This window comes from Drosophila suzukii, chromosome X (assembly GCF_043229965.1).
Source record: "Drosophila suzukii chromosome X, CBGP_Dsuzu_IsoJpt1.0, whole genome shotgun sequence".
Lineage (NCBI taxonomy): Eukaryota > Metazoa > Arthropoda > Insecta > Diptera > Drosophilidae > Drosophila > Drosophila suzukii.
This window is the reverse complement of record NC_092084.1, coordinates 18,102,851-18,364,430: the sequence shown is the minus strand read 5'-3', so window position 1 is coordinate 18,364,430 and position 261,580 is coordinate 18,102,851. Positions and strand designations below refer to the sequence as shown.

Here is a 261,580-nt window from a genome sequence, read left to right as displayed (position 1 = left end):
AAATATATTTAAAAATATCTAAAAAAACAAAAATTAAATTTATTTTGGCTTTTATCATAAGTGATTTTACAACACTAGTAATTTCCGTAGCACCGCTGTATCTTAAGAATTTTGCTGAAATAAAATGTTATAAAATAAATATTAATTAGTCAATTAATTGGTCATCTTAAAATTAAATTAAATAATATGAAAACAAGAAATAGGTTTTATCATAAGTGATTTTACAACACTAGTAATTTCCGTTGCACCCCTATATCTTAAGAATTTTGCTGAAATAAAATTTTATAAAATAAATATTAATCAGCCAGCCAATTGGTCATCTTAAAATTAAATTAATAGGGGTGCTACAGAAATTACTAGTGTTGTAAAAGCACTTAAAATAAAATCACCTATGCAGCAAAAATGAGGACTTTTGAACTTTTAATATATTGTTGCATACTTTTTGACACCTTTCCATGTGATTTAAGACCCTAGTGATTTTGTTGGTTTTTTTGTGTGTCTTCTAACCGATTTGTTTTTCTCAGTTTGCTTGACATGTCATTGTACACACAACACTCAAATGCGAAAGACGAGCACGCAGTTGAAGATGGAGAATTTCATAAATTTGCAGATGTGAGCAGCAAGGCAAGCAAAAACAAAATGGCAGCTGCAGCTGCTGCCGCCCCGTCCGATTTGGATGCGGATTGAGATCCAACAGATCCGCCGCACCCTGCTCTATATCCTGGCACATCCTAACGATGTGCTGAGTGGTCAATTGTCTGTCCGAACATGGCCACACATCTGCAACTCCACCACCATCACCATCACCATCCCCATTCGAGCCCCATCCAAACAAGCTGGCCAAACAATTTGCGTTAAATTGTTTTTTTATGCATCATCAAGTTAAATTTTGTTTTCACATTGCCTTTTGTTGGCCAGCCCCACATCTGCATTTGCCATTTTCGTGCGGCTAATTGTTTCTGGCCAAATAAATCTGTGCGCCAGACAGCGATAAATCAATATCATGCATATACGGCCGGTCCGCACTGTACCGCAACTAAAGTGCAAATATATGGAAAGCACAATCAACGCTCGAATTAATCCATTGAGGAATCAAATCGCTTCGTCTGTTAATCAATAGAAATTCAATTGGATTGCGTATTGCATTGGGGATTGGGGCACTCTTGGCCTAATTTGAATTTCCATTGAACTGTAATGTATTATGATAGTGCGGCCTCGATTTGCCATTGTTGGCAAAATAACATTTCTAACTTGCTAAGGCTCTGGCAAATTGAACAATACAGAAAATCATTTGTGGGATTGACTTTGTTAAACAATGTAAAATATCTTGTGTCATTTATTAATGTACATTTAAGTAAAAGTATCTTATAATATAATAGATTTATTAAGTGTGAAAAGGTAAAAACACATTTTCTGATAGACTTCTCATATATTTGACTTATTGATTTATCTTTTTACACTCACGTTTATTTATTATACGATTTACCATCTCTTAACCAGTTTTATTTCCACAACGTGAGGTAAATACGCATATCTAGTGCCTCCATGTATCGATGTAATTGAAATACAAACTTCGGTGGCTTAAAGCACTTACGATATGACTTTGTTCCCAACTTTATCACACAACTTGAACCTCAAATGCAACCGAAAATAGTCGTTGCCAAGCCAACAGCATGCAAAGTTCAGATGATAAACAAGTGGAAGTTATTGCAATGATTTTCCAATCTGCTGCCGCCACTCAACGCAGCACGCAGTACGGCGTAGGATTCTACGGCGGAGACCCCGACTGCGAAACTTGGGGAAACTGCAGGCAGTTTGGTATTCTGGGTTCTGTGTTCTGGGTTCTGGGTACTGGATTATGGGTTCAGGAAAAGCGAGGAACCTGTCGCGTTGCATATCACAACTGATGGCGATGGCGATGATCATGTGGTTCATGATGATGATGATGGTGCGGTTGACAAGACAAGTTAGACCGAATCCGAATCAGGAGCAACCACTGCCGCGACAAGTGTACAGTGACTGCCATGGATATAAATCACATGTTAAAAATATTAAGCTATCGTAAAACTTTATCTATTTAACACACATGAGACTGTGGTTAAATGTATTGAAAAACTAAAGTCAAAAATTAATACTTTGATTTCCATGTATTTGTATTTCGTAAAATGTGTGAAGTTATTATACTAAAATAGCTTCTAAATTTTCATCTTGTCAATAAAAAATTTTAAATTAAATCATGCAATATAATATTGCTTGTGTTGAATGTATGTTTTTTTTTATATTTAATTACAATTTATTAAATTAAATCTATCTAAAAATAAAATTTGAATTCAAATTGAAAGTTTCTGTTTTACTATTCCATTATTTTACTGTTAAATATTTCGAATTTTCAGCAATTTTTGGCAAACAGATGAATCATAACATAGTTCATAATATCTTGATTATAATATTGTGTTCCTTAAAATATTTAAAAATAAAATCCAGTTGGTTTAAAAATAAATCCAGTTGATTTTCAGAAGGTATAATATTCCATGATCTGAAATTATTTGTTAAAAGTGTTAAAAGTGGCGCTTTGTGATCCTCGAACCATTTCAATACATTTATAAAATCCTTAATTATTAATTAACTTACTGAATTTATTTTAAAAAGTTACTGCAACCTAGAGGGGAAAAGATCTAAAGCCCAATAAGGCTAGCATGGCTCTTTATAATAAATCCAGTACAAGGGGTTTTCCTTGGAACTTATAAGTGCGTCGCGCAGCGTACCAGAAACCTATTGCCTATGAAAAGGCTTCCCACTTAATGTGTGTGTGCCCGAGGAACTGGAGGCTTTTTGCTACAAGACCGCAACCATAAAAGACATAATAATAATCGTAATAAGCCGAGACCCAAGAAAGGAACCCCAAGGACTGGCGAGTGGGAAAGTCCTGTGGGTGGAGGTGGGAGTGGGAAAAACTGGCAAATATGGCAAACAGCAAATATGGCGACAATGCGGTAAACTTTGCTTAAGCATTTCCCAGGCTCCAGTGCAGCCGGCTTAAGCCAATTTCAGCCAGTGGGTGGTGGGAAAAAGCAGGTGTTGAGGTGCCAAGGTGGTCAAAACTGGCAGGGAAACGTTTCGAGAGATATGAACATCGCATAAATGCATCAACCAAACTCTGAACTGAACGCAATCTGAAATCCGAAATTCGAAATGCCCAATCCAGAGATGGCTGTCCATTTTTGGGCATCTTTTGCGGCACGAACGAGCAGCGAAATATCCGGAGTTCCACAGAGGAGATTTGCAATTCACGTACATAAACAATGACAGCTCGGCCACTGTAACTGCAGAATTGGAATCAACAGCTCCAGGAGGAGGATGACTGCACTGCGAAAAATTGAGCAGCAATCAAAACATTTCCGTCAGAATTGGGACAAGTTCAAGTTATCTTTTTAATGCTGAAGTATAGGTTATTAAAGTATTTTAAATATTTTTTCAAAATCAACTCAATTCAAATTTTTCATAGCTCCACTTTATTTTAAGAAATATATATACTTTTTGCTTAAACTTCACTTTAACATAGTTTCGATAGTTTTCAACTTATCGATTTTTTCGATTGGTATAATTTTAAAACGTCTAAGTTATTAAAATACTTAATTGCTTTATTTTATTGCTTATGCACTAGGATTTTTAAAAATGTTTTTGCTATTATAATTTGTTTTAAAATGTAAATTCTAATTCAAGCTCTACTTTATTTTAAATAAGATGTGTTTTAATAATGGTTAACAAAATTTAATTTAATCCTAAACATTTTTCTTAAGTTTTACCACACCATAAACCATTTCCTGACCGTTTATATAGTTTTATTTTTTGTCAGTGCACTGAGAGAAACGGAGTTAGTAGCGAACTGAATGAGAATGAGCAGCAATGGCGGGCCAGTGGAAAATCGGAAGGCGAAGCCAACATTGCAAGTTGCATTGCAAATGGAGATTATTTATGGAACGTGTATGTATACACACTCGTGCGTCTGCATCAACCTGGGCCTCATTTTGCAGAGGCGGAAAATTCACAAAAGTCTGCCTCGCCCACGCTAAATGCACTGTGAAAAAAATATGGAAAATAGTTATTAAAGCAGGTCCATATTTTTGTCCTTTTTCTGATTAAGTTAAATGTCTACAGCTCCAATTTAGTTTAAATTAATTGGGTAAAAAATTCCCTAAATGTAAAATAAGTTGCTTTGAAACTTAAGAACTTTTCAGCCCGTTAACTCTATCATACTTAGAATTAAAAAAGACAGTATAACAAATTAATACATAGTACATGTGCTATATTTAAAGTTAGATATTTAATTTAACACTTTTTTATTAAAGGCCTTTTCATATTTACATAATAGCCTTATCACACTGGCCGAACTCTCGACTAACTTACTGGGATTATTGAAAAAGTCATTTCAATGTAGACAAAATAGGATCCACATCTCAAAAACAAAAAAATATTAACAGATAGAAAATTTTTTTAAATAAATTCAGATTGTTTTTCAACAATCAAAAGGTCTTTACTCATAAGGTTATAAGGTCTTTAGTGCAAAATCAAGCATGTGCCATAAGGCCATAATCGATTTCAAATTGTTTATGCCTCCAGATGGCGCCAGTTGATAGGTATAAATAACAATATTGGAATAATTTTTATAAATTCCAGAAAGAGATCTTCTTTTTCTTCCAGTGTGGCTGTTGCATCTGCAATGGGGATTGCAAGTGCACGGCCGACAGCGACAGCATCAGTGGCACTGCAACGACAACTCATAGCGGCACTTTGCGGCTTTATGAGCTGCCAGGGTCTATGGGTCTCCGGGTATCCGGGTCTCCGGTTCTCCGGATTTACGGGTCCGGGGTCCTTCATTATTTAACGCTAAAAATGCCGAACGTGAGTGGGCTATGGGCCACACTTTGAGGCCGTGGCAATGCCGCCGAGTAAGCAAATTTGCCAAAGAGACCGCAGACAGTGAAGTATGGAAAGCCGTGGCAAATGTTTACCGAGTTAACATCAAACACCCAACGAGATGGTATGGTAAAAATTATGCAACTGTTGCTGGGAAAATGCAATCACTGAAAGGAAGCTAAAGGCCTATAAAGATAGTTCTAGAGTTTTAAACGTTTCAAATAAAATAAGTTAAATAAGCTCGCATATTATTTTAAAAAAAATATTAAGATACCTAATAAATATTTATTACAAAAGAGAGAGAAAATTCAGCTATAAACCATTTTATTTATTTCCTAGATAAACTGTGGAAATGGTATAAATATACATTTCGATGGCTGCCGGGATACTCATACTCTCCAGGCAATCTGCCGCAAATCGGGGCCGTAACCACGCCCCCTCTACCCCTTATAAAGACTGGGAATTCTTTGCTCCGTTCGCCTGGCATTAGGAGGACAATAAATTGCGGCTTTGCCGGCGACATGAAGATGCTTTCTCGAGTGGCAAAAACAATCAGCGAGGGGTGAAAGTAGAAAGTGGGATGGCGAAAGGCAGTACTCATTCGAGTACAAGGAAACCGGGACAATCTGCCGCTGCTGGCTCACAATTTATTGTTCATTTATTCGCATTTAGAATATATACTTACAATATTGAAAGCCTCAACGAGCGTGCCACGCCCCCCCCCTGGCCATGCCACCGCCCCTTTTCCACTGATTGCTATAAATTTCAAATAGATTTTTGCATGGCGTTGATTGCATTGGTCTGCCCACCTCCTGCTTCTTCTCCCCCTGTTTCAGGACCTCGTCCTTGGTCCCCTGACCAGTCATTCGTAATTTCCCGAAACCGAATAGAAAATGAAATGGCGGCTGGGTCCCTGATTCCCCGTTTCCCACCACTTACCATCCAACAATCATCATCCAAAACAATGTGTACTTAATTTCCTTTCAAAGCTGCTGCCACTGCACTGTGAGAAATTTTGGTTCTAAATTGCTAATTGTGCTAAGAATATTTGTAAACATCTATAGGATCCTTCAGATGTACACATAAAATAAGTTTCTTAATAGTACATCAAAATGTAATATATAAAATATAAAAAAAATATATGAAAAATGTAATATAATGTATCAAGTATAATATAATATATCAGAACATCGACAATATTGTTTTTTTTGGTACTCTACAATATTTTGATAATAATGAATGAAATACATTTTATTTGTCAAAAGTAATTCTGTGATAATCTACTATTAGTTAAATGCAAGAGATAAAATGATATCAAAAATATCGAATATATCGTTATTTTGACCGATATATTATATGTGTATCATCTTTTTTGCAACCCTAGTTTAAAAAAATGATTTTTTTACATTTTTGAAGGAATTTAAAGTTATAAGAAAAATTTTAAAATATTTTTTGTAGTTTTAGAAAATATAATTTAGTAATTAGTGTTATGTATAGGAAAGGACACTCGTTTGCATAATCAATCAATCAGAACAATGAAAAATGTTAGGAACCTAGACCCTTAATGGGTTTAACTTTGGTTAACTCATTTAATTAATAATGCAGCATTTTTTTTAATGTATCCTTTATTATTTTAAACAAGATTGTTTCGTTCCATTTCATTTGGACCTCTTAATGTTCCAGCGGGAACTCGGCGCGTGTTGAATATGAATCATGCTCTTCAGGTGCTTTCCATATTGATTGGAGCCCCAACCCCTTTTTCGTTTTTCAGCTGTCCGTCATGGCGCTCATTTGCCCCCTTTTTGACCATTATTTTCCCAGCTATTCGAATGCAGCCAGGAGCAGCTGCCAGGAGCAAGCTCCGCCAGGAAGGACCTCCACCAGCAGGAGCATCAAATATTTTCCAATTTGAATTTTCGCCCCATAATCCCCCGCCCTCCATTTTCCCTCGAAGCTCTGGAGTACATTAATTTTCCGGCGATGGACGGGGATGGTGGAATTTTTGAGAGGCACGCTCGCTTAATTAACATTTGCATGCAGCGGACCCAATGGGGCATGCAACAAGTGGACCCAATGGGGGCCAACCTTTGACCCCGACCCCCCGAGGCTGTTTAGCCCCATCCCCAGGTCCTCTTTAGCCCACCCCCTTTTAAAACCCTTTTACTTTGCTTTATTCATTTTAAGCATGTCCAATTTGTTTGGGTTACAAAAGAAATGTAAAAGTTCTTGCGATTAAAAATGGTGCTTTATTTATATCATTTTATACGGTTGAATTAACAATCAATTTATGCTGGAATCCAAATGTATAATTTTTTGTAATACCTCTTTAAATATAAACTGGCCTTAACAAATTTTAAAAATTTAATATAATTTAAATAGCTTTTTTATAAAGCTTATGCATACATTTAAACGTGGTTCAGTTATTAAATATCTTTTGATTCAATCTATAATGTCTATTTTACTTTCGTATAAGGGTATCTTACATATCTTTCTTATTGCGATTAAAAATTGTTCTTTATTTTTATCACTTACATTTTATACGGGTTGATTAGTAATTAATTAACACTGTAATCCTGATTTATTCTTTTTTTTTAATATGCAGTTCTATTTATAATATTAACTTTTCTCTTATAAATAGCTCTTTATAAGTAAACTAGTCTTTAAAAATGTGAGGTACTTAATACAAACTAAATAGTTCTTCATAAATGATGTTCAGTTATTAAATATTTATGGGTTCTATTTATAATTTGTGATTTTTTTCATATGAGTGTATCTTACAGTTCTGTATGTTTCGCTTAATTTTTGGTGTGTGCCTAGCATTCTAATTACATTCAACACAAGGGCCAGATTTGCCATTTTTACGCGGCACGCACATTTGAAACCTGCCATAAACCGCCTCTTTTTTTCCAACCTCCCTTTTTTCGTATCTACCATTCATTTAATTTGTGAGTTTCCATATTTCCACTGGGTTCTTTAGCTATGCTAAGCCTGAGTAGATTTCAGCTCGAAAAAAATGGAGTGTAGCCATATCAGAGGTAAAATTCATGGGATGGGCGAGTTCTAGAGAAGTGGGCGCGGCCACTCCCCCCCCCCCCCCCCCCTCTTTTTTTCTGCGCTTCGCTTGTGTTTATGCAAATATTTGTATTCCATTTGCATTTCAATAATTGAAATTTTTATTTCTTCTGCTTCCTCGGTCTTGTTTCGACCCACCCCCCTCTTTTCCGCATTTATTATGCGATTTTCTGGGCAAAACAAGAACAAAAAAATAATATTTTTGCGAACTTGATTAAACATAGCGCCGGGGCACATAATCCACCATTTGTTTGCCAAACTCTTGACACAGATGCGAGGCCATCGAAAGTGCCGGATAACTCCTGTTCCGCACTCGTTTTCCCCCATTTTTCACCCACAATTCAATTGCGTTTTCATAACTCAAAGGCAGAACTTTCCTTTTAACAAATGATTTTAGTGATGGATAGGTCAAGAATTTGGTTAACAGGAAAGTATTATTAGTATTTATTGAAGTAGATAACATATTATGTATAAGGGATTTAAAAGTGAAAGATTCAATTATTTTTCAATCGTAAGCTATATATTTTAATTTTAATTACAAAACAAAATCAAAAACACAGTATTGATGATAGCACTAGCAACATTTAAAAATTATTAAATATAATATTGTGGTTAAAAATAATTACACATTCTAATAAAAAAAGACAGACTTTTTAACATATAATTAACTAAATATTTACATAGTACAACATATTAAAATAGGTAAAAAAAACATTTGGAAACAATTTATATTAAACTGTATATAAAACTTTTGCTTTTAGACAAACTGCTTAAAATTATTTTTTAACGACATATATGTATATGTCAATTAGTCGTATAGAAGGTATGAGCAAAACGAGAAGTTATTAAGCGGTTTCAATTCTTGATTGACCAAGTTCATCAACGTTTCATCAACGAGCCAAAGTTTAAATTTCCAAAGGTTTAAAAGTCAGATAGAAAAACCCGGTAGTTTAATTTACAAAATTCAACAAAAAAAAGGTTTGAGATCAAAAAAAAATCTGGAGCTATAAAGAAAGTCCAAAACGCAGAAAGATAGCTAAACGTCAGAAACCCAGAAACAAGGTCTTAAACTAAAAAAAACAAAGATAGAAACTCAAAAAAGGTTTGGAAAGGAAGGAAGGAAAAAGTTTCAAACCTCAAAAGAAGGCTTGAAACTCTAAAAGAAGGCGCAGAATTCTACTAGAAGATCAGAATCTTAAAAAAAATCAGATTTAATGATATATTTTGAAGTATTTATCAACAAGTTTTTTCAACGTTGTAACAAAATCCAATTAAATATTTCAAAAGTGTCCTTTTCTAAACAAAAACAGATGCGTTTAGGCGCCTAAATTGTATAATGCCCTTAGCGGACCCAAAGTGCATGCCGAAATCAAATTGGAGGCCAATGGTTATGCTAATCGAACCAGGAAATTCCGATGAAGAGTGGCTATGGGATCCCTCCATTCCTCCAGCCAACCATCCAACCATCCAGCCATCCGTCCATTTATCAATCTATCCATCATTATCAGGGCACGCACCTCCAGCGGGAAGCTCCTGTCTGTTCGTCCTTGTCTCCGCGGACCTCGTAATTGACAGCCAACGCAGCTTGATTAGTGTCAGTCGAAGGGCGGAAAATGCGGGCGGAAAATGTGGGTGGTTGGAAAAATCCAAAGGGGGTGGATGGGCGGTGGGGTCGGCTGCTCCAGTGGCTATGTCGCGCTGAAAGTTTTACGCTGTTCGCTGCCATTTTTGGGCAACCACATGCAAAATGCAACGCTTAATTAAGCCACCATTAAAATGCGTACCAAAAATTACGCAGCTGCAAAAATGCAGTTCAAGCAGACTGGGGCACTGGAAAAAATAGGGAAATATTATGTTTTAATGTAATATATTAAATAATAATAATAACAATAATAATAATAAATTAAATACAGGCAAATTAATAACTCATTTCAATGATATTTTAAAAAATGTATCTATCTTTAATCTTTTAGATCTATATATACCTTTCTTATTGTAAAAATAATATATTACATATTGATACATGTTGACTATAAAATACAGTTAAATGAATAACCAATTTCCATGATATTTTAAAAAATGTATCTATCTTGTATCTGTTCAATCTATATATGCCTTTCCTATTGTAAAAAATGTAGTTAAAATATATAGTTAAATATGGAAAACATTCTTAAAAAAATAAAATATAAAGTTCTATTAATATAATTTATATAGTTTAATCTATTACCATAGTTTCTCATCATTTAGTGTTGGTATTCTTAGTTTTCATAGCATGTTCAACATGATATATATATAGTTTTGTTAATATTATTTATATAGTTTAAACTATTACCATAGTATCTCATCATATAGTGTTGATATTTCCAGCTTTAAAAGCATGTTTAAAATGATATATATATCTCTGTGTATCTGTTTGTTGGATAGATAGTGACAATGTTGTTTAACGGCACATGGGAGGGGGGGAGGTAGGTTGGGTTATCCAATGATACTACATATATGGCCTGCAGGACACCCACAAGTGCATTGCAAGCGATGCACGCATATATTGATGAGATTCATGTTGCATAATTCATTTTTAGCCAGCTTATCAAGTGCGTTGCATCGTCATTTTTCGACTATATAACAGACGAAAAAATGATGCCAGACATCTAAGTGAAGGCCCGTCTTCCACACGGGTGTCAACTGTCAAAATATAATGGAAAAAGAAGTGTGGGTACCCGTACACCCACCACCCAATGTCTCATATTTTTTCATATTACAGCCTCAAATCAAAAGTCGGTAAATGCTGGGTGAAATATATTTTGAGAGCATGTTATTTGAGGAGCTTTTAACGAGATTACTTTCTGCTCACAAGAAGAATGATGGGCGAGTGACGTTGCATATTTTTAGAAGTAAATAGAGACTCAAAGGCATTTCATTGCGATGTTTAAGGGAAAAGGTATAGGGTTCTAATGACAAACTGGCAGGGGACTGTTGCTTTATAATTTAAAAACTCCCTCTATTTGTGTGTCAAAAAAAAAGGGGCCCTTTGTATAAAGTACACCAAGGCAGCATTAAAATCCTGTTTATTATGTGCACATTTTATTTGTCAATATATTTTTATTTTATAACCGAAAAACACTTAATACGTTTTTACAACCTCTACTTTGATTTGAAAAAACCTTTGATGGCCAAGTTTATATATGAATTGCGGGGCATCCCACATTTGTACGGCTTAAGTTATTGAATTCTGCAAAAATATAATGATGCCAGTTTTTTGTGTTTGCTTTACAGGTACAAAGAGATATCATATTTGTATCTGCCTTTCATAAAATTCTGTGGAAAAGTATATTTTCCAATAGCCGCACATATATTTTTAAGCTTTCTGATGAAATTCTTTGTGCACTCGGGCATCAACTAAACGAAAAATGTTGCATATTTTTGTATCATTTTTTTTTCTAATTTGCAGCTTTTGGCAAGCGGTCGTCCTTTGTTGCTGTTACCGTCGCTTTTCGCAGTTACCAGTTACCAAAATGGCCAACAACCGCCGCCGGCATTTCATAATGCCGCTGCTTATGTTCCGGCCAAGAAATGACTGAAAGACACACAAAACAAATTCAAACTAACTTTTTAAATTTATAAAAGACATATTTTCTAAAAAAATAAGTTGTAAATAAATGAATAGCATACACAAAAGTATTATATAAATATAAACAGAGACTTTAAAATATCATTTAAAAGTAGTTGTGGGTGTAATTAAGAGTGTTATTTATTTAAACAGTTATAATTGCTCACATATATAATTAAAACTGTCTTTAAAAACATTATAAATACTTATTTAAATAATTGTTTATTAAATATCAATACAAATAATTTTCATGAAGTTAACTTTAAAAATGGTTTAAATATATTGTATTTAATATTCATTAACTTAAGTCTAAAATAAAAGGTACTACAAAAATTCCGTAAATTATTTAGAAAGCCTAGTTCTTCTGTTAAAAAAGGAACTTATTATTATGGTTTTTTTAAATATTTAAACTATAGTTATATAGCTTTTTTTTTCTGTGTAAAAGCGAGGGGAGTGAGAACAGAAGGTGCTATTCTGCGCGGCGGCTTGTGGTCGCCGCTTTTGAAATTAAGGAGCCGGGGCAACAAGAAGGTCCTTCGCCGCCATGGCGAGTTACACAATAAAAAGGCCAATTTCTGTGGCGGCGGTGCAGCTGGGCCGTTTTGTCTAAGCCAACATGAAAATTTGCTCGAGCTTTGCCATTAACAAACAGCCGGCGGGAGAAAGCCAAAGCCGAAGCCAAATGCTTGGGACAACAGCCCTCTCACTCTTAACTTTCTTCTTCATTCTGCAGCCGATAATATAATGTATAATTTTGGCTTTTCTTCAGTTTCCTCTACGTGCTTTGCCATTTCCCCTAATTTAGTAGAGTGAACTCGAATTGCTCTTTTTTCTTTATATTCTTATTATTATACAAAGTATATCATACAAATATGTATCACTTTTTAATTGTTATTAAGTTGCTCTATTTTACTTTAATAATTTTAAGGGCCTTGGCAAAATAAAATTCTGCTTAAAACGAACCATATTTCAAATTTTAACGTGGTTGCTTAGTAAATTAAAAATAAAATTATTAAAAATTTTCAAAAAACCCTCACGCTGAATTTACTTTTGCTGAGACTCCTAAAAAATGCAATCATTGGAGGACATTATAAATATAGACAGAGTTTTAGGAAATTTAAAAGTACATTTTTTCTGTTAGTGTATCTCAAAGTCTACTGCTTGAACGAAGCTGTTTGTAACAAAATGTTTTTTGAAATTTTGACATAGCTTTTGCAAAAATAGAACGATTTTTCGAATTTTTTTTTAAAGATTTTTAATTTTTAAAATTATTTAAAATGAAAAGAATGGTATACAAAATGTAGATGTTGAATGTTTCTGAATGTTTTAAGAATTTCGCATATTCATAACTTTTTATGTAACGCTTTAAGAAAAATTTTAAAAATTGGTTGAATTCCTATCTACTTACCTTAACTACCTATATTTATGATATTGAATTTACTTCTTGGATTTCTTTCAACGATTCTATTAGAATCTCATGAAATGTATTTGTAAGCAAAGGTACTCTATAAGTCGATGGTGGAAACTTGAAAATGCCTGCTTGTTTTTCAGTCTGTTTCCCTGGGTTTTTTTTTCACTTTTCGCCGAGGGCATTCAATTAAGCGGCTCGTTGGGCCCGTGCCCCATTACCCTTAACCCCCGCCACTATGGCCGGGTAAAAGTCGCCCCGAGCGGTCAGCTATTAGTTTGGTACATTGTACGGGCGACTGTAACAAATGCTGATGCCTGATGGCCGATTGCTGCCGTACCTAATTAAATGCAGCGCCAAAAACTTTGTAATTGCCTGCACGCAAGATGGCGCCACCGGGGCTTTCAGGGGTTAAGGTTTTGGATGGGTTGGTTCCGGGTGGCTCTATATAAAGTAGAAATCCGTGTCATCGCCGCTATCACCACGACTTGCCATCCAGTATCCAGTGAAATGGCCAGATAATGGACACTGGATTGTGGTCAGCCATTTCCCGCCTGATTGGCGGTGATGGATGGATTGCATTTGGCGGACAACATATTGATTAAACGCACGGAACACTTTTGCCAGAATGGAAATTGATTGCCAGCCGCATGGTATTTAAATTTTACTTCATTGCTGACCATTATGGATTCAATTAAAAATTAAAGAACCCTTTAAATGCGGCTTTTTTTGAAATAATAAGAAGCCAAAGGACAAAAAGAAAGGCTTCCAAATAAGAACCCTATTTATTTATATAAATTTACAGCAAAATACTTTTATTTCTATTTAAGTTAACTGCTTTTCTCAATCTTTGTTGTATTCTAACAGCCTTTCTGTGGGTTTTCCGGTCTGCCGCTAATGTCCAATGTGACATGTGGATTTTAGTATCGCTATGCTATATCTCCTTTGTGGTTGACTTGGTTTATTATCATCCTTATGTCCCTAACCATTTCTATGTGGTTTTTTTTCCTACTGTTTTTCTCATCCCTGGCATTTGTTAATATCACTGGCTTAACTAAGTCCCAATGACTTTTATATGATTTTCGGTGCACCCCCCTAACATTTTCGCCCATTTAGCCATGTGTGTGGTTGTACAAGCTTTTCGATTGCCATTACGAAACTGAAATGGTCGTAAAAATACCGCAGCAACTTGTCCTTGTTCTTGTTCTTGCCGATGTCCTTCCACGTCTGTGTGGCCACCTCCTTTGATGTTCCTTTGGCAGCCATTCAGCCTCCTTCATCCCGCGCCAAGTAATGAAAAGCGCGTTAAACCGCAATGCGTGCCGTTGTCTATGCCACACGCAAGCATACGTGTACCTATATATGTGTGGGGGTACACGGAGAGAAATGATTGAAAAGGAAAATTTTCCGATTTGAGAAATATTTGAACAACCCTAAGATGTTAAGTATAAGGATTTATCAATAATATTTACGGGTAAAACAAAAATATATTAACAGATTAATAAAACCTACCCTTAAAAAATGTTAAAGTGATAATGAAAAATGTAATTTTAGTTACCTTGATATAATAATATTTACGGGTAAAACAAAAATAAATTAACAGATTAATAAAACCTTTGAAATGTACCCTTAAATAATGTTAAATTGATAGTGAAAGATGTAATCTTTCCTTGATAAATATTTTCTAAAATCGCTTAAAGGCGACTAAAATATAGAGTTATATTCAAATTTAAGATTGGTTTTTGGTGCACAGCATCTCCAAAACCTTATTTTGTTTCCTGTGTATAAACATCCATAAAAATCCACACACACATTGCCTCTTCTGTGTGTTAGCTGCCACGCCCTCTTACATCAGCGAAGTAAATTGCTAGCCGGCATTTAATTTGATCTTTTGTTTGATTGTGTGCGTTTCGCTTTAATTGAATTTTATGATGATGCTGCAACACTCACACACCCTCACAATGGGATGAGCCTTATAAAGGAAATAAATTAGAGAAGTTAAACATTACACAAGTATTTGGAAAATATGCCAGGAAAGCGAGAATTATAGTAAACATTTTATTTAAACGCCTAAATACTAAGATATACAAAAAATAATGAATACGTAGAAATTAGCTGAGAGTGCTTACCCTAATACTTTTCTATATAATCAGCACTCTATAATTAAGAGCTCTGGTCCACCCTAATTAACTTGATAGTATCTGTATTACACTGTACATCAATATCTGAGACAAAAGTTGAGCTAGGGTTTTACTACTCATTGCCACTGATATTTAATACCATATTCATATTGCTTTACGCAGTGGTTTTAATTTCACTGAATAAAATCATAGGTGGTTTGGCTTTGTATTTCGCGGTTCCGCTGGTCCCGGCCAACCAAAACCAACCAAAACCCACCGAAACCAACCGAAACCAAACCAAACCAGCCATCAACATCCACATCAACGTCAACTTTGCCGCAACCACAGCTGCATCAACAACAAAAGTGTCAACATCCAATAATACATCCGCAGATGTGCAACAAAAATTAAAACACAACACCACAAAAAAAAAATAGGATAACCGGAGCGAATCCGGAACAACTGCTGACTGCAACTGCCTCAATGACATGGCCGGACATTATGAAATTTTCAACGCGACTGCATTATTAATACAATAAATAATAAATGCAGGACAAAGCGCGAGGGGAGCCACAATAATAATGACAACCATTTGTGACAGAACAAGAAGAAAAAACCGCAGCTATAAAATAAAACAATATGTCGACTGACTAAAGCTCTGATCCCAATATAAATGCACTTCGTTATTCGAAAAAGAAATGTAAAACAGTTCATTTATTTATGACCACAGTGCGTAGGAATTATGAAAACATAATACAAACATTATATACATTCATATATATATACTTGATAAGTTATTTTAATTGTTAAATAAAAAGTTGTATACTATATACCAAATTTTTATTTAAAAAAAAAAAAAAAACATTTTTTATTTTATACTTTTGAATCTCATGTCTACTGTGTATCCACTTTCTGCTTAATTCTAATGTGTTAGTTTTGCTTTCCTCTGGTCAATGTTGATAATGTGTTGAATTGTCTCTTCCTCAGCCCACCGATCCATGCTTCTTACTACCGGGATTCGAACCCGGACCAGCGGCAATCTGGGGAGTTGGAGCTCAACCCCCTAGACTGCCGCCGGCGGCGAGGTGACAGGTTCCTAGGGATAAACTTACACCTCACCTGCTCAGACTTGTACGAAATAAAAAACCTTGCCTACTTTGATTTGTTAAATAGAGGGTTACGTTACTAATTTACATTTTAAGTAAGCCAATAGATGTCGGGGCCAAACTCGCCTTAGTAGAGCAGTAGCTAGGGCATTGAACTTATAAACTCTGAGTTGTGAGTTCGATTCCGGGTTGGAAATAACTTTTTATTTTTTTTGGTTTACTTATATTTATGTATTTCTGGTAAGCCATTGTGCTTTAATAATACAAGGAATTTTCATATAGAAAAAAATTACTTTAAAGTTAAGTTCTAAGTGGTGCTTGAAAATTCCTTTTGTTTTTTCTTTTTTAATACTTATATTTTTTGTATTCACTGCTATTTATGTATTTCTGGTAGGCTATTGCACTTTTATAGATATGTCATATATTATTATTATCCTTTTAATAAAATGAACTTCCTTTACAGGAAAAGTCATTCAATTTAAAATGTAAAAGTGGGTTCTTCTGAGTATAGGTTAAAAATTCATTTTTTGTTTGCTTTTCTCTTTTAAAACTTCTGTTAATTTTATTATGTTAATATATATTAGTATTTCTGGTAAACCATTGTGCTTTAATAACTATATTTTATTTATACTTTTAATAAAGGGAACTTCCTTGTAGGAAAGATTACTAAAAATTCGAATTAAAATGAAATCTGAGTGGAGTTTGAAAATTCCTTTTGTTTTTTCTTTTTTAATACTTATATTTTTTTATTCACTGGTACTTTTATAAATATATTATATATTATTATTATCCTATTAATAAAATGAACTTCCTCTACAGGAAAAGTCGTTCAATTTAAAGCTTAAAAGTGGGTTCTTCTGAGTATAGGTTAAAAATTCTTTTTTGGTTTGTTTTTCTCTTTTAAAACTTATGTTTTTTTATTATATTAAACCATTGTGCTTTAATAACTATATTTTATTTATCCTCTTCATAAAATGATCTTCCTATACAGGAAAAGTTATCAAACTTAAAACAGAATCCACTTCTAGGTGGACTCTTCTGTGCCCAGGTCATGGGTGCTCCTGACGAGGTCGAAGGTCACTTTGGAGGAAGCCGGGGACTGCCGGATGAGCAGATCTTTTTTGCGAATACCCCGCACGGCCGGATCCACCAGATCGAAGCGCAATCGACTCATTATCTTCTCCGCCTTGGGAATGCACTTCTCCACGGAGGATTTACTGGTGGAGATCACCAGATTCTCGGGCTGCAGACAGGCGATGGACACTCGCTTGCTGGTCCAGTTCTGCAGGCTGATCACCAGATCCCGACGACTCAGCTTGGCCAAGAGGACATACTGGCCGCCCAGCTCATCGACGTAGTGCAGCGAGTATCGGTGGGCATCCCGATTCCAGTGATCAGGTAGGAATTCACTGGAACAGCCTCCAGCCATCTGCCTTTCACCGGATTTGGCGGTGTCCTTGGTGGTGCATCGCAGGCGGTACTCCTTGGTGACCAGAAAGTGGGTTAGGGCTATCAACAGATCGGACTTCTTGCGAATACCCGGCCGGATGGAGCGGAACAGCAGTGGCCAGTCGTAGGACTCGATTTCGGTTTCGCTTTTCCCCAGGACTCCAATCCCCAGGGATTGCAGCGACTTTTGGCTGAGATGGGATAGTGATGAAGTGGTGACTGGCGTTTCCATAGCGATCAAGTTGAGGGCATCTTTATGAAGCTCGGTTTTTGTTCACAGGTAATTTTGAACTTACTGACAACCCAAGAAAACTCCAAAGGGAGACTAGATAAAGGTTCTTAGTTTGTAAAAGTTTATAGTTTTAAAACACTGCACTTAAAATTAGCTCAATAATAAAATAGTTAATATTAAGTAATTAAAGTTTTAATATAAGAGGTGGCTGGCGAGTTCAGTCGATCATCTTTTTGAAGTTCCGTTTTTTTTACCGGTAATTTTGAACTCACTGAAAAAATGTGAATCTCGTATTTTTGACCAAAATCGAAATTTGGCCCTAATAATTTATTTTTTTGGCTGCTATAACATAAATAATCGTCAGATCGAAGAATGCCATACCTCGTTGAACTCGTTGTTAAATTTCCAATCCATTGGCATTTAAACCTGAAAATTTTTAAGTTTTTACATTTTTCGCAAAAAAACACGATGCACCGCCTTAATTTGGCCAAACTACGACTGAAAAACCACTAAAAAATGTGTATTTTTGACCAAAATCTGATTCCCATTTTTCGCTCTAAAAATGTAGTTTTTGGCTGCTTAACAAAAATAAACGTCTGATCAAAGAATGCCTCATTGAACCACAACTTTGTTTAATATGCTAGAATTTAAAAACTCTTTGCTGAACTTTTTCAAAAAATATAAACAATCTTAAATATTTTTAGGGGTATAGGGGTAGGACCCGGAAGAAGAGGCCTCACATTAAAAATGTTAACACAAAGGTATCTTAGATTTGGGATATATGCTAAATATATCCTCCTTATAATGGTTTAAACTTTTATGTTCCTAAACTTGTTTTGCTTGGATATATTTATTGGTATTTCCTTAAATAATTTCACTAATGTACTCCGTGTTAAATTTTACTAACTTATTTGTCTCAGCTTTGTCACTTTTTTCAGGTAAATTAGAATGCAGGTTGCCATCGCTTCACACGATTTTTGTTTGTGCCCCCAATGTCTGTAGTAGATGTTGTTAAAATGTTTTATTTACACAGCCAGGCAAATTGCAATTGGCAGTTGATTTTTGTGGGACAGGAGTCTGTGTTCATGTCCATGTTCATGTCCTTGCCAGTTATGCCCCTTTTTTACCTCACTTTTTTTTGTAATGTTCCAGGTTTGCAGTTTCTTTTTGCCTTGTCACTTTTTTGTTTGTTTTTATTCAAATTTGCATGCTTAACATAATTCATTTCATTTCTGCTTTTCCGCTTTTCCACTTTTCCGCCGCCCCTTTTGTTTGGGATGTCATCGCCGGGCCATCTGAATTGATGCCGGATTCAATTGGATGCCAGCAGCTTGCCAAGGTCCTTTGTTATGGCAACTCCTCCAACTCCCCTATATAAATTTCTATATATAAATATATATATATATATCTATATTGAAATGTATATAGATGTGTATGTGGCATGTGGCAGTTACTGGCAATGTTCTTTGGCGGCAATTTGGGGGATTGCCCTCGGTTTGCTTGCGGCTGGCTCAAAACGGCTTAAACGATTGCGGCCAAGTCAAGTCGGTGGCTGATATCGGGCGAAAGCGAGTAATAAATGCGCATCGCATCCACAAGCGGAAATAGACAGCGCTGCGGTCGGGCCGCAGGAAATCAGGAAATGGGGATCCTGATGGGGTTTCAAACTTAATTCACTGGGTACAACCTGCAAATGCGCAGAGAAAGTTATTTATGGCTGGCGAAGAAGACATCTCGCGGCAGTAAAGCAACATTTTAGGAAATTTTCGTCATCTATGGATATATGATTTTTATTTAAGGGACAATGTGGTAAATACAAATGTTTAATTGCAATAAAAAAATGTTACTTTGGTAAACATAAACAGGTGTTTTACCTAGTTTAAGTAAGAAAATATATGGGATTTATCTTAAGGATACCATTAATATTCTAAACTGGATATATGATTTTTATTCAAAGAACACATTGATAGATACTATTGTTAAATGCAATAAAAATATGTTACTTTGGTAAACAAACTTTACTTTGCTAAAAGAAAAAACCTAAAAATATATAACTCTTATGTTTCGGGTTTATCTTAAAGATACCATTAATAATAATGGTATGGATATATGATTTTTATTTTAAGCACAATTTGGTAGATACAATTGTTAATTTAAAAAAAAAAATATGTTAGTTTGGTAAACAGAAATAGGTAAAGATTAAGTAAAAGTAAGAACAAATTTGGAAATATATATCTTATATATTTCGGGATTTATCTTAAAAAATACTATTAATATTAAAAAGTGGATATATGATTTTTATTCAAGGATATTTTGATATATACAATTGTTAGTTTCAAAAGAAAAATGTTACTTTAGTAAAAAGTTTTAAGTAAAAAGAACAGTTCAAGGAAGAACAAGTGTGGAAAAAATGGGACTTTTATTATTATTTGGGATTTATCTTAAAGATGCCATTAATATTCAAAACTACAACCATTTTTGCATCTCTGTATACCGAAAACAAAACAATTTAAGTGGGATTATAATCTTAAAATGCATGAAAGTACAATAGCCGTTCAGTCCATATAAAAAAGGACTTACAAAAAAATAAAGCAAATTAAATCAGACACATTTATTATTCAAAGTAAATAGGACAGGAAATTGAAAGCCCCACAGGGTTTCCATTTTAATTCCGTTTATCCTGCAAATACGCAGAGTAAGATTTTTGTTCTTGAAAAATAAACAAGTTCAAGTTCCGCAATCTGTGAAAATCAAAACCATTATGTGTCTGCAATGTTATTTCATAAATTAAGAGAGACGTGTTTAATTTGCTTGCTGGCAGAAAAACTAAAAAGTTGCCTGCGACAAAAACTCCACAAGAATAAATTCGACTTTGAGCCTAATTTAATTTATGGCCTGGTATTCTCTGTTACTCGATTATTTGATTAAAATGTTGACGGCTAGCATGCAGGTCGATATTTCCAATTGATATTGGCACAAAGAAAATCATGAAATGCCATAAACTGATTTCATTTTATTAAATTCTTTGGACAATCACAATTTTTTATGTAATTCAAAATAAAAGCTCGCAATTATTATTAATTTGATAGATTTTCATTTTTATTCATTTATTTAAACTGCAAAATTGGTGTGACTAAATTGTGGAGAAATGATGCACGTTTATTATATTAAAAAGCTTTTGCATAATAAAAATCAACTTTGACAATTTAAATTTTCAAAGGAATGAGGGCAATTTAATTTGCTCTTTTTTTTTTTTTTTTGTTTGCATTCATTGAGTGATTGCATTAAAAATTTTCAAAACCAAAGTGCAGAAAAATGGTTCTTTGAGCATAATTGAATTTGCCATATTTTTAATGATCCGTTTGTGCTATTAAAAGTGTGGGAAGTGTGGCAGCAAAAAGTTTACTTTGGAAATCAATAACGGCAACCCAAAATAGCAGTCGCGTGTAGACAACATCACAAACTTTGGAGTCTGGAAATGGGGAATACTGGGAGGGGGGGGCAGACAGGAAGAGGAAGAAGGTCCTGCCACATCCATGATGCCAATGGTCGCCGCAGAGATTCTGCAGTTGCCTGGCTGACGTTTGGTCGCCTGTGCGCGGAAATGGCGTCGTTAAATTGGTTCCGCATCCGGTTGCCATTGCCACTGCCCTCGCCAAAATAACCCACAGAAGGAGGAGGGGGTGGTAAAAGGGTTAAAAAGGGGTGAAAAGGGGTGAAAGGGGTTCAGGGGGTAGCATTCCCGACAAGGACAACCAGGACATTTGAAGTTTACTGCTATTTGACTGCAGCTCGATGACGCGATGCAACCCCCTAGGCTGCCGTCAAGGAATCCACTTTGCACTTACATTTCCTCCATGGCCCTCGCAATGCGAATCGCAATGGTTACTGGGAAATTCGAATGCGAATGGAAATGGGTTTGCCAGCAGGATTGCCAGTAGCAAGGAGGATGGCAACTCGAAGCGCCGGGATTAGGATAATTGTGTCCCCAAAGTGTTGCCTCTAGCTGCCGATTGAGAAGTGATTAACCAAAACGGTAAGCGATTCGTGGCTTATCGATGCAAAAGACGCAGACACACAGCAGCGTTCAAGAAAATGGTATATATATTATTTATTTGAAATTTAATTTTTATGGTCTTCTTATAAAACAGACTTTTAAAGGAGAAAACTGTGTGCATTTAGTTAAAGGAATTCTATTGAGGGGGTAACATTAAAATAAATGGAAAAGGGTGCAGACACACAGCAGCGTTCACAAAAATAGTATACTGGTAAGTAGTTATATTTAATAATATAACAATATATAACTTATATATGTATATATATAACTTTTTTTTGTGATATTCTATTGTTTAGTAGTAAACTCTAATTTATGATGGTCTTTTTATAATAATGACTTTTAAATAGCATTAAATTGCATTTTTAGTGGAACTTTTTTGGGAGTGTTACAATATTCTAAAAAATTAAGGTCTCCTTATAATGCAAACCTTATAAAAAAAGAAAATTAAAATTTCTGAATATTTTTTAATGGAATTCTATTAAGAGGTGAACTTTATTCATAGGGATTTTTATATTAATTTCAAAGGATGCTGCTTTACATCCACGGTGTAGACTTAAAAACCCGTGAAAATTAGACTTATAACATTTTTATTCTATTAAGGGAAGATAAGATTCTAAATTTCTTGTAAAAGAGTCTCAAAGTATGCTGTAAAAGTGAATTCATCAGAATGTCTGATATAATATATCAACACAGTATATTGTTGCATACTTTTAGACACCTTTGCAAAATATAAAAAAATTTAACTGTGTTCCTTGTTTTGTTTTATGTTCATTATTTTAATGGTAAATCCTTGACTGGTTTCAATTTTTTTAAAGAAACAAACAGGGGTTTTTATCTTCAATGAAATACTCGGATTTAATTTACCTTTTTTCCCCACATTTAATTTACATTTACTCAATATCCTTTGATAATTGAGTCATTCCACTAGTTTTTTGATCTTCGCTGCGAATTGATTGAGTTCGATGGCCGGATCAAGTTCGCCTGCAGCTCGTGTGGCACCTGCATAATTAATACCCCGTGTAGTGGCACACCTGCTCAACCACCTCACCTGTGGAAATTCAATTAACTTTGACTCGTTTGCCTAAGAGACGGAGTGACGTCGGCGGTGGAGGAGGAAGTATAGACGTTACAGGCGTCAATGAGCAACCGCAATTGATATAAATTTGAAATTTTGCAGCCTCCTCGCGAATGGCGGCACACAGATCCTTTTATGGTCGTCCTGTGCCTTTTTTTTTCCCACCCATAAAAATTTAATTTCCAGCCTAATGGTTGTCATGCGAGTGTGTGTATCTGTGTGTGGGCCTCGTCCTTTTGGCAGGAGGAACGTCCTGTCTGCGCCGGCTGCACTTAATTCGCTCCTCGAGTCGGCCGTAAAAGGCGTCCATCGACCGAAATGGAATAAAAGTGCGCTTGCAGTGTGTGTAATAAATTTCCCGAGTGCTGTGTGCCCTTAACGCTTATTCAGCCGGTTAACCAGTTAGTCGCTGCACCAAAAGAAAACACATTGCAAGTACTTCGAGCCCTCAACCAATAAAAGTTGTACTTAAATCGGAACTCACTTAAATTAATTAAAAACCTATAGTCAGACAGGGTAGATAATCTGGGGTGGTAAAGGAAAATACCTTTTTCGCACCGTTTTACAATAAAGATTGGTAGGCAAAAATTGAAGTTTAAATTTTGTATTATTTTCTAGAATTGTCATTTTCATATTAGAAAAGTAAACAAAGCAGCTGAAGGATTTTTTGGAATTTTTCATAGTCCATAGTAGCTCAGAGGTAAGAACTTCTAACTTTCGCTTCAAAGGTTATGAGTTCAAAGCCCAGTGGAAACGGTTGTGTTCCATTTTGAATTAAATTTTTGTTTTAACTTAAGTCTATTTTGTTTTTTTTAATTGGGTGCCTAAAAGGAAAAATTTTTAAAAGAAAAATAAATGGCAAGCCGATCAAAATTGTGTTTAAATTTAAATTTATTTGAATTAATTATGAATCAGATAAACTGGGGTGTGTTTGGACCACTCTTTTCCTCACATTTTATTTAGATTTTGGTTCGCAGTAAGTGTTATTTAATGGTAAAAATGTAAGTTTAAATAATTTATACAGTATGCTAATGAGAAATGGTCAAATTCATGATAGAATAACAAACCAAGCAGCTGAAGCCTTTTTTCAAATTTTTTACATTTCTGAGTAGTCTAGAGGTTAGACCATCTACCTCTCGCTCCAAAGTTAAGGAGTTCAAATCCCCTTCAATTTTTTTTATTCCATTTGGAATTTAATTATTTTTTTTGTTCACTTTAAAGTGAGTCCCTTGAAAACAAAAAAATCTTCTAAAAACAAAAATATATCTGAACTTATATTATAGCTGTTAAATTCGTATAAATAGTACCTTGAATTCTTGCATATTAGAAACTTTTGTGGCGTGTGGGCGTTTGGCGTCTCCGGCCACGCCCCCTGCTGTTCAGCTATTTTCAGTTCAGTGGCCACAGTTTTCCAGACTGCCCTTTGCATGCCTCACGCAAATATGGCTACAAGGAAAAAAACAAAAAAAAAAGCAGAAAAAAGCGAGTAGCCAGCAGGAGCTTACACCCAATGCTAAAAGGGACGCTTCGCTGGTCAGAACTCCAGTTGTGGCCAGGACGAAAAGCAGTGACCAGTGACCAGAACCAGAAGAGCCCGAACCAGAGCCCGAACCAGGACCTGGAGCTCCGGAATGGCCAAGTTGCCCAGGAGCATGCACGCACACCATATCCTCCGTCTGAGCGAATTATACGGACATCGTGCCACCATTCTGACCAACAATCCACTTACGCTCAAGCGAAATAGGGCCAGGACCAGGGGCCTTTGATTAGGGAAGTTCGGGGCATTTCCGGCAAGTTGGAAAAAATATGAAGAAAGCTATAGAAAAGGAGCTATAAAGGAAGGCGGAGGAGTGTAAAAGTATCAATTGAAATATTACAAATGATTTTAAAAGAACATTTAAGATAACAATATTGATTTAAATTTTATAATGAAAGACTATTCATTATGGTTAAAATACAAAATAGAATAAAGTCACAATTCATAATATTATTGTTGGCTTGAATTGAATTATTAAATAGATGAGCTTATAGATTTTAGTCTTAAGAAAGCCTTTTCTGCCTAGACTAAAGTTACAATTGAAAATATTATTGTTGACTTGAAATAAATTACTGAAAAAATGAGCTTAAAGATTTTAATCTTAAGTAAGCCTTATATAAATAAATAAAATATTAATGAGAGAGAATTATAATTGTTTCAAGTCTTAATTAACTTAATTTATTTGAGTATATTTTCCAACTAACTATTTTTTTACATTAAAATGACTTAAAAACCAATCAATGATTCTTTCAATTCTAAAGTAGTGTAATTAATTTGAAAAGAATTATTTAAATGTTCCTTGAACCTAAAATAAGTGCTTAATTTACAAATAACAAATTACTGATTGTTTTAATTCTTAATTTATTTAATTTATTTGAATAAAATAATTAAAGTATTTTTTGGTTCAAATAAAATACAACTTAAAAAAGTAAGTAAAAATATAACTAATCTTTATTTTCACTAAGTCTGCTATTAAACAGAATATATTTACTTACTTTTGTGAATTACGTATACGACAGGATGGCCATTGTTTTGGTGTTGTGCATACTCCCCGGGCATTTGTCGCCTAGGGTATTCCGAAGGCAGCAACTGAGTTAGGGACTCTTATGGGACCCTGCCCTCGTGCTTTTCAATTTACAAAATACGCCTCCAGCGGCTTTTCACGCGTCGCGCACTCCAAAACAACCAAAGGAAGAGAAAAATGGAAAATTAACAAAAAAAAAGGAAAAAGGCGGAAAACAGGAAGCAAAAAAAAAAGAAGAAAATAGACAGGAAAGGAAAGTCGATGCAAGAGGTATACTTAGCACTCTGGAATCGGACTTCAGTGGGTTAGAAATAATGGATTGAATTCATCGAACTTTAAGAGGACTCATAACTCGAATAAAGATAGTGAGATCTTGCAATAAATTTATTAACTTCAAGGATTAAACTTAAATATAGTATATTTTTTTTACTTTCTTAAGATCCAGCACTTAAACGAAAATTACATCTTTAAGATATCTCCAATCTTTGCCTTTAAAGACAGCTCTATTTGTCCCCTTTTCCACCCCATTTCCCAGTAAGTCACCTTTTGTATTTGTAATTTCTTGAAAGGTTTTCATTTTATTCATAATTCATTACTTGGTTTACATTTAGACTATTTTACTGCATGGTTTTTTGTTTTTTGTTTTTTTTTTTTCAGAGCGACCCAACGGGACCGTATTAATCTGCCCGCTGCTCTCAAATACTCAAGTACCTACAAATAATTCTCTACATCAAGTGCTTTCTTTTTTTTCGGCCTTTTTTCCGTATCATTTAGGGGCTCGTCTCCGCCTTTTTCGGTTTTATTTTCCTCTTTGGGTTTTCTCTTTCGATTCGTTAAATTTTAGCTTAATCTTAAGTGTGCTCGTTTCTTGCAACGCATTTTTCATTTTATATTCGCTTACGCCTCTCCGCTCCGCCAATTTGCCGCAATCATTCGAAGTAATTTTCTCAAAATTTTCAAATGACGAACGCCCACTCTGTTTGTTTTCCCTTTTTTTCGCTTACACATTATGTATTTGACTATTTTAATACACCAAAAAAAAAAAACAACATCTATTTCATGTGTTCATAATTTATAGGTAAATATGTAATTTGCATGGCGATTGCCATTTTGGATTTTCATTCGCCTTAGCAAGTCAATTTCAAAGCTTAAAGATTTCAACTAAAAAATGAAGTGGCAAGTGAAACCTTTTATGGATTTTAAAGAATTTTTCAAGGCTCTTAGGATTTTAAGGAAGCTCTAATTAAGGGAAATTTATTTAAATTAGTGTTTAGTTTAGTCAAAATTTGTTTCTTTTTATGGAAGCTCTAATTTTGTTAAAGAACAAAGACATTTAGGAAGGCTTTCAGAAATTTAAAGTGGTTACAAATTGGATTTTATTTATTTAAGTTCTAGAAATTCAAATAAAGTAAAGAGCTAATGGCGAAACATTTGCTTTTGAGTGCTTTTGAGTGCTTTTCAGTTTTTGCATTTTCCTTGCACTTTTCACACATCGTTTGTAGTTTTTCCCCTTTCAGACCAGTGTGACCACATGTCGCTTGTAGGCAAAGCAAACGGAAATCCAAAACAGACGCCTTATGTATACGTTTGTAAACACTTTTCTTGTAGTATTTATCGTACTTTAGATTTGGCCTTTGCATCGCACACACTCCCTGCTTTTCCAGCTGCAACTCCTTTATTTTTTTTCAGTTTGCTTTCTCCCCACCTGGCAGATTCGCACTTTCTCTGGCTTTAAGTGTATCTGTATCTGTTTTTGAGTGTGCGTGTTTATTTGTTTGCATTTTCATTCGTTTTCCTTTTTTTTTTTTACTTTTGCCTTTGAAAAATTGACATATTTCGGTACTTGCAACTGGAGTCGAGACGACTTGTGTGTTGAGTAGAGTTTTCTTTTGGGGGTTTCCGGTTGGATTTCCGGAATTTCTGCCGGGGACACAAGACTTTGGCAAAGCATTAGCTTCCACAAACTTTTGGCCGGAATGTGGATGTGGGTTTTCGAGGGGAGGAGATTTCTAAGGAGGAAATGGCCAGCGGCTCAGCTGTTTCAATTTACTCTGATTTTGAAGACCAATTACCTGGTTGCAGGGAGTGTACTTTTTACTTTACTTCTCTCTTATTTTTTGTTTCTTATTTATGGTTTAACAGTTTGGTTACTGTTACGATTACGTTTACGGTTTACGGTGTTGCAAGTGCGGAATGCGGCTGTGGGCGTTATTTAGCCCAAGATCTTCTTGAAATAGCTAACCGTTTCCGGTTTGGTTAGCGAGCGTCGTCGATTTGGCTTGAATGGCGCCTCGGTTTCCTCCAGGAAGTTGTGTCGCTTTGTGGCCGCCTCGGTGTCCAAATGGCCCAACTCGTCCTGGTCGTCCTCCTCCTCGGGGCTGCCCATGCCGTTGTTATCCACCTTGAAGGAGCCAACGTTCTCCGGATATTTGGTGAATCTTACTGGCCTGGGAACTGGTCTTTTTGTAGTTGTTGTTGTTGTTGTTGCTGCTGTTGCTTTTAATGTTGCTGCTGCTTTTGGTGTTGCTGCTGTGGCATTCGATTTGATTTCATTACCTGCGGTTGGTCTTACAGCAATAGTTGTTGCTGCTGGCGCTTCACTGGCAATTACTGCTGCTGCTGCTGCCGTTGTTGCTGATGTTGCTGCGGTGTCTTCAGCTACTTTCACGCTTGTTGTCATCTCCACAGCTGCACCTGTTGTCGCTGTCACGGTTGATGTTGCCACTGCGTTTGCTGCTGCTGCTGTTGTTGCTGGCGTTGCTGGTGTTGCCGTTGCTGCTGTCAGCTCCTTCGATGACGTGACTGCTGATGGCTGCGATTCCGCCTTAGCTGATGTTGTTGTTGCTGCTGCTGCTGCTGTTGTCACTGTGCCGGTTGTTGTTGCTGCCAGTGTTGTTGTGGTTGCATGCTCGCTGGCATGTTTCGCCGGTGGCACATAGTGCGACTTCACCAGCAGCATTGGCGGTATAAAGCGCGTATTGTCGGCGGACTCATTGACGTGGGTTGCATGTTGCTGTTGCAGCGTGGAGCCTTCGTGCAATATCTGTTGCTGGTGGTGTTGCTGCTGCTGTGAGGGATGAATGGGGTGGGCCATGTTGCTGTTGCTGTTGTCGGTAGGCGTGGCATGACTGGTTGTTGTTGTTGTGGGTGTGGCAGCTGATGATGTTGTTGTTGTTGTTGTTGTGGTGCTGGCCATCGATGAAGTTCCTGCTGCTGCTGCTGCTTTTGTTGTTCGTGGTGCAACCATTGTTGTTGGTTCCGGTTTCCTGGTGGTTGTTGTTGTTGTCTCCTCTGGCCGGGGCGTTGTTGTTGTTGTCGTGGTGGTTGTTATGGTGGTGGTTCTAATTGTTGTTGTTGACCCTCTGGTTGTTGTTGCTGTTGGCACCTGCGAACTTGTGGTATCCACTGCTTTTGGTGTGGTTGCCACTTCAGCTGTTGTTGTTGTTGCTGTTGCTTTTGCCATTGTTGTTGTTGTTGTTGCTGCTGTGGTTGTTGCTGTTGCTGTTGCCGGTGACGCCAAGGTTGTTGTCTTCAGTGTTGTTGTTGCTGCTGTCGTTAAAGGCACATCCGCCTCAACAATTGGCGACATTGTGCGCAAATCCTGCGGCAATATCTTCTTCTTGTGCGGCAAATGCTCGAATATCTCATTGGAGGCATCGCTATTGCTGTCATCCTCGTTAAGTGGAATATGCATACCCACATCCATGCCCGGAGGCAGTTGCTCCTCACTGAGTGCCGGCTGGTCGCCCATCATCATCTCCTCCTCATGCTGATGCACCAGCGATTTACGTGACTTCTGTTGCTGCTGTTGCTGCTGGCTGTGTTGCTGTTGCTGCTGCTGGCTGCCCTGCAACTTCTTGGCAAAGTCCGGTGTGATCACCTTCTTGGCCGCCTTCTTAACCGGCTTGGGCACCAAATCCGGAATGCGATAGAGTCCCGATAGCGACACCGCACCCGGTGCATCCGCCTGCATTAGCTCACCCAGCCCGGGAACGGAAACGGAAACGGGCGGCACTGGTGGCGCCACCTCGATATTAATGGCCATTCCGGATCGCCGTCCATAGTTGGGCAGCAGATCGATGTCGTTGTTCTCCTTGTTGTCGGTGCGAATGTTGTTGATGATCTGCAGCGACTTGAAGTGCGAATTGGTGATGTCGTTGATGCGCTGCGCCTCCAGACGCTCCTTGGGGCAGATCAGTTGGCGGATGGCAGGCTCACGGTCCTGGAAGAGGTTGGAGGGTTGGGGAAAAATATTTTAGAAATAATATAGTTATTTATATAATTTGTAACCTATACCCCTTAAAAAAATCTGAAATATTTCAAGTCAGTTGTAAACTAGCCTTAGTATTAAAGGTTTTTTAATAAAACATTTATACTTAATTTACCCTTAGGGTATTCAGCTGACCTGGTAAGTGTGGTAAAAAAAGCTGTAGCAAGAAAAATTAAAAATTTCCAGCAACGAAATACGTTCAACAAAAAATGCTAGATCTTGCACTTTGCTTTGATTTATTGTTTCAAACGTTGCTAGCCTAATGTTTAATATGTTCACTTATAAAAACATGTCAGCTTTAACTTTGTGTTAATATAAAAACTCGTCGTTAATGTAGCTGTCACATATCAGAATCAAAAATTTTTTATTTTGATGTTCATAGCATAAAATAATTTGAAGGAACCCTTCATTGCAAAACATTAAAAGGACATCATTGCGATAACATAATTGATGTTTTATTTCTTTAAAATATTAAACTTAATTAAAAAAAAAAAAAAATTATGAAAGGTTTGGGTCAGGGCTCGAACACACACTATCATTGGTTTTTAAACAAGCCTGCTAATAGCTGGGCTAAGTAGGCAGTTCGATCACATTGAATTTTCCATAAGGTGTTTTGAGTTCAGAATTTGCCACAACTCTAATCATTCTTATCATTTTTCACACCTGCCAAGACTACTGAATACACTAAATATATCTTGAAACTATTTTATCATTAGAAACTCGCGTTCTGTATCATATTGCATTTGCGTTTGTATCACAACTACATTATTTTTAAGATTTTGGCTTAAATAGGCATTTGATTAAAGTGAAATGAGCTAAAATTAGTGTTTATCATAAAAATGCCATTGTATAGACTATATTTAACTTTTGTCATTCGAAGGCTACAAATATGAGGGCTACATATGATACCATTTCAATTTCAGTTTGTGTAAAAAATAAATAAATTGTATTTAAATATCCTTTCATTTTTTAGGATTTATATTAATTAATATATATTTTTCCCCCATCCCACTTACCTCCTTGCCCTTGCAGGTGTGTCGCAGGAGTCCCTCCTCCTGGCAGTTGCGGATGAGCTCGATGCTGGCCGTGTCCGCCATGTACTGCATGGTCAAATTGGGCATGTCCTTCAGAATACAAGCGTCTGCCCAGCTGGGAACTACAGGTAATGTTGGTGGTGGTACAGCAGCAGAGATCGGTTAACCTTGACTGAAATCCCCCTCCCCGGAAATCGCGACTTACCTGGCATTTCGCAGAGGAAGGAGGCCGTTTCGGGTCCTCCACAACGAAGGGCATGCCAACGGTAGTCACGAATGGGATCGATTACGGCGCAAAGTGGAGCATCCATCAGGGGCAGGGATTCGGCCCAGTATCCAGTATCAGCCACCAAGGGTCGGGAGTTCCTAACCAACCCAAAGGAAAAGTTACCTTGGCTCCAACCATATCAAATAATTTTATGGGAATTTACATCAATTATTTTTCTTAGTTACCAGAATGTTTTGTTACATCGTTTTAATTATTTCCAAGAAACGAATATCCCACACTATATCCTTCCCTCATTAGTTGCATTATTAAAAATTGTAATTCAAAGTGATGAAAAGCAATATCCCCTTAATTTCACTCAGTTTATTATATTTGCTTTTCTAAACATTTGTATTTCTTTATAATAACGAGTATGTGTTGCTATTTTGTCTAATTATTTTATGAAAAACGATATCCTGCACTATCTCCCTCGTTATTTTGTAGAATTTTTCCAACTAATTGGCTGAAAGTTGGAAAGTGATGAGAACCTATAGCTGACAGCCTTTGTACCACCATTTTGTTTGCCATTTCTCTTGATTTCTCTCAACATTGTTATATATGCTTTTCCACACATCTGTATTTCTGTATAATAACGAGTTTGCGTTGGGTTTTCTCTAATTATTTCATGAAAACCTATTTTGTCTAATTATTTTATGAAAAACGATATCCTGCACTATCTCACTCGTTATTTTGTTGAATTTTTCGAATTTAATTGGCTGAAAGTTGGTTAGTATGAAAGACAGCTTGCTTTATTATTTTATTTGCCATCCCTGCTTGATTTCACTTAGTGTATCATGCATGCTTTATTCCACTTGGGGATTCCCCCGACTCTTAGCTCCGATCTGTTCCTAAATGGAGGACCACTATACACATGTCGGCCCCAACAGGACAATTGTCAGACAATCCCTTTCGGCCGCATCCCTATATCCTGTTTCGGCATCCGCATATCCCTGTATCCCTGTATCCCTGTATCCCTGTATCCTTGTGTTCTGTACTACGTATCCTATGGATACCCTACCATGGTGTGCCTTTGTTGCTGGTGTTGATGTTGATGTTCCCATTGCTATTGTTGTACTTACGACCACATAAAACGATCCGAGTTCTGCGGTCGCATGAGACCAATCCAAACGATGTCGTTCACATCCAATTCCCTCAGCAGGTCGCGCGTTGCATCGAATTGAAAACTGTTGTCGACTGTAAGGACACAGGACGCAGGACATTTGGCAAAAACAAAACGAGAAAATCAAATGGGTTGAGCGGGTGGAGAATAGTTCAAATGAAAACGAGACGACAAATGGTTTTTATTTGTTCTACACATGGTATTTCTATTAAACTCGCCCCCCGTCTATTGTTGTTTTTTCTGTGTTTTTTGCCATTATTTGTTTTGTTTTTTTTTAGTTTTCCCACTCCTATTGAGTTTTTTTCGGCTGTGAGAAGCCATCAGCTCGATGTTACCCTTCAGTGACAACACAAATTGTTAACAAAACGCTGTTGAAAATTATTTTTGTATCCATTTTTCCGGCTCTCGTGTCTGTTTTCTGTTTTCGTTCCCGTTTGCGATTCTTATTTAGCTATTGTTTGTGCTACCCCTTCTGACACACACGTCCTAAAATTTGCATATGTTGCCAAAAAAAGAGAGGTGAATATGTGTGCCATGTCAACGAATCGACCCTTGACCCCAAAAGCCTTACCTGCTCGCTGAATATCAATCGACAAATCCACAAAGCTATGTCACAAACTATAATTTAATTTTTTGTTAAATGGAAATTGATTTATTAGGAATTTTAAAGGTGATTTTTTATGATTTTAGCAATACAAAATTATTGCTATTTAGTAATTTTTCTTCTGCTAATTTGCTGGATTAATTTTAAAATGTCATGTCCAATGCTCAGGATTTTATTAAATGATTTATTGATATATTTTAGCTGAAAAATAACTCTATTATCACTATTTACCTAACCATAATTTAAGGAAATTATTAAAATATTTCCAAACTCTCTATTTAAAACAGCGTTTGGTCTAATAAAAATAGTCACACACTGAAATACTTAATTATACAATACATTAATATTTTCTATTTTTATAAAGTAACTTAAAAAATATTTAGACCCTGAATATAGTAATCGAAAAATATTAAAAAGGTCAGATTTTTAAGAGTCAATATTGTAATCTTAACTCTCTATTCTGATTAGCCGTCTTTCCAAATAACTCTAGTGTTTCTTAGACGCACACTAAAATACTTTGTAATACAATATATTTTATTTTTATAAAACAACTTTAAGAATGTTATGACCCAATAGTATTTGAAAAATATTACAAGTGCCAAATATTAAAATGTCAAAGTCTTAGCAAAATTGTATTTGAATCTTCTTTTTTCCAGAAAACCAAGTGTTTCTTAGCCACACACTAAAATACTTTATTATACAAATGAATAAATTTCCCCTGACTGACTTTTATTCGGTTTCCCCCAGTAAAGATCACAGGACCTGCATCAGAACTTTTGTTGGAAGCAGATATATTGGCAACTTTCTGGCACACCATTGAGTCGGTTGTTTTGGGTCATTTGAGCGACCGGGTGATTGTGATTTAGATGCACTGAACTGTTTGGCCATCTTTATCTGGCCAGCGTTGACCCCAATCTCGACCTGCCCCCCAAAGCCCCCTTCCCATCCGTTTAGAACCCCTCCAGACCCGCCGCCACTGCAGCGACAGCATTTGTCAGGAGGATTTATTGTATTATGAGGTTGGTTGGCTGGTTGGTTTAGTTTTGCTGGGGGTTGGGATGGAAATGGAAACCCCCCCGCCTCTGAATGAAAACAGAAAGCAAAAGCAATGCGGTAAACGAAAAGGGGGGGGGGGGGGGGGGGTGTTGGGTGTGGAAAATGCAGGGCCAGAGGTTGAGATTGTACGGCAAAAGCTTTTGGGGTCCGGCCACATAAAAGACTCGACTGTGGCTGCGTCACTTTGCTGTCATTTCATTCATTTGCGAACCACAATGGCAACGTCCCTTTGGCATCTGTCTTTTGCACCCTTATCCCTTTTTTTTCACCCCCATTTCGCAGTACTAGATGCATTCGTTGCTAGGTGACACTCTCGTTGGCCGGACATTTGTAATAATGTGCCAATCCCCAGTCTGTTTCTATTTCTTTTTTTTTTTCTCCTTGTAGAACCTTAGTTTCCTACTCTAGGCTTATTTGCATTTCTCACTTGCAATTCTTTCTGCCATTTAGCCAAGCTCTTCTCACCATTTTATTTCACCATTTGCCGTGGTTTTCCTCTGGGATTTTCCTTTCGCTTACCTGTCACAAGATTGGCATGATGAAATTGGCAAACGGCATCGGCCTCGAACCAGGATATGCGATCGCGGAAGAAGCGATAGAAGACATTGAGACCCTCCTGCGGCATTGTCCAGGTGTTGCTCACGTTCACCTGTAAAAGAACCAAAGAGATGAAAAAAAAAGAAAAACGGAAAAGAGTTCATTTCGGTTTATTTGTATGCGAGCGGCGCACAGTGCGTATACGTTATGCATTAAGCATACGCCGCGTGGCCCGTAAAGCGTTTACATTTTTAATGCCCAAAGGCGTAGGGTAGAAGGGGGGTTTTGTTTGTTGGTTGGCGTGGGTGTATGTAGGTAGAACTCTGCGACATTAAAAATACATACAACACACGAGCACATTTGCTTAGTGGGTTGCCTGGCTGGATGTAAAATCTGCTTTGAAGCCTGTCCCCATATATTTCATTAGGGCCAAACTGTGCTATATGAACGCAAAGGGAAGGGGGCACAAACAGCTGCCACAAAGCAGGATGCTACAACCCACTCCGCTCCTCCAGAGATTCCAAAAATGTTCTTTGTAACATGCCGCGTGCTGAGACCGAGGAACCAAACGCCAGGGGAACCAACTTGGGTACTCCATCCGCATCCCCATCTCCATCTCCATTTCCATCTCGCCAAGTGGAGTGAAGTGACAGGCCTCGCTTTTCTACATTAACTAATTAGGAGCAGAGGCCCGGGGACGACGGTGCATAAATACCCGTCGCACTCTCGACTACAAAAATATATATGGCCATATATATATATATATATATATACCTACATATATACATATTTAGTATCCGCATAAAGACGGGCTGCGCAAAAGCTGATGACAAAGTGCGGCCAAAAGAAGGTGGCATTACGGTGGGCTTAACAAAACACTCTTGTCAAACGGAAATTTAAATAGCTGATTTCCAGGCGAGTGTGCCATATAATAAGGTGTGTTCTGGATGACTTTATGCAACGAAAAACTTTTAATAGGCTTAAGGAAAATATAAAGGATATAACGAACGTTGCTTAAGTTTTTTAAAATATTCTTTAAATAATTTGAATAAAACAATAAGGTATATAAAATGAAATGGGTAAAAAGCTAAGGGATTTAGTTATTCTGAAAATATAAGACTAAATACTGAATTCGCGAAGAGTGTTTATTATATAACAAGGTGTGTTTTGAATGAGTTTATAAATCGTATCACTTGTAATAGACTTAAGAAAATATATAAAAGATATAACGAACATTGCTTTAATTTTTATAGATTATCAGCAAATAATTTTAACAAAACAAATTTTTTTTAAAATAAAATGGGTAAAATGTGCCATTAACAAAAATTTGATGAATTTATCAAACAAAACATTTTAGTAAGCTTAAAAATAATAAAAAAATAAAACAAATGTTTTTTTGAATTTATATCATTTTTTGTTGATAACTTGAACAAAACAATAAAGTATTTTAAATACAATGGTAAAAAAATCATAAGGTTTTAAAAGTCTGTGTCCAAAAGGCTGATTTCTAGGATAGTGTTTTATTAATAACTCATTGTAAACAATGTATATTTTAAATGAGTTTATGAAACGAAACATTTGTAAAAGGCTTGAGGAAATCGAAAAGAATTTTAATTTTATATTGATTGGTTGTTTTATAACAGATGTTTCTTACATATCTAAAAATTATCTGCAAATAATTTGAACAAAACAAAATCGAATTTCTTATTAAATGCTTAAAAGAGCTATAGGTTTTTTATTATTTTAAAAGATTAAGTCTAAGACCTCATTGCAGTTCAAATGAAGTGTGACAGGAATTAATCCCATATAAAAATGGAAGTGAATAATAAAGTGTGGTATAAGGATTTTCCCGCCCCAAGTTTGAATTGATTCCTGCCAGGGCAGCAATCGCAGTAGGCTGTTACTTTTTCGAAACCAAAGCCCAATCAAAGTAGGTCTAGTTCAAGTTTACCCCTGGGCAGCTGTCACCTCGCCGCCGGCGGCAGCCTAGGGAGTCACCTTCCGACTCCCAGTTTGAGACCTATGCCGCCGGTCCGGGTTCGAATCCCGGTAAGTTGTAAGAAGCATGGTACACTAGCACACTTTACTGTTGAGCTGAGCTGAGCTGAGCAACTACTACAAGACATGCACTCGACCATAACTGGAGCACAGGAAACCATCAAACTGAGATTCTTACACTTCATAGGTTTAAGCATAAAGTTGAAATCATACAAAAAGACACTTGAATAAAAATGGAACACAAATAAACTTTTTACATTTTTTTTCTTATTTATTATTACTTGTTTTTAATATTTTTTAATTTAATACTTTACAAAGCAAACCCCTTCTTAATTTTCATTTGTTACTTATATATTTATTTATTTTAATTAAATACAAAGCAAACCTCTTTTTATTTTTTATTTAATCATTAAATATTTATTTATTTAAATTAAAAATAAAAGCAAACTTGTATTACTTTTATATTTGTTTATGTTAATTTAAAACAAAGCAAACCCCTTTTAACTTTTTATATATTTATTTATTTTCAATAAGAGTAAAAGCAAAACTCTTTTTAGTTTTTATTTTAATTTAATACCTATATATTTATTTTTCTGTGTAATGTTCGAACTTTGATGCATTAAAAAAGGGATAAATCAACATTTGCATAATTAAAGCGTTTCCCGTGGCCGCTTTTAGCCGTAAAAAATCCAGTTAATTGCGATTCCCTTTCAATTAAAGCTTTTTCCGGCCTCTGAACTTAGCTTCTACCTTTTTTTCTGTTCATCAAATGTTCATCGTAAACGTATCTTCTTTTTTTTTTAACTAATTAAATTTGTTTTGTGAATATTGCCTGGCAACTTTTTGGTGGGAAAATTCTTGTGGCAGAGCTTTTCGGCTAAAAAATCCAGTGAAATTAAGAAGAGTCAAAAGGAATGCTGGTCATAAATTTGAAAATTTTATTTCCACTTTTCTCCGCCCATTGAATTTTCACTGTTTTTCGCCGAACTGGGGCTAAAAAAGAAACACACCGTATATGCGGGGAGCGGGGGGCATTTCATTAACTTAATTAACATTTAATTGAAAAATTCAAAAAAGCCAACTTCTTGGCCATTGTGATGCGGGTGGAATGCGAAGGGAGGTACTTTCATCTCTTCAGCGCAGAAATTCCATCGACAAAGAAATGAGATAAAAAACGCTATAGAAACCGGAGATGGGGCTCTGCGAAATGAAATTGTGGAATGGGGAGTACAATATAACCAGTATATATACTGGATAAGTCACTTATCAGTCGATTAACTTTGTTTTTATATCCACCAAAGTGATTCATCTGCTTTATTTTTCCACTTTTTATCGCCCAACGAATTTGCTCGCTAACAAAATATCAATTTAATTCACCCACAGCAATTGCAGTTATTATGCATACATAAATACTTTTATGGCCATATATATGTATATATACATATTTATGAATGTTAAAACCTTGATGGTCGATTATTACAGCTTTTCGAGTTCGGCAACAAATTGTTCGATTTCAACTCGAAGTGGTAACTAACACTTTGACACACGCGCATATGTTCGTGTGAGCATTTTTGATGGAATTATTAATTATGCAATGAAAATTGCTGGGTCTGTAATTATTCAATTATTACCAGGGAAAATATTTGGAAAATTTAAATATATGCACAGAACTTTTAAGACCCTGATAAACAAATGCGCTTTATTAAAGGTATTTAGCGGAACTGCGATATCAAGGATATAAAGACAGTGCTGCCCATAACCCATAATATCCTTTACCGAGTTAATAAGTTAAAAATGGTTTATCCCCTTTGACAGCTTATTTAAATAGGCTGTTAAAAAAAATACAGTACTTAAAAAAGAAAAAAAAATAATGATTTCCTTTGGGTTTTGAACCTGTGTACTTTGGAGCAAAGGACGAGTGCTCTAGCCTCTGAACCACTCAAGGCTGTAAAAAAATCGAAAAAATGCTTTGACTGCTTCGTCTGTTATTCTATCATCCTTTAGTTTGAAGTTTTATGATTTCTGACGCTCAACTCAAGGGCAACTCAAGGCAAAACAGATGCCCCCCATTAGCAAATGCAACTGGAGTACAAGTATCTGCGACACAAAATGGTGCAGCAATAAGCTGCTGAGTTGCAGCAATGTTTGCAGTAAGAGTCGCAATTTAGCAACAATAGCATTTGTTGCACAAGTAATAGGGGCAATAAGTGCGGCATAATCATCTTAAAGTATTACAGAATCAATGTCGTTAGCATGGGCAAATCAGGAGATACTCGTAGCTATGAGATACTTGTACCTCGGAAAACTATTTATGTAAGTAGCTTTAAAAAATGTAAGTTAATGAGGTTTGGTTCATATTTATAGATGAATAAATTAAATATAAAATGTTACTAAATATTGTATCTTTTTTTTAGGCTCTTTTGCCAATTTTTGCGGATGAAGCAAGTAAAGAAGGACATGTATTATTCTACTAAATAAATTGTATTTTCCCTGAAAACTCTTAAAAAACAAGCCCAATTGTTGTTCAAATTTAGAAATATTACCGAGAACTAAAGCTAAATAATATTTTTAGATGGAGCAAGTAAATAAGTAGCTACCCATACTATTTTACCGAACATTATACAATTTTATTTTGCCTGAAAACTTTTGAAAACAAGCCCAATTCTTGTGCAACACTTAGGAATACCATCATGGAAGAAAGCTGAACAAGTGCAACTGAAACTGCAGCAGATGTTCTGTTGCCGCCGTTTGTTGACTTTTAAATATATTTTTTTGTATATATATTTTTTATATATCTTTTCTACCCCCTTTTCTTGCCATATTTTTGTGCTTTTCTTGTGCTTTTTGGAGACTTCGCTGCAAGTTGCTGTGCAAACAATTGCACGATTGCTACTTCTTTTGCGGCGCCTCCCGTTGATGTTGCTGTTGTCCGTGGCAATGTTGCTGCTGTTGCCGCTGATGTTGCTGCTGTGTTGCTGCTGCTGATGTTGCTGCTGTTGCCGGCGATGTTGCTGCCGTTGTTTGTCTGCTGTTTTCCCCCTAGTTATGCTTTGTTTGTAATTATGATGAAGACATCCTTTGGATGCGCGGGCGGTGCGGACACAAATTAAACAAAAGAATAAGTGAAATCACAAAGCGCTGCAAAAGACTTCTTTGTGCTTGTATAATTTTTGTATTTGCATTTTGCGAACGCCCAGGGAGCGGCGAACTAGTTAGCACAATGCATCCCCTTCGCTTTTTCCCCCTGACAACGCAATTTGCCGTGTGGATTTCCCTCGAAAGTGCTCTGTTTGCACCTTTTAATCATGGGTTTTTATTTTAACTTTCGCGCAGAAAAGGAAATTAAGTACTAAGTACTTGAAAGCGAACATTTAGCCAAACGGTTATAATGATATCACAAAGTTTTGAAGGGCTTTAAAGGAGTGGTGTTTTGTTTAAGGAAAATATTCTGATACAAAAAATATCTTTATTAGAATAATATTCCAATAATAAAATGTAATGTATTGTTATATTTTTTATTGGCTATTCCTTAGCTCTTGCTACTTAAAAAAAGAAAATTCATCTGATAATAATGATATGTTAGAATAATATTCCAATAAATAAATAAGAGGTATTTTAAGCTTAAAAAAAAAACAAAACAAATGTGGTAATTCTAAAGCACTATTAATGATATGTTTGAGTAATAGTCCAATAAATAAATATGAGGTATTTTAAGCTTAAAAAAAAAAACAAAACAAATGTGGTAATTCTAAAGCACCATTAATGATATGTTTGAGTAATAGTCCAATAAATAAATATGAGGTATTTTAAGCTTTGTTAAAAACTTCTTTCTCTTTTAAGAAAATAATTCTTTAACCTCTTGTTACCATAAAATAAAAAAAATCATCTGACAATCATTATATGTTAGAATAATATTCCAGTATAAATATAAGATGTGTTTTAAGCTTGTTAAAAAATGGAAAGATAAATAATTATCTTAAGCACCCTTCAGAACTTGTTTCCTTTTCTTAGATATTTTTTCTTTAATCTCCTGCCACTTAAAAATAATATTAAAATCATCTGACAAGATTGATATGTAAGAACAATATTTAAAGCTGTGCTCAAACAAAATCGTAATAAAAATGTGCGTCTTTAAGCAACTTAAAGACCTTGTTTCTCTTTTTAGATATTTCTTTTGCAACCTTTTGCTGCTTTTATTTGTCAGATTATTACATACATTTTCCTTGGTTACCATGCGCTCTTGGCCATCAGTTAAAACTGTATTATTTGCATACTTCCCCGGCTGGGGATCCAAAACAAATTGTGAATGCATAATGCGAGCTGATTCATCCCCTTTTGATAACGTTAACATGCCCCATTCCCCAATACCGGCTCACCTGCGTTGTCAGTCAGCTCAAAGGGAAATATTTTCATTTTCCTCTCCTTTATTGGCTTTTCACCAAGTACTCGAGCGATTATAATGGAGCTTGGTGGGGAAAATGGGGGCTGTCTGAGAAGCTGAGAGGGCGGCACTTTGGCCCCGCGGTGTCAACACAATCAGCGCCCGCGGCACCTTCAAGTGGCTCCAATCTTGGCCCGAGTCGTGCGTGAATCATAAGTATCTTGTCCCTGTACAAGCGACTATATCCATTTACATATATATATATATACCTATAGCCAACCAGTTTTCTCGCGCCACACATATATGCAGATGGTATGCTAATGGCGATGCCACAAAATGGGGCGCGTTTAAAAATCAAATACGCCCGATGGGCTTGCATTAGCAATCCTTTTGATATATTGGCATATTTTATGCCACCTGACTTTCTTTCTTTCTCTTTCCTTTGTGGCCAAAATATTGTGTCACAAAAGCTGGCAAGTCAAGCGGCTTATTTATGAATTAGCAATGTGATTTTTGAGTTTTATTTTCTCTGCATTTTTACGCTCACCTGCCTGGGAAAGCTTATGTTTCAGATGATTTACACCCCATAAGGTTGGCCATTATGCTAATGAAGCGTCTGGGGCGACGGTGTGGAACTACATGGCATTATGTATTTTTATGGCAATAATTTTTGCCCACGATGCGTATGAGCGATGGGGAAGCCTTTAAATAATGTTCTCAGAAATTCAAGACTGTAGTTAAGGGGATTTCGTTTTGAAGTTTAACATATTTTTTAATATACTAGCTTTAAAGATTTGTTGTTCTTAACTTAATGAGAAAGTTTTTATTGATTTTTTGAGTAAATAATATAATTTTAAATGAATTTAAAACTTCTTATAAAAACAAAAATGATTTTTTGTCAGGTGTTAAATAAAAGTTTTTTTATAAAAGCTTTCTAAAATGTTGTATCAACTTTTAAATCTTTATCAATATGATTTATAATATATTAGCTTGATATATTTGTTCTTCTTAAATTACTAAAAAATTTTGTATTTCTGGCTCAGTAAATAATAATTTATAATATATAAAAACTATCTTCTCAGGCTTTAAATAAATTTATTACCTTAAAATCTTTTTTCCAGGCTTGAAATAATTTCTAAAATGTTTTACTTAGCTTTAAACCTCTATTAACATGATTGTCTGAAACAGGTATATTATGTGCTATTGGAAATGAAAATAGATGACAAGGCCATCCAATAGCTGCAGTTCGAGTTGAAGTAGCTTCTCCGTTAGCTGCTCAATTTGTCGATGCTGCGTTCAAGAGTCCTCGCTGTGCTTCAAGTGGCAATTGTGCAGCCAACCCACCGCCCACCACCCACTACCACCCACTATCACCCACCTACACCCACCACCTGCAACTTTCACCCACCGACAGGTGGTTTAGAAAGTGGGGGGGGGGGGGGGGGGGGGGGGGTCGTGGGATATATAAATAACGATGACGCTGGGTGGAAGAAAAATATGCACAGAACAGAAATAAATGAAACGAGAGCGTGACCCGTCGCCTCGTATAAAATATATCGTGATGTCACATTGCCACTGCAATGTCCTTGGCAGGTCACCACCCCCTTTTTTCCCACCCACTCGGCCACGCCCCCTAAGACTGAAAGGCAGACAGTGGGACATGTAATTGTAACAGACTGTGCCAAAAACAGCGGCAACAAAGCCGTTTTCCTTACCCCACCCCCTTTTAGCCAACAATGGACAAGGACGAAGAATAACACACCACCCACAAACACCCACCACCACCCACACACCACCCACTATTCCAAAGGAAAATGGGAAAACGAAGCTGCAGCTGTCAACTGTCGCGCTTGCTTACATGCACGGGAAATTTATTAAAATTGAAGACAACCTGCACTGCACGTCAGTTTGCCAGTTTGTCAGTTTGTCACCCTGCCAGCCAGTCAATCCATCAGTCAGTCAGTTAGTCATTCAGTCAGTCATTCAGTCAGTCAGTCAGTCTGCAGATGAGTGTCTGACACGGTGGCTCAGGGGGATTAAGTGGGGGCGAGATATCCCGGGAAATTGCAATCTGGCCAGTCAATCAGCGAGGTGAGACAAATGGAGAAAACGGGGGGAAAATGCTACAATGAGGACATCTCGATAAGGGGATGCAAGAATGTGTGGCACAAGTAAGCCCATGGAAAATCAAGACCTTAGGGTCTTGGAATTTAAAGATTGCCAAAGTATTTTAGAGTATCATTACCAAAAAATATCATCACAAATCAGCGTTTAACACTTTTATTTAAAATACAATTTATGAATGTTTTGCATTTTTAAATGTGCTTTTTAAAATCAGAATCTAATTTTGTAAAGGTTTTATAGAAAAGAAATCTACACTTACAATATAGACAATTTTTAACCAGTAGAAAATGTTTAAAATTATTAGAAAGTGCCCGAAAAATTATTTTCAGAAATTTGGTAGTCTTTTTCAAAATTCTCAATATTATCGCATGTTATATTTAACTTTAGGCTTAAATAAGTATAATCACTACGAAAAATATAATCGGAATCTTAAGTTGTTCATAGTTTTTTATATTCAGGAAAGCAAAAAAACAGTCGATCAAGATAAGCAATAAATAAACCATTTTTTTTTTAAATTTCGATGTTCAAAAAAAAGTTTCTTGTAAAATATAATAATTTATTTTAAAATTTCCAGTAAAAATGAGTGATACACGAGTATTTAAGATATTGATACTAATCAGGATAAACAACATAAATAACATATTTTTAAATTTTCGAAGTTGCAGAAAAAGGTTTTTGAAAAATATGGTAATTTTTTTAAAAATCCCCAATAAAAATGAGTGATATATATAATATTTTTTCAGCAAAAAGCTGCTTTTAAAAGCTCAACAAAGATGACAGTGTTGTAAACCTTTTAAGGCATATTTTTGGCAGCGCCAAAAAGCATTAAAGAAAATGTTTTCCCCTGCGAGAGAAGATGATTTTTGGGTTAATGGGGCCGCCAAGCAGATAGCGAGAAGGACATGGACAACAACATGTGTTACGGGTGCAGCCCCAAGGATAACATCGTAATTTGTTGTGCATCGCCTAATCCTTGCGCTACTTTCGAGCCAATGTGAATTATGCGCACTTAAGTCAACTCTTTGCCGCACCCCAGGACACCAACACACCCAAGCACATCCTGGCCCACACGGACTCTGTGTGTGTGTGTGCGAATTTTCCACCGCTTGTATTTTTGCAACCAGCTTAAAAGATTTTATCCTGCAGAAGAAAAAAAATAGATGAAGAAAAGTGACGGGATGTGCGGGGTTACGGTGCTGCAATTCTCATTGCCAAGACGTTCCGAATGGCAGTTGAAAAGAAATTAAATTTCTCTCGGCGAAAAAAGCCAGGGAAATGCTAGAGAATTCCGTGGAATGCGTTGACAGGTGCCCTAACTGTTATTCCTATTAAAAAATGCTTGAGAAAATAATAAGGTATAATCCCAAATCAAATGGAACCAATTTTGGCTTACATTAATCCCCCACACAATAATTCGAACAGCCACTAAATGAAAGAAGTAAATCAAATTGTATCCCAAACAATTATTCAGTTAACCATAGAAACGCATAGGGCGCTCAACTTGGTTAAAAAGCTATTTCTTTTTGAATCACCAAAAATGCATGAGTGAAATAGGGGCAATATCAAATTGCATTTTCATAATTACAAACTTTTTGGTGAGTGCCTAACTTTTATTAAATAAAATAAGGCCACTAGAAAAAAATGTAAAAGACTGCTTTATAATTAGTTTTAATATTATGATAGAAAATACAATTGACCACTAAAAAAATTTAGGGAATTGAAAACTTAAAACAAATAAGCTTGATTTTAAAGTCAGTTTTCTATGAAATAAAACCTTACATTTTATTGAAAAAAAACACATTCCTAGTGTGAACGCCCTGCATCATTTTTGAACATTCGATAATAATAGTATTTTAAATAAACCTTTACTTTCATTATAAAATTTAAACATTTTTTTTCTGTTCTTTTATATCTCCATAGTCAAATTTTCCACCTTTTCGGCCTGGTAATTTCAATTTATATACCTCAAAAATTCCTCAATTTTTTCCAGTGTGCCAACTTGACTGCAGTGAACTAAACTAAGCTGAAGGGAATCCGCTGGGGCAGCCCAGCTGAAGCAGTTAAAGTTTCTAATTGAAATTGAAACAGAGCGACGGACAACGGACAACGCTTAACGGACAAGAAAGCTGCTAGTTTCTGGGATCTGCTGGGTTGAGGAAAGGATGCTGAGTTAAAGATGATTGCCAGGAGGCAGGACTCCTTCCTATCCTCCTGCTCCTCCTGCAGCTATGCAAATTGATTAGCGAAAATGAAATCCCAGGCAGACCGAAGGGGCGGGGATAAATGCAAATGCGAATTGGAGGTAGTGCAGCAGGCAAGGACTTTCTGGGAAGCTTTACGCAGCATTATCCTTTTCCTTTAGTCCCCCCATCCAAGTTTTCCTCGTTTTCCCCTTTTCTAGATTGTCATTGGGTACACAGAACCCGGCTTTATGTTTGTACTCGCTGACTCCTCGATTGGCATCTGTTCAATTTATAAAATGTCCTGGCAGCAAGGAGCTTAAATTTAAGGCAGCATATATAAATATCAAACATCAGCGCTGACTAAAATAAATTGTTGAATTATTAACACACATTTAAAACAGCAAACAGCTTATGAACTGAATTTTAATTAAAACGTTTTCTGTCTTTTTGTTGCCTTGGCTAATCTTTAGTTGTTTTTTGACTCATTGGTTTCTATGGTGATCCCAAAATGCATTTTAGCCAATAAATGAAACCAAACCAGTTGCATTTTATATGTAGAGAAGGAAAAACCTGGCCAAAAGCAGGCGAGAAGTAATCTCTGGCTAAGTTACTGCTGTTGGCGACTACGGACCATCGATATCATAAAGTTTCCGATGGAAAGTTGATTGCGGGAGATTTAAGTTTTGCAAAAAGAGTGCTGATAATCCCACGCGCCCCCTTTACGACCACCACCTTCGAGTTGGCAAATCGTTGCATAAACTTTTGCCTGCTCCAAGGAAACTAAGTCCTTCCGCACCGAATCCCAAAGCCCAAATCCCTGCAGGGACTTCCTGCAGCAGCCCCCCCCCCCCCCCTCTTCTTTTATACGAGGAATCCAATATCATGGCCTAGATAAAACTTGGACAGCTTGCGGATTCGCTTCGATTTCTAATTAAAAGCGCAGAAACTTTTGGTCCGCAACATTTTGGCCAGATGATCGCAATCGAAATTGTCGCACATTATGCAGTGGGCATGGTACAGGGTGGATTGGCTATAAAGCAACCGCAACATGGCCGAAATGAAAATGTGCAGCGGAGGACAAAAGCGAAGGCCGAAAGGCAGAAAGTCGCCCGGGAAAAGTTTTCCAACTTTTGTCACATTTAATTAACATGAATCAATGGCTCATCCTGTAGACGGGGAAGGTATTATTTTGGGGCTGAAACACAGGGACGTACGTAGGATTTTCTGAGGGGGCCTTTTCAGTTCCCATTTTTCTTAGGGAAATGGATATGTGAAAAATTTTAGTTATTATTAGGGAGTTTTGAATAATGGATTATATTTATTTATTAAAAAATAATAATAATTGTATTTAATTTTTATGTAAATTTTAGGTTTGTGTAAGTTTGAAAAAATATTTAAAAAATATTAAGATGAGATATAAAAAAAATGTATCGCTTTTGCTTTATATTTATAAAAGGAATATTTATCTTGCAAACAAAATAGTTATTAAAATAAAGTTAAGTTCGATTTCAGTTTTAGCATTGTTGAAATTGTTCCTTAATTCGTGTACCCCCCTGATGTACGCCCCTGGTAAAATCGGGGGTACCAAGTTCGATGCTCAGGCACGCAAGCCGAAATTTATTGGGCACCCCAGCTCGTCTGCAATAAACTTGAAATTTTCATGCCAACGACTCATTTAACTTGAGCACTGAATTAACAATTTATGTGAGTGTTTGTGTGGGCCTTGTATGCATATATGCATGGCTACATCTGTATGTGTGTGTGGCTGTGCGGATGTGGGGGTGTGTGAGTTTTATGACTTAACCGACACAAATTACTTAATGCCCTTCGTTCTTTATTGTTCAATTATTAAGCAAGGCCTGAAGGCATAAAAAAGTTTAGCACACACATTAGATGGCCATGTGTGCGGGTGTGTTTGCCTCCTTTTTTTTTGGCTTAATCAGGCCGCTTGCCAATGTTAAAATGGGCAAAGTGGCCCGATTAATGGGCAGCATTTGTTATCAATGATGCCCAAGTGAACGATAATGTTTTAACAACAGGGATGCTGCCCAGCTGGGCCGATGAAAGCGGGTGTGGGTGTGGCATCCACACCGCCCAACTGCAGACTCATCATCATTATCGTTCTCATTATCGTCCTTGTCAATTGCGATTATGTTGATGTTGATGCGAACACTGGGGATAATGCTGGGAATGTTCCCATAGATTGGGATCAGGGTTTCGGGAACTTAAAATGGTACAGGCTAACATTTATTGGAATGTTTTTAATTTTTAATGTTCAATAGGTTTTAATATTTAAATAGAGAGAGAGAGATGTTATTTCCATCATATAGGTTTTCATATTAAAAATAATATTATTATAATATTAAATATTGTTATATAATATTATTTAACGATTATACATTATATTATTTTTCAATTTTTTTAATATTATTTGTTTATCTAACTTATGGTTTCTTTAAAATTAAAAAGGTATTTTTAAGAGCAATTATAATAAACTATTTAATGTTTATAAAATCTATTTTATTTTACAACAGAAATAATATCTCTTAGTTCCATTTATGTTTTGCTTTAATATATAAATTTTTTATCATGTTATCTTTGTTGCATTATTATTTATTTAATTTTGTAAATTTATAAAATAATAAATATTATTTGTCAATTAAAGTTTTCACCATATATGTTTTGTTTTTATATTATATGTGTTTTTATAAAAGCAAATCAAATATTTGAAAATATATTTTGGAAAGTTGGTATACCCCACATTTGTGCTTACTACTGTTCTTCCCAATTTTTTCCAGTGTTAATCACTATTCAGGGATAATGTCCGACACATTAATATAAGCTTGGGTCAAACTTTAGTCCGAATTCCCAAAAATTAATCCGCCTCATAACGGCGAAGGCTGCTTCTGATGGGCAAGTACATATACTACGTCCTGCATCCTTCTAAGGACTTACAGCCTGCGTTTTAGTGATTAAAACACACACACACACTCACCCTCATGGGGGAGCACTTTAATTTACTGTTAATTAATTCGTAATGTAACCTTTTTTCTTGCAGTTTTTCTGCTCTTCTTGCTGTTTTATTTGATTCATTTTTTTTTATTTGCATGGCTTTGCAAGTGTGCACGTGTCACAAAAGCCCACCTGTCCCAACTGCTCCTCCGTTTTAGTCCTGTCCTTTTTTTCCCGAGACGTGGCAGGACCTCAAAAGCGCCAGCTTCTAATTTGCTGCTAAATGGAAGCGAAAACGCTTTGTTTGTGCATAACGAGGCGTGCAGTGGCCCAAACAAAGGGGGCACATGGAAGGCGGTCGGCGGCGGCGGCGGAGGGGGATCGCTTTTGTCCCCTCGTCAGCGAGGATGAAGACTGCACTTTGCCCGCATCCAGCGAAGGACAAGTCACCACCCTTCTCCCATCCACCATCCACCCATCCACCCATCCACCATCCCCCCAAGCCACCCACTAAACCGGGTCAAAGGGCGTAGGGGAGGGCGTTTAAAGGGGGGCTTCGAGGCTTTGGGCGTGGTGGCAATCGAGTTGATTACCACGCGAATGCCGAACAAAAGACAATGGGCCGCAACGAAAAAAAGGGGGGGGGGCGGTTGGAAAAAGGGGGGCTTAGCAAAAAGTGCTGGGAGTTGCTGAAGGTCCACGTGCCAATTGCTTCATTACTTGCACATTTTCAACTCAATAACATTCTGCCCCCCCCCTTCCACTCGTCCAAAAGCAAAAAAGTAAATCCCTTTTAACAATGGCGAAAACCCAGGCAAAGGTGCTATAAAAGTGGTGTAACCAAGCTAGAGGAATTTCACAGCTATAAAAAGTAGAGATTGCAAAGGAGCGTTACTAAGTTTTATACAAGATACAAAATAGGAATCACCACAGATTTGAAATCTCTTATAAATGTGCCTAAAATTATGCAATAATTTCTTGTATTTCTAAATAATAATTGATTTCAAAAGCTAGTTCTTTGAAGAAGAACCTTGTAAACTTATATACTTACATAGTGTCAAAAAGTATGCTATGAAAAATGGTAGACCAGGGTAATTAATTTATTGAATTTCCAGATTTAAAATAAATTGTTGCATACTTTTCGACACCTTTATAATGTGATTTGAAAAAACCTAGTGCTATGTAAACATCATACAAATGTTTCATAAAAACAAATCTACTGAAATGCCAATTAATATTCTTTGTGGCATATAGCACATGCCTCCCACTTGCCAGGAACAATCAATGTTATGGGTAATGCCACGTATTCCACGCTTATCTCATTGGATACCAAAGTGCAAATGTGTGTATTGTTTATCCTCGTTAACCTGTGTCCTGGTCAGACACACACAAACACACAGCTGTATCTGATATCTATGGGGGATCCATTGCGGCGGACAAACATTTGCGTAACCCCCGACTTTCGCCGAGTTTCCCCGAGTTGCCCCCCTTTTGACCTGGCCTAACAATTTCTTAATTACGTTTGTCAACATTCGAGGATTGCACAACCGACCACAGAGCAGCGCAAACATTGCCGCACCACCGATATCGATGCATTCCGACTGCCAATGTGCAATTCCCAATGCCATTTGCCATTTGGCATTCCGCAATGGTCTGTATTTCTAATCGGGTTAATCACTCGCCGGCCGAGAGACCCACAAAATGCCACCGAACAAGAAATAATTAATTTATGTCAAGTCGATTGGCATTCGATCGGAAATGGAGTTGACTGGGCTTATTTATTTATTTAGGGGTAATAAATATAAGATCATGATATTTCAAAGATATATAGAGCTGTGCTAAAGGTGTAGTCGTTTTTAAAATATTTTTAGTGATCTGATATGTGATTTTCGAACTGCCGAAAAATAGTTGGTATATAAAATATAACTTTATCTTCATAAATCATAAAATGTTAAGTTCTTTATGTGTCTCAAAGTTTGGTAAGATTTAATTTTTTATTTGGCCACTCCAGCTGGTGTTATTTATTTAAATAGAAGTAATAAATTGAAGATCATGATATCTCAGAGATATATAGAGATGTACAAAAAGTGTAGGCTTTTTAAAAATATTTTAAATGATCTTAAATGTGGTTTTCGAATTGCCGAAAAATAGTTAGGCAGAAAAGTGACCCAAAAACCTAACTTTATCTAAATAATCAGATTTCGTAGGGGTTCCATTAAGTTCTTTATTTGTGTCACCGTTTGGTAAAAAATAAAAATATTTATTACTAATTATAAATAGTTTTCAGCTTCGTTGTGATATAAGGAAGATGGGTTGGTGACCCAAAACGATACTCTTAAGCTTTTTTAATGATCACATAAAAATGATTTTCGAATTTCCGAAAAATGGTCAAAAAGGTGACTCCAAAATATATCCTTATTTTCATAAATCCGATTTTATGGTGGTTTCATTCACTATGCAGCAGTATTCAAATTTTAAATTCATAGTTTAATTTGATATCTATATTTAAGAAATATTTATTACTAATTATCTGTATTTTTTGGCTATTTTGTGATATGAGGAGGATGGGTTGATGACCCAAATCTATCGTTCCTAAGTTTTTCGAAAGCAGTTCTCTTCATAAATTGGCCTTGGCATGTATTTACGCATTTTAGAAAATCAAGTAAGAGAGTCGCAGGAACAAAGCTCGCAGATTGGCCTAAACGATGTGTCAACATATCTCAACTATCTGACGCATTTCCCCATTTTGCATTCCGTCGGGAAGTTTGTCTTCGCTTTGAAGCTCCGAGGCTGCCGGCAATCAGCTGATGAAGCTGAATGCAAACACTTTTCAACTTTTCAATAGTCGGGGGTTGGGGCAAGGCGAAGATAACGCAATTATTCCAAAGTTCCCATGCCAAAGAACCAGAGGAAAAGCCAACACACACACACCCGACCATTGAGTTTCGTGTTGAGAACTCTGTCCCAGAACGTTGCTAATTTCATAAATTAAGCAAAATTAACACGTCATCGTGGGGCATTTTTTTTGTTTTTCATCACACATTCGGTGAATATTAAAATTCAACGAGGCCAGAGTGCTCATTCATATTTTCACTCAGGCCATGAGGGAAAAAACACTGCCATGGCAATCAAGTTTAACCAGAATTTCCCACTTAAGCCTTCAGCTTCAGGAAAAATGTGGGTTTTTTCGGGCTGTTTTTCGTATTCCGTAGTCCGTTACTTTTACCTCTGTGCCTCGGTTGACCTGGTTGTCCATTGTCCTTGCTCGAGGGATATATATATACGTATATGTCAACTATTTGATGGTCCATCTGTTTATCCGACTGTCTATCTGTCATTCTGTTTGTCTATTTGTCTGTTTGTCTTTGTGTCCGTTGGGCGCCAACTTTGTTAATGTCCTGCTGGATTGTCTACAGGGCTTAGTGGATCCATTTCATTTCTCTGGATCTGGACTGTGAACTTAAAGCAGCGTTAGTCAGCAAAAAGGCCAACTACATGGTTTACTTTGATATAAGAAAATGTAAATTCAAAGGAACAGTAAGGTTTTATTTGGATATGTGGTATATTCTAAAAGTTCTTTAATATATTACTGACTTAGGAACCTTCTCTTCCTTTATAGTTCTTTCTAGGAAACCTTCTTGCAACTCATGAAATTGTGGCCCTTCTTGCATTTTGTTTATACATGTTTGAAAACGTAATCTAACATTATTTTCGATTCAATAAATTCTTAAATATATTTCCTGAAAACTTTTTGCAACTCATGAAATGTTGGCTTTCACTGCATTTTTGATTGACTCCAAGGCTGGCCAATTGAAGCTCCAATCAGCGAGGTTCTCGGTGGATTGTTACCAAGGTTTTGGAATGGGTGTGTGCTCAAGGTTCGACATGCAAGGCTGTGCGGTCACTCAGTGGCTCATTTTGACCGCATTCCAATGCCATATCCGCTTCCGGTTACGCTTTCGCCATTTCCTCACTCCATTTTGTTCTTTTTTTTACGTTTTTTTTCCAGCGGGTGCGAAGTAATTGGCTGCGAAAATGCTGCCATAAATCAAACCGATAATTATGTGGGCGACTGCGCAACTTTTTCGCACCAAGTCGAACCATCATCAAAAATAACCGAGGAGTAAAATGAAAAAAAGGGAAGCCAGGCTCATTTTGATTGCCGTCCATAAATTATGATTTGATGTGCGAAATAGTTGGGTGCCAGAAAGGCCGGACCTTCGATGGGTTGTTGGTAGGTAAATGCAGCTCAAGGTCGTGGTGGGGTTTTCTTTTTTTTTTGTATTTTCCCCTCCTTTTTTTTTTGTCCATCTCTCTTTGGCGCTTCTTTTTGTGTCTGCTGGGCGGCCTTCGCTGGTCGTCCTTGAGTGGGTGGTGCTTTGGGTGGCTTCCGATTCGAATGCGGATGCGGAGAAAGTGAAACTGGAACAGCGGGTATGGGGGGGCTGAGGGGTTCACAGGAACTCCATGCCCCATTTTGTGGCCGTGGCATGATTAATTGCTCATTGTTGCGGCGGCCACATCGTAAATTGCTTTCACGTCTCGTGAATCTCGTGTTGGGCGCACGTGAATGCCATGAATAAGAGCGGAATGAAACGCAATGGAATCGGCCTAAAACGCTGTCAAATGGTTAGGGATATACTGGTAAAAAAGTATCTAGACACCATAACTTCTACAACCAAAAAAAGCTGTTCTGATGATCACAAAACTAAGCCAAGATCTCGATTCTAGCGTCTTCTTTGTTCTCGAAAAACAAAATTGAGAATAATTTCCTCTCTATTTTAAGATCGTACCATCTCTAGAAACAAAGTTGAGAGTACTTTCATCTGAATATTTAAGATAGCTTCATCCCGAAAAGATTTCTTTCTTTTTTATTTTAAGATCGCTTAATCTTAATCTAATTCCTTTCTCAATCTGATAAATGTTAAACTTGGACTTCAAAAAGTTAATAGAATGAAACTTCAGATGCTTTTGAGGTAATAAAAGTATTTCTGTTACATATCATATACATTATTTAATATTATATATTTAAAACACTATTATTTTTGAAAAATCTTTTCAAGAGCTGCTTTTAAAGTAAGGGGCGCCCTAATTTTTTCCCAGTGTGCTGAGCCCGAATTTCTCAGCTCATCTCATGTCATCCTGGCTAACGTTTAAGGCGTTCCGCATTGTTTATCTTCCTGCCCCGTACCTTTTTCCTTCGCCCGGCTAATGTTACATTATTAATGCATCTGCATGAAGCTTCCTCAAGCCTTCGTATGTAAATTAGGGCCCAGGCCAGGGCTTTCCCCTTCCGCTTTCCACATTTCTCCCGCATTTTCCGGTGCCAAGACGTGCAACCAAAAAAAAAAAACAGGCCCAACAAGATGGGGAAACCAAAGCAAGAGCAATTCGTGTCTGTTACTCTTGAAGTGATAAATGATTGAGGGGAATATTCGGATATATCGCAAATCCAGACCGTGGCCCAAGTGAGCTGCCAAAATGGATTTTCCTCAGTCCAGTTCCCAGAACCAAGTGGGTGGCATTTAGTATGTGCAAAATGTATTGTTTGGCCGTGCCAAATCATCGTTTTACTACTACTTTGCCTTTTTCACTGGCCCCATTCCTAAAAAGTAACCATTTTTTTATTTTCACATTATATTATATGATTTAATCTCTCGGCAGACTCGTTAAAAATTCCCCATTGCCTTTGAGCAGATTAACGAGGATAATCCCCGAACGTGTTCATTTGCCAACATCATTAGTTCTTCAAAATAAATGTGAAATGCAAAGTAAAGTGTTGCCATAGCCATTTCACTTGTTCTTGCACTTGTAACCTCGTTTTTTTGCCCCCAAAAAGAATTTAAATTGAGTCAAGAATCCTTTGTAGGCAAAAACAACCTAATAGAATGGGATCCAAAGAGTTTGTTAAAGCAACTATGTACTATTTTTAAAATGTGGAAAATAAAATAGAGCTTATAGTTTACCATAATAATCATAATACTGGATCATATGATTGATCCTATATCATGCTGATTTAATGTTGTTAAAAACTTTCGCTTAATATGAGTACTATCAAAGTTAATCCCTTGAAGTTTGTTACAAATCGGATTATATGGAAGCCGTAGGACCGTTCGCTCTGCAAGGGTATTCGAGGCTAAACTTTCTTTCTTATAGAGTTTGGCGCCACTGTAACTGCGGTTGCCTTTGCTGTGGGTATTTCACTCGCCGTTTTTTTTCTTCCAACCTAGCTATAGCAATCACGATAATAAGCATAAATAAAAAGGGCAACAAAAAAATTACACAGCCATAAAAAAGGGCAAATGGCATAAAGGCGAGTGAGAGAGCGGGGGAAAAGCCTCGAACCCCAACCACTCCATTACCATCCGTCTTTGCTGGCCAAGTGGAAAGGGCCAAATAACCCGGACCAGACCCGACCAGTCCAGACCGAACCCAACCCATCACAACCCATCCCGAACCCAAACCCAAGTCCAACAAACAAACAAACAAACAAACGTCGAGAATGAGAACACAAACAAGTTTTGTAGTGGGTTGCAACCGCTGAACAACCTCGTAAAAACTTATTTAATTTGTGATTTATATGAATAAAATTGTGTAGTAAATTCCCTGAAATTATTCATTTCGCAGCGCTTACGGGCGGGTGGACAGTTCGAAACAGGACAACCCAGCCAAAAGAAAAAAGAAGAGTGCACTGAAAAAAATTGGGATTTTTCAAGAGCATTTCTTGTATTTCACTTAAAAATAAAAGTTGTGTGAACGGGGCCTAATTAAGTAGATACTGATGTATCGAAAGTGTGGACAAGCCATTTTCTTTTTGGTAGTGTTACCATATACTTTAGTTAGTCCTAGCCAAAATTAGTATTTAATGTAGGCTTATCAAACTCAGTTATACTAAATAAACCTACATATGTATACCCCTTTACAGGGAGCCACAAAAGTCTTTAGAGATCTATAAAATCAAGGCAAAGTGAGAAGTGACCAATAAGAAAATACTAGAAAATGAAGATATTTTTTATCAGAAATAATGATCACTGTCACTGGTTTCTTACCTCGTTAAGAGGTGCTTTTCTTGATCATGGTAGTGTATTTATGATTTGTTTACTAAATCTTAAACTTGTTTTTAAACCTTTTGTAAAGAGACAAAATTATTCACTGACGATATTTTTAAAAAGTTTTGGGGTAAAAAACATGTTAGAAAATATTAAAGGGAAACATTCTATTGCCCATAAGTTCAACTTTGAACTTAAAACCTTTTTCACAGTACATTCAGAATTTATTTTGCATTTTTTTGTATTATTTAAAAATCTTATATGGAATATGTTCTTGTTTTTATTTCCGTGTGCAATTGGCAAGCTAAGATGGGGTCGAAAGGATAAACTGAGTTGTGCTCAGACCAAAACAAGAACGCTGCCAAAATCAACTGCTGAGGAGATGGCGACAACAGCAACATCAAGTGTAGCAGCAACAGCAACAGCAACAGCAACAGCAGCAACATCAACGACAACGACAACAGCAACATACAAAATTAAAAGAAAAGTTTTTGCTGGCTAACCAAAGAGTTTCACATTTTTGATTTACTCTCGAGCAGCAGAATCGCAACTTTTGCGCATATAAATTTGGGCCAAGCGATGGTCAGACATCCCCCTATAAAGTGCCCCCCTCCCCAAAAAGCAGATCGTAAATTATTTTAGCCCCTACTCCCTCCCCGAAACTTGTGAGTTTCGTTTTGTTCAAATGATTTTCGATTTCCAACTAACCGCAATTTAGTCTGGAAATATCTGAACTGACCCCAATTGGAGCGGTGAATTGCGGGGGTTTCGTCTCATGAATTAAGCAATTCTAGATCTCCGGATGGGAAGTTCCCAAAGCAGACATTGGAAATAGCTTTTGACATTTATAACCATCGATTTGCCCAGCAATATTTTCGCAATTTATTAGCATTTATGAATACATTTCGGCGGGGGTGCCAGGTATCACTTACAGAAGTTTATGGCATAATTTAATGTACATTAAGTTGCTGTATTACCAAGTCTATGGCTGCGGGCATTTTGGTTGGCTGCTTTTGGGTTTTAGATTTAAATGTCCTGGCCTCGAGAAATTTAAGCTTACGGCGGTGGCAGAGGAAAATGTGTAGATTGTATTTTAATTGAAGATGAATTACATGAATTTAAGGGAAACTAAACCCGTCAAGGAGAAGATTAAATGTAATTAACAGAGCTATTTATTCTACTTAGTCTTAGTATGTTTTAATTGGAAATCTAAAACTGATAGGATATTTATTTTGCTAAGGCGAAGTTGAATTCATAAAAGTATTTACTAAGATTAAAAAAATAAACGAGGATTTTGGCAATAATCTGATCTGTTGTCAAATTAAGGTGGTGCACAGAGAGGAATATTCAAGTACATTGTTCTTGAATTGAGAACATTCATTCTTGAAAACCGTGTAGGTACTGAGATTAAAAAAATTAAAAAAGGATTTTGGGAATAATCTGATCTGTTGTCAAATTGAGATGGTGCACAGAGAGAAATATTCAAATATATTGTTCTTGAATTGAGAACATTCGTTCTTAAAAACCGTGTAAGTACATGGTTCCTTTAATTCGGTAGTTTTATAGGGAGTATCTTGTACTTACGGCTCTAGCATCGCAGCGCATTCCTAGGCTGATTACCAGGCAGAGTCCCAAAAAGGACACCAGGCAGCGGGGTCGCAGCATTTTCGATATCTTTGAATTTCCGTTGATTAGGATAACCACCTTTTTTATGTCTTGGTCTTTACTTGGTTTTTTTTTTTGGGTGTTCTCAATTTTTGGCGCTCACTATCAAAAAAAAGGCAACAATAAGGTTGACGGTTGTTCATTAACGCATCGGCACGAAATTGGCGAAAGGATTTTTGAATTTTATTTGGTTGAGGTCCTTTAAACCCCCCCCCCCCCCCCTCGATCTCTCTCATTCCCCCCAACTTTTAATATTTTTGGTCTGTCCACGCAACAATAACAAGGAATAAAAAAAACATTTTGCCGGCGCCGCGGCGACTTGTTTACTTTCACTACCACAAGGACTTTCACACGCACACACAGACGCACACACACACACATGCTCGCAGGATATGACAGAGAGAGAGAGAGAGAGAGGGAGAGAGATAGACTGGGGGTAAAAAGGATCCCCTTTTAGGAGCCCCAAAATCACAACGAACCGAACGCGCGCGCGGCACGAATTGTTCTGGGGCCTCGACGGCGAAACAGGTCCTTTTTAATGTCCTCCCACGGCGAAGGCGGTGGCGAAAGCTCTGCGGCGAATTCGGCTCCCTGCCGAGCGAATCCGAGATGGGGCGAAGCGAATGAAGTTTATAAAATGTACGTGACTGTGGCTCGCTTCGAGCATGAAGTGTGTGCTAAGCTTTGCTTCTAGTACAAGCCAACCCGGCCCCCTTTCTCCTTTCTCCTTTCCCCACTCTCTTTTTTTCCTTTACTTCCGTACTTCCACAACACCCCCCCCCCCCTGCCCCTGCCCCTTTCGCCCGTGCATTTGGCACAAAATGCTCAAGGACACTTGCCTAAAACTCGCACCAGACCCAAAACCAACTTGTACACCTGGAAAAATCTTTGGGCATTCTAATAATATTCACGTTAATTTAAACAACTTTCGGAACTTTACCTTTGTGAATTCAAATGAAACATTTTTTGTTTGGATCCTAAATCAAAATCTAGCTTACTTTCCTCGCCACTTTTAGTCTGATACCCAAAAATAATTTCGTTTGAATTAAAATTGTTGGGAATTTTTTTTTTTTTAATGCCTTAAAAATAGGAAGTATTGAGGCCAAACTACTAGTTTGTGATTGTAACTAGGTTTTAGTTTAATTAAGATAATAATACTGCTATTTGAAAAAAATATTTTTTTAAGCCACATGTTTAACAAAAAATGTTTAATTAAAAAAATTTTCAGGATTAAATTTATATTTCTTGAAAACTAAATTTACCCACATTAGTGATGATGCTACTAAACACATCAAAAATAAATACTCTGATAAATAATTCCTCATTATAATAAGTAATATATATATTAAATATTTTAACATCAAGCAAACTAAATCCATTTCACCCACTAAACAAACACTTTTCTTTTTTCTCTCCGTGTACGACCCCCCTTTAGCCCATGTCACCATCTAAAAATGACGATGGGGGGCAGGACAAGGACTCTCCAGCTTAATGCTTTCATTGTGCAGCATTTCTTTATTTTTAGTTGATTTGCTTGGACATTTTCGGTGAGTTCTCCGCTTGTGTCTGACCTTGCCACCCACGCCAGGCCACCCAACATCCACCGCCCATCACCCACCGCCCACCACCCACATCCTTCCACCGCCCACCGCCCACCGCCCACCTGCACTCCAATTAGAATTGTGTGTGTTTTCCGAGGTGGACAATGGCTGCCACTTGAACTTCGCGCGCTCGATTTCACTTCCATAAGTTTCAGAGGCATAATCCCTGACCAAGCCCATATCCGTCCCACTTCCACTTCCTCGTCCACGTCCACGTCCAGCTCCGTGTGATGTCCCTGTCGATGTCGTTTGTGTAGTTTCCGTAGTTTCCGTAGTTTACGGATTACACTTGTCCGGCCACACCCCGCCAGCTTAGTACCCTTTGTTGGGGAAGGGGATATCCATATCCATATGGCCGAACCCCTCATCGATGGCCATGCAAATAGGGGCAGGGCATCGGGCATTCTCCTACTCCTTCTCCTCCATGGACACTACACATTTATTTGCTTAGCCCGGAGTCCTGTGTCCTTGCTGCTCCTCCTGCTGCGGCTGTTGCGGTGCCACTGCCACCGTAGATGTTGTGTTGTATTCGGATCCAAGGTTCTTAAGCCGCCCTAATACCTTTCCTAATGGCTCCGATGCTCTCCATTAGCGCCACTGGACGCCACTTAATGCCACACGTAGTCCGAATGGAAATGCGACCCGCTCGCCGGGATTAGAGTGGGGTAGTCCTAAGGACGAGGTGGGCGTCCTCCCCGCGGGTGCTCAGCTGTCCTGTTTGTCGGCTTCCCGGGCTGAATGGTTAATCAATGCAAAACATCGCCTTCTACGGACATCATCAACACAATGGACCCGTTAAGCATTACACAATGCTGACCATTATGCGTGGGCACAAGGAAATACTGCGACTCGAAAATATGAAACTAATCGCAGATACGCCTAGAGAAAATATAAGTAAGTTATATAAATATGTTTACCGTTTTCTTAACTTGTTTATACTTTTAACTTTTTATTAAAACAATCTAAATCATTTTAAAATTATTAATATAAATATATCCTTAGAGTTATGAACACTGTTTATCCTTTGTAAGATATATCTAACAAATCCTTATTAACTTTTTCTTTAACTTGAAGCTTTAGTTTTTTTTTAAGTATCTGTTCAAAATGCGCCTATAACATCAAAAATATCTTCAGAATCTTAAGTCTTATATCTAAACTACTACTACTTTTAATTTAAAAATATAAAATATTTCTCGGTAATGTCTTATGTATATGAAAAATTGTAAGATCATATTAGGCTTTGTTTTACTTGATCATTAAAGTAAGTATATTTAGGTTATCGAAATCGATTTTGGATTATTCATTTTACAAATTTGATTGATTTTTAAACACATCAAGGTGTAAATTGGGTTTTCTTTTCTTTTTTTTTAAATGTGACTAATCTTTAAACCTATAATCCCAGTAGTCTTTTAAAAATACGTCTTAAAAAGAATGATTATTTTCAGTTGATATTTTATTTATGTTTTTTAAAATGTAGTGAAAAATATTTAAAAATATAAAATCATATTCAAAAATAATTTTGTTACAGTTTAATTAAATATTGATTAACAAAATATAGAAAGAAATGTATAGAGGGCATTCAGTCTGTGCTTTACCATCCACATAATCCCGACCTATCTCAACGATCGAACGATCCACTCTCCAGAGCTTGGGTTCCACATCCGAAATTCCATCCACAAACAAACCATCTGATTGTAAAAGCACCCGGTCTTGCGCAGCTGACAATCAGTTTGGTTTCGAGTCTCCACGTGTTTGGATTGCTGATCATAGAGATCCGTAAACAATAAGTATCTACAAGTAAGAATGGAACACCCGGAACCGTCTGATATTGAGGTGCGCCAGGTGTCCCCTGAGGATGCGGGCGATATGATGACCTTCCTGCTGACCCACTATTACCCCGAGGAGCCCCTCACGGTGGGCACAAGTCCCCCGGAACCGGAAACAGCGGATAAGGAGTTCCTGCTGTCCAATGTGCCATTTGGCACTTGCTTCATGGCCTTCCTGGATGGCCGGATAGTGGGTGCCGTGGTGGCGGGACCCAAGGATATCCATGAGCCGGAGCACTTGGCCGAGGAGGCCAAGAAGCATGCCGGCAGCAAGTGGGGACGCATACTCCATCTGCTCAGCGCCGTGGAGTCCGCCTCGGATGTCTGCAGGCGGTTCAATGTGCCCAGCAGCCTGCACGTCCACGCCCTGGGTGTGGATAAGGAGCAGCGGGGTCGCAACCTGGGCGCCCGCCTCATGACCGCCGTCGCCCAGCGGGCCAGGGATCTGGGCCATCCCCTCGTCTGCGTCGACTGCACCAGCGTCTTCTCCGCCCGTCTCGTCCAGCGGCTGGGCTATCAACTGGTCAACACCCTGCGGTACGAGGACCACCTGGACGCCAGTGGCCAGCAGGTCATCCGTCCACCGCCGCCCCATGAAAGTGTCCAGACCTTCGTGCTGCAACTCTAAAAAAACAGAACCCTGTTACCAGGGAACCTTATAATCTTATCGTTTTACCATAGAGCCATAACACACCCCAAAACCCCAAAACGGTTATCAATTCCTTATCGCAACTATGTATACTCGTAATAGCCCTTACAATGTCGCAATCTATGGGAAGGTAAAGTGTAGCAACTTTTGTGTTTCGGTATTAGTATGTATTAGACTTCTTAGATCATTAGTCTTAATCTAACTTGTTTCACTGCCCACAGATTCTAATAAAGGTATTTTGAAGTAAACAAAATTGTTCTTTAAATAAAACGTTGTATAATGCATTTAATCGAAGGGCTTTGAATATTTATGTAATGTTTATAAATATACATCTATTTATTTATGACTTTTAAATCTGGTAATTGTAACGCCATTTACAATAGCTTTTTTCCACAGTATTAAATTAGTTTTTTTGAGAACAGACATTTTAAATTTTAAATACTTTAAATGTTGATCACAGGTCTATTAATATTTATGAAATATTTATAAAGTACACATAGTTTTTATTCCTTTTAAATTAGGTATTTGTAATGCTATTTAAGACTTTTTAATTTTTTGAAATTATACAATACAGTTTTTCTTCAATTCAAACGTTGTATAATACTTGGTCTAGATCTATCTTTATGTATCCTACATTAATAAAACATAAACACTTGAATATTCCTTTCAATTAAGGCATTTTTAATGTAATTTAGTCGCCATTATATAGTTAAACCTGCCTTGTTTCCGAATATTTAGTAACTATCATGTACATTTCTTAAACAGCAAATGACTTTTTTCTGAAGTGTAAGTATTAATCCACATATTGCCTGCGCCTTAAGTGTCTTGAGACTAATTAGTGATGTTAACTGAAAATTCAATTGTTGTTATGCGTACTTGTGCGGTCCTTAGGATGGAATTAGGTGGGTGAGCATGTGGATTGTTGCCATGACAACTTTTGGGCTCCGAGGACCACTCCACATGCCAGGTGCCGAGAACCGGGTTCTCAGCTGTGGATTACGGCGAATAAATCCCTAATTAATAATCACTAATGAGCAGCCGCAATCCCAAAGTACCTAGGTAAATTAAGCTGCAAAGTTGCTCGATTGCTTTGTGATTTGATTGCAAAATTAATTTGCCATATACATATATGTGTGTGTTTCAGAGTCTAAGACAGCCAAGAGTTTTAATATGAAAATAATAATTGTATTAGAAAACAATTTTAAAAGTCTTTAACATTTTGAGGGCGCTTTTCTCCTGAAAATAAAATCCCTTACTTTAAAAAAATATAAAAAATTAAAGAAAATCTTCAAGTTCATTTAATCATTTCAAATACTACTAAAAATAAATATAAGAAGTCCGGCAAAGGTTTCGTTTTCATCTGAAGCTTTGGACAATTTGCCAGTCGGTGCTCTTGGATATTATGTAATAAGTGTCGGTCCTTGGCGCGTGACTGGCTGGCCAAAATAGTTGGGTCGCTCGGCTTCGATCCATGTGATTCCGTATGGGGCACGTGCAGGACCAAAATCTCTATCTGCAACTGTATCCAGGTCTTACACACAAAAGAAAACTTTTTGATAAAATGAACTAGTATAATAGTTAAATAGTCCCAGACCAACGAAATAGTAACTCTCTAAGCAACAAAATGCACACAATTTAGCATTTTGCGGTAGTTTTACCATAAAATAGTAACCAAAGTAACAATATTTTTAACAGCTGTTACATTTTCTTACAGTTACGTAACTATCCGTATTTGGACATTTTACCCCTAAAATTGTTTTACCATTTTGTAGAGTTTTCTGGAAAATAGTAACAAAAGCCAAATAAAATACTCGTCACTATTTTAATACTTAACCTTTTTTATAGTATCATAACTACCTGCAATGGTCAATTTTTAGCCGTAACAAAATACGCCCAACTTATCATTTTATGGAAGTTTTACTATTAACTAGTAACAAAAGCATTATTGTTAATAGTTGTTAACCATTTAACAGTTTTGTAATGTAGTAGTTTTACTGGAAAATAGTAACAAAAGTCACAATAAAATACTCGTCACTATTTTAATAGTTAACCTTTTTTATAGTATCAAACTATCTGTAATGGTTAACTTTATTTTTTATGGTAGTTCTACCATTAACTATTAACGAAAGCACTATTGTTAAAAGTTGTTAACCATTTTTACAGTTTAACTATCTTTAATGGTTAATTTTTAGCCATAACATTTTTTTTTTGTGCGCATGTGGTTATAATAACTCACCCCTGAGACCATTTTGCCGACCAGTTGCAACCGCAGTAGGCCCTTTTGGGTGGTTTTATGGGTGGTTCGGTGGGTGGATGGGTGGTTGGTCGGTGGGTTGGCTTAGCGGCTAGGTAACCGACAATTATTCATTGCGCATACGACGCGTTGGACGCGCTAATTAGACACTGCAGCAGCTGCAGCTGTCGATAATGAAGCCGCTTCTGCTCGCTTTTCAGGCTACATACATATATGATTATGCCGCTGCCACGCCCACTGGTCGAGGGGCACGTCCGCCCAAACGCCCACCAGAAAGAAGGGGGCGTGGCCGGGCCGGGCCGGGCTGTTTAAGCTGTGAAGCACGTCCTTTTTGAGCCGGGGCCATCTGACGTGGCATGCATTTTTCCCAACTCCACCCTTTACTTTTACCCCTCTGTAAGCCCCCTCCAGCGATGATGCTAAATGGCCGCGTGCAAACTTTGCTGCCGGCCAAAAGCAAACTGGCCAAGGAACCAGTAACAAGTAACAAAAGTGCGGCAACACAAGTTTCTCCTTTCTACCCCCTCTATAAAAAAAAAATCCCAAAAAAATACAGAAGAGCAGCGAAGGAAAAAGGACATGAAGAAGTTTCGCTGGCAAAGAATCAGCAGCCTGATTGCGGCATCAGATCAAAGGAGCGGGGTCCGTAATGGGATTCTGGATGACATCAGCCAAAACTGGAGCACACTGGCTGCCTGCCATCGCATCACAACTTTTCGGGCCCAAATAATGGTACTTGAATAACAAAAATAAACTTCAGAAATTCGCTTTACAAATTAAAGATATTTTGAACAAAAAAAATTGTTTACTTTTTTTTAAATTCAAAAATCTTGGTTCAATAAAATTAAGTGCATATAAAATATCTAAGGACTAACAGTTTTATTATAAGTAGTGGTAGTTGAATAGTAAATAAACTTCAGCTATTCCTCTTGAAAATTATACATATTTTGATAAATTACATTCATAATTTAAAATTATTAAATAAAAAACATCACCAAAAATATAAAAACACAACATTTTTTTAAAAATTTTAAAATTAGGTTTTATAATACCTAAAATAAATAACTTTATTACAAGAAAAACAACGCTAAATCCATTTTAAAATAAAAGATACTTAGGCTAACAAAATATTTGTATATATTTTAAAAAATCCCAAAAACTTTGATTCTGTTACATTAAATACATTCATAAGTACTGGTATGTTATTAAAAAGAGAACTTCAGAATGTAAAAAATGTAAAAATGAAAGAAATTAATTAATTAAAGAAATATTCACATTTTCATCATGGTTCCCATAATTAATCATCTTAATTAATCTGTTCTTAACAGTAGATTGCATTTTTGTAATTTCACAATATTTTTTAATTGGTATATTGTTCTTCATTTTATTTTAAGTGTTAAATATTTTTATTTGCAAAATGAAAAGTGTAAAAAAAGTAATAAGAGCCTTGTGGTATGAATACCAAAGGCTTAACGTCCGATTCTTGTTATACCCGTTACTCGTAGAGTAAAAGGGTATACTAGATTCGTCGGAAAGTATGTAACAGGCAGAAGGAAGCGTTTCCGACCCCATAAAGTATATATATTCTTGATCAGGATCACTAGCCGAGTCGATCTAGCCATGTCCGTCTGTCCGTCTGTCCGTCTGTCCGTCTGTCCGTCTGTCCGTCTGACCGTCTGTCCGTCTGTCCGTCTGTCCGGATGAACGCTGAGATCTCGGAAACTATGGGAGCTAGGCTATTGAGATTTGGCGTGCAGATTCCTGAGCTTCCTACGCAGCGCAAGTTTGTTTCAGTAGACTGCCACGCCCACTCTAACGCCCACAAACCGCCCAAAACTGTGGCTCCTACAGTTTTGATGCTAGATAGAAAATTTTAACTGAAATGTAATGTTCTCATCAATACCTATCGATTGACCCAAAAAAAAGTTTGCCACGCCCACTTTAACGCCCACAAACCGCAAAACCCTGTGACGCCCACAATTTTCATGCTAGATAAAAATTTTTAACTGAAATGTATTGGTCTCGTCAATACCTATCGATTGATCCAAAAAAAAATTTGCCACGCCCACTCTAACGCCCATAACGCTTAAATCTGTATACCGCCGGTAGGTGGCGCATTTTAATCTCGCTTTGCTGCTTGCATATCTCCATTTAGCTGAGTAACGGGTATCTGATAGTCAAGGTACTCGACTATAGCGTTCTCCCTTGTTTTTATATTGCATATAGGTACATATGTAACAAATATATATACCGTATATACATATTTACATATATGGCCTGCTCATTTGCATGGGTGTTGCATAAATAAGAAATGTTCACGCATCCTTTGGGTTGATTGTTGCTCGTGTTTATGTTGCTGCTGTTGCTGTTGTTGATGTTGCTACTGTTGCTGTTGCTGTTGCTGCTGCTGTTGTCGCCGTTTTCGTTTTTATTGCCCGGCTGTCAATATCCTCGTCCGCATCCGTTGGCACATTTCCCATTTCCCAGCGCAGGACATTCGTCTGCTTTTGGGCCTTCGATTCGCAGGCACTTTCCGCACTGACCTTTGACTCCCACGTGGCCCATCAGCCAGGTCCTGCTCCTTCTGCTCCTTCTGCTCCTTCTGCTCCTCCTGCTGCTCCTGTGCTGCATGATCCCACCTTAAGGATGCGTGTATGTGTGTGGCCATAAACAACAGGATATGAAACGACTGACTCGAATGGCCCGGGGGACAGGGATCGGGATCTGTGGTGACCCCCAACACCGATATCCTTGATGCTCCTGCTCCTGTTCCTGCTCCCGTTGCCCTTGGCTACGCACGATTTAAATTAAATTGCACTTGACGCATTTTCCGGCTGGTGTGGGGGAAAGGAGAAGGCGGCGGAGGAGGAGGCGGAGGCCCAGAGGAGCCACAAAGACACGAACCTCTGACATGGAACTCCTGCTGGAGTACTGCTCGACCATCACCATCACCACCACCACCACACCTCCTATTGTGATTCAATTAGTGCGCCTAGGTCAGCAGCAGCCAGACGGTCCTCCGGAACACTGCTTCCTGGCCATCGGGAAGCCAAGTGCCCGTAAATAAATAATAAATGTAATCCCAAGCTCGGACCCTCATCGCAGGTGCTATGAAGGACTATGAAGGATGGCGGTAGCGAAAAAGGATTGCCGGGGTCATTCAACCAGCAGAGATCACAGGTCAGAATGGATGGATGGATGGATGAATGGATGAATGGGTGGATTGATGGATAGCAGATTGAATGGAAAACCCTTCGGTTGGATAAACTAATGGGTGACTAGATGGAAGGGCAAACCGGGAAATGGATGGTAGGAAATCATAAGAAAAGAGTAAGGTTCTAAGGAACATACATTGTCCATAGTTAAAAAAACATAAAATACAACATGAAATTAGGATAAGAATGTAGCCATTAGAGTTGGGAAAACATTGATAGTGGTTAATTTCTATCAAAAGTGATTTTATCGATACTATTCAAAAAATTATATAACAACAAAATAATAAATGACCTATGAGAAAAACCAAGAAAATTAAAAATAAATGTGTAATCTTAGTACTTATAGAAAAATACATCGTAAATTGTACTGCTTTTAAAATGAAACGGAGCATAATGTTGAAAAAATAATAGCACATATAATAATATAATATATAAAGAAAATATTAATCTTGAAAAATGCTACAAGCTGCAAGCAAAAATATAATATTTTGCTGAATGATACTCGTACCACCTATATTTGCTAAACTTTAAACCCATCAATAGTACCTTTAGGGCTATTGATTTTGTTATCTATTCTTGTAGCCTTAACTGAGTTTTAAATCTAAAATAAAGAACTATTCTCTTACCAAAAACATTTCTAGAGAAATAAATAAGCCCTCAGAAAATAATTGCGTTAAACATGCCGGTCATCGTCTAACTCAATTTGGGTTCAGCCAATTCCATGATAAAATAGTTCCATCAAGTAAACGAGATTATCCTCGAATACTCTGTAAGCGGGACTCTCTTGGAGATTCAGGACCACATGGAATCCGCAATAACCGGGCTTTGCGCCGGGAAAAGAAAGTAAGGTGGCCATGGGAGGTGGGGGGGAATGGCAAGGAAGCTGGGAGTGCACACAGAAATCTAATTTAAAATCTGCACACATGTGGAGCTTGGGGCAGAAAGTGGGTGGCTGGGTTTAGGGGGGGGGGGGGTGGTTATTTCTGGGGGGTCAAAGGTTCAGCGACAGACAACAGATGGGCGTTCTGGAGCACCTGTGCATGGTTGGGGAAAGCCAAAGGTAGCCGAGGCAAACAGTCGACAAAACAAAATCAAAGTCACCTTTGGATGTGTGGAGTGGACTTGCGATTTAATCTTATAATGATGCTGGTCTCCAACAGAGTTCCCAAGTCCCGAGTCCAGGAGTCTCGAATCCCAGCTCCCGTATCCTGTACACCCATCTCGAATTCCTGGCCTTATTTACACGTCCTCGCAGTTCATCGCCTGATGGGATGCTAGTGAAGTTAGATCCCGTTTGCAGGCAGACAAACACCTGGCCTCCGAATCCTTTCACTGCATTCTCCGCCAGAAGGACTCCCCGGATATTTGCCAGGACGAGGGGAGTCCCACGCCCAACCATTAGGAATGGCAAGGGATTCAAACAATTTTCGAGCTGAATGCTGGGCCACGCACCATGGGAGTTCTTGCGGCAGGACCAGCTCCATTTCGAGTCCGGATACACTCAGAAAAACAGTGGTGTTTATTGAGACAAATATAAATTATGGGTGTTTTCTTGTTGGGATATTTATTCGTATATTTATATTAAGAGATAAGCTTTAAATTTAAAACTATTTTGCTTGTATTTGTTCTATTCAGATCCATTTCGAGTCCATTTGCACTCAAAAAAACTCATGTTCATAAAGGTTTGAATAATTTTATTTTGGTTTTAATAGACTTAATAATCTTATGTTTATACTTATTAGAGAAAAACTTTAATTAAAATTTTTCTATACACATTTTTATTGCTTTATTCAGAAATGTGCTCCATTTATTTTAGAATAAATACCTAAGCAAATTGCTCATTTTTTCCCAGTGTGCTAGTAGGCATTTCCTATACAACAGCCCCATCCATTCTTCTATTCGCCGAGGAAAAATGGTTGATGTTCCAGGCATCAGACCCGCAGGACCAACAACATGATGAAAGAATTCCAGAGGAATCTCTGCGTTTTGCAAATGCATTTACATTTATGTGTAGTCAAGTGGCTTGTTAACGGTTAATTTTCTGGAATTTAAATGAAAATGCTAAACTATCTACAGTGATTTTTTCTGGGATCCTTCGGATGGGTCCACCTTCTCCTTGGGATCAGCCCTTTGGACGCCACTGGTGCCCGGCTTTTGATCCTGATCCACGGCTGATTTCGAAGCAAATGGGGAAACTCCGAAGGTTCGCTCATCGGTGACCAGAAGACTCAGCACCGACGTGGAGGTCACCATGGTGGTATTGGGTTTTATGCCGTATTTGCCCAACCTTTCACCCTTCTCGCTGGCAATCGTGTCCGTTCTCAGGTACTCCGCCCCCTTCTTGGTGATCACACAGAGATCTATGTTGGAACCGGAGCCCAGATCGTTGAACACGCCCGCCGAGATGGCCTCGCGGACCAGCTGCTTGCCCTGGTCCCGGTCCAAGTCGGGTCTCCAGCCGTGTTCCAGCACAGACATCGCGGCCAGAGTGCCCGAACCCATGGCCGCATAGGGGATCTTGTCGTTGGACCCGCACGGATAGATGCAGTAGATCTGGGGACCGGTCCTGTCCACCCCGCCCATCACCAGGGCGGCCCCGATGTGACCCTGGTAGCGGAAGAGGGTTCGGCGGAGCAGCATGCTGGCGCAGACCACCGGCACCTGCCTCCCGGTGTTCAGCTGGTGCATATCCAGCTCCGCGGAGGTCGTCAGGGTCATCATCTCCGTGTCGGCAGCGGTGCCAGCTCCACAGCAACTGAAATGGTTGATGTACAATCAAAGCTCCATGCTTAAGGATGTATCAAGCTTATGGTTAACAAAGTGCATCCCTTGGATTTTTATGTGCTAAAGCTATTTGAGTTAAAGCTCCTGATGCGACAAGAGCATGTCATCTATATTGTTACATCGTTCACTTCGCAGGATTATCAGTGAGTGTCTGGGTTAACCCCTTATAAAAAATGCGAGAATGGGTCAATAAATAAATGCTCTATGCTGCTCAAAACAGTCGGTCTTTTTGCTGTAAGCCTTGATTTGGCTAAACTACGACCCAAAAACCACTTAAAAATGAGTATTTTTGACCAAAATCAAAATTTTAAAAAAAAACCTACCCCCTTATAAAAAATGCGAAAATGGGTCAAAAAATAGATGTTCCTTAAAGTGATAGGGATCGACAGCATTTGTAACAATCTGCTCAAAACAGTCGTTCTTTTAGCTGTACGCCTTGATTTGGGTAAACTACGACTGAAGAACCACTAAAAAAATTAGTATTCTTGACCAAAATCTGAATCCCAAAAATAACTGATGTACCCCCTTATAAAAAATGCGAAAATTGGTCAAAAAATAAATGTTACTTAAAGTGATATGGATCGATAGCATTTGTAACAAGCTGCTCAAAACAGTCGGTCTTTTTGCTGTACGCCTTGATTTGGCTAATCTGCGACTGAAAAACCACTAAAAAATCAGTATTTTGACCAAAATCTGAAATCCAAAAAAAGCCGATGTAACCCCTTATAAAAAATGCGAAAATGGGTCAAAAAATAAATGTTCCTTAAAGTGATAGGGATCGATAGCATTTGTAGCAAGCTGCTCAAAACAGTCGGTCTTTTTGCTGTACGCCTTGATTTGGCTAAACTACGACCTAAAAAAACCACTTAAAAATTGGTATTTTTGACCAAAATCTGAATCGCAAAAATAACTAATGAATCCCAAAAGTAACTGATGTACCCCCTTAAAAAAAATGCGAAAATGGGACAAAAAATAAATATTCCTTAAAGTGATAGGGATCGGTAGCATTTGTAGCAAGCTGCTCAAAACAGTCGGTCTTTTAGCTGTACGCCTTGATTTGGCTAAGCTACGACTGAAAAACCACTTAAAATGAGTATTTTTGACCAAAATCTGAATCCCAAAAATAACTGATGTACCCCCTTATAAAAAATGCGAAAATGGGTCAAAAAATAAATGTTCCTTAAAGTGATGGGGATCGATTGCATTTGTAGCAAGCTGCTCAAAACAGTCGGTCGTTTTATTGTGCGCCTTGATTTGGCTAAACTATAATCGAAAAACCGCAGAGAAGTAGATTTGACTAAAATCTGAAACTGGGGTTCATAGGCACTATAAAACATTTTAACTCTCTAGCTTCAAAAATGTGGTTGCCAGAGCAACAGAATTTAAATTTCCAAACTGGCGCCACCTAGCGTTAAATGTATGGTCCAATTTAAAAAATGGATGGGTTGATGTACATATATTAATAATCAAAACAAAATTATTGACACTACAAAATCGATCATGTGGTTGAAAACGCTTTCTTCTATTTGTTACACACTTTTCCCGTACAATCACTACTTATAATATAATCTGCTACTTACTATATGTGATCCTGGAGATGGTGAATTTTGGAGCAGTTCTTGTCGGAGACAATGGGTCCTTCGGTGGCGCGAGTATCGGCGCCCAGGATAACGCCATCCTTATAGATAATGCCCACAATGGAGGTGCCCGTGCGGATAGCCTTCGGCGGCTCATAGCCTTGGGCCAATAGATCAGCATTCCTAGGGCGAAAGGACTTCGTTTAATTCTTTGGTTAATAACTAAAACGATAGCTCACCTCCTGCAATTTACAAAGCTGAAACCGCAGCGCGTTTCAGAAAGATCCACGGACCTCTTTTGAGCCGCTTTTGGAGCGGAAAATGGGAAAAGCATGGTGTGAAAAGTGTTTAATGAAAAATCACTAAGTTTTATGACTGACAAGGTGTTACACCGAATAACGTGTGGAAATTCTATTGTCGTTTAACTAGACAGGAATATCTACGAAAACTTTAAAAACTTTTAAGGTGTTCAACGTTCTAAAAATATGGTTGAAGTTTTATTATATGTAAATAAGTAACATTAAAGCTTAAATTTGAAACCACCTATACCGAAAATTTAATATAATAGTTGTAAATACTTTTATTAATACTAAGTGCCATTAATGAATTGTTGTTTTCTGTTTCTTGTTTGATAAGAAATAAAATAATTCACTGTTTAGGGGTGAAATATTTTGATAACGAGTTATTTTTTAACTAAGAGAAATGCTGACTAGATTTTTATTTATTTTTTAGTTTTATCAAAGTTAATTTTGCAACTATTTTAAAAGCTAAGCAACATTTTTCAGGTTTTTAAAACATTTTTTGTTGGGTAATACAAATTTGCAACTTTAAAATGCAGATAATAATGTAAAAACGCTGTTACTTGTGGCCAATTGTGCCCAAAAGAAATTTCAACTATGCAGTCAGGTGGAAAACTATCATAAAAAAGTGAAAAGCTGGGAAAGGTGTGTGGAATGTCATCAGTGCAGTGGCCACCATTTCCGTTTCCACCCATTTTCCGACTGCATTTCAAATGCCAAACAATTTGACAGAGCTTAATTGGTTGGCCAGCCCACGAATTTGCTTGTGTGTGCGTTTGCTTGAGAGTGTGGTGTGCGTGTGTGGTCGAAAGTTTGTCCTTTTGACATGATGGGCGTGCATGTGTTGGTAACTGCAACTGTTTGTCCTCCAGCACACAGATACTGCGTGCGTATCTGTGTGAGGTCCTGCCTGCGGTATTCGCATTTGTGTGGGTGCTCCATAATCCGCAATCCAAGGACATGGATACTTAAGCCCCGGGAATGGGTTGCAATCCCTGTTGCTTGGCATGTCTCGGATCCCCGACACCGGCACATGTCGCACAAATCAATTAGCATTAATTAGAATCCAATTATATTTTAATCAACATTTGCCCAGCAAACTGCAGCAAGTGCGATGTTCACTTCCAGCTGTGATTTCACTTGATTTCAGTAGCAACTGGCAACTCAATTGCCTGGGCGGACTGAAGGGAGTTCCCCGGCCACGAGGCACACGGCAAACAAAAAATTATATTTTTAAACAATTACAGATTTTTGTGAAGCATTCAAAGTTTATTTATTTCTATTGGAACATTGCGGTCATTTTTTTCGCAACTCAAAAATAATTAACTTTTAATTGGGAGGAATTTATTTTCATCATTTAAATCCTTTATTTTTACGTTACTTAGCGTTACCACAAGTAATTTCAAGTAATTTGAAAAATAATTAGATTGGATTTACGCAATTTAAATTTTGAACCAACTTTGTAATTATGTTTTAATTTAAATGTTATGCTTATACATAAGCACAATTTACACCTTATAGTGATTTAGGCCTTATCATCATTTCAGCGAAGGTTAGCGAGATCGTATAGTTGTAGTTATGCCATGAGCCCCAAATAATTCCGTACTTTGAAACATCACGGCCATCTTTATGGTATTTTCCATTCAGTGCACTGTAATTTGAAGTAATTATTGAAATACAATTTACATTTATTTTAATTCAACATGCTTACCTTTGAGCACACTTAAAATACCACCAACCACCACGATAAACGGCGCAATTTAAGTCATGATCGTCATTATCCCGATCAAATGTAGTAAACTTTTTGTTAAGGTGCTTTATAAGAGAGTCTCCGGCTTCACCAGAATATGCTCCCAGCTTCTTCAGCTCATAGAGTTCTTTTTCGGTTCCAATAAGGAAATGATCGTATTTAGCGTAGCTGGTGGATCCATCAACCTTCCCGAGCTTAATGTAGAGTTCGTGGGGTCGAGCCGCTGTCATCCGATGTATTTTTTCCAGCCCCAGGAAGAACTCACCACTGACACTCCCAAATCCATTTTTATAATCAGTCCAGGTTCGATTGAAGTCCTCTGATCCGTCGAAACGTCTGAGAATTACCGTCCAGCCAGAAGGAGAGGACACACAAGGCACCTTAAATGGATCCATCCCCTGGATTTTTATTTGGTAAATCCCATTGGGACTGCCACTGGGACCTGAGTCGGGAAAATTTGCTTCAGTTTTACGGCACTCCAAAAGCTGATTAGAACGTTCTGATAGAGTGTTCTCGAGTGATTTAATATGATTTCGTAGGTCCGAGATTTGTTCATCTCTATTTTGAAGGTTCTCACGCTGACCCTTGAGAGCTTCTTCTTTCGCATTTATATGCTCTTCATTAATTTTGATTTGACTTTGCAGGTCCTTAACAGTCTCTCTCATAGTATTTAGGTCCGAGATTTGTTTATCTCTATTTTGAAGGTTCTCACGCTGACCCTTGAGAGCTTCTTCTTTCGCATTTATATGCTCTTCATTAATTTTGATTTGACTTTGCAGATCCTTAACAGTCTCTCTCATAGTATTTACCTGCCTTTTCAGTTCATCATTTTCATTGACTGCCGTTTCCAGATGTTCAAAATGATTGAGAAGAGGCTTAAAAATCGAAAACAAATAATCGTCGCAATCGGTTTTAGCATTCTGACCAATTGACTCGTGTGAGATTTCTATATGTGTTGCACCAAAAACAGAATGTCCTTTCTGAAGGAAAAGAAACATTATAGTTACTAAAAACCGCGTTTTCATTGTGGACGTTAGCAGCTCCAACTCGAAACTAAGCTGAAATCAAAGAAATACGTGTATTTATTGATAATGACACATTTAATTGTTTCATATATGTACATTGTACAATCTAAATAAACCAAGATAAGATTGTCTTTTTAATATGGGTATTTTTAATTTTTATATATACTTATAAATTCTGCATCAAGGTCGACGAATTTAATCATTATTTCAGCTTGTGTTAATGTTAAAACAGCTCCAAATTTAAAATCGCAGAACCATATATGTTGATATTCCTTCTAAACATATTAACTATAAAAACAAAAGCAACTATATACCATTAAGTTAATTTTTTGAACTTTTTGACTATTAGATACCCGTTACTCAGCTAAAGGGAGTGCGAGAGAGATGGAGATATGCATGCATCAAATCGAATGTTTCCGAGATTGCACCCTTTGTTTGCTTATAAATTTTTAAATGATGGTCCGATTTAAACAATTTCGACATGTACATATATGGGTATTGATGATCAGAACAATGTCCGATTTACACTTTTCTTAGCGTTATGGGTGTTTGTGGGCGTTAAAGAGGGCGTGACACCCTGCTGAGATAAACTTGTGCTGCGCAAGAACCTCAAGAATCTGCATGCCAAATCCCAGCCTTGTAGCCTTTAAAGTTTCCGAAATCCCAGCATTTATACGGACAGACGAACATGGCCAGATCGATATGGCTTATACTGATCAAGAATATATATATTTTATAGTGTCGGAAACGCTTCCTTCTACCCACACTTTAAAATAAATATTTGTTTAGGAATATCTAACAAACTTTTTTAGCTTAGGGGTAACTATTTTATATACTAGTGAAATAATTCTTTATAATTTCAATTTAAAAATTTTAATTTACAATTCAAAGTAAATATTTTGATCAACAGTACATAATTTTTAAACATTTATAGATATGATTATAAAAATATAGATTATAAAGGTTATTTATTTTGTTTATTAATTTGTATTGTTATAATGATTGCAAAACTAAGACTATATAAACAAATATAGATTAACAAAGGAGCATATTTTACGGGTTAATGTAAGGTATAATCTTTTTTGTTTAATCATACAAAAACAAGGAAGAACGCTATAGTCGAGTACCTCGACTATCAGATACCCGTTACTCAGCTATATGGAGCTATGCAAGCAGCAAAGCGAGATTAAAATGCGCCACCTACCGGCGGTATACAGATTTAAGCGTTATGGGCGTTAGAGTGGGCGTGGCAAATTTTTTTTTGGATCAATCGATAGGTATCGACGAGACCAATACATTTCAGTTAAAATTTTTTATCTAGCATGAAAATTGTGGGCGTCACAGGTTTTCGCGGTTTGTGGGCGTTAAAGTGGGCGTGGCAAACTTTTTTTTGGGTCAATCGATAGGTATTGATGAGAACAATACATTTCAGTTAAAATTTTTATTCTAGCATCAAAACTGTAGGAGCCACAGTTTTGGGCGGTTTGTGGGCGTTAGAGTGGGCGTGGCACTGTGCTGAAACAAACTTGCGCTGCGCAGGAATCTCAGGAATCTGCGTGCCTAATCCCAGTATTGTAACTCTCATAGTTTCCGAGATCTCAGCGTTCATACGGACAGACGGACAGACGGACAGACGGACAGACGGACAGACGGACAGACGGACAGACGGACATGGCTAGATCGACTCGGCTAGTGATCCTGATCAAGAATATATATACTTTGTGGGGTCGGAAACGCTTCCTTCTGCCTGTTACATACTTTCCGACGAATCTAGTATACCCTTTTACTCTACGAGTAACGGGTATAATTACAATGAACGCAAGTGTTTCAAAAATGATTTACTATGCCTGGCATTTCTTTTATAGGTCAAAAATTTCGTGTCCGAAACCACTGAGATTTTCTTTCAATGCATTTTGTAGCCCCGAAAAACTTTTGATCAGCAATTTAGGGCCAGAAAACTTTTGCAACAAATGCAAATGCAGCTGGAACAATTTTCTTTTTGTGGCGCTTAACGTACCGTTGCCGTTGCCGGAATATTTTGGTCCGGGGATTTTCAGTTTCGCCATTCGGACAGCGGACAGCAGTTGGCTTTTCAATTAGGCGGCTCCACAAACACCTGGCGAGGAAAATTCAGCGACAATCGACAACCGAATGCAGGCCTAAAAATGGGAAACTAATCAAAAGTTGGCCATCAATTTTGATTTCTGTTTTGTTAACAGCAATTGGAAAAGTTTGACGGCCTCTTTTACCCCAAAGGAAAAAAAAAAACACAATCGAACAGGTTGTTTTACCCGCCATCGGAATCCCCCTTTCTTTTCTTTTTTTTGGGGTTTCCCTTTTTATTTTTTGCGGCTGTAACTTTTCCCAGCATAATTTCGTGGGCTCGACAAAGGGTGCGTCCTTAGCTGATTGGAAGATTAAAATTTAATAAGATTATAAAGTCATTTCGGGCTTGACGTTGGATGTTTATTCGGGTTTGTCTCTGGCACTTTTGGGTGTGCCTGGTGTTCGTCGTAAGTAACGGCATAAATAATTGAGATTATCTCGGATGTCGTCTGGCTATTGATTGATTATCACCAAAGGCTTTTCCGCAGGACCCCGAAAACCCCATAGGGGAGTACTTATATATACATAGGCAGCTGAGTGTGATATAGAATGGTAGCTATACCCGTTACTCTTGGAGTAAAAGGGTTTACTAGATTCCTCGGAAAGTATGTAATAGGTAGAAGGAAGCATTTCCGACCCCATAAAGTATATATATTCTTGATCAGGATCCCTACTCGAGTCGATCTAGCCATGTCCGTCTGTCCGTCCGTTTCTACGCAAACTAGTCTCTCAGTTCTAAAGCTATCGGGCTGAAATTTTCCCAAAAGTCGTATTTCTTTTGCAACTAGTTTATAAGTCGGAACCATCCGGAAAATAAAAAAGGTTTTCTTAAACGGAAATATTATAATAACCTAACATTTCTAGGTATTTCCAGTAGATTAATCGACCTATATATAAGCATTATTTCCAGTATACCAACTGATTGGTTGAAATATTTCCTTGCATTTGATGAAAACTTCCATTTTGCTCCCCAAAGCCAAGGTGCGGCTTTTTTTTGGGAATTTTTGCCTAACACTCTGCTGACTTTCAGTTGGCAGAGAGCTCACACAGCCACATACAAAACCACATGACCATACCCATTCCAATTTCAAAAACGACACCATGATGAGTCCTTTGATGTTGTGCCTGGCTCGTCCATTTCCCAATTGCCGGCCGTCGAGGAAAAGCTATTCCCAGTCGGATGGCCACTGCATCCTTGTGGAACAGTGCATTCGCCATTAACACACATCCATCCATATCCATCCATATCCATATCCATATCGCATACCCATCCCACAACCGACGAGTCCGCTGCCGAAGGACAAACGGCCTTTTGAGCCATTGTCGCTCGACGGGGCTCTGAATTCCGTTGGCACATTTATGCGGCAGTTGGGCGTCAAAGCGCGACCAGGATAATGGACACATCAAACCGGAGGTGAAATCCCCATGCACCGAAAAAAACCAGAGCAAAAAAAAGGGATTTATTGGCAAAAATAAAAAAAAATCAAATTATTCTTCATGCAAAAAAACTAAAATCAAAGGACAAGAGCATGAAATACTGATCTTAGACCAAAAGAAATGTGTTAGAATCTAAGATGGTATATTTATAAGACTGAAAATACATATACTTTATCTTAAAAAATCTTAAATACACATGCACTTATAATTTAAGCAATTTTTTTTAAAGGAATTCTAAATTGTAATTGCTTGCCACATGAATAAGTTATATAAAATGGAGCTTACTTTATTTCGAAGAAATGTCTGACCTGTATTTCTTTTTTAAAAATACTTTCTTCAAATAATTCTAGATTGTAAATGCTTGGAAATTATCGTAGTAAATGGTCTGGAAGCGCGATTTAAGCCACGAAGCAGGGGCAAAAAATAAAATCAAGGAAACGAAGAGCTGTAGTGAAGCTGCAACCGCATAATTCAATTAGTTATAGTCGTGCTTATTCTGCCCGGCTTTCCTTTGGCCCACAGCCCGTGGAATGTGCAACATGTGTGGCACCAGCCGTCTGTTGCAGCAATTAAACGGGAATTTCATTTCGGCGACGGCAAGTTGCCGCAGCAACAGTGGCAGCAGCAACACCAACAGTAGCAACACCCACGGCAGCAGCAACAGCACAGCAGCAACATAAGCTGCCGAGGCCATGTGGCACACGAAAGTCGAAAGGAAAATGGAAAATACTGGGACTAAACGACTGGAGCTTACCCACCATTTGCCTTCGATTAATTCTTATGAAACTTAACAACCATTTTACTTTAAAATAAAAAATCTTATTTATTTAATGCATGTTTAGGTGTCTTATTTATATTCTTAATCTGAAAATGTATTTATTTAATTTAGTTTTGTATTAAAATAAAAGTTTTTCCTATTTATTCATTTTAATTATAATGAGTCAACCCACTTTTTGGACAGTATAGGAGTCCAAAAATTGGTTAAAAATACCAGACAGTTAGTCAAAAATCAGACATTTTCAAATGATTTTTGTATTAAGAAGTGAGTTTCCTAATTACATTTAAAAATATGTAAATAATCCTAAAAACTTCAAATTAAAATTGTTTTATTTTTTGTTCTTGCTTCTATTTAATAGTACGTTCTTAAGAACATTTTAAGAGACCAAACTAATAAATTTTCCCCTTACTTAACCTTTTATTCGATTCAAGCTGCCTGCTGTTTCGGGCCATTAGAAATGTAGTTAACCCATTAATGTTCACCGTACCCCAATGGACCCCAAATTCTGTGCCCTTGCCGAAGCAACTTGGCAACTAGTTTACCCAGCAGGCAGTCTTTGAGTATGGAACCCCTATATGTACTCGGTAAATGCATAACGGGAAAGAACAATAAGCAAATCGTTAAGATTCGCAAACTTTCCACAGTACAATTGCAGTCAGTTGGCCAACCAAACACTCGCAAATCCAGTGCTGGAAAATACCCTACAATGTGAAGTACTTGCCAAATCAGTTTCTATTCTTGATAATTATTTATATAGTTTTATAAAGACCCTGATATAATTTGGAAATGCCTATTGTTAATATAAACTAATATATTATTATTGCTTTAAAGAAATAGGATTTTTAATCCATTGATCTATAAAATTCATAGGACTTTTAATAGCACCCTCTCGACAAGCTTTTCTCCTGTTTTTTCTTCGCTACTACTCTCTCTGCACTTTCTTTCCGCCGGGGAAAGTTTACCCATCCTTAAGGTGCACATACCTATATATATATATATGAATGTAGGTGCGAACTGCACGTCGTTTGCATCTGTGCGCGTGTGTTGTTAGCACAATTACACCCACTTCCCAAACACCACCCCCACCCCCTCCTCAATATATCCCACATATGGGAGGTTATGACTTAATAAATACTCCCCAGTGTGCGCAGTGTGGCTGGCAATTTAATAACAAAGGCAAACGGCATCGGAATAAAAAGTAAAGCGGAACCCAGTGGGACTATGCCCAATGTACATATTATTCTACTCTTATAGGAAGTGCTTTTGATTTACTCCACGGGTGCAGGAAATGGTGCCCGGGGTCCCGTTTCCGGCCGTTTGGGAGCACCCCCCGAAATTCCAAAGGGATCATGACATTAGATGCGAGACAAGCTTTATCACAGAGCTGATAACAAGAGCGAATTAGAATATGCGTTATAAATGCAATTGGAATTTTCTTCAAATCGTATCATATTAAAAAACTTAAGCTATGGATTTTTTATGTGTCACTCTTCACAAGTGTTTGGGCCTTATCATTATTTTAGCAAAGGTTAGCGAGATCACATATTTGTACCATGAGTCCCAAATAATTTAGTGCTTGTTTCTTCTTTTTTTATGTAATGTCAATAGGTTATAAGCAATAAAATGTAGTCGTTCTAAAAGAAAGAATATTTTGTAGTGCGAAAAAAACATACATATATTTGCGGATGAAACCCTACAACTAAGTCAACAAATTTGGTCTAAACAGGCGTAGTTTAGTGGTAGGAGGTGTAGACGGGGGCCACCGGGGCCACGGTCTTGACCACGGCCTTAACCAGGGGCTCCCGGCTGACCACGGCATTGAACCCATTGACGGGATCGGCGGTGTACTGGACCGTACGCTTGAATCCATCGGAATCGACCAAAGAGTACTCCCCGCGGACCACGTCCCCGTCGCGCTCCTCCACCTGGCTCTTGGAGTCGCCGGACAGCGAGTCCTGCACATCGTAGGCGTACTTGTACTGCGGATGGGGATCGTACTCCTCGTCGGCCTTGGCCAGCACCGGATGGGCCGTCTTCAGGACGGGTGCCGCATAGGTGGCCACCGGAGCGGCATGGTACACCTGGGCGGCGGGCAGGACACCGGCACTGGCGGCGGCGATCAGTGCGAAAAGGGCCACAAACTGTAAGGGTTCGGAAAATATTACATTTATTTTTATATAAAAATTAAGATCATATTTAAAAACGTCTATGATGTTAAAAAATACTAGATCTTAAGTAAAATATCGATAAAATAGCTCACATATTTATATCATATAGATCATATTCAAAACATTATGTTTATAATAACTATTTCTATATCATAGTATTATTTAAAACTAAATTATAAGTTTAAAGATTAAAGGTATCAAATGTAAAATATGTTTTATATTTTGTTAAAATTCCAAAACCTGTGATATTAAGTTAACCATTTTATAACTAACGATTCTTTAAAATTATACGTTTATTATTTTTGTTATATCCTTAAAAATATAAAATCCACTACAACTACTTCTTCTCATTGCTAGGATAGTCCTTTGGCCCTAGAGAACCCACCTTGAATGCCATTTTAGGATCTTAATTTGAGGACTAAAAACCGTAAGATGTTAGTGAGTTGAAAGCTGTAGGCTGTTTGATAAGAAATACTGCAGTGCAAACGCCTTTATACCCAAAATAGTTTACCAAGTAACGCTGTACTTACCACTCATTACTCAAATCCCCACAAAACCCGAAACCGAAAGCCCAGCCCAAACAAAATACCGCCCAGGGCCGACTTTGTGGACCTTTTGTGGAGCAGATCAAGTCATTGGACACACTTGGAAGCCCACAAAAAAATAATAATAATAAAAGATATATGTGCCAGTTGATATGACATTCATTCACAGAAAAAAGAGCTATCGCCGTTGAATGTGCGTGGATATTTTGGCAAACCGGTCTGGCCAACAGATGTCCCAGTTAATAACAACAATTCTCTCACTTGGCTTTTAGCAATGACATAAATCGAAATAGATGTACCAAAATGACCAGCTCGGTGCAACCAGCCAGGCAATTTAATATTTTAATCATTACTCTGTGATTTTGGGCAGACACTCAGCTTGGCTTGTCATCTTCAGCCAGGGGATACAAAAATAACGAGTCATGGCTGAGAATTTGAGTGATTGCTGGAAGTGTAGCCGAAACTTTGAGCTCCAGCCATTAAATAATTAAATTCTAAAATGAGAGCGATGAAAAATAAATAAATACAACTGGATAATATCTCTTAAGATGAAGAAACCTTTTTAATTACCATATAAATATCTATTAACAATTGGTTATTAAACTCTTAACTGGGAATTGACAATAAATACAACTGGAAAATATCTCTTGAGATGTAATATTCATTTTGTATTACCATATAAATGCCTTTTTAATATTGGTTTTAAAATTATTCAACTTTTAAATGGGAGTAGGCTATAAATACAATTGGAAAATATCTCTTAAAATGTAAATTTCCTTTTTTTTACCATATAGAAATCGATCAAAAATTGGTTAAGTATCTCTTATGATCTAATATCTTTTTTTTATTACCATATATATTTATAATAAATATTGCTAATATATTTTTGACTTCTTCGTAAATTATTAAACTACAAAATGTAACATGACCCCCTAAAACCTTTAAAATTTAGGTACACCTGTAACATATATTGATTTTTAGGTATGGGCTATGTGCTATGTAAAAATAAACTGAACTTTGGGAATTTATTGAAATATGCAGACAGGCGAACATGACGGAAAACAAACATACGCCCACTCTGAGTTTAATTACGAATATGAGTTGTGGATTCTGATGGAGATGGAGATTGGAAATGGAGATGGATAGGGAGGTGGAGATGGAGGAGGAGGTGGGGATCCTTGGCCAGCAGGAGGTCCTTGCTAATGGTGTAAATGGTGCGCAACCTTGGCTAAATATCCGTTCTATCAAATTCAATTAAAGTTGACATGGGTTCACAGCTGGTCCGGGGACTGCAGTTGGTTTTGGGTTCTAGGTTCTGGGTTCTGGGTCCTGGGAGCAGGATTCTGTCAGGTTGGGTCAGGACCAAAGGTCCAGCTGTCCAACTCCACCCCACTTGCCCTGCATCCGATTCTTGAATCAATTTCCAACGACAAACACACACGGCCTGCGAATCAAAGGAAAATACTTACGGCGGCAAAGAAAAAGTGGCCAACGCCCAAGAAAAGCGGAGCAAAAATTGGGGAAAAGGTTCGTTCGTCCTGCCACAAGGCTTTTCACTTTTTCCCTCCTTTTTTTTGGGGGCAATTGCGGCACTGTGTTGCTTAAATTAAAACACAGGCAGAGCGAAGCACCACCCAAAAAAAAAAGGGAGGCAAATTTGCAACTGCCTTTGGATGAAAGTCCGGGGCAATTGTGAGATCGGGCCAGGGACATGCACTCGGGTCATGGCCTCAGGAAGCCTCCCGGCCCCTCCGGGAAGCCCCCGTACCGGAAAATCCCCCTCCAGAAAATGCCCTTCTGTTGCTGCTCGCTGAGTGTAAATTTGCTCGTTAAATTTGTTGGCACTCTCGACTAATTTGCACTTGTAACGCAATGGTCTGAGTTTTAGTGGAGGCCTTCAGGGGTGGCGGTTTTTGAAGGGGGTTTTTCGGTTGCAAAGGGAGGGGGGGGGGCAGGATGCTTTGCATCGGGCTAATTGAAAAGACGATGGCCAGAAGCAAAAACCCCTCCATTCCCCCTGCCCACTTGAAGTTCGCAGCTAAATAGCCCCAAGTAGCTGCAGATCGGCCATGTATATACGCAGAAAAATAAATCAAGTATTTAGCACTCACGAACTGCAATTAAACACTTGAAAGTTTCGAGGGAAAGATGGTGGCTGCGATATAATTAAAGGTGCCAGCCTAGAGTTCTTAGCAATGTGTTTCCCCCTCCTTTAATTATTACTTAAAAGGTTATGAAAAAAATTGTAATAGCTTGTAAACCAACGCATATAGATTTTACTGCCGATTACAAATTAAAACATATAGTATAGAGTTTCTTTAAAATTATTGTAACTGAACAAAGTAAGCTTGAAATCGATTAAAGCAACTATTACAGTAAAGCTAACCACAAATGTTGGAACTACAATTTTTCCTCCGACTGGTGTACTTATAGTTCCCAACTGGTACTAAATAATTAGTCGGTTAAAACCATTTAATTTTAATGTCAAGTATTGCCCGTTCTCGGAGTGCTTTCGGGCTATAAATAATTGTCTAGCTATATAAAAACCATGATATACCAATGTTCATCCATAAATTTTGGTGATAACTTGAGATCGGAATGCTGTTTATGTAATATATAATACTCCTACTGTGCTATTTTAACAACCCCCAACCGAATGGCCTTATAGTAGTATGCTATAGACTGATTTCGGAGTATAAATAATTGTCTAGCTAAAAAGATATCATGAGATGCATATCACGTGTGATAATTAGAGATCGGAGTATTGTAATAGACCCCTCTGAAAATGATTATTTTCGACCAAAATCTGAATCACAAAAAAACCTATGTACCGATGTTATAAAAAATGCGAAAATGGGTCAAAAAATAAATGTTCCTTAAAGTGATGGGGATCGATAGCATTTGTAGCAAGCTGCTCAAAACAGTCGGTCTTTTAGCTGTACGCCTTGATTTGGGTAAACTACGACTGAAGAACCACCAAAAAAATTAGTATTCTTGACCAAAATCTGAATCCCAAAAATAACTGATGTACCCTTATAAAAAATGCGAAAATTGGTCAAAAAATAAATCTTTCTCAAAGTGATAGGGATCGATAGCATTTGTAGCAAGCTGCTCAAAGCAGTCGGTCTTTTAGCTGTACGCCTTGATTTGCCTAAGCTACGACTACAAAACCACTAAAATGGGTATTTTTGACCAAAATCTGAATTACAAAAAAAACCGATGCACCCCCTTTAAAAAATACGAAAATGGGTCAAAAAATAAATATTCCTTAAAGTTAAAGGGATCAAGCTGCTCAGAACAATTTTGCCAATACATCTATTACTATAACTATTATTTATTCCAAAGAAAGAAAACATTCTTATAACTCCCAACTGGTACTAGACCACAAGTCAGTAGAAACCTTTTAACCTAAAAAATTAGTGGATTCTTCTTCTACCGAAGATTGGCAGACATTCCCCAGAGGATTTAGAATTTTAATGAGATTAAACTAAGTGAAGCCCGATTTCTCTCAGTGCAGAACGAAAAGGACATTTTGTATGCAGGTCAGAGGCACAAACAGGAATCGCCAGACATGCGTATGGAAATGTTAATCAAAGCAAATCATTTGGCAGTACAACTTCATAAGTTTGCCCGCTCCCTGGCCCTTAACCCACCACCGCCCCCGGTATTTTTTGGAGTAGCCGTAGGTTGGATTTGAACTGGAATCGGTTGGAAATATGAATAATTGGCCCGCATTAACCGGCATTGTTGTTGTCCTCAAGGGGAGAGAAATCAGTTGGCAGATTAATCGTGCGGCATTCATGGCCATAACCTGACGATTGATGGCCGGGCATATTGAGTCGATAAATGCAGTTTCAGATGGGTAACACCCCCTCTGGGCAAGGGTACCGTATACCTCCCCACAGCCAATCCAATGGGGATTACAAGCTCCGAAATAGTGGGGCCTCACAGACTTGGGCTCATTATTATGCAGCTCATGAGCTCATCGTTAGTGGCAAAGTTATATGAGCATACATCAGCCAAGCCGCACAACTTTGCAACACCCGCAGGAAGTCCTAAACTCGAGGAGATGGTGGATACGGTGGGGGTGGCTTAGGTGGGGTTTTGGGGCTTGGAGTGTTGGATATGGGGTGTGGGGTGTGGGGTCTTGAAGGCGGCGTTCAGCGGGGCCAGGAGGGCGTGGCACTGTCAAAGCGGAAAGTGTTAAGCACAATGAAGTAAATGCTGCCAACTTCTGACATCGCCGAGATCTCCCTCAACCTAAATCCAAAAAGTGTGTGGGGGCAAAAATCCAGCCCACTCCAACCCACTCTGTATCCGTTTCAAAGCTTTTCCGAATTCGCCGCAGGACTTGTTGGGGCGAAAAGTGAAGGCACGACTACCTTAACCGCTTTGGTATTTGTTTTTTTTAAATAGTTATCATCATTTTCCAATTTTTATATGTTTTCCCTGTGCAGAAAAAAAAGTTGGAAATTAATTATCGAACTATAGTTTTCCCCCTGCTGAAAAACATTGGAAACTAATAATCAAACTGTTTTTTTTTTTGATATTTATTCATTATAATTTTTGGTTTGTCTAAACTATTCTTAAACTTTACAACATTTAAAGAATACATAAATAATCTATCTTATATTACATAAATACTTTATTATGATCAGATGAATTTTTAAATTACAAAATTTCTATCTTTTTTATGCATCGAAAAATAATTATTTCTTTTTTCTTAAAGATAAACCTAATAATATATTTGGTTTGCCATAAACTATTCTTAAGCTTAACAACATTTAAAGCATACATCTATATCTTATTTTACATAAATACTTTCTTATAATCAGGTGAATTTTTAAATTACAAAATTTCTATCTTTTTTATACATCGAAAATTAATAATTGTTTTTTCTTAAGGATGTAACTATTTTCAAATTTGTATACATAAGTTTTTCCTCCGCTGATAAAAGTTGGACCATTATTATTAAATTTTTCATATTAGTCGGAAATTAACTATTTATAATTCATTCATTAATAATTCATTAATATTTTGTGTGCATTAAAATCACAACATAACATTTGTACTCGACGTATAATTTTATTTAAGGACTTCCTTATGATCAAGTGTATTTGCAAATATAAATATATATTTATTCTTTATGAAACGAAAAAAAAGAGATCCAAAAATAATGCTCAGTGCATGGGCAATTTTTCTGTCATTTTTGGCCACGTGAAAGCCTCATCTTCCTGCGATTAGCTTTAATTCACTGAAAGTGGACAACTGATGAACTCTGGGAGTGGATGTGGGAGTGAAAGTGGGAGTGAAAGTGGGTGTGGCAGTGGGTGAATTTGGACCATTTGATGATGTGGCATTCTGGCACGGTGGCACATCATAATGGCCAAATCAATTATCAATTCCGAGCCGAATTTCATGTGAGTTATGGCGAATCGAAGGGAACTAATGGCGCCGAAATGAACTGGAAATGGAAATGGATTGGATTTTGGGGCAATCGCAATCGCACTGGCAATGGCAATATGGCAAGGACATTGCTTGATTTATGGCCAAGCATATTTCCAAGTCGATGAAAGCGAATGCAACTTTACTCCCGGTTATTCAGTTGAATTTTTAGGCTTCCACTGGCACCCGCATTTCCATCTCCCCCCCCCCCCCCCCAATCGATCCCCCTTTCCCATTTCCCATTACCAGCCCCTGCCCTTTGGGCCAAAAAAAAGGGGGGCGGAACATCAGTTGGCCGGGTCGTTCGGTCAGCAGAATGCATCCCTCGAGTGCAGTTGGCAAATTGCACGGGAAACGTCGCTGGGAATGAGTTGCCAACCGGCGACTGGCGACTGGCGACTGGTAACTGGTAACTGGAAACTGGTAACAGGCAGCTGGCAAACAGGGGTTAAGGCGGTTTCAGCTCCTCTGTGGCCACTCAATTTCGGTGTTGCCCTGCAGGGTACACTGTCAGAAATGATTTCAGCTCCGAAATCAACAAAAAATTCGTATCACAATCAGATGTATGACATTTTTCTTAAGTATTCCACTGTTAAAATTTATAAATGGACTTAAAATTATCTAAAAGGGTTAAAACAACAGCATGGTACACTGTCAGAAATTAATTCAGCTCAGAAATCAACAAAAAAGAAGTATCACAATACCATTTGTAACCTTTTTTCTTAAGTATTCCACACATAGAGTTTTTATATGGACTAAAAATAATCTAAAACCAGTTTAAGTAAAATGTTTGAAAACAAAAAACCAATTTGAACAATTTTCATAATGTGTGAAAAGTAAAGTGATCAATAATATATTTTAGGAAAGGTTAAAAAATTTGAATTTGTTGTAAAAAAAAATTTGTTGTGCTTTTTTTTATGATAATAATATTTTTTTAGACTATACTTTGTTTTTGGTTTTTTTTAACTATTTTAATGATAGTCAACAACTTTTCTTGAAACCTAAGATATGGTTTCTGTTAATAATTCCAAAATTAGACATTATATATTTGGTCAAAAAGGGCTAAATGGTGTGTAAATCAATTTGAATAAACTCTATTATAAAAAGAATTTTAAAAATATTAAAAAAAATTTTAAAATAGTTATTTAAAAAAAGGTATTAAAATAAAAGTTCCCTTTTATTTTGATATTTTGGTTGATAAGAACTATAAATGTTTTTTGTTTACCTACCTACATTTATGTTACTAAGCAATTGTTCTTTTTTTTATTTATTCGCTCAGTGCATAATGCCGTGCAATTAGCAACAAATTGAGGGGGATGTACTGGGATAAAAGTGCAAACTGCAGAGGTTGGGATCTGGATCTGGGTCTAGACTTTGAATTGGGTTGGGTTTAGATTGGGGATTGGCATTGCGATTGGGATTGGGATTGGGATTGGGATTGGGTGGCATGACGTGAGGGAATCAGCTGCATTAGCAAATTCATGCAACGTACCTAATTGAAACGGCGCCAGCTGCAATTATTTTCAATTCTAATTCGAGTTCCCCTGCGGCCAAGCAAACCACATGGGTTCCGATGGGGATTTGGGTTTTGGGATTTCGCATTTGGGATCGGGGGTATGGTAATCGAAATGAGTATGCGAATGGCCATGGGATCCGCATAGGATCCGCAGATCCTAGCATATTTAATTTGCTTTCGTGAGTTTCGGCTTGCATTGAATGTCAATTGAAATCGAAATCGAATGGGTAGCGTTGGATGCTCGGGGTACGACATTTTGGCCTAATAGACGGTTATTGCCACGCCCCCATTGTCACACAGCCTCTTTCGTCTCTATATAGGCCACGTCAGTGATGGAAAGTATCCATATATCAACCTTTTTTGTTATTCTTAGATATGGCATATCATTTGGCTAATTTAATACATAGTATATATATATATACATTATAACCACTAATAACAGTTTATACCACTTCTTATAAAGAATTTTAAGACTACACCTTGTTTTAAAATGTTTATTAATATCTTATTCTGTTATATTATACTACATATATGAAATTTTTGAATATATACGTTAGTAAAATGAATGTTAGTCCTAAAAACCATGATGTAGCATAGTATAAAGTTATAATAAACTATAGTTTACCACTGATACGTGCCTATACCACTTTATATAAAGAATTTTAGAACTTCATCTAGTTTTGAAATGATTATAAATATTTATTTATGAATATGAACGTTAGTAAAATGTATATGTTAACCCAATAAACAAAGAAGTAGTAGTTATTTTATAATAATTTTTGCCCTTCTTTTTATAGAGGGGCATCTCTGCTTGAACTCCAATTTCAGTGGCTGTAAAATTGGCAACAATTTCACTGCCCCCCGCTGCAATTTTCGCGTTTAATTAGCTGCGACTGCAGTTGCAACTGCAACGTGACCACGCCCCCATACCGCCCATCCCGCCCAGCATCCCATCATCCCATTACCTCTATTGGGGTCTGTCCTGTCCTATTTTATTCGATTCTGGCCATATGCCAAACCCGTGTCGATGCAATTTGTGCAGCCATGTCGCAGTCCATCAACACCTTTTTATTGGCCACTGCAACTGGATACCGAATTCCGGTTCCTGAATCCTCGAATCCCCCGAAATTAAACCCTTAACGGTCTTAGCTCCTCTGCATAAATTGCAATTGACAGCTGAACTATATGCGCTTCGGCATTTCTCTATTTTTCGTGTCTGCTGAAACAACCAATCCTAAAGGGAGTCACTAAATAAAGTTCATCAAGCGGATTGTGGTTTCGTTATGGAAAGTCACTGGGGGATTCTCATCAAGGGGATTTCAGGGTTTTAGCAAAAGAGGTAATTAAACTTTATATATTTGTCTTTTTAATGCAAAAGTCTAATGAAAAACCCTTAAATATGTACAAAGTTGTAAATATCCCTGTTCAACTTACCCATTTATCTTAATCTTTATTTGCTATTGTTTAACCCTAAACATATATTTGATAAATAAATTCAAGAGATATATTTTACAATTACACGCACATCTATATATCTCAGGATATATTTACCTTTCTGTCCTTTTCCTAGGCTCATAAAGAGTCAAGGATATCTCTTTCTAGTTAGAGAATTGACATGACTTTTGTTGGCCAAGTTCACCTGGTTTTCGTAACGTGTTTAGACAATTTCATTTGGGGGTCCCTTCTGTAGGATCCATTCCATTTGCCGCCCACTTGTTCCACCCACCGCCCACTTGCAGGTCACGTAGTGGGCGTGGCCAGTTTGTTTGCTGATTGCGCATTTCAAATTGAATTTTCATCACTGTCCCTTCGCCAAAGGTGGAGAGCGGTGGAAAAGCGATGGAAAAGCGTTGCAAGGGCGTGAAATTGGCGAGGGGGCGTGGCCAGGGGGATCCCCGAATGCAGCATGATATGGCAATTATAAAGAATGCAGAATGCAGAATGCACCCAGCATGCAAAAGCATTTTTCGCGCTCTATTTTTCCCACTGATTGCTTCGAGTTGGAAGGACACATGAGTTCCTGGGATTACAGCTGCAAAGTTTTTTTTTTTGCCAAATGTGGCTTTAAGCTGCTCCTTTTTCCAAAAAGTGTCAAAGTCGAAGCCAAGTGGGAAATGACTGCCAGTCGAGAAAGGCTGCTGCAGCTGAAAAAAAAAAAGTACCTTTCATAAATACAAGTTCACAGATACGAGTATTTGGCCAAAGCTTTTAAGGTGTTGTGAAAATCTCCAGAGGTTTGTCACCAATACAAATATTTATTTTATGGCACTCACATGTGAACACATGAAGTAAATATTTTATAGAGTTATTAGAGCATTACAGAAGTAGAACAAAATATAAGGAAAAATGAACAAAAGGAATAAGGTAAGTGTTAATATACCATGTCCTTTTAAGATGATGAAAACAATTTGTACAATTAGTTTATTTTGGTTATATTTGAAGAATAATTATTCTTGGAATAATTAAGTATTACTTTTTATTCCAAAAAATGCAATAAAAAAAGCTTTACTTTTTTTTGTAACTTTCAAGGAGATATTTTAGCACTTTTTAAATACAGATATTAATAAGAACATTTAAGAAACCTTTTAATCCTTCTAGTAATCCCTAATTTATTTATATATTTTATATTTAGTAATACAAATATTTATATTTAAAATATAAAAAAAAGCCATGAATATAAGCAACTACTTTAAAAATAAATAAATATTTAGGGTGGAGGCATTGGATTTCAAATTGATTACTCATACGCACTGTTGCCTTTGAAAAAAATTTTATTCTAATCTAGATGGAGCAGATTTCAATAAAACTTTTGTTATTTTGTTCCCCCTTTTTTCTAAGAATTATAACAATTAAATGTAGCTTTTATAGATTTTGTTGGACTAAATTCTAACTGGCATACGTGTCGTATACGTAATTTTCAAGGAAATTAAACTTATTTCTCAACACTTATATCTTAAAATAAAATTTGTTTAGTTTTTAAATTTATTTGTTGCTCAGCAAAATATTGAAGGTTTAGAATAATATTCCCTTTAATATTTAAACAATTTTTTAAAACATTTACCACCTGGAACTACAATTTAGATTGCTGTGTATTTATGGCAATAAGTTAAACATTCGAAGAGGAGCTCTTCTTTAAGGCAAAAGTGCAACTTGCAGCTTTGTGGGTGGAGAAAAGACAGCATGTGGCCCACTGACAATGACAGCTGTTGGCGGGGGGGGCGGTGGTTTTCCGGGGGAGGGTGTAGAGGCTGGGTGGGTGGTTCGGTAACCCATTGAAGAGAAGACTGCCGAAGGTTAGGCCACCCGCCCCACCCACTTGGCTATGACATTTCACTTGCTGCCTCGCATTTTCACTAAATTGACTTTGCCTGCTATCGTTTAGGGTGCACCGCCGTCCCCTGGAAAAGCCCCCCCCCCAACATTTTGCACCCATTCACATTCATCCACGCCCCAAACATTGCCAGAGTTCTGAGTCTGAGTGCAGCAATTTTTTATGCTCCGTTGGGCAACGACAGCCGAGAGTCCCAGAAACCCAGCTATCCAGCATCCTGGCATCTCAACCCGCCCCCCCCAAAGGATCCATTTCGATGCCACTTTCGAGAGGGGTGCCCAACCCCCTACTCCTGCCCAGCAGAGCGATTGCAATCTATAAATATCTAAAATCCCATAAAACTCAACTCGACCCAGCAAATGTCATCATTGGTATTGTGGCCATCGAACAGGTGAGGTGATTGCCGACTGCGCCTATACCAACCAAAATCCCAAACCAACTCCAAATCCGAAACCGAATTGGGATTGGTATAGGAATCGGAATCGGAATAGGAATAGGAATAGGAATCGGAGGTCTCAATGCGGTCTGGGCTGTCTGAACTGCCTGGGTTCCAAAATCGAGGAGATGGGCTGCAATTGGGATTCGGATTGGGACAATATTTGAGGATGATTGCATGCTTGTGCAAGCGGCTTTCATGTACGTGAACGGCAAATTTATTTGCACAACTGCGATTGATGCTGGCATCGCCCCCAAACGCCTCCAACCTTCAACCAGTTATTCTGCACTGGAAAATACTAAGGAAAATCATTAAGGCCACTAAATTGAATAACAAGTTCTTCAAGAAATCTGAAAATCATTGGTAGAAATATATTAAAAGATGTACATTTGTCTAAAAATAAGCCTTACTTTAAGCTTTCCAAATCAAAGAATTATTATTCAAAAATATATTAAGTTAATATTTGTCCCCAAGTTGTTTAAAGAAAAATAAAACTGTAGTTTTTTTTGGAGAGACATTTTTAAAAAAAATTTTTCAAAGTCAAAATAATTTATTTTATATGCTCTTTTAAAAACTAAGGCATACGGTGTAACTTTTTAAGTCTTTTAGGTAATCTTTTCACATATGACGAACAATTGAACAAATTTTAACCCCTCTTTTATAAATCAATTCTTATTTTTACAATCATAATTTTGTTTGTTTAAATCTATTTCAAAATCAAAACAATTTTCAACCAGCATTTTACAAAATTTTAAAATAAAATTAGGCTTATTAACATTTTTAAAAATTAAATCAGTGTGTACCTATTTTGAAATAAGAATCAAATTAAAATGGCTAATTTGAAGAAAAGGCTTTATTTTATTCATTTACTTACTAGTTTCTTAAACCCCAAGATTAAGGGATAGTAAATATTTTTTAGATCGTTTTGGGTATTTACTTATTTATAAAGGCAGTATTTTGAGGAACCACTTTAAATTGGAAATTCGAAACATGCCAAATCCAACGAGGGATTTCAAAAACGATTTTTCTAAATGCACTGGCCTGTCATTTGGAAAATCCAGGACTCCGTCACTCGGAGTTTGGCATTTGGCAAATGCTCGATGCTCGATGTTCGATGTTCGTCTCCTGATCTGCACCATAAAAGTCTGTTGCATAAACCAATTTCGCATTTGCTCTGCCACCAAATGCAGATGCCCCCGAGGGCGGGAAAAAGTGAAAAACCGGTGGGTGGGTGGAAAATTCTGTCAACGCAACTTCTTCGACTGGCAGCAGAATCGCTGGCTGATAACGTAAACCGCTTTGATTTTTATTTAACTGCACATTTCCCTCCTGCAAAGCCCCCCCTTTCTCTTCCCCCTCACCCACCCCGCCGATTGACATTTAATGGCAACTTGTGGCAGATTTTCGATTGCAATTTCTGCGGTTTTCCAATTTTCCCCAATTTCACAATTTTCCATTTGCCTTCGCTTATTGCATTTATTTATTTTGTGCGCGCGCCCTCCTTTTTTCTTCCAATTTTTTTCTGCCAGCACTTGCTTTGCTTTTTAGCCTTTCTGTCGGGCGAGTGAAATTGATAATTTATAAAATTGTTGGCAAATGGCAAAAAAAAAAAAGAAGAAAAGAAAAATCTTTAAGAAGGGAAAAAAGCGAAGAAGGATGCCGTTTGGCCAGCATTTTAGTGGCGTGTCTTGCAACACATTTGCCGCGTTCGCCTCATGAAATATTTCTCAAGTTTCGGCCGTTACCTTGACTTGATAGAAAGCATCCTGCGGCAGCCTGGTGGCCACTTTATGGCGGGTATCCTGCATCCTTGGTCCTCGTCCACCTCCCGAGTCATACATTAAATTATGCAAAACACACACACACACAACCTCACACCCTCTTCCAAGGACTTTTCCTTTTGTGTCTTCCGTTTCATTTTTGTTCTCCTCACCCGCTTTAAAGGAAATATATTTTGCACTTGGCTGTTGCTTTTACTTAGCCAAGTGAAGCATGAAAACGCACACACATATGTGTCTACAGCTGAGGTCAAAATAATAATAGTATTATTTCCCACACACAAAAAAACTTTTAGATAAAATCTACCAGTATAATAGTTAAATGGTCCCAACCCATCGAATTGTCAATTTGACCAATGAAACTTACCATTTTATGGTAGTTTTACTATTAAATAGTTGTTAACCCTTTTTACAGTTGCGTTACTATCCGTATTGATCAATTTTACCCATACAATCTTTTTTATAAAGAATGACTAGTTAATAATTTTAATTTTTTTTATTATAATTTATAGAATAAGTGGATTGAATTTAAAGTTTGAAATAAATATGTGCTATGTAAGAACTATTTATTTTAAATATCTATATAGAAATGCATTAAGAGTAGTAAAATCGCTTGGCGAAATTCTTTCTTTTATATTTATATATTTATAATATAAAAAAACAAAGTCGGCTCAACTATTTATATAATTTACCTAAGATATCAAAGATGGTTAAATCGCTAGGTGAAATTCTTTTTCTAAAAATAACCTTTTAAAATAAAATAAAAAATTGGGCACAACTATTTCTATAAATTACCCGTAATATCAGTGGTAGTTCAATAGCTAGATATAATTCTTTTTCTACCCATGCCATTTTTAAATTTATAAAATAAACAAGTTGCATTGTAAGCCCAACTATTTATATAATTTACAAAATACCCCTATCAATTAAGGTACTTTTTTAGCTTGCATTTAAAAGCCTTAAAATACACAGACCCCCCCACATGTATTATTTTGGGCACAGCTGTAAATTTGTACCCCATAGCCTCACCCACTTAAGTTAGCACCCCCAAACCCAGAACTTTTCTCCCCACGTATTTATTTGGCGCTTCGCTGCTTTTATTTTATTGAAATTTATGATTTCTGACACAGAATTTATGTTGTTTTGCATTCGGGCGAGTGTGTGTGTGTGGGTTCGGTGGGAAAGGGGCATAAAATAAACCTCAAATTCTCGTAAAATGCCCAGCAAACCCGGCCACCAGAGTCGCCAGCTTTTCAGGGAGTTGTACGAATTTCTTGTTTTTCCGATGCCTTCCGCCTTTTCTAGCCCTCTGGTATATATATGTAAACATATATATATATATATACCACTGGTATTCGGGCATTTTGATAGCTCCTTTTTGGCCAATGTCAGTGAATTATTTAATTCGTATAAATATTGAAAACTCAATTTTTTATGATGTTTTCCCGTTGGTTTATTGCTCTTTTGTGGCGCTTTCATATCGCATAACTTGCCCCTGCCACGGCCACAGGATCCCCCGTCCCAAAAACCATCGTATTTGCCAGAGACATTGCGTATTGATATTTCACACTTCCGTGGCCAAAAAAAATAATATAAGAAGAGTTTGCATTGAATTTAAATCCTTCATGAAAATCCCAATGAATAAACTCAGCGAGAGATGGCAAACCGCTGGGTTTGTGAATAATGGGTATGTTTTGGGTTAGCTTTCGACCGTATATGATTTTTATATATTTGTTTTACCCACAAAAAGACTTCTGTTCAGCGTTTGCCGGCGGACCCAGTGATTAAGTTTTTCAAAGTTCTCTTTATGGGTATTCTCCGAAATATTCAGCCAGTTTCTATACACCAAAAATATATAAAATGTTTATTTTTTGCTGTACCATATTTCACAGCAAATTAAAAAGGAATTCCATTGAATCCATAAAAACCAAAATACCAAACAGCGGTACATATTTCACAACAAATTGAAAGGTATTCCGTTGAATCCATAAAATCCAAAATCCCAAACAGTGGAATATTTAAAATGAAAGGGTCTTTTTGAGGTGGACTTGCACAGGAGATTTAAAATAGCTATAATATATCAGTATATGTTTTTATTTCTGTTATTGAAAGCGATCTTCCGTCACTCTTTTAAAACGTCAACATAATTTTATTTTTTTTTTTAATCTTATGAACATATATATTTATAAGATGTTTTTATAATAGATATAGTTTATAAATAAAAAAATAATATTCCTAATTAAATATTCCGCTGAATTTCAGCTGAAATCTCTTTACTTTCCATTCCTGGTTGAGGATTTTTGGAGAGTACAGCCCTTGAGATATCCAAAACAGGATTCTTTGTTGCATGAAATCCTGCACTTGCTCTGGCCTTTTTGAAATTAACAGCTTAACCGCTAGCGAATATCCTGTTCGGTCGGAATCCAATGTTTCAAGTACCAGATACTTGATTTTATCTCTGTGCGCACTCTTCACATTTTGAATACCCCCCAATAAAATTCGTATCTCTGGGCAGGAGTAAGTAAAGCAACTGGGAACCAGCTCAGACATGGCAAGCCAAGGATATATTTCCACACAAATACGGATACGAGTGAGCACTCCAGCAGACACACACTACACACAACACACAACACACACTGCACACTCCACAGAAATCCACACACTCTATACACACACACCCCGAAAATAATCCCCAAAAGATGAAAATTGTGTAAAATTTGTGTGTTGGTTTCACTGATTAAGGATGGCTTACTGGCTGGCTGTTGGCCCCCCAAAAACTGCTGCTTTTGCTTCTGGTACTGCTTCTGGTACCGCTGCTGTTGGCCCCATCAGGGGAAATCTCTTGAAAGCCAAAAAGATGAATAGACCAGACCAACATCTAATATGTGCGAAATTTATCAGCCTCGATACACAGGCACACACTCAAACACGGAGGCAGAAAGGATATTCAGGAGCAATGCGGCAAGGACGAAGGCAAACGGCATGGAAAATCGCAATAATAATTTTGCCTTTCAGCTTCGGTTTCGGTTTCTGTGGCATTCAAAAGGAGGTGGGTGTCCTGAAAGCCTCGTGTGTGTGTGTGTGCGAATGCCTCAAGGATCCCGGCCATCCCAAGGATGCCCAGCCATGTGAGTGGACAGTTGCGGTCTCTCAGATGCGAATGCTCCAATTATCCTGGGGGGGGGGGGGGGAGAGATGGGTTGACCCACCTCAACCGCTGCCCGGGAATCGAAACTCACGGATTGCAATGCAGTTTGCAGATGCTCGGCTACTCGAGCATCCCATCATATATTTTCGTTATGCTCTTGCTGGCTATAACAGTGGGTGGTTAGGGGTTCGGGTTTTTTGGTTACAGTAACAGTTGGATTAAATTGTACAATGCTCCGACAGAGCATCCCATCCCATCCTTCTGTTTGTCGCTCGCTCGTTCGGGTCCTTTTGCATTTTCCGGGGGTAGTGAGGCCGTTTTGCCTTGATCCATATCCATTTGCTTTTCCAAGGGGCTTTCAATTTCGGGAAGGGGGGCTCCATTTCTCCATTTCATTTGTACAGCCTAGCAGCCAATGGCCTGCAGGTAGCCTTGAATCTGTTCACTCAAAGCATGGCTAGAGAAAGAGTTGATTAGTGGAGATTTTTCGCCAGTCAATACCAGGTAATGCTTACCCAAGTCCCTTGCCACTGGACGTGGATTTCTTGTAGAGAGCGGCCAGGAGGAGGATCTGTCCGGTCATCAGTAGTTCTCGTTTTCCATAGCTCAACCAGCCCTTGGTCTTCACCTGGGTGGCAAGAAGTACACGCTCCTCCAAGGGCTCACGAATATCTCGTCTGGAAAGCTCGCGATCGATTCGCTGAAAATCTTCGAGTCCCTCACGCCGGTCAACTTCTCGATCTTCTCTTCGCAGATTAACACGCGTTTCTCGGCGAAGATTTTCGCTTTGATTTTCGTTTCTTTCCCTACGAAGATCCTCCCTTTGTTGAGATACTACTTCATGTCTTCGGAAAGCTACAAGTTCCACTCGGCGATCCTCTTCTCGCTCTTCTCTTCGAAGATTAGTGTGCTCCTCTCGACGAGTGGCTTCTTCTTCCCGCTGCTCTCGATCTTCTCGTCGTTGAGCTTCATCCACTCTTCGGGAATTCTCGCGATCTTCTCTCCTCAGGTTTTCCCGCTCTGCCCGTTGTTCCATTCTTCCATCGCGAGCTTCACGATGTTCTCGTCTGGCTGAGATGCGTTCGTCCCCTGGGAGCATTTTCCTTTCTTCTCGCCGTTCTTCGCTGCGCCTTTCCGTTCGCCTGGCTCCTTCAAGTTCAACCCTTCGTTCTACATGACGAACATTTTGTCGCTCATTGCGTTCCAATCGACGGGAGGATTCACGCTCTTCTCTGCGAAGGTCTTCTTGTTGCTCTCGTCGCTGGTTTTGGTTGTCGAGGCGCTGCTCCCTGCGGTTTTCCTCTCGATCCTCACGCCTAGCAGAGTCTCGTTCATCCCGACGGAGATCTTCGCTTCGCCGAGAAGTGTCTCGCTGTTCCCTGACTTCATCCACTCGTTGAACTTCAAATCGCACGCGATTCACTCGCTCTTCGCGTCTGGAGGAGTCTGGCACAGCTCGGCGTTCTTCTGATTGTTCCACTCGCTCACGAATTTCGCTGTCTGCTTGTCGCAGATTCTCTCGCTCATTGCGCTGCTCAGATTCTCGTTCCATGCGTCTGGAGAGTTCCCTATCTACGTTAGCTCTGTCGTCACGACGATTCTCGCGCTCCTCACGCCTGGACATATCGCGCTCTTCACGGCGTTCTTCGCGCCTATCGTTGGCTGCTTCCCGTCGAGATTCCTCCTGTCGTCTGCTCAATTCTCGCCCTTCACGTTGCTCTACCAGTTCCTCACGAGCCTCACGAGGTTGATCGCGTGACTCAAGAGATTCTCGGCGGTCTACTCGTTCTTCACGTCGCTCTACTCGAGCATCACGTCGTTCTACTCGTTCCTCACGGGCATCACGCCGTTCTACACGATCATTACGAGCATCACGCCGCTCTACTCGTTCATTACGAGTATCACGTCGCTCTACTTGATTCTCACGAGCATCACGTCGCTCTACTTGTCTCTCACGGGTATCAAGTCGCTCTGCGCGTTCTTCTCGCGTTTCACCTAGCTCTACTCGCTCATCTCGAGCATCACGTTGCTCTACTCGATTGTCACGGGTATCCAGTCGCTCTACTCGTCCCTCACGAGCATCACGTCGATCTACTCGTTCCTCACGAACTTCACGTCGCTCCAATCGATTCTGACGACCGTCACTTCGTTCTTCTCGTTCCTCACGGGTGTCGAGTAGCACTTCTCGTTCTTTACGAGCATCTCGTCGATCTACTCGTTCTTCACGAGCATCTCGTCGATCTACTCGTTCCTCACGAGCTTCACGTCGCTCTACTCGATTCTCACGACCATCTCGTCGCTCTTCTCGTACTTCACGGGTATCAAGTCGCTCTTCTCGTTCATCACGAGCATCTCGTCGATCTACTCGTTCCTCAAGAGCTTCACGTCGCTCTACTCGATTCTCACGAGCATCACGTCGATCTTCTCGTACTTCACGGGTATCAAGTCGCTCTACTCGTTGCTCCCGAGTTTCACGAGGCTCTGTTCGCTCCTCCCGAACTTCCCGTCGCTCCACTCGCTCCTCACGAGCTTCACGGGGTTCAAAGCGCACCGATGAGTCCAACCTGACCCTCGTTTCCTCGCGCCTTTCGTTCCCACGATCATCGCGGGCTATTGACTCGACAGGTACTCCTCTCTGTGTCTCATCCGAGGCTTGTCTGTAGACCATGTGCTCATCGTAGTTATCTAGCCGGCGATGGGTATCCTTGCAGATGGAACTGCCCGAGATGTCGCCGCAGGAGAGCCTGTTGCTGGCCAATGCCAAGGTCAGACAGCCAAGTTGGAGGAGCAGGAGCAGAACGCTGAGCCGGAACCTCATCATCTTGGGTGGTGCTTGGTCGTCAGGTACACAAGAAGAAGATCGAAGATTCAGTCCGCTACTGTTTCACCAGCAGTCTGCGCAACTGGAATGACTTTCCTAGAGAATTGTGACCGCTTTTATAGCTGAATCCGGCCTAGAACTTTATATCTAAACCGCCCACGCTGGCACTTCCTGCTCCCCAATTTGCCGGGCTGATTGATTGAATTCCGCTTATCGCACATGTGCACCATTGCACCATCAAGTGGCGCAGACGCCACCGCTGTCCATTCGAGTGTTCCAATTTCCCATGAATGAAAATTGGACTAAGACCGTGACGTCACACAAGGGGTTTGTATTTCTATATAAACAATAAATAAAATAGGGAATCGATTTGCGAGGCTCGTTAAACACTTGTGACGTCAATACATGTACATATAAGAGGATATTAAACTCCATTTCTTTCTTCTCAAAGCGAGTGCACAACTGCGATAAGCGCAATTCAATCAAAATCAAATTAGAGTGCAACGGGCAAAGGAGCCAACCCAATAATTGGGGATACTCCTGTGGCGCCTTAGATGGCCAACAGGGCGTAAAATTGCGCATCGACTTGGCAACTGTGTCCCGGTTGTCCCGAACATGGCCGTGAATCCACTTTGGGTATAAAAGCAGGAGTTACCAGCTCGCAGAGCTGTCAGTTGCCCAGATAATCTAGAAAGGAGCGGTCCCCGAAATCCCGGTTGGCCTCGGAACCGGCTGCTCAAAAGGACTGGACCCAAGAAATCCCGCACCCATCTTTGGAACACCATGGGAAATCCCAGCAAATGGAGTTCGCCCACCAAGCCGCCCTAAGAATATCGCTTAACTAAGTATCAACTGTGTATTAATCAAAAAAACAGTCTCCTTTATCGTTATATCGTTATATCTGCACCGTATTCGCATTAACCAATATGATATATATTGTATCCGTAGTCCAATAATCTAAACGTAATCACTGTTAAACTTAGCCAGTTAAATGTTGCTGTTGTTTGGGATCGTATTGTCATGGAGCTGAAAGATTTGAGCAGCTTCTTCTCTTACTCGTCTAACCACAAACTACTCGTATATATGTATGCAACTTCTGCACTATTCCCACATGAAAAACTAGAATCTATACTATTCCATTTGCTGAAATGCACGATACAAGAAGCACATATGATTATAAAGTTCGTTTAAGGGGATTGCCCGAACCATCGGTAGTTATCCATCCATGCTTATGCGTAACCAAATACAAAATAAAATGTACTCGTACTCTAACCAAACGTTGAACCAAATGCAGTTTGATTTATTATTAAAGGGGGCTTAAAAGGGAACCCTTATGGGGTTCATGATAAGAAAAACATTTAAACTAAACACTTTAAGACAAAATATCGGGTAACCTACTGATTTCCTTCGGCTTCTTTGGGTTTTTAAAGGCCATAATAATTCAAGGAGCCTCTGGAGCACTTCTGGTTTCACCCCGCAGAGTATCATCCAATATCAGATGAAGTTCATTGCCGGGTGAGACCAGAAGTACCCCAAAATCTCCAAGTTTTCCTACAGCACTTCGCAGTGTGTGATGAGCAATGGCCGGCTGATCTTGCCATTTTTGGTTCCATGAGCCTCCATGGCCTCGATGACCTTGTCGCCACGTATCACCCGTCCGAAACCCACTCGCTGACCCTTGGCCACCGGCAGGGGCTTGAAGCTGATGCTAAAATTGATGGCCCCTCCGGGGAATCCACGCACGCAGTACTCCTTGGCGCAGGAGAGAACGCAACCGAAGCGCCCTTGATTCACCACGCGCGTATCGAACTCCATGGGATCTTTCAGTGAGGGCATATCGCGTGCCGGGTTCTTACAGCTGCTCAGGAGATAGCCCTCCAGCCAGAGATGCGGGAAGATCCGGCGAACGGCGAACTCGTGGGATCTCTGAGATAGACAGGTGCGGACGAACTGCAGCACCACCAGTGGAGCAGCCTCCGTGTACAGCTGCACTACCACCTGACCCAATGGACGTCCATCCATCAGGCCAAAGTGCAGTACAATCCTGGGCCGGAGCAGTCTCATCAGCTCGGAGTTCTCGCTAGGCAGTTGTAGATCCCAGCCGTTGTACTTGGTGAACACCTCACTCTCGGCCAGAACCGATCGGTTGGTCATCACACTGGGACAGCCGGCGGTACTCGTTAGCGATGGCCGTTTGGGCCACTTCCGCTGGGTCGTAGCACGTTTGCGTCCCTGGATCCTCATCAGCCGTCGACCCAATAATAGATTCTGATGCTCCACCAAGTCCAGCCTTTGCAGCATCAGAGGAAGAGCCGTTTGGGGGACGAGCGGAGGAGCGTCCATGGAGTCAATGACGCCGCCAGTTCGCTTAATCTTCGCCAGATTCAACAGCAGGCGCACATTCTCATTGGTCCGGTCCAGAAAGCTGCGTGCATCCTGCTGCAGTATATTGAATCCGCCCTGGGTCTTGGTGTTCAGTAGCGGTGGGCTCTGGTCCACCAAACTGGTGGCTCGTTGCAGGCGTTGAAGGTACAACTTGTAGCGACATGGAGCGACTCGTCGTTGGTGCAGCTGCGAGAAACTAGATACTCGGGAAGTAAAGGAACCAGCGTAGGGAAACCGATGCGCGTCAAACATATCCAACAAAAAAAGAGATCAGGATTGGAAGTCTTTCTTTTTTGGCTATCTATATATATCATATGGAACACGGGGTCTGTATTGGAATACTGTGAATTTTTATTTGGTTTTTGTCTTAGTTGTCCGCCTGCTTGAGTTATAATATTTATGGGAGATCTATTACATTCTGTTCGGTTCTTAGCAGGGACCGTAATTGTTTAGAAAACTCACCCGGTAATCATTATGTTTAAGTTTTCTTTTGAGTATCCAATAAGAATATCAACATTAACAAAAGTTATCTATAATAATTACTGGATGAGCTTTGTTTTGCTTAAAAATAGAATTCACTGGGAGGTACCGTGCACTCTATAAGAAATCAAAAGGTGACTTGTTCTTCTATGAATAATTTCTTGTAGAGCCGCCAGTATATCCCCGTATGTTGAAATAGATTTATGTTTCTGTATAGGTGGTCGAAAAAGTAGCATACTGATTTAGTTGTTTTTTATATAAGTAGGTTATACACTATTTGGAGGATTTTGTTTATGGAAACAACATAAATATCCTTTATTTACGGTCCCTGGTTCTTAGCTTTTTTTAACTTTTTCAAAGTTCTCTATCTTAAACGCACAATAATTGGGTTAGGTAAAAAAAATCGACTGTTACGTGGGTAAAATTAATTGTGCCCCTACAGCACTCTTTGTCTAAATCAAATATATAATATTCAAGTTGAGATCGCTTCGAATTTCTGTACTTCGATATTCTATATACATAAAATACTTATTCCTAGTACAACTTTCATTTCCCAAGCCATCTCTCTTTCATTTCCAAGACCTCACTGTCTCGCTCTCTTTCACACCCCTATCGCTATCTCTCTCTAAGTTGTGTGAACGCTTTTTTTTTCTTTAAACCATTCAATTTCTACATCGAAACACTGATATTTAAAATACTTTCTGCGCTAAGAACTACAATAACTTTAACCTTTTAAATATCCTTTGGTGAACAAAGGGCCTTGAGTGCCAGATTAGATTGCGGCTTTTGTTTTGGGAAAGATCTTAAACCTATATTAAAGTTGTTGGCTAACTGATCACTGGTCGATATACTTATTGTTTCCATTTTGAACACATCTGAATTTGGTTTGAGAAAATCGCAGGAGCGTCAGTTAGAGTTTCATTTTTGGAGCCACAATCCAACCTGGCCGCAAGTCCTGGGACACTTAGTTACCAACCCCTGTTTGTTGTTCTGGCTAAAATTGTTTTTTATCATTTATCATTGGATGTTATTCTGCTTAGACGGACTCTAGTCGAATTGGCTGGCATTGAACATGGCAATGTGTCTTATATAGTATCCTAAACCCTTTGAACTCCACTACTTGTTGTTGTTCTCCTGCATCAGATCCTCGAGGGCACCGTTGAGCCGTCCCTTGCTGAGGGCCTCTACCAGCATATGAAGTCGTTCCTCCCGCTCCGAATGTCTCCTCTCCAAGAGGGATACCTTAAAAAGGGGTGCAAGTAAAAAAAATTAGTTAGCAAGGCCATACAAAATGATGACACCTTGAACAATCAAACCTCTATACTTGTATTGTTCTTGATTTTCTTGAACTTGAAATGAGATCTTGATTGGTTCAGAAAGATTTAGTAAAATGGCTTCTGTACCTTGGCTTTCAGCGCATAGTAGTCCACGGGTACTTTGCGCCTTTTTTGGGTGGTCAAAGCCTCCTCCCGCTCATTGAGGCGCTGCTGGAGGATCCGCACTGTCTCGTTGCAGGAGGCCAGTTCCCTTTCATGGGCACTCTGCAGAGTCTTAAGCTGTAAATACCACATAAAAAGTTAAACTCCAGTTTGGTTACTTTCATTCAAAGTTGGTGTGGAAACACTCACATCCTGCAGCCGCTTGTCATGAAGCGTTTTATAGTCGGCCTCCAGCAGACGGTACTTGTTTTGGGCCTCCTTCAGAGCCTGACTTTCGGTGGCCGCCGGAATGTGGTCACTGTGATGATGATGATCGTAGCCACTGGAACGCCTCTGCAGGGATCCTCCGCTTGCCTGGGACCTAAGATCTAGTTTACTGCCTGCAAGTCACACAAAAACATCATCAATTTAATACAATTATTAGGTATATCTAATTATGTAAGCCAATTCGGGGTTCATTGAGCCTCGCCTGGCCAAATTTTATAAGAAATTTTCACAGAAAGCATATTGCATAATCCCAAAGTTATGAAGAGTGATTTACATTTCTTACACGCGCGTACGAAATTAAAACATTCGCTGATGATGCTATTTATACGGTTACCGTCGTCCGCTTTTGGCATTTACAATTATTAACAAAACAAATTTGACGGAGCGACGGCTCATTAATTAGCCACACAAAAACCGCACAGCCCATCAAAATACACAGAAATACGACGAAAAAAAAATCACAAATCACAATCGCGCAGAAAAAGAAGTAATAAAAACCTCTTTAAGCTTTTTTTTGGCCAACGGCAGAGGCGGCTAACAAGTCATGGCATTATAAAACGTCTATTTAGAGGGGAGGAGCTGGGCGAAGAGAAAGAAGTGGTGGGGCCGCACAGAAGACCTGATCCAATCCAAGTCGATCACCAGCAGCGTCCATCCAGTCCAGCGACCCGCCGCCAAAACAAACCCGCGTCTTTGACTTTGACTTTCGCTTTCGAATTTTCTTTTTCGATGGCCCAGCCACACAGCACACAGCACTAGCAATAGCAACAAGAAATTCAAATCCGAATCGACAAAAGGTAAATAAACAGGTGACATAACCAAGTGCCCGAGATGGGGTCTCCCACCCCGCCCCGCCCTCCTGCTCATGTGGCTCCGTGTCTCCACATGTATCTATGCTCCGTCGGTGTCCCCAACTGCGACTCTGTGGATTCAGTTTCATTTTGGCCGCTTGCTTTAACCCTAGCATGGCACTTTTTGTTTAAAAAAAATGGTAAGATATTATGGAACTACTGATTTTAAAATGAACACCCCAATTTGTAGAATTAATCTTATAATTTCTGACTTATTTTTGTTTCAACAGATTTGGTCAAACTGTAATCCACATTTTTAAATAAGTTTAAACCCAGGTTTTCCTTATTTCAAAAAATTATAAAAGGAGCCGTCATAAACTATTAATAAAACAAATAAATTCACATTTTGGAAAAAGTATACCTTTTCGAAAAATAAAATTTTATTATAAAACCAATTTACTATTGGTAAATTAGTAGACCTTTTTGAAACTTGAGTAAAAAGTATCAACAAAAAATCTTTAAAACAGAAGTGATGTTCTCGAATAAAAATATGTTCATAATTTGGAATGGGTATAACTTTTTGAAACTTAGATGTAAGTTACCATAATGTAATATTTTTTAATTAAATAGTTAATTTCATACACTAAGATCTGGTATGTATAACCTAAACATAAATGCATATAGGCCAATATTTAATTCCCTACACTAAGCTCACATGATTGCTTTTAGCTCAAAATAAACAACATAAAATTGTTTGACAAAACACATTTGCATAGCTCTTTTCAGAGAACCCCATATAACCGAAGATCCTCAGCGGGTTAAGACGTCTTGGCCCGGCTGAAACGTGTTTGTCTTGGCCATTGGCCGATGGCCGCTTAGCCGCTTAGTTGCGCTGCAATTGCCGTTTGAAACGAGTGCAAAAAGTGGTAAAAAGGCCGACAGCGTCGACAGCCGTACAATGATTTATTCCAGCAATTTATTTGCCGTCTCTAGAAGCGGAGTGGGCAGCGGGGTCTCCAGCGGGCGGAGGGGGTGCGGCAGGGGCGGGGGAAGGTGGAGGTGGAGGCGGGCATGGGAGGAGTGGGGAACTACCAAGTGTACGTGCTGACCGGGCAGAGAAAGTCCATAAATTACCAGCCATCCATCGGCGACCGAGTGACACAAACACAACCAAAATTAGAGAGGGGCTACGAGATGGGTTTTTGGATTTGCTTGTGGATTTGGATTTGGATGTGGATGTGGATTTCGGATTTGGGGGGTCTAGATGCTCACCTGCCTGGCTGGAGGAGCCACTACCCTCCCTGTCCCGCTGCAGCTTCCGTATGGTCTTCTTGCACTCATCCAGCTCCCGTGTGAGTCGCTGCATTGCCTTGTTCTTAATGGCCAAATCCACGCGCATACTCCTCACGGAGCTGAGCAGCTGGGCCTCCTCCTTGGATCCTCCGCCGCCATGGCTGAGCAGCGAGAGTGTTGAGTCCGACTGCGAGATGGGCAGCTTGGAGGGACCGGCGGTGACCAGGGGCGAACGCCGCTGACCACCACTTTGCTTTGAGTTCGGACGCGACGTGTTTGGCGTGGAATTGGCCGTGCTGCTGGTGCTGCTGCTGGCGGATGGGGCATGTGGATGGCCATGGAGGTGAACATGCGGCTGGTGGAGGTGCTGTTGCTGGCAAATGAGTGCCGGTGAGGGGCAGCCAATGGTGTTGGTACTGTGATCCCGCGTTCCATTCGCCGCCTGGGTTTGGGTGCCCATCGTGGTCGAGCTGACAGTAGATGCTCCTCCGGGATTCACTCCACTACCCACAGGCTCATCGTTCTCCAATGGCTCCGTTTGGGTGCAATTGTTGTAGTATCTATCCGCACGCTTTTGCATATAGCGATCTAGGGTGCGCACTTGAGATTCGATCTGCTCGTTCAGCTTGGTATTGATCTCCTGTAGGCTGAGGAGTTGAAATTTAAGAAAAACAAATTAGTTTACGCCTTGGGAAACTCGAGGATCTATAGAACCCACCTCAGAACCTGCGTCTCCAGGTCTGCAATGTGCGTCTCGTATTTGGCCTGCACCGAGTTGAAGCGCGCCTGGACATTGGCCAGAATCTGTTGCGCCTTGCGATCCTGCTCCTTGGCATCCGATTCCAGCTGGGCGATGCGCTGCTCCAGCAGCTTGCGGCTGTTCACGTTCTCCTGGTCGTTTAGCGGACACATCCCCGGACTCTTGGAAGCCACTAAAAGATATTATGAACAAGAAAAATGTCACAATACATTAATCTGATATTTTTAAATTAAATTGTACATAATATATCTTATTCTATATATCATTAATATCATTTAAAAGCATTTAAAATTATTTTGAGGTCTAAAATACATAGCCCATGTTAATTTTTCTTTAAAATATATCTTAGACGATCGGAAATCAGAATATCTTAATAATAGTAAGCCCATATGCCTTCTTTTAGCTCAGATCATATTTGATGAATATATTACTAAATGGTACCCGATATATAATAGTCAATATACCACATATAAAGTTATTTTGAGGTTTAAAATTTCTACTAAAATGAAGTCAATAATAGAGATAAAAAAAAAAATTTTTATTAATGGTGCCAATATAACTTGTTCTATGTATTATTTACCACATTTAAAATTATTAAGAGGTTTATTAAGAGGTTTAAATTATAAAAAATTAAACTGGGTTCATTTCTAATTAAAATATATATCAGACAATTAGAATTTAAAGGATCTCATTAATAGTAGACATTAGATCCAGTAGCTTTCTTGTAACTTTGTAATGTGCTTTATATTTTCTAATTCTTTCTAAGTATATAGGGCTAACCCAAACGCACCTATCAGAGCAGACACCGAGTCAGGATGCTTGCGCATGAGTATCCGCTCCATCTCGCGGCACTGGCGCTGCAGGTCCTGGATGACGCGAGCGTCCTTCTCCTTGCCCTCGCCAGTGCGCCGCCGCTCCTGGTGCGCCTCCTCGAGTTCCTCGCGCAGGGAGCGCTGCAACTGGAGCGCCTCACTGCGATCCCTGCGCGCCGCCTGCAGTTCCGCCCGCAGGACATTGGCACACTCGTTGAGATGCTGCACGTCCAGCTTGAGCATCTCGGACTCCTCCTGCAGCCGGCCATTGTGCTCCCGGAGGGCACGTTGAGTCTGCGACAGCGAGTCGCTCTGCAGGCGCACGGAGGCCAGACGCTCCTCGGTGTCCTTGAGCCGCTCCTGCAGCTGCTCGATCTCCAGCTTGAGTGCATGCTCCCGGGACACACTGCAGGCGATCTGCTCGATGGGTGAGCTCAAAGTGCTGACCAGATGCTTGGGTGAGCTGCCCACTGCCTTTTCGCAATAGCTGGCCATCGGCCTGATGGGCTGGCTGTAGGAGTGAATCCTTGACTGTCTGCCAGGTGGACTCCTAACCAAATGACCAGATGGATGAGCTGGTACGTCTACCTCCGCCTCAGTGATCTCCTCCATCTGCAGACAAAAAATAAAACAAGATTTGAGAATTAGCTATGATTTTTCCTTTATTATAATTATGGTAAATGTAGTGATAGATTGCTATAGATATAGAATCTCAAATATGAATAGATAAATATGTTACTGGAGAAAGGAGAAAATACTTGTAGTGTTTTTAGGCTCCCAAACTATTATTTAGAAAAGCCCTACCCACAAAAAGAAGTCACGTTTTTCCCTTTGCAAATTTAAAGGCCCAAACTTAACATCTCATTTACAGACGCCGTGAAAGATGAAGAGGTTCGATGGGTCGGGACATGTGAAAGTGCGGGGGTTTGCTACTCCTCCGGGGTGTGGCAGCTTAACGGTAATGAGCCACAAAAACGGCGTGAAGGTGCGCGTTGCGGGAATAATAATAATACTTAATATTTGTCGTCGCTTGGCGGTTTCTTTCTCTGCCGCCATCATCCTCTGCAGAGGGATAGGTGACCAGAGTAGGCCAGTGGAAAAACAAAGCCAGTTAGAAACACACACCGCAATGACAACTTCATGTCCCGCTGCACAGTGGGATTATTAATAATTGTTTGGACAAACAAGAAATAATTTTAGTTTGAAAATCCTGAAGAGCTATAGCTCATTCCCATTGTTAGCATTTAGTTTAGAAATAATTGTTAGCATTATATAAATAAGTAAATAGTTTGAATATCAATCCAACATATATTGCTGTTCCTAACTATAATAAATTTATAGCATATTTATTAGCATTTTGAAAAAAACTACTTATTACTGATTGATACTTATTAAGATCATACGAATAATATAGAAACATATATACAAAACAAAAGACTTAGGCAACGAACTTAGAATTAAAATGTTTAAGGCAAAATCTTTTACAACACAGTTTTTAATAGCTTTTTTTATGTAACATCATAGTTTTTAATAATATTTATTGTGTACACCACACTATTCAAAATTTATTGCAATAAATGCTTCATATTAAATCTTATAGAATGGTAAAAAATATTTTTATTAAAATTTATAAAAGTAAAGCTATAAAATATTTTAAACAAAATTAATTATAGAAAAATTTATGAACAGTTAACATTTTTGCCAATTAAATACACACAAATAAAACTTATTGCTTGTTTATCGAGAAAAAAAACACTAATTAATTACATTTAAATTAAATTCAAGGTGTTAAAACGAAAGACTTAGGCAACGAACTGGGCTCGGTCTGTTTTAGCCCACTGTGCGCAGTCGCAACCCTCGTCAAACGTTATCGACTGTCAAGTGGCACTATGGGCATTATGGTTAGCCGTAACCGTAAGAAGATAATTGGGATGATGTGGGCGTGCAGCAGCAGCAGCAGCAGCAGCAACAACAACAACAATGCACTCGACATTCAAAAAAAGCAGCGAAATATTGGAGAAGAAAGAAAGTTCGTGGCACTGCCGCCGCCACCCCCTGCCCCACCCACTCCGCCCACCATCGCCCATTGTCCCACTGTACTCGTGTTGTGTGTGCATCGATTTTAAGTTGTTTTTTTTCGGCATTTAACCGCCAGCAACTGACATTGCGGCCCACTCTCGCTTTCATCGAGTGCGCCGCCAACTTGGTAGTAGAATCTACCTGAAAAGCATCGTACACCTTCCACCGTTTGCACCATTCACTTCATTCATACTTTTGTGAATTTTATGGGGCGACCACTTTCCACTTTGAAATCGGCTTGAAATGTGTGAGCTTATTTGGGCTGGTAATTGGAATTGGTTCTACTTCGTTAACAGATTTGAATGGTATAATAAATATTGGTTTACTTGAATAACAAAAATGTCAACAATTTATTAATTTAATTTTAAATACATTGTTTGTTGTTGATTTATTTTACTATTATTATTTATTAATCTAAATAATAAGAAATAAAACGAAAGACTTAGACAACGAACTTAAAATAAGTATTTTTTAAATTTTAATTAATATAAGCGCATTTTTTAAGTTAAGCTTATTAGGCTAAGCTTTTAAAAGTTAATAAACATCTTATATCTTCAATAACAAAATATATCAATTGTTTTTGTAATAATTAAAATAATAAGAAATAATAATATAAGACAGCTTTTTTGTTTAAGTAATTGGTCTAAGCCTTTAATAGTTAATCAAGAAGTTTTTATATATTTAATAATAATAATAAAAACAATTGAATTGTTTTTGTTTTTATTTGTTTATAAGAAATAAACCGAAAGACTTAGACTAGTGATTCGCCTAAGACTTTAATAGTTAATAAAGATCTTATTGCCAATTAATTAGCACTAGTTCGCGAAATGAACGTTCAAATATTTTCGCATCCATTAGATACATTTGCAGTTAGGTGCTAAAAAGTGAGGTAAATATCGAGTGGCACTTGCCAATCATCGCCAGATGTCGGTCGATTCGATCGAGAAACTATAAGTACATATAGGAGATAACTATTAAGGACAATTTCACTACTTGACCCAGGCAATGGCGATTTCGAGATACACATATGTATATATTGCGCTGCCCGCTTTGCAATTACTTGAACTCTCGCTCTTCCTCAATTGTCATTTGATAAACTCCACTTATAAAGTGAAAGGAGCGGTAACAGCGGCAATGGGACCGCCACCAATAAACCACCGGCAATTGTTTGCCCGCCGACGAGGTGCGGTTGATTAGAGAGCAGAGCGTGGGTACTGGCCATACAAACCATATACAAGCCACACACAAAATACAAAAACAGAGCGACAGAGCAACTTATTCAGAAATCATGTCAATGAGCAAATTGGAAACTTTTAAAGCGCGCCAACACACAACACACACACAAAATAAAAATAAGATACAAAAAAATATACAAAATAAGAGGCGATCTGCGTGTGATTTCGTGTGCCAAATCTGAGGAATCACGGGTGCGTCCTGCTGCACTCGTTCAATAAATACATATAAATGCAGGCATATATAGCCATTAACCTGTCCAACATCGATTGCAATGACAATAAGCAGTGCAGTTAACACGAAATTGCCAATTGAGGCCCCAGCTGATTCAGCGATTCAGATCGAGATCGATATGGAAATGGTTCATCAGAATGATTTGCTGTGCATATAGAAAGTCGAGCAGTCGATAATTGTGACAGTTGATGGCACTTACGGAGAGCCACATTTAGTATTTATCAATATTTAAATGAGGAAAAGTTATTTATGGATTTAATTGTTGAGAGGAAATGTAAGGCAAGCTGTCTTTTAACCCATTGATAACCATAGATAACTTTGACATATTAATGGATTTATTTCTTATCTGGGAATTTGTTTATGGATCTTTTAAGTTCCATCTGTAATACTCATAAATTTTCTTAGTTGACATGTTTTTAAAACATAAATTCTTTTAGTTATGAATATATTTTCAACTTTGTAATATACAGGACCAGCTTAAGTTATAAATAGATCACTTGGTTAGTTTCTCGGGCATTTGGGGGTATATCTTAAGTTTTGATCTGTTATAGCATTGAATACATTTTGTTTATCACAATTTCTGGTTATGCTTTGCATCGATCCCGAAAGAAAGCGAGAGCGGGTGACCCGTCGATATGGAAATGTGGGATCAGAGGCGAAGATGGTAAGATAGCCATGGTTATGCCGATGACACTTGCTCAGAGGGGAGGGGGGATTAACATAAGCGACAACGACGACGATGGTCTCTCACAAGGAAGAGAGCCGAGCCACTGGCTTTTGGTTTGGACACTTTTGAAGACATTAACATACATAACAAGTTCCACACTGTGATGGCCAGTGTAAGCGGGCAGCGACGCCGACTGCAGCGTAGTCGCTCTGCCGGCAGCGTGGAGAGAAATATCGAAAATGAAATGGCAATACTTTCCCAGCGTTGGTATAAAAGCGCCACTCCACCAATGGGACATGTCTCATTACGGTTCACAGTCAGATCCCGCTAAGATGTACAACGCGAGATCGCGTGGCAACGCTGCCAACGAGGGGATTTCCCCCAAAAGAATACTCACCAACGGCTCCCTGCTCATCCTCATCCTTGGCGTTGGCCAGGTGGCGTCCATGTCGCTGGATCGCCTGGCCCTCGAGAGGAACGAGTTGCCGGCAGAGCAATCGCATCAACAACAGCAGGATGTCCTCGTGGATGACATGAAACTCACCTCCATTCCCTCCGCCGACTCCTCGGACATGTACATGCTGGTGCCCGAAACTGTGGCCAGCCAAATGGAAGACACCGAGCATGTGAATCGCAACTCCATTGAAGCCGATCCCGAATCGGATCCCTCCAGTTCTTCCTCCTCCTCCTCCGACATGCTGATGCTGGAGAGCGACTCCAGTCCAGCAATGCAATTGGTGGAGCTGCCCAGTGACATTACGGTAGCCGAATCCCAGCCAGAATCGGAGCACGATGTGGATCATCAGCAGCCCGAGTCCATTGAGGAGCATGTGGTGTTGATGAAGCCCCTTAGCCAGGAGGCTCAGCTGGAGCAAACAATGGACTTGGCCACAGAGGCGGCACCAGTTCCCCCCCAGGATGATCAAGCAGAGGATGAGGAGTCTCCAGCTGCCCCTGCCACCGAAAGTGTGCTTGAGGAATCGGAGAAGGAAGCCGAGCCACACATGGACGATCAGTTGCCCGAGGAATCGGAAACTCAGCCGGAACAGGTGCTCCCCGAGGAATCCCAGCCAGAAAGGTTAGAGAATGGGGCTCAATCTGAGATTGAAGCTCAGCCAGAGCTTCATGACCAACCAGAAATGGAGGTTGAATCTCAGCCAGAAGCTGAAACTCAGCCAGAAGTTGAATCCCAGCCAGAAGTGGAATCCCAGCCAGAGGTTGAATCCCAACCAGAAGTGGAATCCCAGCCAGAAGTTGAATCCCAGCCAGAGGTTGAATCCCAACCAGAAGCTGAGTCCCAACCAGAAGTGGAAGCCCAGCCAGAAGCTGAATCCCAGCCAGAAGCTGAATCCCAGCCAGAAGCGGAAGCCCAGCCCGAGGCAGAATCCCAGCCAGAAAAGGAACCCGAACCCGAGGCAGAAGTGGAAAAAACCAGCGACAACGAGCTGGACACCACGGAGGCATCTCTGATGGAAACCCTGGTGGAGGGCATCGAAGATGGTCTGACCGCCGCCATGGACAACCTGGTGCCCGAAGAATTGGCTGAGGCCAGTGAGAACAAGGAGCCGGAACAGGAAACCGAGGAAGAGCAGCAGCTGCCAGTCACAGAAGCCATCAATGAGCAGGCAATTCCGGAAGTTGAGCAGCAAAAGGAGAAGGAACCCGAGCAACTCACCCTGGCCGATGAGGCAGAGGAAGAGTCTGTCCCAGCCTCGAATGCCGAACCAGTTGAGATTGCTCCAGAGCAGCAAGTTCAAGAGGAGGTTGCTCCGGCTGAAAGTCTCGCGGAAGCCAAGCCTGAGGAGGAAACTCAGATGGAGGATGAGGCTAAGCCACTAGAGGAATCCAAACAAGAGGAAGAGGTCAAGGCGCAAGAGGAAGCCAAGCCAGAAGAGGAGCCCCAGAATGATGCAGAGATTCAGCCGGTGATCAGCGAAATGAAACCAGAGGAAATTCCAGCTGAAGTCCCTGCCGAGATCCCTGCTGAAATCCCTACTGAAACCCTCGCTGAAGTTCCAGCTGAAACTCCTGCTGAAATCCCAGCTGATGAAATCCTAGCAGAAGTCCCAGCTGAAATCCCAGAAGAAACTCCGGCCGAAACTCTTGCCGAAACTCCTGCCGAAACACCTGCTGAAATCACAGGTGAAGTCCCTGCTGAAATCCCAGCTGAAACCCCAGCTGAAACCCCTGCTGAGATCCCAGCTGAAACCCCTGCCGAAATCCCAGCTGAAACCCCAGCTGAAACCCCAGCTGAAACCCCAGCTGAAACCCAAGACGAAATCCTATCCGACTCCATCCAAGCCGAACCCGAAGTGGAGAAGGAAGTCCAGCAGCCGGAGAAGGAAACCAAGCCCGCCGAATCCTCCCTGCTGACCACCATCATACCCATGGTGGTGGCCCAACCCCAGGTGCCATCGCAGCCCATCCAGGTCCAGGATAGTGTGCTCAACTACGTCAACGCCTCGTTCCTGCAGCAGCAGCCTACGGAATCGGATCTGCCCAAGACGGAGGAGGAAACTCCTGTCAATGCCCATTTGAGACGATATGATGGCGCCCAAGTGTGGCGCATTGTGGTCCAGACCGACAAGGATAAGCGAATGGCCGATGAACTGCAGTCCAAATATGGTGGGTGCACTTTTTATATGCTATTAAATCAGTAAATAATAATATTTTTGCTTTTTTTAGATGGTCAGCTGTGGAAGGAGGTCAAGCAGGAGGTGGACTATCTGCTAAAACCCCAGGTTTTGGCCGCCGCCGAGCGCCACATTCGCGCTGCCAATCTTTCTCGCATTGTTCTCATCGACAACCTGCAGCACGTCATCGAAAAGGAGAATCCCCCAGCGGAGAAGATCGCCGAACTGCAGAACAGAAAGGGTAAGTGAATCCGAATGGAGATCAGAATGAGTTAGGAATGATTTGGGAATGCGTTCGGAATGAGTTCGAAATGAGTTCGGAATGAGTTATTATGGATCCTTTTCATAAAGAAGGAAAGAAAAATAAGAGCTACAGAATTGAAAGGGAAAGTGAATGCGAGAGGGAGAATGAATGATAAATGATTTGGGAATGATTTGAGAATGAGTATGGAATGAATTTGTAAGGAGTAAGAAGTCATGAAAAATGCTATTATCGAACCTTTTCATGAAGAACCCTGACAAGAGGAAAGATAAATAAGATCACAGATATTTAAAATAATACAAAATGATGACAGAAATAATATATTTTTATAGGAATCACAGAATTCAACGCCCTTATGATCTGAAAAATATGGATTCAGCGGATCCAAGAACAAAACTTCCGTGCTTTATACACCCATTACTCGCAGGGCAAAGGCATACTTCCCCATTTTTTTTATTTATTATTTATTTATTGAGTGCTAGGAGTATGAGACTTTGAGTGACAGGTGGTGCAATCAGGCGGTGGGCCGATGCCACCCCTTTTTCGCCAGCGAGGTGTCGCCGCAAACGAGCATTTAATGCACTCGGCGAGGGGCGTGTGAAAAGTCATCAAGCGCAAAGTGGCTTTGCCATAGGAACGTGCCACGTGCCACGATGGCCCCCAACTACAAACTCCAAACTGCGGGGGCGAAAAAATACTCAAAAAACGCACCCGGAGAAAACAGGACAGGTCCTTGCAAGACGCTATTGTTTAATCGATAGCCGGCGAAACGGGGAGCGCCAGACGACGCCAAGACCAAGATGTCCACCTTCGTGGGTTTAGGGTTCAAGTTGAGGGTCAGGTTCCCTTCCTTCCCCACCAATTGACAGCAAGTTGAATGAACTTCGGTGGGTTATACTACATCATACTAACATATCTTCACTATTTTACACCTATCACAGGACACCGCCTCACCTGGCAGGCCTACCATCGTCTGGAGGACATCCATGGCTTCATTGACTACATGGCCAAGACCTATCCGGATATTTGCTCCACGGAAATCATTGGCTACTCGGTGGAGAAGCGACCCCTGAAGATTCTCAAGTGAGTGCGGGCCTCCATGGAGGAGAACCATTCTTGCAATCCTTAATAATGCAATAATTCTAACCCCATTCAGGATTTCCAATGGCAATGCCCGTAATCCTGGCGTCTGGATCGATGGTGGCATGCATGCCCGCGAATGGATCAGTCCGGCAACGGTCACCTATATTGCCAACCAGCTGGTCGAGGGCTGGGAGGATCTGCCCGAGCACATGCGCAGCATCAACTGGTACATCCATCCGGTGGCCAATCCCGATGGCTACGAGTACTCGCACACCACCGATCGCCTGTGGCGCAAGAACATGCGTGCCCATGGACGCCAGTGTCCTGGAGTGGATCTCAACCGTAACTTTGGCTACAAATGGGGCGGCAAGGGCACCTCCGCCAGTCCCTGCTCCCAGACATATCGCGGCAGCAAAGCCTTCTCCGAGCCGGAGACCTTCTACATCTCCAAGTTTATCAGCGGCTTCCCCAGGGAGACCTTCCAGGCGTACCTCTCGTTCCACAGCTACGGCCAGTACATCCTGTACCCATGGGGCTACGACTACCAGCTAACCCAGGATCGTGCAGATCTTGATCGCGTGGCGCGACAGGCGGGAACGGTGAGTTTTTTTTCGTAGATTTTTCAATTTTCATCAACAAGATGACACCTGTTAAGGCTTAAAGGGTCTTTCAAATGGGGTCTATATCATTTTTGATTATAATTTTAAACGTTGATTGAAGTTCTTAAAGGATTCAGCTTATATAACCATAATTCACACATTTTCGGAATCCGAAACTTAAAGCAAACCAACAGTTAAGGCCTTATGATACTGACATAAATTTTGACTTACTCAATGGATTTATTATAAAAAGTCAAGGCAGTGTACAGCAAAAAAGGCTAAACAACTAAATAACATTTTTTGAAGATATATTTTCAAAAATGTTTAGGTTATAAACTCTTTTTAATATAAATCCAGTCAGTTATTCAAAATAAGTAAGTGTCATAAGGCTATAAGTAGCCTTTTTAACTTAAAATTTCATAGTTGTGCCATCAGATTGTAGGTTTTCCATTCCATAATGTATGGTTTAACATTACCAACAATTTAAATGGTTTTTTTATTTTTTTCAGAGCATCACCAAGTCGACGGGAGTAAAGTATACGGTGGGATCCTCCGCCACAACCTTGTACCCCGCCGCCGGAGGCTCCGACGATTGGGCCAAGGGCATTGCGGGCATCAAGTACGCCTACACCATCGAAATGGGCGATACTGGACGGTACGGCTTCGTCCTGCCCGCCAAGTTCATCCAGTACAATGGCAAGGATGGCGTTACCTTCGCCGACACGGTGGCCAGGGCCATTGCCCAGGGACGAGGAAAATCGGTGGCCAGGAACGGCAGTGGCAGCCGGAGGCGTCGCCACTAGTCCAGTCCACTTAGCTCAATGCGATTTTTTTGTAAATCATCCTAATGATTTTTTTTTTGCTATTTATATGAATACTATTTATTTATTTATTTATTCTACTTGTAACTAGACAAATTGAACACACACAAAAGAACACACAAAAACAAAACAAAAAACTCATCTAAATAGACTGAAAAATGTTTATTAAAAAAGTAAAAAATTAAAAATTAAAAAAAAAATGTTTTTCACTGGGGGATATGATCAATGGAATTTAAAAAAATTAATCTTTATTAAATTTAAAAAAAAACATTTTTCCCTTAAAATCGAATTATTTGTTTTTACAATCATATTTATAAAGATCAAAAATTCTAAGACAAAAAAAAACAAAGTAAACCTTTATATTAAGTGGTAAAAAAAAAGAAATCACCAAAATAAAATATTTATACCTATATTCTTTATAAACACTTCCCAGAGATTCAGTAGCTGCCCTCTTCTAGCCTATATAACAGTATGACAGTCTTGATGGTAGCACACCTCACCCAAAGTAAAAGTCCGAAATGAAAAGCATCAAAATCGCCGGCATTCCGTCAATATGCAAATCCATTGGCCTTAATTGGGGAATCGGGTGTATAATGGGGAAATGTAGAGGGGCGGCTGAAGCGGAGAACGAGAACGCGGCTTAAAGAATGGAGACTGGAGAACGGAGAACGAAGAATAGAGAATTGAGAACGCAAGAATCCGTTAGCCGGAGGCTGCGGCTCACCGATCGATTTGCGAACGCATTATATCCGCACCAACTGTCCAGTGGAACGCACCACAATCTAGAAACTAAAAAAGATATACAATCTTAACATAAATTCCGATAAAATGAGCCTCCTTCTCTGGCAGTGGGCGTGGCTGGCGGTGGTGCTGCTAATTGCTGGAAAAATGGAACAGGTGGGCGGTAGGAATCATCTGGATTTAGCACGCACCGATAATCGGCTGACGAGGTTACCATTCTTTGGCGGCGGTGTGGGTCACCTGCTGAGGTATCTCAACCCTTTGTCGCCTCATCCCTCAACGGAACGGGGAAGAATCTCGGAGCTGCGCAGCGATTTGGATGCCAACTATGTGAGCTATCGAGGTGCGCAGCTGTGGAAGCTCAACTTTAATGCCACCCGGGGTTCATCCATGGAGGAGCGGGAGCCCGGGGAGGAGGAGGAGCAGGTGGAGCCCGAGGAGCGACAGGTGCTGGCCTCGCCGGATGCCCAATTCAACGAGGTGGTCGCTTTGTTCGGTGAGTCAAAATCAATGCCCTGGAGGGCTTTCAAGAAGTCCGTCAAGCCGCACAAAAGAAGAGAAATTGTCAAGCTTAGATGAACACTTGCGGTCAAGCAAATAGTGTCTAAGAATCTCTGATCTTAAATCTCATAAAAATCAAGAATAACAGTCAACACTCGAAAACACTTACTTAAAACAAACGAATAATATAAAAAAAGGAATTCACTGCTGATCCTTGGATCATTACTTTTTATATGATAAACCTCATGACCATATCTTCTCTTACAGAACGGAAAATTACCAAAATTAATATCGATGTATAGAGTGTTTTATATCATATGAAAGTATTGATTTGAAGATCAAAAGTAAAGTTATACAGAATTTGAGTTATTTGGATAGGTCAACTTTTTTGTAGATCTCTTTTTCGCATGTGAATTTTTTCAACCTGTTACTTAAGCCATTCTATTTTTCAGAATATTTTAAATTGTAATATCTTAATATTCTTGATATTTCAAAGTTTTTGAAGTTTTACAATTATTTGTTATTCTAAAAAGACATTATTACGTCTACTTATATTTGAAATCCATAATATTTCCACAAAAACTGCTATTGTTTTGACCCGGTCTGTGGTAACACCCGGCGGTTTTTGGGCGGGTTCCGGTCAGCTCAGGGCAGGTCAGGTCAATTCGGCCAACTGAGCACGCATTCGCACGCATAAATTTGTGGTTTTGGCATAAATCAGAGAACCGCTAGTCCAGAACACAAAGCTGAGAGCCCAATAAGCCAACTAACGATTTAGTACGAAGATGCTGCCACGAGAAGCGCTCACGTTTGTGGCCCTTATCGGTTCGGTTCTTGGCCAGAAGCTGGTGCTCTGGCGGAGTGTCTCCGTGCCGGAGATCTCTGGAATCTCGGGTCTGCCCCTGGCCCTGTTGACCCTCAACAGCAGCGAACTGTACGAATCCACTTTCGAGGGTCTCCAGTGGCTATCGCCACTGGATCTGCGCCGTTTCGACTTCCTCTCACCGGGATCCTCGTACCAGATCAACAGACGCTACCGGAATGGCAGCCATGTGCAGCGATACTACGGCTTTCAGCTGTGGAAAATCCATGAAACCCGACTGGAACTGCCCGAACTAAGGGCCTTTTGGCGGCACTTTGGTATAAGCACACAGAAAGAAGTTGAAATATCAACAGCATTAGTCATATCTTAAATATTTATGAGACATGTTTACACAGCATATTGTTAATATTATTAGATTAGTGAATGGAACTTAAAAACTGTATAACTTTTTGCATTTGCAAAACCTACTTTCACAGTCGCACATTTTTGTTAATATTCATATAACCTAGTTTAGATTTTTAGTCACTTTCTGCGAAAAATGCGACCTTACCTAGTTTAAAAAGAATATCGTGTATTAATTCAAATTTCAAGAAACAGTAAATGAAATAGAACATTCAGAAATTATAATGGCATACAGTTCTGCTCTTTTTCAAGACCCTTTAGTAACTCTTTAGGTTAATATACGAGAAAATTCTATAAAAACTAATTTACTACACTTTATAACTCATTTTAGGCAGCGAGGTGTGGAATATCAACCAGGATGGCATCGACATCCTCATCGAGCAACGCAATGTGGCCGATGCTAAGAAATTCATGGATAAGGTAGGCTTCAGCTACAACATCATGATCGACGACATCGAATCGGCCATTGATGAGACCTACGTGGAAGTTCCTGCTGTAGAGCATCCCTTGGATTCTGTGCGTAACAATTCATTGCCGTGGATGGAAAGACCGGGATCTTTGATGACCTGGCGGCGTTATCATGATCACGCGGATATCCAGCAGTTCTTGCAGACTCTCTTAGAAACCTATTCGGAAAATGTGGAATTAATCCAAATTGGGGTAACGCGCAACAAGCGCCCCCTAGAGGTCATCAGGTGAGAAAAAAGCAGTAGGAAACCGTGAATTCTTTAGAATTTTTTCAATTAACTAAACTTTTCTCCTTTTTTAAGGGTCTCCAATGGCAACCCGGACAACTGGGCGGTATTCGTGGATGCAGGACTGCAGGCAAGGGATTGGCTGAGTCCCGCCGCCCTGACCTACGCCATATCCAAGCTGACCCATCTCTGGGCCAGGCCAAAGGGCCAGGGTCAGGGACAAAGGCAAAGCAGGGCGGATAAAGCAATGCGTCGCATCGACTGGTACTTCTTGCCACTGGCCAATCCCGATGGTTACCAATACTCGCGCCACACAGATCGCCTGTGGACCAAAAACCGGGGCTACGACAGTGACAGCGGTTGCTACGGTGTAAATCTGGACCGAAACTTCCAGTACGGCTGGGGCGGCACCGGATCGACGAGTAATCCCTGTATGAATCTCTATCGTGGAGCCGAGAGCTTCTCCGAGCCGGAAAGCCGAGCTATTCGAAGTTTCCTCTCCGGAATGCGGGAGTATTTGGGCGCCTATGTATCCCTGAGTGGCTATGGCCAGACCATCACCTATCCCTGGGGCGATGCGGACTATGTGACGGAGAATCAGAGGGATCTCAAGCAGACGGCAAGGAGGGCGGTTCTTGCCCTCAGGCGATTAAACCAGGCGGAATACTCCTCGGGCACCAGTTACAAGCAGAAATTGGCACGACCGGGCAACTCCGCCGATTGGGTCCAGGATCGCATCGAACCCCAGTTGGTGTTCAACATGTTCCTCAAGGATCAGGGACGCTACGGCTATCTGCTGCCTCCGCATTATATCGTGGAGTCTGGCGAAGAGGTCTTCGAATTTCTTCGCACCATCGCTCAGCAATTGGAGTAGCTTCTCTATTAACCTCAATAATATGTAGCATCTGATAAATCAGCAACGGAAAATGATAATTGGGACTGGCTATCTCCAAGAAAAACCTTGTATTTATTAGCCTTTTAGTTTATTTATTTAATTTAAATTTGATCTATAAATAAAAATATTTATTTGGGAAAAGTTATATATCCAACAAGTTTTTTTGTCGCACAGCTAACAATTTTGGGTAGATTTTTCAGGATTTTTCAGTAGACTTTTCAGGAGTTACTAATTACTAAACGTTGGATGGATGTCAATAAAAATGTATAATATATTTTACATTTTTAATACGGATTGATTGGTTTGCATTTTTAGCATTCTTTTTATGTTGCATTTTTTATTGAATTTAAAAAAAAAATCATTTATAGCTCCATAAATGGGATAACAACATAAACACTGCTTCATCAGAAGGGTTGAATTTCTGAATTTGTCAATAGTAATGTTAGTCCCTTTTTTATAAATTAAACAAAGGAAAGAGAAAGATTATGAAAGTAATAAACTACAATAGCCCATTTCATAAATATCAGAAATAAATTTTTTGCAAATTTAAACTGCATACTTTTAGGCTAAGGTGGACCGGCAAAGCTCCCGCGTAGAACAGTTTCGTAAAGTTGGCCTAAAACCGAATTCTTCGGAGAGTGTGGGCCACTCTTCTTCTTCTGCACTCTCTTCGGGCCCTTCTTCGGAGGGGTGTTGGGAAGTTAGGGGAGAGAACCGTTAACCGTTATTTGTGGGCCACGTGTTTGATTCGCCGCCAATTTCGAATCAAGATTTCGCAATAGCGCATATCGTAAATGGCATTACCCATTAACGATCTTATGTAAACCTGGCCAAAAGACGAATATAGCCAAGTAGAATGCTCAGCTGGCCAAATAGAAAGCTGAGAGAAAGAGGGGCGGCCATAGAGAGCTAAAGAGAGCAGGAGAGCGAGCGCCAACTTTCACTTTCAATCGCGTTTCAAAAACCAGTAAGCTCGAACCACAACGCTTACGATTTTTTGTTTTTCAGCTCTTGCCGCTTTATTTATTTATTTTTTTTGTATTATATCTTGTTGTTGCATATTTGATTGGATTTATTTTGTGCATGCATATAGAAATTAAGCGAAAGGCCCGCGGCCATCGCCGCCTGCCGCCAAAGTCAAAGTCAAAGCTTCCAGCTACCGAAGAAAGTGATTTAAGCGATAATGAAAATAAACCAAAAACAAAAAAGTTATTTTAAAATGAGGTGTATGGATAAATAAACAAAAACCCCTTAACCACAGAAAACATTAAGAAAGAGAACGACGAATACAAAAGTTTTACACAGAAAGAATATTATACTTTTAGAACTACTATTATAAAAAATAAACAAGTTTTATTTTTTCCATGGATAAAGATGGAAATTATCAAAGATTTATTAAAACTTAAATATATTTTAAAGACATAAATATATTTTTTTTTCATAAAAAATATTATTAAAAGCTATTGTTTTACAACACTTTAAAAACAATATTAAATTATTACAAAATAAAGCATTCCATTCAAACTTATTTTTTTTAACTTTTTAAAAATTCTTTAATTTTGACACTAAAATGCAACAATTCTTTTTTTTTGTGTATCCAGCATTAACTGATCAATGAACCAGCAGCAGACAAAAAAAAGGTGCCCTGAAAAAATCTTCCATTGTGGGGCCAAACTCTCGAAAAAGGGTTAAAAGTGAAAATCTGGGTACCACAAAAAATACAAAACACCGGAAAAAAGTCAGAAACAAATAAAAAATAAATAATGCCTGGCGGCAAAACAAAGTGTGGGCGGAGGGGGGCGGGACAGGTGATCAAAGGCGAAAGAAAGTAAAACTCGCCAAGTGGGTCAAAATCGCCCCGTCACACAATCACACTCAATCCATTAAACAAACACACACATGCGGTGATTTTGAGTTTGTGATACAATTGAAAATACAATTTACTATCGCACTTGTGTTCGGAAATCAGCTGCTGTTAAAAACAGATGAAAATGTATCTATATACATGCGGATATCTTACACTTGCCAAAGCGTTGCAAATTTTGTATTTTTTACTGGCATTTCCGTTACATTTGATTCATGTTTCATCATAAGCAATTATAATTGATGATTGGTGATGATTAAAGATGAGATAAGTTCGAATGTCGGGATTGACAGCTTTGCACCTTTGTTACATTTTTATGCGCTGGGAATTTCCACCGATAACCATTTGCAATAAGTCAATACAATCAAGCACTTTAAAAAATGTATGAAGTGTATTTAATAACATTTATTACTAAATTACAAACTTTTTTAATCTTGGCAATTTAAAAATTAGTCTTTAAAGAATTGTGACCAAAGAACCATTTCATTACTTGTTTTGTCAGATTGTAATTTACAAAGCTAATGGAGTAATTGATTATTTGAAAAATAAAGGCAATCTATTAAACAGAAATCAATAAATCAATAGGAAATATGAATTTCTCATCACTGGAAATCCCTCATTGCAAGAAAGAATTGTGTTTTAACCCGTGACTCATGGTCATGGCTAAGACCACTTGGGCATAAATAAGAAACAAACTAGCAAGTGGGCAGCCACCCCTGGGTCTTCAAACCAGTTCATAATAACGATTGTGGGACGACAAATATTTATTTTTTTTGAAAATTGCTGATAACAGAAATGAAATTCCTAGAATATCATTTTCCTAATAAGGAACTTAACTCTGGTCTGGAAATTCCGCATAAGAAAAACGAATTCCGAGGTTAAGCCCATGACTGATGATGTTTTTATTATCTGATTTGTTTTGCTGATATATTAACAACGCAGTATTAATATATTGACAAAAGCGCCCTCGTTAGAATTAAAAACCAGTTTCTGATAAAATAAAATTTTTTTCCAAAGTGCCAAATGATCTGTTTACAGCATTTACATTCCTTATCTCTGAAAATTCCTGATAAGAAAAAAAATTTCCAGAATGTATTCCTGACTTATGAGGCTTTGATTACTTTTTGTTTTTAGCCTATATTAGCAAGTGGTCAGCCCTTGTGGGTTAGTTAAGGCCAACAGGGGCTGACCACTTGCTTAAATATCTTTCATGACATACATAATATGTTTACAAAGACGGAAAGGGTACTGTTTGGGGTATTCACATTTCTTATTGTCGGAAATACCTGGTAAGAAAAAAAGAATTCCGTGACTGAACCCGTGACTCATCATGCTTTAATCACTTTGTTTGTTTTGGATGGTTTATAGCAAGTGGACAGCTCCCCCTATGGAAAACCGTTAAATGCATTTGAGTGCAACTCGATGTGTGTGAGTGAGTCAAAGTGTCAATGTCGCGGGTGCAAGGGAGACAGCTGCTTGCGTGGGCGTGGGCCTTGCATTCTACCTCTCTCTCTCTCTCTCTCTCTTTCCCTTGCCCTCTCGCCCCCTCTCACCTGAGTGGGATGCAGGCAGCCAGAAAGAGACAGTGCGAGTGCGTGGAGCATTCGGGGGGGAGCAGCTCCTCTCCCTCTCTCTCTCTATAGCCACTCTTCCTCTTCTCTCGCCGCCGACACCTCTGCGGCTGCGCTGCTGCCTCGCTGCCGGCGTCGCTGCCGTTTCCATTTCCAATTTCCATTTACGCGACGATCGCTTTAAAGATCGGTCGTCGGTCAGCGCGAAAATTTACAACACTCTTGGGTTCCCCCTTTTGTTGTTGTTGTTTTTGTTTTGTAATTCTCGGTTTCGTTTATTGTGTTTTTTTTTCGTTTTTTTTTTTTAATTTTTTATATATATTTTTTTTTGGATAACGGCTCCCTTGCGCCGACAGAGCGGCAATATAAAATTGAAGCGCATACAAGCAGCATTTAGTCGAAGTTTGAAGCTCAGGCCGCGATACACTCTCTCCCACACACAAACACACACCCACAAATAAGCAAATTGCACTCTCTCTCGAAGAGCCGGCAACTGGAAGAAGAAGAACTGGAAGAGCGCTGCAGCATCCCGAACAAAAAAAAACGGTAAGTGAAAAAGACACCAAAATACAAAAAAAAGTGAAAAGCGCAAAAAATAATAAACTTAAAAACTTAATTCGACAAAAAACGAAAAAAGAATGGCAAGAACTCAAGAGAAGACTGAAGAAGAGCGGGGAGAAGAATTCGAAAGAAAGTGGGGAGTTTATCAAAGAAAGCGCGAAGGTTACTGAAGAAGGGAGTTAAGAAGAAAAAGGAGGAGAAAGACTGCAGGCAAAAGAAAGAGGGGTGGTTCTTCTTAAAATAAAGAAGAATTAAAAAAAATCAAGGGTGGAGACCTTAAATAAAAGTGAAAGAAGACAGCAGAAGACAAAAGGGATGACTGTGCATAAATAAGGGAGAATGCCTTATAAATGAGGGTGAAGATTGAAAGAGAATAAGAGTCGAGATTCTACAAAAAGATTTATGAAAGAAGAAGAGGGATAATTGATGAATAATGCGTTTTAATAAGACATAAATTATAGAGCTACCAGAAGAATTTGCCGTGTAAGAAAAACGAAAACCATTTGGAGTAAATGCTGATAAGATTTCAAGATTTCGGAAAAGTCTGTTGTACAGAAAATGGAAACACATTTTCGAAGAATTAAGAAAGATTTGTAGATGAACTTAACTGAAAAGAGATCAGATCCATACAAAAAAAGAGGAAAGGATTTACATGTATCAGAAGAATGAGGGTTGCACTAAAAATACTGTAAGGAAAGACACCATATATCAAAAGGAGGCCAGATTACACACGAATAAAAGTATTTAAAGCTGTTACAGCGAATGAGGAAGTGCAAAATGCAGCGACTTCATTTTTCAACAGGTTTTGACTTTAATTTTTTGGCCCCTAAACGGAACAAGTTTAAATTTTTAACGTCTTTTGTCCATATTTTTGATTGTGCGAAAAGTGATAAAATAAGATCTTTTTAAGTGGAACACACTACGGTTAATTTCAAAAAAAAATTACAACATCTTTAACCCTCCAAGAATATTTTTATCGCTTAGGATTCAGTTTTATCGATGAAAATAGCTTTTAACTAGAATGCATGGAATATATTTTGAACGTTAATAATATATAAAACACGATTTACAGAAGTGTGTAATACACTAGTTAGTTTGTGTTAACTTAAGATCTTTAGTCTCTTAATTTTGATTTCATCCGAAGACGCGAAGGTTCAAAGTGTAAGTTAATTCAACATCAAGATGTTAGTCTCGCAACTTCATAGTTAGATCTACAATGTGTTCTTAAATTGTTTACGTTTCGGAATGAAATGCAGGTATAAACGACTCAGATAATGGAAGGAGAACGGGGGGCACGAAGGTCGAGGTGAACAGCAGCGAATTGAAACCCAATCCGAAACTGTGTTTGTACTCCACATTCGACTCCCGAGATCTGAGAACCAGTTCTCGGAGTTCGGAGACTACGAGACTCGGAGAAACGGAGACGACCCTCTCCATCGTTCAAGTGCCACTTTCTGCCTGGCAATAAAAAGAAAATAAACACGAAAATACAAATACGCATCCATAAAAAAAACAAAAATGAAAACAAAACCTAAAAAAAAAAACGGGCCAGGGAAATTAGCACAGAAGCGTTAAAAACGGCGTTTCGAAATCGGTAAGAAGACCAGGAAAAGTTTCTTTGCCCAAAAACTAGATCTTAGGGTCCAGTAACTAAGACGTAGTAGTCTACCCCATCTATCATTGTGCATACAAAGCAGAGGAAACATACAGAAACACGAAACTTTGACTGAGTCAATAAAATCCACAATGAGACACACGCCCCCGGAACTTGGAGAATTCAGGGAACTCACGGATCGAACGATCAAAACGATCGATCGATCGCCACTGGAATCCGTAAAACAATGCAAATTCGTTTGTATACTGAAAATCAAAATTGATCGTCTGTCGGGAATGCAAGTTTTAATAAACCCAAAAAAAATATCATTTGAGATATGAGATATTTTATAACCTTGTTCTCAGGCGATACCTGAAAAATATTTGTTTCAATTTTAAAAATGTTGTAAAGTGTGTATTGATCATCATAAGAAACTATTTTTAACCTCAAACTAGGTTATTTTCCATTTCTAAGTTTTATAACTAGAATAAATGTTAGGATTCTACAACTCATGCGTGCTATCATTAAAAAGTTCGCAAAACTATTAGCGTTATCTGGTATGTTTAATTACTTATTGGCAATGACAGACACAAAAAAACAGGGTTACGAGTAACTCACACATCTAGATAACCCTAACCATTAACAATGAAACGGAAACATTTGTTGTATTTTTTTGTTTGCTTTTTTTTTGTGACGGATAATTAGACGAACTTTTTCTGTAACAATTATTTTCCCTGATACCAGTTGGAGTTTGCTTTTAGTTTCATTTTGCATTCAGTTCTCGCAACCTGAACGGCTGGGTTGGATGTTCGATTGGTTCCATTGTAATTGCTGTTAAACAAGGTTATATTTCAAAACCATAGTGCAACTAAAGTCTGATATTGTACTTTGGCAGGGTTTTCCAATTGCAAATTAGCTCGCGAAATGTTTAGATGATAAACAAAAAAAACGATGTATTCAAGGCTTGTTTATATTCCAACTACAGATGACTCTAAAAAAGCAAGCACTTCGGTCATAAATAGCGTGATTTTATTGCAAACTAAACAAGCGTGTACTATTTTAACCTTTAGAGTTTAACAATGGTCATAACCACTGGTTGGTAGCAACTAGTAGCTTAATAGAGTCCATAAATAACAATATGAAAATCGTGACAATTGTTTAAAGCTTTCGATTTGTATATTTGGCCAAAGTCTGGGGCTTTCCAAGGCCAGTTTTTCCTTGAGCACTGATCGCAACCCAGTTATTGAAACTGCTTTGAGTGATAACATCTCACTGATTACTGATTACTGATAAGGGAATTGCTTTTCCAGGTCAACCTGCTGATAGAGACAACGACACAAAGATGACGCAACAAACTCATCTGCTGATGCTGCTCCTTATGGCGGCTTTGGCAGCCAGTTCAGCCAGCGAGCTGATGCCCTCCAATCTCACCCAGCTGGATGTCAACGAGATTCCCCAGCGATACGATGAGGCGCAACTGTGGCGCATCTACAACATCTCGGAGGCGATGCAACGCCGGGTGCCCGTGGGTCAGATGCTGGAGCAAAAGTTTGGCGGCAATATCTGGAAGGAGAACTCCAAGTTTCTGGACATCTCCATTGCCAGGGATCAACTGAAGGCGGCGCGCAGCTTTCTGTCCGCCCACCGCCTGGATCCCCAGATTCTGTCCGAGAATATTCAATCGATGATCGATGAGGAGCTGCTCGACGGCATCCAGGGCAGTTCATTCGCTCACGGCAAAAGAACAAGTAAGTGGAGTTAAACTCTAAGGGATACTTAAGTTTATACTTATTGAATATGTTTGTCAAACCCCACAGAAAAGGCAGCCAGAAGCAGCATGCACTGGAAGGACTACCATGATCTGGAGACCATCTATAGCTTTATGCGGGAGATCCGCACCAAGTTCCCCAACATTGTGCGATTGTACACCATTGGACAAACGGCCGAGGGACGAGATCTGAAAGTGCTCAGGTAGGTGCAAATGTTTTTTTAGCCAAAAAACATTTTCTGGCATTTCAAATTATTATTCTCCGGTTTGGATCTTAAAACAACCGGTAGTTTATTGCATTCTTAAAAGTATTTAAGTTGACTTATTTGTTTCAAGGGGTTACCTAAGTTATATTTTTCGTGCCAATACCTAGAAATATAGCTCATAATATATGGCAATGCATTTGTTATAATTAGGGGCTGTCCAAATATTACGTAATCTCACCACTGTGAAACAAATGATTTTGCTTTTGTTCACACCTACAGTTTGGAATTAATTGAATGGAATGAAACCTTGAGACTATATAACAATAACTGAAAAAATATATGTTTTAACAACCAATATTTTTAACGATCAATAAGTTGAGAGGGCATAATATTCATTGATATATTAACTTCTAATCCTATAGAACCAAGGGCCCAGACGTATGCAATCATATTATACAATTTACAGGGAATGTAAAAATGTAACGCCTACTTTTAGGCACTAAGGAATTCTAAAAATGAACGCATCGTTGAGAGAAAGCTGCAAAACTAGGGGTTTTTAAATTTATATCCCTTATCCATCCAGAAAACCTATTCAATTTCCCGCTAAACAATAAAACTAAAATATAATTTGTATCCCCACAGAATCTCGGAGAATCCCCGCGAGAACAAGAAGGTCTGGATCGACGGCGGCATCCATGCCCGCGAATGGATTAGTCCCGCCACGGTGACCTTCATCCTGTACCAACTGATGTCCAACTGGGAGAACCAGCCGGCGCACATTCGCGGCTTGACCTGGTACATAATGCCGGTGATGAATCCCGATGGCTACGAGTACAGTCGCACGACGAATCGCCTGTGGCGCAAGAATCGCTCTGCATCGCGACGTGCCCAGTGCAACGGTGTCGATCTCAACCGGAACTTCGACATCGGCTGGAATGGCTATGGTTCCTCGACGAATCCCTGCAGTGACACCTACCGCGGATCCTCGCCAGCTTCGGAGCGGGAAACGCGTGCGGTGACCGAGTTCCTGGCCAAGAGGAAGTACAATCTGGAGTCGTACCTGACGTTCCACAGTTACGGACAGATGATTGTCTATCCGTGGGCGTACAAGGCGGTCAAGGTCAAGGATTCGAGTGTGCTGCAGCGTGTGGCCAGCTTGGCTGCCGAGCGGATTGTCCAGAAAACGGGCACGGCATACAGGGCGGCGGTTACCCACGAGGTGCTGGGCATCGCAGGCGGTGGCTCCGACGACTGGAGCCGTGCCGCTCTGGGCGTCAAGTATGTGTATACCATTGAGCTGCGAGATCGTGGAACCTACGGATTCGTCCTGCCGCCGCGCTTCATCAAGGATACTGCGCTCGAGGGCTGGACAGTGGCGGAGACGGTGGCCCAGGCAATTGGTCCCAGTTCGTCCGGTTGAGTGCCGCCTAATCTTCCCCACATCTCGGTGTAATTTGTAATCTCTGTCGGTTTCTCTTTCACCCCCCACCTTGTGTGTTTGTGAACTGTGCGTGCCTGTGTGTCTGAAGGATTATTTATGTTTGTTTGTGTGCTTGTTTTGGTGACTGAGAATGAGCGTGTGTGTTTTGGGTGGGCTGCTGTATCCTTTGAATCCTGTACGGCTTGAAATAAACAAATCTGCGCTATTTATTACTACAGATCGCTTGAGGAACTTATTTTGGTGGTACTATAATGAACATAAGTGGGCATAATGGGATAAAGATAGAGCTAACATGTTCCCCAAATCCTAACAAAGCATCTTCATCAAAATCTTTGTTCAGAGAACTCATTTGAATAGCAGATCTCCCTGATAAAAATTTTCATTCAGAATGTTTAAATCACAGTGGATTAGATTGATCACTTGGAGAACTTATTTTGGTGGTACTATAATGGACATTCAATGGTAAGTTCTAGAAGGAAGTCCCCGGATAAGGGTGTAGATAACATGTTCCCCAAATCTTAATAGAAAAACCGATTGGTTCTTCATCAAAATCTTTGTTCAGAGAACTCTTCCCAATAAATAATTCCAATCAGTAGATTTAAATCAGAATAGAATAGATGTATTCTAACAAGAAGAATCCATTTCTGGTCAAAGCCTTTTATTGTGACACTAGAGAACTTAATCTCTAAGAGAATGTTTTATAAATTAACCAATAGATTAATACTAACTTATAAAAATATCACGTATGTATACCATAGACAACGGATTTTCCCAAGAATGTTTATAAAAAACACTTAATGAAATGCAAGCCAATAGGAATATATGGGAAATAGACCTAAAAAAGCTAGAACTCACCGTGTCCTCGTCGTCATCGGTGTTATCCTGGAGCTGGAGCTGCAGCTGCGCCATGGCCGCCGTATGCATCTCCATATCCATGTCCTTGGGCGTGGACTCCTCAGAAATGACCGACTCTGAGGGCAGGTTGTCCACAAAGGCGGCGAAGCCACAACCATTATTGCTATCCAATGGCGTCTGCACGGATGTGGGCGAGGCCGATGATTTGGAACCGGATCTGGGTCGGACTTTGCCATTGATTCCAGTGGTTTTTGGCGGCAAGGGAGCTAGGGACAAATGCTCGATGCGATGGGTGTAGCGTGTGTTCAGACGGATGCTGCTGTGCGGCGAGGATTGCGGGGACGAGGAGGAGCCATCACCCCCGGGGGCAGCTGCCTCTTCGGCGAGGGGTTTGGGCGGTCCAGCAGACTCGGTACATTCCATTTCCGGGGCAATCCCGCCCAGACGCAGCTGCTGTTGGATGAGGCGCTCGGCTTCCTGCAGCAGTTCGTCCACGGATCGCATGTCCGTGCTGTCGGACAGGCGGCTCACCTCCTGGAAAATGGACTCTGGATCCGGATCGGTCAGTATTCCGCCGCCGCAGTCCTGCTCCTTGGCCAGGAACTCAATGATCGAGCCGCCGTTCGCGTAGTCCAGCCCCTCCGCCTCCGCCACGCCCTGTTTGCGGGGGCTGAGCACCTGCGACATGGCGCGCCGATCCGTATCCAAATCGGGCCAGAGGATATATACTTTGGCACCTTGTGCTTATCCGATTTTCCTGTTGGTATCTTTCGATGCGCCTGTCTGTTTGTTTGTTTGTTTGCTCTGCTCTGCTCTGCCAATACAAACCAATTGAAACGAACCGAAAACAGTCGGATGTTGGGGTCTATATGGGTTTTCCGCGTTCTCCGGTGGTGACCAGAGCACGGATCTGGGGGTCACGGATCTCACGGGTGCGGACACGAGGCTCAGCGGACGCGGCGCATCGTCAGTTTGGCCGTGGCAACAACATTTAAACCAACTTTTTGCACCACTTTTTTTTTAGAGATGGCCAAACAGCGATGGTCAGGTGGTTCGATAAGTCGCTGTTTCTTGAGAAGGTATTCGATTGTTTCTAGAAGGGGAAACCCAATATTCTAATATTTTCCAGTAGTTTTTAATTGGAACCTCACTAAACAGCCGAAAAATTAATTCAGAGTCACAACGTTTTAATGAGTTAAATTCTAGTCTGGCCGTATTAAATCCAATTTCAATCGCAACCGATAAAACAGTGTGGATTATTAACTTTTTTAAAACACTTGTTCCTAAAAATACTTGGGTACTGTTAGCCAGATTTCGGTGGCACTTTTTGAATATACTACCAAAAGTATGTTATTTTACGGAGGAGAAAAAATATAGTCATACAAAGATGCAAAAATTAAATATAAATTGCATTAATATATTTCAGAATTTTAAGACATTTTGTCGGTTTTTGTGTCGTATTTTTGGTTTTAATTTTCAAATTTGTTTTTTTTTTAAATATATTTCAATGGCCAATAAGGAAACGTTGAGCTTTTCTTCGTGTTTGTATATTGACTATTCGATAGTTTATTAAACTTAAGGTGCATACCTTTGCATTTTAATCTTCTCCTGCAAAACCAAATTGCTAAGAATTTTTAGAAAGATTAAATTCAAAGGAAACCGTCTTTTGTTACAAGTATAAAGATATATAATATTACAAAATATTAAATGTGAAGAAATTATATTATCCGTGAACAGCTATCGATTAAATTTGAAACTAACACATCGATAGCCTTTTGCCAGACACCCAGAGATCTAGATAATATTCGATATATCAAGCAATCGTCAGTGAGTTATCGCGAGTCGACCCAGCTCTAATTTACAAATAAAGCTATATAGCTATAACTATAAATTCCTGGTTGTGTTGTTGTTCTTTTTTTTCGTTCCGTTGCATAGCACGCTAATATAAATATCCGAAAGGTAAATACGATCAGCTGAACAGCAGGTGATAATGCGGGAGATATATCTTGAGTTATATCCGAAAGGAAAAGCGGATAAATCGTTGCGCGTGGCCAGGAAAAATCTGGGCCACCTGAAGGCGACAGAAAAGCGATAACAAGATAAAAAACGTACGGCCGTGTACAGTGAAAACCAGAAAACTAGGAAATGCTAGTTAAACAGTGGGAAAACATGACGCATTGTTTGCATTCGTGTGAGTGTGTGTGTTTGTGTGTGCGGGCTTCGCGGTTTTCGTGAGCGTGTCTGTGTGGGCAGTAAAATACGCGTTAATTAACCAATTTTACGTGAGGCGAAAAAAATAGTTCTTTTATTTCGGCAATGCGTAATGTGCCCCGAAATAAACAAAAACAAAATGAAGCATTTATTTCATCAGCAGCGCCCGCACACAGACGCAGTCTGTATACACCCGCCTATCGATATTAGCGATTACCGATATCGCGTTCAACATATGCAATTACCACCGTTTTCCTGTTTTCCCCGTAAAACCGAAAGAAAAAACATTGTGTAACGTTTTTTCCCCGGAAAAACGAAAAAAACATGAAAATATGCAGCGAGTGTGGGATTTATAAGCCCACACCACCGCTGATTTTTTTGATATTTCTTGTTTTTGCTGTTCTGTAAGTCCATTTGCATGCAATTTGAATCGTCGAGATCGGAGCTCTTCGAGGTTTTTCGGATCTGCATATTCTAAGTATATATATTCTACATAAAACCTGGAGAACAAAAAGTGCAACTTCTTATTCTCGTTGCCTACACTTTAAAAAATAGTATACCCATCTTATTAGGAAATAGTAATACATATCAACGGTTGATATAAGTTTGATCTTTAAACAACGTTAGAAAGTATCCTTATCATGAATTTAGAATTTTCCTTATCATATCTACCTCACGAATCCATGGGAAATAATCTATAAAAATCTTTGAATATGGAAAGTTGGAATTTGTCACAGATATATTTCCAAAGTTTTAAAATAAATCGCAGATAAATATTTTTAACTTAATTTAAAATTTTTTAAGCATCTCCTAAGTACCAAACCATTTTTGTATGGCGAATTGGTTATTTTATTTAAAATGAGGTCTCAAAACACTGATGTAATGGGTTAAAAAAAACTAAAGTAAAAGGGAATAGAACGGAAATCCCTTAACAATTCGATCGGCAAACTAAATTGCCAGTAATTAAAAAGCTCTATTGCCTTATACCTGCTTAACTGAACTTTACATTTATAGCCAGCATTATATTAGACTTTTTAGAAAGATAATAATAAAAAATGTACTGCTTCGTAGCAGCTACTTTTTGAGAGCTTCAATGAACAAAAAATCGTTAAACAAATAAGTTGGCTATAAATGTTAACCAAAAATGTTTTCTATTGCACATTAATATGTGGAAAGGGGATTGCAACTATGATATATGCAAATATAAGTTGCTGTTTGACTATGACGGTTTGCTAGAGTTTAATATTTGAATCAGAAATAGATTATTTAGTACTTAATCAGGCCTATAATTACTGTCAAACTAAATTCAGAGTTTATCAAGCTTTTATTAAATGAAAACAAATTGGAAACGATTAGCTTACTAGTTAAATAACAATTAAATACAAAATAAAAATATTTTTAAGGCATCGTAATTATTGTGCAAATTGTGATTATACAAGTAAAATCAGTTTAGAATAGTTCTGAATCGTTAGTGTTTTTTAATTGATATTCAATTATCAACAAATTCAAAAATGTAAATACAAACTAAAAACAAATTGGAAACTATTAGCTTACTGGTTAAATACCAATTTTAAATAAATTTCAAATATATATTAAAGAATTCATTACATTTATCAACTGAAGTATGTTTTCAAGTAGACCAACAATTAAGACCCCATTAATCGTATTTTACTGATCATCTCTCTTTTGCAGTTAGATAAAGACCAGCCGATTCCAGAATGCTTTCGCTGCAGAACCAACGGCAACCGAAGACCACCCCCCTGGTGGACGACTACGAGATCTCGGACACGGTACTGGGTCTCGGGATCAACGGAAAGGTGGTGCAGTGCACCCACCGCCGCACCAAACAGAACTATGCCCTCAAGGTGCTGCTGGATAATGAGAAGGCGCGCCGCGAGGTGGATCTCCATTGGCGGGTCAGCGGATGCAGGCACATTGTGAACATCATCGATGTGTACGAGAACACCTATAGCGGCAGGAAGTGCCTCCTGGTGGTCATGGAGTGCATGGAGGGCGGTGAGCTCTTCCAGAGGATTCAGGACAAGGCCGATGGTGCTTTCACGGAGCGCGAAGCGGCCCAAATAATGCACGAGATCTGCGCGGCGATAGACTATCTGCACAGTCGCGATATCGCACACCGCGACCTTAAGCCGGAGAACTTGCTGTACACCACCTCACAGCCGAATGCGATCCTCAAGCTGACGGACTTTGGCTTCGCCAAGGAGACATTCTCCAATGACACGCTGCAGACGCCCTGCTACACCCCCTATTACGTGGGTGAGTGCTTCTGGCAGGGATTTCATATCAGTTACTAGCTTTACAGCATGTCAATTACGGCATTAGTCACGAAAAATTGCTTTTAAATGGTTAAAATCCACTGTTCACCTATTTAGAACTGTGCTGTGTCATTTTTGAGGCCGGAAATTGCAGGGCCTTAATTTGATTTATATTTGTATAGCTCAGTGCTGATAGTAAAAGCTAAAATAGGTATACTCTATGATTCTAAGTTAACTACTAGTTGTTTTTAATTCTTCATAGAGTCGTTCTATTGCACCCTCGTTTTATAATTTATTGTGCGAACTTTCTTTATAGTCTCTTTAATTTTATTCAGCCTTGTTCCCAATCTCATTGCGAAAGAATTGTTTGTAAGTTGCAAAGTGCGACCGACTTATTTCGATAGAAATAAAAAAAATATCTGATGGAGGATACGTTTGCTTATACGTTTGTTTAGTATTCAATCGATAAAATATGAGAAGATTATAAAAAATAATATTAAGTCCTTAGAAATACTCTTTTGTTACTTCCTGAATATTCCTATTTTAACAATAAATTTTTTTTTCCAGCTCCTGAAGTTTTGGGTCCTGAGAAGTACGACAAGAGCTGTGACATCTGGTCGCTGGGCGTGGTGATGTACATCATTATGTGCGGATTCCCGCCGTTCTACAGCAACAACGGTATGGCCATTTCGCCCGGCATGAAGAAACGCATCCGCACCGGCCAGTACGATTTTCCCGATCCGGAATGGACGAATGTGAGCCCAGCGGCCAAGGATCTGATCAAGGGCATGTTGAACGTGGATCCCAGCAAGCGTTTGCGTATCCAGGACGTCATCCGCAACAAGTGGATCGCCCAGTTCAATGCCGTTCCACAGACGCCACTTTGCACGGGTCGGATGCTCAAGGAGGGCGAAGAAACCTGGCCGGAGGTGCAGGAGGAGATGACACGCTCGCTGGCAACCATGCGCGTGGACTACGATCAGGTGGGTGGTCTCGCTCCTGGGTGGCATCTTCCTGTTCTCTTAACCAGCTGATTCATTATATAAAACATATTAAGCGTGTACGCCTTGCTGTTCATTTGTTTATACAATGGGAAAATAGATTTCAATTTGTATATACTTAGGCAATTAGCAAGTATACTGTTCTTTGCTCTCTTTTGTTTTAATCGTGATTTGGAAAGTCACTAATTATAAGAACTAACAAGGAACTAGGAGGTGAATGTGCCTAGAATACCTTGATTTGTACCTAATACTAAAGCTTTATTCCAACCAATTCAAAAGAACAATTGTATGAATTAACATAGTTAATTATGTCTGATTTCAGTTTCTCCCAGTATTGTTATACTAATCCGTATCATTACCTATTTTTCAGATGCAAATCAAGGCGCTGGACAAGTCGAACAATCCGCTGCTCACGAAGCGCAGGAAAAAGATCGAGGAGATCTTCAATGCGACACGCAACTAATCGGGAAAGCCAGAGCAACTAACACGGCCAATCGCGGAGTGAGATGGGCGTAGGACGTAGGATGGGTGAACCATCGGATTAACACTTAAGCGGAAAAGTTGTACAATGCTTTACAGAAACGATAACTACTACTACTACTATACTACGACGACAGCATCAACTGCTATTAACTACTACGATAACAGCAACCTTTACAAAACAACTACTCCATGTTATGTTACGTTACGTTTTCTTATTCTTTTTGTCCATTATCTATGTATAATCCATTTCCAGTAAAGGGTTCTTAGGGTATTTTGTAGTCTGAAAAGTGCTCTTTTTTTTAAAAGAAACTAAAAGCGTAAAAATATCGAACTTAAGAAAAGCCAAGAGCAAGCCTAGCTAGCCAGCCGAATTTTCAATATGCCTCGGTATCGCGTGAAACTGTTTCGTTTTCGACTCTTTTTTTGAAACGTGTAATTTGTAACCGATTTTTTTTTAACGTGTACGTGACTTTGATTATAATTATATATGTATATGTATAACCGTGTGTATATGTATGTATGGTATATGTGAGGAGAAAAACAACAAACAATTATACAGCCAGTTGACGTTAGCATTAAACTGCGAAAAATTCAGTGTTGGTTATAACTTTTATTTGCTGACTCTGCAAGCGATATACCATTTTACCGTATAGCGTATTTGTAGTCTATAAACAACAAAATCCCCCAAATAAATAAAAAACAAATCAAGCTTATTTTACTATGATTAAAAAAGAAAGTGTTTTAACTTAATTCATCATCAAAATAATTCATCAAATGGACGATATGACTGATCTTTTGGTACTGCATGTTTTAGAAAGAGATGCAAGATTACATATAGATCAAAATTAAAGTTTCAAGGTATAATTTTATTTCAAGTTAGACATGATATATTTTTTATCTATATGTATATTTTGTACTACCATTTTTTTAATATCCTTATGTTAGAATAAGTTCTTTAAAGGTTTTTTAGGGGGTAGGGCCTTGAACTTTTGGAAACAACGGCTCCCTTTATGAAACTATTGTAATAAACGGTCTGTTAACGGTCTGATCATAAAGGGAGTAATCCCTATTTTTCGTAGTAAAGTCCATTCCAAGTTTCTGCATAATGGGTGTGCACAATAATTCAAAAACTATATTTCTAGATTTCTTAACCCATACTTTTCCAGTTCAAAAGAGGCTTTCTCTAAAAGTTTATTATTAAAATCTCTGCATTCAAATAAAATTTAAAGTTTTTTCTTCCCGATTAAATTAGAAAACCTGATTTGACCCATTATAAGACGATTTCAAAGTTAAATACATATATGTATTCACCTATTACAATGCGATTTCAAAGTGGAATCCCCCCAAAATTTTTGCCTTAGCTAGTTAGAATAATGAAAACTCATTTAGGCTTAGCTTTGCAGTGTCATTTATTTTCCATATCCATGATCAACAGTGCTTCAACATGCGCGTGGTGGCATATAAACCATCTATATCATCAACGATGCTTTTCTTGTGGGTGCGGAATAACCTGGGGCTTGTGGGCGGGACATGGGGGTGGGAACGTGGGTTAAGGGGGAGGAGGTGGTGGTTGCAAATAACAATTTGCCAACAGAGTGTTACCCGACTAAAGGCTACGACTAAGACAATAGTTAACATTCACGTACATCCATCGCCATGCTATAACTACAGATTTGTTATTTTTCCTTCTCTTTTCTTTTTTTTTTTTGGTTCGCCAGTGTCTCAAAAGGTTCGTGTTGTGGTTTTTGCCTGATTTACTTTATCGTTTTCACTTTTTTTTATATTTTGCGTTTACCTTGACGTACTTTTAGTTGCGTGTTATATCAATTTACAAAATATGTGACAGAAAATTCGCTTAGAAAAATACATTTGGTTTGCTTTGCTTCCTGTCCTCGATTTCTTAGTTACTCTGCTTGTATGCTGTAGTTTGTATGCTCCGATGCTGTTTAGCTAGCCTTAATTTTAGTCTAATGGCAGATATCGAGATTCACCGTGTTTCCGGGCTCCTCCCGCTAATAGTTGAACTTTGTATTCCTGCATTCGTTTCCAATTCTCCTGGCTGTCCTTTGTCCATCTGTGATTATTACTTCCTCTCTACGATCCTCTTTAGCTATAGTTTTGTAAACTGAAGGTACATTTTTTCAACAATCTCCCGATCGATCCGTTCTGATCCGTTCGATCCCTTGGATCCTTCCTCCCATGCTCCGTCTAGAGGAAGCTGTCGCAGCTGTTCTCCGCCTCGCTATTGGAGCAATCCATGGCGGGCATTGAAGTGCCGCGTCGATAAGGTCGCGGTCTCTGCTGTAGCTGCTGTTGGTAAAGATGGTGATGGTACCCATGACCACTGCCTGGCTCGCAACTCGAGCTCGAGCTGCTCCCGCTACTGAAGCTCTGGCCGCTGGGACTCATGTGGCTGCCACGTCGCCTGGAGGTCGATGGCGTGTCCGGCGGTGCGACGGCATTGAGGCGCGGGAAGTACTTGTACATCTCCAGCAGGCTAGCCAGCTTCACGTGCGGCTTGTACTCCACATCATCCAGCGATTGCGACGCTGAACTGCTATTGCTTAGTGGCGTCCAGAAGGTGAGACCCAGTTGGGCCAAGTGACCACCCTGAAAGGCAAAAGAAAGCTCAGTTAGTTGGGTAGAGTACAGGTAATAAAACATTCTTAACCCACCATGATATCCGTCTCCAGTTTGTCGCCAATCATGGCGCACTCCTCCGCCTTGACCTTGAGGAAATAGCAGGCGGCATTGAAGATCTCCGGATGCGGCTTCTCCCACGGCAGATCCGAGGAGACCAGGATGCAGTCAAAGTAGCCGCGTACATGTAACTTGGCCACCTTTTCCCACTGGGCTTTCGATGGTCCGTTGGTGATGAGGGCCAGGGCATAGCCCGCCTGACGCATCCGCAGCAATAGTTGGACATAATCCGCCGGAACTGCCAGATAACGATAACGCAATTTCAGCCACTGCGGATAGATCTGCTCCGCCAGGTGTTTGTGACGCGCCGGAAGGGATTCGCGCCACAGGTGCGTGCGCCACGAGTCCAGCGATGTCTGCGAGTTGTCCGGACAACGCCGGAAGGCCTTCAGGAAGTTCTGGGTGGACTGAGCGGCGTCATCTTTGCTGAACTGGTACTGACTCTCCAAAACGTCGGCAAGCTGGGATAAAATAAAAAAAATATTGATGTTTAATATTGATTTCATTTTTGTTTCCAAATTTGAGCCAAAAATAAATAATATAATATAATAACTTTACTTATGCTAATGTCATCAAAGCGTCAGACTTTGGATAAGCAAACACGTCCGTTATAATTCGAATAAGTTGAAAATCGTCTTCTTATGTAATTAAAGTGAAATTTAAACAATATCAATGAACTTGATCTATACGCTTTATAGATATGAAAATGTCGCCAAACTTTACCCGTTGGAGATAGGACTATAAATATAATTTATGATAAGAGATAAGTTATGAATTTTAATTCTCTAAAAAATTCAACAGTCTTTTCTATGAACTTTGGTAAAAGTTTACTACATTTTTAAACAATAATGATGGTATCAGGTGCGGATATACAGAAAAATTTGGCGGGAAGCTTTTTCATTTTGAGATTTAAAGGCGTAACTTTTAATTATAAATGGCGAGGGATATCAATATTTCCGTACCAGGACTGCATTTTTCTCAATTCTTTGTACGACAACAAGTTAAGAACACATGTGTATATTTATTTTTATCAAGTAACTGATTTATATGAAAGAAATGTAAATATTGTTGTGTACAACACCGATTCAAACAATTAGTAATACGTAAATCCCAACTATTGCGTCCATAAATATCTCAATAAAACTTAATTCCGATCATCCGATCGTATCAAAACCAATTGATTAATCGTACGTAATGCCGTAATCATTATAGCATAGCCCTATCAGTGCCTTGATCATCAAACTGCAACCGCCGCCGAACACATGTCATTTCTATATTATATACTCCATAAATGGGTCTACAGCTATGGGCGCAAAGATAATACGGAAATTTCCGTTGGTTATCTTTTTTTCCCAACAGTTGTGGGAAATACCCTTAATTGAATTCAACTTTTTCCATCAGAATCAAGAAGAAAAAAAGTCATTGAAAAAATAACAAGTTAAGCTTGATCAGCAAAAGTGAAAAACTTCTTATTGCCTCAAACCACTTGATACGGTTAATGAATTTAGGAAATATTAATATACATAAATGGGTGCGGTTCCTCCAGATAGTAATTGAAAACAACTGAATAAATAAACTGTCTAATAACCATGACTTTATTTAGGGTCTCTAGCAAAGCACTTTTAAACGTAAATGTGATAATGAAGTTACCTACCTGAACTAAGACAGCCCAAAAGATTATTATATTATCAGTCATGAGAATAATAAGTAAATGTACGTGACATACTCAACATTTTAACGAATAACTTTCTTTTTTAAAAGGTAAGCTTCGTTTACGCGTGAAATGGAGATAACAGGATATTTATGGGCCAGCCGTACCAATATTTTCTTGATTTCAAAAGCTAAGACATGCCTTTTGTTTACTGGATTTTGCCCTACATTCTAAAGAAATACGATTCAAAATTAAAAAAATAAATAAATATAAATATATATTATTATTATATTATAATATAAAAAGTCGCCAATTTCACGTAATTTTTAAGTACTTTTAACTATGTATGCATTTCATTTTACTTCTTCTTCGAGTTTTGAAATCTAATCTACTATATTTACATTAAAGTTAAAAACTAAGAAAAAAAAAACCTCTAAAAACACGTATATTTTTAGCTCCACTTGAATATTCAATGTGTAAAGATTTTCGGTCTCGTATTGTGTGTTATCATAGCTAGGATGTCAATAACCTCTTACAGTTCATATACCCATTGTTATATTTAAGTTATCATCAATTAATCTTTCACTTGTTTGGGTGCCATTCTTCGGGAATTTATTTTTCTTTTGGTTATATTTCAGTTGCAACTCGTAAATGGCATGTGATAGGCATCTATAAAATACCCAACAAAAAAGTTTCGAAATTTTAAAAGTAAATCTCATGTTTTTTTTGTAGCTTTTTTATTACTGATTACCTTATAGAGTGCATAAACCTCTGGTAACATATGAGTTATCATCATTTTCTATCATAATATGCCTATGATGAGGTCCTTTAAAATGCCTTTTATCATTCCTTGAACCAAAGCTCCTCAATTTCAAGTGGTTTGTTCGATTTATTTTTGTTTTTATAATGCCCTCTAAAGTGAATATACCCGTGGTTATATATAAGTTATCATAATTTTCTATCATAATATCCCTATGAAATGACCCTTTAAAGTGCCTGCTATCATTCGTTGAACCAAAGTTTTTCAATTCCCGGTGATACTTTTGAGTTTATTCGATCTATTTTTGTTTTTATAGGCTTTTAAAGTGCATATACTTGTGTATATATTTAATATGTCATAATTTCCTATCATAACATGTCCATTTTAAGATCCTTTAAAGTGCCTTGAAGCAAAGTTCCTCAATTTCCACTGATACTTTCAGGTTTATTTGATTTATTTTTGTTTTTATCATGCCGACAGCCTTCTATAGAGCATAAACCTTTGGTTATATTTAAGCTTTTATCATTTCCTATCATAATACGTATATTTTAAGATCCTTTAAAGTGCCCGTTATCAATCCTTGAACCAAAGTTCCCCAACTTCCACTGATACTTTTGGGTTAATTCGATTTATTTTTGTTTTTATCATGCCGACAGCCTTCTAGAGTGCATATACCCGTGGTTATATTTAAGTTAAGGCCTTGTAGAGTGCACTTGGTATTTGGGATGGGGCGGGTAAAGGAGGAAAACGCAAATAAACAAACGAATTTCGGGCGCGTGCTATCAGCTGAGCGTCCGGGTTTTTCGACTACGTAACAACGGGCGGGCTGCAGTGGAAAATTTTCTAGCTGTGCTGCGCACTTTCACCCCCCGGAAAAGCATGGTTTACAACGTTGGGGCTGGGGAGGGGGGTTTTAAGTTGGCTCTTTTCCGGGTCGAGTTGGACTCACTTAAAACTCAACTTACCTTTCTGATCGCCTTGGAATCGCCGGTCCGCGTGGGAATCAACGTGTTGTCCAGGTCAAAGTAAAAGGCTCGGATTTTCGCACATGTCGCATCGAAATGTGAATGTGTGGCTATCGTTTGCTTGCCGCAATGGAATTTGCTAGCTGCCATGGGAGTCGCAGCGCGGGGTGTTGAAAATTCGCGGGGGGCGGGAAGGAAAACTTTGGGTCAAATCAATCCGCCAGCGGATATGCAATTCAAAATTTGGCGCCAAACGATACGATGGGGTTCCGAGTTGCAGCACTGCAACGTTTAATTTTCGGTTTTTTTTCGATTTCCACAGCGGACCAACAAAAGTTTCCGCTTCTCGCGCGGAGTTAAAACGGCAACTGAATCGAAACGAGAAAAAAAAACGACGAAACGGAACGGGAGCGGTCGCGGTCGCAGTAAGGTCGAAAGAGGGGGGCGGGGGAGTGGAACAGGTGAGTGCGGGTGTGTGTGTGGCGTGTGGACAGAGTGAGAGCGGAGCAGCGACTGAAAACAGAAAGAAAGTGCGAGCGCGCACGGGCACACAGTGCTGCGGAAAAGTCTGCGCCCCACAAACTTTATATTTTCAGACTTTCAAATTTAATCCATAACGGTGTTTGTAAAACTTTCACAATATAAGCTTTAATCTCTGAGATAGGCAATACAAAACTACAGCACTAAAAAGCTTAATTTATAAGTCACATAACTAAAAAAACTACATAATAATAATGATTATTTCATAAATCACATAACTACAAAAGCAACTACGGAATAAAAATAATTAATAAATTTATCAGAATAAAAACAAGCTTATTTTATAAATCACATAATTACAAAAAAAACTGCAGAATAAAAGCAAGCCTATTTTAGAAATCACATATTTTAACTTTTATCATTGATCTTTAAGCTCATAAGCATGATACTAAAAAGCATTTAAATAAAAAATACATTTTTAAAGATTTTTGTGTCATTATTTTTACACATCAAATAATGGTATTTACTTGTAAACGCAATTTGTAGTTTGATAAATTGTAAAGTAGACCTAATAACAAAGCAAGAAAGAAAATATAAACATTGTTTTAAACAAAAGCTAACAAATAAATTATGATTCATATGATATTTTTAAAATAAATAAGAAATATACCATCTGTAATTTGAACAACTGGGCCACATTTACTTTTTGGCGGGCACATACTTTTCGGCGGGTACATACTTTTCGGCTGCACTGTACGAAGTGTGCCAAGTGCTATTTTGGCGCGAGAGCGAAAGAGAGCTTGACGACCTCGCGCAGAGTTGTCTCTATGCGCCGTTAGTCGACCGTGAGTGGAAGAGAGAGCACAATAGAGGTGGCGGGGAGGGTCCCGTTGCTTTGCTGCTCTCCACTCCGAATTTAAATTTAATCAAGACACTTTTATTTCCTGCTTGTTTTGCATTTTATTTATAAATTTTAAAAATATATAAAGACTAAAGCAAAAGCAACAGCCCTTTGTTTACCAAAAATATGAAATGATTAATAACTGCAAGTGCTTTGCAGCACTGTTACCCGATAAATCGATAATCTGCGATAGCCGTAGCTATCGGGTGGCAACGCTGCATTTTTTATTCAACCAGGTGGCAAGTGATTAGCCCACGGATTTCTGAAATTTTTCTATTTTTTTTACGTTTTTCGGCGGTTTTGTAGATTTTTTAAGATGAGCAATGCAGAGCAAGCTGTGGAATTGTTTGCGACAGGTGGGCGAAAGTCAACCGCACCTGAAAAGTGAAATAAATAGCTGTTTTCTTGCAGAAACCGTTTTGAAAGCGGGCGAGGAGGTGGCCGATGCTCCGGCGGACAGTAGGAGCACGTTAGCCGCCGGAGAGGAGGTTCCCGAGGGCAAGGAGAAGCCCGACACGCCGGAGGACGAGCTCATCTCCATGGAGACGCTGCGCGCCTCACCTGTCCAATGGCCGGAGCGATGTGAGTGTAAAAAACGTGTGCACCTCGTCAGTTGGCGCCATTTTTAACGCCTTTTTGTTTTGTTTTGGGTGCTCCAGTTCCCGGGATGGACGAGTTCCTCACCATGAGCGATACGCCCATCTATACGCGCACCACGGACTACGCCAACAACCTGACCAGCGAGGACATGGCCAAGATCAATCGTGAGTAGCCATGTGTCAAGTCCATGTAAACATTATATGGGGGCAGGTATACCTAGTGCAGTTCTCCAATGTTTGGGTTCTGTATGTATATGTTAATATCATAAAATGTATTATTCCTAAGGTGATTTAGGATGTATTTAGTAGAATACGACTGGTTAATTGTGTACTTTTAGTTCGGGATTGAATGAAATATAATATATATATTTAAGATAAAAGGTTTCCCAGTTTTAAGGTAGTTATCTCTAGGATTTTGCTTAAAAATAGGTCTGTACTCACATATATACATATGCCACTGTTAAAGAATAATAGAGAAGTTTGCTCACAAGACTAATTTACCCTTTGGTTACCTTACCAAAACATATAATAGATGTTATGATAACTTAAAAACAAGTCCGCGTTGAAAGCATCCAATATTTTTGTATAAAATTCAAGGAGTTTCCATTAAATACTTTTTCCCTTCCCATCCAGAACTATCCCTGCTCAGTCCCGAAGAGCTGATCGATAAAATAAAGTCGATGCATGATGAGATCTATCAGCTGGGCCTGCGTGAGGCGAAGGAGATGACCCGAGGAAAGCTGCTGGGCATCTTCGACCGAGACCGACTTCCCAAACGGCAGCCATGAGCCACGATCATTCGATCCCAGTAAATGGGACCACCGAAGATCTCGTCGATGTCTAATTAAGAACTTAGCCGTAGTTTAAACTGTACATAAAGCTATTTTTATAGTAAGTAATGCACGTTGAGGATGTATCACAATTTTACAAAGATAAAAACTCGATTGAACAGTAACTAACGTTTATTTCCATTAAAGCATTTTGGGTCCTACGTCGACAGTACAGCGATTGTATTACAGATACATTTGAGGAGTCTGAGGATAGATGATGTTGAAGTTGAAGGAGTTGCGAGGAATACGAGTGGAACTGTGGTGGAGGAAAGGGAAGACCAGGAGTGGTGGAGAAGGCACAGTAGATTCCGCTATGCAGGGTTTGTAACGCAACAAATAACTCTGTCTATGTGGGATTGGATGGATCGGTTGTTTCGGTTTAAAATTCATTTTTTTGGGGAATTATTTTGAGCAGTTTATGCCATCTTTAATTAAATGCTTTCAGAAAAGGTTTAGTTTAAATTCCTTGGCATTACTTATAATATAATGAATGATCTTTGATTTTCGAAAAGAAAAACGTATTTATGGCTCGAATATCTTAAAACAGATTGATTCTTAGCATGACCTGTTAGTTGCTGGACTATTTAAAGGTGTAAATTTAAAGCAAGATATAAAAATAAGCCTGTAATAAATATTTCCTCCAAAGAATGTTGTACTTTGACACGATAGCTATTAAATATAAAACATATGTGTAAATAAATCAGGCATGTTAAATGAATTAAGGTTAGTTCCCAGTAGTTCCTCGCGATCCATCCAAATGTGGGGATGTGTGTATGGTGCTGGGGCTGTGTTTATATCCTGTTTTCCGTGACATACATATATCCTGTTACCTGTATCGATTAAAACTACTCCTGCCACTGCATTCCGAATCGCTGCTCAAAGGTGATCCGATTAAAGACACCCGCATCGGCCAGCTGCAAGGGATCGGTGTAGTACGCAAATCGCCTGATATCCAGCATGGCCAAATCAAACATCTGCTTCCAGCTGGTCAAATCCGTGACGCTCATGTGGATCGGTAGCTGGGGATCCGGTATATCAATGGCCGCTTGCAGTCGGTCGAAAGCCTCGGCAATTGGTCCCACCGACAGATTAACCCAGTATTCCGCCGGAAAGCGCTTATTCTCACAGAACGGCGCTCCCTTGCGCATGATGAAGACCAGCATGAGGATCTCGTAGCGCTCGGAGCTCTCGTAGAATCGCTTGGTGCGTGTCTTCTCCACGAAATCGATGAGGAGGATCAATGGAGTGTAGTTCTGGAGGTGCATCAATAGCTCCCGATCGGTCCAGAGGTAGCGACCGCCCTTCACGGTCAGCAGGCTCATGTTGCTGGTGAGTTGTTGGTGCTGCTGGTGTTGCTGCTGCTGGTGCTGATGGTGTTGCTGTTGCTGCTGCTGATGGTGTTGCTGTTGCTGCTGCTGGTGGAGTTGCTGCTGCTGATGGTGTTGCTGCTGATGTTGCTGTGGCTGCTGATGTTGCTGCTGCTGGTGTTGCTGTTGCTGGTGTTGCTGCTGCTGCTGCTGGTGAATGCCGCCTGCGGATGGGGCTGGAGTTCCGGTGCTCGTTGCCACCTGGCTGGGCATGGCGACCACAATGCCCGTCTGTCTCTGGCAGCCAATCTCCTCCACCATGTGCGCTGCGATGACGACAGAATGCAATTAAGGCAAGTGCCTAAACCAGGCCAAGGTCGTTGCGTGGGCCGAACCACCACCCACCACCCCCTGCGTCAGCGCCGACGCCAACCCACCCACTCGTGTTACTTGTTGCAAATAACAAACAGCAATCGGGGGATGGTCAAAGGCTCTGGCGTGGCAAATGCAATCAACTTACTGCGTGCCCCAATCAAAGCGCCGGAAATTATATGAGGCGGATGGATGGATCAGCGGGTCGTCTGTGGGTCCGGACTTGGATCGGGGGTATGGATGGTGGGCCCCCAGAAGCTATGGCTGTCTCCTCCTGGCTGCTCTGCGTGTGTGCCGTGCGCCCTGGACGATAGTTGCCACGCGAGTGCCTCCCCAAGTCCGAAGTCGGAGCCACTCGGACCCGCATTCTCGCTGCACTCGGCCTGATTTTTCGGACTCGGCTGCGCCACCCGATGGGGATGTGGCTGTGCATACAGGGACTCGGCCCGTTTGGCAATGAACTTATTGGATGCGTACTGCGCTGGCTGCAATTCGCAGATTTGTTACCAAGCGGACTGCCAACTCAAAAATAAATGTCCCTACGGAGTTGTTAAATACATAAAAAGGAAAAAATGATTTACGGATATATATGTAGCTGATAAAAAAGCTAGCAAATTATATATAAATAATAATAAAATTACATAAATACATATGTTTTAATAGAAAATTTAAGTTTTATAATTTAAAATTCGTATGGTCATATGACATTTGCTTAAATTAATCCTAATTGAATGTATGTATATATATTAAAAATATATGCAAGCTATAGGATATATCTATGATAGACCCATTTCTCTTCAGTCAGTCATACTTTAAGAATCCATTTGTCATAGCGCTATGACAAACTCTCTTTTAGCTTTTATTATTTATTGTGTTCTCTCTTGAAACACTTGTAAAAACCCAACGATTCTTAGAACACGCTGTAATAATTATTGCATTTGATTGAAAGCTTATTAAAGCTCATCAGTTTATCAATAAGGGAATTCTAGTTCTGTTTTTAATTTCCAATAAGCGTAAACCCTTTCATAAAATCTATCTTGATCCGAAATAAACAAAGAGGATATATTTTAATATATATTTTTTAAACATATCCAAATCATATTCATTTACTTAATTTTTTTCCCAAAGAAATAACAACTTTTTTCGTCTATTATAAAAATATAAATTGTATTTATAACAAATATCTTTAATAAAAAAAATACAAATACAATGTACCCCGATGCATAGCATTATTTATTTTCATTAGGTATTGTAAAAATATAATCGTCCCCATTAATTACTAAACAAAAAATACAGCCAATATCAAAAATACTTAGACAAGCACATCCTACGGATGTGTAAATTTCGCAACTGTTTTAAAAAATGACCACAAATAAACTACAGTTTGGCCAGCCTCTGATCGAACTCGTTCTTGTGCTCGTTCTTTAGATATTTCCGCATTCCGACTAGCATGTAGCGCATTTTGGGTGCGGAAAGGATTTCTAGAAGTATCGTCATCAGGGCCTGGAAGCTCTCATCGCTGCCATTTTTGTATTCCAGCAGGGCTTTGCCGAAGCGGCGGAATTCATCCTGGTTGACCAAGCTGCGGAGCTGAAATATATGGTATATAAAATTAGAAGTGGAACGAAAATCTCCAATATATAGTATATCCCACCTCCCGCAGGAAATCAGCCCTTGATTCAGGCGCCACTTTAACCTGCGAACTGCTCGGCTCCACCTTGATGTTCTCCACTAATTTGTACCGCTTTTTGGTCACCTGACTGGAAGATTCCTGCGCCGTTGGTGAACTTCGCTCCCGCTTATGAATCTTAACCAAGTCTGAGGAGCCACTTTTGCTATCCATGCAGCAGTTGAAGTCGATACTCTGGAAAGGGGAAATATTTGTTCAAGAACAATAAAAGATTCGAGGGAGTTTGGTGCATACCGAGACATTGGAGTCCAGGCGGCTCATGAAGTCCATGGCATTGGGCGCCGCACCACCCAGCTTTCGTCCAGCGGCACTGGCATAATCGGCGGGCGTCCACGTCTTTATGGAATTGGCCATCTCCACTTTGCTGTAAAGGAAAATAATATATAATTAATGATTAATTAAATTTAGTAATCTCAATTCAACTGGTACATACATAGCCGTTTCATGGGCTGCTTTGAAGGTGGCATTGGAGCCGGGCTCCCTTTTAATCTTAGGAATGGCAGCTAGTGGCTCATCTTCGGTCTTGCAAACCGTTTCCAAAGGCGGCTCCGATTCCCGCTCATCCGGCTGCTTCATCTGAGGGTTTCAGGATACTTCCTTCATTAGAATCGTGAAATAAAATAAATTCCTCATGTAGACTCACATTGGCCTCGGCATTCTTGAAGAACTGGCGCAGCTCCCTGACGATGGGGCCAAAGGGCGAGCACTGCGGCCGATCACCCAAGTGACCCCGAATCCACTTGGACAGCTGCTGCACCTGGGAGGCGTCCTTGAACCGCGAGTCGCAAAGCAGAATGGCACCATAGTCGTTGCGATGCCGGATCACACGACCGATGGCCTGATTCACCGCCCTCGTGGCATCCAGATTGTACCATTCTTGACCACTGAGTAGCTGATTCTCCCGCGTCCTATTCGCCTCCAGATAGCGACGCTTCAGTATCACCTTGGGGTCCTTGAGCGGTGGAAAGGGCAGTCCCGTGATGATCACCGCTCGACCATTGCGATCGGCAAAATCCAGACCCTCGGAGACTTTGCCTCGACACACGGCCATAAAAACGGCGCCCTTGGAGTCACGTATCGCCTGGTAGAACTCCTCCATTGTACTGGTAAACTGATCCTTGCTGCGCGGTTCCAGGAAGATCGGTTTCTTGCCCGATATGTCCGCCCACAATCCACTCGCCTGCCAGGCGTCCACGCACTTGTTCAACATGGGATACGATGGGAAGAAGACAAGCAGGCCGTCGGGCACTATCCGCGATACATTTAGGATCGTTTGGCCCAGGGAGCTGATGTACTTTGGATTATCACTGCAAAGAAATAGAGATTAAGGTTAAAGAAGTATATGATTGATTAAATAATGCTCACCGGTTGGTATAGTTGGATATCAGTTGCTGGCGATCGGGTCCAGTGCCGATGATCTTGACGTAGACCTGCGATTGGTCAACGATATGCGGATTCTCCAGATGCTGGGCCACAGGAATGGCCAGCTCGGCGATCAGCGGCTTGAGCGGTGCCAGTGTGCCGCTGGTGAGGATTACGCTGCGCACCTGGGTGTTGAGCAACTGTTCCATGCCGAAGCCGGGGTTGAAGCACCAGAAGTTGATGATTTTGGCGACCTTGCTTGAGCTACTTGCTGCCGCAATCGATCCCTTGCCTAGCCAACCGCCCTGTTGCTTGGCACCCTGCTGCTTTCCATGGCCCTGCTTGGACTCCTCCATCTGGACGTGTACCTTGAAGCTGGCGTGCACCTTGCTCATCACATCCTCCTTGTTGGCGAACACAATGGTCAGCAGATCGCTGAGCATCGTGAAGGTGCCGCCCTTGCGGATGCTCATCTGCTGGGAGGCCACCAGGAGGTACTGCACCAGTTTGTCGAGTAGGGAGACTATTGTGGCCACATTGCCGTAGGAGAACTGAAAAGAAGATACAACGTCAATTTTAACAATCAATAAATGGGCGTTTTTGAATTTCCTACGCTTGTGAAATAGCCTTCTTCAAATATTTATAACTGCAGAAACCGCAGAGTTCTACCACATTAAATAGAACAAATTACAGCACTAAGGGAACCCAAATAACCCATTAAGAATTCACTGCATCTTACATTCGCCTTGCCGAGCAACTCGTACATCATGGAGGCGGGAAATGTGGTTCCGTCGATGGCGTTGTCCACCACGACGGCATCGATGGCCTTCTCCAGCTCCAGCAGCATCTCCTTGAGCAGCGTGAGGTCGTCCAGGGTGAAGTCCTTGGGCTCATCGCCGCCCATGTCCTGCGATTCGCCGCTGGCAAAGACTTTCATCACATGCGTGACGTCCTCGATGGCCATGGCCACATCGGAGGACTTAATCTGCACAGAAGCGGACTCCTCGCAGATCTTCTCGATGTTGTGGGCCTCGTCCAGGATCACAATTGTGTTGCCCAGCTCGATTTTATTGGCCTTTCGCGCCTTGGGATCGAGTAGGTAGTTGTATGGCATGAAGGTGATGTCCGCCTGGGCAACCAGTTCCCTGGAAGCGAAATACGGGCAGATCTTGAGGCGCTGGCCCACCTTGACCAGGTCCTCGATGTCCATAATGGTGGGTCCCCGCAGATCGGGGTGATCCTTTCGCGACTCCACGCGCATTTGAAACGAACAGGTCTTGGAGTGCACCCGCAGCTTGCACATGTTCGTCTTGTTGGAGTTGCCCTGCTCCCTCATGACCTCCGGATGGATGCACAGTTGATCCCGAGAGCCCAGGACCACGGATCGCATATTGGAGTAGGCCGTCCTCTTGAGTTCCCGCATCGCCTGTGTCAACTGGGAGTGGGTGCGCGACGCATAGATGACCTTGGGCACGCCCCAGTTATTCGCACGACCCACGGTCTTGGCCAGCTCGGAGAGATCTCCACCAGGTGCTCCGCCTCCTCCGAAGCCAGGTAGGTCTACCTTCTCCATCTTCATCATCTGCTGCTGCTGCTCCGACTGACGGGTGCGGATCCAGGCCAAGGAGGAGCACAGTAGGCTCAGGGTTTTACCCGTGCCCGTGGGCGATTCCAGGACTCCATTGGTGCCGTCACGTAGGCACTGGATAACCTTTTCCATGTACGCCCGCTGCACCGGATACGGTTCGAACGGGAAGTGCACCGGAATGCCGGCTATCAGGCTTTCCGGCATTGTTTATAGCAATAGTATTTATTTACTTGTTTACGCGCCAAAGCGGAGTGAACATGTGATGGCACTCGATAACGATAACTGCAAGTTCTGTGACCGCTATCGCTATCGACGAGTTAATTACATTTTAAAGTTTAAACATTTCGATGGTATGAAGTTAAGTTCTGAAGTTTTATTTATAAATTATATGGTTTTGACTTACAGCGATCTACAGATAATAGATAGCTGTGTATGTATGTATGTACTTATGTCCAATTCTAACAAACTTTTATTCGTAATTCTAAAATATTTAAAAATTTGCAGAGTAGTAAATATGGTCAAAATCAAGAAATAAATAATATTATATTTTCCTATTATTTTTCTGTTATTTCTCATGTCTTGCTGTAGAAATATATTTTGAATATCGTAAAAAATTACAATTACCTTCCATGGACAGCGAGGTCTAAAGAATTCACGTTGCCATATTTGCGTTCCCTGATGAACAGCGTTTTTGTTTTAATTGAGATTGCTGCTTATGATGAAGGGATGCCAAAAATGAGAAAAAATACGTATTACCCGAAATCTAATTCAGTTCCCAAGTGTCGTTAATTTTCAAAAGTGTTGTGAAAAGTATGCTGTGACTTCAACGTTTCCCTATTTGCCTAGGCTGAGAATTTTTCAGGCTCATTCTAACACCAACATTCGTACAGACTAGTACTATTATATTTTTGTGTGTGTTTAAGTAAAAAAATTGTACAGAAAAATTGTGTTATTTTTATTTCGATAACATTTTTTACACGAATATTTTTTCGGTCCCAAATTTTTCATTTAAACTTCCCAATGGATACTTCCAACCCGAAGGATTCGAAAGAATCTATACCGACGCAGCTTTCTTTCGATCGATCAACGAGGTCTGTTGATGACATTCAAAGGAGTGAGTCGCCTCCATGTTGCTCGAAGGACATCATCCACAACCTAGTCGAAAACCCACTGACGGAGGAGCCCACTTCTTCTATCTCAAGGAAATCAGTCAGTGACATTTCAAATAGTGATTCTCCTTGCTGTTCTAAGGATATCATCCAAAGCTCAAAGAATTCAGGCACTGACAATCCAATTAATGATTCTCCTTGCTGCTCTAAGGACATCATCCAAAGCTCAAGGAAACCAGGCAGTGACATTGCAAGGAGTGATTCTCCTTGCTGTTCTAAGGACATCATCCAAAGCTCAAGGAAACCAGGCAGTGACATTCCAATGAGTGATTCTCCTTGTTGTTCTAAGGACATCATCCAAAGCTCAAGGAAACCAGGCAGTGACATTGCAAGGAGTGATTCTCCTTGCTGCTCTAAGGACATCATTCGCGATTCCCCTTTAACGGAGGAGCCATCTTCCTTAAAACCAACAAAGTCGGTTTGTTCGAAGGACATCCCTCGCAAACCTATAGCCAAGGTGGTCCCGGTGGCCAAGAAATACGAAGAAGTTTTGGGTCCAGGAACGGATGCAAGCGTGGCCTGCACCCTGGCCTTTATCCGCAGGCACTCCCGGAGGACTGATGATGTATCCTCAATCAAATTCAGCCAATGCATCACTCAGGACTCACTTGCCAGCAGTGTGGTGATCTTAGGAGGAGATGAAGAGACCAACAATCGCGTCCTCGAGGAATCGCACACCATGTCTTCCTCACAAACAGTCCCCTCTGTCATTCGTCACATTGAAATGAAGACCGTGTCCTTTGTAATGCCCATGGTGGTCAAAGCACCCCTGTGTCGGTATTTTAAGGTAATACAGAACCAGAACGAAGGACTGAAAACGGATAAATGGTGTATTGCGAAAGAAACCGTTTTAGACCCTGAAAGTGCGGAATACGACTTGAATGTCGTCTACATCGAAGTGGAGAACCGGGTTCTTCTGACCTATATTGACGAGGAGAGCGCTGAGCACCTAAAGAAAATAGGTCGAATGAAATTTATGTTTTGGAAGCTCCGCGTGAACTTCTCGCCCTCGTTTTAGACTTGGACGCTTCTCAGTAGTTGTTGATCCAGAGGGAGGTGTTTTTTTCATTATTTTTCATTCTCGATGGTCAAATTCGAACAGATCGACCCGCAAGACCCTGATTCGACTGGTGATCGCTTAATAAAATAGAAAACGACCAATTTCATAATGAGTTTTAATTTAAAATATTTTGGGCGCACAGCTTTGGATCCCTTGGGACCAGAGTCATGAAAATCTGAACCGAATTTGAAAATTAAGACTTACCTTTGTGCAGTTAATTCCAAAGTAATGTTAATTAAAATTGTTGATATTTCACATCGTCATAAAAAAGTGATTTTGTATCATAACCGATAACAGCCGTTAACGCGCCGATAATAAAAAAAGGTGTGTATCCACGCTGTCACAAACGGGTATCTTAGCGAAGACATCAACATGTTAGTGTGGCCGTTCGTGTGTTTTTGGTATTATTTTAGTATATACAAAAACCTACTGACGCGGCTATTATAAAAACATCGTATCAATAATATATACATTTTTAAGAAAATATTAAATGGATAAAATACTTATCACCCGCCGGGAACAGGGATGATAAGTCAACATTGATGTTACCGATGCTTTGAAAATATCGATGACATCGATGTTCCTCCCCCTCTGTTACAGAAATCTTCTATCTCGCTTTTTTTACTGACACTTACGTTGTTGCTTACGGTTGCTTACGTTGTGCTGGCTGCGTATGTTGTTCGAATAAAACCCTAAAAAATACCCCGCAAATGCTCTTGGTCACACCGCTCGGGTAGGTAATTGAAATTTCGATCCGCCAACGAACGGTTCGTTGGAAAATCTGGAAGCGCATCGCATCAAGGCGCGCTCGTGGATTTTTTGCATTTTTTTGAGTTCAAATAGTTCGTTAATAAGAGTGGCGGTCGACCTGCGATCGAAATAAAATACACAGTTTAAAGTGGCTAAAAACGAAGAAGCGACGCCAGCGGGCGAAAAAGGAGATAACCGAAAACGAAAAACACGACAAAGCAACGTTGAAAGAGAGTAAAAAAATGATCGAACCGTAAATTCAAATGTATGCCAATACATAATGCATAGTATATAGTAATTTGACCAAAACAAACGCCAAGTGAGAGGACGAGGGCGAAAAACGTTGAAAGGAAGTAAATAGACGATCTTGGCCCGTTGTTGTTATTGCTGCTGTTGTAACTCGTTTTTTTTTCGATGCGCGCGTGTATGAATCACACCAACACAAAAAGCAAACAATAACAACAAGGCGATACGGTAAAATATGCTAAGTAAATAGCGAAAGAGAGTTGAAGTTGGAGAGAGGCAAAGCGAGAGAGAGAGAGAGAGGAGAACGCGCGGAAGAAAAAACCACACAAGTACATACTGGAAAACGATCCCGATCCTTTTTCCAGGCACGCGGCCATCTCGCTCGCACCCATGCCGCCCTAGACCAACTTTTGTTGCAGCTGCCTAACGACCAACAACAACACAGCGAAGGAGCAACAAGGATGGCGATAGCTGGAAAACGACGATGATGATGATGATGCGGTCGCAAAGCGTTGGAAAAGAGTAGCTGGAAACAAAATAGTAATAGGAAAAATTCCGAAAAATACGAAGAAAAAATAAAAATACACATGTGTAAAGACGATCGCCCAATTTAATCAAGTGCATATGTGTGTGCAAAATAGAAAGTGCATTGCAGCCAACAACAAAGTTAATACATATTGTCGAAAATCGACAGCGATAATAGTTATTGTTGATACGAAAAGTACGAAATGAAGGTCACCGTGTGCTTCGGCGACGTTCGCATTCTGGTTCCCTGCGGTTCCGGCGAACTCCTCGTCAGCGATCTCGTCAAGGAGGCCACGCGACGCTACATCAAGGCGGCCGGCAAGGTAAGGGTCTATATCTACTATAATACTATCATTATAACTATATTTAGGGATATCTACATTTCCAATACCTGCAAAAAATGATATACCACATATATCAGGGTCTAATCTGAAATAATACTGTCATTATAACTATATTTAGGGATATCTACATTTCCAATACCTCCAAAAAATGATATACCACATATATCAGGGTCTAATCTGAAATAATACCATCATTATAACTATATTTAGGGATATCTACATTTCCAATACCTCCAAAAAATGATAAATCCCATGTAGTTCTATCTATAAATATATCATTTGACAATGTAAGGGCTCATAAAATATCTTTTAGTATCAGGTATAATACCATCGATCAGGTATGATACCATTTCAAGCAACAGTACTAGGGTATATTGTACTAATAATATATATTTTTTAAATTAAGTTATTTCCATTCAGTTCTATCTTTAGATATACCATTTGACAATGTTAGGGCTCACAAAATATATTTTTAACATTAGGTATAATATCAGATATATTATCGATAAGAATGTAACAATTCATTCAAGAGTACTAGGGTTCCCAAAAAATAATAATATATCTTTATTAAAATTAATAGATCATTTACACATCACCGAGAGCACAATCCACTTACTGCCTAATTTCAGTTTTGATTTTGTATATCAAGACGATCAATTGGGGACCTGCTTTTAAGGTAGCTCATAGATAACCATACCTCCAAAAAAATATAAATCCCATATAGTTCTATCTATAAATATACCATTTGACAATGCTAGGGCTCACAAAATATCGTTTTAATATCAGGTATAATATCAGGTATACCATCGTTAAGTACATATGTAACAATTCATTCAACAGTAAAAGGGTTCGGAAAAACAATATATCTTTATTATATTAATAGAGCATTTACATATCATCCTTAGAGCACACTCCATTTATTATGGATTTTGCATATCAAGACGATCAATTAAGGACCCGCTTTTAAAGTAGCTCATAGAAAACATTATAGGCCCGTTTACTATTATATAGATTATCTGGTAGCAGTATTTTCAACATTATCACTGATTTTTTTTACACAATATATTGATAGCAGCTATATATTTATTGTAAGTAAAGAATTAAAAAGAGCTACAATTAAATGAACATACATTTTTTATGTAGAATTTTAAAACTGACTTCTCCTTTTTTTATTGTACATTTTTATATGTCATTCACTTACCCACCTCAGAAAACTGCTGACAAAATGATAATATTTAGGCCAATAAACCCAAAACTATTTATTTTTGTCAAGATTGTATAAATATTTCACTTGTTTTCTGTTGTTTAAGATATGAATACTTGTAATTATTACACACTCCCCAAGACAGCGAGCTGGAATGTTTATATAATTTGATTTACTAGTGCAAATATGTAATTAAAAAGGAAAGTGTCGTTAATGAAGTGTTATAAACGTATATTTTGTTAGACATAAACAAACTAGAGAGGGTATTATTTTGTAATTGTGTTATTAAGGTTAGGCAAGCAGGCTTACTTATTGTTTCAACTGATTTTAAAATATTTTCATAAAAAAATAATTGCTATAAAGGTATTATCTGCTCATCATTCTTCCATCGGTTATTGTATTTTTCGGCTGCATTTCTCGAGTGGTTCCCAAAAAACTCACTCCGTCATTTCTCCCGCAGTTCCGTAAACAGTTTTCTCAAGAGCGGAAACGCAGCACTTGAAAGTGATGTAATTACAGGAGAAAAGAACCCAAAAAACTGGAATTAAACCGTACAAGAAAAGGTTCTTCAATGGCGCTTATCGAGGGGTTATATAGTATATACATACATACACAAACATGCGTCGTATACCGAAGATCAGAGCGAAAAGAAACGGAGCCTAGGTAAAATATTTGAATAATGATAAGCCCCGACGAAGCCATAAAAACAAACCGAAAAATGTGAGTGACAGAGTAAAAAAAGAACACAGGGCAAGATGATAACAACAACCAACAAATCGAAGAAGAAAGAGGAGAACTGAAACGGGGAACAGAAGACTCGAATTATAATAAAAGTCAGCCGAGAATCAAAAGAACATTTTTATTTCTTTTTGAACTCGTTTGAACCCGATTTCAATCTTCGGGGCGAGTCAACAGGTAACCCCAAAAGTCGAAGGGAAAAAGGGTCGAGAAATGCACTTTACAGGGCGAGAGAACGAGGGGACCCCTTAATTAATCAGAAATAACATCTGAAATTCGTTGGGGTCCTCTATAATTAATCAAAAGTTCAAGGGGAGGGCTCGCCCGATTGTACCAGAATTTTCCAGGGAAAATTCTGATTCGAAATCAATTTCGTTGTTTTTTTTTTTAATAATGATAATGAGTTGTGTTTTCCTTTGCTTGCCGAAACGATTAAGTCATTATTTAGATGGGAAGCGCCCTGGGAAATGGGAACTTCCTATAAGAATTTGTATAGGGAGAATTTATACAAGAGCGTGTGAAAGATTCTTACAGGAACTGCTGGGTTTAAGAGGTTTATTATAACACTGGGTACATTATAGATCATTTACCCTTGAAGCTTAAAATAAAGGCACCATCATTTTAATAACCTAACCATATGCATAGGGCCCAAACCTAAAGTTAGAGGAGATAACCCAGCGTAAACGACATAATTTGTTTAATGCAGCTTAGAGAAAATGTTGCACTAATTAGGCGTTTTCCCAAACCATAAATAGTCCGAAACCGAAGGCTTCTCCCGTGGATTTCCGGTGTGGCTTTGGCATTTCGCGGGGATCGGGGTCTCGAAATGGCAATGGGGAACCTGTGTGCTGCCCGATCTGTTGCAACGTGTGTGAATTTTCGTTTGCTTTCATTGTCTGGCCAAAAGACGAAACTGTGTCAGCTGCAATTAAGTGCAAAAAACAAAAAAAGAAAAGGGGAAACAAACAGTTCAGGGGGGCAGAGTGGGTACTACCAACAGATAAGACGCTTTCCATTTCGCGATCACGTGCGCCGCCCGATTCCAGACCAAAAACCCCCTAGTAAATCCAACTTGCTAATTATGCACTTTAATGCTTCCCGATGCAAATGCAATTGAGGGAAAAAATTATGTTAAAATAATCCCACAAATGCTTATAACGCTACTAATAAATCTTTTTTCTACTAAACCTAAATCAAACTGAAATACTTTGTCTATTTTATGATTAGTTTGATCCTAACTACTTTCTATACCAAATATTAAGCCAAAGGAAACACATAAACTAACCATACAATATAACATTAAAAAAGATCGTATTCTATTTATAAAGCAGATGTAAAAATTGAAATTATGATATCCAACAGTAAACCTTTATTACTTTCCCGTCAACTGTATATTCATATTGTTTTTTTGCAAGATCAACGAAATCGAATGACTTGCAGCTAGCTGCACTTCAAATTCTTCGGCCACATGAGATACTATTGTATCTTTTATTTACTTCTGCTATTCCGAATCCCCGTACTTTTTTGCAGCTGTGCGATCAACGTTTTTTGTTTCTAGTGCTTTGTTTTGTTATTCGCTTTTCGTTTCATTATCTTTTGGCTACCAACATGTGCAAGCTCAAATGTGTGTGAGGTGTGAAGTGGAATAGGGAGAACGAGAATATGAAGAAGAAGTAGAGAAATAGAGTATTACCAACTGACCTATTGCAATTTAAGATATATAACATTGAATTTTTTTGGCACACACTGCTCCAATTGTGAGATAATTGGGGTTTTCAGTGTAGTGTCCCATTGTAACTTGGGGAATTTTTAAGGAATTGGTCTGAAATTTGGTATAGGGATTCATTTAAAGGAGGAATAGATAACTTTGTAAAAAAAATATTATAGAATATATTGTTGAATATACATTTTTTAGGAACTTCGATCATTTAAGCTCTTATAAGTTTGCATAGAGATAATTGAGATTTGTATACCCTTGCAGAGGGCATTATATTCTCAGTAAGGAGCCATTTCTGACCCTTTAATAAAGTTTATATATTTTTCGTTGTTTTTGATCATATTCAAACTACTCTTGGGTATAGCATTAATAATGATATATGAATTTCAAATTTTTCTATTTAAGGAAACTATCGGTATATTTTATTACATTTATTTTTTTATTTCAAATCAAGGTCAACATTTTTAATTCGATACGTATAGAACAAATGTCTATAAGTTCCTGCGTACCTTTAAAGATTTTCAAGCTTAACCTGCAGGTCTATAAATGCGAATGATTTGTTTGTTTACAGGCTTTGCAGTGCTAGTTAATGAACTTGAAACTGGCTTTTTAGGATCCAGCCATAAGCTATAGACTCGGTCCGAATTGCAAATTGACTCGCAGCCTACATTATTCGCATAAAAAATAGTTTAACGCTCGGCTTTGGGTTGAAGGCAATGTGATATGCGTTCTGGATTCCTTTGTTCGAGCTCGACTTTAGTGGGCGTTACGTGTTATCAAATATAGCGAGGGGCAGAAGCTCAACTCTTTACCCATTTGTTTATTTTGTTCGCCTGGGAAACCAGAGATATGGAGAAAAATAATAATACGGAGAAAAACAGCACATAAACCCAGGTTGAACAAAAAAATTCATTGAGCATTTTTCTTGTCGCTGTTGCTGAATTCTTGGCATTAAGTGGCAACAACGGCAGCAGCAAAACTTGGACTGCGAAACCAGTTTTCAACAATTTGTAAATTATTTAGTCATAAAAAGATATATCCAGCCAGCAGCTCTCTTCTCTGCATCTCTCTCGCTCTTGCCTTGTGCTGCCCTCTCGCTTGCACATTCTTTGCGTTTAAATTTTTTGATTTTTCTACTCACGCTACTAATTTTTAGCGTATTTTAAGTGTGCTCTAATTGGTTTATGCCAATAATTACGATGAAAACATGGCAGCAACACTATGAGTGGTCTTTCAAGGGGATTGTGGAAAAGCGGAAGAAGGGGGTTATTTATTTATGGGGCTTATGTTTGGGGCCAAGCTTTGACAATGGCAAATAATCGATAAATCCAAGCGGCAAACACCTTGAGCAGTTTGTTTTTATGGCCAATGGAATGCCGTAAGAATTTCGCTGGCATTTGGCTGTCGGTGAAATGTCGGCTGTAATTATGGAGCTGAGGTCGGGAAATGACTAGAAATGTGTTTGGATAAAAGTAAACAGACTTGGGTAGTATTTTTAAATAATATTTTTATACAAATTGATTATTTTTAACCAAGTAATTATTATTAAATTGTGAAAAATGGTGGTAAAAAATGTACCTTTTCCACCCGCGATCTTTTAGTTTATTCCCTTGAACAACATAGATAAAACATATTTGCAGCTGTTGGTTGAAGGGAAAAATGGGAAAATGCAAGCCAATTATGAGCCAATGTGAGAGGCCTTCCAGCAGGCTGACCTAACAGAAAAAACAAGAAAAAAAACCATTTAAGGTGGACCTACCACACGCACACGTACACCCCACCCCACCCATTTGTAGATAATCTCCCCTGGCATCTGTATTTCCCACTTGCCTCATGGGAAACTAAGAATATTATGGTAAAAATTTAAAGAAAGAGATAGAGTTTTATAATATGAAATATATATCAGTACATGGAACAAACAAATATAAATGTAAGAAAGAGTTCTCAAGAAATGTACCCATTCAAACGATTGAAAATATATTACTTAAAGCCCAAAGGACTTGATTTACAAGTTGCTTGGAGTAACACAAGTTAAACGCTGCAAAACAAACAACTCCAATCAAAATTCTTTATCGTAAAAAAGTCAAAGCAATATAATGAAATGCCTGACTATACTAGAGCCCGAACCCCTGCCCCTGCCACGCCCCCTGCCTCACCGCCTTTCCTCGGGCGTCAGGTAGCACTGTACTACGTATCATATATATATATATGTAGTATAGTATGTAGGCCCGTACCCAAACCCAAACTCAGACTCAAACTCAGAAAAACTCGACTCTTGGGGGTTGTGACTGCAGCTATAATAGTTTCTGTTTTGTCGGTTGGCATGACAACAACCTGATTACACGTCTGTATATATTTCTCCATTTTGTGTATATACCTTCTTATATAGATGGCAAAAACAACGGACTACAACAAAATAGCAGTTGACTGCGTCATTTTGCTATATAGCCAGGCCATAGATATTATTATTGCAGTGCATTGTGGGCTGATTCACTTGGCCACGCTACCAAATTAGGAGCGAGAAATTCAATTGAATTATCGTTTCTCCACTCACAATATATATAGTATTTTATTTCTAGCTCTATTTGTGTGTAATTGAAATTGGAAATAATTTCAAGTGACACCCACACTCGCCGATATCGCAGACATTGCTCGCCCACGGGTTCTTCGATTAATTATATTATTCTACAAACTGCAGCGATCGATCGGATATGGAATTACTATTCCAATTGCCAGTTGGTTTTCCCAGAAAAGAACTCGCTGAAAAAGGTTCGGTTGCCGAGGGTTTCTTTGAATTTTAACGATGGAAAAGGAAACTTAAAACTATCCAAGGGTAGTCTGGAAATGTGCCCTTTTAATCACGTTTTAGTTTAGTTTAGTTCTTAAAGAAACCTATTATCCATTAAGTTATATAGTATTTGCCTCAGTGCTTTTATTAGTCACCAGAACTCATTGATTTGAAATTTATTGCACCTTTTGATTATCGATTTATTGAGGTATTGTTCTTTATCCCCTCTAATTTCCCCCCACTATTTCTCTCGTTTGTTTACTTCTCATACCTTGCTAAATTGTTTTCCCCTTATGGACAGGAAAACTCAAATTTGGTTTCGATATTGTGTTTTTTAGGAAAAGGGGTTATGAATGGAGTATGGGTTTACGAGGGAGAATGAGGGGTATAAATCGACATTTTTGAATTGCATTTGCATGCCTGGCACGATTGCACGATTGTTGTTGTCTTTGGAAAATAGCTGCCTTGAGCTGCATTTTCTATGAAAATCTCCCCGTTTCCCTTTTCATAAAGTCTATAGGTCATTAGGGTGGACCCATCTTCGCCGGAAACTATTACTTTTTGATTGATTGATATTGAACAAAGTCAATATTATTTCTAGTTCTATACACTTTTTTCTGTGTAACCCAAAATTTTCACATCTACTTTCTGGGGTTCAATCTAAAGTGCATTTTCGTTTCGTTTCTGTATCGTGTAGAATTACAAAACATTTTATTGCCACACTAATTGAGTATCTATTTTTAGTCACGCACGTGTGTGCGCACCCACCGCCCCTGACCCCTGACCTCCGGCCACGCCTTACGCGTGCCGCCCCCTTTTCTTGTTTGTTTTTTTATAAAGGTGGTTCACTGTTTTTTGCGGTGGTTCGTGTGCTCTAGGTGGGTTTGGTTTGGTGTTGCTTCCGTTTTTATATACACTTTGGGATGCATTTCAGGATCCGGGGGTTAATACCCATTAATGGAAGAGGGAGTAGCAGCTGCTGTTTGGGTTGCAGCGACGCCTTTAACAGCAAAACCAACATGCTAAAGGTAAAATTAATTGGTTAATATTGTTATTGGACATGCTTATGGCAGCGGAAACATCGAAACAACACACCTACCGAAAAGCATCGACCTCTGACCAACCCACCAACCCCACTCTGACTTTACCTTATTTATTATTATTATTATATCATTCGAATTAATGAGAAGTAATGAGAGTTCAAGGTGGGGAGCACCACTCTACGTCATATTCATGCTTGGTTAGGTCGCCAAGGTGGCTCAAAAGATCATAAAAGACAAAAAATTGGAAGGTGGCAGTGCGTGTGTGTCGACAAGCTCCATTGAAGAGGAACCCTGGGGTCAAGTGCATAATAGTTGCCAAATAGTTCAAGTTCAAGATTAGGTTTTGAACTAAAGTTTTGTAATTAAAGAAAAAAATATTTTTTTAATTTAGATTTAAAAAATGGTATTTAAATATGTACAGAATATTATAAGGGATGCCACAGAAATCTCTTAGCGTTGAATTCCATCTAAATTCTGAGATTCTCTATAACAATTTTTGGTATAAAATACCTATAAATACTAAATAAATAAATAAATACTAAAATACCTATAAATACCATATAAATACCCAAATGACTGTATTACACATATGTATTGAAATTACCCTTTAATTAATTATGCATTTACATTTCAATTAATTTTGTCTATTTTATCCCATTGATAAATCTTCTTGAATTCCCATATTATTATTAAGTGGTTCCTGTTCCGTGCTTTTCAATAAAGTCCGGTCTAAAAAACACGGCACATTTAATGATTTGTTTATTTATATCATTTTTTAATTGGGCTTTGTTCGAACTAGTTTGGTTTTGTTTTGTCATCAAACAAAAGTGGCAACACGAGGAATACAAATAAACCGACAGCGCTTAACAATGCACCGATCTGCTGGTCAGTGGAGCTCGAGTGGGCGTGGCATTTTCCGCCCACCGCCGCCCGCTTCCCGGTCTCAATTTTTTTTTTCGTTGCACAAAAGCATTCTCTGTGCAGCAACGTGACGTTTTCGGGTAATGAGTAAGCGCGAAATAAACACGGTCTCTCAAACACTGATAAAAATTAAAAAAACAAAAAAAATACCAACTACATATATTTAAAATCTGTCGAAAACTTAAAGAAAGATTAAATATACTGGTTAATAAATTAATAATTTATTCTTCCATAAGATTTATAATTATCACAGCATTCAACGTTTAAATGTAAATTAAAGTCTTATTTAGCTATAAAATGAGGTATTCATTACTAGATCCTTTTTCAGTTTTGTGTTTTAGGATTGCTAGAATTTTTTGTGAACTCAATTGCCGAGAAATTTAAATTGAGTACCTTTTGTCACAATTTGTAAACCAATCTATTCCGATTTTTTATATAATTTTTTTATCGTGTAAATATAGCATGTTGTATACCATATACCATATACCGTACCCCCAAAAGCGTTCAACCGATGGCGATCGCACATGCCTGATATAGGCACGTATCGGAATGTAGCATATATGCGTGTATACATTATACATTTTTTTTATTTTTTTTTTTTTTGGCGAGTGTTTGCCAAAAGGGTTGAGTTGGGTCAACTACCCATACCCGAGAGCGTATGGTACCCATCGCCAGTCATCGGCAGTCGCGGCGTCACCATTCATCGGCCATAAAGTACCCACTCATACGAGCTCGAAAACGGTTGTTTGGTTGGTCAATCTTGCACTTCATTCCCCGGTTCTTCCATTCCATTTGATTTCAAACCGCTGAATTCCCAGCCAACAGAATTGCCGGGTAGCCCAAACCAGAGACAAACTGTGTTGCAATTATCAATTACTCATTAACCATGGATGAGATAAGCAGTACTTTGGTTCTGGGTTGTATCTATAGGTTCTGCATTATAAAATATTTAATATTTGGCAACATTCTGTTGATATTCTTAGTAATATTACATGGAAATATTTTATAAACAGTTCTTTGGTTCTGGTTATACATACCTATAGGTTCCCCATTACAAAATATTCAATATTTGGCAAGATTCTGTTGATATTCTCAGTAATATTACATGAAAATATTTTATAAACAGTTCTTTGGTTTTGGTTATTCATACCTATATGTTCTGCATTATAAAATATTTAATATTTGGCCACATTCTGTTGATATTCTTAGTAATATTACATGAAAATATTTTATAAACAGTTCTTTGGTTTTGGTTATACATACCTATAGGTTCCGCATTATAAAATATTTCATATTTGGCAATATTCTGTTGATATTCTTAGTAACATTACATGAAAATATTTTATAAACAGTACTTAGGTTTTGGTTATTCATACCTATATGTTCTGCATTATAAAATATTTAATATTTGGCAACATTCTGTTAATATTCTTAGTAATATTACATTAAAATACTTTATAAAAATGTATATATTTTTGTTTTTATAAATTTTAAAACCATAGAAAACCATTACAAACACTTATAAGAATGGTTATGACATAGCTGTTATTTTTTTTAATATTCCACAATATTATTATATTAAATATATGAGTGATTTTACTCCCTTTGAAGGGCATTCTCCTACTCGCATTGCCAGCTCCTGTGTTTATTTTCTTAACGTTTTTATTTCATTTTCAATTTGTGTAATAACCAAAAACGTAAGACTCAAAGCAGAACGTCGCTCACGTTTCGGTGATAAAGACAAAAATAAACCAAGCAGTAGAAATCGACAAAAAACAGCATTTTTCTTCTCGATGATGCAAAACAAAAAACGAAGAAAAACGTCTGACTGGCTGGAATGTCGAGTGAATTGGCAGCCAACGGTTATTGAGTTCAAAAAAAGGCAATAAGCTTGGGTTGCGCTCATTTTGGGCTAGGTCAGTTCAACTTTGGCGGGCAATGAAAGCCGATACTTTGGGAAATCAAATAAGCGGAGCCATTAATTTCGATCAGCTTTTGTGCGGCTCTAATTAATAAATGTTTTTATAAATGTATTTATGTAAACATGTGTCAGCCGGCAGCCCGAAATGAACATTTGACTGAGTCACACACGTTGTATTGGTATATTTCCCCCTAAATAAAAACTAGCTATCGTTTTTTCTCTCTTTCTATTTGTATTTATCCAGGTGTTTCCTCTGAAAATAAAAAAGCCAACGACGTGAAATTTTTACAAATGATTCATCCAAAGGCGAGCAAAAGAGAGAGATAAATAAGAAGTAGTGCCGAAGAATTCAGCCGATGAAGGCCATCGCAAAAGGCTGTAAAGATAGTCTAGTCTTGGCTTTGGCTTCTCTTGGGTTTTATTTTATTTTTAAATTGTATTTTTTTACATTGTGACCGCTTTTCGTAGGCGCTGCACGTGCAAGCGCTTGAATGAAAACGAAAAATAGGAAGCAAGGCGAGCTGAAGCGCAAAAGGTAACGCCGATGGTTAGAGCCCCTCTATAAGACCTATAAGACCCTCTAAAAGCCCCCGCAATTGGGACACGCCCAGGCCAAATTGCGCACTTGCCTTCCCAGCTTGTTTGATTAATTAAAGACAGTCAATGTTAGCCAAGATGAATTTTCTAGAAATTAAAAAAGCACTTTGATGATGAAAATAGCCGATATCTAAGATATCATAGAAATTTGACCTCTTAAAGATGCAAAAAAAAAACAATTTATTTAAAACCAGAACTAAAACTGTGATTTAATTAGAGTGTAAAACGTTTCTACTTATAAAATATATTTAATGAGTTTCTAATATTTATAAACTATACTTTGAAAAAACTATTTAATAAAAATATGCTGATATCTTAGATATTGAAGAAATTTGACATCTAAAAGGTGCAGGAAAACCCAATTTATTTAATACCAGAAATTAAGTCGTAATTCAATTAAAGTGTAAAACGTTCCCACTTAAAAATATATTTAATGAGTTTTTAATATTTATAAACTATACTTTGAAAAAAGCATTTTATAGATTTGAAGTAATTTTAACTCATTAAGATGCAGAACAAAACGATTTATTTAATACCAGCAATAAAGTGGTCATTTAAAAAAAAAAATTTAATGAATTTTTAATATTTAGTGGGTCTTTTACTAGACATAAAAATATACTTCGAAGAATACATTCTACATTTAATAAAAAATATATCTGGATACTTCCATAATAATATAATAAATATAACTTGATATCTCCATAATATCTCCATAATATCTCCATAATAATATAATAAATATATCTGGATATATCCATAATAATATAGCAAATATATATTCGATATTTTCTGGTTAAACATTTAGAGGTTCCACTGTACTTTGAGCGGGGGCGATGCTCTCTGCGTCGCCGCTCTTTATTTTTTGCATGCCTGCCGCGCTTTTGGCTCTCTCATTTTCTCATTCTGCGTTCGCGCAATACGAAAGACTGAGGCGACAAACTCGACGCTGGCGGCAAATGGCGGACGAAGAGAAAAAGTCGTTCCAATTGAGCAGGCTATCGCATATATACATTTGTGTGTGTGGGCACTGGGGTGTGTGTATAATGCACCCACATGCCACAACAATAAAAGTAACAACAACTTTGGCCTGGCCTTGAAATTGCTTAGCAACAACAAAAGGCAACAACACAACTATTTTGCACGCCTTGAATTTAAATCGGAGAGCAAGTAAGCAAAAATAATAAAAAATTCTTCTTTGGCTTGGCCGTAATACAAATAATACACGTGTTTATAAAATAAACATTAATATTTGTGTATAAACAAACATATTTTTTCTTTATATTTTTAAAGAATAGTTGCCTGTGCAAAGTAAACCATTTAACCCAATTCAAAACAAAGTTTGGCTTCTCAGCTTTTTATTATCTAACAAAAACAGTCACATTTTTTTTTTCAAATTTCTAGCTTTCCTTTGGTTTTATTTATGGCCCAAAGTCACCCAAATACTTTCCATTTATTTTCGGGGAATGCAGAGACAAACGCTCCCTCTCCACGCCCCTCATAATTTCTAAGCATTTTTGGACATTTAATTTCACTTCCATGAACAATAAAAAAAAATCAAGCATACCAGAAAAAAGTAAAATTAATTTCTATATAGAAACCTTTTTTTTAAACCCCAAAAAAAAGCATAAAAAAATATTTGTCATCACATTGTGGTTGCCTTTGTGCATATTTTGTTTTCATAGTTTTTGTGGACTTTATTTTTTGACTGTGTTTCTTTATGATAATTGTTATTTGTGTTGAAATTTTTGTTCATTTTTGTTGGCTGCACACAAGCCAGCTTATGAAATCACATGAACTTTTGCACAGGCCTGTTTTGGTTCAGGGTTTTTTGTTTTTTGGCTGATCAAATTCCTTTAAGAGTCTTACGTAGCCGGAATTCTAGACGAAAAATGTTTAGCTCGCAAATAAAGTGACATTTTTATGTTTATGATTCCACAGCACAGGAACCAAGCCCATAAATTTTTCTAATTTCGTTTTAATGTTGTGTGGACTGTCGTTAGGGGAAATTCCTGGAATTGGGAATCGTTTGACCTGGGACGGAGTTCTCTCATCCACATCCATTACAATGCAGGTCTCTCTTGAAGGTAGAGATAAAAAGAGGGTGTGGCGGCGAATATCTATCTATATATATATAGATATAGTATGGGTATAATAGAAAGGGGCTTTGTTGTAGTTCTATTTGAAGTACATATTTAAGTGGCATTTAGCATGAAATTGCGATCCCTTTGTTTGGTGGCTGTGTTTGTTCTGTGACTTAAAAAGGAAGCTTTCATTTAACGCTTTCTACGGTGGTACAGTGGGGTCTTAAGAATTACTGATAGAGAATCCACTTTTATAGCAAGGTTTAGGGAGGAAATTATTAATTTAATTGTCTATAAGGGATATGACGATAGTTAGATGAATGTATTTGTTATGTTGTTACGTTCTTAAAATTATTAAAATATGAACTAAATATATTTTACTATATATGTATATCTTTTTTAAGGATACACCGTAATACCATCGTTACATTAATAATAATACATTTTAACAGCTTTTTAAAGCTCTTGGAAGAAAAACGTATAACTACAAAAATTGGAATTTCCGTATGCCAATAAACACATTTGTTTATCTTGCTAATTTCACAATAACTTATCACTGTTTTTCACTGTACCCTTCGTTATGTGTCATGCGACACACATAAATGTAAATCTCGCTTAAGTCTTTTCTTTGTGCGTGTGCGGTGTGTCGTCTCTTTTTTCAATTCCGCAAACAATAAATTATATTGTTTTTGGATACCCCGGCGATGAGGTGAATAAGAATAACAAGAAGCCTTTCTTCATCTTACATTTCTCCTCTCAATCTTTGCTTTTGTTTGCCCAGCAGAGGAATAAAGATAATAAGAACAGTCTGAAAAGAAATCCCCAAAGCGGCATCCAGTTACCAAATACAGTAAACACTCGTAAATTTGAATAAAGGGTTTAATTTAAATGATAATTTTATTTTTCAAAAGATTTCTTAGAGTTGAAGAAAGGTTGCCAAGCTAAACAAATAGTTGAGTATGTTATTAAACACCTATAATATAGATTATTAAAATCTACTATAAATGCAATTTAGTGCTGTATTTTCGGTTATATCGATAAATCATAACGATAATTATTTTTATCTTCAAAGCTTGAGTTTTTTATGGTCCGCACTGTACACTTTTCTCACCGCTTTATTGTTCGGGTTTTCCTTTGTGGTTTTGGGAGGGGACCCAGTTGATGGGATTACTTTACCTTTTTCACTTGATTGATTGGATGATTGATTGACTGATTGAGTGAAGTTGCAGCTACATCTCTCAGTTTTTATCTTCAGCTGGTTTGCCTTGAAATAAATGCGTTTCCTTCGTTTCTTTTTTTCCATTTCTGTTTAGTGTCGCTGTCTTGGCCTTTTCTTCTTCCATCACCTGTTGCTGTCTCACTTTCACTCAAAGTGACTATCTCTTTCTTCTGGCTTGGCTTTTGCATAACCGCGATTGAACAAGCTTTTGTAATGAACTCTGACCCCCGGACTCCCCTCCCACTTTCGTCGCCCCTTTCAACATGTTGATGGCATTGCGGAAATTCACACACATTAAATATAACCAAAAAAGATACAAAAAAAAAGACGCAGGCCAAAACGAAAACAACAATTTGAGCTTGCGCAATATCCGATTGGTTTATTGTTGTCTTGTTTTAGTTTTAATTTTTTTTTTTAGTTTTTTTTTTAACTAAAGAGGAAGAAGTGACCCAAGCCAAGCCGCTTAGACAATTACAATTGGGAGCGCCTTGTGTTTTTCTAGATACTTTTTTCCTAGCCTCTCTGGGTCAGGTTTTTGTTTTTACTTCGATTTGTTTTGTTGGCGCTAAATGACTTGGCTAAAAAAATGGAGGAAAACACAAGATAAGTGCTCTAAATGGGACAAATAATGATGAATCACTGGATCACGTTGCTAATGGGATTAGTTGGGTAATAATTACTCATCAGCTAGATTTTATAAAAAGTAGGTCTTTAAGCTTATCAAATGATTAAGATGGTAGCTTAGATGGTATAGTATATAAAGTAAAGCTTATAATCGTTAAACAAGTAACCATCTAGAATGTAAAAATACCTAGCAACGATTAGTATTCAGTTTACGTGTCTTGTCTATCGCTTAATTTCTGTCGCATTTCCCAGAATTAGCTTGGCACATTCCCCATGGACGTATTCCCATTAGGTAAATAGTTTCTCCTACCGAAAATATATCCACAATCCAGGATCCTCTGCCTGTCGCACATTTTAAAATTCAGAGCAAGCAGATGCATAAATAAACGTCAGAGGCATTCGCTCAAATATGTCAGGGGTTTGGCTTGGCTTGGTTCTTGGGTTCGGTTCGGTTTGGTTTGGTTTTGGTTTAGTTTTGGTCCTACCCATTCTCCAATACCCATTCCCATTCCCAATGCTTCCCTGCCTTTGACGATGCAATTCCTCTCACGTTTCCCTCGCTCACTGCGTGTCAAATCAAAGTGCGACTTGAGTGCGGCTCCCCAAAGATTTCCCTCCAGCCCGTTCCCCTGGTAATCCCATCCATATGGAGGCCCCACCCCCAACACACGACAACAAACGGCCACGTACAGTGGAACCTGTTTAATTGAAACATTTTACTCTTCTGTTAGTATTTTTTGGATTCATTTAAAACGTAAATTTCATTAGTTGGGCATTTAAAATACCGAAAAAAGTTGGACAATTTAGTATATTATTAGAATTTAGAACAGAAAAACATAATATTATTATTAAACATAATAATGTGCTAGTTACTACTTTTAGATCGAACGCATTTTTTTTTTTCATTTTGACCCCTAATAAAAATAGTAAAACTATAAATAACTTTTTTTTTTATTTTGACCCATAATAAAAATAGTAAAACTAAAAATGACTTTCCCAAATTAAAATGGAAAAACTATTTTTTTTTTTTTCAGTATAACATATAAATTTATTTTGTACATTGTAAATGTAGAGAAAGGAAATAATAATAAATTTAATTTATTTGCCTTAATAAAATAAACCCCAAAACTATACCATTTCTAAAAATGTTTAATAATTGTTATTACTGTACTACAGTAACCACACAACCGCAACAACAACAGCAGCTAGTCACGAGCCGCCGACTTTAAGCCGCTTGTAATTGATCGTGTCTTTGACATTAGAAAAACATTTTCCTCTTCAACCGCCCCGCCCCCCCGATTTTCCAACCCTCCTCCTACGCCCCGCCACATTTTTCCCCGGCTTTTCCTATGTTTTCTTGTTGTTATTGTTGCTTGTTGCATGAAAATGTAACGCAAGCACGAGACATCGTCATCCGTCGACCAACTGGTGCACGGTGGCTAATAAAGCGCACGCAGCGACAGTAAATCCACTTAGCGGTGGGTGGTGGGGTGAGGTGGTGGGCGGTGGGCGGTGGTGGAGCGGCGGAGAAACAGAAAGGAAGCCGCACAAATGGTCCAAAAGATTCAGAGAGTGTCAAATGAAATGAGACGTGTCCGGAGCAACAGGCTAAAACAAAAAAGCAGGGGAAAATAGAGAGGAAAATAAACAGTACGCTACCAATACGGTGAACTTACTAATAAATACTAATAAATAGTGCTAGTGCAATAAAATATAAATATATTCCCAGCTCCAGCACTAATATATTTATTTTTAGATCATATCATTAGGATCATATATCACTAAAAATCATTTGGAAGCATAAAGGTTATGTAACTATAAAACACAAATATTTATAATAACTATATATATAACTATAATATTCAATAGAACTATGGAAAATGCAATATATAAGAGTGTTGACCTTATAGAATGCACACTGTATGTGTGGGAGGTGAACAAAAAAAATAAGGAGGGAGCCATGACTAATTTGCATTTAACATAAAGGTCTCACAAATGCTCAATAAAGAATAATTAAAGTTTTTCTTTTTAATTTAATGGCACATTTATGAAATCGAATGGTTGTTTTGATTAGCTTTTTAGTAATGTATAAACGAAGGGCACATATGTATATATATTTATAAGAAATAAAGCTTTAAGATATGCTATTTGAAAATTAATACTAGTCCTACTTAGTTTAAGATTTTTTCAACCATACGTGAGTTTTATTTCTAAGGCATTTATAAGAATTGTTATCGATAGAGGAACATGTAACCTAGTTACTTACACATATTGCTGTTCCAATTTAGTGCCTACCCCAAAAATAACCCATAAAAAATAGTGTCGGTAATCTAAAACTAATTTTCTTTTCCATTTTTATCTACTTGCAGGTGAGATAACAGCTAGTTAATTGAAATGAAAGCGGGTGGGGTACGAACAGGTATGCCGCATGGATGACCCACTTGAACGAGCATTTATTTCCACTGACAAATGAAATGCAAGCACCTAACTGACACATGCCATGGGTGCAGTGAGTCGTAGTTGAGTTGTAGTTGCGGTTCCAGAATGCAGAGATTCTACTTATGTGTGTACATACAGAAATATGTATACACATAACTAAACTAGACTAGAGAGGGCTTGCTAGAGCGGAGTCTTGCCTCCAATGCTATAGCTTCCCATATCTTATCAGCCCCCACAAATCGATGCATGTTGCAAGCCCAACAACCCCAAAAAAAATAACAAAAATCAACAAAATACCAAAAAACACAAGGGGAAGCAACAAACACGATTGAAGTAAATGGGACGCGGGGAAACCAAACAAATGCCAAAAACTAATAAATTATTTATGTCTTGGGAAGAGGCACAGAAAAAAAAAACAAAAGCAACAAAACGAGCAAAGACAATATATTTAGTACACACAGATATATTCTAAAGATTACAGAAAAATTAAGAACATTATAAATTTTATAAGTTCTATTGTATCAGTCCTATATCTAACTTTTACAAATTTAAATTACACTTTTATGCCCAGTTTTTAGATCTGAATTAGATTTTTTTTATTCCGAAAACCCCATATAAATGATCCATCTACTGTAACTTACATATTATTTTACGCAGTCCACCAATACGCCAAATGATTTTAGCGGCCGTTGGCTGAACGTATGTAGTTTAATAGTTGGAAGCCTAGGTGTCGCCACTTAGTTTCATGTTTAATGTTTTTTATGATCATTTTAAACGTTTATTTTAACAATTAAACGAAAGCAGCCATATTTATTTCGAAAAAAGTTGATTTAATTGGCATAAAATATATTTTGAGCAAGATAGACAGAATTAATTCAGTTGATATTTAATCATTTGAAAAGCACAGTTTTAAAGCAATTGCATGATCTTTTCCACCAGAGGTCGTCAATGATTTAAAACTTGCAACCTAGATGGCGCCACTTTATTAATAGTGTGTCTTTGAATTTTAAACAAAATCTAAATAATAGTAAATAAAAAGTAAAAGAGAGTGCGACCTTGAGGTCAACGAAGCGCAACAATTACAGCATACTGCCCACTTTTCTACATATATTTTAGACCGCAAGTGTAAGCTGCAGAACAAAACAAAACCGAAATAATCGAAACGGAACGGCAAACAAATCAAAACACTCCAAAAAGCCATCGAAAATTGGGTGAAATGGTGAACGAACTTAACATTTTTTTCGGGTGCACCTGTGTGCGTCCATATCTATTGTTTTAACACACACTAAAACACTAAAACCCAGATGCTGAGACAATGGACCAGTCGAGCAACTTTGTTTTAAACACGCGAAACTGTGAAAAAAAGTTTAAAAACGAGACCAGCTGCTTGAAAACAGCTGAGAAGGTTTTCAATAACGAAACCACCAACTTTTCAGTTACAGAGAAAAAAACATAAATATAGATTGATTACAAATAGGTAAAGGGGGTTTGAGTGAGTTTAACTAGAAATTTAGGGTGTGCTTACAAGGAATTACATATGGGCAATACTTGAACACTTTTCAGATGTTTTTCCTTATGGTTGACTATTAATTACAAACATTTTAGGGCTTATAGAGGCTTAATCTTAATTTCAATTTTGATAAGCCATTTAAATTCTTTTTTTTTTTGTAAGTGATAAATTAGTTTAAAGAAGGAAAACATATTTTCCGTGTACCTCGTTATATATTTTCCCACCTCCCCTACGGCTTATTGCTCATTAGTTATTGTGTGCTCGCATTTTGGCTGCTGACAAAGCTTTTTTTTTTGTTTGTTATTTCTTTTAACCGAACGGAAGTTTTGGGTGCTTCAGGTTTTACAGTCACTGGTCAAACAATGGGATTTTGTAAATGAATGAATGGGACAGCCACAGAACGGTGAAGATCTAATTGCTAAAGAAAGGAAACTTGGGATTTGATTGATGACTCACCAATGGAGTGATTGAGTGGTTTGCCAGCGAAGAAAAACCTGTGCGAAATGAATTAATTAAATGCAATCAGAACTTGATGAGCTTCAGCTCACACACGAATACAAAAAGTGACCACTCACTCTTTCTCTTCATTTTTATGCGGATACATAATAATAATAGCGCATATAGTACCAACAAATCGAGTACAGTGATCTCTAGGGAGCGAACACAGGATTATTTACTTTTAATGGGGAGAATGCATTTTACTATCGATTTATTTCTTGGGAATTAAAAAATAAAATCTATAAGACTATTATTACTGCGAAATAGGTTTACTTGGTAGGACTATATAGAATTCGGATCAACTAAAATCTTAAAAAATCAAAAAGATACTTTTGATATTTGTTAAATATATAAGATTTAATAACTGAACCATTACTGTACTTATAAGTCTGACCAACAAATTGAATTTATGTATTTAATTTTTGTTATATTTTTTTCTTCTGCTTTTTCGTTTCTCTCATTAATTATGCGAATGTTGGCGAGTTTTTCCTCCGCTTTTGCAGTTGTTGTTCGTGGAAAAAGGAAGCTTTCCAGTTCGTTTGGTTTCATAGCGCGAGAATTTCAGCTGAAAACGGAAAAAAATGCCTAACAAACTAACAATTGCAAATGCACTCGAAGGCCGGCCCATTGTTGTTCTTTTTGTTTCCGATGGTGCGGTGCTGTTTTGGTCCCAGAAAATAAGTTGGAAAAGGAAACTGCTAATGATGATGATTACCATCCACTATCCCAACCGACCAACCAACCGACCATCGTCATTATCAGGCGTCGCCGACATCGTCGTCAATCGTTCTTGGCATTTTGTGTCTAGTTTGCCTTCCTGCCAGCAACAACAAGAACATCGCATAACAATGCCAACGACGTCCTGGCGTCACATTCTGCGCTTCCCTACTCTTTGTTTTTACCCCACCTATGCGTATCCCCTGAAACCCTGGCCCATTCCACTTAAATTTGCATTCAGTGCCGCCCAGAAGGGCGTCGGGGTATATGGATTATTCGGTTCCATGGGTCACCTATATTTATATATTATATTTCGGTTTTTATTGGATTGCACATTGTTCAACCGATAAACTTGAGTAAATCTTTTATAGTATAGAGAATTCTGATATTGAGAACAATGATACCAAAAGGTACTTACACTGGTTTTAAGAACAAATGTTCTCAGTTCAAGAACAATGTTCTTGAATATTTATCTGTGTTTACTAAATTCCCTATGATATCTTTTTTCGTATCGTTTTTGTGCCATTTGATAATTAAAAAATGCTTTAAAGAGATGGATCCTTTTGTCATTAGATCTATTTTGTTTAAATCACATTTCTCTGTAATTAGGGTATTATAAATTCGATTCGAAATTCCACATTCTAGGCACTTGTTGCTGCTTCTAATTTTGCTGTTGTTGTTGTTGTTGTACTGGTTGCATCCCCTTTTCCTGCTGTTTTTTTTTGTTTTTGCGCATTTGAGTTTGCGTTCCGCTTGACAAAGTTCTTCTACGCAGTGTTTGTTGTTGCTATCTTTACCCGGTGGTCATTTGCCAACAGTTTGAGAGCCACTGACGCCGCCTGCACTTGACAAGCGCAGGTGAAAAAGAGAGTACGTTCTCTCAATGCACTAAAAAAATATTTTTCATTAATATGTGTAAAATGTTTCTCTGTGTTTTGGTAAAGAAAGGTTTTGAATAAAACCAAAATAGATAATTTATCACTTGCAACTTTGTTTCTCTGTGTTAATAGTTTCATTTAAACCAAACGCGAATTCTTCAGATCTTTTAATTTATGTATTTTGGACACTTAAGTAAATTATACACGAATTATTCAGCTCGGTTAGTTTATTTATTTTGCACACCTTTATGAATAAACCGCGAATTCTTTAGCTGCATAGCTAATAGTACCACAATTTTGTTCTTTCTTTTTATTGTATTTACTTACATATTCTTTGTTAGAAGACAATTTTAAATTAGCTATAACCTATATTTTTGTAGCTATTGCTCCTTTTTTTAATATAAGTACATATTTGACATACCCTTGTGATTGATTTTCTAAACCAAGGTTTTCTTTTGTAAGCGTTATTTTTGCCAGTGCAGCTTGCTCTCACCGACTCGCTCACTCACCTGCGATCGCTCGCTCTCCCTCTCTTTCTCTCCGGCGGTTGCGACTGGTGTGTGTTTTGTATTTTGTTTTTGCGACCGGGACGGGACCGTCGTCCGCACTTTACTTCACTTCGCTGTTGAAATGCGTCGTCGTCGGACGTCGCCGTCGCTGGGTCGTCGGTACCTCAATTGTTTAGCACAATTGTTTTAACGGTTCGAATTCAAGTGCAAAATAAAATAATACAACAACATAAAAAAACAAGTGAAAAATTCGTATTTTTTTGTGTTCTGTTCAAGTGCCAAAAAAGTGAAAACTTGGCATTGCCACAGTTTCGAGACCATTGTGCTTTTGTTAAAATAGCAAGAAAATTAAGGTTTATCCACGGCTGTTATCTGATAAAGAACGAGATACACATCTAAACACGACACAAAAACAGTTGAGATTAAATTCCAGATAACGCAAAAGTTTCCTATTTAATTATGCGAGAGGCGCAAACACTTGTTGTTAGGGGTGATTCTTCGTTTTCTTATAAAGGTTTTCTTGTGCTCAGTTTCCCATGACGATCAAGGAAATGCAGGAAATGTCTTGACATGCACACAAATACACTCGGGAAAATTACAAACAATAGGCAAACTACTCATTTAAATGGGTTATATAAATTTTTAAGATCTAAAGAGTCTAATATTCTTTATAAACTACTATGCAATAATGGAGTTCTTCAAAATTTCTCGAAACATCTTCAAATGCTATTACCTAAAAGGCACCTGTACTTGGAAGGCGTTCAAGAGTGGGAACCTTCCCACCATATGTTTTATGTTCCCTTTCTTGCTGTATTTATTTTTGTAACCTTTTGGTGGCTTCTTCTGAGGATCGGATCCTTTGACCTTTTCATTTATCTTTCTCCTACCTTCGTCGTTTCCTGAACCATTACGACAGCTAATAAAACCATTTGGGTTTCCAATTTCAGTTGATTTTACAGCGGGTAATTAGAACCAGACATTCCCACATTTTTACGGGTCGGATGGCAATGGAATTTTCTTTAGGATAGGGTTTCCCAAAAAAGTTACATCCTCGGATTATGTTTAATAGGGATTATTGCATTACTTTACCACTGTGTTCCCCCCATTATACCTTTGTTTTCCTTCCATTTTTTCTTTGGATTGGTTCAATAACATTCTTATCATGAGTTAAGGTTTGAGGAAAATTCTAAAATTGGAAATACTTGCGATTACCACTAATTGAAATTCTTTTGGTTTTGTCGCAAAACATTTGAATCATTGTGTTAGGTTGAATACAACTTCAACTTGAACATACTTTGCCAACTTTTTTGACACTTGTTGATATCCGTTTTTGAATGCAAGTTTTATACTGGGACTATCTTTAAATCCAACTTTTATGGGTTTAAATATCTCATATTTGAACCAGTTTTATTGAACCTATATTGTTTGAACATTTTTAAAGAGCCTCGTTTCTCTCCAGATATAATCTTCTGGTAATTAAATTCAAGCTGGGGCAGTTTAATTAAAAATATAGTTTATCCCGAGTTCCAGGAAGTTCTTTGAAATGTGTATCATTTTTTCCATATCACCATTTGCAACTGAAGCCTTGAGAATTGAATATAGCCTTGATTGCAACGACTTTCACTTGGCAGGAATGCCGCAAAGAACAAGAATTCGCATCCGAATGGGAACGAGAACTAAAACTGAGGCTAAAACTTGGTGTCGGAGCAGGTTGGAAGCCCGGGAAGCCAGGGGCGTGGCCGGGGGCCAACCGAAGGGGGTGGTTCCACCAGTTGGAGTTGCCGCTTGAGTTGAGCTTGTGGTTGGCCTTCACTGACTTTGGCATCGATTGGGTGGGTTTGACCCACTAGAATGGTTCCACATATGTATAGACCATGGTATGTATGGCCTTTTCTGCGTGCCTTCGATTCTTGGCGTTAATCTTATCGTTCTGCACAGATAAAATAACTTTCGGGTTACGGTTGTGGCTTCGATTTGATAAAATATTTTTGCTATTCGCTGTGTACTTTTCTATTTTTCGGATCCTTGGGTTATTCCAAACGTTCGATTTCTGCAATCTAAAGCAGGAAAGGTCATAAAAACTTGTTTTAGGGGTACTGTGGGTGGGGTTATAGATGGTAATCTCGTTTCTGTGATCACTCAATTATTCGATTTCAGCTTGAAGAGGTGACTTTCCGTATGTAGTTCTTAAAGTATTTAAATTCAACCCTTTCTATGGCTTATGATATTGAATTGTGATGATTTTGATAATGTTTTTGTTGGTTATAAGCGGAACAGATATATTTTATTAGTCATAACAACATTTAAAAACTAAAAAGTTAATAGTCCTAAATGTTCTTAGATACCTGCTAAAAATATCTGAAGTTTCTACAGATTTGTAATACGTTTGTTCGTATTTCTCCAAAAATAAAATGATACTGGCTAAAAGCAGCAAAAGCGCCGACAGAAAAACAAAGCGTAAATACCAATAAATCGCTGACTGTTGGCCATCAAACAAAACGAATCAAAACAATCGAAAGGCACAGTTAAAAGCCGGCTCAGCTTGATTAACTGTTTTACTTGTGTTTTTTTATTTCGTTGTTGTTTTTGGTTGCCAAGTGTCACCAAAGTGGCTTAAAACAAAAATAAATAAATACAAACTTGTTGGTTACAGACGACAGTGAGTGAAAGTGACAGTGAACTCAATTGACCTGAAACGAATACGAAATACGAGCACGTGTTGGCACTGTCTCTTTCTCTCTGTGTAGCTGCCTCTTTCTTTTATCATCTCTCCATCTCTTTCGCAGCCTTATCATAACCATTTTAGGTAACTAAGTGTAACTAAGATATTAAATATTAGTGAGTAATGAGAGTTGGTGGAGTTTGCTTTAAGGTTTTCAAGATATAACGAGCACCCTTTTTTTACTCTTCACTGAGAAAAAAGTTATAGACTTTGGGACATCTTGGAATTTATATAAAAATTCTTATGAAAAACCGATAAGGATAAATCTATTTAAATGGGGAAAGTAAAAATTAAACTGAAAATACTAATAACATTAAAAAAACTGATAATTACAGTTGGTTAAGTTCATTTTTAAAACCTTTTATAGCATTTTCTTAATATTCAAAATATTTATTTGTCTAAACCTAAATATCTTTCGCGGTATTTTCTCCCAGTGTACGGTCTGCTTTTACTTTTCTCCCAAACTTCCGTACTTCCTCTGCCTTTTCACGTGCAATTAAGCAAAAGTCGCAGCCGTTTAAATCAATTAAAATCTGTGTTACTCAATCACAACTCATTCGCCCAAAAAAAACCCTCCCTTTTCCCTCGCCAAAGGTTCAGTCAACTTTTTGGAGTCAAGAAGCGAACCGGTTGGGGTTTTTTTTCTGTTTTTTTTTTTTACCTTTCCCCTACCGCCGCCCCCTTTTAAATATTTTTTTTTCGGCAATGGCAATTACGAGTTAAAGTTTGTAAGCGGCTTTTGTTGTTTACCATTCGTCTGGGCTCACTGTATTCGCCGCTTGCTTGCAGTTCATGTCGCCGACGCTCCACTTTAAAAATGGGTAGGAAAAGATGAAAGTTTTTCCCTGCTCAACAAGCAATTAATATTAATACGTAACAAACACGAAAAAAAAACGAAAAAACGTAGAAAAAAGCGCATTAAATAAACATTTTCTGAAGAGTACATAAAGCGTCACATTATACGACAGTTACTCAAAGTTTTACCTTGTACATTTCCCAATTTGTCCAGATGTCAAAGGGGTAATGTGGATAAGGGTTACGGTCGAGGAGTAGTGGGGTATTATCTATTCCAAGGCCCTGACTCACAGGCTCTCTTTTTGTGGGACCAAAACGGGTGGGGTAGTAATTTGTTTACCTATCAGCGGAAATGTGAGCCAAGCGCGTGTTTGTGAAATATAATTTGTGATTCAACTTTATATTTACACAAGTATTAGGGGGGATTGATATGATTGATACATATATGTAGAGGAGAATCGGATGTAACTGCCAGTTTTCACACTAAAATTAGCAGTAGCCAGTTTTTAAAAAATATAATCTTTTGGATAGGATATTGTTTATAGATTTGAAATATTTTATAAGAACATTAGAAAAATTATGACACATACTATACTAAAGTTCGTAAATATAAGAAAGATATACTGATGATATAATGATAAAAAACTTCTTTACAGTTACATGTGTTAGTAGTAGCCAGTTTTTAGAAAATATAATCTTTAGGATAGTATATTTCTTATTGTATTGGAATGTTTTATATGTAAATCATAAATTTCAAGCATGAATATTTTTTGAAAAAATAATGGCAGTTATATTATATTACAGTTCTTAAATATAAGAAAGATATAATTATGTGTCTGGAGTGCTTACTTCCTTGATAAAAAAAAACATCTTTATAAATGTGTTGTTCTCGAATTAGCAGTAGCCAGTTTATAGAAAATATAATCTTATGGATAGAATATTGTTTATATTATTGGTACATTTTAAATGCAAATCATATATTTCTAGTAAGATTTTTTTTTAGAAAAATGATGACAGTTAATGTATTACAGTTCATCACTATAAGAAGTATATAATGATGTGTTTACAATGCTACTTCCTTGATAAAAACTTCTTTATAGCTACATGTGTCGTTCTCGAACCATTGATCTTGGCTAAAGTGTCGCATAATTACCTGGGCAGTAATTAAGCAAAAAATGGAAAAGGTAAGAGCTGAGAGAAAAAAAAGACAAAAGCAAAAGTTGATGAGCCGCTATATAGTGGAAGGTTTCGTTCCCCCCCCCCCCCATTTTCATAACACGCATGATGGGTGTTAAAGGTTCAAGCTCTTTTTCTTGTCAGCTTTTTTTTTTTCCTTTTTTCAGTCATTAAGGAAGGCTTTCTTTGGCCATCAACCTGGAATAGAGTGGGGTCTACGACGGAGCTTGTGTCACTTTTGCTGACTTTTCTTTTTGTTCGTCCATTGTGAAATATTTTCCCGCGGGCCAGCGACCTCAGCATATGGGAAAAAGGCTAGATGACGCCCACTCGATCCCATATCACATCATATCATATCGCACATCGCACCGATTGATAATAATTAGAGTGCTTAATGTGATTGGGAAAGCCAAATTGAATGGCTGGCCATTTAGAAAGCGTTGCAATTGACATTAATAGCCTTAAACGGCGTCGACTGCATTTTCACCTTCCTCACTCGGTTTTCCCCTCGACAGCTTTATTCAGCTGTTTTCCGTTTAAGAAAGAGCATCTGTTTAAGTCTTTTCTGTTTTCTATTTAGCCCGACTGACCCTCAATTGCCCTTGTCACCCCGGGGCCATATGTTTTCAGCTGGAGATCGGTGCAAAAAAAATGGAAAACAGACATTGATTCAATTATTTGCAAATTATTTGTGTAAATGCCCTCCATGATGATATATTATTTTGCTTTCTTTGTGTTAATCATATGCAAATCAGCTGCCTGCTAAAAAGGTGCCGCCTCTCTCCTTTCACTAGTTTTCTGGGGTCTTGAAAGCTTTACTTGAGCGAGAGAAAAATGTTTATTGTTTATCTGGGCTTGCACAGGCAGCAATATAGTTTAGTATTTATCTGGGGGATATAATTGTGGGAAATTTGAATAGGTTGCAGATTCACTAACAAGGGTTTGGTTAGTTTTTTGGGTCTGTAAGAGATGATCTTTTTTTTTAACTTGGTTAAAATCTTGGAAATCTTTATATTTCAAGTAGTTGCTATATATATCTCTTTAGTTATTTCTTGGAAAATTCTTTCATGGTAAATTTCTCCGTTACTTGCCCCGGCGCTAACCATAATGTTTTTTAAATCAACAATAGAGGGCCACGCCCCTCAGGGTCCGCCTCTTTGTAGCTGCACTTAGCTGTAGTTATTTCTGATTTTTTTTTTTGCATACCATTTTCCACTCTTTTCTGACTTTTCTGCCTTTTGCTACACTTCATTATGGTCTTTTCCTCTGAGTTTTTCCCGCCCTTTGCTGCATGGCATGCATAATGACAACGTGTAATTTGGCCTTTCTTTTCTTCTCCTGCATATTTCTTGCACGTTTGTGTGGCACTCACATTTATCCACCCCCCCACCCCCCAACTCCATCCTGGCCCACCTCCAACTCCCATTTTTCAATTCATTTCCCCCCAGCCAATTGGAACCGGGACCTCACGGCATCTCGTGGGTTGTTAAAGGCCTGATTGCGAATTATGGCCAACTCTTTCAGAAAACTGAAAACTGAAAACTGAATGCGCTGAATGCTGAAAACTCTGGCGAAAAGCTCCCACTTTGAGATCACAGAGGAATCGAAACGAAAATGGGGGCGGGGGGTCTATGGTTTGCATGTCTCGGGGGCGTGGCCGCATCACAAAACTTTATATGATCGCATTTTATGCTAATTTACGAGTATTTTTCTCTCGTTTCAATTAATTTCTTCCCAAGGGAGTGGCATCGCTGATTCCATTATAATGTAATATGCATATGATATATATGGTAGGGGCGATCATCATCATCATCATCATCGTATAGCCATTTCTATGCAGGTAGCGTTTTTTAATTTCATAATCGCCGCCAAGAAGGGATTTGCTAATTGATAATGCAAATAAGTGCGTGATTCGTAATCGGAATTTAGTATACCAAATAAATAGGTAGGCATTCACAAGTAAATAGGAAAATAATTTAAATAATTTTATAAAGTAGGTACATATTGCTTGTTTTCAACACGTGATAAAGCTATAATTTACTTTACTTTATAAAATACTCAATGACAAAGAGTATTTTGGATGTCTGTAGTTGTAAAATGCAAGTAATGTTAATGAATATTTTTTTTATAAATTCCAATTAATTAAAATGTTTACCTAATAGTGGGATTTATAATTTATTAGTCTTAGCTACTCAATTTAATTAGAAATCGAAGTAGTATGAGTACACTTTTAATTAGCCAAATGAATGCTTGGGTAAATCAATCAATGAATGAATGCTTTAGTGAATGAATGAACTCGTTTCTCACAATGACCACTACTATTGAATGGAAACGCTAATGAATGAGACAAGTTGGTGAATTTCCAACCCTCTGACCTTCCAATGAGCGTGCGAATAACTATTCATGTGTAATTCAAGGGAGAATTAAGTAATTTAGCTAGTTATTTCATATTAAATTTAAGAAGGAACTAAGTTTAAAAGTAATAGAAACGAGTAATTTTCTCTCTGTGTAGATCAAACCAGTGGATTGCGCGAGTACCAAAAATTTGTTTAATTTCTGCAGCCAACTCGACTTGGGTTTTATTTTCGTCTTGAACAAATATTGGCTCGGCCTGGAAAAATGTTTATGCGAACTCTGGGGTCTATATAAACATATAAAAACACACGTATGTGTGTGTATATATTTTGAAAGTAGCTGTATCTGAATCTCAAGCTTTTTTTCCGTACTAAGGAGACTGCCTTTTGCTGAGTCTAAAATTTCTAGTAGGCAAATAAATCGCATTTGGGATGGGTTTGGGGGGTATGGTATGGTGGACTTGGGAGATATATCTTGTCATGCTTCAGCGCGTTGTTGGCGCTTCAAATGCGGACCATTGTTGTTGTTGGTATCGCATTTATTACAGGTGTGTCTCACCATCCATCTCTTTTGCTCCCACGGCACTCGCAGCGGCTGCTCAGGTGCATAATCAAAGCGAATTTGTGTGCGAAATGAGTTCAACCTGCCGTCGTTGCTGCCACTGCCTTTTTGCTGTTGCAACTGTCCGCTGTCAGTTGATTTATCTATATATTAATGCATTATATGTATATATATATCTACATATTATAGAGAATAAGACAAAAAATGCCGGGGCACGTATGTAAAGGGGGAAATAAAGTGGTAGCCATGCAAGCCGGAAAATTGCCTGGGAAAGGCCTTTGCCAGCCAAGAGTCTCAGAACCGAAAAACAAGTTTCTAAAATAATTGTAAACCCAAATGAAAAATGGGTTTATATTTTTGGTGAATGTGCAAAGTGGCAAAGCGGTTTGTTGTCTCTCAAAATAGAAACATAACCCTTAACTACCACTCTTGAAATCATTTTTGTATATGTCTTGGTTTCGATTTCTAATTTGATAAGTGCGTTTGTTTATCATTCGTTGACTTCTGCATCGTTTTTTTCTTGATTTGGGTTTGGATTTCTTTGTTTATTTAAGATATGCTCCGATTTCTTGAAGTTATTTTGAAAATTCCCTTTCGCAGAAGATAGCTTCATTCACTTGTTTTATGGCGCCTTTCCTTATACTATCTTATATAGACTGCTGCCAATGTCGCAGACTTGGTTTTTGTTTTTGAGTTTTGAGTGTGCCGAAGATAGTACTTCCGCATCTGCGATAAGGCAGCCAATTCATACTGCACTTTGATAGCGTTTTTGATAGAGGTAGCTCTTAACAGTTGCCGCATTGCATCACCGATAAGAACGAAGAATAAGTCGTGAACAATAACAATTATAATAACAATGACACACAGTGACTAAGCGTTGAATCACAATTAACAAATATTTACCATTTAAATGTCATTTAGCGGTGAAATGTTCCTCAAATTACCATTAATCGGCAGTGACAAAGAAAGGCCAACGAAAAGCGAACAATAAAACGTGAAAAATAAATCGATACAAAGTGAAAATAATATTTAAATTTAAAACAAATCAGCAAATACCAAAGATCGGATTCGGGATCGACATGTTCGACGTACCGCCAAAATGTCCGGCGTTGGCCAACAAGTTGGGCGGTCTTTTTGGGTGGCGACACACCTACAAGGTGGCCGCCAAGCACGAGGGGATTCCCCACGGGCAGCTCCACAAGTCCTACTCCCTCACGCTGCCCAAGCGACCGCCCTCGCCCTCGGCCTACTCATGTGTGAAGGTAAAGATATGATAGTATCCAGATACGATGATATATGGCATGCCCCGAATCAATGACACTAGCTATTCACAAACTTAAGATCCACGAACTTTAACTCACTGAGATAAAAAAGCATTAAAATTATAAAAATCAAAGCTAATAAACTTCTAAATGAAGTCATTAGGGTAAAATATTAAGATTTAATAGGTGAAATATGATCATGATGATATCCAGAAATTAAGATATGTGAAATGCTCTGAATTCACAAACTCAAAATCCCCAAACTTGAACTCATATCGAATTCATTATGTTAAAATATTAAGATTTAATTTTTAATAAGATATAATAGATTTAATATTTATGGATTATAGAGTATAAGGTATAACCTTTCACATAGTACTATGTACTATAAGTTTACATTTAAAACGTGCTATAAGATCTGTAGTAGATTTTTCAAATATTTTCAAAAAGTTCTGTAAGACTATAGTTATCTTTGATAAGGCTAAAAAACATACCTGTAATTTTATAAGATATATGAAAGATATATTTTTCTACGTGCCGATGTATACACATGACAAATCCAATCACCATCTCTTTCGGCATTCCTCCAGTTCGATACGTCACTTGTTAGCCCCATGGCCACGCCCACATTGCATTTTCAATCTTTTTATGATATATGAGAACGAGATCGTGTTGTCTGCTCGTTGCCGCATAATTTCCATTGACAAATGACCATAAAGAAATATAATCAATGAGGTACAGTGGCACAAAAGTAGATAGCATTTGAATAAAAATTATTGGGATAAAAAGGTATTGATTTTTTATTGTTTAAAATTAAATGAATTAAATTAAATCAAATCGATTAGGTAAAAAATTGACTATCTTAATACCATAAAACTCTACCCACTGTGTCCTAACTGCATTCTTAACGCTCCATTCTCCGCATCGAATCGCGATTTGGAATCCCAAAAATCGGTGCTGCATCCGATGGATAGAATACCTGAATGCGCGCGCTCTTTGACCCACAAACAAAAACATCGAACAAACCATGTGAGGCAACAAACCAAAAACAAAGGCGATCCGTAGAAAGAAATAAAGAAAAAGACGCGAAAAATAGCCGAAATTATTGCGCCAAGTTGACGTTTCGTTCGACGTTCCAGTTCTGCAGCTCGTCTCAGTCGCTGAGCCTCCAACGCTTTTGACTGGTTTCTTTCAGCCATGATGCAATTGTTTTGTTTCTTATGCACTCGAAAAAAATATTATAAAATATATAGATAATTTTTACATATTCCTGGAAATAAGAGAAATATTTAAATAATAGTTATTTATTGTAATTGGGAGAGAAATGAGAGAAGCAACCTTAAAAAATTAAAAAATAATCATTTTTAAACTTTAACTACTGCTTTAAAATAATTATAAAATATTTAAAACACAGTTAAGATATTTTGGATTACCGATTTAAAAAAAGATTATCAAAAAGTTAAGGTATCTAAAAATTTTTATGGATCATGTTAATGCTTATATTATAAAACTGGTTAGGTTCTTATTTTGTATGCTACAAGAATTTGTGAAAAATAATGATGGAAACCATTTTGTGGTAACATTTTCAAAATAGAATAAATATATCAGATTAAATATCGAGAATTTCTCTGAGTGCCCTTGTTGCTGGTGGCCGGCATTTGGCATTTGTTGTGGAATCCATCGGAATGCCAAAAGCAACACCGCCAGCTCCTTGGCTCAGCTCAGCTCAGCTCGACGAGAAGATTGCAATTTGGGGCGCTGGAGGTCGTCGTGGTCTGGCTTATTAGGCGTCGCTCAGGGAGTTCAAGTTGAGCCCACGTGAGCCGAGTTTCGGATGGACGGAGTGACTCTGACTCAACACGTAAAGTGGTTGCTCCATGCGGAAGCACAGATGTGCAAGATGGTGCAAATGGGATGTGAGAAGTGAGTCCGCGAGACGATGCCTCTTCATTGCCTCTTCCAGATTGAAGATTGAAGATTGCAGATTGGAGATTTTGGGGGAGGGCTTGGATGTTGGGAAAGACTTCCGCGACTTCCATGGCCCCGAGTCTAATAGGAATAACAGATGCAAGAGCTGCACGTCTCGGTTTTTTTTCTTCTTTTCTTGAGAGTACAGTACAAACTCCATACTGTGAACTTATAAAAACCATAAAGTAATTATTAAGTGAAATAAGGAAATATATTTAATAAGTAATACAAAATATAATGATAGAAATACGAAATGCATAAAGATTTTAAAAAACCCCTATTTAAATATTAAAGATTTTATATCGTAAAGGGGATCCTTACCAAAGGTTTATCAAACAAGGGCTTGATGAAAATAGTTTTTAATGAATTATCGTACCACCTCTCTAAACCATAAAACTAATTAAAATTTGTTGTTTTTCCCCATTTACAGCCCGATTCCTGGGTGACCGTGACGCATCTGCAGACACAGTCGGGCATCCTCGATCCGGATGACTGTGTGCGCGATGTGGCCGACGACCGGGAGCAGATATTAGCCCATTTCGAGGACCCAGGACCGGATCCGGGAGTTCCGCAAGGAGGAGGCGATGGGGCGTCGGGCAGTTCGTCCGTGGGCACCGGTTCGCCAGACATCTTCCGTGATCCCACCAACACGGAGGCGCCCACTTGTCCAAGGGATCTGTCCACACCGCACATCGAGGTAACCAGCACCACATCGGGTCCGATGGCTGGACTGGGAGTTGGACTGATGGTGCGCCGCAGCAGTGATCCCAATCTGCTGGCTTCCTTAAAGGCGGAGGGCAGTAACAAACGCTGGTCGGCGGCGGCTCCCCATTACGCTGGCGGGGATTCCCCGGAGCGCCTGCTGCTGGACAAAGCCGGTGGCCAGCTATCGCCCCAGTGGGAGGAGGATGACGATCCCAGTCAGCAGCTGAAGGAACAGCTGCTCCACCAACAGCAGCCACATGCAACCAATGGCGCAGGAGGCTCCTCCGGCAACCATCAGCCATTCGCCCGCTCAGGTCGCTTGTCCATGCAATTTCTGGGTGATGGCAACGGCTACAAGTGGATGGAGGCAGCCGAGAAGCTGCAGAATCAGCCACCAGCCCAGCAGACATACCAGCAGGGTGGTCATCATCATGGCCACAGCCAAAGCGGTGCCTACTCCAGCAAGTCCCTGCCCAGGGAGAGCAAGCGAAAGGAGCCACTGGGCCAGGCGTACGAGTCCATCCGGGAGAAGGATGGTGAAATGCTGCTGATCATCAACGAGTACGGCAGTCCGCTGGGACTCACTGCTCTGCCGGACAAAGAGCACGGCGGTGGCTTGCTGGTGCAACATGTGGAGCCGGGCAGTCGTGCCGAAAGGGGCCGACTGCGTCGCGACGATCGCATCCTGGAGATTAATGGCATTAAGCTGATCGGACTCACTGAGTCGCAGGTGCAGGAGCAACTGAGGCGGGCCTTGGAGAGCTCGGAACTGAGGGTTCGAGTGCTGCGCGGTGATCGCAATCGCCGCCAGCAGCGGGACTCCAAGGTGGCCGAGATGGTGGAGGTGGCCACGGTGTCACCAACCCGCAAGCCACATGCTGCTCCCGTCGGCACCTCCCTGCAGGTGGCCAACACCCGAAAACTGGGCAGGAAAATTGAAATTTTGCTCAAGAAGGGACCCAATGGCCTCGGCTTCTCGGTCACAACACGCGATAACCCAGCCGGCGGACATTGCCCCATCTACATCAAGAATATACTGCCACGCGGAGCTGCCATCGAGGATGGGCGTCTGAAGCCCGGGGATCGTTTGCTGGAAGTTGATGGCACTCCCATGACTGGGAAAACGCAAACGGATGTGGTGGCTATTTTGAGGGGTATGCCAGCGGGAGCCACCGTAAGGATTGTGGTCTCCCGTCAGCAGGAGTTGGCGGAGCAGGCTGACCAGCCGGCGGAGAAGAGTGCCGGCGTGGCGGTGGCTGCACCAGTTGCTCCACCAGTGACTGCAACTGCAGCCGCTGCTCCAGCGCCTCCCATTCCGGTCCAGAAATCCAGCAGTGCCCGGTCTCTGTTCACACACCAGCAGCAGTCGCAGCTCAACGAATCTCAGCACTTTATCGATGCGGGCAGCGAGTCCGCGGCTTCGAATGTAAGTTGAATCAGAATCTCTAGAGGATTTCGAGCCTGACTAATATATATGTTCTTAAACCCACAGGACAGCCTGCCACCCAGCAGCAACAGCTGGCACTCCCGCGAGGAGCTGACCCTCCACATTCCCGTTCACGACACCGAAAAGGCCGGTCTGGGGGTTAGTGTGAAGGGCAAGACGTGCTCGAATCTGAACGTTTCCGGATCGAGTGCCTCCAGCAGCAGCAATGGACTGATGAAGCACGACGGCGACTTGGGCATATTCGTGAAGAATGTGATCCATGGCGGAGCGGCCTCACGCGATGGTCGCCTACGGATGAACGATCAGTTGCTTAGCGTAAATGGAGTATCGCTGCGTGGCCAAAACAATGCCGAGGCCATGGAGACACTGCGTCGGGCGATGGTCAACACGCCCGGCAAACACCCTGGCACCATAACCCTGCTGGTTGGCCGCAAGATCCTGCGATCGGCCAGCTCCAGTGACATTCTGGACCACAGCAACAGTCACAGTCACAGCCATAGCAATAGCAGCGGCGGCAGCAATTCGAACGGAAGCGGCAATAACAACAACAGCAGCTCGAATGCCAGCGATAATTCCGGGGCCACGGTCATCTATTTGAGCCCGGAGAAGCGGGAGCAGCGCAGCAATGGCGGCGGAAGTGGAGGAAGTGCCGGCAATGAGATGAACAGGTGGGTAATCGGTTAGACTGGCCAATATGAAAAGAGGAGATTAACCAAATGTATTGTCTTACAGATGGAGCAACCCCGTTTTGGATCGCCTAACCGGTGGCATTTGCTCATCGAACTCAGCGCAGTCATCCTCACAGCAGCCATCCCATCAGCAACAGCAGCAGCAGCCACATTCCTCCCAGCAGCAGCAACTACAGCAGCGACGTCTGCCTGCAGCGCCCATTTGCAGCAGTGCAGCTCTGCGGAACGAGAGCTACTACATGGCCACCAACGACAACTGGTCGCCGGCACAGCACCTGCTCACTGGCCATGGCAACACGGCGCTGCTTATCGAGGATGACGCCGAGCCCATGTCACCGTAAGTTTGCCAACTGGATATCTCCCGAAGACACCTCTATTTACTTACTAACTTTAACTAAATCTTCGCTACAGAACTCTGCCGGCGCGTCCGCACGATGGGCAGCACTGCAACGCGAGCAGTGCCAATCCATCGCAGAATTTGGCCGCCGGCAATCAGGGGCCATCCATCAATTCCGTGGTGGTCCCAGGCACACCGTCTACGTCCAGCAACTTTGATGCCACCTACTCGTCGCAATTGAGCTTGGAGACCAACTCGGGGGTGGAGCATTTCTCGCGCGACGCCCTGGGACGTCGCAGTATCTCTGAGAAGCACCATGCGGCGCTGGATGCCCGTGAGACTGGAACCTATCAGCGGAACAAGAAATTACGCGAGGAGCGAGAGCGCGAGCGACGCATCCAGCTGACCAAGTCGGCTGTGTACGGTGGCTCCATTGAATCCCTCACGGCTCGCATAGCCAGTGCTAATGCCCAGTTTTCGGGTTATAAACATGCCAAGACTGCATCCAGCATTGAGCAAAGGGAGACGCAGCAGCAGCTGGCAGCCGCCGAGGCGGAGGCCAGGGATCAGCTGGGCGATCTGGGCCCATCGCTGGGCATGAAGAAGTCCTCGTCGCTGGAGTCACTGCAGACGATGGTGCAGGAGCTGCAGATGTCGGATGAGCCGCGTGGCCATCAGGCTCTGCGGGCGCCGCGTGGGCGTGGCAGGGAGGACAGTCTGCGGGCGGCGGTGGTCAGCGAACCGGATGCCAACAGTGAGTATTCGGACATACATTCGTATTTGTTTAATATAATGATGAATTTCTATGCGTCCATCTCTAGAGCCCCGCAAGACCTGGCTTTTGGAGGATGGTGATCATGAGGGCGGCTTTGCCTCGCAGCGCAATGGACCCTTCCAAAGCTCCCTTAACGATGGCAAACATGGCAGCAAGTCGTCGCGGGCCAAAAAGCCGAGCATCCTCCGCGGCATTGGGCACATGTTCCGTTTTGGAAAGAATCGCAAGGATGGTGTGGTGCCGGTGGATAACTATGCGGTGACCATTTCGCCGCCCACATCGGTGGTCTCTACAGCCTCATCGCCGCAGGTGCAGCAGCAGCAACAGCAGCAGTTGCAGCAACACCAACAGCAGCAGCAGCAGCAACAGATACCCGCCGCTGCGTTGGCAGCTCTGGAGAGGAACGGCAAGCCGCCGGCGTATCAGCCACCGCCACCGCTGCCCGCTCCCAATGGTGTTGGTAGCAATGGCATCCATCAGAACGACATCTTCAACCATCGCTATCAGCATTATGCCAACTATGAGGATCTGCACCAGCAGCATCAGCAGCACCAGATTAGGTGAGAGCGGGCCCGCACATCCTTTGCATCCTTTCATTTTGCCGGTGTCGGGATTTAAACGAGTTTCATTTGTTTAACCAACTTTGTTAGCCATTTAACACCACATTTTGTACATATGTGTCGTATCTCTCTTTCTCGCCCCTTTTTTTCTCTCTCTGTTCCGCGTGTCCGTGTATTTATGTTGTTGTCTATGTGTTAACCACCCACCCACACACGCACACTCACCCACACACACACCACCACAAACACCATAACAATTACACTGGTAAAAAAAACAATTAACGAAGCAGTGGAGACGATTCCGCCACATCCATTTCGGAAACGCTTTCGGAGTCAACGCTTGAGTGCATGCGACAGCAGGTCATCCGGCAGCGCATAAAGGTCGAGGCGGAAAGGTAACCCACCCACCCACTCACACCGAATCCCGAATTCCCAACCCAAAACCACACTACTCATATAGATACCTCGTGCAGACGACTTTTTGGTAATGGGTTAAGAGCATGATACAATCAACGACGCTTGAGTATTTCTTACAAACTTAAAAGTAGTTTAAATTAACAAATATTTAAAATACTTAACAATAATCCATTTTATAAAAATTAGTATATGATACTTAAAAGAGGAAGATCCCAAGTTCCCAGTGACTATTACCAACAGAATAGTTTTTAGTTCAAAATAAAGTGTTGATCCTTTCCTTTTCTATATAAGGACGTAGAAAATTACTTGAAAAAAGAAAAAGCAAAGTCTGCTCTTTTCATAGTTAAGTATTCTTTGAGATGCTTGCTATTATTATTAATGTTAGAGTCGATAAAAAACCTAGGTTGAGTCACACTTAAATTTCATTATTATTATTTTCCATTAATTTAATACTTAAAATATTAAAAAAAAGCATTAGTAAACCAGCCAATTGCACTGCAACCCATCACAAAATAAATGGATTTGGCTGCCTACTCGTAATGCTTGTTGAAATTTTATTTACGCCGACGAACACTTAACAACCATGACTTCGACATTTTGTAAATTACTCATGAACATTCCCCGCTTGCTTTCGCAGTCGCCGCCATCAGCATTACCATTCGCAGCGCAGTGCCCGCTCCCAGGACGTGAGCATGCACTCGACGAGCTCCGGCTCCCAGCCAGGATCCCTGGCGCAGCCACAGGCGCAGTCCAACGGAGGAGTGCGACCCATGAGCAGCTACTACGAGTACGAGACGGTGCAGCAGCAGAGGGTGGGCAGCATCAAGCATAGCCACAGCAGCAGCGCCACCTCGTCCTCCTCGTCGCCCATCAATGTGCCGCACTGGAAGGCGGCGGCCATGAATGGCTACTCGCCAGCCAGCCTGAACAGCAGTGCCCGCAGTCGGGGACCCTTTGTGACCCAGGTGACCATACGGGAGCAGAGCGTGGGCGGCATACCCGCCCACCTGCTGCAGCAACATCAGCAGCAGCAGCTCCAGCAACAGCAGCCCACCTACCAGACTGTCCAGAAGATGTCTGGACAATCGCAATATGGCACTGCCGCCGGCTCCCAGCCGCACGCCTCCAAGGTGTGACTATAGGTGTTGGCGCAAGCGCGCGCCACTCGCGATGTGCTGGCCGACAACCGGGCCATTCTCAGCGAGGTCAACGAGGAGGTGGAGGTATTCTACTTTGCCACCGAGTGCTGAACACATTGCAAATTCGAGGAAGTTAGTTGTCTAATTTGGATGAAATGGAATTTCCACACAAACACATACGTAGGGGGTGGGTTGATTATTGTAATCTTTAAAGTGAAACTTTTTGTATTCCACATCAATTGTAAGCCTAAAATGAAAGGATTCATTGAGGGCAGGAGAAAATATGTTTTATTTTTTGAGGTCTGGAAAGAATTTGTAATTCCACTTAGAAACCAAGGGAAAGGTTGCTATATTATTTATTTAATATCCTGTTTAATTAATATATACATATTTATCCGTGATATTTGATTAAGCAAACGAAGCCTAGACGTTTTCTTGCTAAACGGAAAGAACCAGGATAATATTTTCAACGGTCCGCTAGAAAAGGATAAACTTGATTTTATATTTGTAAATTGCGAAGAATATTACTTTGATTCATCAGATTTCAAACCAATTGACCCACCCTGACACACATCTAAGTTAAGTTCACAATTCACAATTAATATATATATAAACATATATATTTGATATCATATTTTGCGAACCAGAAACCAAGAGAGTAACGAGTAAGGAAAGTATTTCCCTGTAAAGCGCTAACCATTTTTCGAGTGCTTACATTTAATTGTTTTAAATAAACAAAATCGATTTCCGATTGTATTAAGCTTTAGCTCTAAGTCCAAGTCAAACGCCTTTGTACATAATTAGTTTACGCAAAAGCCAACAAGAAAAAGAAGAACAACATCAAATTCCAAAACTACGAAAGGTCTTAAGAATTTCCATTGTCATTTATACTATATTTTTTTTTGTACCATTTACTTATATTTTTTTGCGTTGTACATAGAAACTTGTTTGTTTTGTTAAGCTTTAAAGCGGACGCCATTTTGTGTGTGCAAACGTGTGGATTTGCAAGAAGCGAAAAGTAAAACTTATAGCCAACCCATATACATATAGCTATATGAGTAAGTGAAGCAATTTTTTTTGTTCTATCGATTATCGAGTTTAGAAAAGAAGTTTTGTGCAGCCGACCGCGGCCCAGGTCTCTAAAAAAGACAAGCAGCTTAACTTAGTTATACGAACCCATACGATTAAGCCGAACTAGTGGGTAAGCCTACATGTATAGCGAATATATACGATACTTTAATTTTGTGTACTTTCTAAGTAATTTGTGCGATACCGAATACCGAGTTGCGAATTAAAAGTTACAAATTTTCATAAACATAGAGCCCAGTACGATTTTCATTTGACAACCACCCAACGACTAAGGATAAGGTTTCATCACCGCCCCTTGGTGCTCCTTTTTATCTTGGTCTCCCCTTCGGCGGGCGGTGGAGTGGATGAGCCGGCGTCTGGAGCTGTTGCGGTGGACTTGGACTTCCTCCTCTTGGACGATCTACCTTTGCGTCGAATTGTAGCTTCATCTGGCGGCTTTGAAGTCGAAATGGGCTTCAGTACGGTAAAGTTCTTCAGAAGCTCAGGACTGGGTGTCTTGTTCCAGTGCTCACTAAGGTTGGGATACAAATTGTCGGATAAGTTTGGAGGACCATAAAAAATGGGGAAATATCACTGCAACCGCGAATTCTTCAGCCTCCTACCTTTACTCAGATAATATTATTTAAAAATCCTTTTAAAAAATTATACTTGTAACTTTAAAAAGTAGTGATATTTACGAAACCACTTAATGTTTAAGACTAATTATTATAAAAAATATTTACTCTGGCAAACTATTTGGCGGCACCACCACGTCCAGGACATTGTCTATCAGCCGTGACTTAAGCATGCGATCGTTCGTGGTGGTCGAGTGCATCGATGGCGACGTATTGATCTCGATTAGCCAGGGCTTCAGGTTATTGTCAATGATGATGTCATAGCCGTAGACCTCGAAACAATGCCGGTCGTTGGCCATTACCGGAGCCACTGCGTCCAAGGAGTGCCTGATGGTGTCGGTGATGCGGCTCCAGAGCATCTCGGAAACACCCTCGCCTCGCAAGCTGTCCAAATAGAGCCACAGATTCTGGAGTGGCCACTTGCCACCATGGATCGAATTGTACTCTTGCTGTGGGTCGTTTATAAAGCGATAAAAAGAAACCTCTGAGTAACACATGGCGTATGAGTGATGTTTATATTGTAAATAACTCGCTGACTTATATTTGAAACGCTCTTATGATGACTTACGTTCGTTTTCTGTATGCTGACGTTGGTCAAGTGCATAAAGACATTGTCGATCTCGGTCTGGTCGTACTTTTCGGTGCAGAAGCGGCAGAAACCCTCCTTATAGAGGTACGCCTTCAGCGGACTGAACGTGGTCACCAGGACGAAGAGTCGCAGATCGAACTTCTTGCCGCCGATGAGGAGGGGATTGTCAATGTACTTGGAGATCACACAGGTGTCCCTATTGATTTGCGGATAGAAGGTGCGGGCATCGTAGGCGTACTTCTTCAGCTTGGACAGCTTATTCACCAGGTAAATGCCCACACCCTGCGATTTGCTGCACGGCTTGACGATCCATGTGCTGGCCGGATTGCGATGGAAGACTTCGACAAACATCTGGTAGTCGGAGGGCAGGACAAAGGTCATGGGTATAATGTCCAGGTGCTTGTAGCGTGTACCACCTATGCCCAGTTTAGTGTCCGGCGGATGGCTCTGGGCCAGGGGATCACCTCGTCGCTCCAGATCCTTGCGATACCGCTTGATGTTCTTGATCAGCAGATCCTTGCGCGACAGCTCAACGGAGTTGGGGAAGTGGTTTATGACCCTACGATGTGTTTCCTGTTGGTTATATCTCTTCAGAACTAAGATGTTACTTACTCACTGATCAGATCGCATGCGATACGGATGATCGATGCCGAAGATGTAGCGACAATTCTGGGTGCAAGCCCAATAGAAGTTCCATTCGCCATTAAAAGATGGCACCTGTACCCATCCCCTTTTATGGAAATTGCTGATCAGCGCCGACTTTTCCCAATCCGTGCTGTAGTAGATGCCCTTCTGGGATTTCGGCGACTTAAGCCGACTTCGGATGAATTGAACTCCGATGAGTGGCGGGATTATCTTGACCTCGGGGAGGTCATCGTCACTGGTGCAACTGCCACCGCATTTCTGGCGAAGATTCCTCAGAGCACTGGTCTGACTCTTCATGCTCGTTGGGTGGTTGCCTTTTGGGTTCTCCCTCTGTTGGACTCCAACACTTTATAACACTTACTTGGAATTTTCCCCTAATTTTGAGGCGATCGTAGTTTAGTGGCTGACAATCTAGTTTTGGCCTGGCTGATGCCCTCGGCATCGCATAAAGATCTGAAATTAGTGAAAAACATTTTCTGGCTTGATTTTTGTTTTATTATGCAAAGGGTTTATGTTTGCTATTTAGTTTCCACGAGAAATATGTTATATTTGCAAGGTGCTGTAGTTTCAATTTTCATAAATCGTAGTTCTATTAAGGTTCTACTACATAAATCTTCATAGATAAATTGCGTTTTCCAAATTTTGTTCAGCCTTACTGTAGTTGTGTACTTTTAAATCGTAGAATTTTAGAATTAAGTCCAAAATATCGAAAATTCTTCAGATTCTTCCTTAAAAGCAATTTATTTTAGCTTCAAATTGTAAGCTTCATTTCAATTTCTCTTCGGCTTCTTTATGGTAATTGACTTGACTTAAGCCAAATTTATTTTTTGACCAAGATTTGGATTTTATATAAGGGATAGCATCATATTTTTTTGGGATTCAGTTTTTGGTCTAAATTACTCATATTTTAGTGGGTTTTCAGTCGTAGTTTGGCCAAATCAAGGCATACGCCTAAAAGACCGACTGTTTTGAGCAGCTTGCTACAAATGCTATCGATCCCCATCACTTTAAGGAACATTTATTTTTTGACCCATTTTCGCATTTTTTGTAAGGGGGTACATCAGTTATTTTTGCGATTCAGATTTTTGCCAAAAATACTAATTTTATAGTGGTTTTTCAGTCGTAGCTTAGCCAAATCAAGGCGTACAGCTAAAAGACCGACTGTTTTGAGCAGCTTGCTACAAATGCTATTGATCCCCATCACATTACGGAACATTTTTTTTTTTTACCCATTTTCGCATTTTTGTAAGGGTACATCAGTTATTTTTGCGATTCAGATTTTGGTCAAAAATACTCATTTTTTAGAGGTTTTTCAGTCGTAGTTTGGCCAAATCAAGACGTACAGTTTAAAGAACGATTGTTTTGAGCAGCTTGCTTTCTATGCTAACGATCCCAAACACTTTAAGGCAAATTTAACCAAATGACCAAATCCGACTGTTTCACTAAGACAGATCCGCTTGCATAATCCCCGTGAAGAAAATGAAAGTGCTAATTCCCCTGAAAGTGCAATATTTGCCCAAGAATTACGTTATTTTCTTAGGTTCTAGGTAAACGCAAAACTTCTGCGGAACCCCAAAACCGCAAAGATTGAAAAACTGACTTTGACACAAATATTTGTGACACTAGTTCACCTGTCCCGGGGCCCTCGAAACCCATTGAGTAATTTCACACATTGCTGGTTTTAGTACAGAACAATCGCCGACTATTGTCGAGTAATTCGACTTGGCTGGGTATAAAGTCGATGGTATGGTCACCAGAGTTCATCAGTCGACGAGTTGGCAAAGTCAAGAGTGGATTTTGGATTAGCTGGGACACCGAATCGAACGCACATTACATCATCATGAAATTCTACGTGGGACTGGCGGCGATAGTGGTCGTGATGGTTTCTCTGGTTCAGCCAGGAGAGGCCACCTTCGGCAAGCTCAATCTTCTCCTGGGCGGAGCATCCACCGCTGGTTATGGATCTGGATATGGTTATGGATCTGGTTATGGTTCTGGCTATGGCTCTGGCTACGGATATGGATCGGGCTATGGATCAGGATATGGTGCCGGCTATGGATACGCTCCCGAAAACGTGGTGAAGGTGATCAAGGTGTCGGTGGTGCCAGGCGGAGGAGTCGGAGGAGGATATGGCGGTGGCTATGCTGGAGGCTATGGCGGTGGTTACACTGGAGGCTATGGAGGCGGCTACTCTGGTGGCTTTGTGGGCGCTGCTCCGGCCATATCCACCTCCGCCGTTGTTACTCCAGTGGTCACTGCGGTGTCCACGCCGATAGCTACTCCTGTTGTGACCGGTGGTGCCGGCTATGTGAGTGGATTCGGTGGTGGCCTGACCGGAGGCTTGGGAGGTGGCTATGGGGGTAGCTATGGCGGCTTGGGCGGATTGGGTGGCTATGGGGGCTCCCTCGGCGGTGGTGCCTCCCTCCCCGCCTCCTACGGATTTGGAGCCGGCTATGGAGCTGGCGGTGGCTTTGGACTGGGATTTGGAGCCCCACCACCACCACTGGGTCTGGCCGGAGGACTCTGCTAAAAGTCGACGAAACGGAAACCACAAAATCAAGTGGAGTTTTTTTTTTGATAATTTTAAACAACGATTTGTAATTTAAAGCTAACGATCTGTAATAAAGTGTATAAAGAAAGATAAAATGAGCCAATATTTTGTTTACGGGGTTTATTTTATAAGGGGCAGTGGCTTATTCAAAAACAATACTAATATTTAATGGGTATAATTGTTTACCCGTACGAGGTTGTCTTCGGCTTTTACAAAATGATTTTTTTATTATAACTGATCTTATAAAATTTTGTAGCTATCATAAATAAGGAATATTAGCTTATATAGTAGATCGATTTTTTTCATGGTATGGTATTATACTTTTATATATGTATATATTTATATTTTTTCAATGTGACGACTCACAAATACTTATTTATAAAGAACAATTCTTAAATAATTTCGTTGAATAGTTAAAATACTATTTCTAAAAATAGATTTTTAAAAAGTTGTAAGCAAAAGGAATAGTATTAACAGCCGATAGAATAGATAGAATGACTTGATATGCCCAAAAGTCTGCTAAATAAAAGACACCTAACAAAGCTTGAAGAATTTTACCTATACTTCCTTATTCCATAGATTCTTTTGCGTTTATTCAATAAAAAACCCTGTGTAATTTTAGCTTTTTGCCATTGAAGGCTTCACAATTACAGACTGAAATTTCGCACCCAATTGAAGAAGTCAGCTCCCCCGAAAAAGGCCTAGCCAACCCAAGTGACCTTCGTTTGGGCCCCTGAATGAAATCGAGAGTTGGGTACTGTTTACGCACCCATTTAGCCGGCTTTAACCCTTTCCACACCCTCTTAACCCCCCTAATCCCCAAACAGCAGATCGTGAGCCCAACGAAACTGTTAATGATAATCAAGTGCCAAAAACCAAAAGCAAAACCAAAGTCAAAGTCACAAGAGCCAAGCCCAAAAAAGTAATGTTCGGCTGAGAATGCTGTACGCCCCATGGGTGCAAATTGGTTGAGCTGGACCAGCTCCATCTTCACATCCATCTCCAGGTACAAATGCCGCAGCCACTCCAACCACTTGAACCACTCGAACCACTGAAACCACAAAAGACCAAAGAAATACACCACACACAACAAATGCCGGGAGAAAAAAAAACTACACAATCTGTAAATGGAAATGTGCAAATTGGCTATGATTTAATGTTTGCCATGCTCAGACAATAAAAGAAAAAATAAAAAAGAAATATAATAAAAATACAAAAGTAGAAAATGCCAAATCAATAGGCCTCATGAAATGTGTTTAGTCAATATATTAGGTTTCAATGATTTGATTTAGTTGTATATGTGTATTTTGAATAAATTATTCACCAAGATATTTTTTTAAATTTCCTAGCTCTAAATTATTTTAATTAACATAAAAAAGCTTATAAAGGTATTCTATTTAATACGTAATATCGTGAAACTTTTTAATGGTTTTAAAGAAAAATCTATATTTTTTTTAGTTAATATGGAACTTTGAGCGTTAAGATTTTTTTTCCGAAAATACAAAAAGAATTCACATAAGAATTATTTATGCTGCAAATTTGAATGCCTAAAATTCCACGCATCTTTCCTTAAACTGAATTTTACGATACTCTCGTGCTTAGACAAAAACCAGTTGTAAAATTATGGGGGCATAAAATTTCGCCAGATGGAACACTTTTTTTGGTTCTTTATTTTTTTGCTGACCCAATTTGCATAACAGTCTAGATCAATAGAAAAAAAAGGAAAAACAAAGAGCTCAAAAGCGACATTTACATATATGTAATATTTGATCTGAGATGGTAGGGAATACGTCAGAAAACGTAGACGTGGCCGACAGGTTTTCGGATCAAAATCCGAGATGAGCGAAGATTTCTGGGCGTGCTTGGGTTACGAGTATTTGGGTTGTCGGATTTTTGGCTATTTGGATATTGGCGAGGCTTTAACCCGCTGAGCCCCTTGACTACGTGGAGTCATGCATAAGATTTCGGGGGCTGAATGAGTGACAATGCCAATACACTGGCCACGCACATGTGCCAGCGTGCACTGCGAGAAATTACTGGAAATAGTTTTTCCTTCTTAAAAAAATATATTTATTTCATTTTCATTTTGTTTTTTAAGCTTTAAAAATCCTGCAAAATGTCTTGGTGATATTTATTTTTGGTTATATTTTGAGAGAATGCAGTATATATTTTTAGTAATATAGATTTTACATCTGTATATTAAATATACTATACTTACATCTATATTTTATTACATCAAAATTATTTAATACCAACTCCAAGAACATGATTTTTAGATTATTCCATTTTAAACTCTTCAACGAATGTAAAAATATCTTTATATCTTCTAACTACTGCTTTATCATAAATTAGGTTTATATCTTTTTCAAATGCCTAAAAATACCCTCAATCAAATTGGAACAATAAATTAATGAGACAATAAATATGCAACGCACATAGAATTGTCTGGCTGAATTTCCCCATCGTTTGTTGACATTCTTTAAAAGGCGTGTCACTGATGAATCATATATTTTAGAACCGCTAGCTTATATATATTAATTTACTTGAAATATTACAAAATATACATATGTTAAATAAAACATAAATTAATTTCTTTTTTTCTTCTTTTCGCCATGATTAAATAAAAATATCAAAGGGTTAAAGACCTATTATCGCTTTTAAGAGTTAAGATCATATTTTTAATGGGTCTCAGTTCCTTCCTTCTCAAACTGTTCATAACATTTCCCTCAGTGCTAATTTGTGTGCTGGGGAATTACCTGAGCTTCTTGCGAATCCGTAACGCTTTTGGGCCGTGGTTTTATTTAACTATTTTTTGCTGTGCCGGGAGATGCGAGAAAATATCTCACTTGATGGTTAAGTAGTTGAGGTGACAGACAGACAATCCGATGGATATACAGCCGGTGGCTCTCAGCCCCGCCCAGATTTGGAACATATCGTCTTCGACTTGTCGCGTCTCTTTGGCCCATAAGTAACCATTTATGAATTAAGCAAACAGCTAATATTGAGGGGATCTCATCTCGTTGGGCGGACCGTAGCATAGATTAGAACTACACAAACACACAAAACTCAGGTACGAAACAGCAGTTCGCTGTTGGCTGGCTATAAATTAGTGCCCCGTCTCGATTTGGGACATCAGTTGAGTTTCGTTCAGGTTGCGGGCAGCATCAGTAGCACCACTAGCACCACTATCATATCCAGAATCATCATGAAGCTGTACGTTTGCATTTCGCTGGCCCTTTTGGCCATTGCAGCCCCAGTTCCCTCGGACGCCCTGTTGGGCGCCAAGTTGGCCCTGCTGAAGGCCATTGGTGGTGGTCTGGGTGGCGGTAGCTCCACCGGCAGTGGTGGTGGCTACGGAGGCGGCGGCTATGGCAGCGGTGGATACTCTGGAGGCTACAACCAGGGATACTACAGCCAGCCCAGCCGCCCAGTCTACAGTTCCGGATACGGCAGCTCCTCCTCATCGTCCTCCGCCGCGAGCAGCGGTTATGGCGGTGGTTATAGCGGTGGCTATGGAGGTGGTTATGGAGGTGGTTATGGCGGTGGCGAGCAGGTCATCAAGGTCATCAAGGTGGTGGAGCAGCCCTCTTACGATTATGGACGTTCGGCCGGCTATGGTGGCAACTATGGAGGATACTCGTCTAGCGCATCTTCAAGTGCTTCTTCCAGTGCCAGTTCCAGCTCCTACTCCGCTCCTGCTCCCGCTGTGACTTACTCCGCTCCTGCTCCAGCTGTGACTTACTCCGCTCCTGCTCCAGCTGTGACTTACTCCGCTCCTGCTCCCGCAGTGACCTACTCCGCTCCTGCTCCTGTGGTGCGTGTTCAGGCTGCTCCTGCAGTGACCTACTCCGCCCCAGCTCCCGCTGTGACCTACTCCGCTCCTGCTCCTTCGGTGACCTACTCCGCTCCTGCTCCCGCAGTGACCTACTCCGCTCCTGCTCCCGTGGTGCGCGTCCAGGCTGCTCCTGCAGTGAGCTACTCAGCCCCAGCTCCCGCTGTGACCTACTCCGCTCCTGCTCCTTCGGTGACCTACTCCGCTCCAGCTCCGGCTCCAGTGGTGCGTTACGCGGCCCCAGCACCGGCTCCCATCAGCTACGCACCCGCTCCTGTTTCCTACGCCCCGCAGAGCCAACAGGTGGTGAAGACCATTAAGCTGATTGTGGATGAGGATCGTGCTCCAGCCCAGGTGTACGGCCCACCCGCCGTGGACTCCAGCTACTCCAGCGCCTCCTCCTCCGCGTCCGCTTCCGCCGGAGGCTACAGTGGTGGCTACAACGGTGGCTACAATGGTGGTTACAATGGTGGTTACAACGGTGGCTACAATGGTGGCTATAACGGTGGCTACAATGGTGGTTCCTCTGGCGGTTTCGGTGGCGGCTGGAAGAGTGGCGGCATCCTCGAGAAGCTGGTCGGCTGCTAGGCCCTGGAAACTTGAAGCCAATGGCTTTCAGGGTTTCAAAAATCCAAATCCTAACCTAACCGTACTCAACTATTTTTTTTCTAGTTCTAAAACGAATAATTGTATTTTTTTGTTCGATCGATGTGTACATAAAATAAATCAATATACCCGATATATCATGTCTTTTTAATCTTATGTAATCGACAGAATTTCAGACGACTTTGTCTGTCTTCTGATATACATATACATATTTTTTGGGGTTTTTTCATGGCTCCCGAACGCCAGGGTTCATTGTGTTATTGATTCTAAACGAAATTAGCACCCAGTTGCTAACTCCCAACGAATCGGTGGCGATTCATATTCATATTCCGATTCCGGATCTCAAGAGATCGAGAAGAGGGCCCTGAGAACGAGGTTAAGATCGGGGGACAGAGAGATAGCCAGAGATTCGGGCTTATAGGGTTGGCTAATTTGCATTTTAATGTTAAAACCGCTTAGGTTTTTTTCCTGGTAAATTAATATGGTATCAAAATATTAAATTACCATGAAAAAGATTAAAATAAATTAAGGGTTTTAGTATCAAGAATATATATAACTGTTCAAGCAACCATTTAATAAAAACCTATAGTTTTTTAAGATCGCTGATGATTTTTATAGAATCTTTTAGGCCTTCGTTTAAATTGGGATATATATTTTTAAATAAAATCGAAGTTCTAATTTGAAAGTTGTTCATTAGCAAATGGTGTGATTATTATGATTAAAAATATTCATCTTATATGTAATTTAGTATTATCCTTTTTTTATAGCTTCGTCAAAACAGAATAACTATTACCACTACCTTTTGAAAATATATATTCATTGGTAAATTTTTGCATTTTCAAAAAGATTGAATTTAACCGAAAAATTATAAAAAATAAAGAGTTGTATTTATGAATTACAATCGGTTGGCAGTTTTTTTACAAGCTTAATTAGAATAAAGTTATATTATAATGATGATATATACTTCCAAGTTTTTTAATTGAATTAGTGGCGTTGTATTAATGGCATTATTGAAGTGGCGATTTAAAGTATAGATTTGATGATCTTTATCTGCTGGGTGTCATGCGAAGAGTGTCACCAATGGGCGTTCAGCCAAGACCAAGAACATCCGTTCGCCGGCGACTATAAAAGCTGGGAGCCCCCGAAGAGTTGGCCAAACAAAATGCAAGTGCCTAATGCTCAATTGATTATTTTGGCAGTGGTTGTGGTGGCTTTAGTACGTGGTCATGCGGTGGAGCAGGAGCACTTGACCAGCCACGGTGCGTATGAGTAACGTTATTTGTCTTTAGTCATAGATTAATCATTATATATTTGTTTTCAGCCTATGGACCAGCCATACACATTAGTTCGGGGCTTCTCCAGTTGGCCCCCGATTCGGAGCAACCTCAACTGCTGCTGGTGCCCAATGTCTACTCCTCGTCACTGGGAAATCCCTGGCCGCATTTCTATGTGGACACCTTGACGGCTTCGCACCTGCCACACTCATCGATTCCATCGATTCCAACTATCCCATTGACCCCTTCGATCCACGAACCGCGCATCGTGGTCAATGACAATGTGGACTTTTCGCAGATCAAATTGCCCCAGCATAAAGTAGTCCATTCCCATGGACGCTAAATGGGTTCATCGAGAAACTATTTACAAACCTTCATAAATTATATGGTTCATTTGTGTAGTGCTTAAGGTTTTTTTTTAACTTTTTTGTTTTCTGGTATTTTATTTCTTACACAGACACTTAATAAACTTGCTATAAAAATATTTTGTGAAATGTTTTTGGGCTTAATTGCAATATTAATGTGTGCCTAATCATATAGGAATGAAACTTTGCCAGGGGTCTACGCAAAAAATCATGAAAAATCTGCATAGGCAAATGCCAAACTCAAAAATATTAATTTTTTTGATAAAAAATAGGGATTATATTTTGAATTTTAAAATAAAACACATAATGATTACGGACTTTGGCTCAAAATGTTCTATTATGATGAGTAGTAATTATTAAACATTTATTTTTATATTATTTTATTTTTTGTTTATTTTATTAACCATATCCATTTGGAGATATGCATTTTCATATTTAGCCCGAGCCTCCGCCTCCTTAATGAGCTCCTGATGCTTTTGGGATCGTTGCTCCTGCATACGGATGCGGTACTCATCATGGCAGTCGTTGGATCCTTTGGGTCAGGTACTCCAGATCCTGATGGTGTGGTTCGCTAGGCTGGCGAATGGGCGAAGGCCCCGATGAGGGTATCGAGTGCATCCACAGGATACACCCAAATCCCTAATCGAGGCCTTCGCCAAAGAGCAGAGAAGGATCTGGATGACCGCTACCAATGCCTACCAACAGTCCAAAAGAATCTACCTGTGCCAGGGATCTCAGATCCTGAAAGAGGGGCTCAATAACCTGGCAGCTACCGAGTTGCAGGCCAAGAACGGGCAGGGTTTATTCGATGGCCTCAATAAGTCCCTTTCCAATTGGGAGATCACAGGGTGAAAAACCGACAGCCCCATGGTTTCCCCATTGGAAAAACGTTTCGTTGAGGACACGGAAGAAACTCTGCGCCTTTTTGGCCAACATCTGGGTGGCTGCAGGGTGTTGAGCCCCTACTATCAGGAATCTGGTGTCCTTGATCCAGGTAGAACCTCGTGGCCTCCTGGTAGGCACTGGTAGTGGACATCGAGGTCCCTTTCTGCTCATATGCGAGGACTAGACTCGAGAGGCTATTGAAATCCTGGCGACCAGATGGTTTTCCCATCACCTTGGGCAACATTTTGATTGCCTTGTCGGTTTCTTCTGGGGATCTTTTCTGACTCATTTGGCTATCTTGGGTATATCCATCTCCTCGTCCCTCGAGTAGATTTGGGACAGTCTCATTTGGGGCAGGTCATACATAGTCTTCAGGTGCGAAACTTCAGGTAAAATAGTAAAAGGTAGCAAGAAATCATAAAACCATATGGCGCATTATGGAGTTTTATACCCACCCATCTGGATACTCTTGAAATGGCCCAGGAATCCTATTTAATCCTGACGATTAAAGACTTAAGACCCATGTCCATTTCTTAAGCTTGGCCCTTTTAAGTTTTCCAAATTCTTTCGGGGTCTTGTTGGTGAAATGGGCTGCAAGCAGGATATTAGCCAGATACTTTTTATATAACCTGTACATGCCTCCAGGTGACTTGCAAAAAATCTCGACTAATATTTGTTGTTGCAAGTCAACTAAGGAATTTACATATATAATATATGTATATTCTTATTTAATGTGTGCCTGTGTAACTCCAAAACTCACCATTTGTTTAATGCAAGTGTCCAGTAATATTTCCTCCAATTTTGGACAAATGTGCTTCGTCATGAGAACAACTTCTTATTTTTTACGTACACCAACCACTGACAATTTTCAAGGAACACTGAATTTTCTTTGACAAGTAAAACCAGAGTTGACTGATGCTATCAAAGTTCAGAGAACCATTTATAGGGTTGCTGAGATAAAAAAACTATCGTTTTAATTGTAGACTCGAAATCGACTCTACGTGTAACTAACGGAAATAATTAATCTTGGCCCGAACAAATTATTAAGTTACATATAGCTTTGTTGGTTTTTATCATATTTTTTTACTCTGGGGTATCCCATTTTTTTAAAGATTTTAGAATTTTGAACTACATTTTTTTTAAATCGGACGAGGGCAAGGGTTTCTAAGCTTGCTTTCTGGTTTAAAGTTTAAATATATATAATATTGTAAATATAATTTTAATTTTTTTTAAACCCCCAAACACGTTTTAAAATTTATTTTAACTTAGTTTTATTTCAATAATTTTTAACAAAAAAAAAAACAGTTTTAGAATAAGATATTCTTTGAGCATTTTGCTAGGTCTTGGGTGCCTAATGCTCAATTGTTTATTTTGGCAGTGGTTGTGGTGACTTTAGTAAGTGGTCATGCGGTGGAGCAGGAGCATTTGACCAGCCACGGTGCGTATGAGTATCGTTATTTGACTTTAGTCATATACTGTGTTTATGCGATGCCGAATTCACGCTTTCATTTCCCGATTTCAGCCGATTCGTGTGTGCATAAACGCCAGTTGACTATGAATTCAACCTGAAAGCGTGAAATGGTCATAATTAAACTCCGGTAACTCTTACTATTACTATGTTTATGCTAAGGGATTCATGATTTCTTAAAAGCGTGAAATAAAATTTGTTCCTGTTTATGCGACACGACCGAATTCATGAATTTTATCAATCTCAGCTGACAGAGATGCCGGACCGGTGGAAAAAGGCGTTAGCGATTCGCATGAACTAATCTTTCTAATATTAAAGATAAAGTGTGTACAAGCCAGTATAACATTTTTCCACCGTCAAAATAAAAGATGAAAATTAGTTTTTATTGGGACTGAATGAAAAAATAATTTGTTAAATGTAAGTTGTATTTATATATTTATATCGATCTGGCAACTCCGATAATTGTATAGAGTTACCGGAGTTTAATTGTCACCATTTCACGCTTTGAGGTTGAATTCATAGTCAACTTTCGTGTGTTGCCGAATTCGCGAAATGGCGTTTATGCACACACGAATCGGCTGAAATCGCGAAATGAAAGCTTGCCAGATCGATATAAATACATAAATACACCTTACATTTAACAAATTTTTTGTTCATTCAGTGCCAATGGAAACTAGTTTTCATCTTTAATTTAAACGGTAAAAGAATGTTATACTGGCTTGCACACACTTTATCTTTAATACAAGCAAGATTATTTCATGCGAATCGAAAAAAATAATCGGTTTTATAATCGCTAGCACCTTTTTCCACCGGTCCGGCATCTCTGTCAGCTGAGATTGATAAAAAGCATGAATTCGGCTGTGTCGCATAAACAGGAGCAAATTTTATTTCACGCTTTTAAGAAATCATGAAATCCTTAGCATAAACATAGTAATAGATTAATAATTATATATTTATTTTCAGCCTATGGACCAGCCATACACATTAGTTCGGGGCTTCTCCAGTTGGCCCCCGATTCGGAGCAACCTCAACTGCTGCTGGTGCCCAATGTCTACTCCTCGTCACTGGGAAATCCCTGGCCGCATTTCTATGTGGACACCTTGACGGCTTCGCACCTGCCACACTCATCGATTCCATCGATTCCAACTATCCCATTGACCCCTTCGATCCACGAACCGCGCATCGTGGTCAATGACAATGTGGACTTTTCGCAGATCAAATTGCCCCAGCATAAAGTAGTCCATTCCCATGGACGCTAAATGGGTTCATCGAGAAACTATTTACAAACCTTCATAAATTATATGGTTCATTTGTGTAGTGCTTAAGGTTTTTTTTTAACTTTTTTGTTTTCTGGTATTTTATTTCTTACACAGACACTTAATAAACTTGCTATAAAAATATTTTGTGAAATGTTTTTGGGCTTAATTGCAATATTAATGTGTGCCTAATCATATAGGAATGAAACTTTGCCAGGGGTCTACGCAAAAAATCATGAAAAATCTGCATAGGCAAATGCCAAACTCAAAAATATTAATTTTTTTGATAAAAAATAGGGATTATATTTTGAATTTTAAAATAAAACACATAATGATTACGGACTTTGGCTCAAAATGTTCTATTATGATGAGTAGTAATTATTAAACATTTATTTTTATATTATTTTATTTTTTGTTTATTTTATTAACCATATCCATTTGGAGATATGCATTTTCATATTTAGCCCGAGCCTCCGCCTCCTTAATGAGCTCCTGATGCTTTTGGGATCGTTGCTCCTGCATACGGATGCGGTACTCATCATGGCAGTCGTTGGATCCTTTGGGTCAGGTACTCCAGATCCTGATGGTGTGGTTCGCTAGGCTGGCGAATGGGCGAAGGCCCCGATGAGGGTATCGAGTGCATCCACAGGATACACCCAAATCCCTAATCGAGGCCTTCGCCAAAGAGCAGAGAAGGATCTGGATGACCGCTACCAATGCCTACCAACAGTCCAAAAGAATCTACCTGTGCCAGGGATCTCAGATCCTGAAAGAGGGGCTCAATAACCTGGCAGCTACCGAGTTGCAGGCCAAGAACGGGCAGGGTTTATTCGATGGCCTCAATAAGTCCCTTTCCAATTGGGAGATCACAGGGTGAAAAACCGACAGCCCCATGGTTTCCCCATTGGAAAAACGTTTCGTTGAGGACACGGAAGAAACTCTGCGCCTTTTTGGCCAACATCTGGGTGGCTGCAGGGTGTTGAGCCCCTACTATCAGGAATCTGGTGTCCTTGATCCAGGTAGAACCTCGTGGCCTCCTGGTAGGCACTGGTAGTGGACATCGAGGTCCCTTTCTGCTCATATGCGAGGACTAGACTCGAGAGGCTATTGAAATCCTGGCGACCAGATGGTTTTCCCATCACCTTGGGCAACATTTTGATTGCCTTGTCGGTTTCTTCTGGGGATCTTTTCTGACTCATTTGGCTATCTTGGGTATATCCATCTCCTCGTCCCTCGAGTAGATTTGGGACAGTCTCATTTGGGGCAGGTCATACATAGTCTTCAGGTGCGAAACTTCAGGTAAAATAGTAAAAGGTAGCAAGAAATCATAAAACCATATGGCGCATTATGGAGTTTTATACCCACCCATCTGGATACTCTTGAAATGGCCCAGGAATCCTATTTAATCCTGACGATTAAAGACTTAAGACCCATGTCCATTTCTTAAGCTTGGCCCTTTTAAGTTTTCCAAATTCTTTCGGGGTCTTGTTGGTGAAATGGGCTGCAAGCAGGATATTAGCCAGATACTTTTTATATAACCTGTACATGCCTCCAGGTGACTTGCAAAAAATCTCGACTAATATTTGTTGTTGCAAGTCAACTAAGGAATTTACATATATAATATATGTATATTCTTATTTAATGTGTGCCTGTGTAACTCCAAAACTCACCATTTGTTTAATGCAAGTGTCCAGTAATATTTCCTCCAATTTTGGACAAATGTGCTTCGTCATGAGAACAACTTCTTATTTTTTACGTACACCAACCACTGACAATTTTCAAGGAACACTGAATTTTCTTTGACAAGTAAAACCAGAGTTGACTGATGCTATCAAAGTTCAGAGAACCATTTATAGGGTTGCTGAGATAAAAAAACTATCGTTTTAATTGTAGACTCGAAATCGACTCTACGTGTAACTAACAGAAATAATTAATCTTGGCCCGAAAAAATTATTAAGTTACATATAGCTTTGTTGGTTTTTATCATATTTTTTTACTCTGGGGTATCCCATTTTTTTAAAGATTTTAGAATTTTGAACTACATTTTTTTTAAATCGGACGAGGGCAAGGGTTTCTAAGCTTGCTTTCTGGTTTAAAGTTTAAATATATATAATATTGTAAATATAATTTTAATTTTTTTTAAACCCCCAAACACGTTTTAAAATTCATTTTAACTTAGTTTTATTTCAATAATTTTTAACAAAAAAAAAACAGTTTTAGAATAAGATATTCTTTGAGCATTTTGCTAGGTCTTGGGTGCCTAATGCTCAATTGTTTATTTTGGCAGTGGTTGTGGTGACTTTAGTAAGTGGTCATGCGGTGGAGCAGGAGCATTTGACCAGCCACGGTGCGTATGAGTATCGTTATTTGACTTTAGTCATATACTGTGTTTATGCGATGCCGAATTCACGCTTTCATTTCGCGATTTCAGCCGATTCGTGTGTGCATAAACGCCAGTTGACTATGAATTCAACCTGAAAGCGTGAAATGGTCACAATTAAACTCCGGTAACTCTTACTATTACTATGTTTATGCTAAGGGATTCATGATTTCTTAAAAGCGTGAAATAAAATTTGTTCCTGTTTATGCGACACGACCGAATTCATGAATTTTATCAATCTCAGCTGACAGAGATGCCGGACCGGTGGAAAAAGGCGTTAGCGATTCGCATGAACTTTCTAATATTAAAGATAAAGTGTGTACAAGCCAGTATAACATTTTTCCACCGTCAAAATAAAAGATGAAAATTAGTTTTTATTGGGACTGAATGAAAAAATAATTTGTTAAATGTAAGTTGTACTTATATATTTATATCGATCTGGCAACTCCGATAATTGTATAGAGTTACCGGAGTTTAATTGACACCATTTCACGCTTTGAGGTTGAATTCATAGTCAACTTTCGTGTGTTGCCGAATTCGCGAAATGGCGTTTATGCACACACGAATCGGCTGAAATCGCGAAATGAAAGCTTGCCAGATCGATATAAATACATAAATACACCTTACATTTAACAAATTTTTTGTTCATTCAGTGCCAATGGAAACTAGTTTTCATCTTTAATTTAAACGGTAAAAGAATGTTATACTGGCTTGCACACACTTTATCTTTAATACAAGCAAGATTATTTCATGCGAATCGAAAAAAATAATCGGTTTTATAATCGCTAGCACCTTTTTCCACCGGTCCGGCATCTCTGTCAGCTGAGATTGATAAAAAGCATGAATTCGGCTGTGTCGCATAAACAGGAGCAAATTTTATTTCACGCTTTTAAGAAATCATGAAATCCTTAGCATAAACATAGTAATAGATTAATAATTATATATTTATTTTCAGCCTATGGACCAGCCATACACATTAGTTCGGGGCTTCTCCAGTTGGCCCCCGATTCGGAGCAACCTCAACTGCTGCTGGTGCCCAATGTCTACTCCTCGTCACTGGGAAATCCCTGGCCGCATTTCTATGTGGACACCTTGACGGCTTCGCACCTGCCACACTCATCGATTCCATCGATTCCAACTATCCCATTGACCCCTTCGATCCACGAACCGCGCATCGTGGTCAATGACAATGTGGACTTTTCGCAGATCAAATTGCCCCAGCATAAAGTAGTCCATTCCCATGGACGCTAAATGGGTTCATCGAGAAACTATTTACAAACCTTCATAAATTATATGGTTCATTTGTGTAGTGCTTAAGGTTTTTTTTTAACTTTTTTGTTTTCTGGTATTTTATTTCTTACACAGACACTTAATAAACTTGCTATAAAAATATTTTGTGAAATGTTTTTGGGCTTAATTGCAATATTAATGTGTGCCTAATCATATAGGAATGAAACTTTGCCAGGGGTCTACGCAAAAAATCATGAAAAATCTGCATAGGCAAATGCCAAACTCAAAAATATTAATTTTTTTGATAAAAAATAGGGATTATATTTTGAATTTTAAAATAAAACACATAATGATTACGGACTTTGGCTCAAAATGTTCTATTATGATGAGTAGTAATTATTAAACATTTATTTTTATATTATTTTATTTTTTGTTTATTTTATTAACCATATCCATTTGGAGATATGCATTTTCATATTTAGCCCGAGCCTCCGCCTCCTTAATGAGCTCCTGATGCTTTTGGGATCGTTGCTCCTGCATACGGATGCGGTACTCATCATGGCAGTCGTTGGATCCTTTGGGTCAGGTACTCCAGATCCTGATGGTGTGGTTCGCTAGGCTGGCGAATGGGCGAAGGCCCCGATGAGGGTATCGAGTGCATCCACAGGATACACCCAAATCCCTAATCGAGGCCTTCGCCAAAGAGCAGAGAAGGATCTGGATGACCGCTACCAATGCCTACCAACAGTCCAAAAGAATCTACCTGTGCCAGGGATCTCAGATCCTGAAAGAGGGGCTCAATAACCTGGCAGCTACCGAGTTGCAGGCCAAGAACGGGCAGGGTTTATTCGATGGCCTCAATAAGTCCCTTTCCAATTGGGAGATCACAGGGTGAAAAACCGACAGCCCCATGGTTTCCCCATTGGAAAAACGTTTCGTTGAGGACACGGAAGAAACTCTGCGTCTTTTTGGCCAACATCTGGGTGGCTGCAGGGTGTTGAGCCCCTACTATCAGGAATCTGGTGTCCTTGATCCAGGTAGAACCTCGTGGCCTCCTGGTAGGCACTGGTAGTGGACATCGAGGTCCCTTTCTGCTCATATGCGAGGACTAGACTCGAGAGGCTATTGAAATCCTGGCGACCAGATGGTTTTCCCATCACCTTGGGCAACATTTTGATTGCCTTGTCGGTTTCTTCTGGGGATCTTTTCTGACTCATTTGGCTATCTTGGGTATATCCATCTCCTCGTCCCTCGAGTAGATTTGGGACAGTCTCATTTGGGGCAGGTCATACATAGTCTTCAGGTGCGAAACTTCAGGTAAAATAGTAAAAGGTAGCAAGAAATCATAAAACCATATGGCGCATTATGGAGTTTTATACCCACCCATCTGGATACTCTTGAAATGGCCCAGGAATCCTATTTAATCCTGACGATTAAAGACTTAAGACCCATGTCCATTTCTTAAGCTTGGCCCTTTTAAGTTTTCCAAATTCTTTCGGGGTCTTGTTGGTGAAATGGGCTGCAAGCAGGATATTAGCCAGATACTTTTTATATAACCTGTACATGCCTCCAGGTGACTTGCAAAAAATCTCGACTAATATTTGTTGTTGCAAGTCAACTAAGGAATTTACATATATAATATATGTATATTCTTATTTAATGTGTGCCTGTGTAACTCCAAAACTCACCATTTGTTTAATGCAAGTGTCCAGTAATATTTCCTCCAATTTTGGACAAATGTGCTTCGTCATGAGAACAACTTCTTATTTTTTACGTACACCAACCACTGACAATTTTCAAGGAACACTGAATTTTCTTTGACAAGTAAAACCAGAGTTGACTGATGCTATCAAAGTTCAGAGAACCATTTATAGGGTTGCTGAGATAAAAAAACTATCGTTTTAATTGTAGACTCGAAATCGACTCTACGTGTAACTAACGGAAATAATTAATCTTGGCCCGAAAAAATTATTAAGTTACATATAGCTTTGTTGGTTTTTATCATATTTTTTTACTCTGGGGTATCCCATTTTTTTAAAGATTTTAGAATTTTGAACTACATTTTTTTTAAATCGGACGAGGGCAAGGGTTTCTAAGCTTGCTTTCTGGTTTAAAGTTTAAATATATATAATATTGTAAATATAATTTTAATTTTTTTTAAACCCCCAAACACGTTTTAAAATTCATTTTAACTTAGTTTTATTTCAATAATTTTTAACAAAAAAAAAACAGTTTTAGAATAAGATATTCTTTGAGCATTTTGCTAGGTCTTGGGTGCCTAATGCTCAATTGTTTATTTTGGCAGTGGTTGTGGTGACTTTAGTAAGTGGTCATGCGGTGGAGCAGGAGCATTTGACCAGCCACGGTGCGTATGAGTATCGTTATTTGACTTTAGTCATATACTGTGTTTATGCGATGCCGAATTCACGCTTTCATTTCGCGATTTCAGCCGATTCGTGTGTGCATAAACGCCAGTTGACTATGAATTCAACCTGAAAGCGTGAAATGGTCACAATTAAACTCCGGTAACTCTTACTATTACTATGTTTATGCTAAGGGATTCATGATTTCTTAAAAGCGTGAAATAAAATTTGTTCCTGTTTATGCGACACGACCGAATTCATGAATTTTATCAATCTCAGCTGACAGAGATGCCGGACCGGTGGAAAAAGGCGTTAGCGATTCGCATGAACTTTCTAATATTAAAGATAAAGTGTGTACAAGCCAGTATAACATTTTTCCACCGTCAAAATAAAAGATGAAAATTAGTTTTTATTGGGACTGAATGAAAAAATAATTTGTTAAATGTAAGTTGTACTTATATATTTATATCGATCTGGCAACTCCGATAATTGTATAGAGTTACCGGAGTTTAATTGACACCATTTCACGCTTTGAGGTTGAATTCATAGTCAACTTTCGTGTGTTGCCGAATTCGCGAAATGGCGTTTATGCACACACGAATCGGCTGAAATCGCGAAATGAAAGCTTGCCAGATCGATATAAATACATAAATACACCTTACATTTAACAAATTTTTTGTTCATTCAGTGCCAATGGAAACTAGTTTTCATCTTTAATTTAAACGGTAAAAGAATGTTATACTGGCTTGCACACACTTTATCTTTAATACAAGCAAGATTATTTCATGCGAATCGAAAAAAATAATCGGTTTTATAATCGCTAGCACCTTTTTCCACCGGTCCGGCATCTCTGTCAGCTGAGATTGATAAAAAGCATGAATTCGGCTGTGTCGCATAAACAGGAGCAAATTTTATTTCACGCTTTTAAGAAATCATGAAATCCTTAGCATAAACATAGTAATAGATTAATAATTATATATTTATTTTCAGCCTATGGACCAGCCATACACATTAGTTCGGGGCTTCTCCAGTTGGCCCCCGATTCGGAGCAACCTCAACTGCTGCTGGTGCCCAATGTCTACTCCTCGTCACTGGGAAATCCCTGGCCGCATTTCTATGTGGACACCTTGACGGCTTCGCACCTGCCACACTCATCGATTCCATCGATTCCAACTATCCCATTGACCCCTTCGATCCACGAACCGCGCATCGTGGTCAATGACAATGTGGACTTTTCGCAGATCAAATTGCCCCAGCATAAAGTAGTCCATTCCCATGGACGCTAAATGGGTTCATCGAGAAACTATTTACAAACCTTCATAAATTATATGGTTCATTTGTGTAGTGCTTAAGGTTTTTTTTTAACTTTTTTGTTTTCTGGTATTTTATTTCTTACACAGACACTTAATAAACTTGCTATAAAAATATTTTGTGAAATGTTTTTGGGCTTAATTGCAATATTAATGTGTGCCTAATCATATAGGAATGAAACTTTGCCAGGGGTCTACGCAAAAAATCATGAAAAATCTGCATAGGCAAATGCCAAACTCAAAAATATTAATTTTTTTGATAAAAAATAGGGATTATATTTTGAATTTTAAAATAAAACACATAATGATTACGGACTTTGGCTCAAAATGTTCTATTATGATGAGTAGTAATTATTAAACATTTATTTTTATATTATTTTATTTTTTGTTTATTTTATTAACCATATCCATTTGGAGATATGCATTTTCATATTTAGCCCGAGCCTCCGCCTCCTTAATGAGCTCCTGATGCTTTTGGGATCGTTGCTCCTGCATACGGATGCGGTACTCATCATGGCAGTCGTTGGATCCTTTGGGTCAGGTACTCCAGATCCTGATGGTGTGGTTCGCTAGGCTGGCGAATGGGCGAAGGCCCCGATGAGGGTATCGAGTGCATCCACAGGATACACCCAAATCCCTAATCGAGGCCTTCGCCAAAGAGCAGAGAAGGATCTGGATGACCGCTACCAATGCCTACCAACAGTCCAAAAGAATCTACCTGTGCCAGGGATCTCAGATCCTGAAAGAGGGGCTCAATAACCTGGCAGCTACCGAGTTGCAGGCCAAGAACGGGCAGGGTTTATTCGATGGCCTCAATAAGTCCCTTTCCAATTGGGAGATCACAGGGTGAAAAACCGACAGCCCCATGGTTTCCCCATTGGAAAAACGTTTCGTTGAGGACACGGAAGAAACTCTGCGTCTTTTTGGCCAACATCTGGGTGGCTGCAGGGTGTTGAGCCCCTACTATCAGGAATCTGGTGTCCTTGATCCAGGTAGAACCTCGTGGCCTCCTGGTAGGCACTGGTAGTGGACATCGAGGTCCCTTTCTGCTCATATGCGAGGACTAGACTCGAGAGGCTATTGAAATCCTGGCGACCAGATGGTTTTCCCATCACCTTGGGCAACATTTTGATTGCCTTGTCGGTTTCTTCTGGGGATCTTTTCTGACTCATTTGGCTATCTTGGGTATATCCATCTCCTCGTCCCTCGAGTAGATTTGGGACAGTCTCATTTGGGGCAGGTCATACATAGTCTTCAGGTGCGAAACTTCAGGTAAAATAGTAAAAGGTAGCAAGAAATCATAAAACCATATGGCGCATTATGGAGTTTTATACCCACCCATCTGGATACTCTTGAAATGGCCCAGGAATCCTATTTAATCCTGACGATTAAAGACTTAAGACCCATGTCCATTTCTTAAGCTTGGCCCTTTTAAGTTTTCCAAATTCTTTCGGGGTCTTGTTGGTGAAATGGGCTGCAAGCAGGATATTAGCCAGATACTTTTTATATAACCTGTACATGCCTCCAGGTGACTTGCAAAAAATCTCGACTAATATTTGTTGTTGCAAGTCAACTAAGGAATTTACATATATAATATATGTATATTCTTATTTAATGTGTGCCTGTGTAACTCCAAAACTCACCATTTGTTTAATGCAAGTGTCCAGTAATATTTCCTCCAATTTTGGACAAATGTGCTTCGTCATGAGAACAACTTCTTATTTTTTACGTACACCAACCACTGACAATTTTCAAGGAACACTGAATTTTCTTTGACAAGTAAAACCAGAGTTGACTGATGCTATCAAAGTTCAGAGAACCATTTATAGGGTTGCTGAGATAAAAAAACTATCGTTTTAATTGTAGACTCGAAATCGACTCTACGTGTAACTAACGGAAATAATTAATCTTGGCCCGAAAAAATTATTAAGTTACATATAGCTTTGTTGGTTTTTATCATATTTTTTTACTCTGGGGTATCCCATTTTTTTAAAGATTTTAGAATTTTGAACTACATTTTTTTTAAATCGGACGAGGGCAAGGGTTTCTAAGCTTGCTTTCTGGTTTAAAGTTTAAATATATATAATATTGTAAATATAATTTTAATTTTTTTTAAACCCCCAAACACGTTTTAAAATTCATTTTAACTTAGTTTTATTTCAATAATTTTTAACAAAAAAAAAACAGTTTTAGAATAAGATATTCTTTGAGCATTTTGCTAGGTCTTGGGTGCCTAATGCTCAATTGTTTATTTTGGCAGTGGTTGTGGTGACTTTAGTAAGTGGTCATGCGGTGGAGCAGGAGCATTTGACCAGCCACGGTGCGTATGAGTATCGTTATTTGACTTTAGTCATATACTGTGTTTATGCGATGCCGAATTCACGCTTTCATTTCGCGATTTCAGCCGATTCGTGTGTGCATAAACGCCAGTTGACTATGAATTCAACCTGAAAGCGTGAAATGGTCACAATTAAACTTCGGTAACTCTTACTATTACTATGTTTATGCTAAGGGATTCATGATTTCTTAAAAGCGTGAAATAAAATTTGTTCCTGTTTATGCGACACGACCGAATTCATGAATTTTATCAATCTCAGCTGACAGAGATGCCGGACCGGTGGAAAAAGGCGTTAGCGATTCGCATGAACTTTCTAATATTAAAGATAAAGTGTGTACAAGCCAGTATAACATTTTTCCACCGTCAAAATAAAAGATGAAAATTAGTTTTTATTGGGACTGAATGAAAAAATAATTTGTTAAATGTAAGTTGTACTTATATATTTATATCGATCTGGCAACTCCGATAATTGTATAGAGTTACCGGAGTTTAATTGACACCATTTCACGCTTTGAGGTTGAATTCATAGTCAACTTTCGTGTGTTGCCGAATTCGCGAAATGGCGTTTATGCACACACGAATCGGCTGAAATCGCGAAATGAAAGCTTGCCAGATCGATATAAATACATAAATACACCTTACATTTAACAAATTTTTTGTTCATTCAGTGCCAATGGAAACTAGTTTTCATCTTTAATTTAAACGGTAAAAGAATGTTATACTGGCTTGCACACACTTTATCTTTAATACAAGCAAGATTATTTCATGCGAATCGAAAAAAATAATCGGTTTTATAATCGCTAGCACCTTTTTCCACCGGTCCGGCATCTCTGTCAGCTGAGATTGATAAAAAGCATGAATTCGGCTGTGTCGCATAAACAGGAGCAAATTTTATTTCACGCTTTTAAGAAATCATGAAATCCTTAGCATAAACATAGTAATAGATTAATAATTATATATTTATTTTCAGCCTATGGACCAGCCATACACATTAGTTCGGGGCTTCTCCAGTTGGCCCCCGATTCGGAGCAACCTCAACTGCTGCTGGTGCCCAATGTCTACTCCTCGTCACTGGGAAATCCCTGGCCGCATTTCTATGTGGACACCTTGACGGCTTCGCACCTGCCACACTCATCGATTCCATCGATTCCAACTATCCCATTGACCCCTTCGATCCACGAACCGCGCATCGTGGTCAATGACAATGTGGACTTTTCGCAGATCAAATTGCCCCAGCATAAAGTAGTCCATTCCCATGGACGCTAAATGGGTTCATCGAGAAACTATTTACAAACCTTCATAAATTATATGGTTCATTTGTGTAGTGCTTAAGGTTTTTTTTTAACTTTTTTGTTTTCTGGTATTTTATTTCTTACACAGACACTTAATAAACTTGCTATAAAAATATTTTGTGAAATGTTTTTGGGCTTAATTGCAATATTAATGTGTGCCTAATCATATAGGAATGAAACTTTGCCAGGGGTCTACGCAAAAAATCATGAAAAATCTGCATAGGCAAATGCCAAACTCAAAAATATTAATTTTTTTGATAAAAAATAGGGATTATATTTTGAATTTTAAAATAAAACACATAATGATTACGGACTTTGGCTCAAAATGTTCTATTATGATGAGTAGTAATTATTAAACATTTATTTTTATATTATTTTATTTTTTGTTTATTTTATTAACCATATCCATTTGGAGATATGCATTTTCATATTTAGCCCGAGCCTCCGCCTCCTTAATGAGCTCCTGATGCTTTTGGGATCGTTGCTCCTGCATACGGATGCGGTACTCATCATGGCAGTCGTTGGATCCTTTGGGTCAGGTACTCCAGATCCTGATGGTGTGGTTCGCTAGGCTGGCGAATGGGCGAAGGCCCCGATGAGGGTATCGAGTGCATCCACAGGATACACCCAAATCCCTAATCGAGGCCTTCGCCAAAGAGCAGAGAAGGATCTGGATGACCGCTACCAATGCCTACCAACAGTCCAAAAGAATCTACCTGTGCCAGGGATCTCAGATCCTGAAAGAGGGGCTCAATAACCTGGCAGCTACCGAGTTGCAGGCCAAGAACGGGCAGGGTTTATTCGATGGCCTCAATAAGTCCCTTTCCAATTGGGAGATCACAGGGTGAAAAACCGACAGCCCCATGGTTTCCCCATTGGAAAAACGTTTCGTTGAGGACACGGAAGAAACTCTGCGTCTTTTTGGCCAACATCTGGGTGGCTGCAGGGTGTTGAGCCCCTACTATCAGGAATCTGGTGTCCTTGATCCAGGTAGAACCTCGTGGCCTCCTGGTAGGCACTGGTAGTGGACATCGAGGTCCCTTTCTGCTCATATGCGAGGACTAGACTCGAGAGGCTATTGAAATCCTGGCGACCAGATGGTTTTCCCATCACCTTGGGCAACATTTTGATTGCCTTGTCGGTTTCTTCTGGGGATCTTTTCTGACTCATTTGGCTATCTTGGGTATATCCATCTCCTCGTCCCTCGAGTAGATTTGGGACAGTCTCATTTGGGGCAGGTCATACATAGTCTTCAGGTGCGAAACTTCAGGTAAAATAGTAAAAGGTAGCAAGAAATCATAAAACCATATGGCGCATTATGGAGTTTTATACCCACCCATCTGGATACTCTTGAAATGGCCCAGGAATCCTATTTAATCCTGACGATTAAAGACTTAAGACCCATGTCCATTTCTTAAGCTTGGCCCTTTTAAGTTTTCCAAATTCTTTCGGGGTCTTGTTGGTGAAATGGGCTGCAAGCAGGATATTAGCCAGATACTTTTTATATAACCTGTACATGCCTCCAGGTGACTTGCAAAAAATCTCGACTAATATTTGTTGTTGCAAGTCAACTAAGGAATTTACATATATAATATATGTATATTCTTATTTAATGTGTGCCTGTGTAACTCCAAAACTCACCATTTGTTTAATGCAAGTGTCCAGTAATATTTCCTCCAATTTTGGACAAATGTGCTTCGTCATGAGAACAACTTCTTATTTTTTACGTACACCAACCACTGACAATTTTCAAGGAACACTGAATTTTCTTTGACAAGTAAAACCAGAGTTGACTGATGCTATCAAAGTTCAGAGAACCATTTATAGGGTTGCTGAGATAAAAAAACTATCGTTTTAATTGTAGACTCGAAATCGACTCTACGTGTAACTAACGGAAATAATTAATCTTGGTCCGAAAAAATTATTAAGTTACATATAGCTTTGTTGGTTTTTATCATATTTTTTTACTCTGGGGTATCCCATTTTTTTAAAGATTTTAGAATTTTGAACTACATTTTTTTTAAATCGGACGAGGGCAAGGGTTTCTAAGCTTGCTTTCTGGTTTAAAGTTTAAATATATATAATATTGTAAATATAATTTTAATTTTTTTTAAACCCCCAAACACGTTTTAAAATTCATTTTAACTTAGTTTTATTTCAATAATTTTTAACAAAAAAAAAACAGTTTTAGAATAAGATATTCTTTGAGCATTTTGCTAGGTCTTGGGTGCCTAATGCTCAATTGTTTATTTTGGCAGTGGTTGTGGTGACTTTAGTAAGTGGTCATGCGGTGGAGCAGGAGCATTTGACCAGCCACGGTGCGTATGAGTATCGTTATTTGACTTTAGTCATATACTGTGTTTATGCGATGCCGAATTCACGCTTTCATTTCGCGATTTCAGCCGATTCGTGTGTGCATAAACGCCAGTTGACTATGAATTCAACCTGAAAGCGTGAAATGGTCACAATTAAACTCCGGTAACTCTTACTATTACTATGTTTATGCTAAGGGATTCATGATTTCTTAAAAGCGTGAAATAAAATTTGTTCCTGTTTATGCGACACGACCGAATTCATGAATTTTATCAATCTCAGCTGACAGAGATGCCGGACCGGTGGAAAAAGGCGTTAGCGATTCGCATGAACTAATCTTTCTAATATTAAAGATAAAGTGTGTACAAGCCAGTATAACATTTTTCCACCGTCAAAATAAAAGATGAAAATTAGTTTTTATTGGGACTGAATGAAAAAATAATTTGTTAAATGTAAGTTGTATTTATATATTTATATCGATCTGGCAACTCCGATAATTGTATAGAGTTACCGGAGTTTAATTGTCACCATTTCACGCTTTGAGGTTGAATTCATGGTCAACTTTCGTGTGTTGCCGAATTCACAAAATGGTGTTTATGCACACACGAATCGGCTGAAATCGCGAAATGAAAGCTTGCCAGATCGATATAAATACATAAATACACCTTACATTTAACAAATTTTTTGTTCATTCAGTGCCAATGGAAACTAGTTTTCATCTTTAATTTAAACGGTAAAAGAATGTTGTACTGGCTTGCACACACTTTATCTTTAATACAAGCAAGATTATTTCATGCGAATCGAAAAAAATAATCGGTTTTATAATCGCTAGCACCTTTTTCCACCGGTCCGGCATCTCTGTCAGCTGAGATTGATAAAAAGCATGAATTCGGCTGTGTCGCATAAACAGGAGCAAATTTTATTTCACGCTTTTAAGAAATCATGAAATCCTTAGCATAAACATAGTAATAGATTAATAATTATATATTTATTTTCAGCCTATGGACCAGCCATACACATTAGTTCGGGGCTTCTCCAGTTGGCCCCCGATTCGGAGCAACCTCAACTGCTGCTGGTGCCCAATGTCTACTCCTCGTCACTGGGAAATCCCTGGCCGCATTTCTATGTGGACACCTTGACGGCTTCGCACCTGCCACACTCATCGATTCCATCGATTCCAACTATCCCATTGACCCCTTCGATCCACGAACCGCGCATCGTGGTCAATGACAATGTGGACTTTTCGCAGATCAAATTGCCCCAGCATAAAGTAGTCCATTCCCATGGACGCTAAATGGGTTCATCGAGAAACTATTTACAAACCTTCATAAATTATATGGTTCATTTGTGTAGTGCTTAAGGTTTTTTTTTAACTTTTTTGTTTTCTGGTATTTTATTTCTTACACAGACACTTAATAAACTTGCTATAAAAATATTTTGTGAAATGTTTTTGGGCTTAATTGCAATATTAATGTGTGCCTAATCATATAGGAATGAAACTTTGCCAGGGGTCTACGCAAAAAATCATGAAAAATCTGCATAGGCAAATGCCAAACTCAAAAATATTAATTTTTTTGATAAAAAATAGGGATTATATTTTGAATTTTAAAATAAAACACATAATGATTACGGACTTTGGCTCAAAATGTTCTATTATGATGAGTAGTAATTATTAAACATTTATTTTTATATTATTTTATTTTTTGTTTATTTTATTAACCATATCCATTTGGAGATATGCATTTTCATATTTAGCCCGAGCCTCCGCCTCCTTAATGAGCTCCTGATGCTTTTGGGATCGTTGCTCCTGCATACGGATGCGGTACTCATCATGGCAGTCGTTGGATCCTTTGGGTCAGGTATTCCAGATCCTGATGGTGTGGTTCGCTAGGCTGGCGAATGGGCGAAGGCCCCGATGAGGGTATCGAGTGCATCCACAGGATACACCCAAATCCCTAATCGAGGCCTTCGCCAAAGAGCAGAGAAGGATCTGGATGACCGCTACCAATGCCTACCAACAGTCCAAAAGAATCTACCTGTGCCAGGGATCTCAGATCCTGAAAGAGGGGCTCAATAACCTGGCAGCTACCGAGTTGCAGGCCAAGAACGGGCAGGGTTTATTCGATGGCCTCAATAAGTCCCTTTCCAATTGGGAGATCACAGGGTGAAAAACCGACAGCCCCATGGTTTCCCCATTGGAAAAACGTTTCGTTGAGGACACGGAAGAAACTCTGCGCCTTTTTGGCCAACATCTGGGTGGCTGCAGGGTGTTGAGCCCCTACTATCAGGAATCTGGTGTCCTTGATCCAGGTAGAACCTCGTGGCCTCCTGGTAGGCACTGGTAGTGGACATCGAGGTCCCTTTCTGCTCATATGCGAGGACTAGACTCGAGAGGCTATTGAAATCCTGGCGACCAGATGGTTTTCCCATCACCTTGGGCAACATTTTGATTGCCTTGTCGGTTTCTTCTGGGGATCTTTTCTGACTCATTTGGCTATCTTGGGTATATCCATCTCCTCGTCCCTCGAGTAGATTTGGGACAGTCTCATTTGGGGCAGGTCATACATAGTCTTCAGGTGCGAAACTTCAGGTAAAATAGTAAAAGGTAGCAAGAAATCATAAAACCATATGGCGCATTATGGAGTTTTATACCCACCCATCTGGATACTCTTGAAATGGCCCAGGAATCCTATTTAATCCTGACGATTAAAGACTTAAGACCCATGTCCATTTCTTAAGCTTGGCCCTTTTAAGTTTTCCAAATTCTTTCGGGGTCTTGTTGGTGAAATGGGCTGCAAGCAGGATATTAGCCAGATACTTTTTATATAACCTGTACATGCCTCCAGGTGACTTGCAAAAAATCTCGACTAATATTTGTTGTTGCAAGTCAACTAAGGAATTTACATATATAATATATGTATATTCTTATTTAATGTGTGCCTGTGTAACTCCAAAACTCACCATTTGTTTAATGCAAGTGTCCAGTAATATTTCCTCCAATTTTGGACAAATGTGCTTCGTCATGAGAACAACTTCTTATTTTTTACGTACACCAACCACTGACAATTTTCAAGGAACACTGAATTTTCTTTGACAAGTAAAACCAGAGTTGACTGATGCTATCAAAGTTCAGAGAACCATTTATAGGGTTGCTGAGATAAAAAAACTATCGTTTTAATTGTAGACTCGAAATCGACTCTACGTGTAACTAACGGAAATAATTAATCTTGGCCCGAAAAAATTATTAAGTTACATATAGCTTTGTTGGTTTTTATCATATTTTTTTACTCTGGGGTATCCCATTTTTTTAAAGATTTTAGAATTTTGAACTACATTTTTTTTAAATCGGACGAGGGCAAGGGTTTCTAAGCTTGCTTTCTGGTTTAAAGTTTAAATATATATAATATTGTAAATATAATTTTAATTTTTTTTAAACCCCCAAACACGTTTTAAAATTCATTTTAACTTAGTTTTATTTCAATAATTTTTAACAAAAAAAAAACAGTTTTAGAATAAGATATTCTTTGAGCATTTTGCTAGGTCTTGGGTGCCTAATGCTCAATTGTTTATTTTGGCAGTGGTTGTGGTGACTTTAGTAAGTGGTCATGCGGTGGAGCAGGAGCATTTGACCAGCCACGGTGCGTATGAGTATCGTTATTTGACTTTAGTCATATACTGTGTTTATGCGATGCCGAATTCACGCTTTCATTTCGCGATTTCAGCCGATTCGTGTGTGCATAAACGCCAGTTGACTATGAATTCAACCTGAAAGCGTGAAATGGTCACAATTAAACTCCGGTAACTCTTACTATTACTATGTTTATGCTAAGGGATTCATGATTTCTTAAAAGCGTGAAATAAAATTTGTTCCTGTTTATGCGACACGACCGAATTCATGAATTTTATCAATCTCAGCTGACAGAGATGCCGGACCGGTGGAAAAAGGCGTTAGCGATTCGCATGAACTAATCTTTCTAATATTAAAGATAAAGTGTGTACAAGCCAGTATAACATTTTTCCACCGTCAAAATAAAAGATGAAAATTAGTTTTTATTGGGACTGAATGAAAAAATAATTTGTTAAATGTAAGTTGTATTTATATATTTATATCGATCTGGCAACTCCGATAATTGTATAGAGTTACCGGAGTTTAATTGTCACCATTTCACGCTTTGAGGTTGAATTCATAGTCAACTTTCGTGTGTTGCCGAATTCGCGAAATGGCGTTTATGCACACACGAATCGGCTGAAATCGCGAAATGAAAGCTTGCCAGATCGATATAAATACATAAATACACCTTACATTTAACAAATTTTTTGTTCATTCAGTGCCAATGGAAACTAGTTTTCATCTTTAATTTAAACGGTAAAAGAATGTTATACTGGCTTGCACACACTTTATCTTTAATACAAGCAAGATTATTTCATGCGAATCGAAAAAAATAATCGGTTTTATAATCGCTAGCACCTTTTTCCACCGGTCCGGCATCTCTGTCAGCTGAGATTGATAAAAAGCATGAATTCGGCTGTGTCGCATAAACAGGAGCAAATTTTATTTCACGCTTTTAAGAAATCATGAAATCCTTAGCATAAACATAGTAATAGATTAATAATTATATATTTATTTTCAGCCTATGGACCAGCCATACACATTAGTTCGGGGCTTCTCCAGTTGGCCCCCGATTCGGAGCAACCTCAACTGCTGCTGGTGCCCAATGTCTACTCCTCGTCACTGGGAAATCCCTGGCCGCATTTCTATGTGGACACCTTGACGGCTTCGCACCTGCCACACTCATCGATTCCATCGATTCCAACTATCCCATTGACCCCTTCGATCCACGAACCGCGCATCGTGGTCAATGACAATTTGGACTTTTCGCAGATCAAATTGCCCCAGCATAAAGTAGTCCATTCCCATGGACGCTAAATGGGTTCATCGAGAAACTATTTACAAACCTTCATAAATTATATGGTTCATTTGTGTAGTGCTTAAGGTTTTTTTTTAACTTTTTTGTTTTCTGGTACTTTATTTCTTACACAGACACTTAATAAACTTGCTATAAAAATATTTTGTGAAATGTTTTTGGGCTTAATTGCAATATTAATGTGTGCCTAATCATATAGGAATGAAACTTTGCCAGGGGTCTACGCAAAAAATCATGAAAAATCTGCATAGGCAAATGCCAAACTCAAAAATATTAATTTTTTTGATAAAAAATAGGGATTATATTTTGAATTTTAAAATAAAACACATAATGATTACGGACTTTGGCTCAAAATGTTCTATTATGATGAGTAGTAATTATTAAACATTTATTTTTATATTATTTTATTTTTTGTTTATTTTATTAACCATATCTATTTGGAGATATGCATTTTCATATTTAGCCCGAGCCTCCGCCTCCTTAATGAGCTCCTGATGCTTTTGGGATCGTTGCTCCTGCATACGGATGCGGTACTCATCATGGCAGTCGTTGGATCCTTTGGGTCAGGTACTCCAGATCCTGATGGTGTGGTTCGCTAGGCTGGCGAATGGGCGAAGGCCCCGATGAGGGTATCGAGTGCATCCACAGGATACACCTAAATCCCTAATCGAGGCCTTCGCCAAAGAGCAGAGAAGGATCTGGATGACCGCTACCAATGCCTACCAACAGTCCAAAAGAATCTACCTGTGCCAGGGATCTCAGATCCTGAAAGAGGGGCTCAATAACCTGGCAGCTACCGAGTTGCAGGCCAAGAACGGGCAGGGTTTATTCGATGGCCTCAATAAGTCCCTTTCCAATTGGGAGATCACAGGGTGAAAAACCGACAGCCCCATGGTTTCCCCATTGGAAAAACGTTTCGTTGAGGACACGGAAGAAACTCTGCGCCTTTTTGGCCAACATCTGGGTGGCTGCAGGGTGTTGAGCCCCTACTATCAGGAATCTGGTGTCCTTGATCCAGGTAGAACCTCGTGGCCTCCTGGTAGGCACTGGTAGTGGACATCGAGGTCCCTTTCTGCTCATATGCGAGGACTAGACTCGAGAGGCTATTGAAATCCTGGCGACCAGATGGTTTTCCCACCACCTTGGGCAACATTTTGATTGCCTTGTCGGTTTCTTCTGGGGATCTTTCCAGACTCATTTGGCTATCTTGGGTATATCCATCTCCTCGTCCCTCGAGTAGATTTGGGACAGTCTCATTTGGGGCAGGTCATACATAGTCTTCAGGTGCGAAACTTCAGGTAAAATAGTAAAAGGTAGCAAGAAATCATAAAACCATATGGCGCATTATGGAGTTTTATACCCACCCATCTGGATACTCTTGAAATGGCCCAGGAATCCTATTTAATCCTGACGATTAAAGACTTAAGACCCATGTCCATTTCTTAAGCTTGGCCCTTTTAAGTTTTCCAAATTCTTTCGGGGTCTTGTTGGTGAAATGGGCTGCAAGCAGGATATTAGCCAGATACTTTTTATAGAACCTGTACCTGCCTCCAGGTGACTTGCAAAAATTTCCCTTGATATTTGTTGTGGCAAATTAACTAAGGAATTTACACATTAATTCATATTTAATATGTGTCTGTGTAACTCCAAAACTCACCGCTTCTTCAATGCAAGTCTGCAGTAATATTTCCCCCAATTTTGGACAAATGTGCTTCATCATGAGAACAGCTTTTAATTTTTTACTTACAACTAACCACTGACAATTTTCAAGAGACACTGAATTTTCTTTGACAAGTAACACTAGGGTTGATTGATACTATCAAAATCCAGAGAGCCACTTATAGTATATATAGTATTTTTATAGGGTTGCTGGGATAAAAAACTATCGTTTTATTTTTAGACTCAAAATCTATTCTACAAGTATCTAATGGAAATAATATATCTTGACCCGAAAAAATTATTGAACTACTTATAGCTTTATTGGTTTTGATCATATTTCTTTTTTAATCTGGGAGTAAAATTTCGACGTTTGTTTTTTTTTTAATCGGGCGACTATATCTTTATATACAAATTTACATATTTGTTTATAGATTTATAGGCTTGCGTTTTTGTTTAAAGTAAAAAAAACTAAAGGTCCCTGTATTGGGATTATAATTTTACAAGAATATTATACATCCTCTCCTTTATATTTAGCCCCAAAACACGTTTTAAAATTCATTTTAACTTAGTTTTATTTCAATAATTTTTAACAAAAAAAAAACAGTTTTAGAATAAGATAATCTTTGAGCATTTTGCTAGGTCTTGGGTGCGACGATCACAGTCTTAGTAGAGATGCTCCAGCTGGTGGTGGTCCAGTTGGTGGTCGTGCTCCGCCTGGTGCTCCACCTGCTCCTCGAGGGCCTGGTGCTGGAGGTGATGGAGTTCGTGCTCATCGCGATCCTTGAACTCGTACAGGGTGCTATAGCTAAAGGCGCCCTTGCCATGATCGATGCCGGGCACTGCCTTCTGATCCTCGTAGTGGGAATGCACCTCACTGGCCTCGGCGTACTCCTCGCCAGCATCACTGCTGCCATAGTCGGCGGGGAAGCTTTCCTCGCCCAGATGGTCACCCAGGGAGCCCAGATGATCCTCATGCCCGGTGGTGCCGAATTCATGGGAGGATGAGCTGAAATCCAGCTTGGACAATGCCTCGCCGCCAGTCAAACCGCCGGCATAGTGACCCAACAGACCCGCCGAGTGGACCACACTGGAGGAGGAGGAGCTATCATCGCCCAGGGGATAGCTCTGGATGCCCAGCAGCAGTTGGCCCAGCAGGATCATCAGTTTCAGGCGGTAGGTGAACATGGTTGGATTGTTTTTTTGTTTTTGGGGAAAAGTTAAGACCTTCTAACCGACGCGGTGAAATGTTTCGAGACAACTAATTTACTGCTACCAACTCCATTTGGTTTTATATGCTCGGAGCACTCACATTCGACCGCAAAGTTTGTGCCGCATTTTCCTGCATTTTCCACTGACTTTTGCACACACACAGTCTTTTGTTTGGCGAAAAGTGAAAAACACAGAAAAAAAAAATGTTGCAACGGACATCTGCCTGCTGCCTGCTGGCCGCTCGTCGTTCGGCTGGAGCTGATAATTTGCTGCACTTACTCCGCATTACGTCGACGTCTAAGTGGCGGGGCCATTGAAAAGCCTGTTGCAATGGTGCGTATACGTAATAATTTTCGTCTTCTCTGCTATGATTATCTTCTGTTTTTCATTTTTTTCGGCCATTAGGCCCGTTCTTGGTGCCTGGTATTGGGTTTTTGGCCCATTGCGTCACTTTTGGCATCCCTGTGAGCCTTAACCCTCCGCCTATTTGCACTCGAGGCGGAAGCTCACATTTTTTGGCACAGCCCAACTAATTGGGTTTATCAACAGCAAATAGTGGAAGTAGAATGGCAAATATAAAGAGTCATTCACTTATACGTCTATTGGAGGTAAGTTGTGGGTATATATCTCTTGGCTTATAACAATGCAGTCAGCTATGTTCATTGTGCAAAGCCGCCAAAAAGTGCAATTAGCTTCTTGGGAAACTTATAATATTTATACTAAAGCTAAATAAGAAAGAAGTTCATTCAATTTATTCAATGATCTTCAAAAATTCTTATTTGGTTAGTTATTAAAATTTAAAGTAAATAGATCGTTTTATGAATAACAGCTCTTAAATAATATAATAATAACATATAATAAAATTCGATATATTATTAATATATATTACATAAAGTATAAATAAGAAAGAAATTCCCTTAAGTTTTAAACTTTTGGCAACAGAGTACAATAAATAAATAAATAAGAAAGAAATTCATTCAATTTATTCAATGTTCTTAAAAGTTTTGCATAGTTATTATAAATTAAATTCTGTTATATTTTATCTAAATAGATAGTTTTATGAATAACAACTCTTAAATAAACGAAAAAACTGTATAATAACATATAATAAAATTATATATATTATTTATATATATTACAAAAATTAAAATTAAGAAAGAAGATCATTCATTTTATTCAACGATCTTTAAAATACTTATTTACTTAGTTATTAAAATTTAAATTCTTTTATATTTTATCTAAACAGATAGTTTTTTGAGTAACAACTCATAAACAAAACTGTAAAATAACATATTACACAATTCGATGTATTATTTATATATATTACATAAATACATTTATTAATCACCACTAAAGCACTTTGAGGAATATAGAGAAATCTTAATTGTTTTCGATTTCATGAGACTCTCGACTGCAATTTAAAGCACAACGAACCAACAGAGCGAAAAGCATTGATCGCCAGCATTTTCCAAAAACCCACAGCCCCATGCGTCTGACACACTCACCCATATTCCCCACCAGATATGGATACTATACTATATGCCATAGATATAAATATATGGAGCACGAGTGCCTGAAAGATTGCAAAAGATGGAAAAGCGAAACAAAATAGCAACCGATGTACATATAAACATTTGTCGATGGTGCCTGCCGGCAATACAACTTAAAATGTGCGAATAAATTGCCAAAAACTAAAAATCGGTCGTAACGAAGTTGAGGTACACTGAATAAAAACAATTTAATATTTATGAAAGCCATTAGAAAGTAGAGTACTATTTTTAACTACACACAAAAACTTTTCTAATGAAATATTAGGATCGTTTTTATATGCATTTTATTTGCCTATCTTTACTAATAAATATATAAATAATATATATATAATAAATAAATAAAAATAATTAATATATAATAATATGTATTATATTATTAAATAAAATAAATATATAATAATATGCATTATTACTTATTTAATTTAATATAATATTATAATAGCTTAATTAATAACTATTTATAATGCAGACTAATTATAATAATATATAACTTCAAAAAGTATGGTTTTTAAATAGAGATAAAGATAGCTTCTTTAAAAATTGTAACCATTTTGAGTGACGTTTGTTTTCTTAAAGGTATGATGTATGTTAAACAATCTTTAAATTAAATTCATTTCTTAGATGCATGATAAAATGAGCTTCACAAAATATAAAAAATTCTGATAAATGTAAAATCTTAAAACAGATCAGAATTCAGATTGATAATAGTAGCTTTTCTCCGTGGTCAGTCCAGCATTTCAGTATGTTTTTGAAGTCGCCCAGTGTGATCAATTGGGCAGTATTCATTTTCGAATCCACCGCTCAAATGGCCAACTGGAGGCACTCTTAACGCTTCTGATTGCCGATGTTGCTGCTGCTGTTGCCGGCGATCGGCGATGTTGCTAGTTGCTAGTTGCTGTTGGGTTGCGTGCCGGCAACATCAACGACGGCAGCAACACCGCACAAATTACCAATGTAATAGCACCGCTTGTTTTGTGTTTAAATTTTTGTTTCGCCGTTGATGGTGGGGGCGGCCGGGTAATTGGGAGCGGAGCAAGGTGGTTATTAGATGGCTCGCTTTTTGGCAGCCACTGAAACATTTCCTAACGCAAGAAATATTTACTTGGAAATTATGCGATTGCTACCTGGATTTTGAAAGCCCCAAGTGGATCGTGAGCCTCGGACACGTGAATCGTGGGCGATTTCGTGACATCGTGTCTTAGAACCAGACATCTATATCTATCGGGGGTGATAAATTTCACTCGAAGTGCCGAAAAAGAAATGGGGTACATCATATAAAAGGCTAGTCATGACTGAGTTTTCTCCCAGTGTTTCTTGGACTACCATGACTTCTTCGGTTCTAGTGGTGCTGCTGGTAGTGCTGGCTCGGATTCCAAAGCCTATTGAAGCAGATTTAATAAAGGAATCCGTTTCTGAAAGTAGTGAATTTCCAAAAGAAACCTACAACGAATCAAGTCCAGCAATAGTGAATATTTCTGATGTTGATAGCCTAAAGAAACTCGATTATCACATAAAGGGAAGCTTTGTCACCGAAATTCCAAGTCAAATTGGCTCTACAAATTCCAGTCTGCAAACCCAAATTCCAAATCGTTCAAAATCTAAAATCACTTCACAAAATGTGGATACCATAAACCCAGAAGAAATGATCTCTGATTTTGTGAATACTTTCGGGAATGAAAGCTTAATTTATTTGCGAAATAAGAGTTTTAATAAAACTAGTACTGAAAAGGAAATAATATTGGATTTTTTAAGAGACGACAATACCAACTATTGTAAAAATGGATTTTATAACGATTGGAAAAGGACTGGGTTGGAGGCAAGTGACAGGCTCAACTTGCGACAGCTACCGACTTCGTTTCAGGAACTGCTCCTGGATCGCCTGCAGGATCAGTTGCGTCAGCTGTTCGTCGGCCTGCCCCTGGATATAGCCTTCTCCACCCTCAACTATATATGCAGTACTATTGTAGATCTGGGCGTGGTGAGGTCCAAAATTGTTCCAGATGTCTCGCGCATGAGCTTTCTCCTTCGCACCGAGCAGGAGTGTCAGAATACCAGTATTCCACTGACGCAGGCCGAGGAGCTGTGGAACACTCCTGGATTTTACCAGGATAGACCCACGGTCCTGTTCATCACCGGCTGGACAACGAGCATAAACAATTCCAACAGCGGACCCGTGGCCAAGGCCTATGCTTGTCGCAATGACACGAATATTTTGGTGAGTCGGGAAATATTAGTGAAGAATTGAATAGATCTTATATAGAGAATTGTGTCTTTTTATAGATGCAGATATATTTTACTCCACTTTTGGTTTCAAGTAACCGCTTACTAAAGATAATATTTATGATTTCCTGCACAGAGAAAATTCTGACGTTCATATCTGAGCAAAAAATTTTCTTAAGAACAAAAATTTTTAATTTGAAAATCTTTTCAATGTGCAATTTTCATTCAGTAGTGTATACTTATCAAAAAGTTGTTTAATAAACTCAATTTAACTTTTTTCTTTTCACCATATGGTTCTGATATTAGAAGCATTCAATGTTTTTAAGAACGAATGTTCTCAATTCAAGAACAATGTTTTTGAATATATCTCTCTGTATAGCTAAAAACTTAACTATTATATATTTTAAAGATTCTGGATGCCGCTGACTTTATTGACACCCTGTATACATGGTCAGCCTTGAACACAGAGGTTATTGGAGCCACTCTGGCCACGGCACTCCTCCGGATGAATGCGACCTATGTTACGAACCACTTCCATTTGGTGGGTCACAGTCTGGGCGCCCAGATAGCAGGCTCGGCGGGCAGGAACTACCGGCAAATGTCGGGGGGCCTAATCCTGAAGAGAATCACTGGACTGGATCCGGCCAATCCCTGTTTCTACGACGGCAACGATTTGGAGGGTCTGCGGAGTGGTGATGCCCGATTTGTGGACATTATCCACTCGAATCCTGGAATGCTGGGATCCCCGAAACGCTCTGGCGATGCGGACTTCTTTGTCCAGGGACGGGTTCCCTTCAAGGAGGGCTGCGAGGGCCTTTCCACCATTAGCTGTTCGCACCAAAGGGCCGTGGATTACTGGACTGAAACGGTTTATCCCTCGAATGCAAACGACTTTCTGGGCAGACGATGTGATCGCTATTCGGAACTCCTGCTTGGCAGTTTTTGCCGGGACACCAGGACAGTGATGGGTTATGCTGCCAAACCCACGGATCTGGGCCTTTTCTACGTGGGTGCCAATCGAGCGGAGCCCTATGGCCAGAATGCCAATCTGCAGACCTATACCTACTCAAGCACCAAATGCGGATCTTGCTAGTAAACAGACTAGAAATAGTCTGTAACTAAAAGAAAACATTTTAAACCATTACTCTTAGGGCAAATGGGTATCTATAAGGTAGAAGAAAGCGTTTCCGAAAAAAAAAATATATATATATTGAACAATTTTTGGAAAACTGCCCACACAAAGTGGTAAAAATCACACTACTCTTTTAAATTTGTCTGCATAGTTTGTTAGAAATTCAAAAATATATATAAAAAAATATATATAATAAAAATATATTTATACCCTTGCAGAGAGGATAAGGATTTCAGTCAGAAGTTTGCAACGCAGTGATTCCGACGTTTTCGACCATAAAGAATATATATTCTTGATCAGCATCACTAGAAGAATCGATCTACGCAAACTAGTCTCTCAGTTTTTAAGCTATCGGGATGAAACCTTCCCAAAAGTTTTATTTCTATTACAGGTAGAATATAACCTTCAACAAACAAAAGTTCCGATATCAAAATGTATTATACGATCTACTAAATAAATACATTTTCTAAATTTTTTACATTCGGCACGCTGCAATTGATTATACCTGTGTTTTTCTCATTCGACACGCTTTATCAAAGTCGTACAGGCATATTGAAGCGTTCCAAATGTAAAAAATTTAGAAAGTGTATTTATTGTAGTGTATATAATACATTCTTTATTTTACATAACTTCTGTTAATAAAATAAATTAAATAAGATAATATAATTCGAAACGATGAAAGGTAGTAAGGCGCGGGATAACTGACAATTACATATGTCAGATCTACTGTGCGGCTTATCTCTCAATTGTTAGGCAGTTCAGATACAGGTTTTTCCCGATAATTTCAAGGACAAATCCCAGGCGAGCCCTCTTTCGCTTCCCCTGAGAATTCATTTAGGCCGTGATTTGTGTGTGAAATCGACTAAAGCTGATGTCAACGCAGAGCTAATTCTTTTGTGACGTCTTTTTGTTTCGGGCCCACTAAAATTGTCCAGGGCACGTTGACGGAATGATAAAACAATGGCTTGGCGTTTGGGAGTCGAGATCGGGGAATACGGAATGGGAAATAAGCAATGAGCAATGCGCCCGCATTAATATGGCTATTATTATGGCCCGGTTGTCGTAACCGGCAGCAGCACTTGATGTTAAATACATGAGAATTGAAATTACACTACAAAAATAAGTATTTAAGAAATAGTGATTTAATATTTCACTAAATTTAAAAGTGTATTTATAAATTCCGAATTCCGATTTCATTTCTTATCTATTTTTACTACAATTAGTTTAAAATTGAGTTTAAATAACTTAAAATGTTTATAAATTGTTGTTCTAGTTGCTTGTATTTTATTCTTCTTGCTACTAACTTTTATAAATCAAATTAAAAATGATTATTTATTTGATATTTGAGCAATGTATAGTTAATAGAGAATTTCCTATTAATAAGCTTATTTAAATAGCAATAATTTATTTACAATCTATAGCTCCTCAATAAAAATAACAAAATATATATATTTTTTTTTTTAATTTGAAAAGTCTATAATTATTTTTCCAGTGAACATTTTGATACACTTCCGCTGGCACAGGCCCCGCCAATTCGCTAAGACCTATTGTTGGAAAACTCACAGATTTTAATGGGCCATTATCAGTTACAGACGGCACGCGGCGATTAGAGGGATTAAAAAACTGGGGAATTCCAAGACCTCCTAGTCTCGTCTTTTATTTTGGTGGGATTAACCCACAATCTATTTTCGGCCTGTAAAAATAAAATTAGAGGTCGAATTTCAATGCTGATAATGGCTGAAAAAGGGTGTTTGGCCGATCGACTGGATGCCCGCACTGCATAACAGGCAGTTACCTGGTATTACTAATGCCTCCCGGTTTGCTATACTTTTCGATTAGAATTAAAATAAATGCAGATGAGCTCGGGACATGCGAGTGCAGTTTGCTCTGAGTCTGATTTCTTGAATTTCTCGATTTCCCGGCGAGATCTGTTGAAGGCAGCAAATCGAAATGGAAACTAATTAGGTGACAAGTGCACCTTATCTGATCGGAACACACATCGATATGGTCACAGTTGAGTGGAATCATCTATAGACTACATATAAGGCGATGTGTATTCGTTGCTCGAACCCCTCCCTCTAGAGGCTATAAAATCAATTGTCACTTGGCTTCCGGCACTCAGTTCTCATCGAGTTCTCGTCCAGGATGGCACGAATTGCGCTGAAGATGCTTCCGCTTCAGGTATATCTCCTCCTCCAGCTGCTGGTTTCTTTTCCCTCGATCCACTCCATCGAGTTTACTCTGTCTGATATAATTGAATCCGCGGGAAAAGTGGGCTCCAGCATCGTGGATCCCAGTCTTCTGCCCACGCCCCAGGGTCTCCTCGATGGCAGCAAACAGCTCATTGCCGGCTATCCCTTTGAATTCGTCTCCAACTCCATCAATACTATTTGTAAGTACTTATTAAAGGTCAAAACATGACCCAAGGTGTTTGTTTTTAATTAAAATATACGCTCGAAATAATGCTCGTCCTGAATTTTATACAAAGGAATTCATGGTAATGATTTTAGAAATTAAAAAAAAATAATATACCCCTGAAAACCATTTTCTTTCAATAAAGTAAACTAACAAAACAAAGGGAATATTTTGTAAAATTTAGAAAAAAGGAAGCCATTAACTTTGATTCTCTAAAAATTGGGAACATTTTCTTGTGGGCTTAGTAAGTAATTAGTCCTTGATCTATTCCTTTTTAAGATGGTAGCAGAAAATTAAGATGGAATTTAATAATAACCCTTTGTTAAAGATTTCAGAAAACTCTATTCTATTTCGAATTTCTGTTAAATGCAGAATAAAGAACTATAGTTTCAGAGTAACACCAATTTCTTTTTAATAATGAAATAAGTAAATAGAAAAATCATTGTGATTCTTTAAATAAAGAAACCCTTCTAAATACCATTTTTAGGTTCCCAGGCGCTGGCATCGAACAAAATCATGTCGAAATATATGCCGGACATCAACAAAATGAACTTTCAGCTGCATTCGGCCTGCGAAAAGGCCAACTTCCCACTCTCCAATCCGGAGGGCATGTGGAAGAGCCCGCTGTTCGATCCCAAGAAGAAGGTCATCATCCTGGCCACCGGGTGGACCACAACCGTCAATGGTTCGGATACCATCGATGAATTCTCAAAGGCCTACAATTGTCGTGGCGATGTTAACTTTGTGGTGAGTACTGAGTAAAATCAAACACAATTAAATTGTTTGCCTAAAGGCTTTTGTTTACATGAAATTACAAATTCATTATAGTTGTTTATTAAACCAGCTGATAAGGCTTCGATCAGATTAGTTTCGTTTACAAACAGGTTCAGCTCATTAGACCTGGATTTAATCTAAATGTTTTTTCGTATTGTGTAAATGTAACATTAGCTTATTCTTTATTTTGTTTTTTGAAAAAAAGGAGAGGCTTTAGATAGTATTAAAATATTGCAAATAATATCCAGTATTATAAGCAGCTTATAAAAATGTTGTTGACAAATTTTTGAGAGTTACAAATGTGAAAGTCATGAATAAGTCAATGAAATCCAGAAATAATACGAGTTTATCAAATGATTACTTGATTACACTTGGAGAAATACTAGTTTAAATTTGTATCATAAAGAAAAAAAAACTTCATCTATATAAGACATTTTACAGAGGGTATTTAATATTATTATTATTATATTTTAATTGGGGATACCTATTAAAATATATTTTAAATATAAATATTTGTTAACTAATTATAAATACCCTGTAATTTAGGCGCTGGATGCAGCTCGTTTCGTGGACACCCTATACACATGGTCAGCCTTCAATACGGAGGATATTGGCGAGCACATAGCCGCGGGATTGGTGAAGCTACTGGACCTGGTGCCGGTGGACAACATCCACCTGATTGGACACAGCTTGGGTGCCCACATAGTGGGATCGGCAGGAAGGCACCTGCGCCGCCTGACCAATCAGACCATACCCAGGATTACGGGTCTGGATCCGGCCAAGCCCTGTTTCAACGAGGGTGAAGTCCTGTCGGGTCTGATGCGTGGAGATGCTCGGTTCGTGGACGTGATCCATAGTAATCCTGGGGTGCTGGGCAAACGGGATCCGATGGGCGATGTGGACTTCTATCCTGGCGGAATGGGACCCCTGCCGGCGGGCTGCCTTACGGTGACCTGTGCCCATGCCCGATCCTGGGAATATTTCGCTGAGACCATTTATCCGGGAAACGAGATGAACTTCCGGGCCACACGCTGTAATTCCATGTCCCGTCTCCGGGATCTCCGCTGTCCGGGCAACGAGGTGCCCATGGGCTATAACGTGCCCCACGATGTGAAGGGCAACTACTTCCTGGAGGTCAGCGGCTCCTCGCCCTACGGCTCCCACGCCTCCGTTGTGCGAAACGCCCAGTTGGAGCAGTGCGGCAAGTGTCCCGCTTCCTCGACGAAAACTGAGGTGGCGACTTCCACGAGGACATCGCGATTGTGGTTCTAAGGAGGTGGATGAGGTCTTCTGCGAGATCTCCCCAAAACTATCCTAAGTTATTTTAAGGTTTAGTTTTTATATTTTCTTCTTTTTTTTGGTGATCGTTTGGCCCGACCCGATTGCGGTCGATATGCAATATACAACTTGCCTTCTCAACGTTGACAATTCAATTAAAGTTGTGTTTATTATGCTTATGCAAAGTCCAAACAGCGATGCAAGGAGGCTCTCGAAGTTGGAATACCCTTTCCGTGTGATACCCAATGAGAGTGTTAGTGATAAGTTGGTGAAGTACACCATAAGAAATGATTATCTTACTTATGCCCATTTAAATATTGAAATAAAAAAATAACCTAAATATTATAAGATAGGTTTTGAATTCAGTGTTTTAATTCGATATAATAAAATCAGGGACTGAAAATTACAGCTATTTCTTGTAAATTGTTCCAAATTTAAATATAATTTTTAACAATTTTAATTTTTTAAAACGAACAGCGGAAATGGGACTTTCTCCCATCAGGAAAAATGGTGCTGCCAATATAAATCACAAATCGAAATCCTTAACTGAATTACATTTCAAAAGTCTTTTTAATATATGAGTCAGGACTTTTTAATTAAAAGTCTTTTGATGACTGTTATTCTCAAAAAAGTCTAAATATTACTTTTATTCTGTGAGAAATTTAAAAAGTCTTTAAGTAAATATTATTATTAAATTTCTATTGATGGAAATACAGGTTATTGGATGTGGAAAAATGTATTTCCAGAGTATCCTACAAACGTATTCTAAATATAAATTTCTTTACTCATTTTTGAATGTGTAATTAGTAATGCATATTAACAACAGTATATAAGAGGTCTGGGAAATAATTAGATCAAAATATAAGCCCATAATCTTCATACTAGTTTTTTGTATGTTTTGTTGAGATAACAGTATATTAAACTTTTAATATAGCCTATTTCTGAAGAAGTTCCTGCTTATAATATCAAACATACCTATTATGGTCACCGATTCCTGGGTACATCATAATACCCCTTAAAAGAAACCCGAAAGATAAATAACCTGTGGAAAAGAGGCCGCCGTGTCGCCAATGCCACAAGCTTATGTTTGTTGACTGTTGACTGGAGTTGGCTTTCTGGCCATAATGTTGACCATTATCCGAGTGGCGCCCAGGTACAGTGGGAAATGGGCAGTGGAATTGGATGTCACCTGGTTGGGATCCAGATGAGTTTTATGGCCACCTAAGGTCAGCAGCCTTACTTTGTGTGGTGAATGTTGTCAGGGGAGCGATGATTTCATCTCGTTGGGATCGGTAATATATGAATATCTAGAGGCTCTTTAATGGCCTAGATGTCCCAGATGGATTTGCATCTTTATGGCTGGAAAGTTGTCTTTTCAATGATGCAAATGGATTATTAAAAACGAGTGGCTTTGCTCTATAAACTTGTTGTTTATAGGCCAAGTAGTGCATGTACATTTTTTTTAAATATTTAAACCATCACGTAGACATTGAGTGGGGTTGTTTCGGGGCTTTCCCATGTCCTTCGGCTGACTATCACGATCAGGAAATGCCATCGCCGAGATCCAGTTACCTTTCGAACTTATCTCCCCACTGTGCCACTCGGATTTCATTTTTTTCGGCCCCTTCACCTGGGATCTACTTCTGCATCTGCATCTTCGTCTCCATCTCCATAACTTTGTAACTGCAAGTGTCTCCGTTTGCGACTTAAGCTGCCAACTTGACAAATGACTCACCCGACGCCAGCTTCTTGACACGATCACCTCTTTTCCCGCGCATCTTGCGGCTTAAACCAAAGCTCACAGAGTCCACTACACTGAGGAAAAGAATTGGAAAACGATATAAATTTGGACTAGGATTAAATGATTTAGTGCACTAAAAATGTGCATGTTCAATGAACATTGTTCATGATACGAAGACCATATTTCTTATGCTTAAATGGTAGATTTTAATGCTTAACTTTAAATAAAAAACTGGAGCTATTATTTAAAATCTTAATTTAAAAACGATTTTTTACCAAATACTTACCCATAATAGGAAACAAGTATTTTAAATAATACCCATTTCACAATTTTTCCTCAAACTATATGTAAAATGGGTTAAAGTATTTTTAAGTAATCAAGTATGTGAGTTAAGTATTTTAATTTTAGAATTATAAAATTCGAAAACAAGCTTTTTTCAATAAATTTTATTTGAAATTTTTGTTTCAAGATGATAAGAAAGAGTCAAGAATTGTAAATAGTTATGTAAACTGGGATGAAGTTTTAAGTAGTTGTGAATATAAATAAATTTAATTAAATTGCTTAAGTAGAAATTAATTTCTTGGAATTATCGATTGATCCCGATTTCTCCCAGTGCAGCTCTGCTGCAGTTTCCGCCAGCAGCGAGGCGATGCGAGGAAATGATCCATCAAGCGTGTGAGTTATGTACGAATTTTGCAACTTGGCCACATGGTTGGCTGACTTGATGGCTACCCAGTTGCGGCTTCTGCTTGTAAAGCGGTTGACCCTGGTCAAGAATCGGGCGCTCAAAGTGGTTTAATAAACTGAAACTGCAATTATGTACCTGGCCGACCTGGCCCAGCCACCCGCCGTTGGTTCGAGATTTATTTTGTGGATTCTCGACCAGATTAGTCTGGGCCACGCAGTTGCCGCGTTTTTTTGCGATAAATAGCGAGTGGCGATCCAGTGGTTACAGCATTCGAGTGTCACACTTCGAGACGCACAGCGAAAGTAAAAATAAAAAACCAACCAGGATCTACTCACCACCGAGTCAGGACTTCAAGTTTTCAAAACCGAATCAACCAAGATGAAGATGTTCATTGTACTCTGCGCTCTGGTGGCCTGCGTTTCGGCCGGAGTGGTACGATCCTCGGGCTGGGGATCGAATCCTTGGGGCAGTGGCAGTTCTGGATGGAACAGTGGTTGGACCGTCCAGCAGCCACAGGTCATTAAGGTCATCAAACTGGGCGGCAACTCTGGATGGGGAGGTGGCAACTCCGGATGGGGAGGCGGCAACTCTGGATGGGGTGGCAACTCCGGATGGGGCGGCAACTCTGGATGGGGCGGCGGCAATTCCGGATGGGGTGGCAACTCCGGATGGGGTGGCAACTCTGGCTGGAGCAGCGGCAACTCTGGATGGTCTAGTTCCGGTTCCAATAGTGGCTGGTGGTAAAGTATCCTGGATCACTCTGGACCACCTCTAGGACACAAAACCCAATCCCCAATCCCGCCCTGTTACCCACTCCCCTCCCTCTGCACCTGGTTCACAATTCACGATTTTGTAACATAGTTTTTAAGTACCTTTTTTTTGTGTAACAAATGAATATATAAATAAATCAAATGCATAAATTCAACGAAACTGCGTATAATCGCCAACTAGCTTAGCATTTTTATGATGCATCTTTAAATTATGGATCGTTAGCAATTAACATTCTAAACTTGAAAACCCAGTGTATCTTGCTGAGCCATTATTTATGTTTTTTTGCATTTTGCATTTTGCAAATGATTGTGGAACAGCGTGGTGGTGGCCAAGGTGCCGATGCGATTGGAGTTCAGCGGAGATCATCATCTTAGCGAGGTGGTGATTCTATTTTCAAAACAACATACAAAATTATGCAGTTCTTACCAAAATTATAAGACACTGCAAGTTTTTTGTTTAGCTGTTGTCACATTTTTACCGGTTGAGAATATTTTGAACACAGATGGATAGGACACAGTTTTATGAGTATAACAAAATTTTCCCTTGGTTCTTGTTCCTTTTTTTTAGTACCAGACAAAAATGTTTGTAAACCTGTTTTAGCCAATTGGCATCCTAACAAAATTATAGGACACCAATTATTTTTGGCACATCCAATGGTTCAACTTAATACAGATTTTTGGTAATGTCTCCAAATTAATATGGTTAATAATATATTAAATGGTTAATAAAATAAACAACTAAAAAATAAAATAACAAGCAAAATATTGATTGGAAATCATACCCATCATATAATCATGGCTTATCATACCTTTTCATACTGTTACTTGTTAAGAAGAATAAATGGGTATATTGTGTTATTGTAACAGTTATATAGACGGATGCGTTTCCGACCGAGTCGATCTAGCCATGTCTGTCTGCCCGTGTGAACCCTGTGATCTTGAAAACTATAATCCATAAGATTCTACGGATTTTGTTTTATTTATGCTAAAAATTATTCAAGTTTCGCCATAAATCCAAAATTGATTGAACTGATGCCTGTGAAGCCTATGTTTACATCATCCGAAATTAAGTTGGAATGTTAGTTAATAGGTAAAATTGCTTAGCTGAGTACCGGGTATATGATAGTCGAAGTATATTTTATTTCCAATCAAAGCCCTTTGAATACCACTGTGTGCAGACAATTTTCTTGGGCCTCCTTTGGTAAAGTCTTGTGAACACAACTGTGGTTAAGACCTGCAGTTGTGCATATGTACAATATGTGTCTGTAGCACGCGTTGGCAGCCAAGAAGAGCTATATGGCCATATTCACCGCCGAGCTGATGAAATTTATGGTAAGTAATGCACTTGAGCATGCACCCAGCCATGTTTGCACGCCAATTGACATTGAACCAGTGTCTGCGGAGTCGTGCCTCGTACATTTAGCGATTCAATTGCGGCTGCTGTATAAATGAAGATTAATTGCCGCAAATATTGCATGGCAATAGAGTGAATCGAAGCCGAAATTGAACATAAATGCGAAATGAAAATTATAGGAGATTCGGTTGTTTATGATCACCATTCAAATGCTCTGTGGCATGAGAAAATTCTAGTTCTATGATTTAAAAATATAATATTTGGAGACACTCTTTAGTTATATAAGTCCCCAATATAAATCTAATTTAACCAAGTGTTTTGTTAATCTAAGATAAGAAAAAATCTAACCAAGGAAAACAAATTTCATAGATTCAATATTTAAATGTTTCAAGAAATAGCAGTAGTTTTCACTTTTAGGTTTGAGGTTTTATTGATATAATGTTAGGTTAGCCTCTTTAAAGAGTTTCAAGTGGATAGATAAAAATAATTTAATCTTTAATGCACAACTACGACAAAAAAACCTTCTTTATTTTTTATATATTAGTATCTTTCATTATTTCCTTTTAATTTTTATAGCCATCTTGAATTCCCCGACAAATTCTCACACTCCACAGCGCCAATAAATGTGAACCACAAGTTCCACAACTCACTTAGCCCCGCCAAGCGGCAAGTCTTGAACATTCTTAGAAAAAATAATTAAGAAAAATTCAACAACAAATTGCATGGCCGGCAAAAATAAAAAATAAAAAAATGCCTAGAATTTCGCATGGAAATAGTAAACTTGTAAGACAAATTGCAAGGCGTTTTGGTGGCCAAATGTGCTATGTGCCATAAGCTATTCGCGGGCAATTAATGATGCAGCCATGGCTCAGCAGTTTGCAAGTGCTGCGGTGGCGTATACGCGATGTTCCCAGCCGGCGCACATTGCGTATCCGCCGAGTGCGCCAATGCGCCGGCGTACTTGAGAACTTTTTTGAGACAGACAAGCTGCTTGCCAAGTCGCATTGTGCCGACTTGAAGTGCAGTTCTCAACCTTCCTTTGGGAGCTCAATTGGAGTTTCGGAGGGATGGCAGGCTGCTGACTCAGCCGAAGTTTCCGCCTTTCGGAGCTATAAAAACATGGCTCAGTTCTGGGTTGGTTCATCAGTGGTGTTGAGCCTCCAGCAGCGTTTGGATTGCACAGAGTTTGGTTCCAATATTTGGCCCAATATTTTTTTCTATATTTTTTTTGAGTGTCATTAAAGGATGCGTCACTTTGTGATCCTTGTTTTCGTGTGCGGTCTGATGATCGCCTTTGCCTCAGCCGGTTTGCTGGGCGGAGGAGGCGGTGGAGGTGGCTACGGTGGTGGTGGCGGTAGCGGCGGCTACGGTGGTCAAGGTGGAGGCGGTCAGGGTGGCTGGCAGAAGGGCGGAGGAGGCGGTGGCGGCGGCCAGGGAGGCTACGGCGGCGGTAGCCAAGGTAGGTGTATCATACTCCCAGTGCTGAGACACTCAAATTTAAGCCATTAGCTCCTTAGTTTTCCATGTTACATATGTGCAACATTTCTTATACCCCAAATTATGGCTAAGTATAGCTCCGTAGTATCAGAACCCTTGCCATCTTTTATTAATCTACACAATAATTACATTGTTTTTAAAATTTAAGATCTTATTACAAAATTCTATTCTTAGAAATTAATTACTATATAAGCATATTTCAAAAGTTTGTCTTTATATAATACCTTTTTTCTTGTCAGAGTTTTTTTGTTCGTCAATCTTCAACTGTTTTCTAGGTAATTTTAAAACATATTTTTTTATAAGCAAACCATTAACCAAAATTAAATAAACAAAACGTCCAACAATTTTGTATAACCAATTTTTTAATTCAAAATATTTCATCATTCAAAAATAATCAATTAATGTAAAATCGATCGAAAATTATATAGGATGAGTGGGCAGAAAAAAGAAATACCTCTAGATTTAAAAAATTAAAAGCTAAGTGCACAAAAAAAAAAATTACCCGGAATTTTATACATTTTGAAGTTATTGACGAATTTTTTTTATAAATTGCAAAAGTATCTAAGTAGTATATTTCCTTCAGTAAATTAAAATTACCAAATAAAATTTAATGAAATGGAAAAGGTCTTCATTAACTCAGAATATGTAAAATTCATGGTGAATATTTTATAGCCTGTGGGTTTCCAAAGTGTAGGGTTTAATATATATATTTTAACTTATATTTCCTGTTCTTACAGGTGGACATGGAGGCGGTGGCCAGGGAGGCTGGCAAAAGAACGGAGGAGGCGGTGGTGGCGGTCATGGAGGTGGTGGACAGGGAGGCTACGGAGGCGGTAGCCAAGGTGATTGAATATTTTATAAATATTTTATTATGTAATATATTCCATTAACCATTTTTAATGTTAACCCCAGGTGGCCATGGACAAGGAGGCTACGGCGGTGGCCAAGGAGGTGGCCATGGAGGCGGCAGCAAGTCCCTGGCCGGAAATCGCGGCAGTTCCGTTTCCTGGCAGGGCGGAAACGGAGGCAACAACAAGCACGGAGGCGGCGGCGGAGGAGGCGGTGGTGGCCTTTATGGAGGTGGTGGCGGCGGAGGTGGCAAGCAACACGGTGGTGGCTGGTAGATACCTCGCCAAGAGCAGCTTACCCATCACCCCCGACTGGTGCTGACCTGTGTTCCATGGCATAGAGATAGAGACAACCCCCTGGATCTTCCTGTTTTCTTCTATCCAAAGCCCTTCTATTTCTGCTATTACTGTTTTTTTGTACTAATAAAACTATTTAATGCATTTTGTAAATCGTATGGTTTTCCTTTCTGAAATAAAATAATGCGTGAAGTGTATTTTTGCTGGAATTTCTAAATTCTGCATAAATACATACTTGCACCTGTTATTCTTCTAACCTTCTGACTTATATGTAGTGAAAATTACTTTTCCAAAATACATTCTGTTTTTTTAATGATAATGCTAATGTTTAAGGTATCATCTAGAACGTTCCAGTGAAAATAAAAAAGGTAAAGTGATAAAGAGGTAAGAAGCTTATTAGCGAGAAAAATGTAGTGGCAATCGCTGATAGTTTCCATTTATGAAAATCATTAGAAGAATTATTAATAATATTAAAGTGGCACTGGGGCTAGATTCTTGCACTTTGAAAAATAAATATAACATTTAAAATTTCATTATCGGTTAAAAATTTTTAGACTATACTATCAACATACCCATTTGAATGGTTTTATACTTTAATATTTAAGCATTGCAAAATTCGTCTTTCAAATCATCTCGCCGAGAAATTAGTTTTCCTAGAAACCCTTTTTGAAGTTCCCTGTTCACCAACGTTTTTAAACGACTCTACTCATCATTCTCTACATTAAAAATAGCCCCATAATATCGGACAAAAAATATTTAAAATAACTCTTAAAAACATACAAAAGGTTTGGGTCGAAAAGATTCTTTAAGTTTTTTTAAACAAATCACAAAGTCATTTTAATGCGTAAGATCCTACCCCTCAATGAATTTTAAGGTCTATTTTTTTCACTAATGAAATATAAAATACTATTTTTTTTGATTTTTGGATCACAAGTCAAAATATATGATCTTGACCAATTTGTATATTAATTTAAAGCACAAAAACCACTTACCCTTTTTTTTAAGAAAATTCATGATAGAAATTACTTTCTCGTAAGATTTATTCACATATTTAGAAACACAAAAAAAAATTATTGATTAAGTTTAGCGCAGAGAATGTTATGTACAAGTTGAGCAGTGGATCTAGAATCGCCTTGTCGTCGGTTCGCCTCGATTGGATGTCTTCGCGTGTCCAGGATCTGTTTACCAGCTCCAGCCGCCGCTTCCGCCGGATGACCAGCCGCCACTTCCTCCTCCTCCTCCGCCGGAGGACCAACCACTGCTGATCTTGCTGGGCCAAGCGGAGGATCCGCCACCGGATGACCAACCGCCTGAGCCGCCGCCGCTCTTCCAGCCTCCTCCTGATCCGCCACCAGATGGCCAGCCGCCTCCACCGCCGCCGCCGCCGCTCTTCCAACCGCTGCTCAAGCTACCCAAAGCCTGGGATTTCCAACCGGAGAGACTGGACAGGGCACTGGATAATCCTGAACTGCCGCCGGACTTCCAGCCGGAGGAGCCGCCTGAGCTGGGCCAGCCAGAGGATCCGCCGGAGGACCAACCGCCCGAGCCACCGCCGCTCTTCCATCCACCGCCTCCAGAGCCACCGGATGGCCAGCCACCACCGCCGCCGCCTCCACCGGATGACCAGCCTCCTCCACCGCCGCTCTTCCAGCCTCCTCCTGATCCGCCACCAGAGGACCAACCTCCTCCACCGCCACCGCCGGATGGCCAGGCACTGATGATGACCTTGCTGCCACCCGATCCACCGCCGGAGGACCAACCGCCTGAGCCACCGCCGCCGCTGCTCCAACCATGTGGTTTGCCCTGGGCCACCAGGCAACCCAGCACCACCAGCAGACCGAGAAGGCCAAGTCGTCGCGTTGTCATCGTGGTTTGCATCTCCGCAGCTGCCGTGCACTAACTAATGCCCCACTGCAGCCACTCTCGACTATTTATACCAGAATCCAAGATTCTGAGCCACCAAGCCAGTGAGCCACAGCTTCGCCACAGCCGCTGCCTCGTATAATCAGATGTAATTGCCAAAACTGCCAGCGACCAGCTTACAATGGCCAGTGGCTGGGTGGTGCTTCGGGTGGTGCGGAGGGTCGGGTGGTGGCTCAACTCACCTCAGCACTTGGGCCTCATTATGCCAACTCCGACTTTCGATTTCGTACGCTCTATGGGCCCACGTAGGTCGGCTGTTCTGCGCCCAGCAAACGCCTCCAGCTGGAGCACCTGACTTGGTATATAGGAAACACTGGACTGCAGCCGATCCAGGCCTTCAGGATAATGGATATAATCTATCTAAAAAAAAAAGCTCTCAATGAGGTAATAAAAATAGTGACGAACGCACCTTTAACGTTAAAAACTCCGATATTAGCTCTGGTGACTAAAAATGTTTTTACTATCCAAAATTTACTCATGTTGGGCTATATGTAGTAGTCTCCACGCGATTCGTCACTAAGTGAACTGTCATTTACAGTGATAGGAGGAGCACTGGACTGCAGCAGATCCAGGCCTTCAGGATAATGGATATAATCTACGAAACAAAAACAGATCTTAATGAGGTAAAAATAATAGTGACGATCGCACCTTTAACGTAAAAAACTCCAATATTAGCTCTTGTGACGAACAATGTTTTTACATTCCACTAAATAAATACACTATCCAAAAATGACTAATTTTGGTCAAAATGTAGCAAGTAGTCTCCACTCTTTTCGTCACTACGTGAACTGCCTTCCACAATGATAAGTGGTAAGTTAAGTGTGGAAATATAGAAAATCAGAGATATGATGTTTATATCTTTTTAAAGCAATTAGAAAACTTTATGGTATTTTCTGTAATATGAAAGCAAATAACATTTAATCATCATCAATCATTCAATTATCGTAAAATTAAGGATTTTTTATTTGATACTGGTTATTACCCATTATTTTGTAATTTTATGGAAAATGTGGCAATATCTGTGGCACCGCTGATATAACATACATTTTCTATTCTCCACATCCTGATACAAAATAATACATAACATTGGTAAAAATTAATATTATTACAGTAAATAACTTCGAATAGTATACTCGTATAGTAAATTTGATGCATAATTTCTTAAAAAACTGAGTTAAATGTATATTTAAAAAAAATTAGAATTGCCTGTTACAAATTTTTAAGGATAAAATAAAACTTTGATTAAATAAGTCTATAGACTGTTAATAATCAACTATTTTTTTTTTACACCATTCCTAACATTACAGATAAACGTTTCATTTTTGCTTGTAGGCTAGTGCCGCCCAGACAAGCTGATACCGCATCATGAACATCGATCTATTGGCTCTCCATTTTAATGTAGCAACCGCAAAGTACTTAATTGAGTTCGCCTGCCGGCGTTTGGATGGCCAGATATCCATAGGAATTGGAGCTGGGGGAGCCAGGGATCGATTCTTTATGCCTGCCCATTATTCAGAATGGCGATGGCGATACAGATGGAATTGGTAATGGTAATGGAATCGCAGATTGCAGATTGCAGGTGGAGGTGTGCGATGGTAATGGCGATGGGGATGGGGATGGGGATGGAGATCGGAGTTTGGAGCAGCTGCGTGTTTGTCTTTTTGGCTACCGTGCTGCGGTTGCACATAATTCGTGCTGTCTGGCAAATCGGGTCGCCGGCAAATCAATCAATCAATCGATCGGGGGCTTGGGTCCAATTGTTCGGGTGCAACTTATGAGTTGACACAGAGCCCATCACAAGAGATTGATGGGTTTCACAAGAAGGTGTCTCACCCGATGAGCCGTCCTAGTTGCTATTGTAAGCTTTATTATTCTAAATATTCAGATCATTGCCGTGGTCTAACCATAATTGGTTTCATCACCTATGCACTTGTACATCATTTAAAATAAGTACGGAAACTGAAGTTATTATACTCTTCAATAAATCAGTCTTATTCATTATCTTATTCCAATATATTTTTGGGTTTTAATAAAACACAATGCATTCAAGAAGTATTAATTACGCATTATATTCGAATATTTGTGTACCATTTTATACATATTTCTGAATATGTTTAAAACCCTCTTTATTATAGAAGCAGTTTTAATAGGTCCTAATTCATTTTTAATCATCAATGATTAACATATAAATTAAGCAATAAAATTATCAGCTAAGTATGTATTGTACCTTTTAAGCAACATATACAAACATTTTTCAAGAGATTTAATAAATTTAAGAATTCAGTTTTTCAACCAAAATTATTCACACAAATGAATCTTTAAGAACAAAGAGTAGCAAGAATATTTTCTAAAAATTAAAATCAGCCTATCTTGTCCCAAAATGCAAATTATAGACGTCTGATAGGCCAATTCCAGAACCGAACCACTTGAACCTTTTGGCTTTTGCACGTTTCCACCGCTGGCCGCATTTTAAATCATGGGCGGCATAAAAATCAAATTTGGCTCTTTTGTGCGATCAACTGGCAGTCGTTCGTTTTCGACGGAATGATCGATCGCCATCGATGGTATTCAATAAAATGCGCTCTTTTCGTTGCGCAAGTGCTGCAAGTGAATAAGCCAAAAAGAAAAAGAGTGGAAAATCGCCTAAGTACCTGTCCCATTACCATTTTATTTCGTTTGGCAGGTGATGACCTCAACCATTTGGCCATTGGGTCAGAGTCAAACTTAGAGCAGGAAACCACAGTCCCACCAACCGGTTACCCAGCCAATCACAAAAAAACACCCAATTAAAAATGGAAATTCTTTTCTTGTGTATTGCATAAATTCTAACAAACAAATACCTCTAAAATATATATATAAAAAAAAATATAGTAAAACCTAAGCTGCTTGGCTTTTTGTTTGGCAGTTTGAACTATTCGAGGTTGGGCCATGATTGGGTCCTTCCTTACCAGCCCTTGTTCCAGCCGCCACCCGAGGACCAGCCTCCAGATTGAGCACCACCGGAGGACCATCCTCCAGACTGAGCACCACCGGAGTAACCACCGGAGTAGCCACCGGAGTATCCACCAGAGTGGCCACCAGAGTATCCCTCGTTGATGACCTTCACGATGATCACCTTCTCAACGGGCCTGGGAGCAGGAGCAGAGTATCCGCCACCGCCGGAGTAACCGCCACCGTTAGACCATCCGCCGGAGTAGCCACCGCCGTTGGAGTAGCCACCACCGCCTCCTCCGCCGCCACCGCCGCCGCCGAGCTTTCCGCCGAGGCCACCGCCCAATCCTCCGCCGAGACCGCCCAGCTTGCTCTGCAGCAGCTGTCCAATGCCGCCGGATCCGCCTCCAATGGAGCCACCTCCTCCGCCGCCACCGCCGCCGCCAAGAAGACCGCCCAGAGAGGCCTGACCAACGGACAGGACGGCGGCAAGGATCACCAGGATGCAGGCAAAGGGTTTCATCTCGAGTTAGCGAATGGGTAACAAACGGTTTCAAACAGCTGACCAAACTAATTCCAACGACCGCCGGCACACGCACCTTTATACCCCCGAAAAATCCGATTGAGATGGGGGGGGGGAGCCCCAATTAGAAGCCATTGATGGGCAGAGCGACCAGAGCAGCATCATTTTCGGCTTCGGCTGCGATTTCATAATAACCCACATTCGCCTATGCTCGCCGGCGGTTCTTTTGTTTGCCTATGCTAATCTGTGCGCATGCGCGGCTTACTTCGGTTACTTTGGATGAGGAACCGCTTCTCCTCCAGCCGGCACAGTGGGATGGGAGGTGCTAAATCGGGTTGGGGGCGTTGGGAAATCGAATGAAAACATTATCTACGCGGTGATGAGAAGACCACACATTTGGGCTAACCAGAAAGTTACAAATACACTGTAGAAAAAACAGGGGATTACGTACTTTAATCGAGTATGAATGGTGTCAATAACCTAAAGTTGAATATTACTTTATCGAATTCCTGATTATAGAAGAATAATTGACTTTGGTACGTTACAAGAATAATTGTATTATATTTAAGAAAAGAAAACTTATTTTGATTAAAAAGATATTTATTTAAGAACGATTTTAATGGCTTGCAGATCCAACCAGCCTTATACGACATGATATATTCAAGATTTCTTAACATACCTAAAACAAAATTCAGAACCTATTTTATGTAAGTCAACTAAATCTGTTTTTAACCATAGCTTAACTGCTACGATTACTAATTTGTCTTCAGTGCTAACCATACAAGCAATAACCATACAAATCATATTAAATATTCCTACAGTTACTATTTTTTTTAGTTTTTTAGCACAACATTTTAATTATGTTAGCCTTATGCCAAATTTCAGCGTAGTAGTAATATTGTAAAATATTTTATAATTATATTAAAGAATTAACTTTAATATAACTTAAATTTGTATACTCGTTTTTCGGTAAGTAAAAGTGATATTGTATTCGTTAAAAAGTAAAAACTATGTAGAAAAAGAAGTCATCAATGTTTTCCGAGCTAATAAAACTGCATCTGGCGCCATCTACATCTGGAGTTGTACTTATTTTGGTATGCCTTAGCAGAAAAAAAGGGTATTTAATAGTAGAGTAACTTTACTAGATACATATATAGTTTGTTGAAATCAATTAATCAATTAAGTTTTTTTTATGAAACCATAGAATAACCAGTGCTAAGCCACTGTGCCAATCGCCGAAAGTCAAACAAATTATCGGCATTTAATCACCGCGGCCGGCGGCGAGCAACAATGGGGCGAAAATCAACATTTATATCAATGTTTTGTCAGTTGGCCAGCAGAGAGTATGGGCCAAAAGCAGGAGCAGAAGCGGCTAAACTGAAGTGTCAAACTGATGAATGGCCCCGGGTATCGGACTTAAATCGTGAGTTCTGCCCCAAGGTTTAGACTTTGCAGTGGAAAAACTAAGGCATCTACCTGCTTTGACCAGAACTTATTATTGACTCGAAATCGGTCGGAGGCCTTTTTTAATTCGGTATTTGTATCCCCAATACCCATAAACATTGCCCACATCATCGCATATTAATACTTTGGTACGAACCGGTTCAGTGATTCTATTTCTATGCTTCAGTTTGGCATATATTTGCATAGTGGCTCGGCGGATATGGCAGATGCCTGGGAATTTTGGTCGGCCCTCTAGTTGTCAGTACTAACCCGAAAGATAAACACTCTTCAGAGAACTCTCCCACAAGTCCAAGGGTTCAATGCACTCACCCAAGCACACGCCTTAAATATCGACAAAAATATGATCTAAACAGAAAGAAGAAAGTCTCAGACTTTTTGTTTATTTTTTCGCAAGCTTGTCTCAATCTTTGGCATTTACATACTCGTTCTTAGGTCCATTAATATTCAAATCGTATTATTCGATTATACTTCAAGCTGTAAGCTACCAAACCAACGACAGCATTCGATTGGTTAACTTATCAATTAAGTGGCAAACAAGTTGGCCAGCAGAAAGAAGTAGCAAGTAGAGGTCTATGAAGTGCTGCTCTCGGGTTTTAAAACAGATGAGTGACGGCCACTCGAAGCTAGGAAATATCAATTTTAATAAGATTTCCTCATTATCGATTTATTGATTTAATTATCAAGTATAAAAGATCATAGTGGAGAAATAAGTGGCTTAATAAACATTTCCAAACAAGGAATATATTACCATAAATGGTAAAAACCATTATTTTATTTATTGTATTGCATTCAGAATTATAAGATCTATTATAAGATGCTATAAAATTCATTTGTAAGTTTTCTAAAAAACTTTGAACTTGTTTTTGGTTTTGTTTACCAACCTTACTTATCTATTATTCCTTGAGGAACCTATTTCAATATTTATTGATCGCTCAAAAAAATGTTTCTAGTTCCTATATAAAGTAATTCTAAACGTTTTGATCCATATTTCAAGGCTGCCCTTAAAGTTCTACCTTAATAAACGAGTTTGGAATCACTTCTGGTTTGCTGAATAACCTACTTAGAACAGGTCAGTTCGGATGATCGACTAGACCCCACCTCCCACTGAATGTCCAGCCCATTGTTAATTCAAGATGCGAATACATATGATGTATATACACACTTAAATTTAAATCTGCCTTACAATAGCGACTATATTGTAATGACCGAACCTACAAAACTATTTCCCATCGCTTCGCCTTCGGGCAGTTGAAGGCTTCTATTAAAAAACAACAGAATTAACATATTTAATTGCGAGTTATGTACCCAAATGAAATTACCAGTGCAATAGTAAACACAAAGGCAAATATGGATAGAAACCGAAACCGAGACCAAAACGCCAGTCAAAAAGTGAACGGAGTAATGATGCTGGAGGAGAACTTTGGGTAGAGTCATCACATCGCTTAAATGGGAGGGCATTACGGCTGAAATTGATGACACTCATAAATAAGTTGGTAATATGTAATGATAATAACTAATATTGTGCCAACATTAATTCAATTCCAAATGCGAATTTGCAAGTTGGCATAGAAAATTGCCCGGTGCATTTGCCTTTTTATGGGAAATCCAGCAGACACATAAATAACCATCGCACATTGCATCTATCTATATTCCTTTCACATATATATAGTTTGATCATCTCGGTGCTGAGATCTCGTACATATGCAAATGGCAAATTGATGGCAGACAGGCCCATATAAATATAAGCTAATTACACTGCCTTGCCAGAACATCGGCGATGGGGTCGTAAAACATCGATAGTTAATGGCTGGCTAATCAATTGCACTCTCCCATCAATCACTAAAATCTGCTTGGGAGGCGTGTCCGTCTAGGCTCATAAAAACCAGGATGAAATCATCCCCCTTTAAAAAATTATGAAAAAATTTTAAGTCATGGAAAAGCTAAAGAAGTAAAGATACTTTCACAAACATTTTGTATTATACTTCAATGCTTTATTGTTTTTTACCATTTACTATATATTAATTAACTATATAAAATATTATGATATATAAATAAAATGATAACTACTAGTCTAAAGCTTAATTGAGGAAGCACTTGATACGTAAGTGCAAATAGGGCGAAAAAATGGGATTCAGATTTTGGTCAAAAATACGATTTTTTCCAGTTTTTCAATCGTAGTTTGGTCAAATCAAGGCGTACAGCTAAAAGACCAACTGTTTTGAGCAGCTTGCTACAAATGCTATCGATCCCCATCACATTAAGGAACATTTATTTTTTGAACCATTTTCGCATTTTTTGTAAGGGGGTACATCAGTTATTTTTGGGATTCAGATTTTGGTCAAAAATACTCATTTTTTAGTGGTTTTCAGTCGTAGTTTGGCCAAATAAAGGCGTACAGCTAAAAGACCGACTGTTTTGAACAGCTTGCTACAAATGCTATTGATTCCTATCACATTAAGGAACATTTTTTTTTGACCCATTTTCGCATTTTTTGTAAGGGGGTACATCAGTTATCTTTGGGATTCAGATTTTGGTCAAATATACGCATTTTTTGGTGGTTTTTCAGTCGTAGCTTAGCCAAATCAAGGCGTACAGCTAAAAGACCGACTGTTTTGAGCAGCTTGCTACAAATTCTATCGATCCCCATCACTTTAAGAAACATTTTTTTTGTACCCATTTTTGCATTTTTTTTGCAAAAAATGTGAAAAGTTAAAATTTTCCAGGTTTTAAAGCCAGTGGACAGAAAATTAAGCAACGAGCTCAACGAGGTATGACATTCATCGATCTGACGTTTATTTTCTTTTTAGCGTCCAAAAAACTGAAAAAATGGAATTCCGATTTCAGTCAAAAATACGAGATTCAGATTTTAGTCAAAAATACGATTTTTCTTTCACTTTAATGCATAGATTACCAATTAAAATGCTCAAGGCGTTAAGAATATGAAATATAGCTTTAATTATCTTTCAGTTCCATTGACCAAATTAGTTTCAAATAAATTTCCCAATCAAAGATATACCGCAGCGTTAATCTTTGAAATGTGCATCAAGAGTTTGTCAAACACCTGAGAGCCAAAAATAAAAAACAGAAAACCAGTTGAAAAAACTGCAAAAACCAAAACAGGTTGCCACACACGCACGCATAATTTGTTCAGATTGGTGTAAATAAATGTAAGATGCCCATTTGTTTATAAACAAACATGCGAATCGTAATGCGTTTGTCCAAGGCTCCCTGGTAACCGTATACCGAAAGCCAAAAACGCACATGGCAAACTCAAACGAGACTCGTTGACGCCGCAACTTCATGATTATCGATTCAAAGACAATGCCAGACAAAGAAAATCGGCGGATTCAAAGTCAAACAACGATTGCCAGCGGAAGTAAAACAAAGCGAAATACACAAAAAATACACAAAAAACTGAAAAGCTACGAATCCGATTTTCGTATAAATCATTGACAGTCAATAAACTGATTAACTTCATGTTGAGCACACACTCTTGAATTAAATGGATGTTTTATGGGCCGGTGTCAAGGATTGGCGTTAACACCTCAGGTTCCCCGCACTGATCGCAAAAACTGCAGTGGATTATTATTTATAGGAAATCCTTTCAAGTGATCTTCCTTTTTCTTAGGTCTTTCCTCTTCATGAACTTTCGTTTTCGGTGGCAACGGCTGGAAATGACCTTGAACTTCAGTAATCCAATACCCCCTCGCAAGGGCAGGGCGTAAAGCAAAGAGCAAAGTTGTAAACTGGTTTCTTCGTGCCAGCAAACGAAAGACTTAGGCAACGAACTTTGCCACAGCGCCATCTGGCGCTGAAGGTACGAAAGCTTCCTGCGCAAAAAAGCTGTAGGCAGTACACTGTTAAAATTAGGTTCGTATTTCCTAAAATTACCTAAAAAGATACATTTATAAGTTTTTTAATTGTCTTATTAGATTTCGGTACTGCAGTTAACTTAAATAGATGACCATTTAATTTGTAAACTATCTGTACACTTAGAATTTTAACGTTGCTTACTGGGCCAACCGATTTGATTTCTTTCCTATAAATCGTTCTCTTTCTTAGAAAATCAAGTGTGGACCTCGTTTAATAATGCCTAAAGCCAGAATTCGGGTGCATTTTTTTCTTTTTCAAATTTTGTATTTTCATAAAATATGTATAAGATAAATTAAAATAAAATATGCCAAAGTATCTTAGCGATTCAACTTGTTCATGAAGCTTTATAAGTGATTATTTAAATAAGTTAAAAATGAATAAGTAGTTAATTTTTTCCTAAAACTCAACAAAATCCATACTTTTTCTGGGTAAACACGTTTTTCCGAAAACTTTTGAATGCCCTCCCAAATTAAGGTAGCTAAGTTATATATTGTTTTCGGTAAAACATGTGTATATAGTAAATTTTAATGGAACATTATCTTAATATATCTGTAATTATTTTCTATTTTATAAAAATCGGAAAGCGTTATATATACATTGATCCCACATAAACGACCTGCAAGAATGTATAAACTTCGGCTTTCCGGAGTTAGCTTCTGTTTTTGTTTTGGAACATTTTTGTGTTTACCATTTCTAAGTTGTGTATTCCTTGTTGAAAGCTTACCCTAGACTGCACTAAATGGTTTTTTTGTGGATTAATCTCCAGTAAAGTTTTTATTTTATTACCGAATAAGTTTATTTTTACAAAGAATTGCCAAAATAATAAATGATCTCTAGCTTAAGTCTTAGCCTAGTTCGCAACCACTAAGTCGAAGTTTAAAAGCGAAGTCAACAACCTGTTTTTAAGGAAACGAAAGACTTAGGAAGCAAACTTGTATCAATCAAATAACAAAGAAACAAATTTGTATGTTTAAATTTTATTGGTCGGACTCGGTTGCACATGTTGGGTAATAGATTTTTTGGAAGTCATTGTTTAATCGTTCCACCAGCCAGCTCCTCCACGGGAGCCACCGCCGTAGGCACCACCACCTGCACCACCTGCACCGTAGGCGTGACCTGCACCACCGGAAGCGTGGTTGACGGTGTAGTCGAACTGGGCGGGATTGCCCCAGGCGTTGCCTCCAGCTCCTCCCTGCCAGCCTCCTGCTCCTCCGGCACCACCCTGCCAGCCTCCAGCTCCTCCGGCTCCACCCTGCCATCCTCCGGCACCACCGCGGCCAGCTCCAGCTCCTTGCCAGCCTCCAGCACCGCGTCCACCGCCATAGGCGCCTCCTGCTCCACCACCATAGGCACCTCCTGCTCCACCGCCATAGCCAGCTCCTGCTCCACCACCGCCAATATGGACCTTAGTATTGCCCTGCGACTGGGAAACGTGGGACACCAGACCAGCTCCAATGGCCGGGCGGCCACCGAAGCCACCGAAGCCGCCGGCGCCACCACCGTGTCCTCCACCAGGCAGATAGCCACCGCCTGCTCCGCCGCCGGCACCACCGCGGAAGCCACCAGCACTGGCCAGAGCCAGAGAAGCCAACACGCAGACAAATACCTGAAGAGGATTCGATTTAAGGCTATCAAATCTACTTAGTCCTCCAAGTGCTCCTTCAATTCTTACCTTCATTCTGGAATTAAAAGTTGATTAGATTTGAGATTCTGATCGAAGCTGAGATCCAATGGTTTGTGATGTCTTTGCTTCGAGATACACTTGAATTTATAGTCCAAATCCTATGGATCTTCTTTGGCTAATGATCCGTTCAAGAAAACAGCAAACAAACAAACAAAAACAAAATCAATTTCAATTTTCAAAAAACCAAAACATCAATTTGCTGCGCTCAATCATTAGATTCTCCAGCCCTCTGAACTCATCTTTATCTTTAGCTCTTCGAATGCTGCTCTTCGCCTTGGTTTCCTTGGCTTTAATTAAAAGTCACAAATTAATTGCATGGCAGCAATTAGCCTTCGGGCTGCCGATTGCCCAATCTCAGCCAAGCTGAGCGACTTAAAAGCCCGAAAAGTGGACGCAGTGCGTCCAGTTTATGCCCATGTTGCTGTGTGGGCGCTTCACCCACTCCTGGCTGCTCCTTCATTTTTTGGTTAACATTTTTTTTTCTCTTTTTTTGAAAGTGAACAATTTGTTTGTTATGCAATGCAGGCAATGCAGCAATGCAACACATCAACTTGACAGAAATAAAGTGGAACTCTTGCCGGGGCAAAAATGCTGTGAATGGGAAATATTTGAAATGGGGAAGTCAAATATTTTGGCATCCTACCCGGCTGGAAAGCGAAGTTGTATTTCACCTGGAAAAGTATGCAAAGTCACCATTAATGACCTAGTGAATTAGGATTTTTTAAGAAAACTTACGAAGGTTTTTCTGGCAATGCTTTCTGATTTGTGATTCAATCTTATCTTGCATTCACTTTTTATACAATCTTTGTAGTCCGCGAAAGACGAAAATTGCATAAGCTTTTAAACCAGTAAAAATATATCTTGGAACCATTTAATCAATAGTTTGATAAGAATCATTCAATTATATTTTTTCTCTGGCAAAAAATTCAGATGGTAAAAATGTCTTAAGAACTTATGATACTTGCTTCATTTTAAAGTTTTGATTTAACATATAAATTCATAAAATGTTGTTGGACCTTAGAGTTATTTTTAGGTTGCCATGAGTTTTTTAAATAATTCCAGTCAGTAAATCGTGTGGGTTAGAGGTCCACATAAAAATAAAATTTAATTTAATCTACAAGTCCCAAAAAAGGGTGTACACTAAGGAAAACTATAATATAACCTCTTTAAGCATGAATTATTCTTTTCACGTTCTAACATATCTGGATCCCATTCATTTCAAACATATCTTAGCCATGCAAGTAAACATTATTTCTGTGTTATTAAAATTGGGATGATGGGCTTATTAAGTCAGCGATTAGAATCTCAGAAAATAGAATCCTTAGAGAATACCTAATATATCTTCTGTCAAAACATGTAAATCATTCATTTTCACTTTTCAAAGTATCTGGATCGCATTCATTTGAAACATATTTTAGCCAAGCAAGTAAACATTACGTCTCCATTATTAAAATTGGTATAATGGGCTTATAAAGTAAGCGATTAATAGCTTATTAAACGGTTAAGTTGGATTGCTAGAAACGCAAGTGCAGCTGTAAGTGGTCGATGATGACGAAGTGGGTTTGTCGCACAGCCTTATCTGTAATGGAACAACTTGGCTGGCAAATGGGTGCTGGCCATGATCGATCGAAATTTATGCGAGGAAACCCGCACAGAAGCCAATGGTCTGGTTCATAGATCACCTGCGATGCAGGGTATTCAAAGTGGTGGGACTGCGTCCCAGCCACTCTCTTTTTGTTTTTTTTTTTGTATCTTCC

General features: G+C 39.2%; 33 protein-coding genes and 7 long non-coding RNA genes across 56 annotated transcripts; 17 read left to right on the top strand and 23 right to left on the bottom strand.

Annotated features, from left to right (window-relative positions):
- Positions 1-17,169: 17,169 nt before the first annotated feature.
- LOC108011128 (proteasome inhibitor PI31 subunit) lies at positions 17,170-18,013 on the bottom strand. The gene has a single exon (XM_017076200.3). The coding sequence runs from the start codon at positions 17,909-17,911 to the stop codon at positions 17,255-17,257; it is 657 nt and encodes a 218-aa protein (XP_016931689.2). The 5' UTR covers positions 17,912-18,013; the 3' UTR covers positions 17,170-17,254.
- Positions 18,014-27,278: 9,265 nt separating this feature from the next.
- On the bottom strand, positions 27,279-56,944 carry LOC108011160 (uncharacterized). Its single transcript, XM_017076248.4, has 6 exons — positions 56,762-56,944; positions 34,473-34,602; positions 32,253-32,367; positions 31,114-31,274; positions 30,891-31,030; positions 27,279-29,826 (listed from the first exon to the last, which is right to left on the bottom strand). The coding sequence occupies exons 1-6, from the start codon at positions 56,840-56,842 to the stop codon at positions 27,817-27,819; spliced, it is 2,637 nt and encodes an 878-aa protein (XP_016931737.2). The 5' UTR covers positions 56,843-56,944; the 3' UTR covers positions 27,279-27,816.
- A 3,219-nt stretch (positions 56,945-60,163) lies between these two features.
- Positions 60,164-61,171, top strand: AgmNAT (Agmatine N-acetyltransferase). The gene has a single exon (XM_017076195.4). The coding sequence runs from the start codon at positions 60,247-60,249 to the stop codon at positions 60,895-60,897; it is 651 nt and encodes a 216-aa protein (XP_016931684.2). The 5' UTR covers positions 60,164-60,246; the 3' UTR covers positions 60,898-61,171.
- Positions 61,172-68,288: 7,117 nt separating this feature from the next.
- On the bottom strand, positions 68,289-71,184 carry Prosbeta2R1 (Proteasome beta2 subunit-related 1). Its single transcript, XM_017076196.4, has 3 exons — positions 70,988-71,184; positions 70,752-70,931; positions 68,289-69,142 (listed from the first exon to the last, which is right to left on the bottom strand). The coding sequence occupies exons 1-3, from the start codon at positions 71,080-71,082 to the stop codon at positions 68,458-68,460; spliced, it is 960 nt and encodes a 319-aa protein (XP_016931685.2). The 5' UTR covers positions 71,083-71,184; the 3' UTR covers positions 68,289-68,457.
- Positions 71,185-72,360: 1,176 nt separating this feature from the next.
- LOC108011106 (fibrinogen-like protein 1) lies at positions 72,361-73,841 on the bottom strand. Its single transcript, XM_017076178.4, has 2 exons — positions 72,759-73,841; positions 72,361-72,698 (listed from the first exon to the last, which is right to left on the bottom strand). The coding sequence occupies exons 1-2, from the start codon at positions 73,820-73,822 to the stop codon at positions 72,563-72,565; spliced, it is 1,200 nt and encodes a 399-aa protein (XP_016931667.4). The 5' UTR covers positions 73,823-73,841; the 3' UTR covers positions 72,361-72,562.
- A 5,976-nt stretch (positions 73,842-79,817) lies between these two features.
- Positions 79,818-80,801, bottom strand: Cpr5C (Cuticular protein 5C). The gene is made up of 2 exons (XM_017076201.4): positions 80,697-80,801; positions 79,818-80,284 (listed from the first exon to the last, which is right to left on the bottom strand). The coding sequence occupies exons 1-2, from the start codon at positions 80,706-80,708 to the stop codon at positions 79,877-79,879; spliced, it is 420 nt and encodes a 139-aa protein (XP_016931690.2). The 5' UTR covers positions 80,709-80,801; the 3' UTR covers positions 79,818-79,876.
- Positions 80,802-96,604: 15,803 nt separating this feature from the next.
- LOC108011167 (trichohyalin) lies at positions 96,605-99,429 on the bottom strand. The gene is made up of 2 exons (XM_017076256.4): positions 97,026-99,429; positions 96,605-96,967 (listed from the first exon to the last, which is right to left on the bottom strand). The coding sequence occupies exons 1-2, from the start codon at positions 99,329-99,331 to the stop codon at positions 96,916-96,918; spliced, it is 2,358 nt and encodes a 785-aa protein (XP_016931745.2). The 5' UTR covers positions 99,332-99,429; the 3' UTR covers positions 96,605-96,915.
- Positions 99,430-100,734: 1,305 nt separating this feature from the next.
- Positions 100,735-101,968, bottom strand: LOC108011147 (uncharacterized). The gene has a single exon (XM_017076232.3). It carries the CDS (start codon positions 101,966-101,968, stop codon positions 100,883-100,885), a length of 1,086 nt encoding a protein of 361 aa, XP_016931721.2. The 3' UTR covers positions 100,735-100,882.
- A 77-nt stretch (positions 101,969-102,045) lies between these two features.
- On the bottom strand, positions 102,046-132,145 carry LOC108011143 (centrosomal protein of 162 kDa). Its single transcript, XM_017076227.4, has 7 exons — positions 131,087-132,145; positions 107,537-108,170; positions 106,705-106,918; positions 105,966-106,633; positions 103,825-104,015; positions 103,600-103,752; positions 102,046-103,438 (listed from the first exon to the last, which is right to left on the bottom strand). Exons 1-7 carry the CDS (start codon positions 131,771-131,773, stop codon positions 103,313-103,315), a joined length of 2,673 nt encoding a protein of 890 aa, XP_016931716.2. The 5' UTR covers positions 131,774-132,145; the 3' UTR covers positions 102,046-103,312.
- LOC108011148 (uncharacterized) lies at positions 112,066-117,316 on the top strand. Its single transcript, XM_017076234.4, has 5 exons — positions 112,066-114,396; positions 114,457-114,645; positions 115,608-115,749; positions 115,823-116,348; positions 116,858-117,316. The coding sequence occupies exons 1-5, from the start codon at positions 112,068-112,070 to the stop codon at positions 117,149-117,151; spliced, it is 3,480 nt and encodes a 1,159-aa protein (XP_016931723.2). The 5' UTR covers positions 112,066-112,067; the 3' UTR covers positions 117,152-117,316.
- On the top strand, positions 117,931-121,325 carry LOC108011144 (carboxypeptidase B). 2 transcript variants are annotated; one of them, XM_036821006.3, is made up of 4 exons: positions 117,931-118,406; positions 119,213-119,551; positions 119,968-120,331; positions 120,407-121,325. In XM_036821006.3, exons 1-4 carry the CDS (start codon positions 117,998-118,000, stop codon positions 121,203-121,205), a joined length of 1,911 nt encoding a protein of 636 aa, XP_036676901.2. In that variant the 5' UTR covers positions 117,931-117,997; the 3' UTR covers positions 121,206-121,325. The 2 variants fall into 2 exon arrangements, with proteins under 2 accessions (XP_036676901.2, XP_070853935.1); XM_070997834.1 differs by lacking the exon at positions 119,213-119,551 and having other exon boundaries at positions 120,407-121,323.
- Positions 124,838-130,448, top strand: LOC108011146 (carboxypeptidase B). 2 transcript variants are annotated; one of them, XM_017076230.4, is made up of 4 exons: positions 124,838-125,207; positions 128,127-128,564; positions 128,634-128,787; positions 129,433-130,448. In XM_017076230.4, the coding sequence occupies exons 2-4, from the start codon at positions 128,159-128,161 to the stop codon at positions 130,208-130,210; spliced, it is 1,338 nt and encodes a 445-aa protein (XP_016931719.2). In that variant the 5' UTR covers positions 124,838-125,207; positions 128,127-128,158; the 3' UTR covers positions 130,211-130,448. The 2 variants fall into 2 exon arrangements, with proteins under 2 accessions (XP_016931719.2, XP_016931720.2); XM_017076231.4 differs by lacking the exon at positions 124,838-125,207 and adding an exon at positions 127,538-127,659.
- Positions 132,146-132,890: 745 nt separating the features above from the next.
- On the top strand, positions 132,891-137,793 carry MAPk-Ak2 (MAP kinase-activated protein kinase 2). The gene is made up of 4 exons (XM_017076254.4): positions 132,891-133,045; positions 134,990-135,574; positions 136,141-136,556; positions 136,945-137,793. Exons 2-4 carry the CDS (start codon positions 135,016-135,018, stop codon positions 137,035-137,037), a joined length of 1,068 nt encoding a protein of 355 aa, XP_016931743.1. The 5' UTR covers positions 132,891-133,045; positions 134,990-135,015; the 3' UTR covers positions 137,038-137,793.
- Positions 137,794-138,748: 955 nt separating this feature from the next.
- Positions 138,749-143,624, bottom strand: LOC108011152 (N-acylneuraminate-9-phosphatase). Its single transcript, XM_017076238.4, has 3 exons — positions 143,134-143,624; positions 139,733-140,218; positions 138,749-139,667 (listed from the first exon to the last, which is right to left on the bottom strand). The coding sequence occupies exons 1-3, from the start codon at positions 143,281-143,283 to the stop codon at positions 139,266-139,268; spliced, it is 1,038 nt and encodes a 345-aa protein (XP_016931727.2). The 5' UTR covers positions 143,284-143,624; the 3' UTR covers positions 138,749-139,265.
- Positions 143,625-144,715: 1,091 nt separating this feature from the next.
- Positions 144,716-146,661, top strand: lin-52 (DREAM core complex component lin-52). Of its 2 annotated transcripts, XR_011604803.1 has the most exons (5): positions 144,716-144,870; positions 144,926-145,096; positions 145,174-145,278; positions 145,747-146,004; positions 146,091-146,661. XR_011604803.1 is itself a non-coding variant. In XM_017076240.4 (4 exons), exons 1-4 carry the CDS (start codon positions 144,831-144,833, stop codon positions 145,899-145,901), a joined length of 471 nt encoding a protein of 156 aa, XP_016931729.2. In that variant the 5' UTR covers positions 144,716-144,830; the 3' UTR covers positions 145,902-146,068. The 2 variants fall into 2 exon arrangements, 1 of the variants encoding a protein (XP_016931729.2); XM_017076240.4 differs by lacking the exon at positions 146,091-146,661 and having other exon boundaries at positions 145,747-146,068.
- LOC108011153 (uncharacterized) lies at positions 146,058-148,050 on the bottom strand. Its single transcript, XM_017076239.4, has 2 exons — positions 147,771-148,050; positions 146,058-147,576 (listed from the first exon to the last, which is right to left on the bottom strand). The coding sequence occupies exon 2, from the start codon at positions 147,569-147,571 to the stop codon at positions 146,789-146,791; it is 783 nt and encodes a 260-aa protein (XP_016931728.2). The 5' UTR covers positions 147,572-147,576; positions 147,771-148,050; the 3' UTR covers positions 146,058-146,788.
- A 777-nt stretch (positions 148,051-148,827) lies between these two features.
- Positions 148,828-152,533, bottom strand: Rtel1 (Regulator of telomere elongation helicase 1). Its single transcript, XM_017076259.4, has 7 exons — positions 151,414-152,533; positions 150,678-151,225; positions 149,956-150,619; positions 149,746-149,888; positions 149,547-149,676; positions 149,277-149,486; positions 148,828-149,212 (listed from the first exon to the last, which is right to left on the bottom strand). The coding sequence occupies exons 1-7, from the start codon at positions 152,464-152,466 to the stop codon at positions 149,000-149,002; spliced, it is 2,961 nt and encodes a 986-aa protein (XP_016931748.2). The 5' UTR covers positions 152,467-152,533; the 3' UTR covers positions 148,828-148,999.
- Positions 152,534-153,693: 1,160 nt separating this feature from the next.
- Positions 153,694-154,449, top strand: LOC139353357 (uncharacterized). The gene has a single exon (XM_070997296.1). The coding sequence runs from the start codon at positions 153,694-153,696 to the stop codon at positions 154,447-154,449; it is 756 nt and encodes a 251-aa protein (XP_070853397.1).
- Positions 154,450-155,229: 780 nt separating this feature from the next.
- Positions 155,230-195,987, top strand: baz (par-3 family cell polarity regulator). Of its 5 annotated transcripts, none has more exons than XM_017076218.4 (9): positions 177,836-177,952; positions 186,291-186,631; positions 189,030-190,730; positions 190,797-191,419; positions 191,484-191,777; positions 191,852-192,531; positions 192,599-193,112; positions 193,403-193,507; positions 194,167-195,987. In XM_017076218.4, exons 2-9 carry the CDS (start codon positions 186,449-186,451, stop codon positions 194,663-194,665), a joined length of 4,599 nt encoding a protein of 1,532 aa, XP_016931707.2. In that variant the 5' UTR covers positions 177,836-177,952; positions 186,291-186,448; the 3' UTR covers positions 194,666-195,987. The 5 variants fall into 5 exon arrangements, with proteins under 5 accessions (XP_016931708.2, XP_016931706.2, XP_016931707.2 ...); XM_036821001.3 differs by lacking the exon at positions 177,836-177,952 and adding an exon at positions 177,957-178,113; XM_017076219.4 differs by lacking the exons at positions 177,836-177,952; positions 186,291-186,631 and adding an exon at positions 155,230-156,335.
- On the bottom strand, positions 194,951-198,055 carry TTLL1A (Tubulin tyrosine ligase-like 1A). 2 transcript variants are annotated; one of them, XM_017076221.4, is made up of 4 exons: positions 197,577-198,055; positions 196,940-197,519; positions 196,480-196,820; positions 194,951-196,268 (listed from the first exon to the last, which is right to left on the bottom strand). In XM_017076221.4, exons 1-4 carry the CDS (start codon positions 197,900-197,902, stop codon positions 196,043-196,045), a joined length of 1,473 nt encoding a protein of 490 aa, XP_016931710.2. In that variant the 5' UTR covers positions 197,903-198,055; the 3' UTR covers positions 194,951-196,042. The 2 variants fall into 2 exon arrangements, with proteins under 2 accessions (XP_016931710.2, XP_070853936.1); XM_070997835.1 differs by having other exon boundaries at positions 197,573-197,803.
- A 1,303-nt stretch (positions 198,056-199,358) lies between these two features.
- LOC108011130 (keratin-associated protein 6-2) lies at positions 199,359-200,251 on the top strand. The gene has a single exon (XM_017076202.4). It carries the CDS (start codon positions 199,446-199,448, stop codon positions 200,133-200,135), a length of 690 nt encoding a protein of 229 aa, XP_016931691.2. The 5' UTR covers positions 199,359-199,445; the 3' UTR covers positions 200,136-200,251.
- Positions 200,252-203,277: 3,026 nt separating this feature from the next.
- Positions 203,278-204,729, top strand: LOC108011122 (pro-resilin). Its single transcript, XM_017076194.4, has one exon. It carries the CDS (start codon positions 203,362-203,364, stop codon positions 204,574-204,576), a length of 1,215 nt encoding a protein of 404 aa, XP_016931683.2. The 5' UTR covers positions 203,278-203,361; the 3' UTR covers positions 204,577-204,729.
- A 1,011-nt stretch (positions 204,730-205,740) lies between these two features.
- On the top strand, positions 205,741-206,353 carry LOC108011131 (uncharacterized). The gene is made up of 2 exons (XM_017076203.4): positions 205,741-205,853; positions 205,916-206,353. The coding sequence occupies exons 1-2, from the start codon at positions 205,757-205,759 to the stop codon at positions 206,209-206,211; spliced, it is 393 nt and encodes a 130-aa protein (XP_016931692.3). The 5' UTR covers positions 205,741-205,756; the 3' UTR covers positions 206,212-206,353.
- Positions 206,354-206,651: 298 nt separating this feature from the next.
- Positions 206,652-208,025, bottom strand: LOC136117326 (uncharacterized). The gene is made up of 3 exons (XR_011604807.1): positions 207,879-208,025; positions 207,574-207,709; positions 206,652-207,501 (listed from the first exon to the last, which is right to left on the bottom strand). It is a non-coding gene; the product is annotated as an uncharacterized lncRNA (long non-coding RNA).
- Positions 208,026-209,810: 1,785 nt separating this feature from the next.
- LOC139353501 (uncharacterized) lies at positions 209,811-211,659 on the bottom strand. 2 transcript variants are annotated; one of them, XR_011604806.1, is made up of 3 exons: positions 211,513-211,659; positions 211,208-211,343; positions 209,811-211,135 (listed from the first exon to the last, which is right to left on the bottom strand). It is a non-coding gene; the product is annotated as an uncharacterized lncRNA (long non-coding RNA). The 2 variants fall into 2 exon arrangements; XR_011604805.1 differs by having other exon boundaries at positions 211,208-211,442; positions 211,513-211,644.
- A 2,770-nt stretch (positions 211,660-214,429) lies between these two features.
- Positions 214,430-215,287, bottom strand: LOC136117330 (uncharacterized). Of its 2 annotated transcripts, none has more exons than XR_010654845.2 (3): positions 215,141-215,287; positions 214,836-214,971; positions 214,430-214,763 (listed from the first exon to the last, which is right to left on the bottom strand). It is a non-coding gene; the product is annotated as an uncharacterized lncRNA (long non-coding RNA). The 2 variants fall into 2 exon arrangements; XR_010654844.2 differs by having other exon boundaries at positions 214,836-215,070; positions 215,141-215,272.
- Positions 215,288-218,057: 2,770 nt separating this feature from the next.
- On the bottom strand, positions 218,058-218,915 carry LOC136117362 (uncharacterized). 2 transcript variants are annotated; one of them, XR_011604794.1, is made up of 3 exons: positions 218,769-218,915; positions 218,464-218,599; positions 218,058-218,391 (listed from the first exon to the last, which is right to left on the bottom strand). It is a non-coding gene; the product is annotated as an uncharacterized lncRNA (long non-coding RNA). The 2 variants fall into 2 exon arrangements; XR_010654919.2 differs by having other exon boundaries at positions 218,464-218,698; positions 218,769-218,900.
- A 2,770-nt stretch (positions 218,916-221,685) lies between these two features.
- Positions 221,686-222,543, bottom strand: LOC136117361 (uncharacterized). Of its 2 annotated transcripts, none has more exons than XR_010654918.2 (3): positions 222,397-222,543; positions 222,092-222,227; positions 221,686-222,019 (listed from the first exon to the last, which is right to left on the bottom strand). It is a non-coding gene; the product is annotated as an uncharacterized lncRNA (long non-coding RNA). The 2 variants fall into 2 exon arrangements; XR_010654917.2 differs by having other exon boundaries at positions 222,092-222,326; positions 222,397-222,533.
- A 1,408-nt stretch (positions 222,544-223,951) lies between these two features.
- On the top strand, positions 223,952-224,819 carry LOC139353356 (uncharacterized). Its single transcript, XM_070997295.1, has 2 exons — positions 223,952-223,963; positions 224,024-224,819. The coding sequence occupies exons 1-2, from the start codon at positions 223,952-223,954 to the stop codon at positions 224,360-224,362; spliced, it is 351 nt and encodes a 116-aa protein (XP_070853396.1). The 3' UTR covers positions 224,363-224,819.
- Positions 224,820-224,921: 102 nt separating this feature from the next.
- On the bottom strand, positions 224,922-226,176 carry LOC136117346 (uncharacterized). Of its 2 annotated transcripts, none has more exons than XR_011604703.1 (3): positions 226,030-226,161; positions 225,725-225,959; positions 224,922-225,652 (listed from the first exon to the last, which is right to left on the bottom strand). It is a non-coding gene; the product is annotated as an uncharacterized lncRNA (long non-coding RNA). The 2 variants fall into 2 exon arrangements; XR_010654883.2 differs by having other exon boundaries at positions 224,927-225,652; positions 225,725-225,860; positions 226,030-226,176.
- An 8-nt stretch (positions 226,177-226,184) lies between these two features.
- Positions 226,185-228,081, top strand: LOC139353355 (uncharacterized). The gene is made up of 3 exons (XM_070997294.1): positions 226,185-226,216; positions 226,609-226,706; positions 227,700-228,081. The coding sequence occupies exons 1-3, from the start codon at positions 226,185-226,187 to the stop codon at positions 227,993-227,995; spliced, it is 426 nt and encodes a 141-aa protein (XP_070853395.1). The 3' UTR covers positions 227,996-228,081.
- A 968-nt stretch (positions 228,082-229,049) lies between these two features.
- On the bottom strand, positions 229,050-229,775 carry LOC136117342 (uncharacterized). The gene is made up of 3 exons (XR_010654878.2): positions 229,651-229,775; positions 229,358-229,591; positions 229,050-229,285 (listed from the first exon to the last, which is right to left on the bottom strand). It is a non-coding gene; the product is annotated as an uncharacterized lncRNA (long non-coding RNA).
- Positions 229,776-230,299: 524 nt separating this feature from the next.
- Positions 230,300-231,024, bottom strand: LOC108004647 (uncharacterized). The gene has a single exon (XM_017067598.3). The coding sequence runs from the start codon at positions 230,835-230,837 to the stop codon at positions 230,316-230,318; it is 522 nt and encodes a 173-aa protein (XP_016923087.1). The 5' UTR covers positions 230,838-231,024; the 3' UTR covers positions 230,300-230,315.
- A 2,688-nt stretch (positions 231,025-233,712) lies between these two features.
- On the top strand, positions 233,713-235,980 carry LOC108021777 (probable phospholipase A1 magnifin). The gene is made up of 2 exons (XM_036821120.3): positions 233,713-234,626; positions 235,041-235,980. The coding sequence occupies exons 1-2, from the start codon at positions 233,736-233,738 to the stop codon at positions 235,722-235,724; spliced, it is 1,575 nt and encodes a 524-aa protein (XP_036677015.3). The 5' UTR covers positions 233,713-233,735; the 3' UTR covers positions 235,725-235,980.
- A 1,894-nt stretch (positions 235,981-237,874) lies between these two features.
- LOC108004759 (vitellogenin-1) lies at positions 237,875-240,390 on the top strand. Its single transcript, XM_017067796.4, has 3 exons — positions 237,875-238,155; positions 238,666-238,925; positions 239,499-240,390. Exons 1-3 carry the CDS (start codon positions 237,909-237,911, stop codon positions 240,222-240,224), a joined length of 1,233 nt encoding a protein of 410 aa, XP_016923285.2. The 5' UTR covers positions 237,875-237,908; the 3' UTR covers positions 240,225-240,390.
- Positions 240,391-242,919: 2,529 nt separating this feature from the next.
- Positions 242,920-243,589, top strand: LOC108004589 (keratin, type II cytoskeletal 68 kDa, component IB). The gene has a single exon (XM_017067528.4). It carries the CDS (start codon positions 243,038-243,040, stop codon positions 243,401-243,403), a length of 366 nt encoding a protein of 121 aa, XP_016923017.2. The 5' UTR covers positions 242,920-243,037; the 3' UTR covers positions 243,404-243,589.
- Positions 243,590-245,877: 2,288 nt separating this feature from the next.
- Positions 245,878-247,578, top strand: LOC108004590 (uncharacterized). 3 transcript variants are annotated; one of them, XM_070997617.1, is made up of 4 exons: positions 245,920-246,128; positions 246,162-246,242; positions 247,018-247,122; positions 247,193-247,578. In XM_070997617.1, the coding sequence occupies exons 1-4, from the start codon at positions 246,029-246,031 to the stop codon at positions 247,402-247,404; spliced, it is 498 nt and encodes a 165-aa protein (XP_070853718.1). In that variant the 5' UTR covers positions 245,920-246,028; the 3' UTR covers positions 247,405-247,578. The 3 variants fall into 3 exon arrangements, with proteins under 3 accessions (XP_070853719.1, XP_070853718.1, XP_036677060.2); XM_070997618.1 differs by lacking the exon at positions 247,018-247,122 and having other exon boundaries at positions 245,878-246,128; XM_036821165.3 differs by having other exon boundaries at positions 245,920-246,242.
- Positions 247,579-248,447: 869 nt separating this feature from the next.
- Positions 248,448-249,335, bottom strand: LOC118878404 (uncharacterized). Its single transcript, XM_036821276.3, has one exon. The coding sequence runs from the start codon at positions 249,301-249,303 to the stop codon at positions 248,608-248,610; it is 696 nt and encodes a 231-aa protein (XP_036677171.2). The 5' UTR covers positions 249,304-249,335; the 3' UTR covers positions 248,448-248,607.
- A 2,799-nt stretch (positions 249,336-252,134) lies between these two features.
- Positions 252,135-252,865, bottom strand: LOC108021779 (loricrin). Its single transcript, XM_017090582.4, has one exon. It carries the CDS (start codon positions 252,800-252,802, stop codon positions 252,293-252,295), a length of 510 nt encoding a protein of 169 aa, XP_016946071.2. The 5' UTR covers positions 252,803-252,865; the 3' UTR covers positions 252,135-252,292.
- A 6,233-nt stretch (positions 252,866-259,098) lies between these two features.
- Positions 259,099-259,963, bottom strand: LOC108004646 (uncharacterized). 2 transcript variants are annotated; one of them, XM_070997709.1, is made up of 3 exons: positions 259,812-259,963; positions 259,370-259,745; positions 259,099-259,318 (listed from the first exon to the last, which is right to left on the bottom strand). In XM_070997709.1, exons 1-3 carry the CDS (start codon positions 259,815-259,817, stop codon positions 259,173-259,175), a joined length of 528 nt encoding a protein of 175 aa, XP_070853810.1. In that variant the 5' UTR covers positions 259,818-259,963; the 3' UTR covers positions 259,099-259,172. The 2 variants fall into 2 exon arrangements, with proteins under 2 accessions (XP_070853810.1, XP_016923086.2); XM_017067597.4 differs by having other exon boundaries at positions 259,099-259,745.
- Between the last annotated feature and the right edge of the window lie 1,617 nt (positions 259,964-261,580).

Bases quoted from the DNA above. Each gene is read 5' to 3' on its own strand.
- LOC108011128 (XM_017076200.3), bottom strand. From the start codon at position 17,911: ATGGAAACGCCAGTCACCACTTCATCACTATCCCATCTCAGCCAAAAG.
- LOC108011160 (XM_017076248.4), bottom strand. From the start codon at position 56,842: ATGCTGCGACCCCGCTGCCTGGTGTCCTTTTTGGGACTCTGCCTGGTA. The intron at 34,603-56,761 runs GTAAGTACAAGA...GTTCTTTTACAG, and splicing joins TGCGCTGCGATGCTAGAGCC to GTGAACGTGAGCAACACCTG. The intron at 31,031-31,113 runs GTAAGTCGCGAT...CATTACCTGTAG, and splicing joins CTTCCTCTGCGAAATGCCAG to TTCCCAGCTGGGCAGACGCT.
- AgmNAT (XM_017076195.4), top strand. From the start codon at position 60,247: ATGGAACACCCGGAACCGTCTGATATTGAGGTGCGCCAGGTGTCCCCT.
- Prosbeta2R1 (XM_017076196.4), bottom strand. From the start codon at position 71,082: ATGCTTTTCCCATTTTCCGCTCCAAAAGCGGCTCAAAAGAGGTCCGTG. The intron at 70,932-70,987 runs GTGAGCTATCGT...CTTTCGCCCTAG, and splicing joins AGCTTTGTAAATTGCAGGAG to GAATGCTGATCTATTGGCCC. The intron at 69,143-70,751 runs GTAAGTAGCAGA...CAACCATTTCAG, and splicing joins CATCTCCAGGATCACATATA to TTGCTGTGGAGCTGGCACCG.
- LOC108011106 (XM_017076178.4), bottom strand. From the start codon at position 73,822: ATGAAAACGCGGTTTTTAGTAACTATAATGTTTCTTTTCCTTCAGAAA. The intron at 72,699-72,758 runs GTAAGCATGTTG...TTCAAATTACAG, and splicing joins TATTTTAAGTGTGCTCAAAG to TGCACTGAATGGAAAATACC.
- LOC108011167 (XM_017076256.4), bottom strand. From the start codon at position 99,331: ATGATGAGGTTCCGGCTCAGCGTTCTGCTCCTGCTCCTCCAACTTGGC. The intron at 96,968-97,025 runs GTAAGCATTACC...CTCTTTCTCTAG, and splicing joins TCCAGTGGCAAGGGACTTGG to CCATGCTTTGAGTGAACAGA.
- LOC108011147 (XM_017076232.3), bottom strand. From the start codon at position 101,968: ATGTTTGACGCGCATCGGTTTCCCTACGCTGGTTCCTTTACTTCCCGA.
- LOC108011148 (XM_017076234.4), top strand. From the start codon at position 112,068: ATGTCTCATTACGGTTCACAGTCAGATCCCGCTAAGATGTACAACGCG. The intron at 114,646-115,607 runs GTAAGTGAATCC...CACCTATCACAG, and splicing joins CGAACTGCAGAACAGAAAGG to GACACCGCCTCACCTGGCAG. The intron at 116,349-116,857 runs GTGAGTTTTTTT...TATTTTTTTCAG, and splicing joins TGGCGCGACAGGCGGGAACG to AGCATCACCAAGTCGACGGG.
- LOC108011144 (XM_036821006.3), top strand. From the start codon at position 117,998: ATGAGCCTCCTTCTCTGGCAGTGGGCGTGGCTGGCGGTGGTGCTGCTA. The intron at 118,407-119,212 runs GTGAGTCAAAAT...TGCCACGAGAAG, and splicing joins CGAGGTGGTCGCTTTGTTCG to CGCTCACGTTTGTGGCCCTT. The intron at 120,332-120,406 runs GTGAGAAAAAAG...TCCTTTTTTAAG, and splicing joins CGCCCCCTAGAGGTCATCAG to GGTCTCCAATGGCAACCCGG.
- LOC108011146 (XM_017076230.4), top strand. From the start codon at position 128,159: ATGACGCAACAAACTCATCTGCTGATGCTGCTCCTTATGGCGGCTTTG. The intron at 128,565-128,633 runs GTAAGTGGAGTT...CAAACCCCACAG, and splicing joins CGCTCACGGCAAAAGAACAA to AAAAGGCAGCCAGAAGCAGC. The intron at 128,788-129,432 runs GTAGGTGCAAAT...GTATCCCCACAG, and splicing joins CGAGATCTGAAAGTGCTCAG to AATCTCGGAGAATCCCCGCG.
- LOC108011143 (XM_017076227.4), bottom strand. From the start codon at position 131,773: ATGTCGCAGGTGCTCAGCCCCCGCAAACAGGGCGTGGCGGAGGCGGAG. The intron at 104,016-105,965 runs GTGAGCATCTAG...TGTGACTTGCAG, and splicing joins TGGCTCCTCCAGCCAGGCAG to GCAGTAAACTAGATCTTAGG. The intron at 103,753-103,824 runs GTGAGTGTTTCC...TGGTATTTACAG, and splicing joins ATGACAAGCGGCTGCAGGAT to CTTAAGACTCTGCAGAGTGC.
- MAPk-Ak2 (XM_017076254.4), top strand. From the start codon at position 135,016: ATGCTTTCGCTGCAGAACCAACGGCAACCGAAGACCACCCCCCTGGTG. The intron at 135,575-136,140 runs GTGAGTGCTTCT...TTTTTTTTCCAG, and splicing joins CTACACCCCCTATTACGTGG to CTCCTGAAGTTTTGGGTCCT. The intron at 136,557-136,944 runs GTGGGTGGTCTC...CCTATTTTTCAG, and splicing joins TGCGCGTGGACTACGATCAG to ATGCAAATCAAGGCGCTGGA.
- LOC108011152 (XM_017076238.4), bottom strand. From the start codon at position 143,283: ATGGCAGCTAGCAAATTCCATTGCGGCAAGCAAACGATAGCCACACAT. The intron at 140,219-143,133 runs GTAAGTTGAGTT...ATTTTATCCCAG, and splicing joins ATTCCAAGGCGATCAGAAAG to CTTGCCGACGTTTTGGAGAG. The intron at 139,668-139,732 runs GTGGGTTAAGAA...TTTGCCTTTCAG, and splicing joins AACTGGAGACGGATATCATG to GGTGGTCACTTGGCCCAACT.
- lin-52 (XM_017076240.4), top strand. From the start codon at position 144,831: ATGAGCAATGCAGAGCAAGCTGTGGAATTGTTTGCGACAG. The intron at 144,871-144,925 runs GTGGGCGAAAGT...GTTTTCTTGCAG, and splicing joins TGTGGAATTGTTTGCGACAG to AAACCGTTTTGAAAGCGGGC. The intron at 145,279-145,746 runs GTGAGTAGCCAT...CTTCCCATCCAG, and splicing joins GGACATGGCCAAGATCAATC to AACTATCCCTGCTCAGTCCC.
- LOC108011153 (XM_017076239.4), bottom strand. From the start codon at position 147,571: ATGGTGGAGGAGATTGGCTGCCAGAGACAGACGGGCATTGTGGTCGCC.
- Rtel1 (XM_017076259.4), bottom strand. From the start codon at position 152,466: ATGCCGGAAAGCCTGATAGCCGGCATTCCGGTGCACTTCCCGTTCGAA. The intron at 151,226-151,413 runs GTAAGATGCAGT...TCTTCTTTTCAG, and splicing joins AGTTGCTCGGCAAGGCGAAT to TTCTCCTACGGCAATGTGGC. The intron at 149,213-149,276 runs GTGGGATATACT...CATATATTTCAG, and splicing joins GGGCTGATTTCCTGCGGGAG to CTCCGCAGCTTGGTCAACCA.
- LOC139353357 (XM_070997296.1), top strand. From the start codon at position 153,694: ATGAGTGATTCTCCTTGTTGTTCTAAGGACATCATCCAAAGCTCAAGG.
- baz (XM_017076218.4), top strand. From the start codon at position 186,449: ATGTTCGACGTACCGCCAAAATGTCCGGCGTTGGCCAACAAGTTGGGC. The intron at 190,731-190,796 runs GTAAGTTGAATC...TTAAACCCACAG, and splicing joins GCGAGTCCGCGGCTTCGAAT to GACAGCCTGCCACCCAGCAG. The intron at 192,532-192,598 runs GTGAGTATTCGG...GTCCATCTCTAG, and splicing joins CAGCGAACCGGATGCCAACA to AGCCCCGCAAGACCTGGCTT.
- TTLL1A (XM_017076221.4), bottom strand. From the start codon at position 197,902: ATGAAGAGTCAGACCAGTGCTCTGAGGAATCTTCGCCAGAAATGCGGT. The intron at 197,520-197,576 runs GTGAGTAAGTAA...AACACATCGTAG, and splicing joins TATCGCATGCGATCTGATCA to GGTCATAAACCACTTCCCCA. The intron at 196,821-196,939 runs GTAAGTCATCAT...AACGACCCACAG, and splicing joins TCAGCATACAGAAAACGAAC to CAAGAGTACAATTCGATCCA.
- LOC108011130 (XM_017076202.4), top strand. From the start codon at position 199,446: ATGAAATTCTACGTGGGACTGGCGGCGATAGTGGTCGTGATGGTTTCT.
- LOC108011122 (XM_017076194.4), top strand. From the start codon at position 203,362: ATGAAGCTGTACGTTTGCATTTCGCTGGCCCTTTTGGCCATTGCAGCC.
- LOC108011131 (XM_017076203.4), top strand. From the start codon at position 205,757: ATGCAAGTGCCTAATGCTCAATTGATTATTTTGGCAGTGGTTGTGGTG. The intron at 205,854-205,915 runs GTGCGTATGAGT...ATTTGTTTTCAG, and splicing joins GGAGCACTTGACCAGCCACG to CCTATGGACCAGCCATACAC.
- LOC139353355 (XM_070997294.1), top strand. From the start codon at position 226,185: ATGCTATCAAAGTTCAGAGAACCATTTATAGG. The intron at 226,217-226,608 runs GTTGCTGAGATA...GCATTTTGCTAG, and splicing joins TTCAGAGAACCATTTATAGG to GTCTTGGGTGCCTAATGCTC. The intron at 226,707-227,699 runs GTGCGTATGAGT...ATTTATTTTCAG, and splicing joins GGAGCATTTGACCAGCCACG to CCTATGGACCAGCCATACAC.
- LOC108004647 (XM_017067598.3), bottom strand. From the start codon at position 230,837: ATGTTCACCTACCGCCTGAAACTGATGATCCTGCTGGGCCAACTGCTG.
- LOC108021777 (XM_036821120.3), top strand. From the start codon at position 233,736: ATGACTTCTTCGGTTCTAGTGGTGCTGCTGGTAGTGCTGGCTCGGATT. The intron at 234,627-235,040 runs GTGAGTCGGGAA...TATATTTTAAAG, and splicing joins GCAATGACACGAATATTTTG to ATTCTGGATGCCGCTGACTT.
- LOC108004759 (XM_017067796.4), top strand. From the start codon at position 237,909: ATGGCACGAATTGCGCTGAAGATGCTTCCGCTTCAGGTATATCTCCTC. The intron at 238,156-238,665 runs GTAAGTACTTAT...TACCATTTTTAG, and splicing joins CAACTCCATCAATACTATTT to GTTCCCAGGCGCTGGCATCG. The intron at 238,926-239,498 runs GTGAGTACTGAG...CCTGTAATTTAG, and splicing joins GTGGCGATGTTAACTTTGTG to GCGCTGGATGCAGCTCGTTT.
- LOC108004589 (XM_017067528.4), top strand. From the start codon at position 243,038: ATGAAGATGTTCATTGTACTCTGCGCTCTGGTGGCCTGCGTTTCGGCC.
- LOC108004590 (XM_036821165.3), top strand. From the start codon at position 246,029: ATGCGTCACTTTGTGATCCTTGTTTTCGTGTGCGGTCTGATGATCGCC. The intron at 246,243-247,017 runs GTAGGTGTATCA...CTGTTCTTACAG, and splicing joins CTACGGCGGCGGTAGCCAAG to GTGGACATGGAGGCGGTGGC. The intron at 247,123-247,192 runs GTGATTGAATAT...TGTTAACCCCAG, and splicing joins CTACGGAGGCGGTAGCCAAG to GTGGCCATGGACAAGGAGGC.
- LOC118878404 (XM_036821276.3), bottom strand. From the start codon at position 249,303: ATGCAAACCACGATGACAACGCGACGACTTGGCCTTCTCGGTCTGCTG.
- LOC108021779 (XM_017090582.4), bottom strand. From the start codon at position 252,802: ATGAAACCCTTTGCCTGCATCCTGGTGATCCTTGCCGCCGTCCTGTCC.